Consider the following 225,283-nt stretch of genomic DNA (forward strand, 5'->3'; position numbering starts at 1 on the left):
AGCATGGCAATTCTTATGCCTTGAAAGTTGGCTGTGGTAGGAAAATTACTGATCAAGGCTTACTTGTTCTAGGAGAACTGCTTTACTAGCACAACACTGGTTTAATTCCACTGTGGTTCCAGTGCCTGTGGTCCAATGCTTAACTAACAGGTGTCTCTGGAAGCTCCTCATCTTCTCTTTAACTAAAGCAGCAACTTCATGTTTATATTTTGAACTCCTATCTAATATTTATGTGAAAAAAGTTTCCACTGATACAAATAAATAACAAAAGTTTGAAAACTATTGTTCTAGACCAACTAACTAATTTTAAAAATGAGTCAATGGAAAATTGCTGCTGTTCAGTCACTCAGTCATGTCCAACTCTTTGCATCCCCGTGGACTGCAGCATGTCAGGCTTCCCTGTCCTTCACAATCTCCCAGAGTTTGCCCAAAGTCATGTCCATTAAATCAGTGATGCCATCCAACCATCTAATCTTCTGTCATCCCCTTCTCTTTCTGCCTTCAATCTTTCCCAGCATTAGGGTCTTTACCAATGAGTCAGCTTTTCACAACAGGTGGCCAAAGTATTGGAGCTTCAACTTCAGCATCAGTCCTTCCAATGAATATTCAGGACCAATTTCCTTTACGATTGACTGGTTTGATTGCCTTGCTGATCAAGGGACTCTCAAGAGTCTTCTCCAATACCACAGTTCAAAAGCATCAGTTCTTTGGCACTCAACCTTTTTATGGTCCAATTCTCACATCCATACATGACTACTGGAAAAACCATAGCTTTGACTAGATGGACCTTTGTCAGCAAAGTGATGTCTCTGCTTTTGAATACACTATCTAGGTTTGTCATAGCTTTTCTTCCAAAGAACAAGTGTCTTTTAATTTCATGGTCACAGTCACCATCTGCAGTGATTTTGGAGCCCAAGAAAATAAAGTCTGTTACTATTTCCACTTTTCCCCCATCTATTTGTTATGAATTGATGGGACCAGATGCCATGATCTTAGTTTTTTGAATGTTGAGTTTTAAACCAGATTTTTCATTCTCTTCTTTCACTTTCATCAAGAGGTTCTTTAGTTCCTCTTCGCTTTCTGCCATAAGGGTGGTGTCATCTGCATATCTGAAGTTATTGATGTTTCTCCCAGCAATCTTGATTCCAGCTTGAGCTTCATCCAGCCCAGCATTTTTTATGATGTACTCTGCATATAAGTTAAATAAGCAAGGTGACAATACATAGGCTTGACGTACTCCTTTCCCAATTTTGAACCAGTTTGTTGTTCCATGTTAGGTTCTAACTTGCTTCTTTTAATGGAAAATTGAAAAGATTAAAAAGAGTTATCCAATATCGCACAAAGGGCAGAGAAAAATGACAGGACAAGTACTAGAACCTAGGTCTCCTTATTTCCATACACTCACTTGTGGCTCAAATGGTAAAAATCTGCCTGCAATGCAGGAGACCCTGGTTTGATCCCTGGGTTAGGAAGATCCCCTGGAGAAGGGAAAGGCAACTCACTCCAGTATTCTTGCTTGGTGAATTTCATGGACAGAGGAGCCTGGCGGGGTACAGTCCACGAGGTCACAAAGAGTCAGAAATGACTGAGAGACTAAAACTATCACTTTCCTTATTTCCAATCCAATTAATACTCTTCCTATTTGTACTCAATGGCCACACATTAAATTTTCCTGTTCTGTTTCTCATTGTATGAAAAAAAAACAAAGATATCAAGTACATCTGATTGAGTAATCAAAGTTTCCAGTAATGTATGCTGACTATGAGAGAGGGGCCTTCTAGAGAAAATATCTTCTCAGAACATTTTAGTGAATGTAAGAAGTTGTATGCAAGAAGAAAGGAGAAGCAGCAGTAGAGATAGTGGGCATATAGTAATGATTACAATTGTAATAGTTTATATAATTAAAAACTATAGCACTTGTTTTGTGCCAACACTGTTCTCAGCAATTTATAATATTGATTATTCAATACAATGTATGTATTCTTTTTTATTATGCCCATTTACAGATGGCACAAAGATGCTAAGTACTTTGTTTGCATTCACACAACTAGAAAGTGATAAAGCCAGGATTTGAACCCAGACATTCTGGTTCTAGTATCTGGAACCTTAGCCATTATACTGACCTATCTCTTCAGATGTTCAGAAAATATATGTTGAATGAATTAATAACTGAATAGATCGTATATGCTGGGATCGGAGATTCTTGGGGGCATATCAAATAACAGAGGAATATCAAACAATGCAACCTTCATGTAGAAGAAGTGTAATAGAGTAATTAAAATGAATCTCTCATTAAGAAAAAAATAACTCTTCTCATATAAGTCTTGGTGGGAAAAGTATAATTACGTAGGCCTCTAAGATCTCAGTTAAGTGTTTCTACGTCCTTCACATTTCTGACTGAACCACTTGGCAGTAGAGGGCTCTTGAACAAGTTTCAAGGATGGTCAACCCACTTATATACAGTAATTTCTAGGAAAAGAGAATTTCTCACTCCTCTGCTAACTGTATGCAGAGACTGACTTTGTTGAAAGGTTTAAAATTTTGTAATCAGTACTTTGCATTATGCTTTATATTAAAGGGAGGATAGGGAAGGGGGGATACAGCATAGACCCTTCTCTTATGGTATTACCATCCAATTGGCAAACTAGGCTCAAAACCCCAGAAATAATTAGTGAGCAACGCAAGAGCTCTTATGATCACATATGTGGTTCAGACTGTCAAGTACAGTGAGAATTCAGAGAATAGGAAACTAGAGCAGATGGAAATAGATGTGAAAGGCCTGATCTTAAACTGAGTTTAGACTAAGCAGAGTCTTACAGGATGAACACAACTCATTAAGACAGAGAAAAGAATTAGGTAAGATGAGAGACATGAAGGAAAACAAGGAGACATAAACAAAAATAATGCTTCCATGACTCAATCAATGGACCAGTTTGCTTAAAGCAGGTATTATGCATCAGGGGTAAGAGAACTGAGTTTGGATATTTATTTATTCATTTACACATTCATTCATGGAGCAAATGCTAAGTGAGCACAAGGTCATGTGTTGGGAATATTGTGAAAAATGGGACACAATCCTTGCCTTCAAGTTGCTTGTGTTCAAGTAGTAGAAACAGATTCATAAGTCTAATAGTGCTATAATAGAACTATGCTCCAAGAGGGCTCCTGACACAGCCTGGGTATGTCAGGGAAGGCTTCCTGAAGGACCTGATGGCTGAGCTTAAATTATAGTGGTAGAGAGAAGAATGGACAAATCCTATAGGAGTAAGATCATGTAGCAGTCACATCAATAGTCCACTCTGATCTCCCTGTGAGAGAACCTACTTTGGAGATCATTGATGACTGACACTCTAGCTATAGTACCTTTGAGTCCATTGCAGCTTTTCCACTAGGCCGTGCTTCCCCTGGGGAATTCTCAGACAATGCCTGGGCACAGCAGGGTTACTAGTACCAGTCCATTCCTGCCTATTATGAGATTCTTTTAATGCACAATTTTTGCTTGAGTACTCTGCATCTGCCTTGTCCAAGACTTTCTTAGAACTGCATCGCATTATGAGGCACTTCCTACTTGACCTTTCTTTCCTCTTTTCTTTCACAAGTGTCAGACTTGTAACATAGTTTCTAAGCTCTTCCCACCTCTTCTTGCTTGCTTCCTTTTTATCCTTTAAAAATGGTTCTTCCTATAAATATTTTGCATGTCCAGTCCCATCTGACATCTGCTTTTCCAAGGGATTAAACTGACAGAAAGTAGCAAAATATATTCAGGAGAAAGAGAAATCACACAGTATTACTTGTGAGTAAGGGCCAGTGGAGGGAAATTAGATGAAGAGGTAGATGGGGGTGAGGGAGGGGTAGATGAATGAGGGCATTGAATACCTCGCACAGGAACTCGGACTTTAACCCTGTGGACAGACATAGGGAGCCATTGAAAATTTTTATGGAAGAAAGAAGTGCAGAAATGCAATATGTAGGACGCGAGAGACGCCCGGCTCCGGCGGCAGCGCAGACGTGAGAGACGCCCGGCTCCGGCGGCGCAGACGCGAGAGACGCCCAGCTCCGGCGCAACCGACCACGTGCAGAATCGTGGCTGAGATGAGCTACCCCGCGCCCAGGGTTAGGGCGGTGGCCGAGAGGAGCTGTACCATGTCCAGGAGGCGGTGGCTGCTTGGGCACCGGAGGGCCGAGAGGAGCTGATCCACATTCAAAGCAGGAGGGGCGGCCTTGAGGAGATACCCCTCATCCAAGGTAAGGTACAGCGGCTGCACCTTGCTGGAGCAGCTGGGAAGAGATACTCCACGACCAAGTGGAATATAAGAATCCAGTGTTCTGGGGAGGAAGGAACAAGATGGCGGAGGGATAAGACGGTGAGACCAATTTCTCCCCCACAAATTCATCAAAAGAACATTTGAACGCGGAGTAAAGTCCACAAAACAACTTCTGAATACTGGCAGAGGACATCAGGCTCCCAGAAAAGCAGCCCATTGTCTTCTAAAGGAGAGAGAAGAAATCCAGCTCCACCCACCAGAACACCGACACATGCTTCCCTAACCAGGGAACCCGGACAAGTCACCCGTCCAACCCCACACACAGCGAAGAAACTACATAATAAAGAGAACTCCACAAACTGCAAGAAGAGGGAAAGGCCACCCCAAGCAAAGCAATATAAGCAAGATGAAGAGGCAGAGAAATACCCCGCAAGTAAAGGAACAAGATAAATGCCCACCAACACAAACAAAAGAAGAAGATATAGGGAATTTACCTGATAAAGAATTTCAAATTTTGATGGTGAAAATGATTCAAAATCTTGAAAGCAAAATGGAGTTACAGATAAATAACCTGGAGAAAAGGATTGAGAAGATGGAAGAAAGATTTAATAAGGACTTAGAAGAAATAAAAAAGAGTCAATATACAATGAATAATGCAATAGATGAGATCAGAAACACTCTGGAGGGAACAAACAGTAGAATAACAGAGGCAGAAGACAGGATAAGCGAGCTAGAAGATAGAATTGTAGAAATAAATGAAACAGAGAGGAAAAAAGAAAAACGAATTAAAAGAAATGAGGACAATATTAGAGACCTCTGGGACAATGTTAAACGCTCCAACATTCGAATCATAGGAGTCCCAGAAGAAGAAGACAAAAAGAAAGACCATGAGAGAATACTTGAGGAGATAATAGTTGAAAATTTCCCTAAAATAGGGAAAGAAATAATCACCCAAGTCCAAGAAACCCAGAGAGTCCCCAACAGGATAAACCCAAGGCGAAATACTCCAAGACACGTATTAATCAAATTAACAAAGATCAAACACAAAGAACAAATATTAAAAGCAGCAAGGGAAAAGCAGCAAATAACACACAAGGGGATTCCCATAAGGATAACAGCTGATCTTTCAACAGAAGCTCTTCAGGCCAGAAGGGAGTGGCAAGACATACTTAAAGTGATGAAAGAAAATACCCTACAGCCCAGATTACTATACCCAGCAAGGATCTCATTCAAATATGAAGGAGAAATCAAAAGCTTTACAGACAAGCAAAAGCTGAGGGAATTCAGCATCACCAAACCAGCTCTCCAACAAATGCTAAAGGATCTTCTATAGACAGGAAACACAGAAAGAGTGTATAAACTTGAACCCAAAGCGATAAAGAAAATGGCTACAGGATCGTACTTATCAATAATTACCTTAAATGTAAATGGGTTGAAATTTTCAAAAAGGCTAGGAAACAATTCTCATAGCCATCAATAGTTCAGTGTTGAGTTCATGAATAGTTTTTAAAGTTTTGGACAAACTGTAGTATTTGCTATTTGAAGTACTATTTGTAATTGGCATATTATGATGTAACATTGGTCTTCATTTCCAACTTAAAACGCCTAAAAATGCCTAACAGGTTTTTAGATTTGTGAATTTTAGTTGAAATGCATTTTATGATGTTACTAAACCTGCAGAAATATTGAAATATTTCAGAGAACTTATTCACTGTACATTTAATTTATTTTATTTATAAAAGTTATGAACTGTAGAAAGTTTTACTTGTTGGGTCAAATGCTTGTTGCTTCAAATGCTTGTTGCATTTGAAGTGCTAGTTACAAGAAAATCAAATACCTTCGATGTATAAATGCTATTAAGTTTTTAAAGGACTCTGGAGTATAAGTAAGTTTGTTTAAAGAAATTTAGTCTGTTCAACTTGAATCAGCTCTGTCAAACATTAATTAAAAGCCTCATTTAAAAAAATAAATAAATAAAAAATAAAAAAAAAAGAAAGAAGTGCAGATTTGTCATTTACTTTGATCTCTTGACTCAAAGTGGAAGAGAGACTTGAAGGAATTAAGGCTATATGCATCAACCAGAGACTTGATTTTAAATTGGACCTCTCCTATTTATTATCCACATCTGCAATATGGTAGTATTTATAAGCAATTTACTCTGAGTCTTTGTTTCCTCATTTTTAAAATCGGGGAAAAGATCTACTCCACAGGACCGTTTTTAAATAACTTGTGATAATATAAGTAATATGTACCTAGCAAAGTACCTGATAAAGTGTAGAAACTCAGTAACTGATATCTTTCTTTTCCCTTTTGCTATTATTTTACACTTATAACTTAAAAAAAAAGTATTGGTTAAGATAGAAGAAAAAAAAAGCTAGATTCTTGGAGACTAATTAGGATGCCTTTGTGGTGGTATAGAAGAAAATAAAAAGGACAGTGACAATAGGATGGCAGAAGAGAATAATTTAAGTACCATTTAGGCAGAAAAACTGAGAGGATTTGGTCACTGCCTGGTTGTGGGGATTAAGTATGAAGATGGAAGCTAAGATGAGGCCCAGTTCTCTAGTGTGGGCTTCTGGGTAGAGAATATGGGAAGAATACCCAGTTTCAAGTTCCATTTAAGATATGTTTGGGTTGTTGCTCTGTGGATCATGAATGTGGACATTGAGATGTCCAGCAATTTGTCAAATATAGAAGTCTAATGCTCAAGAGATAATTCTGAGTTGGAGAAAAATATTTGGGACAGATTAGAGGGTATATGTTCCGTTCCGTTCCATCACTCAGTCGTGTCCGACTCTTTGCGACCCCGTGGACTGTAGCCTACCAGGCTTCTCCGTCCATGGGATTCTCCAGGCAAGAATACTGGAGTGGGTTACCTTTTCCTTTTCCAGGGGATCTTCCCGACCCAGGGATCGAACCCGGGTCTCCCACATTGGAGGCAGATGCTTTAACCTCTGAGCCACCAGAGATCTCTTCAAGAAAATTAGAGATTCCAAGGGAACATTTCATGCAAAGATGGGCTCGATAAAGGACAGAAATGGTATGGACCTAACAGAAGCAGAAGATATTAAGAAGAGGTGGCAAGAATACACAGAAGAACTGTACAAAAAAGATCTTCAAGACCAAGATACTCACGATAATGTGATCACTGACCTAGAGCCAGACATCTTGGAATGTGAAGTCAAGTGGGCCTTAGAAAGCATCACTACGAACAAAGCTAGTGGAGGTGATGGAATTCCAGTTGAGCTATTTCAAATCTTGAGAGATGATGCTGTGAAAGTGCTGCACTCAATATGCCAGCAAATTTGGAGAACTCAACAGTGGCCACAGGACTGGAAAAGGTCAGTCTTCATTCCAATCCCAAAGAAAGGCAATGCCAAAGAATGCTCAAACTACCGCACAATTGCACTCATTTCACACACTAGTAAAGTCATGCTCAAAATTCTCCAAGCCAGGCTTCAGCAATATGTGAACCGTGAACTCCCAGATGTTCAAGCAGGTTTTAGAAAAGGCAGAGGCACCGGAAATCAAATTGCCAACATCTGCTGGATCATGGAGAAAGCAAGAGAGTTCCAGAAAAACATCTATTTCTGCTTCATTGACTATGCCAAAGCCTTTGACTGTGTGGATCACAATAAACTGTGGAAAATTCTGAAAGAGATGGGAATACCAGACCACCTGACCTGCCTCTTGAGAAACCTGTATGCAGGTCAGGAAGTAACAGTTAGAACTGGACATGGAACAACAGACTGGTTCCAAATAGGAAAAGGAGTGCGTCAAGGCTGTATATTGTCACCCTGCTTATTTAACTTATATGCAGAGTACATCATGAGGAACGCTGTACTGGAAGAAGCACAAGCTGGAATCAAGATTGCTGGGAGAAATACCAATAACCTCAGATATGCAGATGACACTACCCTTATGGCATAAAGTGAAGAGGAACTCAAAAGCCTCTTGATGAAAGTGAAAGAGGAGAGTGAAAAGGTTGGCTTGAAGCTCAACATTCAGAAAACAAAGATCATGGCATCTGGTCCCATCACTTCATGGGAAATAGATGGGGAAAGAGTGGAAACAGTGTCAGACTTTATTTTTTTGGGCTCCAAAATCACTGCGGATGCTGATTTCAGCCATGAAATTAAAAGATGCTTACTCCTTGGAAGGAAAGTTATTACCAACCTAGATAGTATATTAAAAAGCTGAGACATTACTTTGCCAACCAAGGTCCATCTAGTCAAGGCAATGGTTTTTCCCATGGCCATGTATGGATGTGAGAGTTGGACTGTGAAGAAAGCTGATCGCCAAAGAATTGATGCTTGTGAACTGTGGTGCTGGAGAAGACTCTTGAGAGTCCCTTGTACTGCAAGGAGATCCAACCAGTCCATTCTAAAGGAGACCAATCCTGGGTGTTCATTGGAAGGACTGATGCTAAAGCTGAAACTGCAATACTTTGGCCACCTCATGCGACGAGTTGACTCACTGGAAAAGACTCTGATGCTGGGAAAGGTTGGGGGCGGGAGGAGAAGGGTACAACAGAGAATGAGATGGCTGGATGGCATCACCGACTCTGTGGACATGAGTTTGAGTGAACTCCGGGAGTTGGTGATGGACAGGGAGGCCTGGCGTGCTGTGATTCATGGGGTCGCGGAGAGTCGGACATGACTGAGCGACTGAACTGAGCTGAAGAGTGTATATGAACTCACCAAGGGGAATGTGTCAAGTAAGAAGAGCAATGAACTGAAGATGAATTTAAAACTGACACCCTTTGCATTAATATGTGTTACAGAATATTATCTTTGAAATATATTCAAAGGAATCTGAATTCAACAGAGTTTCATAGTCACCACTATCCATTTAAAAATACTAATACCAGGAGACCTAGCCATTCCACTTTTAGATATCTAAGAGCAATGAGTATATACATCCACCCTGAGATATATACAAGACTAGCCATCGTATTTTATTTGTAATAACCAAAACCTCTAGAAAAACCAATTGTCCATCAGCCATAGAATAGATAGATAAATAATGGCACATAGAGACACTGGAATATTATACATCAGTGGTTCTCAGAAGCCCTTTGCAACCTTAAAAATCTAATTGAAGACACCAAGGAGTTTTTATTTATGCAACTTACTGATAATATTCTTGTATTAAAAAATTTTTAATATTTATATACTAGTTAATTTTAGCAATAATAAATCTTATCACATGTTAGCATACATTGCATAATGCCTATATAGTAATGACAACTACAGCTAAAGGTTGTCACCATAGATTCTACAGTGGTTAAAGGATAATAAGAAAATGTTGTGAACAACATTATGTCAACATATTCAACATGGATGAAAAGGACAAATTTATTGAAAAATATAGTTTACCAAAATAGACAAAAGAAGCAGAAAGTCTGAATAACTCTCTATCTATTAAACAAGTTGAATTTGTTATTAAAAAACTTTTCCAAAAGAAAACTGCATGGCTTCATCACTGAATAGCACCAATTTTACACATTCCAGAAAACAGGAAGAGGGAACACAGTCTAGCTCATTTTGTAAGGCTAGCACAGCCTTAACACCAAGACATGAGAAAGATACTGTAAAAATAAAATTACATATCAATATCCTTCATAAATATAGAGGCAAAAATCCTGAACAAAACATTACTAAATAGTCATACTTCAAGCCTCTGCTTGCAGGCATGCTCAGTCCCTCAGTTGTGTCCCGCTCTTTGTGACCACATGGGCTGTACCCCATCAGGCTTCTCTGGACTAAGCAGGGTTTATTCCAGAATGCAAGGTTAATTTAACATTCAAAAATCCATCAATGTAATTCACCATATTAACAGGATAAAAAATAAAATCCATACAATCATTTCAAAGATGTAGAAAGAGCATATGACAAAATCCAATGTCCACTCATGATTAAAATTTTCAGAAAATTAGAAATAGTAAAAAAAAAAAAAAACCAACTTCCTCAAACGAATAAAAAGCATCTATATAGCTAGCATCATAATTGATGGCAAAAGATTGAATTGTTCTTTCTTTTTTTTAAATTTATTTATTTTAATTGGAGGCTAATTACTTTACATTATTGTATTGGTTTTGCCATACACTGACATGAATCTGCCCTGGATGTACATATGTTCCCCATCTTGAACACCCCTCCCACCTCCCTCCCCATCCCATCCCTCTGGTTCATCCCAGTACACCAGCCCTGAGCATCTTGTATCATGTATTGCACTTGGGCTGGCGATTCGTTTCACATATGATAATATACATGTTTCAGTGCCATTCTCCCCGTTCTTTCTTAAGATGGGAACAAGGCAAGGATGCTATCATCTTCTCTTGTATTCAACATGGTATTGAAGGTCCCAGGCATTGAAAAGAAAGAAAGAAATTGAAAGCACTGAGATTTTTTAAAACCCTATTTGTAGATGATATGATTATTAATGTAGAAAATCCCAGAGAATCTAGAAAACAAATGTTAGAACCGATAAGTGAACTTATCAAGGTCACAGAAAACAGGGTTAATGTAGAAAATCAACTGCATCCTTATATACCAACTTTTGCCAACAAAGGTCGGTCTAGTCAGTTCAGTTCAGTTCAGTTCAGTCGCTCAGTCATGTCTGACTCTCCGCGACCCCATGAATCACAGCACGCCAGGCCTCCCTGTCCATCACCAACTCCCAGAGTTCACTCAAACTCATGTCCACAGAGTCGGTGATGCCATCCAGCCATCTCACTCTCGGTCGTCCCCTTCTCCTCCCGCCCCCAACCTTTCCCAGCATCAGAGTCTACGGTTTTTCCAATAGTCATGTATGGATGTGAGACTTGGACTATAAAGAAAGCTGAGCGCTCAAGAACTGATGCTTTTGAACTGTGGTATTGGAGAAGACTTTTGAGAGTCCCTTGGACTGCAAGGAGATCCAACTAGTCCATCCTAAAGGAAATCAGTCCTGAATATTTATTGGAAGGACTGATGCTGAAGCTGAAACTCCAATGCTTTGGCCACCTGATGCAAAGAACTGACTCATTTGAAAAGACCCTGATGCTGGGAAAGATTGAAGGCGGGAGGAGAAGGGGATAACAGAGGATGAGATGGTTGGATGGCACTACTGACTCAATGGACGTGAGTTTGAGTAAGCTCCAGGAGTTGGTAATGGACAGGGAAGCCTAGCGTGCTGCAGTCCAATGGGGTTGCAAAGAGTTGGACATGACTGAGTGACTGAACTGAACTGATACCAACGCTAATGGCAGAAAGCAAAGAGGAACTAAAGAGCCTCTTGATGAGGGTTAAAGAGGAGAGTGGTTTAAAACTCACCAGTCAAACAACTAAGATCATGGCATCCGGTCCCATCACTTCATGGGAAATAGATGGGGAAAAAGTGAAAACAGTGACAGATTTTATTTTCTTGGGTTCCAAAATTACTGTGTACAGTGACTGCAACCACTAAATTAAAAGACGCCTGCTGCTTGGAAGAAAAGCTAGGACAAACCTAGACAGTGTATTCAAAAGCAGAGACATCACTTTGCTGACAAAGGTCCGTCTAGTCAAAGTTATGGTTTTTCCAGTAGTTATGTATGGATGTGAGAGTTGGACTATAAAGAAAGCTGAGTGCTGAAGAATGGATGCTTTCGAATTGTGGTGCTGGAGAAGACTCTTGAGAGTCCCTTGGACTGCGAGGAGATCAAACCAGTCAATTGTAAAAGAAATCGGTCCTGAATAGTCATTGGAAGGACTGATGTTGAAATTGAAGCTCCAATACTTTAACCACCAGACGTGAAAAGCCAAGTCGTTGAAAAAGACCCTGATGCTGGGAAAGGTTGAGGGCATTAGGAGAAGGGGGCAACAGAGGATGAAATGTTTGGATGGCATCACTGACTCAATGGACATGAGTTTGAGCAGACTCCGGGAGATAGTGAAAGAAGGGAAGCCTGGCATGCTGTACTCCATGGGATCATGAGTCAGACATGACTTAACAATTGAACAACAACAACAATACCAAGAGCAAACAACTGGAAAATGAAACTCAAAAAACAAATCTATTCACAATAGCACTAAAATGTAAAATATTTGTAAATAAATCTGATTGAATTTCTCTACTTGGAAATTGCAAAACAAAACTGAGGGAAATTAAAAAGTACAGAAATATACCATGATTCAATAATGTTAAGTGAAAATTCTCCCCAAATCTATAGGCATAACACAAACGCAAAACTCCAGTAAGCTTTGTTTTTATTTTTTTTTCTTTTTTCTTTTCAATACTATCTTGGTAGCCTCCAGGCCACTTTTAGGGAATGGATTTCAGCTGATGAGAAAATGCAATGCTTTTCTTCTACTGGGTGGGTATTTAGCAAGCTGTTTCTATTTTCATTTAGACCTCTCATAGACTTGGAAATTCCATCTAAGAAGAAAAGTCAGTATCAGCCTCAATTAGACCAACAAACTCTCATTCAGTACATCTGTTTTCGAAGACGTTCAAAGCCTGCCAAACCATGGTATAAAGAAACCTCTTACCAAAGAGACTATTTTTTGCCATTTTACAAGATGGGTAAGTCAGATCAAGGGTTCTTACTGTCTGAGAGCAACTTTGCCTGGGCCACATTTTTTAATGTTTTTAATTTTTAAAATGCACCATTGAGAAAAAGAAAAGGCAAGTCAGATACTGGAAAAAATATTCACAATACATATATCAAAGGAAAATCCAGAATATGTACACTCACACAGTCAATAAGATAAAATAACAATGCAAAAAATATTTCAACATACATTTGACAAAAGGAAGAGAGAAATGGCCAATAAGGTCATGAAAAAATACTAGAAGTCATTAGTCGTTGAGGAAAGGAAATAAAAAACCACATTGAGATACCACCACATACCCATTAGAATAGACAAAAATTTTAAAACTGACCATATCAAGTGTTAGCAAGGATGTGCAGCAGCTGGAAATCTCATACTCTGCTTGTGGAAATGTACCATGGGTACGACCAATTTGGAAAGCAGTTTGACAGTTTCTGAACATTTTTAGCATAAGCCTACAATATGATCCAGCTATTCCACTTCCAGATATGCATCTGTGAGAAATGAAAACATATGTTCAAATTGACTTGTACACAAATGTTCATAGCAATTCTATTTGTAAGAGCCCAAACTGGGAACAACCCAAATGTCTATCAACAGATGAATGGATAAACAAATTGTGGTATACAATGGAAATTGGGATATATACTCAAAATGGAAAGCATCAATAAAAAGGAACAATTATTAATGCATGAAACAATATAAATGCATCTTAAAACCACCATGCTGACTGAAAAGTCGTTAGAAAAATACATAGAGTTTGATTCCATTTGGTTAAAATCCCAGAATTCAAACAAATCTATAATGACAGAATACACAGGTCAGTGAGTACCTGTACTTGAGCTGGGGATGGAAGGAGAGATTCAGAACGTTGAGGCATGAGGAAATTTTCAGGAATGATGGAAATGTTTTATATTTTTCTTTCTTCCTTTTGAACTTACATTTTCATTCCATTTCTCTACAGAATTTTATCCTCATGAAATATATTTCTATTTTTGAAAGTCTTTAAACCTCCTCAAATATTCTCTGTGATAAAATCATAGGCATATTCTTAAGCTGGTAAATTTTAGGGAAGAATTCAAAATGAAGTTGAAAATCTGGAAATTCTAGTTTGAAGATGATGGATGATAACATTCATTTGGCATTTACTATGTTAAATTACTAAATAACATTATCTATGGATGTCTTATTTGACTACATAATTACTGAATAGTTCATTGAAGGCAGGAATGTATCTCAGATGCCTGGCACACAGTGGATGGCTCATTGATTTATTTTCTCATTCATACATACAATAAAGATTTCTTGAGCATTTATATGTAAATTGCTTACCAGAACTTGGGCATATAATGAAGGATATATTCAGGGCTCCATAAATTTCTCTTGATAATTAATTGACAATTATTAGGCACATTTCAGAAATAGTGTGATTCTCTTTTCTCCTTTAAGTATAGGTGCATTTTGGTCCTATTAACCCTGTTGTAAAGTCAAAGACACTAAGACACGGAGATTAAGTGACTCACTTGGGGTAGTGCACTTTGTTTTGAGTGAACCAATCATTAAGACCCTTACAGATTCTTTCCTGAAGCAAGGTACTAGAGGAATTCATTCAGACTGACTGGGGTTTATATTTTCATTTAAATGTTCTCATTTCACTTCTGCTGCATTCACCTTCTCAGACTCATATTTCTGAATTGCTTTACTTCCACTTTAGACACTGTCAGGATAAATTAGACACAAAGGGTCCATGATATTATCCGAAGCAGAAATACTATAAGTACAAAATACAACGAATCAGTTTTATATTTGTATATAGTGTAGCCCTTTTTTCCCCTGGAGATTTTTTCCCTAAGAGCAAAAATGGAAATGACAACTCAGGTGAATGTTGAAGCATTAAAAAAGAAAACAAAATTTTATTTTACTGTGTATCCTCTGGCAAGTGTAGCCAAAGAAGGGTAGGTAATAGTAAATATTTTATTGCCTGGCGATGCATCTACAAATCATTCTGCTGAATAATCTGGTAGATTCCTGACTATGAGCAAATAAAGGGTAATGACTCTGATTATACATCAGTTCAGTTCAGTTCAGTCGCTTAGTCGTGTCCGACTCTCTGCGACCCCATGAACCACAGCACGCCAGGCCTCCCTGTCCATCACCAACTCCCGGAGTTCACTCAAACTCATGTCCACAGAGTCGGCGATGCCATCCAGCCATCTCATTCTCTGTCGTCCCCGTCGCCTCCTACCCCCAATCCCTCCCAGCATCAGACTCTTTTCCAGTGAGTCAACTCGTTGCATGAGGTGGCCAAAGTATTGCAGTTTCAGCTTTAGCATCAGTCCTTCCAATGAACACCCAGGATTGATCTCCTTTAGAATGGACTGGTTGGATCTCCTTGCAGTACAAGGGACTCTCAAGAGTCTTCTCCAGCACCACAGTTCAAAAGCATCAATTCTTCGGCGATCAGCTTTCTTCACAGATCAACTCTCACATCCATACATGGCCATGGGAAAAACCATAGCCTTGACTAGATGGACCTTGGTTGGCAAAGTAATGTCTCTGCTTTTTAATATGCTATCTAGGCTGGTCATAAATTTCCTTCCAAGGAGTAAGCGTCTTAATTTCATGGCTGCAATCAGCATCCGCAGTGATTTTGGAGCCCCCCAAAATAAAGTCTGACACTGTTTCCACTGTTTCCCCATCTATTTCCCATGAAGTGATGGGACCAGATGCCATGATCTTTGTTTTCTGAATGTTGAGCCTCAAGCCAACCTTTTCACTCTCCTCTTTCACTTTCATCAAGAGGCTTTTTAGTTCCTCTTCACTTTCTGCCATCAGGGTAGTGTCATCTGCATATCTGAGGTTATTGATATTTCTCCCAGCAATCTTGATTCCAGCTTGTGCTTCTTCCAGCCTTGCATTTCTCATGATGTACTCTGCATATAAGTTAAATAAGCAGGGTGACAATATACAAACTTGACGTGCTCCTTTTCCTATTTGGAACCAGTCTGTTGTTCCATGTCCAGGTCTAACTGTTGCTTCCTGACCTGCATACAGGTTTCTCAAGAGGCAGGTCAGGTGGTCTGGTATTCCCATCTCTTTCAGAATTTTCCACAGTTTATTGTGATCCCCACAGTCAAAGGCTTTGGCATAGTCAATGAAGCAGAAATAGATGTTTTTCTGGAACTCTCTTGCTTTCTCCATGATCCAGCGGATGTTGGCAATTTGATCTCTGGTGACTCTGCCTTTTCTAAAACCTGCTTGAACATCTGGGAGTTCATGGTTCATGTATTGCTGAAGCCTGGCTTGGAGAATTTTGAGCATGACTTTACTAGTGTGTGAGATGAGTGCAATTGTGCGGTAGTTTGAGCATTCTTTGGCATTGCCTTTCTTTGGGATTGGAATGAAGACTGACCTTTTCCAGTCCTGTGGCCACTGCTGAGTTTTCCAAATTTGCTGGCATATTGAGTGCAGCACTTTCACAGCATCATCTTTCAGGATTTGAAATAGCTCAGTTGGAATTCCATCACCTCCACTAGCTTTGTTCGTCGTGATGTTCTCTAAGGCCCACTTGACTTCACATTCCAAGATGTCTGGTTCAAGGTGAGTGATCACACCATCGTGTTTATCTTGGTCATGAAGATCTTTTTTGTACAGTTCTTCTGTGTATTCTTGCCACCTCTTCTTAATATCTTCTGCTTCTGTTAGGTCCATACCATTTCTGTCCTTTATCGAGCCCATCTTTGCATGAAATGTTCCCTTGGAATCTCTAATTTTCTTGAAGAGATCTCTTGTTTTTCCTATTCTGTTGTTTTCCTCTATTTCTTTGCATTGATCGCTGAGGAAGGCTTTCTTATCTCTCCTTGCTATTCTTTGGAACTCTGCATTCAGATGCTTATATCTTTCCTTTTCTCCTTTGCTTTTCACTTCTCTTCTTTTCACAGCTATTTGTAAGGCCTCCTCAGACAGCCATTTTGCTTTTTTGCATTTCTTTTCCATGGGGATGGTCTTGGTCCCTGTCTCCTGTACAATGTCATGACCCTCCGTCCAGAGTTCATCAGGCACTCTATCTATCAGATCTAGTCCCTTAAATCTATTTCTCACTTCCACTGTATAATCATAAGGGATTTGATTTAGGTCATATCTGAATGGTCTAGTGGTTTTCCCCACTTTCTTCAATTTAAGTCTGAATTTGGCAATAAGGAGTTCATGATCTGAGCCACAGTCAGCTCCTGGTCTTGTTTTTGCTAACTGTATAGAGCTTCTCCATCTTTGGCTGCAAAGAATATAATCAATCTGATTTCGGTGTTGACCATCTGGTGATGTCCATGTGTAGAGTCTTCTCTTGTGTTGTTGGAAGAGGGTGTTTGCTATGACCAGTGCATTCTCTTGGCAAAACTCTATTAGCCTTTGCCCTGCTTCATTCCGTGCTACAAGGCCAAATTTGCCTGTTACTCCAGGTGTTTCTTGACTTCCTACTTTTGCATTCCAGTCCCCTATAATGAAAAGGACATCTTTTTTGGGTGTTAGTTCTAAAAGGTCTTGTAGGTCTTCATAGAACTGTTCAACTTCGGCTTCTTCAGCATTACTGGTTGGGGCATAGACTTGGATTACTGTAATATTGAATGGTTTGCCTTGGAAACGAACAGAGATCATTCTGTCACTTTTGAGATTGCATCCAAGTACTGCATTTCGGACTCTTTTGTTGACCATGATGGCTACTCCATTTCTTCTAAGGGATTCCTGCCCACAGTAGTAGATATAATGGTCATCGGAGTTAAATTCACCCATTCCAGTCCATTTTAGTTCACTGATTCCTAGATTGTCTATGTTCACTCTTGCCATCTCCAGTTTGACCACTTCCAATTTGCCTTGATTCATGGACCTAACATTCTAGGTTCCTACGCAATATTGCTCTTTACAGCATCGGACCTTGCTTCTATCACCAGTCACATCCACAACTGGGTGTTTATTTCGCTTTTGTTCCATTCCTTCTTTCTTTCTGGATTTATTTCTCCACTGATCTCCAGTAGCATACTGGGCAACTACCGACCTAGGGAATTCCTCATTCAGTATCCTATCATTTTGCATTTTGATACTGCTCATGGGGTTCTCAAGGCAAGTATACTGAAGTGGTTTGCCATTCCCTTCTCCAGTGGACCACATTCTGTCAGATTAAATCACTTTCTGATTATACATAAACTTGGATCACATACAGGCACCATTTTTGTTGTAATCACCCATCCATGGCCTAGCCCACTCAGTTGACATGGCATATTGTTAATAAAACATCAGTACCACAAGTACCACCTTCCCAGGTGGGACTAGAGGTAAAGAACCTACCTGCCAATACAGAAGATATAAGAGACACAGGTTTGATTCCTGGGTTGGAAAGATCCCCGGACAAGGGCATGGCAACACACTCCAATATTCTTGGAGCATTATATATATGTGAATTATATATGAATTATATCACATTTTTCACCGAGGCCATTGTTTCAGACAATTATGGTTTCCGACAAAATAAACACAGTGTCGGACAACGTACTTGTGGTGTTTGCGTGCTAAATCACTTCAGGTGTTCCTGACTCTGTGTGACCCTGTAGACTGTAGCCTACCAGGCTCCTCTGTCCATACGATTCTCTAAGCAAGAATACTGGAGTGGATGCCATGCCCTCCTTCAGGTGATCTTCCTGACCCAGGAATCGAACCCTAGTCTCTTATGCCTCTTGAATTATATCAAGATCAAAATAATTTAGACTAATAATAGTAGTTGTTCATGAAGGATTAAAATATGGGTTTTACTGTATAGACTTTATGACTCACCATTGTTGTTAGGTTCTGTCTCCATTCTGGTCTCTCTGAGAGAGCCATGATTATTAAGTCAAGTCTTTTATTTTTTAATTAACTAATTTATTTTAATTGGAGGTTAATTACTTTATAATATTGTAGTGGTTTTTGCCAAACATCAACATGAATCAGCCATGGGTGTACATGTGTTCCCCATCCAGACCCTCCCTCCCACCTCCCTCCCCATCCCATCCCTCTGGGTCATCCCAGTGCACAAGCCCTGAGCACCCTGTCTCATGCATCGAACCTGAACTAACTTCACGTACTATAATATATACGTTTCAATGCTACCCTCTCAAATAATCCCACCCTCTCCTTCTCCCACAGAGTCCAAAAGACTGTTCTATACATCTGTGTCTCTTTTGTTGTCTCACATATAGGGTCATCATTACCATCTTTCTAAATTCCATATATATGCGTTAGTATACTGTATTGGTGTTTTTCTTTCTGGCTTACTTCACTCTGTATAATAGGCTCTGGTTTCATCCACCTCATTAGAACTGATTCAAATGCATTCTTTTTAATGGCTGAGTAACATTCCATTGTGTATATGTACCACAGCTTTCTTATCCATTCGTCTGCCAATGGACATCTAGGTTGCTTCCACGTCCTGGCTATTGTAAACAGTGCTGCGATGAACATTGGGGTACACGTGTCTCTTTCAGTTCTGGTTTCCTTGGTGTGGATGCCCAGCCGTGGGATTGCTGGGTCATATGGCAGTTCTATTTCCAGTTTTTAAAGGAATTTCCACACTGTTCTCCATAGTGGCTCTACTAGTTTGCATTCCCACCAACAGTGTAAGAGGATTCCTTTTTCTCCACACCCTCTCCAGCAATTATTGTTTGTAGATCAAGTCAAGTCTTGTGGGAGAAACAAAGTTCCCCCACCAGAATGTGAACTGCATGCAGGGGTGGAACCTGATTTATTTAGCAGCGTCTTCCTAGTATATTGTTCTTAGAATGTACATGCATGCTCAGTTGCTAAGTCTTTTCCACTCTTTGTGACCCTCTGGACTGTAGCCTGCCAGGCTCTTCTGTCTGTAAGATTTCCCAGGCAAGAATACTGGAGTGGGTTATCCATTTAAAATATAGTAGTGTGTACATGCCCTTCCCAAACTCCCTAACTATTCCATCCCCCTATCCTTCCCTCCAGCAACATAAGCTTGTTCTTGAAGTCTGTGAGTCTGTTTCTGTTTTGTAAGTAAGTTCATTTGTATCATTTCTTTTCAGATTCCACATATAAAGGATGTCATACTTCTCCTTCTCTGTCTGATTTACTTCACTCAGTATGACACTCTTTAGGTCTATCCATGTTCCTGCAAATGGTATTATTTTATTCTTTTTCATGGCTGAGTAATATTCCATTGTATATATGTACCACATCTTCTTTATCCAGTCCTCTGTTGATGGACATTTAGGTTGCTTCTATGTTCTGGTTATTGTAAACAGTGCTGCAATGAACTTTGGGGTGCATGTATCTTTTTGAATTATTTTCTCTGGATATAAGCAAAGGACTGATTGCTAGATTATATGGTAGTTCTATTTTTAGTTTCTTAAGGAACCTCCATACTATTCTCCACAGTGGTTGTACCAGTTTACATTCCCACCAACAGTGTTATGAGGGCTCCCTTTTCTCCACACTCTCTCTACCATTTATGTTTGTAGACTGTTTTTGGTTTGTTTGTAGACTTTTTTGATGATGGCCATTCTGACTGGTGTGAGGTGATACTGCATTGCAGTTTTGATTTGCATTTATCTAACAATTAGCTATGTTGAGCATCTTTTCATGTGCTTTTTGGCCATCTGCATATCTTTGGAGAAATGTCTATTCATATCTTCTGCCCATTTTTTGTTGGGTTAATTTTTTTTTTGACACAGAGCTGCCTGAGCTGTCTGTATATTTTGGAGATTAATTCCTTGTTAGTCTCTGTTTGCAAATATTTTCTCCCATTCTGTGCATTGTCTTTTAGTTTTCTTTATAGTTTCCCAAGCTGTGCAAAAGCTTTTAAGTTTAATTAGGTCCCATTTGTTTATTTTTGTTTTTATTTCCATTACTCTAGGAAGTGGATCAAAAAATATCTTGCTGAGATTTATGTCAAAGAGTGTTCTGCCTATGGTTTCCTCTAAGAGGCTAGCCTTACATTTAGGTCTTTGTGCCTACTTGTTTTGATAGGACTTTCTTTACTCCCTCTTATTAGGCTGCTAATTACCCATACCAATGGCATGGGCCTACAGGTAAGCCACAATCTCAGGAGAATATAATGCAAGTGAGAAAACAAGGCACAATTTAGTATTTGCCTCCTTCAAATGTGTATATCAATTGCCTCATAGGTCTGCAAATGTGTGCAAGAGGTGGTAGTGCTATTTTTCCCCCCTCAGATATAAAAAGAACAAGATATTAAATGTTCTGAATGAACCACAGCCGAAAACCAAGTGAGAAATTCACCAATTTAAGACTCTTAAAAGAGAACACTCAAGAATGTTGAAAGAGTCCATGGAGTCTCTAAAGAATTATGAAGGGTACAGTCTTTTTCCTCAAGGAGAAGTCTCCACCGCACCGCTCTACATGCGGTCTGTTAGGAAAGCCTGGATGGTGGTGGAATGCTTAGTGTAAACCTTGACAAACATGCTAATTACCATTGTAATGAACACTTTTTTTCCTCATTCATCTTCACTTTAGAGAGAATTATAAAGGTGTTTAGAAGACAGGGTCAACAACAGGAGAAGGTTCAAAGGAGAAGCGGTGAGGAAGTTAGAGAGAAAGAAAAACAGAAAAAGAAAGAAAGGAAAAAAGGCAAGCAAACAAGCTGGTGGGAAGGGGAGTGTCTGTGGGGGTTGAGGCTGCTTGTTTGAGACGATTCTGGATTAGCCCTAGGCTAATCTCCTGCCACTCATTCCGGCAGACAACTGGGCTGGGGCCCCAGACCCCAGACCCTCGTACCTCCGGCTGCGCAGGACCAGGCAGAAGGACAAGTAGTCCCCTTTTAGGGGCGACTCGTTCTCTGAGAGGCTAGGGCAAAGGGAGGCGAGTAGACTGGTCCGCAGCTTCTCTCCTAGTGCCATAGTCTCCATGGGTGGATTCCGTGCCTCCAAGAAAAGCATTCATTCCTCTACGGTTAAGTATGCTGCTCTGTCACTGTGAAGCATAATGTTAGCTGTAGGTTTTTTGTAGATGTTCTTTACTAAACTGAGAAAGTTCCTCTCTATTCCTTTTTATATGAATGGGGGTTCAGTTCAGTTCAGTCGCTCAGTCGTGTCCGACTTTTTGCGACCCCATGAATCACAGCACGCCAGGCCTCCTTGTCTACCACCAACTGCCCAATTTTGCCAAATGCTTTGTGATGTCAATTGACATGCTCATAGGATTTTTCTTCTTTAACCTATTGATATGGTTGGTTACGGGGCTTCCCAGGTGGCTCAGTGGTAAAGAATCCACCTGCTCATGCAGGAGATGTGGGTTCAATCCCTGGGTTGGAAAGAACCTCTGGCGAAGGGAACGGCGACCCACTCCAGTATTCTTGCCTGGAAAATTTCATGGACAGAGGAACCTGATGGTCTACAGGAGTGAGGGACTGATCACATGGCTGGTTACATTGGATGATCTTTAAATGTTTAACCAGCAGTTTGTACATGGAATAAGCCCACATGGTTGTAATTTGTTTCATAATTTTTTAGTCTATTGTTAGAAGATTTTGTTGAAGATTTTTGTGTCTAAATTCATGGGAGATATTGGTCTGTAGTTCCTGTTTTGTGCTCGTTGTCTGGTTTTGGTATTAGGGTAATACCAGCCTCATAAAATAAGTTGAGAAGTGTTAGCTCCTGTTTTCTTTTCTGGAGGAGGTTGCATAGAAATGGTATTTTCACTTGAATGTTTGGTATAATTACTCAGTTCCCAACCCAGGGATCGAACCTGGTCTCTTGCATTGGCAGGTAGATTCTTTACTGTCTGAGCCACAAGGGAAGCCCCCGTAATTATTCAGCAAAACTATCTGAGCCTGAAATTTCATTTTGAGAAGGTTTTAAATTATGAATTAACATTCTTTAGTAGTTATAGGAGTATTCACAGTAACTTTTTTGTCTTTAATGAGTTTCATTTGTGATTTTCAAGCAATTGGGCTACTTCACCTAAACTACAGAATTGCTTGCAATATTTGCTTTCTCTCCTTTTGATGTCTGCAGGATCTGTAGTGATACTACCTGCTTCATTCCTGATATTGGTAATTGTGTCTTTTCTTTGTCAGACTTGCTAGAGGTTTGTGAATTTGACTGATCTTTTAAAAGATCCAACTCTTTGTTTCATGGATTTTCTTTATTGTTTTCCTGTTTTCAGTTTTATTGATTTCTGTCCTTAGATTCAGGCCTTTTGGAAACTCGTTGTAGAGCAGAAAAAGCTTGTGTAACAAATAATTATGACTGTATGGTTCTATTTATTTAAAATGGCCAGAAAAAGCAAATCTGTAGACACAGAAAATAAATTAGTGGTTGCTCAGCCCTGAGGGTGGATATGGGGATGAACTAACTTAATTAGGCCTGAGGGACCTTATTGGGGAGACAAGATGTTCTAAAACTAGGTTATGGTGATGGTTGAACAATTTGGTAAATTTACTAAAAGTCTTTCAATTGTATACTTGAAATTGGTAAATTTTATTTATTTTTATAGTTAAAACAACTTTTTATTTTATATTGGAGTATAGCCAATTAACAATGTGATAGTTTCAGGTGGACAACAAAGGGCCTCGGCCTTACACATGTGTGTATCCATTCTCCCCTAAATTCCCCTTAAAATGGGTGAATTTTAGAATATGCAGTTCATATCTCAATAAGGTTGTAAAAATAATTATGAAATAATGTGAATAATAAAATCAGATATTCTTGTCCTCCTTTAACAGTCAAGGAAATGGAGACTAAGTGATTTGCCCCAAATCACATAACTAACTAGTCAGTGACAGGGTTAGCATGTGAATGAATCTAGTTCTATTAAACCAAGACCAGTCATCACCAGCGTGCACGTGTGCTAAGTTTCTGTGTGTTAAGGCTCCTCTGTCCATGGGATTCTCCAGGCAAGAATACTGGAGTGGGTTGCCACGCCCTCCTCTAGGGCATTTTCCTGACCAGGGATCGAACCCGAGTCTCCTGTGTTGGCAGGCAGGTTCTTTACCACTAGTGCCACCTGAGAAGTCCAGCCATCACCAGAGGTACTGGTACTAATAAAAGAAGGGACAGAGACATGTATGTCAGGAAATAGATACCCCTCCAACAGTGGAAGTTGTCCCTTTCTCAGAAATGTCTTCACCCTGTGAAGCAAAGATCTCACTGAGTGGTGACTTAGACCTCATCTCACATGCCACCTGGTGGGGCTGTGCAAACCAGCTAGCCTCTGGCAGACCCTTTGACTTGATCAGGGTGCTTAGTTTCAAGAAACAAATACCAATTCTGAGTGATTAAGGTAAGAAAAGGAAATGAACAGCTCACAGAATCATTATGAGGATTAAGATGTAAGCTCAGAGCTGGGCAGCTAGGAAAAATGCTCAAGATCACACCACAGATTCCGCCCAATTGGAAGACTGCTATTCCTGATGTTCCCAGGTATCCTGGTCTCTGCCCCTTCCTTTACCACCACTGCCACCTTGGGTTTACAATTTGGCCAGTTTGCAACTGGGGCTGTTGCAAGAGAGAAAACTCACTGCTTTCATAGTTAATATATTACTAGTTCTTGACTCAAATTCCTATGTAGGTACTTCTGATTGACCCCATGTTTTTGTTGTTCAGTTGCTCAGTTGTGTCTGACTCTTTGCGACCCCATGGAATGCAGCACATCAGGCTTCCCTGTCCTTCACTATCTTCCGGAGTTTGCTTGTGTCCATTGAGTCGATGATGCCATCCAACCATCTCATCCTCTGTTGTCCTCTTCTCCTCCTGCCTTCAATCTTTCCCAGCATCAGGTTCTTTTCAAATGAGTCAGCTCTTCACATCAGGCGGCCAAAGTATTGGAGCTTCAGCTTCAGCATCAGTACTTCCAGTGAACATTCAGGACTGATTTCCTTTACGATTGACTGGTTTGATCTCCTTACTGTCCAAGAGACTCTCAAGAGCCTTATCCAGCACCACAGTTCGAAGCATCAATTCTTCGGCGCTCAGCTTTCTTTATAGTCCAGCTATTACATCCATACATGACTACTGGAAAAACCATAGCTTTGACTAGACAGACTTTTGTCCTCAAAGTGATGTTTCTGCTTTTGAATATACTGTCTAGGTTTGTCATAGCTTTTCTTCCAAGGAGCAAGCGTCTTTTAGTTTCATGACTGCAGTCACCGCCTGCAGTGATTTTGGAGACGAAGAAAATAAAATCTGCCACTGTCTCCATTTTTTTCCTCATCTATTTGCCATGAAGTGATGGGACTGGATACCATGATCTTCATTTTTTGAATGTTGAGTTTTAAACCAGCTTTTTTATTCCTCTCTTTCACCTTCATCACGAGGTTCTTTAGTTCCTCTTCACATTCTGCTATTAGGGTGGTATCATCTGCATATCTGAGGTTATTGATATTTCTCCCAGCAGTCTTGATTCTAGCTTCTGCTTCATCCAGTCCGGCATTTTGCATGATGTACTCTGCATATAAGTTAAAAAGCAGAATGACAGTATACAGCCTTGATGTACTCCTTTTCCAGTTGGGAACCAGTCCATTGTTACATGTCCAGTTCTAACTGTTGCTTCTTGACCTGCATGCAGATTTCTCAGGAGGCAGGTCAGGTGGTCTGGTATTCCCATCTCCTTAAGAATTTTCCACAGTTTGTTGTGATCCACACAATCGAAGGCTTTGTCATGGTCAATAAAGCAGAAGTAGATGTTTTTCTGGAATTCTATTGCTTTTTCTATGATCCAACAGATGTTGATAATTTGATCGCTGATTCCTCTGCCTTTTCTAAATCCAGCTTGAACATCTGGAAGTTCTCAGTTCACGTACTGTTGAAGCCTAGCTTGAAGGATTTTGAGCATTACTTTGCTAGCATCTGAGATGAGTGCAATTGTGTGGTAGTTTGAACATTCTTTGGCATTTGCTCTTCTTTGGGACTGGAATGAAAGCTGAATTTTTACAGTCCTGTGAACACTGCTGAGTTTTCCAAATTTGCTGCCATGTTGAGTGCAGCACTTCCACAGCATCATCTTTTAGGATTTGAAATAGTTCAGCTGGAATTCCATCACCTCCACTGGTTTTGTTCATAGTGATGCTTCCTATGGCCCATTTGCCTTTACACTCCAGAATGTCTGACTCTAGATAAGTAACCACACCATTGTGGTTATCTGGGTCATTAAAACCTTTTTTTTAGTTCTTCTGTGTATTCTTGCCACCTCTTCTTAATTTCTTCTGCTTCTGTTTCGTTCATACCATTTCTGTCCTTTATTATGCCCATCTTTGCATGGAATGTTCCCTTGGTAGCTTTAATTTTCTTGAAAAAAATCTCTAGTCTTTCGCATTCTATTGTTTTCCTCTATTTCTTTGCATTGTTCACCTAAGAAGGCTCTTATCTCTCTCCTTGCTATTCTTTGGAACTCTGCATTCAAATGGGTATATCTTTCCTTCTCTCCTTTGCCCTTCACTTCCATTCTTTTCACAGCTATCTGTAAGGGCTCCTCAGACAGCCATTTTGCTTTTTTGCATTTCTTTTTCTTGGGGATGGTCTTGATTCCTGTCTCCTGTACAATGTCACAAACCTCCGTCCATAGTTCATCAAGCACTCTATCAGATATAGTCCCTTAAATCTATTTCTCACTTCCACTGTATAGTCATAAGGGATTTGATTTAGGTCATACCTGAATGGTCTAGTGGTTTTCTCCATTTTCTTGTCTGAGGAGGCCTTACAAATAGCTATGAAAAAAGGGAAGCAAAAAGCAAATGAGAAAAGGAAAGATATACCCATTTGAATGCAGAGTTCCAAAGAATAGCAAGGAGACATAAGAAAGCCTTCCTCAGTGATCAATGGAAGGAAATAGAGGAAAACAATAGAATGGGAAAGATCTCTTCAAGAAAATTAGAGATACCAAGGGAACATTTAATGCAAAGATGGGCTCAATAAAGGACAGAAATGGTAGGGACCTAACAGAAGCAGAAGATATTAAGAAGAGGTGGCAAAAGAAGAACTGTACAAAAAAGATCTTCACGATCCAGATAATCATGATGGTGTGATCACTCACCTAGAGCCAGACATCTTGGAATGTGAAGTCAAATGGGCCTTAGGAAGCATCACTACCAACACACCTAGTGGAGGTGATGGAATTCCAGTTGAGCTATTTCAAATCCTGAAAGATGATGCTGTGAAAGTGCTGCACTCAATATGTCAGCAAATTTGGAAAACTCAGCAGTGGCCACAGAATTGGAAAAGGTCAGTTTTCATTCCAATCCCAAAGAAAGGCAATGCTAAAGAATGCTCAAACTACCACACAATTGCACTCATCTCACACGCTAGTAAAGTAATGCTTAAAATTCTCCAAGCAAGGCTTCAGCAATATGTGAACCGTGAAATTCCAGATGTTCAAGCTGGTTTTAGAAAAGGCAGAGGAACCAGAGATCAAATTGCCAACATCTGCCGGATCATTGAAAGAGCAAGAGAGTTCCAGAAAAACATCTGTTTCTACTTTATTGACTATACCAAAGCCTTTGACTGTGTGGATCACAATAAACTGGGGAAATTCTGAAAGAAATGGGAATCCCAGACCACCTGACCTGCCTCTTGAGAAACCTGTATGCAGGTCAGGAAGCAACAGTTAGAACTGGACATGGAACAACAGATTGGTTCCAAATAGGAAAAGGAGTACGTCAAGGCTGTATGTTGTCATCCTGCTTATTTAACTTATATGCAGAGTACATCATGAGAAATGCTGGGCTGGAAGAAGCACAAGCTGGAATCAAGATTGCCGGGAGAAATATCAATCACTCAGATATACAGATGACACCACCCTTATGGCAGAAAGTGAAGAAGAACTAAAGAGCCTCTTGATGAAAGTGAAAGAGGAGAGTGAAAAAGTTGGCTTAAAGCTCAACATTCAGAAAACTAAGATCATGGCATCTGGTCCCATCACTTCATGGCAAATAGATGGGGAAACAGTGGAAACAGAGGCTGATTTTATTTTTCTGGGCTCCAAAATCACTGCAGATGGTAATTGCAGACATGAAATTAAAAGACACTTACTACTTGGAAGGAAAGTTATGACCAACCTAGACAGCATATTAAAAGCAGAGACATTACTTTGCCAACAAAGGTCCATCTAGTCAAGGCTATGGTTTTTCCAGTGGTCATGTATGGGTGTGAGAGTTGGACTGTGAAGAAAGCTGAGCACTGAAGAATTGATGCTTTTGAACTGTGGTGTTGGAGAAGACTCTTGAGAGTCCCTTGGACTGCAAGGAGATCCAACCAGTCCATCCTAAAGGAAATCAGTCTTGAATATTCATTGCAAGAACTGATGCTGAAGCTGAAGCTCTAATACTTTGGCCACCTTATGCGAAGAGCTGACTCATTGGAAAAGACCCTGATGCTGGGAAAGATTGAGGGCAGGAGGAGAAGGGGGATGACAGAGGATGAGTTTGTTGCATGGCATCACCAACTCAATGGACATGGGTTTGGGTGGACTCCAAGAGTTGTTGATGGACAGGGAGGCCTGGCGTGCTGTGATTCATGGGGTGGCAAAGAGTGGGACACAACTTAGCGACTGAACTGAACTGCATTCAGTTGGGTATGTCTTTTCCTTTCTCCTTTGCCTTTTGCTTTGTGTAAATCATGGAACTAAATCCCCCTGTAGATTGTGGAACTAAATCCAGGCTGCACAGCAGTCTGGTAAAATGAGTATTTGACACCTTCCTTCTGCTTTCATAGTGAGAGCCAGGCTCCACGTTCCTTCAAGAATTATGTTGGTGAATTCCTTATGCTCAGAAAGCAAGTTCAGATGCTGGGCAGCCAAAGTACACACACACACACACACACACACACACACTCACTCACTCACTCACTCAAATTTCCACTAGAGCCTTGCTCAAACTGTTCCAGAAACCAGCATCATTGGCATCAACTGTTAGAAATTCAGATTCTGCTGCAGATCCTCAGAATCAGAATCTATTTTTCAAAAAGCAGTCCTGACATTTCATATGTACACTCTATTAAAGTTTTAGAAGTGCTACTGTACCTTGTACGATATGTAGTCCTTTTTAACTTCCCGAGGTTAGTCACTGTTACTCTCTACTCATCCTTAGGGTTGTCAGATTTACCAATGAAAACACAAGATTCTCAGTTAAATTTGAATTTCAAGATAAACAATGACTCCTTTTTTTAGTATGAATATGTCCTGTATTTTATCTGGCAACTCTGCTCATCCACATGCCCCTCTCTCTGCAGTTAAGAAAATGAAAAAAAGAAAAATGAACATAATGGCTGAGAGGAATGCATGTACAACAGTTTTGACATGGTAGATAATAAATAGCATAACAGCAGAACATGTAAACTCTACACAGTTTCCAGCACACTGAGTTCTGTGCAAGCATTCCAAGCCTGAGGTCTTTATAATTTGAGGAGTGAGTGGCTTTCTCTTTTAACTGTACTATAGAATAGAGTCTTTTTTCCCCCAATAAACCTATGAATTGCAACTACTTATACTTAATTAACTTTGACCAACACCTTTAACCCATAGAATCAGATTTGTGTTCCTTTCAAAATATGGATTAAACAAATCTTAAATAAAGAAAATACATGGTAAAAAAAAAAAAAAAGAAAAATTGAAAATATGTGCTGGCTTTCCTCTGGAGAGTACTTCAAGTATAAGACAGCTTAATTCACTCTAACATTTCAGCCAATACACCTATTGCCAAGCAACCAAATAAGGAATTTTGCATGGTTGGGAGAGAGTGCTTTCTGTTTATAATTCTTAAGAATAAGGGATAAGTTTCCTAGGTAAAAGCTTCTTGCATAGGTGAACAAGAAGTGAGCTCTGGCCAATGAAGGTTAACAACAAACCCCTTTCAGTTATCATATTCCTACCCACTGTTATCCTCTACTGTACTCATTTCTGCTTGGTTTCTTTCATTCAACACTCTTACTTTGAGATTCACTCAATCTTATGCATGTATCAGTAGTTCTTCCTTCCTGCTGCTGAATAGTATTCTCTAGACACTTCAGTTGTTCCAGTTTTAAGTTATTACAAATAGAGCTGCTCGGGACAGTTGTATACAAATCTTTGTGTAGATATATGCTTTCATTTATGTTTGGTAAATACATAGGGGTGGAATATCTGGCTCATATGGTAGTAATATGTTTCACTTCAAAAAATATTGCACTGCATCAGGTCTTAGTTGCGACATGCGGAATCTTCGATCTTTGTTGAGGCATGTGAGATCTTTAGTTCTGGCATGTGGGATATAGTTCCCTGACCAGGGATTGAACCTGGCCCCACACTTTGGGAGCACAGAGTCTTAGCCACTGGACCACCAAGGAAGTCCCCCTGTTTCACTTTGAAAGAAACTACCAATTTTCCAAAATGGTTGAGTGATTTTACACTCTCTTCAACAATGTATGAGAGCTCCTCCACAACTTCACTAACACTTGGTACAATCAGTTTTTCAATGTTAGACCTTCTTATAGCATGTAGTGGGCTTCCCAGGTGGCACTAGTGGTAAAGAATCCACCTGCCAATGCAGAAGACATAAAGAAATCTGGGTTCATTCCCTGGGTTGGGAAGATCCTCTGGAGGAGGGCATGGCAACCCACTCCAGTATTCTTACCTGGAAAATTCCACAGACAGAGGAGCCTGGCAGGCCACAGTTTGTGGGGTCACAGAGTGGGACATGACTGAGCACGTGCATACAATTATCCTCTTGACTGGTAATGAAATGTCCAGGGACTGTCAGAGGGATTATAGTTCCAGGAAAAAGCAGAATATCATTTGAGGCTGATGAGTATTAGGGCCTAAAATATACTTAATTTCCTCTCTAGAGGTTCTATTTCATGTTTGCTGCTACCTTTTATTTTCCTAATTATTTTTTTTTTGCTTCCACCTTTTGATTCGTTGTTTGCAAGTCCCACTGTAGAAGCAAATGTGTATAATAGGTGAATGTCTATAATAACAATGTTTATCATTATAGAATTGATAGAATGTCATCATTTTGTTATCCTTAATCAAGTGGTACAAAAAGGAAAAGATCTTCAGAGACTGCTAACTTCAGGAAAACAATAGGTTAGGCCCCAAATGGGTCAATTGACTAGGCTTTTGTTAAATATCAATGTTAAATAATAGAGAAAACAATTATCAGGTCATTATCAGTCACTTGTAAATGCTATTTCTATAAAATAGCTCAGTATTTAATTTATAATATAGAATAGTTACAGAAACTATCTAAAGCTCTTTCCCTCCAAATAGTGGGCTAGTTGAATAAGAGGTACATTCAAAAGATGTAGCCATTAAAAATCACCTTTTCTAGGTCTCCTTGGAGGTATAGCTGTCTCTAGGATTGGAGCAGGAAATTATAGTGTGATCCTGAAACATCTCGTCATATCAGAAAAGTATCAGTGATCACTGGATCTTGCTAAAAAGAATTCAGGAGCAACTTGAAGATCCCTCCTGTTGTTCAAAGAGGGAAAAATCTGAATATCAATGAGAATAGTAACTCTGTTGGATTGAAACGTATCAAATCTATTTCAGTGCTTTAGGCCAGATTGATACTGTAAAACAACGCTAGGGAATCAACTCATTTTAAAAACTAGAAAATAAAAGAGAATGAAGGATGTATCTATCCTGCCTTTCATAGGGCATATTGTACTTGAGGATAACCACAGAGTTAGTAAGAGGATGTTTCTCTTTATAAAAGTATTCTAGTTGATAAATGGAGAAGAAATGATAGAATGTCATCATTTTATTATCCTTAATGAAATGGTGCAACTAGGAAAGGATCTTCAGGGGCCATTAACTTCATAAAAGCAAACATTGTTTATTTTGATGAAGTCCAAGGCATTTACTTTTTCTTTTCGTGCTTGTACTTTTGGTATCATAATTAAGAAATCATTTCCTAATCCAAAGTCACAAAGATTTAACTTATGTTTCCTTCTAAATTTTTATAGTTTTTTAAAAAAATAAATTTTTATAGTTTTAGGTTATATTTCAGGTTTTGATCCATCTGAGTGAATTTTATATATGGTTTGAGGTAGGGGCCGAATATCAGTATGTTCTTTTGTATATAAGTATCTATATTGTCATAGAATGATATGCAGAAAACACTATTTTTTCCCATTGAATCAATGTGTCACCCTTGTTGATATAGCTTACTTCTGGATTCTCATTTTATTTCACTGTTATATATTTTCCTTCCTTATAGAGAAACAACACTGTTTTGATTATTGCAGCTTTATACTAAGTTGTGTAATTGAGTAGTATGAATCCTTCACCATAGTTCTTCTTTTCCAAAATTGTTTTATCTAGTCAAGGTCTTTTGGAATTCCACATGAAATTTAGGATAAGCTCATCTACTTCTATAAAAAAGGTATTTTGATAGTTCTTTCATCAAACTGAAGATTAATTTGGGAAGAATTACTGTCTTAACCATGTTATCTCTCTATTAAATTGGGCTGACTTTCTGCTTATTTAGATCTTTGTTAATTTCTTCCAAGAATAGTTTATATTTTCCAGTGTACAAATCTTGCATTTCTTGATTAAATATATTAAATATATTCTTAAGTACTTTTTTCCTTGATGATACCTTTTTAGAGGGAGTGATAATGGATTTTTCAAAAGAGCTTTATTGAGATATAATTTGTATATAATGGATTTTCCGACTTAAAGAGTACAGTACAGTGGTTTTTGGTGTATTATGCTATTTTTAATAGTGGCAAAATATGTATAACATAAAGCCATTTTATCTGTTTTAAGTTTATGATACAGTGGCATTAAATGAATTCATATTATTGTGAATTATCGCCACTATCTTATTTCACAACTTTTTCATCACCCCAAACAGAAACCATTAAGCAACAACTACACATTTCTGTTGCTTCTCAGTGCTTGGTAACCTCTACTGTACTTTCTTTTCCTGTAAATTTGTGTAATGTAGATAACTCATATGAGTGGAATCACATAGTATGTGTCCTTTCGTGTCTAGCTTATTCACTTAGTGTAGTGTTTTCAAGTTTTGTCCACGTTGTAGCATGTATCAGAATCCCATTCATTTTTTTTTCAAGTATTTATTTATTTTTGTCTGTGTTGAGTTTTTGTTGCTGCGCAGGCTTTTCTCTAGTTGTGGCAAGCAGGGGCTACACTCTAGTTGTGGTGCGCGGGCTTCTCATTGTGGTGACATCTCTTGTTGCAGAGCACAGGGCTCTAGGGCATGCGGGCTTCAGTGGTTGTGGCTCCCGGGCTCTAGAACACAGGCTCAATAGTTGTGGCACACAGGCTCAATAGTTGTGGCTCACAGGCTTAATTTCTCCTTAGCATGTGGGATCTTCCTGTATCAGGAATCCAACCCATGTCTCCTGCATTGGCAGGCAGATTCTTTACCACTGAGCCATTAGGGAAGCACCCCTTTTTTGTTTTTTAAAGCTGAATAATATTCCATTGTACGTGTATATCATATTTTGTTTGTCCATTTAGCTGTCGATGGACATTTGACCTTTTGGCTATTGTGAATAATGCTATTATGAACATGAACGTACACACACCTGTTTGAGTCTCTGCTATCAATTCTTTTGAGCATATATACAGAAGTGGAATTGATGGATTGTATGGCTTTGCTATGGATTAAATATTTGTCTTCCTAAAATTCATATGTTGAAACCCTAACCCTCAATGTGATGATATTTGGAGGTGGGGGCTTTGAGAGGTAAGTTTAGATGAAGTCATGAGAGTATAGCCCACATGATGAGAGTAGTATCCTTATAAGAAGAAACCCTCTCCTCTTGATTTCTCTCCTCCTTTGTGAAGATACAAGAAAGCAATTGTCTGTGAGCCAGGAAGAGGGCTCTAACTACGAATGGAATTGGTTGGCACCTTGATCTTGGACTTCACAGCCTCCAGAATGGTGAGAAATAAATGTCTATTGTTTAAGTCAACCAGGCAGACTGAGAAAATAATTATGTGTTTAACTTTTGAGGAACTGTCAAATTGGTTTCCCACAGTGACTACATCATTTTACTTTCCCGCTAGCAATGCAAAGGTCTTCCAATTGCTCTGCATTCTCACCAACTTGTTATTTTCTCTTGACTATGCATGGTAGTGGATGTGAAGTGGTGTCTCGGTGTAGTTTTGATTTGCGTTAGAATGATGTCAAACATCTTTTCATGTGTTTATTAGCCATTTTTGGTGAAACGTCTGTGTAAGTTCTTTGACCAGTTTTTTCCATTACCTATTTTTTAACGTGACTGTTTATCTTTTTGTTGTTGAATTCATAATGCCCAATGAAAGAAACTAGACAGAATGGTCATATGTATTTTTTATTTTTATTTTTTTCAAACTTTAAACTTTTAAATTTTGTATTGGGGCATAGCCAATTCACAATGTTGTGATAATTTCAGGTGAACAGCGAAGGGACTCAGCCATACATACACGTGTATCCCTTCTCCCCCAAACTCCTCTCCCATCCAGGCTGGCACATAACATTGAGTAGAGTTCCATGTGCTATGCAATAGGTCACAAAGGTCATATATTGTATGATTTTTCTTAATGTGAAATATCCAGAATATCAAATGCATAAAGATAGATAGCAGATTAGTGGCTGCCAAGGCATGGATGGAGAGGTGAATGGGGAGTGAGTGTTCACCGGGTATGGAGTATTCTTCTGGGATAATGAGAGGATTTGAAACTGGATGGGGGTGATGGCTGCATAGCATTGTAAATGTACTGCTGCTGCTGCTGCTAAGTCGCTTCAATCGTGTCCGACTTTGTGCGACCCCATAGACGGCAGCCCACCAGGCTCCCCTGTCCCTGGGATTCTCCAGGCAAGAACACTGGAGTGGGTTGCCATTTCCTTCTCCAATGCATGAAAGTGACAAGTGAAAAGTCAAGTCGCTCAGTCGTGTCCGACTCTTAGCGACCCCATGGACTGCAGCGCACCAGGCTCCTCTGTCCATGGGATTTTCCAGGCAAGAGTACCGGAGTGGGGTGCCAGTGCCTTCTCCAGTAAATGTACTAGATGCCACCAAATTGAACACTTTAAAATGGTTCATTGTATGTGATGTGAATTTTACCTTAATAAAAATAAACAAGAATACTAGCAAGGTTTAGAGGAATCTTTGTATCTACCAATGTTCAGAGAGTAAATCTAAATACATTTTCTAGCAGGGAATCCCAGAGATGGGATTTTCTTGCTGGCTGATAGAAGAGAATAGTTGGGAGTAAACTGGCTTATGATAATGTAGATTTAAATCTTGGATTTTTTTTTCAAACTGACCTCGTAAGTCTTCATATATATATATATAGTTGCTGTGAGGGCTTTTCTCCAGTAGTGGTGCACCATTGTGCTAGCTTCTTTTGTTGTGGAGCACGGGCTCTAGGGCATGTGGGCTTCAGTAGTTGTGGCACATGCGCTCAGTAGTTATGGCTCCCAGGCTCTAGAGCATAGGGTATAGTTGTGGCACAAAGGCTTAATTGCTCCTTGGCATGTGGTCTCTTCCCAGATCAGGGATCAAACCTGTGTCCCCTGCATTATCAGGCAGATTCTTTACCACTGAGCCACCAGGGAAGCCCCCTAAATCTTGGATTTTAGTTCAGTGATAACTGACACATCGTGAATTGAAGGGTTTGATTGCTATTAAACAATTTTTTAAATCATATTGTTCTCTCTAGTCCCAAGTGTACAGAGTTATTATAGGAAATCCCCTGGTGGGAATAATAAAATGTGTCATTAAAAATAATTTAAAATGACACATGCAAAGACTGCATTGTGGCATAAATTTTTTTCTGTTATAACGTCAAATGATTGATAGATTTCATTGCAGCTCCCATTTTTTGAGTGTCTGCTTTGTAGTATGTTATACAAAAATGCCTGGCAACCCCAGCTTTCATGGGATTTGCAGTCTACTAAGAAAAATAAAGTATAAAATAAAAATATTGTGGGCCACAATAGCTATGAAAACTTCTACCAATCAGTCCCTCACAGGAGTCACTCGCCATGACTGAAGATTTGGGTAGATGGCTGTTTCTCTCTCTGAATCAGTTGTCTGTAAAGGGTGAAAAGTTGGCTGTTCATTACTCTTGAAAGCAGACATGAATGCCTCAGATCAAGTTACAGGCTTCCTCCTTCTCCAGGATTTCCTTTTAGCTCTACCACTCAAATGCAGTAGTCTCTTATCACTGGGATAGGGCCTCAAAAGTTATTTAATCCATCTGCCCATTTGTTGCTTGGGTCTTTGCTATCAAAAATGATCATTGGGCCTGTATTAGAAACGCGAAATGACAATTAACAGAAAATTCAAATCTCACTACCCTAATCAATGAGGGTAGACCTAGACTCAAAAGCTGCTTGATTCAAAGGCTCAAAAATGACACCAGAGTCAGATTTCTTTCTGCCTGTGCTTCTTGGTGTGTGCTTTGACTTGGCTATTTCTTATTGCTGATACATGGCTGCCCGCAGTTATCAGGGGCTCTTTGTTTCTTTGAGCACATGAAGAGGAGGCAGTTGCTTGCTTCCACACTCCTCCAGATAATGAAAGAAGAAGTTTCTCCAAAGCCCCAGGAAATTGCTACCCTTACCTGCCCCAATTGGATTATGCTCATAGCCAGCCAGTGGCAAGGAATGGGACAAGGCTGATTAATTTGGATTTGAATTGTGCTAATTTGCTAAGATTGGAATCATACGTTCCGGGAGGGAGTTAGGGCAAGGATGTAACATTAAGGAACAGGAGGTGGCCACCAAGATAAGGAGAGGATATTGGGGAAGTTACCACAGGGTCTGTCTGGTACAGGGTCTTGGGTTAGCCGTTGACAGCATCATGAAAATCCCCTGGAGAAGGGAATGACAACCTACTCCAGTATTCTTGACTGGGAAATCCCATGGACAGAGGAGCCTAGTGGGCTACAGTCCATGGGGTTGCAAAGAGTTGGACACAGCTTAATGACTAAACAACAACGAAGCTACAATTGCCTTCCCTACTGGACAACTCCCATTTTAAGAAAGTATATTTTCCATTGAATCAACCTTCCTGTTTCCATCCAGCTCAGAGTACCAATGGCTCCTTCTTGCCATTCTGTTTCCATTGAATTCATTACTCTGGATGTGTCTTCCTTCTCAGCAGCCTTTTCTCCCTGGGCCTTACCATTCTTTACTGAATTCACTGACCCCAAAGATGACTGGCTGTCACTGGTATTTCTTCCTGAATTCTGAATTGAACTGAATGGAGGTTCGGTTATCTTTTCTTTCTCCTCGGTTTTTGGGTTCTTCCTCAAGCCAAGTTCAGAAGTTGTGTCAGATAGTGGCTATGTGATAGAACCTATCTGGTTCTCCGTGGTAAAATGAAAAGGACAGTCCTGATCCATTTCCAAGGACTGATCCCACTGCACTTCTGTGACATGTTAACTATGAAAAATTCTCCCAGTCAGTACCCACACAGAAGTCGCCGTGACTGAGGATATGCTGCTACTGCTGCTGCTAAGTCACTTCAGTTGTGTCCGACTCTGTGCGTCTCATAGACGGCAGCCCACCAGGCTCCCCCGTCCCTGGGATTCTCCAGGCAAGAACACTGGAGTGGGGTGCCATTGCCTTCTCCAGACTGAGGATATGGGAGCTGGGTATTTCTCCCTCTGAATCAATTGTTATTCAAAGGATGAAAAGTTGGATTCTGGTGGGAGGAAATGATTCTGGGCGTGAGGGGCTTGGTGAGTGCCGTGTTTGGAAACCTGAAGCCCACACTGCTTTGTCGGGCTTGAGGTTGTTTCTGCCCTTTATTCTGGACTGGGCTCCGCACCGAATGTGATCAACCTAAACCTACTTCGAGGGTAGGCCGAAGTAGCCTGGCCTCCCTTCACTCACGCGCGCATCTTCTTCGCCAAGCGCAGCGTAGCCGGCCCAGGCCTGAGCCGCCAGGAGCCAGAGCCGCTGGCTCGGGAACGGCAGCCATCAATGGCCTGGGCAGCGGCTCTAGATGCGTCCGCAGCTGCATCTCCTTCTGGCTCCGCTTCGGGACAGAGGAAGTAGCTGGAAGAGCAGAAGGCTGGAGGCGCCCCGCACTCCCCAGGGCCCTGCAAGCCTCTCGGCCGCCCCGCTTCCCCTGCAGGCGGCTTTGTCCTCCTGCTGTGCCGCATCTCCCTTCCCCTCCCCCGCTTCAGACTCTCGCCGGCCTCTCTGCGCCCCCCGGCCCTCAGCCTCCGGCGGGTCCCTACTTCCCCCGCGCAGGTGGCGCCAGCGAGGCGGGCACTAACGGGTTAACCAGGGGCTCTTCTAGGCGAAGGGGGCGCCCCAGAGTGGGCGCTGGGGCCAAGCCGGTGCTGAGACCACCCCAGGGGCAAAAATGCCCGCCCGAGGCGGCCCACCAGCTCTGCTCCTGGGGCCGGGCCCCTTTCCCGGGAGGAGGGGGCGATCCAGGAGGTGGGCCGACTCCGTCGCCTGGACTCAGAGCCCCTGCGCTGGGTGAACCAGAGGCGCTCTCCCCACTCAAGGAACTGGAATCCGGGTGGCTGGATGCAACTGGGGGGCGGCTGGCAGTTTCGGGCGACGGGAGAGGAGTGACCCCGGCCCGCGCCCCTGCTCCCGCGCTCCTCGGTAACGCGGGGAACCCCTAGCCCGCTCTGCGCTGGGAGGGAGGGGGGCCGCGAGTCCGCGGGCGACGTGGGGGTCTGGGGCCGGGCCCGGGCTCGGGGGCGCGTGGGCCAGAGCGCGGCTTCCGAGCCCAGCGAGCCTTGTGGTCTCGGTAGGTCCCGAGCTGATCGGCCGCGGGCACGACGGCAAAAGTGGGAGGAAGGCAAGCCAAGGGAGGAGGATGCTGGGCGACAGCGAGACGTTGTTTTCTTATTAACAACGCTCCTTGGACCCGCTTTCCGACTCCAGGGCCCCGTTGAGGATATCCGGCGGCCGCTCGGACCTGGCCCTGCCACAGGCGCCTTCCCAGCATCAGGGCCGTTCTATCGGGCCACTTCTTTTCTCTCCTCGCCGCCGCTGCTGCCCGCCGGCAGGGATGCCCAACTGACCTCTCACCCGGCCTGGGCGCTTCCGCCTCCCGCCCGCACCGCTTGGGGAACTAGTAGGGTAGGGACCTTGGGAATCAGCCCGGCGCCCCCAACCTTCTTCCTCTTTCCTTACTCTGGCTTAGGTGGTCTCTCACTGAACCTCTTTCCCCAGTTTAGGACCTGCCGGAAGGGGTCCTAAGATGAAACTCAGCAGCAGCGCGTGGCCACTGTAGGGACCTAGGAGCTGAACAACCTGCTCCACTTCAGTTCGGTATGAGAACTTTCCGCGGCATCTTGGAATGCTGCGGAAGTTTACAAAAAAAAAAAAAAGGAAAAAAAATGGAAAAAAAAAAGCGATCTGGAGGTTAGGCAGCTTAAATTCCATCTGCTTTGAGCAGTAGTTCTCGGGGCCAGAGTCCAGCTTTCCTGACTCGGACATCTGAATTTTGATGTAATGTCTAGACTTGCAGATTTAAAACTTGACTGCCAGAGGGGTCATTTGATTTAACCAGTTGAAAACAGTGAAATCATGAGTCACTCTCTGACCCTGATAGTTATTAGAAATTTAGGTATTTGAGGTATTATATGAAAAAAGGTTAATTTTTTTTTCAATATCCCTTTCAATTCACTTCTCCAAGATCAGATTAATACAGTTAATGCTATCTGGGCTTGCCAGGTGGCGCTAGTAATAAAGAACCTGCCTGCCAGTGTAGGAGATGTAAAAGATCCGGTTTGATCCCTGGATGGGGAAGATTCCTTTGGAGAAGCAAATTATAGCCCACTCCAATATTCTTCTCTGAAAAATGGACAGAAGAGCCTGGAAGGCTATGGTCCATAGGGTCGCAAAGAGTCAGACTGAAGCGACTTAGCAGACATGCCCGTGACATCTGAAAGATGTCAGTTATAAGAAAGTACAGGGCTAGAATTTTCAGCCAGTTTTAACTGGGCACTCTTATTTTAAGACTGTTTTGGCTTTTTATTTTTGACACAGGAAATAATTTAATACCTTAAAAAATCCCTTGGTTTTGGCTATTTTTAAAGTTATTAAATTAATGGGTTGAATTTTGTTGTTAACTGCTGCATAAGAGGCAGAACCAACACTTGTTCTATCGAACTGTCATATTGGTGAATCTTTACTGTGTGTGGTAGTCATTGGACATAATTTTGACTGCATATATGTAAATGTAGAGTAAATGTAGTGAGAGTTTCTTTCTTCCGAAATGAAGCTCAGAGTCAAAAAATTGCAATTCAAATTTAACGATCTTAAAATCTCTCACGTAAGCGACTAGTTTTTCAAAACAGAACCACCGTATTGTTGGGAAGTAGAAGGCAATGGCAAGCCACTCCAGTACTCTTGCCTAGAAAATCCCATGGATGGAGGAGCCTGGTAGGCTGCAGTCCCTGGGGTCGCTAAGGGTCCGACTGAGCGACTTCACTTTCACTTTTCACTTTCACACATTGGAGAAGAAAATGGCAACCCACTCCAGTGTTCTTGCCTGGAGAATCCCAGGGACGGGGGAGCCTGGTGGGCTTCCGTCTATGGGGTCACACAGAGTCGGACACGACTGAAGTGACTTAGCAGCAGCAGCAGCAGTATCACTCAATGCGTTTGCTGTATATTTGTGGACTATTATTTAAAATGTCAATGAAATGATACAAATGAATAGAAATTTAGATTTAAAATTAAATGAGATTTTTATTCCTAGAGTAGTGCTGTCTTGAAGTTTACTTTCTGTGTATTTATGACTAACTCCATTATTAAACATTTAGCCCATTTTTGTACTTTGTTTTTCAGACTTTTGAAATGTAAATTTTTATCAACATTCCAGAAGCAAGGTCTATCTTATCTGTAAGGGGAGTGTGAGAATTACATAAAAGAAGCTTTATAAATTGTTTAGTAGAATATCTGGAATTTATTAAGCACTCTATAAACATTCATTCCTCTTTTTACTTCTGTTCCCATGAAAAGTAACAAATTGATTTTGATACAAACCATGTTGGGAACTCTTAACAGTCTTGGATGCTCCTTGGAGAGGCAGCTGTTTTGAATTCCTGCAGTTTGTTCTGAGCAAGATATGGACCTCTTAACCATTTTTTTAAAGTGCTCAACCAAAGGTTCTGTAAGTCAGGAAAATTAAACTGTTTGTAAAATTGGAGACATTGGAGAAGTTCCCTACATTAAGAGGTTTTTCTTGGTTTAGGAAATTATTGAGAAAAAAACTAGGTCAACCCTGATTCTTATGACAGAATGCAGATTCTTAGAAGACAGAACGCCTCAGTTTCTCAAATCTTTTTAAAGGAAAGGGGAGATATTTACCTCACAGGGTAGTTATGAGACCTAATGGGGTATGTCTGTCAAGAGTTTGTCATGCTCAATAAATATTAGTTCCTTTCGTTTATTTATTTTTGGTTGCACTGAGTCTTTGTTGCTTCCTGCAGGCTTTCTCTAGTTGTGATGAGTGGGGGCAACTCGTCGCTGAGGTGCATGGGCTTCTCATTGGGGTGGCTTCTCTTGTTGTGGAGCATGGGCTCTAGGTAAATGGGCTCCATAGTTGTGGCTTGCAGGCTCTAGAGCACAGGCTCACTAATTGTAGTCCATGAACTTTAGTTGCTCTGCAGACTTGTGGAGTCTTCCCCGCCAGGGATTGAACCTGTGTCCCCTACATTGACAGGCGGATTCTTATCCCCTGTACCACCAGGGAAGTCCTTCTTTTTGTGATGTGCTTTTGTTTCCATATATTCTAATACTTTTATTTTGAGAATAACAAGCTTGAAATGATTTCCCTCAATATATTGAATCTCTACTTTTTATGATATATATCCAATGTTACCTAACTGAAATGATTATTTTAATGTTATTATGTCTTACTGTGAATTTTTTTTTTGCATGAAGCAAGGCATTTTCTTGGCCTTTAGCATAGCTAATTATGCAGTAAGGTACCAGCTGTCCTGAACCAAATATCTTCTCTGCATTAAAGATACCACTGTATTTAATTGTTTCTTCTTTCCTGATTTCTTGCTGTGCTGGTCTTAATTTCCCACCAATCCTATCTCCCTCTGTTGTATCACTTTTGCTCAGTATCTTTTTTCCAGCTTGGAGTCTTAGACTCTTAGATATCTGTACTCTTGTCCTTGGACTGTTTATATAGAAATCTGCCCCCTCCTTTCATTTGTGAAACATTTATTGATATTATATTGTATTCAAGTCACTGGAACTGTGTGGACAAAATAAAAATGATCAGTCCACATTCTCTGGGCAGGAGTGCTGAATTCCATGGGAAAGACAAGTGATTACACTATATGCTGATAAGTGATATAATACAGACAGCCCATGGAGTAGTGGAAACTCAGAAATACAAGCAACACTTGTTTAATGAAGCCTTCAAGGCATACACTAAACTGAATGAAAATGATAATCTGTTGTGTAATACAAGGAGAGATTTCGGCCTGGAGACATCTTCCATTATTCAAGTGGTCTCGGTCAAGTGAGTCACTCTATCTAGATATCCCATTCCTCGAGTGTAAAGCAAAAATTTGGAACAAGACCATGGTTTCCAAAGTGTATTTTATAGAATATTACTAGTGTGCCGATAAACAGCTCCATGATTAAATACATTTGTGATTACTGGGTGAAACCAAATTAAGCAGATTTGTTTATTGTTGAATTTCTCAGTTTTTGATTGGATATTGTAAATTATACATCTTCAAGAGAGGAATCTAATTCTTTACATTTTTTTTATACCATAAAATCCTTTTGTATCAGAAATTAACTGCTACATAACATTTCAAGAAATATTTAACCTTTAGGTCTATGATTCATTGCGAGTTTATTGCTATATGGAACATAAAATGAGTGAAGTGATTTTTTTTTGTGTGTAAGAGTATCCAATTTTTACAGGGTTATTTATTGAAAATATTATCCTTGTCACCTCAGTGGAAAATCAGTTGACCATACATGTATGGGTCAACTTCTGGACCTTCTGTTCTGTTCTGTTGATCGCTGTGTCTATCCTTCCGGCAGTACTCGTATGTCTTGATTACTGTACCTTTATCTTGAAATCAGATAATGTAAGTGTTTAACTTTGCCATTTTTTTCAAAATTGTTTTGTCTATTCTAGGTCCTTTGCATATCAATTATGACTTTTAGAATCAGTTTATCTATTTTTACTGGAAATCCTCCTAGGATTTTTGTTGGTATTGTGTTGAATCTGTTCCTCAACTCGAGGAAAACTGACATCATATCAATATTGAGTCTTCCAGCTCATGAGGATAGTATCTTTTTCTATTTAACCCGTCTTTAATTTTGCTTAGTGATCTTTCATAGTGTTGTAGTTTCCAATGTCTAGGTCTTGCACATTTTTCATTTCATCTATCCCTAAATATTTCATATTTTGATGCAGTTTTAAATTATTTTGAAAATCTAAATGTCTGACTAATATATGAAAATACAGTTGACTCTTGTGTATTGACTTTATATGCTGTAACCTTTCTAGGCTCATTTGTTAGTTGTTGTAGCTTTCTTGTATTAATACATTCTTTTAAGATTTTCAGTTTCAACAATTTATCATCTTTGAATAATGAGAACTTAACATTTTCCTTTCTACCCTAGATGCATTTTTTCTTGTCTTAATGCTCTGACTAGAATTTTTAATATAATATTGAATACAAATGGTAAAAGTGGATAGCTTTGATTTGTTCCTGATGTTAGGGGAAAATCATTCAGTTTCTCATTAAATATGATGTTAGCTATAGGATTTTCTTCAGACTGAGGAAGACCCCTTCTATTCTAAGAGATTTATACTTTTGTTAAGAAATTTTATGCTTTTGTTCAATGCTTTCTGTGTCTAATGAAATGATTATGTATTTTCTGTGAATTACAATGAATGATTTTCTTTTTATAATTGAAGTATAATTTACAATGTTGTATTAGTTTTAAGTGTGCAGGAAAGTGATTTATTTGTACATACACATATTCTTTAAATTTTTTGTTTTTAATTGATTTTTTATTGAAGTATGATTGACTTATAATGTCGTGTTAATTTTAGGTGTACTGCAGATTCAGTCAGTTATATATATACATGTGTGCATATATATTCTTTTTCAGATTCTTTTCCCATATAGGTTGCTACAAAATATTGAGTATAGTTCCCTGTGCGGTAGAGTAGGTCCTTGTTATTAATTTGTTTAATATATAATAGTGTGTATTTGTTAATCCCAAACTCCAAATTTATCCCTTTCCTCTACTTTCCCCTTTGGGAAAACCAAAAGTTTGCTTTCTGTGTCTGTGAGTCTATTTCTGTCTTATAAATAAGTTCATTTATATAATTTTTTAATATTCCATGAAGTGATATCATATATTTTTCTCTGACTTACTTCACTTATTATGATAATCTCTGGGTCCATCAATGTTGCTGCAAATGGCATTATTTCATTCTTTTTTATGACTGAGTAATATTCTACTTTGTATATACCACATCTTCTTTATCCATTTATTGATGTACATTTAGGTTGCTTCCATGTCTTGACTATTGTAAATAGTGCTACTATGAACACTGGAGTACTTGTATCTTTTCAAATTAGTGTTTTCTCTGGATATATGCCCAGGAATGGGATTGTGGGATCATATGGTAGTTCTATTTTTAGTTTCTTAAGGAACTTCCATACTGTTCTCAGTAGTGACTGCACCAATGTATATTTCCATCAACAGTGTAGGAGAGTTTCTTGTTCTCCACACCCTCTCCAGCATTTATTGTTTGTAGACTTTTTGATGATGGTCATCCTGAATGGTGTGAAGTGATACCTCATTACAGTTTTGATTTGCATTTCTCTAGTAATGAGTGATATTGAGCATCTTTTCATTTGGCCATCTGTATGTCTTCTCTGAAGAAATGTCTATTTAGATCTCCTGCCCATTTTTTGATTGGGTTGTTTGTTTTTTTTGATATTAAGCTGTATCAACTGTTTATGTATTTTGGAAATTGATTACTTGTTGGTCACATCATTTGCAAATATTTCTGCCCATTCTGTGGGTTGGCTTTTCATTTTGTTTATGGGTTCTTTTGCTGTGCAAAAGCTTTCAAGTTTAATAAGGTCTCACTTGTTTATTTTTGTTTTTATTTCCATTACTGTAAGGGACAATCCAAAGAAAAAAATGTTGCTGTGATTTATGTTGAAGAGTGTTCTGCCTATGTTTTCCTCTAGGGGTTTTTTATATTATCTGGTTTTACATGTAGGTCTTTAATGTATTTTGAGTTTATTTTGGTATATGGTGTTAGAGAATGTTCTATATAGAATTCTATAAAGAATTTCATTCTTTTACATATAGCTGTGCAGTTTTCCCAGCACCACTTATTGAAGAGACTGTCTTTTCTCCATTGTATATTCTTGTCTCCTTTGTTGTACACTGTACTGTGTGCTTAGTCACTCAGTCGTGTCCGACTCTTTTGTGACCCCATGGACTGTAGCCCGCCAGGCTCCTCTTTCCTTGGGGATTCTCCAGGCAAGAATACTGGAGTGGGTTGCCATGCCCTCCTCCAGGGGGTCTTCCCAACCCAGGGATCAAACCCAGGTCTCCCACATTGCAGGTGGATTCTTTACCATCTGAGCCACCAGGGAAGCCCAAGAATACTGAAGTGGGTAGCCTATCCCTTCTCCAGGGGAACTTCCTGACCCAGGAGTCCAACTGGGGTCTCCTGCATTGTAGGCAGATTGTTTACCAGCTGAGCTACCCGGGAAGCCCTTGTTGTACATTAATTGATCTTAAGTGCATGGATTTATTTCTGGGCTTTCTATCCTCTTCTATTGATCTATATGTCTGTTTTCGTGCCAGTGGTATACTGTTTTGATTACAGTGATTGATTTTTGATTGTCAAACATAATTTGCATTCCTCAGATAAATCCCATGTAGTCATGATGAAGTATCCATTTTACATATTGTTAGACTTTACTTGCTAAAATTTTTCTAAAAATTTTTGCATATAAGTTCTTGAGGAATCTTATTCTTTGTTTTCTTTCTTATAATGTCTTTGATTTTGATTCTGGAGTAATGCAGGTCTCATAGAATGGGCTGGAAAGTAATTCGGTAGCTTCTATTTTCTGGAAGAGTTTGTGTAGAATTGCAATAATTTCTTACTAAATGCTTAGGAACATTCACCAGTGACATCATCTGGGCCTAAAGTTTCTTTTGTGAAAAAGTTTTTAAACTACAAATTAATTTTTGTAATAGTTGTAGGGCTAGTTGGGTTGTTGGTTTCTTCTTTTGGAGGTTTAAAAAAATATTTTAAGTTAATTTTTATTGGAGTATAGTTGCCTTACAATGTTGTGTTAGTTTCTACTGTACAGCAAAGTGAATCAGCCACACATATATCTCTTTTTTTCTTTTTTGGATTTCCTTCCCATTTTGGTCACTACAGAGCATTAAGTAGAGCTCCCTGTGCTATACAGTAGGTTCTCATTGTTTATCTATTTTATCGTATTAGTGTATATTTGTCAATCCCAGTCTCTCAATTTCTTTTTTCTTTTTTGGCCACACCATGAGGCATGCAGGATCTTAGTTCCTTGACCAGGGATCAAGCCCATTCCCCCTGCAGTGGAAGCACAGAGTCCCAACCACTAGACCACCAGGGAAATCCTTTTTAATTTTTTAATGTGAAAGCTAAGGTCATTGTTTCCAAGTCCTTAATGTTTTCTAATACAGGCATTTAGTGCTATAAACTTTCTTCTAACAATTGCTTTAATTACATCCTATAAAGTTTTCTGATTTCATTTTCTTTTTAGCAGTAGAATTTTTATTTATTTTTATTGAGGTGTAATTGGCATATAACATACTAGTTTCAGATGTACAGATAATGATTTAATATTTGTATATATTGTAAAATGCTCACCGCAATAAGTCTACTTATTTGTGTGTTCATAATTCTCAGTTGTTAACAACTGGCCATGAGCAGAAAACACAGCACCCTAACATTCTAGTTGACTCAAGCAATGAAAACAGGTTCACGTCATCAATCTTGATATTTCTGTGCAAAGCAACCCTAACAAGATGATACAACAGTGTCTGCTACTCCAGGTGTACACAACAAAATCATCAATCCATTGGTAATGTAAAGAACACTCTGACAGACACATTCTTTTGGGTTGGCTAAGGATCAGTCATGGTTCTCTTGGAGACAGGCAAGGGGTAAGTTGCCAGTCCTGCTGTGTGAACTCTCTACCCACAACACGCAAGCATATTTCCCTATTGTTAACTCCTGCAGTCTGAGGCACAGGTATCAGTGATGGGGCAGTGAAAGAGGGTCAGGGATTGGGCACCATTTGGGTCTATAATCACATATAACCTGGGACCATTTGTTTTAATGGACATTGCTCTCTTCATTTAAAAATGTGAAGAATAGATACCTCTGTTTTTTGTGGATTTGCTCTTTCCTGATAATGTCAACTTTCTCAAACTCTTAGAATAAAATCCAAAGTTGTTACCAGGATGTTACAGCCATACCTGGTTTGCCCCAACTCTTTTATGTTTCTGACCTCATCTCCAACTGCTGTCCCTCTTTATCCATCTGCTCCAGCCACTCTGGTGATCTGGATGTTCGTCAAACACACCTGGCTCACTCCTGCTTAGGGGTCTTTGCTATTGCTGTTCTCTTTGCCTAGAATGTTCTCAAAGATACTTAGAGCTCCCTCTCTCACCTCTTTCACACCTCTCTTCAATTATCATTTCATTCGAGAGGCCTTCCTGACCATTTAATCTAAAACAGCAGCCCCTGCCATTCTCTGTGTCCTTTCCTTGCTTCATTTTTCTTTACACTTAATAATAATATGTTATTAACCTGAATATTTCCTTCCTTTTTGCCTGCTCCTCCCTCAACCAGACTGTCTGCTCCATGGGGGCAGGGGTTGTTTTTAGTTCATCACTAGATTTCCCATGCCTGACAGAGTACCTGGCACACAGTAGTTGCTTGTAGGTACGTATCAGTGAATTAATGAATGAATCTGATATATAGACATATTTCTGTCTACCTAGATGTATTTATATATGTATCCATAGATATAGAGAAGGAAGGCATTTAGAACACAAGATTCTTTATCCTCAGCTCCAGACTATAGAGGAAAAAAGCTCAACTAAATTCAACTTTTCTTTCAGGATTTGAGTATGCAAATATATTTGGTATTATAAAATCTCTTTTATAAAGATGATTTTTTTTCCTTTACTGTTTTCAGCTTAGAAGTAACACTTTCAGAAAAGAAAATGTAATTAATGCAGAAAGGACTCAGATGGAAAGTGAAAGTCCTCTGGACTGAAGGTGAGGAGAGAGAGCAGGCCTGGAGACTGAATTGCACTGTGCATTGGGACGGGACACTGGGGAAACTGCAGCTGTGCTAGAGCAGTTGTGTCAACAGAGCTCATCAGAATGTCCCCACAGAAAAACTGGCCACATCAGACTGCATTGTTTTGCTGCTTGTTATCTTCTGTCTATTTTTCTAGGAAAATACCTTTGAGCGTTTGTATTTTTTTTAAGTTATGAAGCTCGTTGTATACTAAAGAGCTTTTAGTCTGTCAAATTTGTTACAATTTTTTCCCTAAATTATTGTTCATCTTCTTTTTGGTGTTTTCTGCCATTCAGAAATGATTTTTATTGTGTTGTCAGTTCTAATAATCCTTTTCTTTTGTTGTCTCTGCCTCTGATAGCATGCTTAGAAACTCTTCTTCAGCCCCATGGTTATAAAGGCATTCACTTGAATTTTCTTCTATTACTGTCATGGTTTGATTTTCTTTTTCATGTTTAAATTTTCAGGGGTCCTGGAGTTTACTTGGTGAAAAGGCATGTCTGGAATGCTTGTGGTGTGCCAGGTTTTATTCCAAGTGCCTTACATGGATCATCACATTTGAATGCTCAGAAACTCAGGAGGTGGGTGCTAATAGGAGTGTTGTTTTCACAGGGGAGGAAATTTAGGAACAGGCAGGGTGGGTACTTGTCCAAGACCACACAGCTGGTGAAACTTGGCCCATCAGTGGGAAAGCCTAAACAGGGTTAAGGAATAGAGTTGGCATGTGAAAAGTTTATGAAATATAATAGTCAAAAGAAGGTAGAGTTTATTACTACTACTATTATTATTACACGGTTCTCATAAACATAATTTCTGATGGCTGCAAATTATTTGAAAAATAGTGTATATTTAAGGCAAGCACAACTCTAAAACACTATTCCTTCAAAAACATGTTTAGAATTCCATGGTAACAAAACCTTTATTTAGAGAAATAGTTGTCATAAAAAGAAATTATAAAGAACATTTATTAGCATGTGAAGAGTTTTATGGGATAATGGGATTATAGATTTTTTAAAAAATCTTATCTCTGTACTCCAGTTTTCTTAAAAGAGCATACTTTTAGAATGTTCTGATCAGAAATAAAGCCACAATAACTGTTCTTGTTTTTTTTTTTTTAAAAAAAAGCTATAACAAAATAATGAAGCTGCTATGAAAAGCAGTTTGGTGGTTCCTTGAAAAGTTTAATGTAGAATTACCATATCGCCCAACAATTCCACTCCTAGGTGTAGGCCCAAGAATTCAAAGCAAGGAGTCAACCAATATAATTAAAAGCAAGGAGTCAAACAGATTCTTGTAACCAGTTTTCAAAGCAGCATTATTTACAGTGACCAAAAGGTGAAAACAACCCAAATGTCCATCAACATATGAATGGATAAGCAATATGTGGTACATATATCAGTTCAGTTCAGTTCAGTCCCTCAGTCGTGTCCGACTCTTTGTGACCCCATGGACTGCAGTACACCAGGCCTCCCTGTTCATCATCAACTCCTGGGGCTTACCCAAACTCATGTCCATCGAGTCAGTGATGCCATCCAACCATCTCGTCCTCTGTTGCCCGTTATCCTCCTGCCTTCAATCTTTCCCAGCATCAGGATCTTTTCCAATGAGTCAGTTCTTCACATCAGGTGGCCAAAGTATCGGAGTTTCAGCTTCAGCATCAGTCCTTCCAATGAGTATTCAGGACTGGTTTCCTTTAGGATGGACTGGTTGGATCTCCTTGCAGTCCAAGGGACTCTCAAGAGTCTTCTCCAACACCAAAGTTCAAAACCATCAATACTTAGGCACTCAATTTTCTTTATAGTCCACGTCTCACATCCGTACATGACTGCTGGAAAAACCATAGCTTTGACTAGATAGACCTTTGTTGGCAAAGTAATGTCTCTGCTTTTTAATATGCTGTCTAGGTTGGTCATAGCTTTTCTTCCAAGGAGCAAGCATCTTTTAATTTCATGGCTGCAATCACCATCTGCAGTGATTTTGGAGCCCCCCAAAATAAAGTCTTCACTGTTTCCATTGTTTCCCCTTCTATTTGCCATGAAGTGATGGGACCAGATGCCATGATCTTAGTTTTCTGAATGTTGAGTTTTAAGCCAATTTTTTCACTCTCCTCTTTCACTTTCATCAAGAGGCTCTTTAATTCTTCTTCACTTTCTGCCATAAGGGTGGTGTCATCTGCATATCTGAGGTTATTGATGTTTCTCCCGGCAATCTTGATTCCAGCTTGTGCTTCATCCAGCCCGGCATTTTGCATGATGTACTCTGCATATAAGTTAAATAAGCAGGGTGACAATATACAGCCTTGATGTACTCCTTTCCCAATTGGGAACCAGTCCATTGTTACATGTCCAGTTCTAACTGTTGCTTCTTGACCTGCATGCAGATTTCTCAGGAGGAAGGTCAGGTGGTCTGGTATTCCCATCTCCTTAAGAATTTTCCACAGTTTGTTGTGATCCACACAATCGAAGGCTTTGGCATAGTCAATAAAGCAGAAGTAGATGTTTTTCTGGAATTCTATTGCTTTTTCTATGATCCAACGGATGTTGGCAATTTGATCACTGATTCCTTTGCCTTTTCTAAATCCAGCTTGAACATCTGGAAATTCTCAGTTCATGTACTGTTGAAGCCTAGATTAAAGGATTTTTGAGCATTACTTTGCTAGCGTGTGAGATGAATGCAATTGTGTGGTAGTTTAAACATTCTTTGGCATTTGCTCTTCTTTAGGATTGGAATGAAAACTGACTTTTTACATTCCTGTGGACACTGCTGAGTTTTCCAAATTTGCTGGCATATTGAGTGCAGCACTTTCACAGCATCATCTTTTAGGATTTGAAATAGCTCAGCTGGAATTTCATCACCTCCACTAGCTTTGTTCATAGTGATGCTTCCTAAGGCCCACTTGACTTTGGACTCCAGGATGTCTGGCTCTAGGTGAGTGATCACACCATCATGTTTATCTGGGGCATGAAGATCTTTTTGGTATAGTTCTTCTGTGTATTCTTGCCACCTCTTCTTAATATCTTCTGCTTCTGTTAGGCCCATACCATTTCTGTCCTTTATTGAGCCCATCTTTGCATGATATGTTCCCTTGGTATCTCTGATTTTCTAGAATAGATCTCTAGTCTCCCATTCTATTATTTTCCTCTATTTCCTTGCACTGATCACTGAAGAAGGCTTTCTTATCTCTCCTTGCTATTCTTTGGAACTCTGCATTCAAATGGGTATATCTTTCCTTTTCTCCTTTGCCTTTAGCTTCTCTTCTTTGCACAGCTATTTGTAAGGCCTCCTCAAACAAACATTTCACCTTTTTGCATTTCTTTTTCTCGGGGATGGTCTTGATCACTGTCTCTTGTACAATGTCATGAACCTCCACCCATAGTTCTTCAGGCACTCTATCAGATGTAATCCTTTGAATCTATGTGTTACTTCCACTGTATCATCATAAGGGATTTGATTTAGGTCAAACCTGAATGGTCTAGTGGTTTTCCCTACTTTCTTCAATTTTAGTCTGAATTTGGCAATAAGGAGTTCATGATCTGAGCCACAGTCAGCCCCTGGTCTTGTTGTTGCTGACTGTATAGAACTTCTTCATCTTTGGCTGATTTCAGTATTGACCATCTGGTGATATCCATGTGTAGAGTCTTCTCTCGTGTTGTTGGAAGAGGGTGTTTGTTATGACCAGTGTGTTCTCTTGGCAAAAGACTGTTAGCCTTTGACCTGCTTCATTTTGTACTCCAAGGCCAAATTTGCCTGTTACTTCAGGTATCTCTTGACTTCCTACTTTTGCATTCCAGTCCCCTATAATGAAAAGGACATCTAAAGGGTTTTAGTTCTAAAAGGTCTTGTAGGGCTTCATAGAACCATTCAGCTTCAGCTTCTTCAGCATTACTGTTTGGGGCATAGACTTGGATTACTGTGATATTGAATGGTTTGCCTTGGAAATGAATAGAGATCATTCTGTCGTTTTTGAGATTGCATCCACGTACTGCATTTTGGACTCTTTTCTTTACTATGCTGGCTACTCCATTTCTTCTAAGGAGTTCTTGCCTACAGTAGTCGATATAATGGTCATCTGAGTTAAATTCACCCATTCCAGTCCATTTTAGTTCGCTTAGTCCTAAAATGCCAATGTTCACTCTTGCCATCTCCTGTTTGACCACTTCCAATTTGCCTTGATTCATGGACCTAACATTCCAGATTCCTATGCAATATTGCTCTTTTCAGCATCGGACTTTACTTCCATCACCAATCACATCCACAACTGGGTGTTGTTTTCACTTTTGGTCTGCTGCACCCAGAGCCCTTGCCTATGCGGCAGGCCATTGCTGACCCATACCTTCGCAGGAGACACCTAAACCCAGTTGTGCCTCAGTCTCTGTGGGGTCTCTGGGTCCTGGTGTGCAAGGTTTGTGTGAGCCCTCTCAACGTCTCTGGCGGATAAGGGGTTTGATTCTAAATGCAATTTTGCCCCTCCTACTGTCTTGCTGGGGCTTCTCCTTTGCCCTTGGATGTGGGGTATCTTTTTTTGGTGGGACCCGACATTCTCCTGTTGATGGTTGTTCAGTAGAGATTTGTAGTTTTGGTGTTCTCACAGAAGATGAGCACAAGTCCATCATCTTAATTAATCTTGCTCTATAATGTTGGTACATACATACAATGGAATAATTATTGTACAAAGGAAGGAAATTCTGAAATAGAGTACAACATGTATTAACATTGAAACCCTATACTAGGTGAAATAAACCAGATGCAAAAGGAGAAATATTGTATGATTTCACTTATATGAGATACTTAGAATTGTCACATTCAGAGAGACAGAAAAAACAGTGGATATTAAGGGCTGCAGGGAGAGTAGAAGGGGAAGTGATTGTTCAAAGGGCTTATGTTTGAAATAATGGGAAGTTCTGGAAATGGATAGTGACTCATCCTAGGTGGCAGTGGTAAAGAACCTGCCTGCAATGCAGGAGAGGCAGCAGGAGCCACAGGTTTGACCCCTGGGTGGAAAAGATAACCTGTAGAAGGCAATGGCCACTCACTCCAGAATTCTTGCCTGGAAAATTCCATGGACAGAAGAGCCTGGTGGGCTACAGTCCAGGTGGTTGCAAAGAGTCAGATACGACTTAGCGATTGAGCATGCACGCAATGTTGTTTGCACAACATTGTGAATGTACTTAATGCCACTGAACTACTAAAACGATAAATTATATATATTTTACCATAAACAACAATGACAGCAGCAACAATGACAAAAGGAGTCAAAATTAGACTATTTCCTAGAGTTGTTCAGTTGCTAAGTTGATTGAGTTTGCTCAAATTCATATGCATTGAGTCGGTGATGTTATTTAACCATCTCATCCTCTGACACCCCTTTCTCCTTTTGCTTTCAGTCTTTCCCAGCATCAGGGTCTTTTCCAGTGAACCAGCTCTTTGCATCAGGTGGCCAAAGTATTGGAGATTCAGCTTCAGCATCAGTCCTTCCAATGAATAGTCAGGGTTGACTTCCTTTAAGATTGACTGATTTGATCTCCTTGCAGTTCAAGGGACTCTCAAGAGTCTTCTCCAGCACCACAATTTGAAAACATCAATTCTTCAGCACTCAGCCTTCTTTATGGTCGAACTCTCACATCTGTTGACTATTGGAAAACTCTCACTCTCATGACTATTGGAAAAAACATGGCTTTGACTATATGGATGTTTGTCTCAGAGTGCTGGGCTTAAATGAGATAATTCTTGTGCTGTGCTTAGCATAATGCTGGGCTTACAAATATATTTCTAATACTTGGAAACATTTGAAGATGGAATGGGCTTCCTTAGGGACGGGACAGTGAGTGAGTCCATGCTACTGGATGTGTTTAACAGGATGTGGATCAGACTTAAGCTTTGTATGCAAATGAATCACCTGGGGATAGTGTTTAAATACAGATTCTAATTTAAATAGGTCCTTTGTGGGGCATGAAATTCTGCATTTCTAATAAGCCCCAGGTGATGATGAAGATGCCTAGTGATAAAATTTGAATAGCAGGTAGCTAGATGATTCTTTCAGAGAAGGCAATGGCAACCCACTCCAGTACTCTTGCCTGGAAAGTCCCATGGACAGAGGAGCCTGGTAGGCTGCAGTCCATGGGGTCGCAAAGAGTCAGATACGACTGAGCAACTTCACTTTCACTTTTTACTTTCATGCATTGGAGAAGGAAATGGCAACCCACTCCAGTGTTCTTGCCTGGAGAATCCCAGGGACGTCGGAGCCTGGTGGGCTGCCGTCTATGGGGTCGCACAGAGTCGGACACGACTGAAGCGACTTAGCAGCAGCAGCAGATGATGATTCTTTGGAGTGAGGGGATGCTGGAGAAGGTCTGTGATACCCCATCAGGTGGAGCATTGAATTAGATCTCTGCTGTCCATTATGGTGGCCACATCACCATATGTGTAGCTATTTGAAATGTATCTTGTCTGAGATGAGTTGTGGGTGTAAAATACACAAAAACTCAGTATATAGAAAAGAAACTGTAAGACAACTCATTAATACTTTTTGTATTGATTACACTCTGAAATGATATTATTTTGGCTATATTGGGTTAACTAAATATTGTTAAATTTTTTACAAGGGCTGTGAGTAGAATATGATTGGGCAATAACTAGAGGGTGTCACAGGATTAAAAGAGGATTTTCTTGCTTTGGCAGCCTGGAAAGAATATGAAGCTAATAAGAAAGGGAGACTTTGGCTCTCCAGGATCAGCAAGGTGGGTGAGTGAGGGAGTGAGGTCTATAAGGAGGAAAGGAGGTTAAGACAAGGTTTGTGTGGCTTGTGTTTTTGGTTAGTCGCTAAGCAGTATCTGACTCTTTGCGACCCTTTGGACTGCAGCATACCGGGTTTTCCTATCCTTTACTCTTGTGGCTTGTATACAGTTATATAAAAGATGGAAAGACTGGAAGGAAACATGTAGAAATCATAACGCCAGTATCTAGGTAGTGGGGATGACGTTTGCATTATATTTTTGTGAAAGTGAAAAGAAGTGTTACTCGCTTCAGTTGTGTCTGACTCTGTGACGCCATAGACTATAGTCCGCCAGGCTCCTCTGTCTTGGAATTCCTCAGACAAGAATACTGGAGTGGGTAGCCTTTCCCTTACCCAGGGGATCTTCCCGACCCAGGGATCAAACCCGGGTCTGTTGCTTTGCAGGCAGATTCTTTACTGTCTGAGCCACCAGTACTTCTTTGTATATGTTTTTGTATTTTCCTTTTTCTTCTATAAAGATGCATAACTTTTAAAACTGGGGAAATGTGGAGGGACCAGAAATTAGAGGTAGCTTGGAACACTGACTTTAGCAAATGAGGCCACCCCAGAGGAACGTGTGACAGGAGCGCACAAGTCACAAGAATGATAGTATAATAAGCAAATGTGTAGGCATAGAAAGAAGACTAGGAAGAAGTGCTCCATACTATTAAGAGGAGTATCTGTGGATATTAGGATTTCAGCTAATTTATTCCATCTTTTCACTCCCAATCCAGGGATTGAACCCAGGTATCCTGCATTGCAGGATATTGTGGATTCTTTACCAGCTGAGCCATAAGGGGGGCCCTAAATACCATCTTTTGACTTTTGTGTATAATTCACTTTTTGTGTATAAAGTTTTGAAATGACTATGTACTTTTTTATAATCAGAAAAAGAAGCTATTGTACTTTTGAAAAATAGGCATGTTCTTGCCTCACAGAAAATAATAGTCCTACTATATCCTGTGTTGATAAAACCACATCTTAGGTTCTTGTCTTCTGCCGGCTTGGAAGAAACAAGTGGCATATAGAACTGCCTGTGAACTGCCTATGGAGAGGGCCAAATCTCGGGAAACTGGGCCTGCTACAGGGGCTGGGAGTGGCCTCTGGCCAACAGCCAGCAAGAAAATGAAGCCCTGGTGGTACAGCTGCATAGAAGTGAATTCTGCAACAACCTGAGTGAGTTTGGACATGAATTCTTCCCCAGTCGAGTCTTGAGATAAAAACACACTGGCTATTTACAGGATAGGAGGCAGGCGGTCACTACAGGTGGGTCACTGCAAGATGACTACATAACACGCAATTATCTGGAGAGAAAAGGGAGGAGGGAGTGTCTTTTAGGGCTGTTTAAGAATCACTGAAACAATGGATTATTACTCAGCCATAAAAAGAATGAAATAATGCCATTTGCAGCAGCATGGATGGACCTAGAGACTGTCATACTGAATGAAGTAAGCTAGAGAAAGATAAACAGCTGATTCTTAAACAGCCCTAAAAGACACTCCCGCCTCCCTTTTCTATCCAGACTTTTATGAAGTGTCTTTCAAGTATTTTTCCTATTAAAAAAAATGAGTTGCCTGTCTTTTGATTGCTGAGTTTAGGAGTTCTTTATTTATACTGGATATGAGATTCGGTGGGATATGTGGATTAAAAATCTCTTCTCCCAGCCGGGAGCTTACTTTTTCACTCTCTTAATTGTGACTTTTAATGAAAATAAAAATGTTATCAATATTATTTATTTCTTGTTTTTCCCTCAGTTTTATTGCAATATAAGTGACATAATGTTGTATTAGTGGTGTGAACTTCGCCGCAATTAGTTTAAAAAAAGGGCTTCTGACTCCAAATAAAATTATTTTTTTCATTTTTTTAAGACCAGGTGTTTCTCTTGGGAGAGTAGAAAGATGAAAGCACTTTTTGGTTCAACATAAGTGAGAGTTTTCAAACAGAACTATCGAAGAGCTTAATGGGTTGACTTGTGATCTATGCTTACACTGGAAGTATTCTAGCAGGGACTGGACAACTGTCTGTAATTAATATTATAGAAGGGAGCTCTAAATCTCCTTCCGACTTGAAGATTCAAGGATTCTATTCACTTGAATAGTTGATCTCTTGGAGAGACCAGAATTTGAACATTCCTGGCACCCACAACTACTGCATAACCCAAGACAGAGTATAATCAAATTTGGGTCGTTTGGTAGAGACTATAAACAGAAAGTGATTAAAAAGTGGCCAACTTTGACAAATTAGATTTTTTAAAAATTTGCAGTTTAAAAAAATGTTGGAAACTAAGCAAACAGAAAATGTGTTAAATAAGTGTGCTATATGTTTATAGTGTTGTTTCTACAGATGCTATTTTAAAATTAATCTATTGTAGATCTTTTAAAGTAAGTCATTTGAAAACAATTCTTCTTTTAACGAAGTTTACCTAGGTGTTGGTGAGATTATCTGGCAGTGGCTGAGGCGATAAAAGTGCAGTACAGTCTTATAGAAAAGCTGAGAGAGTGATTTGGTCACAAAGAGAGCCATAATTCTACAAGGTTGGGCAGTCTGGATGTGAGGGACAGGCCCAGGTCACAGCTACAGCTAGACATACAGTTCCTGTCACTGGAGAGAATATAGTCCTTCCAATTTAGAAAGACTCTAAGCTGTAACTTCCTTAGTCTGGCTGGAAGAGAGTACTTTGCTGAGATGTAAATTTAAGGTCTTCACATTTTGGAGTGCATGTACAGGTTTCTCACATTATTTTTAGTAAGGAAGTTTCTGAAGGTAACAAGGCTATTACTAAAGTTGAAAGCAGTGTAGCATAGTAGTTAAGAGCTTGGGCTCTTATGTCAGAACCGAATTTGAATACCAGCTTTGCCACTCACCATGTTACTCTCTTAACTTCTTAAGACCTCACTTTTCCTATCTATAAAAAGGGGGAAATAATAGTCCCTGTCTCATAGGGTAGTTTTGTGCACATGAAAGCTTTTGGCAGCACCCTTGGTAAGTATTCCATACTGTCAACTGATACTATGTGTGCTGCCTGAATAAATTTTTTAAGTGGGGGCAAAAAACCAAAATGTGAACTAAAATGAGAATGATCCTTTTGGAACAAAGGTATTCTGAACATTCATTCATTTAACAAATAATCATTTAGGGCCATGTGCTTTGCATTGACTTTTACTCAACATCTAAACCATACTAATTTGTATTCCCGAATGATTATGTATCCTTCACGCAAGGGGCTTAAAAATGTAGCCCATTGGTTAACGTAATCACCTACGGTGATTTGAAGTTGTCCCTTCTGGTTCCTGGGGGTGGCTAGAGCCCGAAGCTGGTCACCAGGCCCTCTTATCATTTGCTGGCTGATTGTGAGGTCCGGATTAACTCTCAGACTCCCCTGTTAGTATTTCTACTCTTCATTTTCTTTATCTAAAACTTTTTATGATTCCCTTTTCTGCTTCTAATTTGCTCTTTCTTAACCACGCTTTTGTTCCAAATAAGAAAAGGAGTACGTCAAGGCTGTATAGTGTCACCCTGCTTATTTAACTTATATGCAGAGTACATCATGAGAAATGGTGGGCTGGGGGAAGCACAAGCTGGAATCAAGATTGCCAGGAGAAATATCAATAACCTCAGATATGCAGATGACACCACCCTTATGGCAGAAAGTGAAGAAGAACTAAGAGCCTTTTGATGAAAGTGAAGGAGGAGAGTGAAAAAGTTGGCTTAAAGCTCAACATTCAGAAAAGTAAGATCATGGCATCTGCTCCCATGACTTCATGGCAAATAGATGGGGAAACAGTGGAAACAGTGGCTGACTTTATTTTTCTGGGCTCCAAAATCACTGCAGATGCTGATTGCAGCCATGAAATTAAAAGACGCTTACTCCTTGGAAGGAAAGTTATGACCAATCTAGACTGCATATTAAAACGCAACAAAGGTCTGTCTAGTCAAGGCTATGGTTTTTCCAGTAGTCATGTATGGATGTGAGAGTTGGACTATAAAGAAAGCTGAGTGCCAAAGAATTGATGCTTTTGAACTGTGGTGTTGGAGAAGACTCTTGAGAGTCCCTTGGACTGCAAGGAGATCCAACCAGTCCATCCTAAAGGAGATCAGTCCAGGGTGTTCATTAGAAGGACTGATGTTGAAGCTGAAACTCCAATACTTTGGCCACCTGATGTGAAGAGCTGACTCATTTGAAAAGGCCCTGATGCTGGGAAAGATTGGGGGCAGGAGGAGAAGACGACGGAGGATGAGATGGTTGGATGGCATCACCGACTCAATGTACATGGGTTTGGGTGGACTCTGGGAGTTGGTGATGGACAGGGAGGCCTGGCATGCTCTGGTTCATGGGGTTGCAAAGAGTCGGACACGACTGAGAGACTGAACTGATCTGAACCGTGCTTTGAGGGCCTGGCGACCTCAGACCTGATGCTGAAGATATTTGCTTACTTGATCTTTATTTCTGTCTCCTCCGCCCCCATTTCCTCCCCCCGCCCCTCCCTCAGCTCAGGCACCCCTCTAAATACCGCTTATGCCTTTTCCCACTTTGAAGATCTTTGCCCCGCCCCCTCACGCTCCCTCCATTTCCGTACTCTGCGCGCAGGCGCCCCGCCGCTCATAGCCACCCCGCTTCTTTCCCTAGACCTTGCACGCGCGAGGTGGGTGGTGATACTGTAACAAGGCGTCCCTGCGCCCACGTTAGCTGCAGAAGCTGCCACATTCTCATGCCTTAGCCTCTTCATCCCTGCACTTCCCTAAAGTCAGGTTTCCCCCTCTGGGCCTTTGCGCCGGTAGCCTGCCCGACTCCCCCGTTAAGACCCTCACCATTTCCGCCTCTTTTTTCTCCCCTCCGTTTTTAGGCTCAGAGGGGCGGAGTTGGGATGGCTGTACCACCGTTGCCGAGGCGACAAATTGGTTACTTCCGTTGATATCAATGCTTCCGGGTTGGCGTTGCAGTGGCGCTTCCGACTGTGGGAGCCTCGGCTTCCCAGTCGTCCGCTGAGCCCGAGAAGGTGAGGGGGAGCTCCTGGACTTCCAGGCTGGGGAGCGGGGCTGGGCCGCGCCAGGCCGCGCGGGGCCGGGCTGGCCTGGTTCCCGACCTGGGAGGGGCTTAACGGTCCTTTGATCTCTCTCTCCCCTCAGCTGAGTCCCTTCCCTGTTTTTCACTCTTCTGGCATCGGTGGTTTTACTTCTTCTTCGATTGAACCCTGCTTCCTCGACCCCCCAGGGAGGCCGCCTCATTAAGGCGCCTCCCTTCTCTCCACGAACTCGCTCTGACAGCTGACGAACTGGCAAGATCCTGCTACCCAGAGGGTGAATGGGTATCTTTCCCGGAATAATCCTAATTTTTCTAAGGGTGAAGTTTGCAACGGCGGCCGTGATTGTAAGCGGAGTAAGCAAACACCTCCATTGTACTAGTGTGAGGGATGCTGTTGAAAGGTGCTCCCTTTCAGTTTCTACCCCCTGTTACTCCTTGAGATCAAGGCATTGAAGGCATCTATTAAAATGCAGTTCAGCTAACTGATTGGGATGACAGCCATTATGAATATGAATTAGCTTCTCAGACAAGCTAATAGCAGGGACATTTGTAGTTCTCTGTCAGTGTTTCCTTTTTTTTCAGGCCAGGGGTGCTTCAAGTCATCATCAACTCTTCCCTCACCTTCATTCCCTACATCATCAAGTTCCTTTGTGTCTCCATTTTAGAAGTTTATCTCTAACCTTGCTGCCAACAAACATCTTGTCTGCTTTACTTCACACCATCCTAAGCTAGTTTCCCTGCCTATCCCCTTTGTAACGCATTGCTCACTGCAACCCTAGTAGGCTAACTAAAATTTGGTAGATTTCCTCAGGTCACTAGTCTATTCAAAAATTTACAGTATCCCTTCAACCCTGCCACACTCACTTTGATTTCATGCCTTTCAACTGAATCTGTTCCTTATCATACTGTTTGTCTGATATTGTTTCAGTATAAACAATTTGTAAATATATTGTTTCAATATAAAATAATTCTCTGTTCCAGTTAGGTTGCGTTCTTCCTTCTGAGAACAAACCATACTGATGCTTGCCTCCACATGATGTGTTTTTCCCCAAATTTGTGTCTATACAGCCTGTTCTTCCCTTACCCTCTCCTTTACCTACACCTGTTAATATTCTACCTGCCCTCTATCAAGACCCACTTTAAGTTCTCTCATCTCCATAAGCTTTTTCGAATTATTCAAGCTCACATGGATTGTTTCCTTTTCCATGCTTGTTCTGCTCTTATAGTTTGTGCTATATAGTTTAGCACTTATTTTTTTCTCTGATGAACTACTTTGATTTCTTCCAGCGGATTATAAGCTCTTGAAAGGCAAGTACTGTATTTCATACAACTTTTACCCCCCCCATCTCCTTAATTATCCAGGAAACATAAATATTGTCATGTTGTTAGAACATGTTATGTGGTTTTTTTTTTTAAAACATGGCATTTGTACCTGTAGCACATTGGGCATTTAGTATGCCTTCAATAAATATTTGCTTGAGTCTCTATTTTACCTTCTGAATCTGAGAATATCTAATGCCTACTCTTTCTTAAAGGGGAAACCAAGAAAAGCTCCTGGATTTTTCTGACCAGAGCTTTGCAGTAGTGTGACAGGATTATGTAACTTGTGTTCTAGGACATTCTTCTCAATCTTTAGGCTATCAAATTTTCCTTAGTCAGGTTTCAGAATACATGTCTGCATTTTGAAGGCATTTTTCATTGGCTTCTTTGCACAATAAAAGTACTTAAGGTACTGTATTTCTATTTTAACTCAGATGTGGCTTCTTTTACCCATATTTGGGGATAGACCCCACAAATCAAAATCCTTTGGGGAGTATTTTACACAAAAAATTTTCTGCAACAAAACCTAGGGAGAGAGTCTTGACGATCAGCAAAGTGTCATGTACAGAGTGTGTAGTACTGGTCAGGTCCAGCAAGTTATCTTTCTGATTTCCCCTGTAACCTTTTACATACAAACTGTATACATTCATGAAAGACATCACACTGGAACCAACCAAGTATTTAATGGATGTGTGCCCAATTCTGTGTAAGCTATTTTAGGGATTATAAAAAGTACTGTGAGACCAGGTGCCAGCCTTCAGGGATCTTACCTAGTTAAGAGAGAAAATAACATGTGACAACCAGAATATAAACCGGAATATAAACAAATAGTCATTATTTGTATGCCTGAGATTTAAGATATAGAAGGGATAAATGAAGGCTCAAAAGAGCATTACACAGCTGTGGAATAGGTCTGACATGACATGTATGCATGTATACAGCCTTATGTAAAAGACTTGGAGATTATAGCTGACATTTTAATGATTCAGTAGTGTGATATGACTCCTATAAAAGTGACTGCAGTTTTCAGCTATAGTAATTAAAGTGTAATATGGAGAACAACAAAAATTATTGGTAGATATTTAGCCTAAAAAATAAGATGTAGGAGAAAATGGTAGCTGTCTTTAACTGTTTGAAGGACTCCCCTAGGGGAAAAGAATAAATTGTTCATACTGCCTCCAAAATATGAGTGAAAGCTAGAGGAAGACAGACTTTTGGCTCAGTATGAGGAAGGAATATCTAAAATCAGACTTAAAGATGATACAGGATTTCTTCATAACAAGATTCTTTCCCATTGGAGGGAAAGAAATTTTACTATCAGATGGGAGTGGAAAGATGGCAGTGGTCCCAGACTTTTAGGCTTCATGGACCACTAAAATTGAAATGAAAGTGTGGGGAGGGGGCACAAATTAGGGTAGCCAGTCTTATTTTGCCAAATAAGAACACTAAACAAAATCAACTACCAACTATTAAATTTCATATAAGAAAGGTGATTTTTGAAAAATGCTCCAGGAGTAGGAAGAACCTGATCTTCTAATAGTCCTTTAAATGAGATACATTTAACTGAAAAAAGGCACTTGGTGCCCTTATTTTATTTCAATTCAGAATTGTGAAAATTTCGTTAAAGAACTACTGGGCTAACTGACCAGAAATTATGACTGGTCTTTCTGCTCCCTGCTGAAGCTTTGCCCCCTGCCTTAAACTGCATTAGTATTATTCTCTGAACCCTGAGTACATCTTTATTAAAGGGCTGGGTAGCAGGTAGTTAAGTCAGGCTTCTTCTATAATGAAGAGTTGAAAGAAGTTATAAAGAGAGAGCTTTGGAGAGAAGCATAGCTGCCTTTTGAAATGTTTGACTGTTTTGGGAAATCTCTAAATTAGTGAATGGAAAGGTCATTCCCCGTCCCTAAACCTAGAAAAGGGATATGCCAGTTCCTTGCTTTTCCATGTCTACCCTCTCATTGTGTGTGTCATGTATTGCTATTATATGTAGTCTTAAAATATGGGCATAACTGAAAATGTTGATAAGGTAGTATTTAGTGCTCAAGACTCTTCTTTCAAGCTGCAGCTGATATTTAAAGTACTTATTCCTACTTTGCTTTTTAGAATTCTTTTAAACAGTTTTCCTCCAAAAGAGCTATATATTGCCGACTCTGTATGTTGGATGGACTGGCTGATCATATTATGCATGAAAGGAAGTTTCTGTAATTTTTTTTGTGGCCTCTTAAACATTTGTCTGCATGTTAGCTATCCTTTCTGGAAAGTTGTTTTTCTGTGCTTAGTTACAGAGAATTCCTTATGCAAAAACAAAGCAAAACCTCTCCTCTAAAAAGAGACTGTCAATTCAGTGCTAATCCCAGATTGGGCAGTAGGGGAGGTGGGCAGTAAATATTATCTGTTAAAATATATATATTTGAGTACTTAGCTATTCAAAAAATGTAATGATGGTAGCTAATAGTTGTTGAATTAGGTGCCAGGTACTTTTCTAAGAGTTTTATGTGTTTTATTTAATTTTCACAACAATCTTATAATATAGTACTTATTATTATCCCCATTTTACAATTCAGCAAACTCAGGCACACGTGGTTAAATAACTTGTCCGAGGTCACAGAATGAATAAGTGGTGGTGCCAGGATTTAAACTTAGGCAAGTCTAACTTTTCGAGTCCTCATTCCTGGCCAAAGACCAGTTGAAGTTGCTTTTGAAATTCAATAGTAGGCAGACCTTGAAGATCTGAAGAAGGACTATTTAAGAGAAATCTGAGAAGCCATCCTAAGAAAATAGCTTCCAGCTGGACCAGAATTTGTAGGCGAGGCCTCGAGCTGCTGCTGCTGCTAAGTCACTTCAGTCGTGTCCGACTCCGTGTGACTCCATAGATGGAAGCCCACCAGGCTCCCCCGTCCCTGGGATTCTCCAGGCAAGAACACTGGAGTGGGTTGCCATTTCCTTCTCCAATGTGTAAAAGTGAAAAGTGAAAGTGAAGTCGCTCAGTTGTGTCCGACCCCTAGTGACCCCATGGACTGCAGCCCACCAGGCTCCTCATTCCATGGGATTTTCCAGGCAAGAGTACTGGAGTGGCTTACCATTGCTTTCTCCGAATGCCTCGAGCAGTAGGCCTTAAAGCTTGAAAGTATCAGCGTTGTTTGCAAATTTTCACATTCTCAGGCCAGACCCAGACCACCAATCAAAAACATGCAGGAGTAAGGCCCAGCAATCTGTGTTTTAGTCTGCCTTCTGGATGTCCATTAAAATTTGAAAACCACTCATGGAGAAGGCAGAGCTGTGGGGAAAATAAAATTCCAGAGAGAAATAGCTGGGAGTGGCAGGAAAAGAAAATAGGCTGAAAAGATTGAAGGTGACAGGTCTAATGGGGGCAGGAGGAGGAGGGAGGTAAGGAGGACTGGGAGTAGAATACTTTGTTAAAGAACTCAAACATCAAAGAAAAACAGTATTTGTATTTATGTGCTTTGAAAGGACAGGGACAAGAAGATTCACTAGATGGATATATATTAAATGTCAGAGAGAAGAGAGACATCAACCATGTTGCTGTCATTCCTCAGAGAAACAAGGAAGGTGAAAAGGTGCTTAACTTGGCCTGGGCCTAGTGGGAGGAGGTTTTGTGTAGCTGGAAAGTAACTAGATGAAATAAAGTTTAGTGGAGAGACGAGAGGGCTAAGAATATGAGAGGGTAGTGATGCCAGTCTGTGCTTTGCACCTGAATCAAGCTGACAGTACTATGAACTGCTTTTATGAGATGCCTCAGCCGATGTAATTTAAACTCCAGATTCCTTCACTTTTTAATTGTTTAGTTGAATGTCTTAAGTTGGGTGTGCTAGATGGACTGAAACCTCTTCGGGTGGGATGGGGATAAAACACTAAAGAAACTAGAGAACGTGAAGTGCACAGGTTGACATTTGAGTGAATTGCACACTTGTCCCTACAGAAAGGCAGTAAAGAACACATTCATGGTCATCTATCATATAAAACAGGAGCCTTCATTTTGTGTCATTCCACCTGGTAGGGTTTTTCTCTATGTCTGTTTTGTTTGCTCTAAGTTGTGATCATACACTGACAGGTGCTCCTTACTCTTGTGCCCTGTTCTGATTTGTGTTTATTTTTAGCACCAGAAAAGTGCCACTGTAAGCCATGAGATGTCTGGTCTGAATTGGAAACCCTTTGTATATGGCGGCCTTGCCTCTATTGTTGCCGAGTTTGGTAAGAATGTGGAAACTGACATATCTGCTCCTTTAGGGTATAGATATGGTAATGTTATTTTTGGTAAAAAGTGGAGAAAAAGAAGCTTGCCCTATGTGTTTTAAAAACTGTTGTCTCATACATCAACATGGATCATCCAGAAACCAACACAATACTGTAATTATCCTTCAATTAAAAATAAGAAAAAAACTTGTCTCAATGCTATCAAGTAATATTTTCTGGGGAAGTACTACTATGCAAGTGATGTTAAGAAAAGTCAAACTTAGGACACTGTTTTGGTGGTTTAATGATTTAATTTGCTAGGCTTAAGAAGTATGCATGAAAATATAGAGGCATTTGGTAAGGTAGCGGTTTCTGCTATATTCTTAAACTAATGGCCTTTCCTTTGTGCTAAGTTGTTCATAAATTTCTTAGTGAGTATTCAAACTCCTTGTTTTCAAACCTCTTTCCCATTTTGGAAGAAAATTGACCAACAAGATCAAACCAGATTCTTCTCTTTTTGATTTTAATTTTGAAGTACTTTTTAGATTGTTTTTCATTTTCCAGATTCTCTTTCCTAACTTGTCTGTTGAGTGACCCCACTAGCTTTTCTTGACTTTCTTGTCTATGAACTCTGGTGTTATGATATCAGGGTCATCAGTGACCAAAGTTGCAAAATCACTGTGCTAGTTTTAGACCTTGAAATAGTCCTTGAAACATTTTGCCCGTATAATGACTACTTTGTCTGTGTTGATATAATAAGAGAAAGAAGTTTGGTTAAAGAAATTTTCCTGCTAAACACTGTACTGGTTAGTCCTGAGTTACCAAAGGAACCAGATGAGTAGGCTATTTAGTCCTATTTAGGACTTTACCATTACCTTTCATAATGCTAGAAAACTGTTTCTTATAAACAGATAAAAGAAAAACCCACACAACTTTGTAACAGTATTTAAGAGTATATGGAGCAGTGATCCCATGCTTTCCTATCTTCTTTGCAAAAATATGCAGAGATTTTATGAGGGGGAAGTGGGGAGATGAGGTGGGAGATGGGTCAGACAGATAATTGCCAGATTGTAAGTTAATATGAAATTAAAACAACATGTAAGTTATTTTGATTTATAGTGTTAGGACTATGCTAAAGCACTTTATTATATCATAGTTTCAGTTATACTGTGGGTCAAATCCTACTGCCTAGATATAGTACATTTCACTTTATCATATACAGCCCTTGTCCTCTGATAGTGATATTTTAGTGAAGATCTAGCTGTTATAAAAAGGACTTTGCCTTATGTTTTAAAAATTACCATTGGCCTGAATTCACCCAAAATTTAACTGTGACTCTCTGGAAAAACTTATAAATGAGTGTGTTACTTCATAGGAACTTTCCCTGTGGACCTGACCAAAACACGACTTCAAGTTCAAGGCCAAAGTATTGATGTCCGCTTCAAAGAGATAAAATACCGAGGAATGTTTCATGCATTGTTCCGAATCTATAAAGAAGAAGGTGTACTGGCTCTGTATTCGGGGTGAGAATGGATTCTTTCCTTACATCATGAATAGAAATAATTTTTTGCGAAGCCATGTAGTTCAGTGTTCGATAGTTTGTGCCCTTTGTATTCACCATTTCAACTTGTAATTCAATATTTTTTTAACTTTTTGTTTTATGTTGGAGTATAGCTGATTAACAGTGTTGTGATAGGTTTAGGTGAACAGTGGAGGGGCACAGCCATGTATCCATACATGTATCCATTTGCCCCCAAACTCCTGTCCCATCCACGCTGCCACAAAGTGTAATTCAATATTGATGTGCCAGTTTATATTTCACTTGCTTGTAAATCTTGAGCTTTGGATTTTGTGTTCATTTTGCTATAAGTGATACATTTTTAAAATAGATATCTCAGTGTAGCCCTGGCTTTCTCCTGTTTTCCTGAGAGTCATCCATAGCCACCATGAATAGCAGAGCACCAATTGACAGTATATATTTCTGTGATATTTTTCCTGAGTTGCCAAATCCTGACTTAAATTATTTTTTTCCTCTTTAAAGAAATACTATTCTGGCAGTTTAAACAGAAAGTGAAGAATAAGAGAGAGGGAGACCCATCATTTTTTTGGGGGGAATCATCTTTTGATTATTCATAAATTGGTGGCTTATTGTCCACTGTGTTGTTTAATCTGCTGCCAGTTTACTAGTCCACTTCTGCATCTAGGGTCCAAGTTTATTGCTCTGTGAATGGATATCAATTTTATTATGAACATATGTTGGACTTAATTTCAAAGATAATTTACTTGGGGAAAAAGTCAAGAATTACATCCTGAAGCAAATGAGTCATGCATCATGTATTTCACCTTGTTCTTTCATCGGTACAGATAAGCACAAGATATTTTTTTCAGATAGCAAGCAATAAAGTCAGAAATATGCATGTTTTGTCATCATTTTAAAATCTTAACTGTTTGAACTGCTGCTGTCTTTCTATTTATAACTGCTAAAGTTTAATTCTGCAATATGGAAGAATCTCAAAGGAGGTATGAGTGAGAATGTCTCCAGTGTATAAGCAGAACTTAAATAGAGAGAAATCTTGGCTCTGGTGTCTTCTGGATAAGATTAAAGTTGTATCTGCAACTGCTAGGAATTAAGGTGGATTTAAATAAAAAATCTATGAAGCAGGTAATAGTGTATACTTCTTCTGCATTACTGGATTCAATTTGCTAATATTTTGTTAAAGATTTTCGTATCTAAGTTCATGAGAGATATTGGGTTGTAGTTTTCCTTTTCTGTACTTTTTTTTTTTCTGGTTTTGTTATCAGGGTAATAATAGCTACATAAAATAAGTTGAGAAGTGTTCTCTCCTGTTTTCTGGAAGAGATTGTGTAAGATTGATGTTAATTTATTAAATGTTTGGTAGAATTCCCTAGTGAAATTATCTGGGCCTAGAGATTTCCTTTTTGGAAACTTTTAAATTATAAATAAAAATGTTTTAGATGTTATGAGATTATTTGGATTATCTGTTTCATGTTGATTGAATTTTAGTAGTTTGTGGTTCTCAAAGAATTAATCCATTTCTTCTAAGTTGTTGCATTTATAGCATAAGGTTGTTTATTGTTGTTGTTGAGTTGCTAAATCATGTCCAACTCTTTTGAAACCCCATGGACTATAGCCAGTTAGGCTCCTTTGTCCATGGGATTATCCAGGCAAGAATATTAGCCATTCCCTTCTCCCAAGGGACCTTTCCAACCCAGGGATCAAACCCGGGTCTCCTGCAATGCAGGTGGATTCTTTACCACTGGGCCACCATTCCTCTAATGACTAGGATTGTAGTGCTATTCCCCATGTCATTCCTGATACTGGTGACTTACTGTTTTTCTCCTATTACTACCATGACCCTTACTAGAGGTTTATTAATTTTGTTGACTTTTTTTTTGGAATAACTTTTTGTTTCATTGATTTTTCTCTATTTTCCTGTTTTAAATTTTATTAATTTATGCCATTTATTATTTACTTCCTTCTGCTTGCTTTGGGTTCACTTTGCTCTTCTTTTTTCTTGTTTTGTGAGGGTAGGAACTTAGATTATTGATTTTGAGACTCTCCCGCTTTTCTAATGTAAGCATTTTGTGCTATAAATTTCCCTCTCAGCACTGCTTTGGCTGTATCCCACATGTTTTAAAAGGCTGAAATTTCATTTTCATTCAATTTTATGTGTTTAAAAAATACACCAGTGTCACCCAAGGATTGTTTAGAAGTACCATTTAATTTCCAAGTGTTTGTGAGTTTTCCGTACCTTACTGATTTCCAGTTTAATTCCATTATGGTAAAAGAACATACTGTATATAATATCAATTATTTTTAATTTTTTGAGGTTTGTTTTATGACCCAAATATGCTCTCTCGTTGTAAGTTCCATGGATACTTGAAAACAATGCATATTTTGCTGTTTTTATGGAACGAGGCGGGTGATGGAAGTGAATAGGCAGTCTAGATATGTATAATCTGCAAGTATACGATAGGATAACTTTTTTTTCTTTCCTTCTCTTTGGCAGAATCGCTCCTGCTTTACTAAGACAGGCATCATATGGCACCATTAAAATTGGCATTTACCAGAGCTTGAAGAGGTTATTTGTAGAACGTTTAGAAGGTCAGTGTAGACTCCTCATTCTCTTTTGAGATAACACTCAAAGGGATTGTTTAAATTATGCTTAGTGAGAAGTGTTAATCATGGGGTGTCTGAGAATGGATAACAGTCATTGCAAGGTCAAACTAAGCTTGTACTGATTTGAGATTAATCCCACTATAGGTTTGACGGATCTGCTCTTCAAGTTTGTCCCTTTTCCTGTCAAACAAAAAAGGGCTTCTGGTCATCACAGAGGGAACATGGAACAAATTTGTTGAGAAAATTAATGCTGTCCTCATCTATAAGAGAACTTCAACTATAAGGAATCCTCTAGCTGTGGGTTTTGATAAGTTTTGGTTAGATAGAGTGGTTTAATATATACATAAAATATGGTCATCTTAACCCACATTCAGCATTACCATATGTCTATTTGCTGCTATAGCTTTTTCAGCTAAATACTGTACTAAAATGATTATTTTACTACAGGCCTGAGGCTGTTGCATAGTTGGGGACAGCTGGAGAGCTTTTCGGTTAGTAATGTCCTTTGAATTGCTTTATTCTCTAAATCAGCTTTTTCTGAAGCCTCCTCTTTAAGGATCCTGAAGTATTCTAGTCCTGAAATAATTTTCTCTCACATTTTCTTCACTTGGGTTTACCTAGTTTCTCTTCGTAGGCTCTTCATGGTAAGGAGGCATGGTGAAGATTGAATTTTAGAATAATATGCTCTGTGGTTTCTTTGTTCTTTTTTCTAGCTGAGAGAATTTAGTTCCAAATGACTAGTTTTTCACACTTAATTACAGAAATCTTCTGTAAATAAATAGACGCTAGTAGCTATCAAGGCCAATTAAAATTAGTATTTAGGAAATTTTTTTCTGTTAGACATAAGATTTTATTTTTTAATATTTGGTTCCGAGTCTTTAGAGTTGATAAATCTCTAGAAAGAGACTTAAAATTTTTTCTTTAGATGTTTGAAGTGATTAAAGTGCTATTTGCACTTTCTGAATTTATATGGAATATTGGCAGTTATATAGAATAATAGGATATATTCCAGTGTATTTTAGAAATATTTTAAAATAATCTATGTTTTATAAATTTTTTGTTTCAGTACTCATTTGGAACCTAGAAATATTTGAGTTTCTTTATTTTCATAAGCTTTGTAGTTCATTTCTACAGTCATTTCTCTGACCATGGTTCCCTTCCTCTGATAGCTCAGTACTCTCTTTTCAGAAACTCTCTTCTCAGTGACTTATAAGCAGACCTTTCTTTTTCTTGTTCATTTTTACAGATGAAACTCTTTTAATTAATATGATATGTGGAGTAGTGTCAGGAGTGATATCTTCTGCTATAGCCAACCCCACCGATGTGCTGAAGGTAAGAGAAGTCTGGTTGCATTGGGTGTATTCAGTGTAAAGCAAAAAGAGCATGAGCTTTGTATCAGATTTGGTCACAAATCCCTACTGTGTCACTTGCCAGCTGTAAAACCTTGGGCAGATCACTTAACTGCCTTAAGCCTCAGTTTTCTCATTTGTATAATGAAGATAATTCAGTATATAATAAATAAAGTTGTTAAGAATTAACAATAATAAGTGTAAACTATCATTACACATGGTAGGTAGTAGATGCTCAATAAATAGTAGTCAGTTTATTATGATATGCATTAATCCATTGGTCTTCAGACTATAGAGTATGCAAACCTTTAAATGTTCTTTCTAAGAGCTATACAATTTTAAGGGAATCAATTTCCAGATCCCTTACTTTCTTTATACCCTTCTCAAAAACTGATCTAAAAATGAACTCAGGTTTATAACAACCCTTTCCCCACTTTAAAAGAGAAAGGCATATTCCCCCACCCATCCCAAATCTTATATCGACCTGTAGTGTAACCTGGAATATCAAACAAAGGGATACACTAAAATACAGTTTTAGAGAAACCTCCTTTAATGACTAATTGAGGTATCTTAAGTCTATAATGTTGATGTCTTTTCCTGGCTTATCCATATTTCTATTAAGGATGAGATTTGGCTTTAAAATAATATATTTTGGCTTATGTTGATATATTCTGAATTCAGGACCAGAACATTATAGGTTAGTGGTACTGAGTTTTTTACAATATGGTTGGATTTCTTTCAGTATTTATCAGAACACAGAATGAAACATTTATTTAATTATATCAGTAATATCAATCTATATTTTATTTAATCTAATAATTGAATTTTGTCTAATAGTATCAGTCTATATCTTATATTTGAGATAGAGTGGTAAACATTTCCAACTTATTAACTTACTTAAACTTATAATAATTAAAATGACTAAATATATGATTAAAATGTATAAGAAGATCCCAAGTTTTAAAAAATTATTTTAGGGGACATGTGAGGGAAGAAAAGTAAGAGAACATATACTTTATTTATTTGAAACCACAGGTGGCTAGGTTAAGTGGAAAGGGTATCTGTTGTGATTCAGAGAGTTTTGAGAACGAGAGAGTTACTTGAAAAACACATGAAAACACATGAAAAACACATGAAAGAAACCAGTGGTGGTTGATAAAGAAACTATGAAAATGATATTTCTGGATTAAATTGAGAAAATTTTACCTACAGAATTTTTATATCACTTTAGAGTATACAGACCAAGTATTTTTAAAGATAACTGACTGTATCCTAAAACTCTAAAATATTTGCCATGTAATTACACTTGTTAGAATGTGCTTTTCAGATTCACTTCAGTTTCCTGTCCCTCTGACCTGTCTGGTACAGTTGGAACCACTGATCAATGCTGCAGTCTACCTTTTCCTTTCTTATACTTAGGTAGGGCTGAGTGGTGAGTGGTTCTGGGGAGTCGGGGACCAAGGTAGTCACAATCTTATTAGGAGTTATAATCACTGTTGATCTGTTTAATCCTTTCACTTATCCTTGAATGGTTCTCTCTCTAGACTATGTGCTGCTTTCTTGCCTATGTGCATGTAGTTCTCTTTTTGCCTGCAATGGTTTTCCCCCCTTTCCTCATGAATTTGTCCTTCAAGACAGCTCAGAAACAGGGTCAGGACTAGGACAACACAAGTGAGCTACTCCACTTGGGTGCAAAATATAAGGATGTGCCAAAAAAAACCCTCAATAATCAAGATAAATAACATTTTATGCAGTCTTTTTAAAAAATTAAGATGAGTGCAAAAAATCATGATGAAACAAAATAGCCATATTTTGTACAATCCATCTCACTTGCTTATGTTATTCCTGCCCTGTTGGATCCTGTTTTTAGTTACAGTTTTGATGATTGGTTCTTTGTGGGGTTTTGTGCATTCATTTTTATTTTTAAAACTATTGCATTGAAATATCATTTATCTGAATTACTGAGGTTTTTTTACACACCCTGCAACATTCTGTTGCTGAGGAAAGTGCCACACTTACCTCGATGTCATCCCAACCCTGCTCAGGAATTACCTCCATAAAGAAGTCCTGTGCTTACCATAGGATATTTATGGTTTCAGTTTGTCTTTGTGATAGTTTCTATTTCATTTTAATATGGTTTCGGTTTTATTTCTATACTCTTAGTAGTAGCAGTTGACTTTCCACATAAAAACATATTGCTGTACCGTGACTTACCAAGAAGATTTATTAAAACCTAGAGTTGTGCTTCATGAAAGTCAGGCCTGTATTTGGTCCACTAGAATTTAGTGACTGACTGTTATGATCTGTGTGTGTTCCCAGTGGTGAATTGTACCAGATCTTTCACATGGCCTGTCAATGCTATCTCCCCTTTCTTGTGCCTCTCAGGGACTACTTTGTAGAATACAGTGTCATGCTTTTTACAAGTAAAACTCAATGTAAGGTCTTGTGAGTGTTAAATTATATTTTAAAACTTTTCCTCCCTGCTTTTTGTACCTCAATAAACAATGCATGTTCAATGTAGCAAAAAGTGGAAGGCAGGAAAAACACAAAAGAGAGAAATGCCCGTTTGTGGCTTCATCACTTAAACTTAAGCTACCATCAACATTTGGTTGTGCATATGGTTATTTTTAAGTTTATGTATTTTTGATAAAAATGATATGTCATACATACTGCTTTGCAACCTGCTTTTTCTATCTAGCAGTTAATTGTTGACAATTTCAAATATCCACCAGTATTATTCTACAATCACATTTTATGGCTGCATACTATTCCATTAAATGGATGTTTCATGCTTTATGCAACTAATCCTTTGTTATTTTTGAACATGTATGTTGTTTCTAGTTTTTCACTAAACTAATCATAGTTTAAATGGATTCTTTTCTACCCTCTCTGAGTACTTGTTCTTTTTTTCCCTCAATTTTCTTCCAACTCCAGAATTGATGGACTTAGTATGAAGAATGTGAGGCTGATCAAAATCATCTTTATAAAATATACTTTGACACAAATAATGCTTTCTATACATAGCTTAGGTCATTAATTTCATCATAATAGCAGGCTGATTTTTTTGATAATTCCCAAATACTGTTTTCTTCATTTTAAATGAGTGAAACGTTTCGTTTTGGTTCTCTGTCAAAACAAAATGTGCACCTCTTCTGATTTTAGATTCGAATGCAGGCTCAAGGAAGCTTGTTCCAAGGCAGCATGATTGGCAGCTTCATTGATATATACCAACAAGAAGGTACCCGGGGTTTGTGGAGGGTGAGTACTCTTGGTATTATTCTTTACACCTGGAATTTGTGAAGAAGACCTTTTATATAAAGGCATGAAATTGTGAATTGTCACCTTATACTATGTACGATTCTTGATAACCCCCAAAAGATAAGAAGGTAAGAAGCTCCTTATCACCTTTGAAAGGACCAAAACTTATCAGTTATCTTTCAGTTCAGTTCAGTCACTCAGTCGTGTCCGACTCTTTGCGACCCCATGGACTGCAGCACACCAGGCCTCCCTGTCCGTCGCCAACTCCCAGAGTTTACTCAAACTCATGTCCATTGAGTCAGTGATGCCATCCAACCATCTCATCCTCTGTTGTCCCTTTCTCCTCCTGCCTTCAGTCTTCCCAGCATCAGGGTATTTTTTAATAAGTCAGTTCTTCACATCAGGTGGCCAAAGCATTGGAGCTTCAGCTTCAGCACTAGTGCTTGCAATGAATATTCAGGACTGATTTCCTTTAGGATTGACTGGTTTTATGTCCTTGCAGTCCAAGGGACTCTCAAAAGTCTTCTCCAACACCACAGTTCAAAAGCATCAATTCTTAGGCACTCAGCTTTCGTTATGGTCCAACTCTCACATCCATACATGACTATTGGAAAAACCATAGCTTTGATGATATGGACCTTTGTCGGCAAAGTAATGTCTCTGCTTTTAAAAAATATATTTATTTTTTAATTGAAGGATAATTGCTTTACAGAATTTTGTTGTTTTCTGTCAAACCTCAACGTGAATCAGCCATAGGTATACATATATCCCCTCCCTCTTGAACCTCAAGAGGAACCACAATATGATGGGCATGTTGTGCCCATCTTTGCATGAAATGTTCCCTTGGTACCTCTAATTTTCTTGAAGAGATCTCTAGTCATTCCCATTCTATTGTTTTTCTCGATTTCTTTGGATTGATCACTTTAACATTATAAAAATTAAAAGATATACTATAAAATATTGAGAAAATATATGAAGAAGAAAAATATCCAGTAATCCCACTAGCTAGTAATGTCTGTGCTTTATTAATATGCTGTCTAGGTTGGTCATAGCTTTTCTTCCAAGGAGCAAGCGTCTTTTAATTTGATGGCTACAGTTACCATCTGCATTGATTTTGGAGCTCAAGAAAATAAAATTTGTCACTGTTGCCATCGTTTCCCTATCTACTTGCCATGAAGTGATGGGACCAGATGCCATGATCTTAGTTTTTTGAATGTTGAGTTTTAAGCCAGCTTTTTCACTCCTCTTTCACTTTCTTTTTTTTTTTTGTAATTAATTTATTTTTTATTGGAGGCAAATTATTTTACAATATTATATTGGTTGGTTTTGCCATACATTGACATGAATTCGCCCCGGGTTTACATAAGTTCCCCTTCCTGAACCCCCCTCCCACCTCCCTCCTCCCTTTATCCTCACTCTGGGTCATCCCTGCATGCCAGCCCCGAGCATCCTATAACATGCATTGACCCTGACCTAGTGATTCATTTCACATATGACAACATACGTGTTTAAATGCCATTCTCCCAAATCATCCCACCCTCACCCTCTCCCACAGAGTCCCAAAGACTGATCTATACATCTGTGTCTCTTTAGCTGTCTCGTATACAGGGTTATCATTTCCATCTTTCTAAATTCCATATATATGCGTTAGTATCCTCTTTCACTTTCATCAAGAGCCTCTTTAGTTCCTCTTCACTTTCTGCCATAAGGGTGGTATCATCATGAGGTTATTGATATTTCTCCTGGTAGTCTTGATTCCAGCTTGTGCTTCATCCAGCCTGGCATTTTGCTTGATGTTCTCTGCATATAAGTTAAATAAGCAGGGTGACAATATACAGCCTTGACGTACTCCTTTCCCAATTTGGAACCAGTCTTGTGCTCCATGTTCAGTTCTAACTGTTGCTTCTTGACCTGCAAACAGATTTCTCCAGAGGCAAGTGAGGTGGGCTGGTATTCCCATCTCTTGAATTTTCCATAGCTTGTTGTGATCCACACAGTCAAAGGCTTTAGCATAGTCAGTGAAGCAGAAGCAGATGTTTTTCTGGGATTCTTATGCTTTTTCTGTTATCCAGCACATGTTGGCATTTTGATTTCTGGTTCGTCTGCCTGTTTTAAATCCAGCTTGAACATCTGGAAGTTCTTGGTTCATGTACTGTTGAAGCCTAGTTTGGAGAATTTTGAGCATTACTTTGCTAGCGTGTGAGATGAGTGCACTTGTGCAGTAGTTTGAACATTCTTTGGCATTGCCTTTCTTTGGGATTGGAATGAAGACTGACTTTTTCCAGTCCTGTGGCCACTGCTGAGTTTTCCAAATTTGCTGGCATATTGAGTGCAGCACTTTCACAGCATCATATTTTAGGATTTGAAATAGCTCAACTGGAATTTGTCACCTCCACTAGCTTTGTTTGTAGTGATGCTTCGTAAGGCCCACTTGACTTTGGACTCCAGGATGTCTGGTTCTAGGTGAGTGATCACACCATTGTGATTATCTGGGTCATGAAGATCTTTTTTGTATAGTTCTTCTGTGTATTTTTGCCACTTCTTCTTAATATCTCCTACTTCTGTTAGGTCCCTACCATTTCTGTCCTTTATTGAGCCCATCTTTGCATGAAATGTTCCCTTGGTATCTTTAATTTTCTTGAAGAGATCTCTGGTCATTCCCATTTTGTTGTTTTTCTCCATTTCTTTGGATTGATTACTTTAACATTATAAAAGTTAAAAGATATACTATAAAATATTGAGACAATATATAAAGAAGAAAAATATCCAGTAATCCCATAACTAGAAATATCACTGTTAACATTTTGTCATATTATCTTTCAGTCTTCTATGTGTACTTTGGGGTTTTTTTTTTGTTCCTATAACTTTTTATCCTATGTTAATCACTTAAGTTTGTAATATTAAATAAGACTACTAGTAGTACAGAGTATAATGGGAAATTCATTAATAGGTTCTTAAAAGGGAGAGACTCACTTTTATTCTTTCTTTATAATTTTCCGTAACTTCTGTACTGTGCTTAGTTGCTCAGGTGTGTCTGACTCTTTGTGACCCCATGGACTGTAGCCTTCCAGGCTCCTCTTTCCATGGGTATCCTCCAGGCAAGAATACTGGAGTGGGTTGCCATGCCTTCCTCCAGGGGATCTCCCCAACCCAGGGATCAAACCCACATCTCCTGCATTGCAGGCAGATTCTTTACCTTCTGAGCCACCAGGGAATGTCAAACATACAGAAAAGTTGAAAGAACACAATAATGAACAGAACCTACACACCTGGACTGAATGACTCAAAGTTTAGTCATATTTGCTTTATCTACTTACGTATATATAAACACATATGTGTAACCACACACACACACTCTTTCTTTTTGCTAAACTATTTGAAAGGAAGTTGCAGACATTATAGTACTCCCCTAAGTACTTTGTGAAGAAAGCTGATCGCCGAAGAATTGATGTTTTTGAACTGTGGTGCTGGAGAAGACTTTTGAGAGTCCCTTGGACTGCAAGGAGATCCAACCAGTCCATTCTAAAGGAGATCAATCCTGGGTGTTCATTGAAAGGACTGATGCTGAAGCTGAAACTCCAATACTTTGGCCACCTCATGCGACGAGTTGACTCACTGGAAAAGACTCTGATGCTAGAAAGGATTGGGGGCAGGAGGAGAAGGGGACGACAGAGAATGAGATGGCTGGATGGCATCACCGACTCGATGGACATGAGTTAGAGTGAACTCCAGGAGTTGGTGATGGACAGGGAGGCCTGGCGTGCTGTGATTCATGGGGTCGCAAAGAGTCGGACACGACTGAGTGACTGAACTGAACTGAAGTACTTTGTTATGTATATCCTAAGAATAAGGACATTCTTCTACATAATGACAATAAAAACGCCAATATTTTGGCCACCTGATGTGAAGAACTGACTCATTAGAAAGACCCTGATGCTGGGAAAGATTGAAGGCAGAAAGAAGAAGGGGACAACAGAGGACGAAATGGTTGGATAGCATCACTGACTCAATGGACATGAGTTTGAGCAAGCTCTGGGAGATGATGAAGGACAGGGAAGCCTGACGAGCTGCAGTCCATGGGGTTGCAAAGAGTTGGAGACGACTGAGTGACTGAACAACAACAAATTGTCATACCTCAGAAAATTTATAAGTCCCTAACACCCAGTCCATATTCAGTTCTCTTATAAAATGTTTCCTTGCATTTCTCCTGTATTTCCTGTATGCTGGAGGTTAGATCTGTTGGCTTGATTAGATGCCTGTGAAATGTTTTTGGTAAGAGAGCTTCATAGGTGACCCTGTATGTCATATTGCACCACAGCAAGAGGCACATAATGTTAGGTTGTCCCCAAATTAGTGATGCCAAGTTTGTTCAATTGTTAAGATACTGTCCACCACCTCTAACCATAATAAAAGATAAGTTTTTCCCCCTTTGCAATTAGCAGGTAATGTTTATAGTAATATATCTAACAACATGCATATTCTGTTACTTAATAACCTTTCATCAATGGCATCCATCAATGATGCTTGAGGTTTCCTTTTTGATGAAAAGGCCCTTTGAGGTACCCTATCTTGATTAGTCTAATTTAAAACCAGAAAATGGAACTAACTAGAACTCTTTCATAAACTAATGCTAGGAGAAAGACAAAGACAGAGCAATAAATAGAATTGGAGATTTTGTCAGGGGAACATAACTACTTAATTGTTATTTAAAATAATCTTTTAATTGTAATAAAATATATATAACACAATTTTACATAGTTGTACAACTATGTTATTTTTATTTAAAATAATCTTTTAATTGTAATAAAATATATATAACACAGTTTTACATAGTTGTACAGCCAGTCTCCAGAATTCTTTTCATCCTGCAAAATTCTGACTCTGTACCCATTAAACAGCAGCGTGCCATTTCCTCCTCCCCCAGCCCCTGGCCACCAGCCTTTTATTATCTCCCTATGAATCTGATGGTTCTGGGTACCTCGTGTAAGTGGAATTCTACAGTATTTGTCTTTTCATTACTGGTTTATTTCATTTAGCATAATGTCCTCAAGGTTCAACCGTGTTGTCACATGGGTCAGAATTCGTTTTTTAAAGCTGAGCAATATTATATACATACACCGCATTTTGTTAATCCATTCATCCATTGATGAACATTTAGTTTGTTTCTGTATTTTGGCTCTTGCGAATAATGCTGCTGTGAACATGGATGTGCAGATACCTTTTCAAGACTGATTTCAATTCTTTGTGTATATACCCGGAAGTGGGACTGCTGGATTGTATGATAATTCTGTTTAATTTTTTGAGGAATCGAAAATGGCTACTTTTACAATCCAGGCTATTTACATCATCCAGACATGTAAGGTAAAGAAGTGAAATACATTGTGTTATGTATTTTTTTGACTTCCCAGGTGGTGCTAATGGTAAAAAATCCACCTGCCAGCTTAAGAGATGTGGGTTCGATCACTGGGTCGGGAAGATCCCCTGGAGGAGGAAATGGCAACCCACTCCAGTATTCTTGCCTGGAGAATCCCATGGACAGAGTAGCCTGGCAGGCTACAGTCCAGGGGTTGCAAAGTGTCAGACATGACCAAGCAACTTAGCACAGTTTTTTGACACAGACACATATTATTTACATATTAAAATGCAGGAATCCTTTTTTCATTTCAACAGGGAAGTATGTTTGCGTTTTTCTTCAAACACAGGTCCTTTTCGTCTGTATTTTATTTTCTTGCTTTGATTGTAATAACATGGGTACTGAAAACATTTCATTTTCACTGGAAGCATTTTCCTTTCTTCCTAACTCCATTGTAAGAAATAACAGCAGGAGTACAGTAAGAAAGACTGGCGCTTAGGTCAGGGTTGGAGAGACAGTAGAGCGGTGACCTGGAGAGCACTTGCCCTGTTCATTGCTGCTGTGCACCATGGGAGTCCATGGCGCTTTCAAGAGAGGCTGAAAATCTGCATTCCTGTGTGAAGTATCTATTCCTGTGTTTTTTTTTATGTTGACAGCTAATTCAGCCTTCTAGGAAACACTGTGTAGGCCATGTAAAACATGTCTGTGACCAAAATTCACTCCGTGGGGTCATACTGTTCACCAAATTAGTCTTCTGGGGCCACCTTCTAACTCAGTTGAACAGGTGGAAGGGTCCGAGAGGAAGGTCCTGCTGGGTGAACCAGCCTGATCAGCAGAATCAAGCATCTGATGATAGCACAGCTCCATCACGTCCACTTGATGAATTGCATTTGGGAATTTAGAGAGAATTGAACTCTAATTTTAACAGGTATCCCAGAAAGCAGTTACTCCTCCTGGTATATTGTTTTCAATTTTTTATCAAATTATTTAAAATTTTATTTTTTGGCCATGTCACACAGCATGTGGGATCTTAGCTCCCCAACCAGGAATCGAACTCATGCTTCCTAGATTGGAAGCATGGAGTCATAACCACTGGACCTCAGTTTTTTAAATGATATTTAAACACAGTTATAAAAGTAAAATATTCCTTGTAAAAATTTTTATATAAATTTGTCATTTGTGTATATACCTCTCCTCCTAAAGTTAGAACGCTCAGTCACTTCAGTCGTGTCTGATGCTTTTCGACCCCATGGATTATAGCCCACCAGGCTCCTCTGTCCATGGGATTTCTCAGCCAAGAATACTGGAATGGGTTGCCATTTGCTACTCCAGGGGGTTTTCCTGACCCAGGAATCGAACCCATGTCTCCTACATTGGCAGGCAGATTGTTTACCCACTGAGCCACCTGGGAAACCCAGTTAGAATAATGCTGTCTCTTCCCTTTTTTAGCATTATAAGCATTTTCTTGTGTTATTCTTATTCTTCAAAAACATGACTTTTTAATGCTCTAGCAATCCTATGTTGTAATGTAAGCTGTGATAGGAATAGTGTGCTTGTGACTGAAAAGCTGGTATTGTTACTGCAGGAGGACTTGTAAGGAAGTCACTTTGCCTTGGCCTTCTCCCTGGCTGTGTCATACCTTTTGTGTGATCCTAGTGTATCCTTCGGAGAAGGCAATGGCAAGTCACTCCAGTACTCTTGCCTAGAAAATCCCATGGATGGAGGAGCCTGGTAGGCTGCAGTCCGTGGGGTCGCTAAGGGTTGGACACGACTGAGCGACTTCACTTTCACTTTTCACTTTCACACATTGGAGAAGGAAATGGCAGCCCACTCCAGTGTTCTTGCCTGGAGAATCCCAGGGATGGGGGAGCCTGGTGGGCTTCCGTCTATGGGGTCACACAGAGTCGGACACGACTGAAGTGACTTAGCAGCAGCAGCAGCAGCAGCAGTGTATCCTTTCTGCACATCCAAATTCTGTGAATTAAACTCGAAAGCTCTCCTCTCTCTACTGACTTTTGCTTCATTCTTTTATTTTTTAAATTATGTATTTATTTATTCTTGGCTTTGCTGGGTCTTTGTTGCTGTGTGTGGACTTTCTCTAGTTGTGGCAAGCGGAAGCTACTCTTCGTTGCAGTGTGTGGGCTTTTCATTGTGGTGGGTTCTCTTGTTGTGGAGCACAGACTCTAGGGCAGGCTCAATAGTTGTTGCTTCCAGGCTTAGTTACTGCTGGCCATGTGGGATCCTCCCAGACCAGGGATTGAACCCGTGTCCCCTGCATTGGCAGGTGATTTCCCAACCACTGGACCACCAGGGAATCCCAACATCTTTATTGAGATAATTCACATACCATAAAATTTGCCATCTTAAAGTATATAGTTTAATGTTTTTTTGGATATCCACAGACTTGTACGGCCATCACCACTGTCTAAGTTTAGAACATCTCATCACCAGAGGAAAAAACCCTATACCCATTCATAGTCACTTCTCACAACCTCCAACCTTCCCAGACCTAGGCAACCACTAATCTGCTTTCTGTCTCTATAGATTTCCCAATTCTGGCATTTAATGTAAATGTGATTATACAATATGTGGCATTTATGACTGGCTTCTTTAGTTTAGCATACTATGCTAAAAATTTCATCTGTGTTTTAGCATTTATCAGTACTTCATTTCTGTTTATGGCTGAATGATAATTCTGTTGTATGTACATACCACATTTTGTTTATCCTTTCATCAGTTAATAAGTATTTATTTGTACTTTTGGGCTATTATGAATAATGATGTTATGAACATTTATGTACAAGTTTTTGCATAAATACATGTTTAATTCTCCTGGGTATATCTGGATGCAAAATCGATTGTTCATATAGTAACTCTATGTTTAACTTTTTCAGGAATTGCCAAAGTGTTTATCACAGTGGCTGCTCTATATGGTATTCCCACCAGCAGTATATAATTGTATATCTTCTTTGGGGAAATGTCTATTTAGATCTTTTGCACATTTTAAAAATTGGGTTGTTTGTCTTTTTATTGTTGAGTTGTAATAGTTCTTTATATATTTTGGATACTAGTCCATATATTAATATAATATATGCTTTGTACTAGTCCAGATATATGATTTGCAAGTATTTTCTCCCATTGTGTAGGTTGTCGTTTTACTAATCACAAGAATGTTTAATTATGATGAAGTCCATTTATCTATTTTTCTTCCGTTGTTTGTGCTTTAGGTGTCATATCAACGATTTTAGTTTTAGTACAGTAAGTGAATTGGGAATTTATAAGTGTTTCAATATATGCAAGTGATGTGAAAAAGTGATCTTATGCTGCAGATTTGGATTTTTTCCTGCCATTTTTTAATTCCTGACCTATTTTGTTCACCTTTTGACTTAACTCACTACCAATGTATTTCCCCAGTGTTTCATGTCACTTATGTTTTGTAGGGTGTTGTCCCAACTGCTCAGCGGGCTGCCATCGTCGTGGGAGTAGAGCTACCAGTCTATGATATTACGAAGAAGCACTTGATATTGTCAGGGCTGATGGGAGACACGATCTTAACTCACTTTGTGTAAGTCTGATAGGTTGTGTTCATTCCATATTGTCAGTACTTTAAGCACAAAAAGCATCTGAAGTCCTCATCTAGAATTGGTAATGAGTACATATGGCCTAAATACCTTTTTCTCTCTCATCACCAGAACTTCAAGCCTTCTGATAAACATACAGAGATTCCAGATGCAATAGGCACTTTCGTACTTGGGAGCAGTGTCTAATTCCAGATGTCTGCAGTATTTGCATTTGTTCATATATAGACTCTATACCTAATAAACTCGTCTATTATTTGCTTTGATTAATTTTGGGTCAGAAAGCAAATTTTCTCAATGATAAACAGAATAAAAGGGTGAAATTGTATAGGGCTTGTAAAGCAAGACCACAGTTTTGGACTGAAATGTTGCTCATTTCATCTTACGTTTTCTTCATCTTGCAACTTTTATGATATTTTAATACTCAAATTCCTTTTGCATATGATGTTATGACTTGAAAATTTTACATAACTAATAGATGATGCATAATACTTCCTGCTTAGGAAACTTGCTAGACTTACAAACTGTCTCTTTTTTTTTTTTTTTAAAGGCTATCTGAGTTTTGGATTGAAAAGTGAAGGGGACAGCTTTTGATTAATGTCTCTGTAGTTAAGATTTCCTTTCTCTTTAGATTGTAATAAAAGAGCAAGTGCCAGGTTTTATGTGATGTCTGACTCATTGTACATTTATGTTTGACCTAATTTCTGTTTACGCGGGCAGAGGTGGAAGTGGGGCAGTCTGTCTTCTTACAGTTTTTATCTTTAGTTCCAGCTTTACATGTGGCTTGGCTGGGGCTCTGGCTTCCAATCCAGTTGATGTTGTACGAACTCGCATGATGAACCAGAGGGCAATTGTGGGACACGTGGACCTCTATAAGGGCACTTTGGATGGCATTTTAAAGGTATGCACATAGTGAACTTGGATTGTATTTTTTATTTTCTTTGATGTCTCAGAACGTCTTGCAGTCCTTATTCTTAGTTGCTGCTCTGAAGATGGAAGAATCATTATGTCTATTTTTAGTAGCCTCTCAGAGTAATTCCCAGGTAGGAAAACTATCTCCTTGATAATCTGCTGATGCTTAGTGGTCCTTGATATTATTATTCCAGTTTGAATGCTTAAGACTGCAGGATACCTTATCAATAGCACCATGTAGAATTACTGATGAAGAGGACCTGACATATTCCACATTTGCCCACTTCAGACAAGGCAGAGATGCTGTAATAGAAAATCTGATACTCGGTTCTAGTTCAGTATTATACTATTTTTCCCAGTTTGGCTTTGAAAATTTCTGCTGTGTTATATTTGTAGGAAGCTGAGAATCATACGGGTATTATGCATTATATAACCACTAGCAATAATACTTCTAAAAAAGCAAATTTGGAGCTGAAATATGATACTATCATATGGTTTCTCTGCTGTTATCAGTTTAGTTAACTATTATCTATCAGATACCATTTTATTTTATTAATATTTTATTTTTTAATTAATTAGTTATTGGTTGTGCTGGGTCTTCATCCTCCTGGATCAGGGATCGGACCCATATCCCCTGTATTGGTAGGCGGATTCTTATTCACTACCACCAGGGAAGTCCCCAGGGACCATTTTAGTAGAACCAGAGAAATTATGTGTACTGTAGGTATACAAACAGATAATCAACACATCTTGTTAAGTGATAAACTCAGGGCTCTATGGGAGGAAATTTTAGTCCAGTTTGGAAATTTGGGATAGGTTTCCTGTAAATGGAAGAATACTGAATATAATAACTTATATCTGTTGATTGCTTTACTATGTATCAGGGACTGTTCTAACGAGACTTACATGTATTCATTCATTTAATCCTCACAGTTGTAGCACACTGAAGCACTAAGAGGTTACCTAACCTGCCCAAGGTTTCACAGCTAGTAGGTGGGAGAGCGGGGATTTCAACTCAGACTATTGGTTTCAAACCAACATTTTTAACTACACTGTGGTGCCTTCCCTATGTTGGGGACTGAGGGTTAGTTAAGTTATAAAGGATATTAAATGCTATGTTGAGATGCTTGGGCTTATATTTTTAGTTGATGAGGAGCTGTTGAAAGATTTAATCAGGTCAGATTTATGTTTTAAATAGATCATGCTGGCTTTGTGGAGAGTGGATCTAAGACAATGGTTCTCAATCTTAAGTGCACATTGGAATCACCTGGGGAATGTTCTCAGCTTCTGTACTCACCTTAGACCATTGACATCAGAATAGGGGTCCCCACCCTCTGGGGTCTAATGCCTGATGATCTTAAATGGAGCTGATGTAATAGTAATGGAAATAAAGTGCACAACAAATGTAATACACTTGAATTATCTCAAAACCATCTTGCTCTCACAGTCCATGGGAAAATTGTCGTCTACAAAACTGATCTCTGGTGCCAAAAAAGATGGGGACCACTGCTCAGAATGTCTGGAGTAGGAGCCAGGTTGTCAGGATTTTCAAAACTCCTCAGGTGATTGCAATGTTCACCCAAGGTTAAAAACCATAAAACCAAGGGAATAAGCCTGAAAACTTTAACATGTATCTGTACTACCTGGTGGAGAAGGCAATGGCAAGCCACTCCAGTACTCTTGCCTAGAAAATCCCATGGATGGAGGAGCCTGGTAGGCTGCAGTCCGTGGGGTCGCTAAGGGTCAGACACGACTGAGAGACTTCACTTTCACTTTTCACTTTCACACATTGGAGAAGGAAATGGCAACCCACTCCAGTGTTCTTGCCTGGAGAATCCCAGGGACGGGGGAGCCTGGTGGGCTGCCATTTATGGGGTCACACAGAGTCGGACACGACTGAAGTGAATTAGCAGCAGCAGCAGTACTACCTGGAGGGCTTGTTAAAATGCAGATGGCTCGGCCCCATCACCAGACTGTGATTCAGTAAGTTTGGAGTAGGACCTGAGAATTTGCATTTCTAACCAGGTCCCAGGCAATACTGATGCTGCTAGTGTGGGACCCCACTTAGAGAACTGCTGACCTAGGGATAGGGAAACTTAGTGGAAGGCTCTTAGAGTGGCCTGAGCAAGAGGTGATGAGAGGCTGAACTTGGCGTGAACAGTAGGGATACAGCTGAGAATAATTTAATTGATAAAGTCAACAGGATTTGGTTGACTTGGTGTAGAGAGGAAGGTGTCAGAGATAACGTTCCAGTTTTTGGTTTTGGTGACCATCTGGTGACTTTTATTGACAGAGACATTACAGGAAAAGGAGCAGGTTTTGTGGGGGACATCACAGTTCTGAGATACTTAGTTTGAGGTGCGTGAGGAATACCCAGTGAATATATTTGGATATCCTAGTTTTAACTTGGAGGTTCAAGGGTGGAGGTAAGAACTTGAGGAAACAGTAGTGTACAGGTGTTACATAACTGTGGAGGGGAAGACCAAGGAGAGTAGGAAAAAGAGTTCACAAGTTTGTTGGTTTCATCACACACTGGAGTATTGTAAAGCTCCCTTCATTACTAGTGATTCACAGAAGCAATGACTCTCATACTCTGAAGAGTAGAATTTTGCAAAAGCCCTCCTTTCTATTTCTAACATGCTCACCCTTCCACTTGACAATCACTGGTATAGAGAGAAGAGTAGGGCCAAAGAAAGAACTCCCAATTTTTAAGGGCTTGACAGATAATGAACTTCGGGAAAGACACCAAAAGATAACAGTTCAAAGATATGAGGGAACTTACAAGAGATACTATTGTCATAGAAGCCAAAGGAGAAATGAGTTTCAAGAATGGATGAGAAGTTATTTAACACTAAATTACTGGGATAGACAGATCCAGTATAAGGGCTGCAAAGTCTGTTGGGTTTAATATTTTCTAGAGGAGGTTTGCTGGATTGGTGTTTGCAAAAGCCAGATTGCTGTCCACTGGAGAGTGTGTTTAATCATTCATTCATTTTTTGCAAAATTGTTCAAGTGTCTTTTGTGCTAGGTACTGTTCTAGGTTGGTGAACAAAAAAGTCCCGGCCTTCATGATATTTTAATTCTAATAGGAAGAGACAGATAAACACATAGGAAGTGAGGATAAGTAGACAAGTGTAAAATACTCTTTCAAGAAGGTTGGCTAAGAGGAGATAGAGGGTACAGTACTATAGTAATAGTTAGCATTTATTGAATGCTTATTATGTACCACAGACTAGAGTATATCCTTTAACTAGCAGCAACCATGTAGAGTAGATAATATCTTTGCCATTTTATAAATGAGAGAGCTTAGGTTCAGAGTAGCTAAGTATTTACCCAAGATTATATACCTAGTAAATAGCAGATCTGGGATTTAAATCAGGGTTTGTCTGATTCCAAAGTTCATACTCATAACTACTATGCCGTATGGTATCGTCAGAAATATATTTTCGTGTTGACAGTAACCTTTATGTACTTATATTTACCAGCCATTCACTTATTTGCTATTAAAGCAACTTTGCTCTTTATTGTCATCATACTTTATTATTTTATCTGTAAGAGTATACTTGGGTGAATGGAACGATGCATTCCTCTTTGATGTAGAAATGAGCAGCTGTACATCTCATCCTCTTAACCTCTATCTGCAAACACTTGAATTGCTTCTCACTGACACAAAGCTCATATTATTAGATCCCTCTTTACTTCTTACAGCCTTATCTTTGCTAACTTTATTCTATATTCCACACAGACTGAACAAGTTCTAGTACTAGACTTTGTTTCATTTCCAAGTTTTCACCCATGCCATGTGCTTTGTTAGATGGCTAGCTTCTACTCATTCTTCAGATTGCATTATTTTTTAATAATTTTTAGCATGTGTGAGAATTCTCTTCCTTTTTATTTCTTAAAAACATTTTTGAACAATTTTTTTTTTTGGCTGTGCCACATGGCATGTGGGATCGCTTCTCTCTTTGCTTTGTTTTTTTAAAATTTATTTATTTTTAATTGAAGGATAATACTGTAAAGAAATTATTTTTAAATTTTTAATTGGAGGATAATTGCTTTACAATGTTGGTTGGTTTCCGCCATAAGATTGCATTATTTTCATAAGTGCTTTCCCTGACCATTAAACTATATATGTGTGTGTAGTTTTATGTTCTTGCTCTCTCATAGCATATATTATATTTTGAAAAACATCTTTTTGAGGGCCAACTCACTAATTCATAAAATTAATCTATTTGTGTGCCTTTTGGTATGTTCCGAGCTATGTGCAGCCATCAACCCCACAGTCAATTTTTTTTTCACTAATTAGTATCAGGCTTATGCATTTTGCTACTTTATTTTTTATTTATTTATTTTAATTGGAGGCTAATTACTTTACAGTATTGTATTGGTTTTGCCATACATTGACATGAATCCACCCCGGGTGTACGTGTTCCCCATTTTGAACCCCCCTCCCACCTCCCTCCCCATCCTATCCCTCTTGGTCATCCCAGTGCACCAGCCACGAGCATCCTGTCTCATGCATCGAACCTGAACTGGCGATTCATTTCAAATATGATAATATCATGTTTCAATGCCATTCTCCCAAATCATCCCACCCTCGCCCTCTCCCACAGAGTCCAAATGATTGTTCTATACATCTATGTCTCTTTTGTTGTCTCGTATACTGGGTTATCGTTACCATCTTTCTAAATTCCATATATATGCGTTAGTATACTGTATTGGTGTTTTTCTTTCTGGCTTACTTCACTCTGTATAATAGGCTCCAGTTTCATCCACCTCATTAGAACTGATTCAAATGTATTCTTTTTAATGGCTGAGTAATACTCCATTGTGTATATGTACCACAGCTTTCTTATCCATTCATCTGCGGATGAACATCTAGGTTGCTTCCATGTCCTGGCTATTATAAACAGTGCTGCGATGAACTTTGGGGTACACGTGTCTCTTTCAATTCTGGTTTCCTCAGTGTGTATGCCCAGGAGTGGGATTGCTGGCTTGTATGGCAATTCTATTTCCAGTTTTTTGAGGAATCTCCACACTGTTCTCCATAGTGGTTGTACTAGTTTGCATTCCCACCAACAGTGTAAGGGGGTTCCCTTTTCTTCACACCCTCTCCAGCATTTATTGCTTGTAGACTTTTGGATGGCAGCCATTCTGACTGGCGTGAAATGGTACCTCACTGTGGTTTTGATCTGCATTTCTCTGATAATGAGTGACATTTCTCTGATAATGAGTGATGTTAAGCATCTTTTCATGTGTTTGTTAGCCATCTGTATGTCTTCTTTGGAGAAATGTCTGTTTAGTTCTTTGGCCCATTTTTTGATTGGGTCGTTTATTTTTCTGGAATTGAGCTGCAGGAGTTGCTTGTATATTTTCGAGATTAATCCTTTGTCAATTGCTTCATTTGCTAATATTTTCTCCCATTCTGAAGGCTGTCTTTTCACCTTGCTTATAGTCTCCTTTGCTTTTATTTCCAATATTCTGTGAGGTGTGTCATGGAGGATCCTGCTGTGACTTATGTCGGAGAGTGTTTTGCCTATGTTCTCCTCTAGGAGTTTTATAGTTTCTGGTCTTACCTTTAGATCTTTAATCCATTTTGAGTTTATTTTTGTGAATGGTGTTAGGGAGTGTTCTAGTTTCATTCTTTTACAAGTGGTTGACCAGTTTTCCCAGCACCACTTGTTGAAGAGATTGCCTTTCTCCATTGAATATTCTTGCCTCCCTTGTCAAAGATAAGGTGTCGATAGGTGCATGGATTTATCTCTGGGCTTTCTATTTTGTTCCATTGATCTATATTTCTGTCTTTATGCCAGTACCATACTGTCTTGATGACTGTGGCTTTGTAGTAGAGCCTGAAGTCCACCAGGTTGATTCCCCCAGCTCCATTCTTCTTTCTCAAGATTGATTTGGCTATGCGAGGCTTTTTGTAGTTCCATACAAATTGTGAGATTATTTGTTCTAGCTCTGTGAAAAACACCATTGGTAGCTTGTTAGGAATTGCATTGAACTTATAAATTACTTTAGGTAATATATTCATTTTCGCAATATTTATTCTTACAATCCATGAACATGGTATGTTTCTCCCTCTATTAGTGTCCTCTCTGATTTCTTTCACCAATGTTTTATAGTTTACTATATATAGGTCTTTTGTTTCTTTAGGTAGATATATTCCTAAGTATTTTATTCTTTTCATTGCAACGGTGAATGGAATTGTTTCTTTAATTTCTCTATTTTCTCATTATTAGTGTATAGGAATGCAAGGGATTTCTGTATGTTGATTTTATATCCTGCAACTTTACTATATTCATTGATTAGCTCTAGTAATTTTCTGGTAGAGTCTATAAGGTTTTCTGTGTAGAGGATCATGTCATCTGCAAACAGTGAGAGTTTTACTTCTTCTTTTCCTATTTGAATTCCTTTTATGTCTTTTTCTGCTCTGATTGCTGTGGCCAAAACTTCCAAAACTATGTTGAATAGTAGTGGTGAGAGTGGGCACCCTTGTCTTGTTCCTGACTTTAGGGGAAACGCTTTCAATTTTTCACCATTGAGGATAATGTTTGCTGTGGGTTTGTCATATATAGCTTTTATTACATTGAGGAATGTTCCTTCTGTTCCCGCCTTCTGGAGGGTTTTGATCATAAATGGATGTTGAATTTTGTCAAAGGCTTTCTCTGCGTCTATTGAAATAATCATATGGTTTTTATTTTTCAGTTTGTTAATATGGTGTATTACATTGATTGATTTGCGGGTATTGAAGAATCCTTGCATTCCTGGGATAAAGCCCACTTGGTCATGATGTATGATCTTTTTAATGTGTTGTTGGATTCTGATTGCTAGAATTTTGTTAAGGATTTTATGTTCATCAGTGATAATGGCCTGTAGTTATATCTTCTTCTTGGGTTGAGCCTTTGATCATTATATAGTGTCCTTCATTGTCTCTTTTCACAGCCTTTGTCTTAAAGTCTATTTTATCTGATATGAGTATTGCTACTCCTGCTTTCTTTTGATCTCTATTTGCGTGGAATATCTTTTTCCAGCCCTTTACTTTCAATCCGTATGTGTCACTTGTTTTGAGGTGGGTCTCTTGTAGACAACATATATAGGGGTCTTGTTTTTGTATCCATTCAGCCAACCTTTGTCTTTTGGTTGGGGCGTTCAACCCATTTACGTTTAAGGTAATTATTGATAAGTATGATCCTGTTGCCATTTTCTTTATTGTTTTGGGTTCGAGTTTATACACTCATTCTGTGTTTCCTGTCTAGAGAAGGTCCTTTAGCATTTGTTGGAGAGCTGTTTTGGTGATGCTGATTTCTGTCAGCTTTTGCTTGTCTGTAAAGCTTTTGATTTCTCCTTCATATTTGAATGAGATCCTTGCGGGGACAAGCCCTCTGGGCTGTAGGTTATTTTCTTTCACCACTTTAAGTATGTCCTGCCATTCCCTCCTGGCCTGAAGAGTTTCTCTTGAAAGATCAGCTGTTATCCTTATGCGAATCCCCTTGTGTGTTATTTGTTGTTTTTCCCTTTCTGCTTTTAATATTTGTTCTTTGTGTTTGATCTTTGTTAATTTGATTAATATGTGTCTTGGAATATTTCGCCTTGGGTTTATCCTGTTTGGGACTCTCTGGGATTCTTGGACTTGGGTGATTATTTCCTTCCCCGTTTTAGGAAGTTGTCAACTATTATCTCAAGTATTTTCTCAGGGTCTTTCTTTTTGTCTTCTTCTGGGACTCCTATGATTTGAATGTTAGGGTGTTTAACATTGTCCAAGAGGTCTCTGAGATTGTCCTCATTTCTTTTAATTCGTTTTTCTTTTTTCCTCTCTGCTTCATTTATTTCTACCATTCTATCTTCTAACTCACTTATCCTATCTTCTGCCTCCATTATTCTACTGTTGTTTCCCTCCAGAGTGTTTTTGATCTCATTTATTGCATTATTCATTATATATTGACTTTTTTGTTTCTTCTAGGTCCTTGTTAAACCTTTCCTGCATCTTCTCAATCCTTGTCTCCAGGCTATTTATCTGTAACTCCATTTTGTTTTCAAGATTTTGGATCATTTTCACTATCATTATTTGGAATTCTTTATCGAGTAGATTCCCTATCTCTTCTTTTGTTTGGGTTGCTGGGCATTTATCCTGTTCCTTTACCTGCTGAGTATTTCTCTGCCTCTTCATCTTGCTTATATTGCTGTGTTTGGGGTGGCTTTTCCGTATTCTGGCAGTTTGAGGAGTTCTCTTTATTGTGGAGTTTCCTCGCTGTGGGTGGGGTTGGATGGGTGGCTTGTCAAGGTTTCTTGGTTAGGGAAGCTTGTGTTGGTGTTCTGGTGGGTGGACCTGGATTTCTTCTCTCTGGAGTGCAATGAAGTGTCCAGTAATGAGTTATGAGATGTCAGTGGCTTGTCAAGGTTTCCTGGTTAGGGAAGTTTGTGTCGGTGTTCTGGTGGGTGGAGCTGGATTTCCTCTCTCTGGAGTGCAATGAAGTGTCCAGTGATGAGTTATGAGATGTCAGTGGGTTTGAAGTGACTTTGGGCAGCCTGTGTATTGAAGCTCAGGGCTATGTTCCTGTGTTGCTGGAGAATTTGTGTGGTATGTCTTGCTCTAGAACTTGTTGGCCCTTGGGTGGTGCTTGGTTTCAGCATAGGTATGCAGGCTTTTGATGAGCTCCTATCGATTAATGTTCCCTGGAGTCAGGAGTTCTCTGGTGTTCTCAGGATTTTTACTTAAGCCTCCTGCCTCTGGTTTTCAGTCTTATTCTTGAAGTAGCCTCAAGCCTTCTCCATCTGTCAATTCCAAGGTGGTTCCCTCTGTTTATTTTAGCTTCTTCTGTTTGCTGGTCTCTTCAGTGTCTGATTTCCGACCTGACACTAGGGGGCGGTGGTGGACACTTTTAAAGGCTCACTTGTTCAATCGTGCTGTGGGGAGGGAGGAACGCTCCAGACAAATATCATTGGCGTCTGTGGGGAGTGCTCGCAGTGTCTCGGCCACACTGGGTTTGCCCCCACACATGGTGTGTGTGCTTTCCCTGTCTATGCTGCTTAGGCTCTAGCTTGCTCTGCCGGGAACTGTCTGAGGTGGGCCCTGGGTTGCATGCACTTCCCAGGTCTGAGCCACTCAGGTTCAGGTACTCGGGTACTCCACAAAGGCGCCTTGGTTGGGCCTGCGTTTTGTGCCCTTCCCTGGTCTGAGCAGGTCAGGTGACCAGGTGTTTGGAGAGCACGGTCGCTGTGACTTATCGCCTCCCTGGTCCTTGCCGCTAGGTTTTCTGGGTGTACAACCAGCGCACCTTCTCTGGTGGATGTCGACTGTCCAGAATCCCAAGAAGTCTTGGTTAGCAATGAACCTGCTTGCAGTTTGGTAGATGATGCCTCTCTAGGACCGCGATTGCCCACTTCCCGATTTTCACAATTTTCCAACATAAATTTTGGTCTGAGACCTTTAGCATTTGCTGATGATCCATTGGGACAAGAATATTACCACTGTGTTTTCATAAATAGTGCCCTTATGTTACTATTTGCTTCAAAAATGATTAGTAAGGATAATCATATCAAGACTTCTTAATCTATAGTATAGGATAGGGGATATTTAGAAGTCTGGATTCTCATATTGTTGTTTTATCCAAATATATTCATTTTTTAGTATAGTGGTGAGTTTTACTTCACCAGTGAGAGGGCAAAATAACATTTTTCAATGTAGAACATGATATCTTATACACAGGAGTTACTTAATATTTATCCATTAAACAGGAACTGTTTCTGTTGACTGAATTTAACACACATCATCAATTTATGACCTTTGGTATGCATTATCTGTCATTTAATTCTAATAACCACTCAGTTGATATATGTAGGACCTCCATCATATAAAACAGAAAACTAAAATTCAAAACATTTCACGTTGTCCCTCACCTAATCCTCCAGCCATTCCTATAAAGTCAGCCATGGCATTACATATGCAGAATTTGCAGTGATGAAACAGACTCAGAAAGGACAGTGACTTGCCCAATTCCCTATTCCCCTACCCTGCTTTAGTTTTCATATTAGTACTTATCATTTCTTAATATAATATTATTAATTTGTATATTTATTCATCAGTTCCACTAGAGTATACATTCTATGGGACTTCCCTGGTAGCTCAGTGTAAAGAATCCACTACAATGAAGGAGACACAGGATACGCCGGTTCAGTCCCTAGGTCGGGAAGATTCCCTGGAGGAGGGCATGGCAACCCACTCCGGTATTCTTGCCTGGAGAATCCCATGGACAGAGGAGCCTGGCGGGCTACAGTCCATAGGGTCACAAAGAGTTGGACATGACTGAAGCTATTGAGCACACACATGCACATGTGCATTCTATGAGGGCAGAGAATGTATAAGTTATCTGCTGCTGCTGCTGCTAAGTCGCTTCAGTCGTGTCTAACTCTGTGCGACCCCATAGATGGCAGCCCACCAGGCTCCCCTGTCCCTGGGGTTTTCCAGGCGAGAATACTGGAATGGTTTGCCATTTCCTTCTCCATTGCATAAAAGTGAAAAGTGAAAGTGAAGCCACTCAGTCATGTCCAACTCCTAGTGACCCCATGGACTGCAGCCTACCAGGCTCCTCCATCCATGGGATTTTCCAGGCAAGAGTACTGGAGTGGGGTACCATTGCCTTCTCCATATAAGTTATCTATGGCTGTGTAATAAATGACTCCAAAGCTCAGTGCCTTAATATATCATACATTTATTATCCACAATTTCTGTGGATCAGAAATTAAGAAGCAGCTTTGCTGAATGATTTCAGCTTTAGGCTCTCTCATGTGGTAACTGTCCAGATGTCAGCTAGGGCTATAATCATCTGAAGGCTTGACTGATGCTGGGACATCTACTTCAAAGATCACTCATGTTGTTGTCAGCAGGAAGTCTCTGTTCCTCTCTGGCTGTTGGCCAGAGGCCTTAGTTTCCCCTCACGTGGGCCCCTCTTCATGATATGGCAGCTGGCTTCTTCCAGAGCAAATGATCCAAGAGAGAACAAGGCAAAACCTTCTTAAATGCAAAGTATCTTTTATAGCATAGCATAGCATTGTTAACTACTGCCATATGCTATTGGTGACACAGACCAATCCTGATATGTTGTGGGAGGGACTACACAAGGGTATGAATAACTGGAGATGGTTGTCATCGGGGGCCATCTTGGAGGCTGGCTACCACAGCTACTTTCTCTCTTGTTTACTATTATTACTCTTATCCCAACACTGAGAAGATTATCTTGCATATTGGAGGTGCTTAGTAAATATTTGTTGAATGAGTGGGTGGATGGATTTAGAATACCATACTAATTAAAAATGTATTTCTATAGCAAAAAGGACCATTCATGGATCCTAAGTTGTTGGGGAGGGGTGTGGAAGATGATTACTATAATATCAGTAATTGTCAGATGTAAAGTGTAAGGAGGATTCACTCTTATTTTTTTTATATCTTTCCCTCAGATGTGGAAACACGAGGGCTTTTTTGCACTCTATAAAGGATTTTGGCCAAACTGGCTTCGACTTGGACCCTGGAACATCATTGTATCCTTTTAGAACATGAAAATGAAAGCATATGCTTCAAACTCCCAGGTAATTCGAGGCTATGGGAAGGAAAATTTTGATTATTGGAACCTTTTAGGCAAATGAGAATCTGTTCTAGTGATGACCATTGCAGATGGAACTAAGTACAGAAATGGCTTTCAGTAGGAGTCTAATACAAACTAAAGGGATTAGAAAAGAAATGCCAAAGTTTCTTTTCCTCTTTAAAACAGACAACAACAAATACTGCCAAATCTGGAAGGGGCTAGGAAGGTTTTGAAAACCCTGCTATGAGGTGTCCACAGGAAGGTCTATGCTGCGGTAGTCCACATTTCCTACCCCTAAGTATAGGACCAGAGTAGCTAGGGAAATAATAAGACAGAAAATACTCATAGAACAAAGGAATCCAGAGCCAAAGGGGGTCCCTTTCCTCCTGGGTAACTTTCCTTCCTTTAGCTGTGTTTGAGTGCCTCCTGTGTACAGAGCTATGAGTTGGATGGCGTGTGTGGTGGTGTTTGTATTGTGGTGAGCACTGCAGGGTTGAAAAGTCATTCCCTGCCCTTGTGGAGTCTATAGGTTGAGGGAGATAGTGTCTCCGTTCCTCTTCCTGATCATCTAATGTCTGTAACAGTTACTCTAGCACTGAATTTTATGTTGTTGATGTTCTTAGATGTGTGTGTGTGTGTGTGTGTGTGTGTGACTTGGATGTGTGTGTGTGTGGCCTATTTGCCCCTAAAGAATAGAAATATGTTAGACTTTTAATATGCTTATATTGCTAAATGCCAACAGTCAAAATGGGTGCATGATGGGCACTCAACACATGCTTGATTTGACAGATGTAGTTTTTAAAAAGACTTTTAAGCAAGTACAACTTAGAATAGCAGAGAGGTAAGTATCACAATAAGAGAATACAGTGTACAATTTATAACCAGGTTTAACTTTCAGTATCATTCCAGTGATCTTCCATGACTTACTCTTCAGTTTTTTATTACATATGAGCAGCTCAAGAGGCTTCAAATCTAAGGATGTGAGCCAAACCCTGCCAACCTTTCTATTCTCTTTCCCCTTTTTTTCTGTGTTCTAATGTATTTTGATCACGTGTTTACTGAACCATTGGTCTCCCAAGGCCCTTCTGGTGGAAGAATGATAGGATGGTTCAAAATTGCTCATGTGTTTGTGTTGCCATGTGAACTTTTCCCTGAGAGGAAGTATTAACATTGTGACTCTGGCCCCGGATTGGTATCTTCTGTGAAGATGGATACTGATGGGTGATACTCAAAATGGCCTTCTCTTCAAATGTGGGTTAAATGTAGTTTGTTAGACCCAGACTTGGGCTAGAGCAAAAGGCATAGGCCAGGGCAGTTACTGCTATGTATGTTACAGACCTCAGTTCTCATTAAAGTATTTATTGACAGAATCACTTTGGCTTTGTCTTCATTTGCTGTTCTCTCATCTGCCAACTCTTTAAGTTACATTCTCCGGAAATTGATAAAGATAAGGTGACTATAAAATTGAGTCTGGACTCTTAAAGCACATTTATGGGAACAGACTAAGTGTATTGTGCTTTCCCACTGCCATTCATTCTCAAATGCCACACGCTTGTAAACATCAGACAAGTGGTTCTAACCTAAAGAGTGAATTAGGTTCTAACCTAAAGAGTGAAGAAACAAGGGAATCATTTGGGCAGTTTCTACAGATAAAATGCTGAAAGAGGCTTAAAATAGAACCCTGTGTCCAAGGTTCTAATTGCCTTACCGGCAAAAATTTCTGGCTACTTTCTTATACTAGATTAGTATCTAATACATTGTAGGCACTCAAATACTTGTAAAAGGAATAGTTTTGTTCTTCATCTTTATCCATCCATTTATTTGTTCAGCAAACATTTATTGTATGTCTAGTAGGTCCTAGATGCTGGGAAGGTAAAAATATATTAAGACATAATCACTATTTTAGAGGTCACATCCAAGGAGAAACAGACAAGTAAATAGATTCTAAGTACAATAGGTACTAAGTTCAGTTCAGTCCAGTTCAGTCGCTCAGTCATGTCCGACTCTTTGTGACCCCATGAATCACAGCACGCCAGGCCTCCCTGTCCATCACCAACTCCCGGAGTTCACTCTAAGTCATGTCCATCGAGTTGGTGATGCCATCCAGCCATCTCATTCTCTGTCGTCCCCTTCTTCTCCCGCCCCCAATCCTTCCCAGCATCATAGTCTTTTCCAGTGAGTCAACTTGTCGCATGAGGTGGCCAAAATATTGGAGTTTCAGCTTTAGTATCAGTCCTTCCAATGAACACCCAGGACTGACTGATCTCCTTTAGAATGGACTGGTTGGATCTCCTTGCAGTCCAAGGGACTCTCAAGAGAATTCTCCAGCACCACAGTTCAAAACCATCAATTCTTCAGTGATCAGCTTTCTTCACAGTCCAACTCTCACATCCATACATGACCACTGGAAAAACCATAGCCTTGACTAGACGGACATTTGTTGGCAAAGTAATGTCTCTGCTTTTTAAAATACTATCTAAGTTGGTCATAACTTTCCTACCAAGGAGTAGTTCAGTTCAGTTCAGTCGCTCAGTCGTGCCCGACTCTCCGCGACCCCATGAATCACAGCACGCCAGGCCTCCCTGTCCATCATCAACTCCCGGAGTTCACTCAAACTCATGTCCACAGAGTCGGTGATGCCATCCAGCCATCTCATTCTCTGTCGTCCCCTTCTCCTCCCGCCCCCAACCTTTCCCAGCATCAGAGTCCTTTCCAGTGAGTCAACTCATCGCATGAGGTGGCCAAAGTATTGCAGTTTCAGCTTTAGTATCAGTCCTTCCAATGAACACCCAGGATTGATCTCCCTTAGAATGGACTGGTTGGATCTCCTTTCAGTACGAGGGACTCTCAAGAGTCTTCTCCAACACCACAGTTCAAAAGCATCAATTCTTTGGCGATCAGTTTTCTTCACAGTCCAACTCTCACATCCATACATGACCACGGGAAAAACCATAGCTTTGACTAGACGGACCTTTGTTGGCAAAGTAATGTCTCTGCTTTTTAATATACTATCAAGGTTGGTCATAACTTTCCTTCCAAGGAGTAAGTGTCTTTTAATTTCATGGCTGCGCTCAGTATCTGCAGTGATTTTGGAGCCCCCCCAAAAAAAGTCTGACACTGTTTCCACTGTTTTTCCATCTATTTCCCATGAAGTGATGGGCCCAGATGCCATGATCTTTGTTTTCTGAATGTTGAGCTTCAAGCCAACCTTTTCACTCTCCTCTTTCAGTTTCATCAAGAGGCTTTTGAGTTCCTCTTCACTTTCTGCCATCAGGGTGGTGTCATCTGCATATCTGAGGTTATTGATATTTCTCCCAGCAATCTTGATTCCAGCTTGTGCTTCTTCCAGCCCAGCATTCCTCATGATGTACTCTGCATATAAGTTAAATAAGCAAGGTGACAATATACAGCCTTGACATACTCCTTTTCCTATTTGGAACCAGTCTGTTGTTCCATGGCCAGTTCTGACTGTTGCTTCCTGACCTGCATACAGGTTTCTCAAGAGGCAGGTGAGGTGGTCTGGTATTCCCATCTCTTTCAGAATTTTCCACAGTTTATTGTGATCCCCACAGTCAAAGGCTTTGGCATAGTCAATGAAGCAGAAATAGATGTTACCAAGGAGCAAGCGTCTTTTAATTTCATGGCTGCGATCAGCACCCGCAGTGATTTTGGAGCCCAAAAAATAAAGTCTGACACTGTTTCCCCATCTATTTCCCAAGAAGTGATGGGACCAGATGCCATGATCTTAGTTTTCTGAATGCTGAGCTTCAAGCCAACCTTTTCACTCTCCTCTTTCACTGTCCTCAAGAGGCTTTTTAGTTCCTCTTCACTTTCTGCCACAAGGGTGGTGTCATCTGCATGTCTAAGGTTATTGATATTTCTCCCAGCAATCTTGATTCCAGCTTGTGCTTCTTCCAGCCCAGCGTTCCTCATGCTGTACTCTGCATAGAAGTTAAATAAGCAGGGTGACAATATACAACCTTGGCGTACTCCTTTTCCTATTTGGAACCAGTCTGTTGTTCCATGTACAGTACTGTCTGACAAATGAACTAAGCGCTGTAGAAGCAGAGGAGGGAACAGTCCATTGCCTAGGGGCCAGGCTAAAGGCTTCACAGTAGAGGTGCCATTTGTGCTAAAAAGCGGATGTTACTATGTAAATTAAGGCAGGGAAGGACATTCCAGGTGGGGGAGGGGTGGGGGGGACACATTCAGCATGGCTAAAATACAGGGTTTTGGTTTTCAAATGCCATGTGAGGCAGAATCACCTGAAGATCTTGCAAAAAATGTAGATTCTTGTGTCCTACCACCTGAGCTTCTAACCTTATGTGGGGAAGAGGTATTTGCTTTTGTCACAGGCATTCGATGGTGGGTGATCCTTAGATTACACTTTGAGAAGCACTTGTGAAGAAATACGGGCTAGAATGAAAGGAAATTATAGCGTTACCAAAAGGGTCAAATTATGAAGGCTCTCTATATATCCCTAAGAAAGAGTTTGGCTTTTATCCTGGAGGAGGCAGGCAAAGGAAGCTGAAAATAGGGGATAATATAACCAGCTTGTGATTTTTAGGATGATAACCCTGGTGTGGATGGTAGCCTGGAAGGAAGCAACCCAAACCAGGTTAGGATCCACTGAGATCTACTCCCCTTTATGTATAAGGTCCAGAAAAGTTAAGAAAATGTGTCCTAAGTCATATAGCCTGATTGTGGCAGGTTTGAGGCTAGCACATAGTTGTCAGATTCCTTTTCTGTCTCATTCTACCACCCCAAAGTACCTTCTTATTTGTTAAAATACTGCCTTTTCAAAATAAACTTTAACAGACTATTTTTTTAGAGAAGTTTTAGGTTAATAGCAAAGTCATGTAGAAGGGGTGGAGATTTCCTGCATACCTCCTACCCCTAAAAATGTGCAGCTTCCCCCTCATCAAAATTCCTCATCAGGGTGATTCATTTGTTAGAGTCAGTGAATCTATATTGGCACATCATTATCACCTCACATCCACCATTTATATTAGGGTTCACTCTAAGTGTCATACATCCTGTGGGTTTTGACAAATATTTAATGACATGTATCCACCATTATAGTATCATATGGTAGAGAGTCACTGTCCTAAAAATCCTTTGTGCTCTGTCTATTCATTCTTCCTTCTCCTCCAAACCCCCACAATCGACTAATCTTTTTATTGTCTCTGTGGTTTTGCTTTTTCCAGAGTGTCATATAGTTGGAATCATACTGTATGTAGCCTTCTTAGATTGGCTTCTTTAACTTAGTAATATATACTTAAGATTCCTCCATGTCTTTTCATGGGCTTACAGCTCATTTTCTCTTTTTTTCTTTCTGCACATACCACAGTGTATCTATCCATTCACCTGTGGAAGGACTCCTGGTTGCTTCTTCCAAGTTCTGGCAATTACAAACAAAGCTGTTATAAATATTCATGTGCAGGATTTTATGTGGACACAAGTTTTCAGCTCATTTGGTTAAATGTCAAGAAGTGCAATTGCTGGATGGTATGGGAAGAGTCTGGGAAGGGTCTGTTTAGTTTTGTAAGAAACTGCCAAACTGTCTTCCAAAGTGGCCATTACCATTTTGCATTCCCACCAGCAATAAATGAGAGTTCCTATTTCTCCACATCCTTGCCAGCTTTTGGTGTTAGTGTTTTGGATTTTGGTCATTCTTATAGGTGTATAATGATACTTCATTGTTTATTGTTTATTTTTAATTGGAGTATAATCGCTTTACAACGTTGTGTTAGTTTCTGCCATACAACAGAGTAAATCAGCTGTAACTATACATATATCCCTTCCCTTTTGAAGCTCCCTCCCCTGATCCCACCTCTCTAGGTCATCATAGAGCACTGAGTGAGTATTATACAGCAGCTTCCCACTAGCTATCATTGTTTATTTTTAAGACTTCATCTCACACGCTAGTAAAGTCATGCTCAAAATTCTTCAAGCCAGGCTTCAGCAATATGTGAACCATGAACTCCCAGATGTTCAAGCAGGTTTTAGAAAAGGCAGAGGCACCAGAGATCAAATTGCCAACATCCGCTGGATCATGGAGAAAGCAAGAGAGTTTCAGAAAAACATCTATTTCTGCTGTACTGACTATGCCAAAGCCTTTGACTGTGTGGATCACAATAAACTGTGGAAAATTCTGAAAGAGATGGGAATACCAGACCACCTGACCTGCCTCTTGAGAACTGTATGCAGGACAGGAAGCAACAGTTAGAACTGGACATGGAACAACAGATTGGTTCCAAATAGGAAAAGGAGTACGTCAAGGTTGTATATTGTCACCCTGCTTATTTAACTTCTATGCAGAGTACATCATGAGGAACGCTGGGCTGGAAGAAGCACAAGCTGGAATCAAGATTGCTGGGAATAATATCAATAACCTCAGATATGCAGTTGACACCACCCTTATGACAGAAAGTGAAGAGAAACTAAAAAGCCTCTTGATGAAAGTGAAAGAGGAGAGTGAAAAAGTTGGCTTGAAGCTCAACATTCAGAAAACAAAGATCATGGCAGCTGGTCCCATCACTTCTTGGGAAATAGATGGGGAAACAGTAGAAACAGTGTCAGACTTTATTATTTTGGGCTCCAAAATCACTGCGGATGCTGATTGCAGCCATGAAATTAAAAGACGCTTATGCCTTGGAAGGCAAGTTATGACCAACCTAGATAGCATATTAAAAAGCAGAGACATTACTTTGTCAACAAAGGTCCGTCTAGTCAAGGCTGTGGTTTTTCCAGTGGTCATGTACAGATGTGAGAGTTGGACTGTGAAGAAGGCTGATTGATGAAGAGTTGATGGTTTTGAATTGAGGTGTTGGAGAACACTCTTGAAGAGTCCCATGGACTGCAAGGAGATCCAACCAGTCCATTCTAAAGGAGATCAATCCTGGGTATTCATTGGAAGGACTGATGCTAAAGCTGAAACTCCAATACTTTGGCCACCTCATGCGAAGAGTTGACTATCATTGGAAAGACTCTGATGCTGGGAGGGACTGGGGGCAGGAGGAGAAAGGGACGACAGAGAATGAGATGGCTGGATGGCATCACCGATTCAATGGACATGAGTTTGAGTGAACTCCGGGAGTTGGTGATGGACAGGGAGGCCTGGCATGCTGTGATTCATGGGGTCACAAAGAGTCAGACACAACTGAGCGACTGAACTGAACTGATGGTTGTACAATGCTGTGGATGTACTAAGAAATATTGAATTGTATGTTTTATTTATTTATTTATTTTTGAATTGTATGTTTTAAACAGGTGATATTTATAGTATGTAGATTATCTCTCAGTAAAACTCTTAAAAAATGCAGCATGTGGTTTATCTTGATTAGGATGACTAGTGAAGTGTTTCAATGAAGCTGCTTGGTAACAAACTACAGACTGATTCATGTTAAGTCCAGATGACCACACGGATATTTTCCTCTGGAATAAGCAAATCTATCATGTTAAACCAGTAATGTGAAGCTTGAAACAACTGAAATTTCTGATCAGGAAACCTCAGGTTTGAGGAGATAAAATGATACTCAATATCTGCAGAGTGTAAGATGAACAAATTTTCACCTTCTCCCCCCACCTTTTTTTTTGAGAAGGTAGAGTGTAAGACAACTCAGATAATAATAGTAATAGCTAACTCTTACAGCTTTTATTATGTGTGAGACACTGTTTTAAGTATATTCTGTTTATAAATCTGTTTACATCCTTTCAGTCACCCTATAAGATAGGTACTATTCTTATTTTTCAGGTGAGAAACTCAGGCACAGAAAGCCAAAATAGTTTGATCCTAGAAAATAGCAGAGCTGGGATTCTAACCCAGGCAGTCTGGGTCATGAGCCCATGCTTATGGTACCATGCTAGACGTGTCCTTATCCAGGGTCACTTAAAGTTTACAGCAGGTGAGCAGCAAAGAATACCGATTTCATTCCGTGTCTTTATAGCACCTCTGGAGAAAGAAGGTCAATAGTTGTTGTGGTTGGTCACTCTTGGACACTTGACTCTAATACTATATTTTAAATTCTTTCCAGGAGACCTGGGACTGCACATATATCATTTTCCTATTATCCGCTTTCCACTTTATTTGTCTTCATCTTTCCTTTGTTGACCTTTCTTCTCCATGACCTGCTTCGTCACTCGCCCACTCTTCTTCCCCAGTCTAAGTGAGCACTCCATACACACAGGGGTGTGCTCTTGTTTGTCTGTTATACTATTGATTGAAGAACTTGGAGTTATTGATACAGATGTATGTCACTAGTTTCAAATTTAACAATTTGGACATGTGACTAGACTTCTCACCCTCTCTTCTGTCATGCAAAGAAGTATGCTGTTAGGCTTGTAAACAAATTTATGGGAGGAGTGATAAAACTTCTAAGAACCTGCTTATCAATACTTTTATATCCACTAACACATATAACTTGGGGGATACTATTTTCGTTAGCCTAGCACAATCAAAATATTGCATGTAAGTCAGAGTGATAAAGTTGCTTTTTAAAAATACCATCATATCTTCTCCGTGAGAATGGCTTCTTGCATTAATCTTAACTCCTGAGATTTCAGTAAAGGATATTTCTTCTCTCTATTCAGTGTCTCAGCATCAGAATTCAGTTGCATTTGGGGCTGTGCCTAACTCATTATAAGCACCCTTCATGCATCCTTGGCTCTCCCATTTATTTAGTAAATAAGAAAAACAATTCACATCATTGCATAAGATTTCTAGGGGACCTGATAATTTTAAGGTGGTAGTTGGAATTTTGGATTATGAGCCCATTTTCCACATTTGAAATAACCTCATAGCCTTCAGCTCTAATTTCTTGGTTCAGTTTTCTTAACCAGTTAAACCACCTCTGAGATGACACCAGTTTGCTTTTCCATAAGATGTGCGTTAGTATTTGTGGAATGGCTCAGTGGGAAAATCTGCAAATTTTATGAATCATAAAAGCACATTTATAAGACAGCATGGCATTTTATTGGGCCAATGACTGTTATCTCAGCATGTTCATCATCTTTTAAAAAATTAATTTTACTGAATTTTTTTTTTTTGGCTGCACCACATAGCATGCAGGATCTTAGTTCCCCAACCAGGGATTGAATCCACACCCTCTGCAGTGGAAGTGCGGCATCTTAACCACTGGACCACCAGGGAAGTCCCCATCCTTTTAGTGCTGTAATGCCAACACAATCAAGACAGAACTGGAACCACCATGGATTTATTATAGTAAATGGGAAATATAATTCAATCGTGAAACTATTGGGTAACATACACCAAATGAAAGTAAACCTAAAAAATAGAGACCCCCCCCATCCCCCAGGTTCTTGGTGTGATTTTAGTCCCTCTGGTGCTTTGGAGCAAATGAATCCTGCCCGCCCCATTGTGTGGAAGGCATTTGAAAGAAACAGGCGCTGCTTTGTGCATTAAAACAGACTCTGAGACCCTTAGCAGCTGCATCAGTCATTTCTAGGACTCTTCATGAGAGGGCTCTTTGAGCTCAATGGCAGCTTATGGTCCCAACAGCTTGGAAATCCAGTGAACATACAGCTGCCTAGTTGCCTGTGAAGCCCTCCCACACTTCAGCCTGCCACAGTGGATCTGTTAGGTGGAACACATCTTTCCCGGTCAGCCAGGCTGTGAGACTATGGCTTCGAGGCTTCAGCTGCAACAAGAGCTGACTCCTGGCTCCATGTGATTGTATTTTCATATTCTCATGCCTACTTAGCATTTTATGGTATTGCATAAAGCAACTCCCTCAGAAGATTTTAAGAGTGAAAACACTCTGAAATTGGTATCTATATCACATGGCGCTATATCAAGGATGCCTTTGTCCTGTGAGGGGGGTTGTTAAACTGCTGTGTCTCATTAGTCCAGATTTCTGGATTTGCAGATTAACCCCGTGGCAGAGCATACCGATAGGTTTTCTTTTGTAAACACAAAATAACTGATGAGCCCTCTTGGTATGGATTATGCTTTCAGGAAGCCATGCACATTCATTTCTTTGAGATATTCATATCAGTGTGACCTGTTCATTTATGGCTCACTTTTGACTTCTTGTAGCAAATATCCTAGGGAAACATTTTGTTGTAGTTGTTTACTCGCTAAGTCATGTCAAAGTCTTTGTGATGCCGTGTAACGTAGTCCACCAGGCTCTTCTGTTTATGTGATTTCCCAGCCAAGAATACTGGAGTGGGTTGCCATTTCCTTTTCCAGGGGATCTTCTTGACCCAGGGATTGAACGCACATCTCCTGCATTGGCAGGCAGATTCTTTACCACTGAGGCACCTGGTAAGCCCCCAGGGAAACATTACCCTCCAAGAAATGCCAGCAGAAGTGAATCAAAATTCTTATAAGTGTTTAATACTCCTTGACCTAGTAATACTACTTCAGAGAATTTTATCCTGAGTGATTTAACAGACATGTCAAAGATTGATGGCTGTATGCGTGTTCAGTCATTCAGTCATGTCCAACTCTTTGCAACCTATGGATTGTAGCCCACCAGGTTCCTCCATCCATGGGATTATCCAGGGAAGAATACTGGAGTGGGTAGCCATTATCTCCTCCAGGGGATCTTCCCAACCCAGTGACTGAACCCACATCTCCTATGTCTCCTGCATTGGCAGGTGGATTCTTTACCACTGAGCCACCTGGGCAGCCTGACAAAGATTTATACACAAGGGTGTTTGAAGTGGTATTGTAACAGTGAGAAATTGGAAATAACAAATGTACAACTATAGAAAAATGGTTAAAATATTATATACTCATGTTGAAAAACATGCAACCTTTACAACTCATGTTTTTGAAGAAAGCTTAATGACATAGGAAAATAGCACAATATAATATTAAATGAAGAAAACAGATAAAGGAAAGTAACAGTGAATATCTCTGGATGGTATAATTATAGGTACCTTTATAATTTTATATATGTTTAAAAACTTCTAAAATGAATAAAAACTATAATCAGAAAAGAGTAATGACCATCATGTGTGCATGAATATATATCTCTAAAGAAATCCAGGAAATCTGGGGTAGTTTTAGCACCTAGCTCTCAATAAACATTCATGAGGTGTATAGACAGATGAATGAATAAATGGCAGTTGACACTTATAGGTACCATCATTGAGTTTATATGACTGCAAGAAATAACAAATGAAGATTTATTAATTAAAAGAATTTCAGATCAGTCAGCAGTTTGAAGGGTGACATATGAAGGAATCACAAAATGAGTAACTGATGGCTGCTAAGATATGGGGCTGGTTGCTGTTCTTGTTGCCCAGCTGTCAGCACCATCTTTCTTCTCGTTCTGTGCATCCTCGAAGTATCTCTTGAGCCTGCTGTTTTCACTGGTCTCTGTTCACTTTGGCCAGTGACTGAGCAAGTGTAGATGAAATCAAAGTCACAAGTTCGTTTCCCATGTGAACCTGCAAACACTTCATCATACAGGGCGACAGTATCCCAAGGCTGAGTCTGGCTAGCCGGCTCTCAGAGATGGCTGTTTGGTCATGTGGACAAGCAGGGGGTGGTGACGGATCATGTAAACCTGCCTATAGCAGCTATCAGACACCTCAAAATGCCCGTGTCCAGAGGGCTGTGTGTTCTGTTCTTGAGGGTTGTCCTCTGAAACATAGGTGTGCTATGCATAACATTAGCTACCCAAGGAATTAGTATAAAACTTAGCCATGTCACAGTAGTTTTTTTTTTTTAACAGATTCATAGTAAGCTGTTCATGGAAATGATTGATGAGCCCAATTGATCTACATTCTGTCCTACAAGGTATTAATATATTTTGGCTATTTTGATCAAATTGCTGGACAGGATCTGGCTTCTCTGCAAGTGCATCGGGAGACAACATTGGATCCATGAATGAAATCTAAATATTTCCATGCCAGTGTGTTCCCTTATCTGTACAGGAACCTGCATCAAAGAAAGCCATTAGACTAGTACAGAGCTTTCTGTATCTCTGCTCTCGGTGGCTTATCAAACACAGGGTTCTTGATTGCGGTTACTCTTCAACCCAAGTATATGATAATAGTGCCCTATTTATATCCCCTCTGTCTTGATCCCGCTAAGGTATTAGATTTATGTTTGTCTTTTCTAGCCTGAGTCACCTCTCATCACTCATTTTTCAAAACCCTTATTCAGGGATTGAGGAATTCATGGTTTGGAGCCTGATAGTCCTTGTCCTAGAGGTCACAATGCCTGCAAACGTGACTGATTCCCTTGAATCGATCAGCTGGATATTTTATTCCTCAGGATTTTTAAGGAAGAGGAAGAGAATATTTTCTGAGCACTAACAATGTGCTGTGGTTTACTAGGCATTTTCGCATACAGTGTCTGAGTTAATCCTCACTAATAACCCCAATGTTACAAATGAGAAAGCTGTGGCTTTGAGAACTTAAACGACTGAATCATAATTTGAATACCCGTTGGTTGGACTTCAAAACCTGCATTTTCCCATTGGACACACTGACTCTCAGGAATAGCAGGAATTTTTTTAGGCTGAACCTCATTGCACAATAATCAGCTGGCCTCTGCTCAGCTCCTGCCTTTCTCCTGTAACTAAATTCTATTCCACTTTGCCTGTGTTACCTTGGCAAGATCAGGCCTTTGCAGCAAGGCCAGAAAATTAAGCTTTGAACCACTAATAAGGAGACCATTGATTTGAGCCTGCTTTCAATTTTGTCCTCAAACCCAGCTACTCTTTGTATTTTACCTCATTCCAGTAACTCATAACCCAGTCCAGGCTGGCATAACTGGTACTTGCTGGGTGCTCAGCCTTTCAAGGTATATTGGACTCCATCATCCATTCAAGAGCCAGAAATTTCTTCAGTTGTAAGAACATAAAGGTTACTATGGTAAAGACAAGCACAGGCCTCCTCTAGGTCAGAGTAGCAAGCAGAACAACTTGCAAAATGATCTACCAGAGGAGGCTTGATGTGTATTAGAAGAGATCAGAGAAAAATGTGCCATTTGGTCTGAAGGTAAGAGAAGAAAGGGAGAAGGGAATTTTCAAGAGCATGGACATGAAAAGGGATGACTGTTAACTTCAGAACAACTGAAGAGAGCAAGCTGGGGGTTAATCTAAGACTGAAGGGGAATGAAAACCCAAGTGTGAAGCATCCTTCTGAGAGGCTAATTCCATCCAGGTTCTGAGCGTCATAGTTTGAGATTGGAATGAAAATTGTCAGAGGCCTCTTGGAGTTAGGCAATACACATTAGGCTCAGATGTATCCCCAAGTCATCATTTTTAGAGATATCGAGGGGTTAACCTTCCAAGGTTGTTTGGCACCAAGTCCCAGACAAATCAATCTGTACTGTTTTGGTTTCTTCCTTTCCCATTTTTGTTGTCCACATGGCAGCTTTCTAGGGAAATAATCTAGTTTTGGGCCTTAGGAGGCAAACTTCCGAGGAATGTATTGTGGAGACTAGGAGGATGGATAAAGGGTTATAGGAAATTCAAGACGGCTGAACATGGCTCCTAGATTTCTTCCCCACTATGCTCTTATAGTTTCTGCTGCCAGGGTTGCCCAGAGGGAGCCTGAGCATAATTTCCAGTTGCCAACTGTCATTTTCTGTACCCACAAGAGAACAGGATGAGGCTGGTCTCCTGGGCCATTTTGGAGGCATCCTCTTATGCAACTGAATTTCTTAGGAAACGCAAATTTGGTAGTAAATGGCAAACCGTCAAGCTTTGAGGAGCAAAGTGGGCCCAGTGTGGAGAGCTTGGCAGTGCCGTGTTTTGGTTCCTGCCCCTTTCTTCCCTTTAAGTGTCTTGGAATTTGTGGTTCAGCATCATCACCAGCAAGAAGCTACAAGTGACATAAGAGGCCAACTGAGGGGAAGGAGCACCACAGAGTTAAGGTTGGGTGGGTAGGGCGTTAAGAGCAGAAATAATCACAAGACTGGCTATTTGTTAAAGAAACACTGTTTTGAACACCATGAAGTGTGGGAAAAGACCAGCTTTAGTATTATTTCAGGTTCCTACATTTATACAACCTCACTACATAAAATGTCTGATTATATCAGGGAGGGCAGGACTCCTCGTTTTATCAAAGCAATCACTATAGTAAACAGTTACAAGGAACAGAACCTCATTTTTCTAGTACTGTGCTGTCTAATCTGATAGCCACTGTCCATGTGTAGCTCTTCAGCATTTGGAACATGGCTAGTTTGAATTGAGATGTTCTGTAAAGGTAAGATACACAGCAGACTTCAAAGATTTAGCATGAAATAAAAGTATAATATTTTATATTGATTACAGGTTGAAATAATAAAGTTTGAGGTATATTGAGGCAAGTGAAACATTAACATTAATTTTGTCTGTTTCTATTTTTACCTTTTTAACACGACTACAAGAACATTTAAAATTACATAGGTGGCTTGCAATAGATTTCTATTAGATAATGGTGTTTTAGTGTGTTCAAAAATAAGATTTGAGTTTAAGCATCTTTCTGGTAGTACACTTGTTGCTTTAAGTAAGTATACCTGTACAGGAGAAACAGACTCATTGCAAAAGAAGGGCAGGGAGGAATGGAGATTTGCAAATGGGGAAGCTGATTATAGAGGGTGAGGGGTTGCAGGGGTACAGGGGGTGGTCAGTTGCCAGAAGCAAGTGCTCTCTTTCCCCTATAGCTCCATCTGATCTCCCAGCTGGGGCTCTGCGAAGTGAGGGGAGAGGCACTTTGAAACTGGTCTGCCTTTACCATCTTAGCCTTCAAGCTCTGAGTGGGACATGGTGGTAATGTAACGCACACTTTCCCTGCGCCCCTCTGGACCCCCATCCCTGGCCGAGAGAAGAAGAAGGCATGCGATGAGCCCCTTCTTCATAGCCAGGGCCATCTGGGAGAACTGTTGCCGTACCTCCTTCTGCCAATAGGCATAGATGAGTGGGTTGAGCAGGGAGTTGCCCACACCGAGCAGCCACAGGTACTGTTCCAGCACCAGGTAGAGGTGGCACTCCTGGCAGGCCACCTGCACAATGCTCGTGATAAGGAATGGGGACCAGGACAGAGTGAAGCTGCCAATGAGAATGGCCACCGTGCGCACAGCCTTGAAGTCACTGGGGGTCCGTGGGGGCCGGTGAGCCCTGGCCAGGGCTCCCGCATGCTCCGTGTTGCGGATCTGCTGGCTATGCATGGAGGCAATCTTGAGTATGTCACAGTAGAAAAAGACAAATAGCAGCAGGGCTGGAAAGAAGCCGACGCAGGAGAGGGTCAGCACGAAGCGTGGGTGAAACACAGCGAAGAAGCTGCAGGACCCCTTGTAGGTGGTCTGCTGGAATCCGTGGATCCCGAGGGGAAGAAAGCCAATGAGGTTAGACACCAGCCACAGCCCGGCAAGGCAGGCCCCGACCATGAACCCATTCATGATTTGGAAATAGCGGAGTGGCCGCTTGATGGCAAGGTACCTGTCAAAGGCAATCAGCATGACCGTGAGGACAGAGGCAGCTGCAGAAGAAGTGACAAATGCCATCCGAAGGCTGCACAGTGTCTTCTCCGTGGGCCGAGCCGGGCTGGAGAGCTGGTCTGTGACTAGGCCAGAGATGGCCAGGCCAAGCAAGGCATCAGCCACAGCCAGATTCAAGGTGAAACAGAGATTGACGCTATCATTCTTGAGGATCAACGACAATACCGCCATGGCCACGAGGGCATTAGCAGCAATAATGAGGGAGGCCAGGACAGCAAGGATCACTCCAAACGAGACAGATGATTCCATGTCTTGAAGTGGCAGGATTTCCACTTACCGGGGGATACTGGCCCTCCAGCTCAAATTCTCACGGGCTGGGTGAGACGGAGCTGTGTGTTCAGAGCTGGCAGTCCAGTCTGGCGGCTGGCCGTCTTTGGGATCCTGCTGGTCATGGAGAATCACTCCCTCTCTGGTTTTCAGTCCTCAGCCTCTTGCCTCTCCAGTGGTCTGAAGGCAGCAACCCCAGTGCAGATGTATCCCTCGGCCCTGAGCTAGTCCCTCCTCCAACAACCAAGTTACTAGACAACTCCCAAGCACCTGCCTCCTGTTGTCTCGCCAGGCTCTCTCCCCTCACTAATGTTTCAAGGACTTTGTTTGGAGAGACCAGGGCATTCATCAGGTCTCCTGTCTCGCAGAAGATATAATTGACTCTAATCACACGTTTTTTCTTCCATAACTTGATTTTAAATGTCCACTTCCTTTCTTCCTAAGCCTCAAATACTAGCTTAACAACTAATCTGAGCTGAATTAAGCATTTTCTGAATAACGAATTCTCAGTTACTATTATGACTGCTTTTAATCAACCAAGATGATCATAATCCATTAAAGTGGGAAGTGGGGCAGGCAAGCTATTTTAGGGTCCAGCATACTTTCAGGAAAGTTATACACATGTTGGCGGTTTCTTATCTTTCATTTCCTAACACCTCAGATTCTAATTCTTTCAAATAGGGTGTGCTGGTCCCCTATTTCTCATCCCTCAAAGCTTGATTAGTTGAGGATTCAGAAAGGCCAGAGAAGCAAAAGAGAATTGTTACCAGCTGTCATTCAGTTTAGAAGAGAGCCTGCTCCCTATTGAAAGCTGCTGTCTGCTGGGTATACTCATTGAGAAAATTTCTGCCTTATGTTGGACCCTGTCTCTGGTCAAGAGTTGTGGTTGCCAGCCTTGTACTTTCTTCTTTTTGGCTGTGCCAAGTGGCATGTGGGATCTTAAGTTCCCTGACTAGGGACTGAACCTGTGCCCACTTCAGTGGAAGTGTGGAGTCCTAACCACCAGACTGCCAGGAAAGTGCCTGCCTTGTACTTTCTTGATCCTGTGACCTTGTCTTTCTTTTTAAAGAATTTTATTTTATTGAAGTGTAGTTGATTTACAATGTTGTGTTAATTTCTGCTGCACAGCAAATTGATTCAGTTTTACATATATATATACACATTCTTTTTCATGTTCTCCTCCATTATGGTTTGTCACAGGATATCGAACATAGTTCCCTGTGCTCTACAGTAGGACCTTGTTGTTTACCCATCCTACATATAATAGTTTGCACTCACTAATCCCAAACTCCCGATCCCTCCCTCCTGGTTCCCCCCTCCCTGTTAGCAACCACAAGTATGTTTTCTGTGTCTGTGAGTCTGTTTCTGTTTCATAGATAGGTTCATTTGTGTCATATTTTAGATTCCACATATAAGCGATATCATATGATATTTGTGTGTCTCTTTCTGACTTACTTCACTTGGTATGATAATCTTTAGGTCCATCTATGTTGCTGCAATTGGCACAATTTCATTCTTTTTTATGGCTGAATAATATTCCATTGTCAGTATATGCCACGTCTTCTTTATCCATTCATCTGCTGATGGGCATTTAGGTTGTTTCCATGTCTTGGCTATTGTAAATAATGCTGCAATGAAAATTGGGGTCCATGTATCTTTTTGAATTATAGTTTTCTCCAGATATATGCCCAGAAGTGGGATTGCAGGATCATATTAGCCTTGTTTTTCTTGATCCTATTGACTTAAGGTATCTCTGGGACAGGAGAAGGGGAGGTGAACTGTACTCTGGAAAGTGTCTGCGCTAATGTTTGGTTGTGGAATTTTCCATTTTCCAGCGATAGAGTTAGACCAAAGGACAGCAGTGTTGCTGAGGCAGGTGAGATGGGCCCAGGGAGGGTGGCTGTGCAGCTCATTCTTATTTTAGATTGTATATCCATTTGCTCAGGTACATTAGAACTAACCTTTTGCATGCTACTCTCATCTTGGATACCAAGAAGAGAGGGGTGGGGAGAAGAGTGATTAGAAGCTTATTTACTCAATTCGGGTCAGAGCACAAATGGGAAAGGTTAGTGTTTTAAGTGAGAGCGTGGAGAGCAGGGTGCAGAGTTGAAAGCAAATATTATATTCCAGGATGTTTTGACAGTCTGAGAGGGACTTTGGCAGATGTCTCTCTTACAAGGTTCAGAAAACCTGTGGGGTGGTATTCTGGTTGCCAAACTGAACAGTTCATATTCTTTGGTACATCCATTAGGAGGCTGGTTTCAGTCGTTTAGCACCTGGTCTAATTTTATACCTGGATCTAAGACATGCTTTTGTTTCCCCAGCCCCTTGACTCTATGTGTGGAGTCAAGATGGCTGTTTCAAGGCCATGCTAATATTCAAGAGTGCATCAGAGTCCCCTGGAGGGCTGGTTGACACCCAGATTCTTGAGGCTCACTGTCAGAGTTTTGGATTCATTAGTTCTGAGGTGTTCCCAAGAATCTGCATTTCTAACAAGCTCCCAGGTGATGCTTATGCTTATGCTCCTCTAGTGAAATGCTCCAGGGAAATGGTTCTTAACCTTAACAGTGCAGTGGAAACACGTGTTGATTCCAAAAATACTGACATTTGGGTCACACACCAAGGGATTCTTATGTCCTTAGTCTGAGATGTGACTTCAGCATCTGGAATTTTAAAAGATCCACAAGTGATTCTAATATGCAGCCAGAGGTGGGAACCACTGTCCAATGGCAAAAGCACAGGCTCTGAATTCAGGACACCGGGGGGCCACCCCTACATTAATTCCTGTGCTTTTGTGTGGACAAATGACTTCACTTCTCTGACTTAGCTTTGGCTTCCTAATGTGTGACATGGGGACAATAATACCTACATCTCAGTGTTGTGGGGATTATGAAAATGAGATTATGATGGATATGAAAAGGCTTTTAAAAAGATTGTATTTATTTATGGCTGCAATGGGTCTTTGTTCCTCCACTAGGGCTTTCTCTAGCTGGGATGAGCAGGGGGCTACTCTTCATTGCAGTGTGCAGGCCTCTCATTGCAGTGGCTTCTCTTGTTGTGGAACATAGGCTCTAGGACATGTGGGCTTCAGTAGTTGTGACACATGGCCTTAATTACCCTGCTGCATGTGGGATCTTCCTGGAGCAAGGATCAAACCTATGTCGTCTCTTGCATTAGCAGGTGGATTCTTAACCACTGGACCACCAGGGAAGTCCATGAAAAGGCTTTCGTTGAGTTTACATTGTTATTGAGGAGAAGGAAAATGACATGAATGTCCATCCAATGTTGATAAATACAATGAAGGAAAAGGGCTTCCCTGGTGGCTCAGATGGTAAAGAATCTGCCTGCAATGTGGGACACCTGGGTTCGATCACAATGTGGGAGACCTGAGTTCGATCCCTGGGTTGGGAATATCTCCTGGAGGAGGGCATGGCAACCCACTCCAGTAGTCTTTCCTGGAGAATCCCTATGGACAGAGGAGCCTGGCAGGCTACAGTCCATGGGGTTGCAAAGAGTCAGACACGACTGAGCAACTAAGCACAGCACACGGAGGAAAAATAAAGCAGCTAATTGTGTCCAGCTCTTTGTGACTCCATGGACTGTAGCCCGCCAGCCTCCTGTCCATGGCATTCTCCAGGCAAGAATACTGGAGTGGGTTGTCATTTCCTACTCAAGGGAATATTCCCCACTCAGGGGTCTAACCCGGGTCTCCTGCATTACAGTCAGATTCTTTACTGTTTGAGCCACTAGGGAAGCCTTGTCTTCTAGTCTCTTGTGCACCAAAGGGTGAAACAGATCAGGAATATTGGTATGACCTGACAACCTTGTAAAAATGGAAATCTTTTGCCTTTGGTAGTTCTTCTGCTGGTTCCTCTGCTTGAGATGCTCTTGCCCATTCCCTATCTTCGATCTACAAGGTGACTACCTTCAAGGTCCAATTCAACTGTTATCTGCCTTTCTGTAGTATGCAACAATCTGCTTTCCATCCCCAGTTTCCTCTGACCCCAAGCAGTCAGAATGAATTGGTGCCTTATCTGGTTCCAATAGCATTTCACTCATGTCTTCACTGCAACACTCATCCTTTTGTATATTTATTCACATATGTAACTGTCTGGCAACACTGTGAGCTGGAATCATGTAGTTTTGTTCACTGTAGTATCCCCAGCATCTAGACCAGCACCTGAACGCTAACAAACACAGGATATGACTTCATGTTGGTGTTAGACGTGTTCTTTATTTATTTTTTTTAGCGTAAAAAGATACCAGCATGGAATATCAACTCCTTTGCTATCATCCTGAGGCAAACCACTATCATCTCTTGCCTGAATTATTGTGGAGCTTCCCAACTTGTATTCCTGCTTCTATCCTAGGCATTTCCACGCACCCTCCCCACCCCTGACTTTCCCACCCCTGGCCACCTCCAGTCTGCGGCCAAGGTGATCCTGCTAAAATGTAAGTCAGATTAACATCCTTTGGTGGCTTCTCACCTCACATTGAGTAAAATCCAAAGTTGCCACCCAATATGTTCATGCCTAATCTGCTCCCCTGACCCCCATTTATCCTATGCATAGAGGCTAAAGATACAGACTTTGGAGCCATACTATCCTGGTTCTCCCATTTATCAGTTATGTGACCTAGGGCAAGTGACTTAACCTCTCTGTGCCTCAGTTTCCTCATCAGCAAAATGGGGACAATAGTATCTCCTTCAGAGGGTTGCTGTGAGAGTAAATGAATTAATATGTGTAAAGTACCTAGAAAAGTGTCTAGTATGTGGTGGGTACTAAATCAGATTTTGTTAAATAAACAAAAATCTGTCATCCCCTTGCCTGCTCCTCTCCAGCCAGTCTGGCATGCTTGTTGTTTCTAAAACACACTCCTGTCTCAGAACCTTTGCACGTACTGCTCCTGCTGCCTACAACACTCTTCTCCCAGATATCTCTGAGTGTTGTTCCTCATCTTCTTGTCGATCTCTGCCTTCACGTCACTTTACTGGGGAAGGGGCTCCTTTGACTGACACCATTTATAAAATAGCAACACTCTCCCACTCTCTGTCACCAAGGCTGCTTTATTTTTCCTTCATAGTATTTATCAAGACTGGATGTATATTCATGTAATTTTCCTTCTCCTCAATAAGAGTGTAAACTCCATAAGGACAGGAATTCCACTTCCCTTGATTGCTGTTATATCTCTAGCACTTATACCAGTGTCTAGCATATAATAGTTGCTCAATAAATATTTGTTGGATGGGTGAATAAAAGACAAAAGCAAGAAAATTAAGGTCATGCTCTTTCTGCCAAGGTAACATGGCAATAAAAATGTGATAAAGAAAAGATACCTGGATAAAAGTAAGAAAATGATAATGGTGTAGAAAGGGACAAAGGGAAAATAAAAGCCTCTTTCCCTTTACCCTCATCTGTTTCCATAAAGGTAACCATAGCTGTATTTTCAGTTTCATTAAGCAATAATTGTATTGTGTGCTTGCTATGTGTTTGAGGTTTGAGGTACTGAGAGCTTAAAGATGCAGTCTTTACCTTCTAGGACCTCACAGTCTTTCTGTGGGGAGAACATAAAAGAGCTGTGAAGGACTGCAGAGTTCAGAAGCAGGGGCTATCACTGCAGGCTGGTAAGGTCAGGAAAAGTCTCCTGAATGAGAAATGCTTTGACTGGAATTTGGAGCTCGGGTAGGTTTCAGTTAGAGACAGGTGAGTGGCACAGGGATACATGGATCTCTCCGAAGAGGTATCTAGGTTGGATAATGAAAGGGGCCCTTGAGATAACAGATGGAAGTGGAGCCTGGCTGAAACTGAGGCTTCATGGGGCAGGGGAACAGTTGGAGAAAAGACTGAAGAATATGGGCTGGGGCAGTTATAAGAGTACTGAAAGAGCTAGGAGGCATGTGATGATGACTCAGAATATCACTGAGAGTAGACAGGATGTGTTTGACAGCCACTGAAGTGGTGCAATCATTAGGAATTGGTGATTGGATAGATATCTTTGGGTAAATAGGAATAGGGAATACAAGCATGACATCCCTGCTTTTGAACATGGGCAACCAGGAAAATGGTGATAACATTCCCTGAAACAGAGAAGTCAGGAGGGAAAGTGTTTGCGGATGTAGTGTGGTGGTCAGAAGTGGAGAGATGAATTTGACTAGCCATATTGTTGAGCCTTTCCTTGAACATAGGGACTGCCTTCAATTTCCTTAGCATTACCCACTTAACCTAGAAATGAGCTCTGCATACAATGGGTGCTAAATGAATGTTATTGGTGAAGAAAGGAGTAGAAGCTGGGAGAGCCGAAAACCTTCCCAGTTTGCTTGGGACATCTCCATGGATGTACTTCCAATTGGTAGGAATTGGTAGGTAAGATGATGCCTAGAGATTTCCGTAAGTTGGAGTGGAAAGGGAATGAGAATCCAGAGGACCCTCTGAATTTAATGTCTGAGAGGAGGACCAGAGTTTGCCATCCCAGGTGTCTATTATTTGGTTGGTCTTACTCTCCTCTTTTGCTTCAACTTCCTTTTGAACTCTGATGACCAAGGCCTAGGTATTGCTCCAGTTCTCTCATTTCACAGTTGCTGGAAGAATTCAGCCAGATAATGCTGCAAGCTAGTTTACCACTTTGCAGTGACTACTTCAACCCTACAACTAGGCAACCTAAGGTTTCTAGGAGCAGATAAAACCCCTATGCAATCTGTCACTGTTTAGTTTTCATTGCCAATGTAATTCTACCAAGTTAATGAATAGCTGGATTGGAGTGGGGGAAGGGAAGAGACACAGAATGAATGAAGAGAAGCTGTCATTTATGGGCAGAGTCTGTTCTGCTTCTTAGCAAGACATTGGGTACATGGTGAGCCATTGAGGGTACAGTTATCATCATCACCGTCATCATCAAAATACTTTTACGAAGTGCCTAGTTTCAGGGGTTCTGAGCCAGGCCTACACAGAGAATACACAGCTCTGGAATTTCACTTTTAGACCATGCGTGGTCTAAGACCAGATACTGATGTGAACATGTGCAAGATGGATTTAAATCCTCAATATGGTTTATTTACACATTATATGTCACCACTTCTTCCATAGGTTCCTGATTATTTCTTGAGTGAAATCTATATAGCAGATATATCCTGTGTGCTCAATGATATCATCAGCTCTTTGAAGGCAAAGAACCGAACCTTACAATTCTGTCTACAGACCTGCTGCACAGAACATATATAGATGCTCAGTATGGATTCATAAATCAACCAGACCTGATGGGTAGACAGAGTACCTTTTAAACCATTAATATTTAACTCCTTTGAACCTCAGTTTCTTCTATAAAATGGAGAGAATAATTGTATCACAGACATCACAGGGCTGTTGTGAGGACAGAAAGCCAATGCATATAAATTGATTAGCACACAATTTAGTATTGTCTGCTCAACTGTTAGCTATTTATTTAACAATACGAATTTCTACCTCCCGTAGGAGACTGTGGAAAAGGGGTAGCAGCTTTTCACACAAATCTGGGTATTCAATTCAGCCTACGGCGGTATACTTGTCAGTTGCCTATGCATTGGGATTTGAGAGGAAAAAAAAGATTCACCCTCTCAGATATCTTTACTTTTCTGCCGTCACTTCTGAACAAGGATGCTTTGTTGGGGGTGCGCGTTTGAGTTACTGACTGGGAGTGAAGGATGGAGGCGGAATTTGACTGGAAGCAAAGGCTAGGACTCAAGTCGCCATATCAGGCACTTTTTCAGTCTTAATTCAGCAAACATTTGCAGCTAACCTAACCAATGCCAGGTGTCGTCCAGGAGCCAAAAGTCCTGGAACAGACCTGGCTCTCATCCTTACCCAATTTTACGGAGGAACGTACGAATGGACCAGATAAAAACTCTCTGATTAAAGAGCGAGTTCCACCAAACACAGAAAGCTGCTTCTAGCTCTAGGGCTCAGGTGCTTCGCCTCCGGCGCGCCAGTGCTCTTCCGGCGCGGCGCAAGCTCCGCGGCAACCAATGGGCGCGAGGCGCCGGGACCGCGCATGCGTCTTTCGGCTTCTGCCGGAAGTCGCTTCCTAGGTTCTGAGCCCAAACCCGCGGAGATGAAGTAAGGCCTCAACTGTCCTCTGAGGGGGGGTCGGGGGAACTGGTGCCCGGGGGCAGCCCACCGGGGTTGAGGTGGTAGAGCATCTGCGGGGCTGACGGGCGGGAGAGGCGCGGAGTCTAGAAAATTAGTCTCTCGGTTTTGTTCTGTTTTACCTCAGGCCGGGGCGCGCTTACATGTCCGCTTTCCCTTCCGGTTTACAGCCCTTTAACTAAAGTGAAGCTGATTAATGAGCTGAATGAGCGTGAGGTTCAACTAGGGGTGGCGGAGAAGGTGTCTTGGCACAACGAGTACAAGGACAGCGCTTGGATCTTCCTGGGTGAGGCCCACGTTTTCCTCTCGTAGGGCTCCTCCTTCTCTCCTGCCCTGCTGCCTAACATTTCAGCGTTCCCGTCTTTCATTCCTTCCGACGTTCACCACCCACATTTATTCCCTTCCGCTGTCTCCCTGTAAATACGTTTTCCTTGTCTGTTTTCTCCCCATTTCTAGTTTGCTCTCTCTGCCAAGTCATTACTCATAATAGGTACTGCCGGCCGTTCACTGTGCTGAGAATCGTGCCACTTGGTTTCTCAGAGACCGTTATTATCATCCCCCTGTCCCTCCCCATTTATAGAACTAAAGAAACAGGTGCAGAGAAGTCAATGACTTCAGGTCACATAGCTTAGGAAGTGGAACAGCCAGAACTATGGGACTCTAGAACTCATGGTCTTAGCCCCTATCTCTTATTACTGCCAGCTCCCTCCCCTCCTCATTCTCCTTCCCTCAGAGTTTATTTTCCTCATCTAATTATCTCCTGCCTTCTATCCATGGCCATATCACCATCTCTATATTCACTTTGTGTCATATGCGGTAATTTGACAATTTATTCAAAGAGGTTATTGCACCAGACATTATGTTAAGCATTTTATTTCCGTTTATTTAACTATTATAACAATTCTGTGAAGTTAGAACTGTAATATCTTCATTCTATTGATGCTATTGATGAGGAAGGAAACATTTGCAGGGAAATTTATTTCCTGTGAAATGCTTAACAATTGACTTTATAATCCTTAGTCTTTGTGAAGTGGGGTTAATATTTGCATGTTTAAACTGATTTTGGACGTTAGCTGTGAATTTGCAGATAGAGAGCACATGAGTTCAAGATATGTTTTTGGAAGCCAAGTTTTGTGCTGGAAGCTATCTGCCTTGTCCAGAAGATTTTGGGTGTGAGGGGGGTTAGTTTGGTTAGGGGTGACCCCAGCTTTTCCACTCAAAGTTAATCACTCAATTTTTTGTATTACTGCTGCATTTTCTGTGTGTTTCTGTCATTGCATTAGACTAGGTTCTTTGAGGGAAGGCCCTGTTGCTTATTCTGATTTGCATCCCAGTGCCTGGCCTAGTGCATACATGGTACATAGTAGACAGTTGCTAAGAGTTTGCTGAACTGAAATGTGTTTTTCTTTTTAAGGGGGACTTCCTTATGAACTGACTGAAGGGGACATCATCTGTGTGTTCTCACAGTAAGTCACCTTTATTTTCTTCTTTTTAGTGAGTCACTTTTTATTTCTTGCCTTCTGGGTCATCAGAGTAGTTTGCTTCCGTAATGCATTTTATGGCATCACAAAAGCCCATTTATTTTAACTCTAGACTGACTGGCCTCCCTGCATGGGGAGGCCTGGAGCTTCTGTTCTAGTCTAGATTAGTCCCAGTACATGGTTCTGGAACTCTCCAATGTGTCAAATCCAAGAAGTTGGTTGATACAGGAGCCTGTCTTGGAGATTCTGGTCTATTTTTATTGTCTTTTCACTGAAGCCTACACTGGAACAGACTGGAACTCCTAGGAAGGTACTCTGTTGGCCCATCTCCTTGGGCTCTTATAAACTAGTGGTAACTCATGATCATGGGGCCATTTTGGGCCCACACCTGTGTGGCACTGTAGGATTAGGGCAAAGCACAGAGGAACTGGGAAAAAAGCAAAAGGTTTAGGCAGTAGTATTTTTCGTTGTTGTTGTTTGTTTCTAGTTGAGTGTGAGGTTAGTGAGCAGAGCCAGTCTCTTTAACTGGAGACTGAGAATCACAGGCTGATGAGGGATAAGAATGAATAGGAGAGTCTTATGTTCTTCATTCTGCTACGGGATGATAGCAGCAGCACTAGGTGGGAGAGAGTCTTGGCAGCTCACACTAGTAGTGGCAGCTGGTAGGAGAGGGGTTGGGTACAACCCCAAAGCTACACAGAGTAGTTAGTCCATAGGTGCCAGAAGGCCATGGCAGTTCAGAGCAGCAGAGAGCCATGACCCCTGGACTGTGGAGTCCTTAGGCAGAAGATCATGATAAAAGAGGTTGGGCAAGCAGACAGTGGCTGGCACACCCTTGCAGAGGCATTGCCATGACAGGGAATGGTTGGACCATCCAGTGGGCAGAGGTCCCTGGCTGTTTGGTTGGGCCATATATAGGACAGAAGGCCGTGGGAAAGAAATTGGGCAAGAAAAAGGCCATGGTAGAGGGCCCTGGCAGGGCCTGAGGCTGCTTTTTCCAACTCTTGGGTATTGGGAAGTTCACAGTAGGTACAGCCTATAACTTCCACGCCTTTGTGGTAGCTCTGCCTAGTCCAGTCTTCTACCTGGGAGCTGTTTTTGTCTTATTTGCATTGAGTGATGATCACTAGTGTGTGTGTTTATTCCAGTTCTCTGTTTTGGCTCCAAACATTGCTCTCCATGAAGATTGCCTGTGTCACTGTTAACAGTGGCTTTCAAAAAATATTTTGTTTTCTGATTATCAGAGTAATGTATAGTTGTTGTAGAACATTTGGGAAAAAGAAAAAAGTATGAAGAATAAAATAAGAATGTACTTTAAGGAAAAAATGTTAACATCTTTGTGTATTTATTGTCTTCTTTTCAATGTTGGGCATTATTTCCAATATTTTGCTGTTATGAAATATACTGCAGTGTACATTGTGATATATACATCTTTGTATGCCTCCCTGATGGTTTCCTTCATGAAATTAATTTATAAACATTGTCAAATTATCAGTTTTCACTCTGACTGGAATGCTCATTTTCCTGAATCCTAATCAGTAATGGTTATTTTAAGAAAATATTGCCATATGACTTCTCATTATTATTTTACTTTGCCTTTGTTTTATCATCAGGGAGGTTGAACATCTCTTCATAGATTTATAGGCCCTTTTTCTTTGTAAATTGTCTATTAAGATCATTTGCCTGTTTTTTCCCTGTTAGTGTGTTCCTCATTTTCTTACTGATTTTACAAGAGCCCTTCATGTATTAAGGATATTAACTTATTGTTTTTAACACTTTATCATGTATTGTATTACTGTGGACTTATTTTTTAAATTTGATGTGTTATACTACATTGCCATTATTATTATTTCTTGATGCTCAAACTGTCCCAGTTTGGTCTGTAGTTATCCTGTCAGGCCAGCTCCTGTATTCTTTTTTCTTTTACTTTTTATTTTGAAATACTTGAAATAATTTCTGGGTTAAAACAGGAAAGTTATGAAATAGAATAAAGAATACCTATATTCCCTTTATTCAGAGTCCACAAATGTTAGCATTTTATCACATTTGCTTTATTATTTCTCTCCACCTATATGCATATTATTTTTTTTCTGAACCATTTGAGGGTCAATTGCAGACATGATGCACATTTACCCCTAAATTCTTCAGTGTGTATTTCCCAAAATACCGGGACATTTAACTTCAGGATAGTGATCAAATTCAGGAAATCAACACTCTTACACTGTTCTCTAATCTATAGACTTTATTTGACTTCCAGTTGTCCTGATAATGTCATTTATAGCAAAAGGAAAAAAAAATGGCTTTCTAGCCTTAATCTGTGATGTAAATTGCAGACGTTTTCTCCTAGTTTGTCATTTGACTTTGCTTATTGTGATTTTTTTTTCTTGGCAAAAGTATTTTTAAATTTTTATGCGTTCATTTATTCATATGTTTAAATAGTCTTATGGTAACATTGACTTTTTAGGGGATGTACAGTCCTATGAGATTTTTTTTAATACTTGAACAGATTTGTGTAATCACCCTCACGATTAGGATGAAGGACAATTCCATCATCCCTCAAACTCCCTCATGCTGTTCCTGTATAGTCTGTCCTCTAAGTATTTCATGTGGTCAAATTTATCAGTCTTTTATTGCTTCTGGATTTGAGTCATAATTAGAAAGTATTTCTCCCCACCCATCCACATTCTCTTCTAATACTTGCATGGTTTCAATTTTATGCATTGAAATCTCTGATCCACTTAGAGTTATTCTGATGTGTAGTGTGAGATATGGACCCAATTTCATATTTTTTCAAATGGCTATCTAGTTGTCCCAAGAGCATTTATTTAAAACTCCATATTTTCCCCCAGCAAATTGGAGTTTCACCCTTATACAGAAGTATTAACTTGGGAGGTGATTTTGATATCTTTATAATGTTGAGTCATCTTATGCAAGAAAAAGAGATGTCTTTATATTTATTGAAAATTGTGTTTGTGTCTTTCAGTAGTTTTTAAGAGTTTTCTTTGCATAGACCTTGTACATTGCTTGTTGTTAAATTTATAAGTATTTTATCTTTTTGTTGTTGCTGTTACAAATGGGGCTCCTCTTTCCTTATATCTTACAATTATTGTTTGTAAGAGGAAGTTTATTTTTGTTAACTTTATATCCTGTTATCCTACAGATTTGTTACATTGTTTGTTTTTATCATTGTTTGTCACTGCTTCTCTTGGGTTTTCTATATATATCATCATATATAATCTTCATACAGAGATAGCTTTACTTTTTCATTTTTTAATTTTTAAAATTAGAGTATAGTTGATTTAGAGTGTTGTATTAGTTTCTGCTGTGCAGCAAAATGAGTCAGTTATACATACACATATATTTACTCTTTTTTTATATCTGTTTTCTCCTGTCTAATTGCATGGGCCAATATCTATAATATTAAATAGTGTTAAATAGCTGAATACCATAGTTGAATCATTTCTAGTGTTCTTTTAAGTAAGATGGTAGATTTTGGGCTGAGGTATATGTATGTGATCATGTTATAACATTTCCATCAGTTACTATTGTATTTTTATGACTGTAGTTTTAAATTTATGAAGCTTTAACTTTTCTGGAATTAATTTTTATATAATGAGTAAGGTAGAATTTTTTCTGTTTTCTTTTTCATTGAATTATGTCTTTATTAACTTCCACCTACCTTCCTTAGATTCACTCTCCCCCGCTCCCCAGTGGCTTGTGGGATCTTAGTTCCCTGACCGGGGTTTGAACCTGGACCTTGGCAGTGAAAGCACCAAGTCCTGACCACTGTGCCTGCCAGGGAATTCCCCTTTCATTTTTAATTATAAAATTCTTTAATGTTACAGATTTTCCTGAGTGTGGTTTTAGCCACATCCTGTAAGTTTTGGTGGGCTTCCCTAGTAACTCAGACGGTAAAACATCTGCCTGCAATGCAGGAGACCTGGGTTCGATCCCTGGTTCAGGAAGATCCCCTGGAGAAGGAAATGGCAACCCACTCCAGTATTCTTGCCTGGAGAATTCCATGGACAGAGGAGCCTGGCGGACTATAGTGCATGGGGTCGCAAAGAGTCGGACAAGACTGAGCGACTAACATACATAGACACTAAGTTTTGATATATATTCCCATTTTTGTTGTTTTCTAAATAGTCTACCATGATTTCATTTTATTTCACTTTCTCTTTCATCCAGTAGTTAGCCTGGAGAATAGGTTTCAAGTTCTAGTTAGGGCATTTTTTGTTTTGAACTTATTGTTCCCAGCTGTTTCACATTATGATTGGAAAACATGGTCTGTGCTGTTTTTGGAGATGATTGAGGTTTACTTTGAGATCTAGTCTACAGTTAGTTCTAATATGTGTTTCATGGATTCTTGAGAAGAAACTCTTTTTGTACAATCGAATATATCTGTATATCTACTAGTCTGATGTTAATATTTTTAACAATGTAATTGTTATATTATTAAGTATATGTTTATTTGTAGTTATATAATTTTATATTAATTCTTCTGACTTATTTTTCTCAATTTTATGTCTTGTGAACTCAAAAGTGGTATGTTAAAATCTCTCATAACTTTCACTCTAAGTTGCTCTTTGTATTTTTAATTAAAATTTTGGACGTGTTAATTTATGTATAAAATTTCATGACTTCTATATTAGGACCTTTTTCTGTGTAAAAGAGCCCTCTTAGTCACATTTAAATGTTCTTTTTGGTTGGCCTTGAATTCATCTTTGATTTTAACACTACCACCCATTTTCTAAATTAGGTGTTCTTGATATATCTTTTTCTAACTTTTAATGATATATCTTTTTCTAACTTTTAATTTTTAACCTTTCTTTGTCATCTTGTTCTCAGTGTGTCTCCTGTACAGATTATATTATTTGAATTTTGTTTTTTTCATCCAATCTGAAAGTTTTTACATTTTAAATCAATAGTGTCTTACTCTTTTATAAATAAAATAGATATGGGGAGATTGTTAACATTAATCTGGTACGGGACAAGAAGACTGGGAAATCCAAAGGATTCTGTTTCCTCTGCTATGAAGACCAGAGGAGCACAATTCTGGCTGTTGACAATTTTAATGGGATCAAGGTGAGTATGCTTACTGAGCAGAACTTTTCCATTGTGTAGGGTTTCAGTTTCATTTCCCAGCTGATGACTACAGGCTCAAGGGCAGTACTGGTCAGCTGGGTTGCAGAGGTGTGGGGACATGCAGACTGGGAAATGACCCCAGGAAATAATTCCGTTGGCTCATGACCCTGTCAACACACATTTCTTTTCCCCATCTCTTAGCAAGCTATGTCCTCTGGAGCATAGGTACCATGACCCCCCACTCCCCTTCATCTTGCACCCAACCAGGCATCTGTTTTTCACCTTTTCTTCCTCACACTCCACTCTCATTTCTGCTGTATTGGAGAGCAAAGAGACTAGCAAACACTGCTGTTTCATGCTGTCCTGTATCAGGGAATTTGGGGTTCTATCATGGTTTCGTGGCTGAGGACATAGCCATGTGTGTCTCTCGTATGTCTCCATTAACTTGTCAGTACTGGGCCCTGAAAATTCTCTAGTTAAAATCTGATGACAAATTCTGTGAAAGTAACTCATTCTGAAGTTTTCTGTCCTCTACTCTGTCTCCTCCACCCTTGTAAGTGAGACAGGGTGAATGATGACATGAGAGTGAGATATGAGAAGGGGAGGGGGCAAGTCAGGGTTATCTATGCTCCATATGCTCCCTGTGCTCATTTAGGAAAAGCACTGCCATTGAATGAGCATTGTCACAGATTGTAAGGGTGACTCTTGACTTGGAGAATTTGTCACTGATTGCACCAGCAGTGAAAGGAAGTCACCATAAAAGGTGACTTTATTCCACCTTTTATGGTGGAATGGGATAGGTGAAAGTACTCAGGCTTAGGGGTAAGAGTAAAAACTTGCTCTTGAATGGAACAGTAAAAGCCAGACATTTCAAATTTCTGATGGCATTGCCTGTAGAGTAAGTCTGTATCTGCCTGAATGTTTTTGTTTTAAGTGAGGGTTTAATTTTTTGTTGTTCACCTGGAGAGTTGTGATTCGCAGTGATAGTATCAGCATGAGCCAGTGGTTCCAGTATGGTGGGGGTGGAGCAAGGAGGGAGGGCTTAAGAGAAAAGAAAGTAGTCCTGTCTAGATTCCTTACCCCCTCCCAGCTATTGTTCTGCTTTGGCCTCATCCAGTTGTGTTGAGAAAGCAGCTGTAGCGTTGAGCTGAATTTTAGGAATTCCCTTTAGCTTCCAGGCTTTTTCACAGTGTGTTTCACTGTAAATTGTGTTACAGATGGAAGGTAATTCATGTTTGTGCATCTAAACTCTTGCAGTTTTCCATGCTGCTTATGCTTTGGGACAGTACTTGCTAGGCTCCTTTCACTTCATGGCACACTTATAACATGGAGATATTTATATAGAACTCTGGGATAAACTGATGAGGCTCCCAGGATCTCCAGCTGGCTCAAGCTCCACCTGACTGCCCCCAGGGCTGAGTGAATATGTAGGGATGTGTGCTGTGACACGTCCAGTTGAGCAGGTCTGCTTTTGAGATTTTCTGAGAAACAGAATTAGCAAGAGGGTAATGGGAATGGTTCAAACCATGGATTTCTGCAGCTGGGTTCAAATAGATAGAAGGCTGTGTTTTGTAGCAAATAGTTAGCTATCTGCTAAAGCATTGCCCGTCTGTCTTAGATCAAAGGAAGAACTATCCGAGTGGATCATGTATCTAACTATCGAGTTCCTAAGGAGTCAGAAGAAATGGATGAGGTAACCAGAGAGCTGCAGGAGAGGGGCTGTGGGGCTCATACTCCTCCACCAAGTTCATCTGAGGGCTCTGAAGATGACAAACCCACCAAAAAACACAAAAAAGGTAAATGGTTAAGGCCCATGAGAAGATTTTGGGTAGGCTTAGTATTTGCTCTTCTTAGCCTTCACTGAGAGTTGGTAGTCAGTTCTCAAGTGTGAAGGGGGCGGGTGTGGGGAACCTTACTTTAACTGGGAAAGGAGAAGTATCAGCAGAAGACTAATGCTGTGGGCTAAATTCTGGCCACCAAAATGCATATATTGAAGTCCTAACCCTCTGGTACCTAAAAATGTGACTGTTTGGAGGTAGGATCTTTAGAGAGAGAATTAAGAGCTGGAGTTGCCTTATACAGCAACCTGACATACTAAGGGTGACAGACATCCAGCTTGGATTCTTGGAGGCACTTTTCTAGAAGTAGAGACCATGAATGTTTCATGCTGCTGCCAAGCATGCTTTCCTTTGTATATCCTCCATCTTTTCCATCTTCTTTTTCTTACTGATTGTGCCCCTCTTTTCCTCCAGACAGAAAGGAAAAAAAGAAAAAAAAGAAAGACAAAGAGAAGACTGGCCGGGAGATACAGGCAGAACAGCCAGCGTCCTCTTCATTGCCCAGAAGCAAGATGATAAAGGAAAAGGATGACCCTGGCTCTAAAAAGCACAGTGGCAAGCACTCAGAGAAGGCAGAGAAGGGTCAGAAGTCAGAGTCCAGGGAGGTGCGGAAGTCCCACCCCAGTTCCCCTGAGGTCAGGACGACCTGCCATGGTGGAACGGAGGACCGAGAGCAGGAGCCAAGGAAGGAGAAGTCCAAGCACGAACACAGGTCATCAAGCAGGAGGGAAGAGAGAGAAGACAGGCACAGGGAGAGAGACAGAGGTCGAAGCTCAGACATGCATTCCAGACGGCATGACAGGCGCTCTGAGGGGTGTAGTCACAGGAGTAGAAGTAGGAGCCAAGATAAATCCCACCGGCACAAAAGGTCCCGGCACTCCCGGGACCGGGAGTCCTCTAATCCCAGGGAGCGCAGGCATCACTGATGCCACAGCCTGTTCAGCTATTTAGCATGATAGAATTAAAAATGAACTGTATTTTTCAAATACAATGAAATTCAGTTATTCTTTTACTATTTTTACATGTAAAGTTTCTGAGAATGAATTCTTTTGATCCCTTGAGTGTAAGAATCATCAAGAGAGCTCTAGTTTTTAACAGCTAAATGTCCTGGATTTTTGAGCAGAATCCATTGTCCCTGGAAATATACTTGGTACTTACCAGAGCATGTACCTAAATCTGGGTTCATAAATATGGCCGTTGAATTCATGACCCCAATTTATGATGAAATGGCCAAGAAGGGGAAATACCAGACAGTTCTAGAATTCCAGTCTTTGTGCTACATGTTAAGAACCTTTCCAGTTGGCAGCTATAACCACTGAGCAGAGAAGTGTGGCTTAACTAGGTTCAGACAGGTTGCTATGAATGTGATAAGGATTCTTAACATCAGCCTGCTCCTTCCTTATTTTTGCCTACCTGCCCCCTGTTTTTTGAAATTGTAGACATCTGTTTTTAAATTTTGCTGTGTTTTGGTTGATAGGTCTACATTTTTTTCCTTATAACTTATTTATTTATTTTACTGAGAATAAATTCACATGAAATGAACCATTAAAAATGTATTTATTTTTTAATTTAAGGATAATTGCTCTACAGAATTTTGTTTTCTGTCAAACATCAGCATGAATCAGCCATAGGTGTACATATGTCCCCTCCCTCTTGAGCCTCCCATCTCCCTCCCCATCCCAACCCTCTAGGTTGATACAGAGCCCCTGTTTGAGTTCCCTGAGACATAAAAGTAAAGTCCCATTGGCTATCTATTTTACATATGTTATTGAAAGTTTCCATGTTACTTTCTGTACATCTCACCCTCTCCTCCCCTCTCGCTGTGTCCATAAGTCTGTTTTCTATGTTTCTCCATGTCTGCCTTGCAAATTCATCAGTACCATCTTTCTAGATTCCATATATATGCGTTAGTATATGATATTTATCTTGAAATTAACCATTTTAAAGGGAACATTCAGTGCAGTTTGGTACATTGATAGTGTTATAAAACCACTAACCCTATCTAGTTCCAAAATATTTTCATCACCCCAAAATGAAACCCTATATACCCATTAAGCAGCTCCTCCCCATCCCCTCCTCCTCCTTGTCCCTGGCAACTACCAATCTGCTTTCAATTCCTGTAGATTTACCTATTTTGGACATTTCATATAAGTGGAATTGTACATGTGGCCTTTTGTGTTTGGTGCCTTTCACTTAGTATAATATTTTTGAGGTGCATCCATATTGTATCAGTGAAAGTGTTACTCTGCTGCTGCTAAGTCACTTCAGTCGTGTCCGACTCTGTGCGACCCCATAGACGGCAGCCCGCCAGGCTCCTCCATCCCTGGGATTCTCCAGGCAAGAACACTGGAGTGGGTTGCCATTCCCTTCTCCAGATAACCTCATTCGTTTTTGTGGATAATGTCCCACTGTATGTATATTCCTGAATGGATAGACATGTGGGTTGTTTCCACCTTTTGGCTAACCAGCTCTCATGTTCCAGGGTATACCAACCTGCTTCTGTGCTTAGTCTGCTTTTCGAGTAGCTGCCCTTGGTGATGTGGGAACACTTTGTCAGCTCCATTGCATATCTGTCTCGTCTGCTGGGTAGTTCTTTCTCATTTTGAGATTCTTTTTATTTATTTATTTTATTCTATTTATTTATTTAATCAATCCTTTGAGTTTGATAGGAACAGTCCACAAAACCTTAATACCTCTGCTGAATTATTAAAATGGAATTTCTGACACTGTAAAACAGAGAACTAGAGCTTTAATACGGAGAAGGCAATGGCAAGCCACTCCAGTACTATTGCCTAGAAAATCCCATGGATGGAGGAGCCTGGTAGGCTGCAGTCCGTGGGGTCGCTAAGGGTCGGACATGACTGAGTGACTTCACTTTCACACATTGGAGAAGGAAATGGCAACCCACTCCAGTGTTCTTGCCTGGAGAATCCCAGGGACGGGGGAGCCTGGTGGGCTTCCGTCTGTGGGGTCACACAGAGTCGGACACGACTGAAGTGACTTAGCAGCAGCAGCAGAGCTTTAATAGTTAATGTTCTAAGTTAGATTAACTGGTGTGTGTGTATGGGTCCTAGATGACACGTGCAAGAAATTTGGTGGTTGGGATGTCCATGAAGGAGAGTGGGGAGGGAGCTGGTGGAGATTGGGAAAGCTGTCAGATTATGACGTATGTCTTAACTTCTGGAGAAGAAAGGGAGGGAAAGAAGGAAGTTACATAGAAAAAGTCTTAAGACTGCAGTGGAGTTCTAAGAATATTTCAGCAAGACCAGTGGTGAGCCCTTGATCAAGTGTCACCTGTCAGAGGAGTCCCAGTAGATGAGCCTTGGTAAACAAGTATCCTGGCTGCTGGACCTCCGTCAGCCATCATGACCACTCTGCTCGTGTCCATCATGCCAGTTGTGTAGTAACTAACGAAGGCCCCTGCATCTGGCTGAGTCATTGTGTCTGCCTGGTGGTTCAGTGCCTCTTCCATAACAGATGTTTTCTGGTGGTGGTTAACATATGATGCAGAAATCTTCACACTTTGCATGCTCCCATGTGTCAGTCCATGGCCTTTGCATCAGATCGCCTTGTCTCTGATCTTCCAGCTCTTTTCCTTCCAGGCTTCCAATTGGATGGTCAAGCCATTGGCCACTTCCAGGAGTCTTATGTATTCAATAAACGGTCTCACTTTGGGTCACTTTTTCCATACCAAGTCAGGTGCCCTGCTTGTTGTTCCGTCCACTGGGAAAATGTTCCTTCTCCCCCGTGAACATATCTGCTGTTATATAGATACCACCCATCTTTATTTTGTACTTAGATATTGAGTGCTGGCCCATCTGTAAACCAGGCTCAAGATGTTTCCTCCTTCAGCTGGTCATACAGGAATCCCCATATGGCCATAGGTGCAGAGTTACCACAGAGCCTACTGCTGTCTGCATCATTCAGGTGTTTAACAGCAGTGCTGATCTAATGCATCTACATGGAATATGTATTTGATTTATGTATCAATTAGGGTTTTTTCAGAGAAACAGGGTATACATATATGTATGTGTATATATATACATACGCCATATATATCTTGCATCCAGTATTCAAATGTCTGGCTATTCTTGCCCCAGTGTACATACACCCAAATGAGTGGCTTTAGGTCCCTTCATTAGTTGGTTCTGGGAGAAGCATTACATGGCATTGTCCTTCCTTCTAGGGGCCCAGCTACCTCTTCTAGATCTGAGGATGGGCTGATGTCTGGAAATTGAGCAAGTAATTTGGACTTTTTATTGGGGAGAACCTCCTTCGGCCCTGTTTCTCCACTTTTGCCTTTTTCAACTTGTAGATCTTGAGTGATAACCCTTGGTGGCTCTCTGTATTGCTTCTAGGGACACCATGGTCCATTTACGCCATTTCCATGAGTCCATGTGGGTGAAGCCCGCTTGGCTGCCCTTCTGACCTTGAGGTTCACTTTAGTATTTGTGTCTTCCTGGCTTCTGGTGGATAAGCACCGCTCAGTTCAGTTCAGTTACTCAGTCATGTCTGACTCTTTGCAACCCTGTGGACTGAAGCACACCAGGCTTCCCTGTCCATCACCAACTGGAGCTTGCTCAAACTCATGTCCATCGAGTCAGTGATGCCATCCATCTCATCCTCTGTTGCCCTCTTCTCCTCCCGCTGTCCATCTTTCCCAGCATCAAGGGGCTTTTCTAATGAGTCAGCTCTTTGCATCAGGTGGCCACAGTATTGGAACCTCAGCTTCAGCATCAGTCCTTCCAATACTATTCAGAATTGATTTCCTTTAGGATTGACTGGTTTGATCTCCTTGCAGTCCAGGGGACTCTCAAGAGTCTTCTCCACCACCACTCTCAAGAGTCTTCTCTCAAGATACTTCTCTCAAAAGTATCAATTCTTTGGCACTTTCTAGGTTTTTATTACTGTGGGGCCCCAGCTCTGTGATGATCTCTTACTGCCATCCCTGGCCTGCAGAGGAGGCCACCTCTGAACCTAATGACACTGGTGCCCCTCTCACCAGTGTGTGCCTCGGTGAGTGGGATATCCTCTGGACCCTGCTATGGAATACTACCCTCTGGTGAGGTTTCTTACTTCATGTAATCTCTCCTCTCCAGGATACCTACTCCCCTTGGCCTCTTAATTCTTTCCTTGGTCCTTTGCCAGGACAGCTCAGGTGTTTCTACTTTGCTTAGTGGTGGCCAGCACTTTCTCCAGTCCTCTGTGAGCCACCTCAGTGGAAACTGCTCACCCCGTGCAGTTCTTGCCTGGGGGTTAAATTCTGTATGTATGTGTGTGGGTGTGCTCAGTCACTACAGTTGTGTCTGAGTCTGCAACCATATAGACTGTAGTCTGCCAGGCTCTTCTGACAGTGGGCTTCTCCAGGCAAGAATACTGGAGTGGGTTGCCGTGCCCTCCTCCAGGGGATCTTCCCTACCCAGGGATCGAACCTATATCTCCTGTGTCACCTGCATTGCAGCCGGATACTTTTACCACTGAGCCACTTGGGAAGCCCTCTAAATCCTATATGCTGAGTTCTAAGTCTGAATTCTTGCTTTTGATTCTTGATACAGCACCCTTGAAAACCAAACCCAGTTTCCCATGGCTCCTGTCAGTACCTGCCAGTTAATTCTTGTAGCTTTTTGGTAGGCCCAGCACTTTCCTAGCCAGGTAATGCTGGAATTTAATCCTTGATATCAGTTTGGTAACCAGGAAAGAGGCTGGACACAGCTCCTGGGTGGGGGGGCACTGTGTGTCTGGTGAGGGGAGCAGCCTTTAGCATCTTCCAGCACAGGGTGTGCAAGCCCTTGTTTGGAAAGAATGGCCCCCTTTGCATACTGAGAGCTGGGTGGGGGTGTCTCCAGAGCCACCACCTTCAGGAGAGTCTAACCAGATGTTCCTACCCCACGTTTCAGGGTCCCAGGAATTTTCCAACCATATGAAGTCATGTGGCCCTGACTGCAGCAAAGCGGACCTGCCATATGTTAAATATTGAATATTTAGTCTCCCTGGAGTTCTGCAACTCTTACGGCCTCTTTGTTGCTCTGCTGCATCCACTCCTCCACTGCCGGAACTGAGGGCCTCTTTGGAAGCTCGCTGGAGGCCCTCTGGCTTTCACACATACTCTTTACTTATTAACGGTCATCCATTTCTCATTACCCTGCTGCAGGGCGTCAGTACACTTAACAGTATCCAGCCATTTCCACCGTCTTTGTAGGCCTTCCTTATTCCTCCTCCATTTTCAAAAGTCTGAATCACCACATCTGGCAGCCTGTTTTGTCAGTTTTCCCACATCATCTCCAGAGAAATCTGTAGCAGTTGGGTCCTCAAGGCCTGGGACTATCCGTGCCCCGCATCCCCTCAGGAAAGTGTCCATTCTGCCCACCAGGCAGTGATTGAAGTAGTCCAAGGCCCCATCTTACACAGCCTGTTCTCTTGGACCACTGCTGGCACCATTTGTGATAGTTCGGGTTCTCTGAGAAGCAGGGGCCAAGATGGGATTAAACACATAAGAGATTTATCAGGGTAATGGCCTATGAGGGAGAATGGGGAGGGAGTCAGGGGAGAGCTGTGGGACTAGATGCAGGTCTCTAACACCAGTGGAGAGAGGGAAGGAAGGAAGGGTGGAGAGGAAAATTCTTAACCATGTGGTGCAGTTCTAAGGACATTTTGCAAAGCAAATGGTTTTTTAGGACAGGCAGTCCACCATGAGCCCTGAGCATCTGCACATTCTTGGTGAGGTTCTTGAAAAGCACAGTTTACCTGCTTCTTGATACTGAACCATTTCTATAGGGCAAAGTGACCATAGTATGACTACTGTTTAACCACTCGCTTCCCAGGGAAAGGAGCACTGATTTGTTCATTGCTCAGAAGGTCCTGGGCCGTTGACCCTGGGTTCCTCAGCAGTGATGCAACCCACCACATAGGTAGCATGTCTCTGAGCCCATTGCGTTGCCCTTGGGGGACTGGCAGAACTCCACTGATACCCATGCTGTTTGCTGTCTTGTGATAAAGTATTATTATCTTGTTCTGCCCCATGAAGTCTGTCTACTTTGCATCTGTAACATGGGATCAGGTCAACCTGCCATCCTTTGTGAGGATGGGCTTCTTCCCTGACAGTATCCCTGCCCAGTCACCTGTGGGGGAAGTCCTGTGTCTTGCAGGAATAACCCATCTTAGCATCTCTGCCACACATTGCCGTTGGCTGAGAGCAGCCCATGAGAAATTTGGCCTTGGTGAAAATGCAGTGATGATGGAAAGTGCTCAATAGCTGTGGCAGTCAGTCACTTATGCTCCCTAGAGTCAGAGATCTGAGAGGTGCAAATATACCCTGCACTATGTCCAGCTGAGAACAACCAGCTAGCTATTGGTTTTAGTTAATCTTTGGCAACAACGAACGTTTACTGGTTCCTTTCATGGGTTCACTTCACAGAAGAGTTGCAATTCATTGGTGGACAAACTCGCAGTGACCTCAAAACTGAATAGCCAGTGAATAAAGTGCTCATTAAGAACAATTTTTACTTCTTGGTGTATCAGTATTTCTTTCATGTGGCCTAATTAATATCCTAGTCTGTCTCTTTTCTTCCTCTAACCTATTGGAATGTGTACCTCAGAAGTATCTATCTTGGCAGTTTATGGACTCAGTGAATCCTAAATTGGAAGTAATCCTTATCTAGTATAGGAGATGTTCTGTAAACATGTTTTGAAGCTTTTGAAAGGAATAGCCTGGTGATTGTCTAAATGGTAGTCTAGTGAAGTATAAAGTGCTGTGCATTATGCTGTTGAGACCAAACAATAAAGTCAAACATTTGCCGATATCTTTCATCTGAAAAGGTAAGCTTAGAAGACATGTTTGGGTGTGACTATTTGCACTGAAAGATTTAACCTAGTATCTTTCCTTTACTAAATAGGTGGCCCCTGATTTCTGCAAGTATTACTGGGACTGCATCATAAAATAAATAATAAGAGCAGGTCATTTTTCCAGTTGGAAATAATAATTATATCTGTGATAAGCATTTGTTATTCTTTAAGTATGGGCTTCCCTGGTGGCTCAGTGGTAAAGAGTCTGCCTGCAATGTATGAGGTGCAGGTTTGATCCCTGTATCAGGAAGATCCCCTGGATGAGTGCATGGAAACCCACTCCTGTATTCTTGCCTAGAGAATTCCATGGACAGAGGAGCCTGGCAGGCTACAGTCCATTGGGTTGTAAAGAGTTGGACACAAATGAAGCAACTTAGCATGCATGCAAACTAAGTATGACCAATAGCGTGTCATCAAAGACACATTGGTCCCTAGATGAATCATTAAAAATACTGAAATTACGTGCTGGGTCCTAAAAAGGGGCAAAACCATATGACACAAATTACTCCAAAATATATGCATGTCACCTAGCTATATAGCTATTGTATATTTAATCTAACACCAATATACTTTCTATAATGAACATCAGTCAAAAATTTGGTTACCTTTTGCCAGCTTATAATTTAGAAGAGCATCTTGGGGTTGATTGAAGATGACCTACTATCTTTACAGAAGTAGTTCAAAAAAATCTGAACTAATGCTTTGTTTTTCTACTCCTCATAAGAAACTGAGACATTTGGTATTATCCACCTTAGGCTAGGTTTAGAATTGGCATAAGAATTGATGTTGGAGATGGTTGTGATGATGTTTCCTCAAGAGAAAGGCATTTGTTAGCAAGCAGCTAATAGCAGCAAAAAAAAAAGTCCTTCATGATTATTTAGATCTCTTAAGTTCTTTGGATTCTTATTAGTATATCATATGATTGTCAAATCATAAGGTATACTGTGTAATTGTTACCAGTGTGACATCTTTTTTTTTTTCCTCTAGCCTTTCCTGGCGGAGAAGGCAATGGCAAGCCACTCCAGTACTCTTGCCTAGAAAATCCCATGGACGGAGGAGCCTGGTAGGCTGCAGTCCATGGGGTCGCTACGAGTCAGACACGACTGAGCGACTTCACTTTCACTTTTCACTTTCACACATTGGAGAAGGAAATGGCAACCCACTCCAGTGTTCTTGCCTGGAGAATCCCAGGGACGGGGGAGCCTGATGGGCTTCCGTCTATGGGGTCACACAGAGTCGGACACGACTGAAGTGACTTAGCAGCAGCAGCAGCAGCAGCAGCAGCAGCAGCAGCAGCAGCAGCCTTTCCTGGTGGTTGTAGGAAACCCTGGGGTCTCCTTGGGTCTGTGGCTGCCTTCTGGCCCTCCGGTTCACGTCCTGCTTGCTTGGCAGGCCCGGTTGGGCCCCTTGGAAAACGTCCACACTGCAAGAGGGGAGGGGAGGGGCACTGACGCCTCCCCTCCCAGCACCCCTGTGTGGGGAGGCCCGAACAGGGCCTTATTTTATGCTCACATCTTATTTGTGTGCTGGTTTTACTTATTTCATATATGCATTTCTTTGTGTGTATATTTTCACTATCCTTGTCATTTTTCAGTGCCTGTATAGCATTCTTTCCTGATAATACACCACACCAGTGTCCCACTAGGATTGTTTTACTTTTTCTTCATAATTAATAGTGACGCTATATACATTTTTATATAGTCTTTTACATTTTTTTTCACTTTATATTATTCCCTTGGACCAAATTTCCCTAAATGTAGTTACCAGGTCCAAAAGTACAGCTGGAACCATAACTCATCTTATTGTTAGATTGCTTTTCAGAAAGATAAAATTTGTAGGATTGTCACCACTGTAGAGTTCAACACTACTACATCTGGGCAACACTGGATTTTTATCATTTTATTCCTTTTTTCTTCTCTGAAAGGTATATTGTGATACATTTGCGTTATTCTAATTTGCATTTTCTTTCACTGCATTGTTACTTTTAGTGCTTTCATTTTTTTTTTTATATTTAAATGTTCTATCTCTAAGGACTGTAGTTACCAGCTCATACATTCTTAATGTATTTTGGCCAGCAGACTTTGAAGAGCTATGGTAGGCACCTTTCCTCCCATTCTGGTGCTCACCTTTTGACATCTAGTTCATTAGACAAAAGAGCATTTTAAAAAATGACTGACTTTATTTGAGACTATGAATGCAGTGATATTAGGACATAGTAGCTGTCAGGTAGCATGCATGCATTCTCTCCTTCCATTCTCACCTCCCTCTTTCTGTTTTCTGCCTTTTTCGAGGGAGGATATTATCCTAAGCCTTGTTATCCAAAGCCTATCTCTGAGAAGGATACTGGACCCATTGCTAATAGAGGTTGCTTTGGGAGCGGTGAGCCAGGCAACAGCTGGGAGAGAGGAGGGAGACTTTCACTGTAGCTTTTATAACTGTTGATTTCCAAACTGGATTGCTATTACTTTAAAAATCTTTTTTGGTATTACTTTTTAATAAAAACAAAAGCTTATGTAAGATCAGGGTTTGTCATTATTGTGGATCTTTAAAAGCTAACTTTAAAACTTAGGCTGCCGCGTGCGATGAACTTCAGTATGTAAGGGCAGAAAATGAGATGAAGGCAGCCCAATTTAGGTATATGTGATATTTGGGCAGAACTGCCTGCCATTCTATTTACTAAACTTCACTTAACATTTCTGGACTAAAGGTACAGCATAAAGGAAATTTACTTGCATAGAAATATTTCCCTTGGGCATTAGTACAAGGCTGAGACCTTCCACTGACCTAAATTCCTGGATAAAGCTGGGGTATGAGAATGACTAGTGAGTGATCTTCATGTGTTTCTGTCTCATGGAAGCCGTTTCTAGCCAAGCACTGCTTGAGGCCAGCTAGCAGATGCAGGTTCCAATTTTCTATTTGTGATTCCCTGACTTCGGTGTTCTCCATGGGGCTTATCCTTTCTCCATCAATTGAGTTTTGACAAGTGCAGTGGCATAAATATGACTGGAAACCATGAGCTCCTCTCTGGCCACATTGGTGGTTCATGTCTCTTAAAGGGACCAAGAGGATTCCTGGAGGCTTCAAAGCCCCCCTGAAGAGTTAGATCTCTACATGTCTTTGTTTGAGGATAGACTTTGGAAATGAACTTTCAGAGAATCCTTCAACCTAATTGGAACTGGCTGCTGTCCCTGAGGCCTTAATTAGACTTGTGCTGTCTGATAAGGGAACCACTAGCTACATGTGGCTATTTAAACTGAAATAAAATGGAAAGACTGGGTTCCTCAGTCATGCTAGTGACAATAGCCACGTGGGGCTGGTGCCTCCTGTACCAAACTGAGCAGATACAGACCATTTCCATTATCATAGAATGTCCTATGGGCCAGAGCTAAATTGTTTAGGCATGGCAGCAGTGTATGCAGGTGTGTGACCTGAGGGGATAGCCTTCCTGGTGCCGTCAAGGCCTCCCTAATCCTAACGGTCCTTTGAGGATTGTCTGTATTCCAGTTCTTCCAGCAAATGTATCCTGACCACTCCAGCCCACAGTGATGACTCCCTTTTTTGAACACCTAGGGTGCCCAAAAGATGTGATGACACGTTGTTTTACTGGTGTCACACTTTTGCTTTGAAGTTAGTTCTCATCTTCCCAGCAAGGCTGCAGGGCACTCAAGAGCAGAGCTTCAACACCACGCTGCCTGCTAGATGCATCTATATGGGACACAAAGCTTCTCTTTTCATCCCAAAATGCTTGTCAGAAGCATTTATCAAAACCTTCCTTTTCTCCAACTGCCTTTTTATGCTTTCTTTGCTCTTATTTTCAATATTTATAAGAATCAGTGTGTAGGACACAATGTCAGCTTTAACAACCATTTATTTTTTGAGGAAGGTCCACATGCTTATTGCTATTGGGTATTACAGTCTCACTTTCTGTCTTGGTGAGGGGGTGAGGATGAGGAAGGTCTCAGAACACTGGCATTAGATCTTGAAAACACTTTGGAGAAAGTTGATGATATCTTCCTCATCATTTCAGACCCATGTCTAGAGGAAGTATGGGGTTTTTCAACGTCTGTGAACAACCAAAAGATAAATGTAATCAGTTACTGGGCAATTGCTGTCAGGCCCGGGGAGTGATCATTTAGGATTCAGAAATAAGTAGTTATATAATAGCTTTTGTTTTTAAAAGTGCTTTCACAAAGAGTATTTTGCTCCTTCTCACAGCCTTGGGAAGAAAGCAGGAGAAACCCAGTGAGATCAGATGCCTTGTCTAAGGTCACATGGGTAGCCTGATGAGCTAATTCCACACAAGAAGGTAACTTTCAACTCTCAACAGTACTGGTGTCCATTTCAAAATGTCCAGGCAAAAGCAGCTGTGCACTACAAAAGGCTATCATTTCTCAGTTTGGGTACATTTTCAGTTGTCTGAGCCCAAGTGATCTGTTTGTTGTGTGAGCTATACAGGATTTGTGTGGCCAATAAAAGTCTCCATTCGGACTCATTTTTCTATACCACTTGTCTTGTGCAAAGGGCTCTTAAAGCATCTCATAGTTTATGTTAACAAAATGATTGCTGTATCTGTAAGGACAGAAATGAGCATTTATCTTTGTTGCTGATGCATTGTGACAGGATGTCATAAAAAGACACAGGGCAATAAAGCACATACCTTATTTCTAGTAAAACACATGGTTCTCCTAGACCTCTTGCAAATCCTCAGCTTTTCTCTTTAGCAATATAACCTTAGGAACCTCAAAGATCTATGATTAAAACTAAGGAAAAGTGTAAAGTGAAGTCGCTCGGTTGTATCTGACTCTTTGTGACCCCATGGACCGTGGGATTCTCCAGGCAAGAATACTGGAGTGTGTTGCCATATCCTTCTCCAGGGGATCTTCCCGACCCAGGGATCAAAAACTAAGGTAGCAGATAGCAAATTTAACCCCAATAAGGCGGGGGGAGGGGCGGGAATAGTTTAGCTCTTCAGATCAATAATGCATTACTGGAATGTGCTGATAGTTTAAACAAAATAGGAACAACCAAGAAATTAATAAGGAAAAAGCCAAAATTTGCAAAGGCAAAGGTAAAGACTTGAATAGAGAGATCTCTTCTGAAAAAGTAAGACAAAGACTTAGTTACAGAATTCAAGCATATACTGCAAGGCCACATTCTGAAAATCTTGAGGGGAAAAATAAAGCTTTGTTTTTGCAATTTGCGAGTCTTATTAAAAATGTAGATGCCTGGTCACCATTTCCAGGTATCCTTCAAGACACCCTGCTGCTGCTTTGATATGCTTTGTGGGCAGCACCATGGACTTCACTTGGTTGGTACTGGTCACTCTGAAGAGAGAAATGTGCCTGGGTATTTATGGCCAAAGTGGATGGGCCATGACACATGCCAAGGGCTATGGAATGACACATCGTACCATGAACTGATTTTGATTCCCCCAAAATCCTACTTGTGAAAAATAAGCTGTAATGAGCCTGTGTTGGTCCAGAAGTCCCCTCTTTTTTGGTGGGTTTTCCTAAGCAGGTATCATTTTAGCAATGTAAACTGTCCTCTGTGGGGAGCTTTACTACTTTGAGCACCTTAGCACAGGGTGAGCCATTTCTGCATTTCTTCCTCCAAAAGCCCTTATCAGAGCAAAAATAGGATAACTGAACTGCTTCTCAGTGAATTTCTTTAATGTGTAGAATGTAGGGCTTGGGAGGAGGTGTCCCCATCAAACTGAAGTCACAGAAGAATGTGATTTTACTCTTTGACTGGACATGCTACTTGGAAACCTAGATGGGATCTTTTCTACTTATCACTGAACTCTGCAGGCAGTTCCTGGTCACTGATTAGTTCTGAGATGTGGCCCCTGTTTGGCAGGAAAAAGACTATGGGATAGAACCTCAAGACCTGTGATATTTGAGCCCTGGCTCAGTCACCTGCTGGCTGTGCCACCTCAGGCAGGTCATTTGCCTCCATTTTCTCCTCTCTGAGAGACAACTTCAAGACTTGCAAGGAAGCACGGTATGATAAGCTTTAGTGACTGTTACCTTGTCAATATAATGGAAATGATGCTTCACAGGGTGGATGTGAGAAAAGCACTTAGCAGAATGCCTGGTACATGGCCGGTCCCTAATAAATGTTACTCCCAGTATCTGTCACCCCTTTGCTGTGAGGTTTGAGTCAGAGAACTGCATAATAACCTGCAAATTGCAATCTACATACATACTAAGGGAGAAGGAAATGGCAACCCACTCCAGTATCCTTGCCTAGAGAATCCCGTGGACAAAGGAGTCTGGAGGGCTACAATCCATGAGGTCGCAAAGAGTCAGACACGACTGAGCGACTCACATACACACACACATACTAAGTTATATTATTTCATCCTCATATTGGTGGGGGGTGGGTGTGCTGCAAGGCAAGAGCCATTCAATGTGATGGGCAAGGGGGGGTGAATGATCAAAACTCCTATGTTCAAAATGACATAATTGAGAGCTTCATTCTAAAATGATAAATTTGTTGTACCTGAAGTGTCGTTTGAGGAATGTTGGCTGGTCAGATTACTTCTGCGTTGATAGAGGGTGATAAACTGCAAAGACAAAGGTGAAATACTAGCTTAAGCCTCTGCCCTTTGATGGACAGTGGACACTAGAAACCCTGAAGGGAGCACAACCATTGTGGCATCGTATATAGTAATCAGTGCCCCTCAGTCTCAAAGAATTATCTTCTGGGACTTTGGTTATTTCGAGGCATGACTTCTCATAATTCTTGCTAATTAGGACACCCAGGATTGGCGCCAGACTCAGACATGGGCTGCCCCTGGCGGATAATTTCAAGGGCTCACGTGTCCCAGGTCACAAAACAATGTCAGCCATACTGCCCTTCCCCTCCTGGAGCTTGGAACAAATAAAACATTTTCGATCCTTCTCTGAGCAAAGATAATGATAGTGGAGGTCTTAAGGGAAGGAGGAGGAAAGGGGAGGTCCATTTTACTACCCCAATGTTCTTTGAAATAATTCTTAACCATTGTGAGGTCTGGAGCAAGAAAGTGGTAGTGTGAGGTTGCAGCAGCCTGGAGGGAGCAGGGCTGAGATGGTGGCTCAGGTGCTGGCTTTGCTCCGTGGACCTTCCTCACCCCCTGGAATGCAGAAGCAGCAGGGTCCCAGAAGGGCCTGCAACAGGCTGGGGGAGGTGGCTGGGGTAGGTGTGCCATGGTGAGGGCGGTTAAAAAGGATGGGCCAAATCAATGAAGGCAAGGTGAGAGAAGCATGAGAGATGAGAGAAGCTGTCCACACCAACACCTATCATTGGTATGGAGAGCAGAGTATTATGGTGAAAGTTTTGGATTTGAGGCAGTTTATGGATTAACACTTTCACTTTTTACTCTCAAGCATTGGAGAAGGAAATGGCAACCCACTCCAGTGTTCTTGCTTGGAGAATCCCAGGGACGGGGGAGCCTGGTGGGCTTCCGTCTCGGGTCACACAGAGTCGGACACGACTGAAGTGACTTAGCAGCATGGATTAAGATATCAAGGATAGGATACATAAAGGGACAAACTGGGACAGAACAGTCTAAGGGACTGGTTCTCAACTCTGGCTGCACAACACAACCATCTGGAGAAATATTACTAATAGGCATGCTTGGACCCCGCCCCAAATGAACAGGAATCCCTGACGGTGGGGCAAGCATTATTCTCTTTTCTAGATTGCCTAGGTGACTCTAGCATGAAGCCAGGTTGAGAATTCCTTATCTAAAGGAAGGAGGGGAAGGGGCAGATGCTACTAAATGGCCAGACACAAGTCCGTTAACTCAGTGGTTCTCAACACTGCCTGTTCATCAAAATCACCCAGGGCCCAGGCTGCAACTCAGACCAACTGAATCCGAATCTCTGGGGGTGGGACGCTGGGCGTCAGTTGTTAAAGTTGATTCCAGGGTGCAGCCAGGGTTGAGAACCTCTGCTCTGTGTAACAGTCCCCACACAGGGCTGTCCATCAACTTCATGGGGGTAGGAGTTGAGGCACTCCTGACTTAGTTGAAATTTGACTCTGATGGTGCTAAGGCTGTTCTTCTGACAAACATTTATTGAGCATCGACTTTATCTCAGTCCTATGTTGGTGCTGGGCATACAGTTATGAGTGAAAGAGACAAGCCCTTGCTGTCATGAAGCTTATACTCAAGTGAATCCTCTGCCAGAGGATGAGGACAGGAATATTTGACAGCTTTGTTTACTGCTGAATCTCTGCTGCTGCTGCTAAGTCACTTCAGTCATGTCCAACTCTGTGTAACCCCACAGACGGAAGCCCACCAGGCTCCCCCGTCCCTGGGATTCTTCAGGCAAGAACACTGGAGTGGGTTGCCATTTCCTTCTCCAATGTGTGAAAGTGAAAAGTGAAAGTGAAGTCGCTCAGTCGTGTCCGACCCTTAGCGACCCCACGGACTGCAGCCTATCAGGCTCCTCCATCCATGGGATTTTCTAGGCAAGAGTACTGGAGTGGCTTGCCATTGCCTTCTCTGGCTGAATCTCTAGCCCCTGGCAAATAGTAGGCACTTGATAAATGTTGAATAAATGACTAAATGGTGACCTAAGTGCTGTGAAGAAAATAACGCAGGATAAGGGGGATGGTTTGTGTTTATGTGTGTGTACACGCATGCTGGGGGATGGTTAAAGTGAACCAAGAGTAAAGCAAAACTGATACAAAACAGAGAGGAGGATCTAGGAGGATCTGTAGCTTCAACCTCCTGAGAGACTTCCTAAGAGGGCTTTAGGTGGAGGGAATTTCCTGGGATAACACTAAGGAGTGGGCCAGATCTTTGGAAGGCTGCCTAGGAAGGGTACCCTGCAAAGCAGTTGGAACCAGCATTCATTTCCCTCAGCCAGCACCCGTTCCTCTTCGAAGCATCTGTTCCCTCTCTGCCCCCACCAGGCCCTCCAGTTCCAGGGACTCACTCCTTGCATGCCATTGTCCTCCGGTGCTAAAGGGCTTACTCTATGCACTTACTCGGGGACAATGACTTCAACCAGGGGTTGGCCCCCACTGGGAGTGCTTCCTGAGGCCTCTCAAGGCACACCACAAACCTTACTTTAAGGCACTCCCTCATTTCTGTCAGGGTTCCACTGGCTCACAGTGAGGGGAGCCAGTGAAAAATATTTACCTTAAGACTGTTCAAATTCTCCAGACATGGACATTTAAGACTTTCTGTGATCAAAACACAATATTGGAAAACAGTTATTTCTGAGACATGTTACACATTTTGGCACCAAAATAACCTCAATAATTTCATCAGAGAATCGCAGAAACTAGGCAAGCAGAAGAAATCGAAAAAGGTAAGATCCTCAAATTCTGGGCACAGGTCTTGGGGAAGATGCCTCTAACATGCCAAGCTCATCCCATCTAGGGTCCCTTGCACTTACTGAACTCTGTGTGTGGGACCCTCTGCTTCCAGATCTTCTTGTGGTCACTTCCTTCCTGTTTTTAAGATCTGATGTTTCTAGACTTCTTGGACCAAACTAATCTAGCCAGTCATTCTATATCACTTGGGTTCTTCTTTATTTTTTTTTTTATATTCATTCATGAATTTCACAAATATGTACTGAGTATCTATTCTGTGCTTCTTTTGTAGACACGTGGGGATACAGTGAACACAGAAAAATCCCTGCCCTCATGGAACTAACATTCTAGGGAAAGGAGAGAGTCAATAAACAAATTTTTAAAAAAGCTTTCAGATGGTGCAAATGCCAGGGATAAAATTAAAGCAGGGAGTGCTGGGGTGGCTTTGGGGTTTCAGTTTTAAAGAAAAGTGTTCAGGGAATTTTTGACTTCGAATATGATATTTCAGCAAAGATCTGAAGAAGATAAATGTTCATGTGGCTGGAGTGGAGTGATTAAGAGGGATCATAAAGAGAGGTGATCAGACAGGTCACCAGGAGGGGAGAGTGGAATCCAGACCATGTGCGGCCTTGTAAGCCATTGTAAAGACCGTGGCTTTTATCCTAGGTGAAATGGGAAGTACTTATTCCTATTTAGAATTATTGTGTTTATGTGCTGTACTCAGTCGCTCAGTCCTGTCCAACTCTTCACCACCCCAGAGGAAGCCCTATTGTGTTTATATCCCCTTCCCAATTAGAAGGAGGTGAAGACTTTGTCTCTCATTTGCAGCTGTATCTCCACAACTTAGAACAGTGTCCAGACCGAAGAAAGTGCTCAGTGACTCTGTTGAATGTGAATGAATGCATGAACTGGACAAGTGCAGTGAACTAAGCATGACTCACTGCAGTGAAGTTGAAGAAAACATTGAATTCAGATTTAGGAGACTTGGGATCTATATTCTGACTGACAGTATGACTTTGGACAAGTCACTTCCCTACCCTGAGCCTCAGTCTCTTCAGCTGTAAAATAAGGTTATACTAGCTACTTTCTGGCTCTGACAGCCTATGATTCCATAATATAGGAAACACACCAGTGATGTATCATCCTCTAACGATGACCTGTTTATGGAATTCTGGCAAACTTACCTCCATTGTATGATTCATCTTTTAATGAATGTTATTCCCACTCTCAAATGGAGAGGATATATTTCTTGAATAACTTCTTGAGTGGGTACAAGCTTGAAACAACCAAGGCCAACTCCAGCTCTGTAGTTGGAGTTTTCAGGCCATCTTTACAGTAAACATGATACCCGTACCTCAGTGCTGTCCCACTGTTAGACCCACATTGATCCTTTGAGCTTTAAAAGAATAGAGGACCAAACTCAACTCATAAATATTTTAATGAGTCAGTTTTAACAGAGACAGAATTAAAGTGGAGTCCACCCTAGCCAGGATTTAATGTAAGCAAATAAATGTAGGTTTAATTTTTAGCTTTAAAAGCTTTTAAATATATTTTACTAGGGCTAACCTAGTTATACAAAGCAAGCATATATTCTTAAAGAGATGATTAAATCCTAGTAGCATGGGCTGTAGTCTACATATAGATGTGATAAACCTTTATTTCCTGGATATTTCCCACAGGATCATGGTAACTGTAAGCTTATAGTCACACCACATACTTTTCACCACAATTATTAATGGAATCTTACTAGTGTTTCAGAAAAAGCAAACTAGTTCATCATACTAACTGGTTAACTGACTCAGTATTCCTCCAATTTAGATCAGCCTACTGGAAAACTCAGTATTCATCAATGCAATGAACAAACTCTCTTTTTAAATACAATCTAATTTAAAGTAAGAAAAAAAATCAATCCAACCTTCTGTAACCTTGGCACTTGGATCTGTGGGACACTCATCATCAAAACTAAAGAAAAGATACAAGACACTTCATTTTCTTTGTATTTTATATGAAGGAATTAATAATGATTAATGAATAATAATGACTGTTAAAGAACCATCTGTCCAAGTCTTTATTTATATAGATGCAAACCTGGAATGGTATGTCTGTGAGTTCTCAAAATAAAAATGAGCTACATTGACTTTGGTTTTATATGTTCCCACTTGTCTTATGCAATGATACCAATAGTTGAGATTTGCCTGCAATACTAATTATGTATGTTAAGACAAGCGTGAGTGGAGATAAAGCCAGTGGTGTGCCAGGAGTAGATGTCCTAAAATGGCATCGGGTCAAAAAGAAACCTTAATTTCATGGTGCCAGGTGGAAAAGAATATAGTTGGAACAGGGTGGATTTTCTTCCTTATGCCCTATTTCTCCCATGATACAAAGTGCTACTGTTCTGAACTTGTGGTTACCAGTGGGGAGGGTGGGGTGAAGGGATGGTTAGGGAGTTTGGGATGGACATGTACACACTGCTGTATTTAAAACAGATAACCAACAAGGATTCACTGTATAGCACGGAACTCTGCTCAATGTTATGTGGCAGCCTGGATGGGAAGGGAGTTTGGGGGAGAATGGATACATGTATATATATGGCTGAATCCCTCTGCTGTCTACCTGAAACTATTACAGTGTTGTTCATTGGTGATACCCCAATATAAAATAAAAAGTTTTAAAAAACAAAAACAGAGTGCTACTGTTCCCAGTTTGTGAATATTCTTATAAACACAAGGGCAATTTTAGACATGTTTTGGCTATTCTAGAAAAACTATTAAGACTTCAATGTACTTTGTTCCTCCCTGTCCCTATAGATACCACATGGTCCAGCCTTTCTCTTATAGTCTTTTCCAACCTGGATGATCTTATCTAAATCTTGTCATTTAAAGCCCAACTCCAACCCTAATGCTTTTGAGGATTCTTCCCTGAGTGCTCTTATTTACATTGCCCCTCTATGTCCTTGGGATTCTTCTGACAGTGCCACCCTGCTGAGCATTTAGGTACATACATGAACTAAGTGGGAACTCCTTTAGGTGAGCCATTAGTGTGGGGACTGTTAACTTAGAGCCTGTCTCCCAGATTCAAGAACCTAACACATTAAAGATTCAAAGTAACTATACTATAGATCACTATACTAGAAAGTAGATCCCAGGAGAAGAAAATAGAGACCAGATAAATAGGAATAGGAGAGAAGATGTGAACGGAGGGCCCAGGAAGTAAACACAGAGGGGAGTTAGGGGAAGGAGTGAGGGGAGATTGAAGGGCTAAACTGGCTTCCTCACAGGTTTACTTGAGGGGCCCATTCTTCCCATCAACATAATCTTCATTTCAGATTTCTATTTCCTTAGCCAACTAGTATTACTTTAACTGACTGTACCTAGAAAATGAAGGCAGATCTTCTTCATTATATGAAGATGCACTCATCATTCTATGTACGAAGTGATGTGTTGGTTCAGTGCTAGGTCTCATTTCTGTTTCCTGGAAAAATACAAGACATAAAGGAGAGTTTATAATAAATAAAATATATCACAACATTTCCTTAGTTATCTATATAGCCAGCATTTCTGACCAGGCACACTTTGTTTGGTCATGAGATTTCACATGGCTTTCCAGTAAATAAACAGATCCCAATACATAGAGTTTGTGTAAGGCTACTGGCCTGATGAACTCCTGAACTGACCAGAGTTATATCCCTGTGTTTTGTTTTCTCTGGTTCATTGCTGCTTCTGAGTTCATTGGAAAGAAGTGAAAGTGAAAGTCGCTCAGTCATGTATGACTCTTTGCGACTCCATAGACTGTAGTCCATGGAATTCTCCAGGCCAGAATACTGGAGTGGGTAGCCTTTCCCTTCTCCAGAGGATCTTCCCAACCCAGTGATTGAACCCAGGTTTCCTGCAAATGGATAATCCATGGGATGTCTTACTAGGAAATTCTAAATCGTGTAATCCCTATGAGTAAGGTACAATTTTGGGGGTAGGGCTAACCCAGGAGGTCAGTGAGGCCCAGATCACCACTAGAAGGGTATGGGCTGTTTACAGGGGGAATATTCAACATATTCAACTAACAAGCTGGATAAGTAATTTTTAAGAAGATAGTTGGTTAAATAACTTTCCCCAAAGTCATGTAGCTACTAAGTGACAAAACCAGAATTCAAACCCAGATAGGCTGAATTTGCATGAATGTTTTTACTCCCCTTCAAGTCCATCTTCTGGTCCTGCCCACTGGAATGAAGTTGGTACACACAAAACTTTCACTGAATATTTACAGGTCAGTGTACAAAAACCCCCACAACCTATCATTTTAAATAATTAGCTGTATTTCTCCTAACCAGTTTCCATTTTCTGTTTTTCTTGTCCTTCTAAATAGCCTAGGGCTCTTTCCATGATCTGTTTTTCTTCAATTGAGGCTCCTGGCTTCATCTGTTAATCATTTCCCTTTTGTTGTAAATATCATCAGAGCTGGGAGAGACTACTTGGGATCCAGTTGGTGCCCTTATCTTCCTACCCAATGTGTATTACTTGGACTGGGTTTGTGAAACTCTCTACCCTTTCTATAGAAACCTGGTCACTGATAGTTACATTTCTCACTTACACTCAGTTGTGTCTTTTTCTCCCAAGACGAGTTTGTGACAGTCAAGCATTTTGAGGTAGTTTCTTCAGTGTTAGAAACAGTTCTTATTAGTGTCTGTTCAGATTCCATCTGTATTGCTGGTGACACTTCAGTAATTATATTCACACTAGATTTGGGCTGACATTTTCCTACTGAGAAAAATTTTTTCAGACTGCATTTGCTAATCGGTGGCTTAGGGTGACCCACTGTGCTGGTAGCGAGCTTCATGTCTTCTTTTACTTGATCTTCAAGTGGGTTTTCTGGAAATTCTTCTTTTATAACCTCTTGTAAAACAACTTCATCTTCATCAGAAGCTAAGCTTTCTTCTTTCTTTTCTAAATTTTCTTGACTAATATCATGAGTTATTAACCGAATGATAAGATCTTTTTTGCTTTGGACATCTTTTAAAAGCTCCACTTTGGTGATGTCGGGCTTTATTAAACTCTGAAATGAATTCCTACTAGAAGTCTGGAATTAAAGAGACAATGAATGTTAAAAAACAATCAATTCAGTCATTTTTGCTGTGGTTCTATTGTATTGAATAGTAAGGCAAATTTCACATGGTTTCTATTTCAATTTAGTAAAATTATTTATCTTTAAGGGCCTTTTACTTATATATTAGTCATATGTTTAAAAGAAAAAATAAATGAAAATCACAAGCAATATTAGCTCTTTTCTATAATTCTTTTTTTGCATTCAAGATTAACAGTCCAGTTCAAAGAAGAGACCCTAACTAAGGTTCCTCCTTTTGCTTCAAATTTTACTCATCAAGAAATGCAAAATGCATACTTTAAGTACACTGTTTTCATCATTTTCTTTGAAAGTCTTGTAACAGATTTAGACACGATTACATGTTTTTCTGAACTTCTTACTAGGGAACTAATACACCAATCTAAATAAAGAAATTTTCATGAAAAAGACAAAGTGTTGGCTGACCTGGATTTTTAAAACTGATGAATAATGGCAAAATTGTGAAGGACTTTGAATGTTCACTCTTCACCCCTCCAACACCCTAATCCTTGGAACATATTTTCCAAAGGAAGTTTCAAAGAGTAAATTTTCATTCTCCTTACTTCCCTAGTCAAATGTTACTTTCCATTTTGCAATGTTAAAGACAGATTAAGGAAGAGACGATTACAATTAAACAAATAACTTTTTCCCATTTCTGTAACCTTTTGATGATGCCACAAAACTTTTAAGTTAATTTGAGTTATCAATCTTAGATCTCTCTGTAACACTGCAAACCAGATTTTCAGATAAATGCTGCCTTAAAGGAATATCCTTTGTGCAAAACAAAATTAAAGAACTTCTGTAAGAAATGGAAATAATCACTTTTGGTTTTCTGTGCTGGTGGAGGGAAAGGGGTCAAAAAAAAAAGATCATTGTATATGGCTTTGGAATGTGACATGGTATGAGCCTTTAATAGGCATGTGTCTGGTGTATTAGGAAGTTTTGGTACCTCAAAATAGCAAATGAGGCCTGGCTTGTGGATTTCTGACAGAGTTGTCTGGGTTTTCTAAATCGATCTGATCTTTCTGTAACCCTCATCCTCATCATGACACTGCTATTCAGATAGCTGGAAGGAATCAAAACAACTGAAGCATGCTATGCTATCTATGTCCACTTTCCTTAAGGCAACTTTCACTTCCCTTAAGGTGAGCAGGGGTAGTTGTTTTGGATTAGCTATACTCTTTCATACTTTGTCCACCTCATGTGACGAGTTGACTCACTGGAAAAGACTCTGATGCTGGGAAGGATTGGGGGCAGGAGGAGAAGGGGACAACAGAGAATGAGACGGCTGGATGGCATCACCGACTCGATGGACATGAGTTTGAGTGAACTCCGGGAGTTGGTGATGGACAGGGAGGCCTGGCGCGCTGTGGTTCATGGGGTCGCAAAGAGTCGGACACGACTGAGCGACTGAACTGAACTGACTGATTCTCTTTCAAGTTCCTCTGGGCTATAAAGAGATAGTTAAACTACTGATAAAGGATGTAAGAGAAGAAAGCAGGTAACCAAGAAGAACTGATGGGTATGTCTGCAGATGGTTAAGAAGTAATGACATGAGAGTCATGTTCTACAGTTGAGACAGATTTTGTGCCCAAGGAATTACTTACATATGAATGAAGACTACTAAGTAAATACTAATATAATTTTGAAAGCCCAGAGAGTAAAAGACATTTCAGAGCTAGAAAGGACCTTTATCTAGTCCAAGAAACTAAGGACCAGGGAGATTTCCGTCAGTATATGACAGTCTCAGTATTTGAAACAAAAAAAGTACCCATCAATGTATTCACTAGCTCTGAGACTTAGTCCAGTGAGTTGGAAAATGGTGTTAAGGAAAACATGCTCCTGGGCCTAGGCTCCAGGCAGGCTAGTTCCACAGAACTTTGCTCTGTGAGCCACAGGTGTGTGAGTGCACAGTTCAAGAGGCTCATTTACACTTAGGGGCTTTGGTATTCAATGAGAAAATGGGGTTGATCAGTGGAACTCTATCTCCTGGCAACACTGCCCCTAAGATCAGTAAACAGAACTAACTACTTTTTCAAATAGTTGCACTGTACTAAGGACAGCATTTTGGCAGTTCAGATCCCCATTACTGAAGTACATTTGGAGCCCAAATATGGGACTGCAGAGAAACTAGTTCATAAAAATAGCAGCACAAAGACAACTGGATCCAGAACAAGGCTAGAATGGGAAAGAAACTTAGTTTGTGCTGAGGATGTATATAGAGAACTGGGAAACAAAGGGAACAAAAGTGAAATAAGAAGAAAACTCTAAAGAGCTTTTGGTCTAATATTTGTTGATAAATGTTCCTAAGTGAAAACAATACTTCTGAGGAGTTTTAAGATTGAGGATTTCAATCCAATAGAGACTAGTTTAGCTGATATTCTAACTAGTCCTTTTGGACTCATATAGCACTGTGACAGTGTACATCCATTAAAAAGAACTGTGGTAACGGTCAGAATTGTATTTCCTCTGAGTTGCCAAATGAAAGCTACAATTCCAATCAGCTCTGTTTGCTATTAAGGGTGCTTCTCTGCACTCCCACTCTTCAAGAAATGGCAGTTCAGTTTGACTGGCTACTGGAAACTAGCCTGCCACCTTTGCATGAGCCACATTGCTGATGGGGTTAGTCCCAGGAAAGCAGAGGAATGTACTAGAGGAATCAGAGTCCCTAATTCTACTGGGCTGGGCAAGAGAAATTGACCATACTTTACAAGTACATTCCCACAGACCTCCCTGTAAAAGGAAATCACAGAAGGACAGACAGGTCTTACTAACCGCTCATTTCTTTTCACCACTGCCTTTTGCACTTACCTCTAAAGGCTTTACATTCAGTCGTCCCATCTGATCCAAAGAAATGCGTTTTTCTTTCTTTCTGTTTTCCCCAGCAAGAATCTCAGTTGAGTAACTCCTCCCACTTATTGACGCTCTTCTCAATGCTTCAATGCTGTGTCCAGTTCTAGCTAAACACTCAGTCTGCATCTTCTCAAGAGATTGCGTTTTTATAGAAATGACGCCTAAGTGCTCTGCAACAATGTCGGGATCAATACTAATTGGTTGTTTGCCGAGGTGAGGAATTATCCTAACTGAAAGCTCCTCTTGCCTTAAACCTTGATCTAACCCTTTTTGCTCTAGTCTAGGTTCTATTTTGATAGCATGCTCATGCACCTTTTCAACAATTCGATCAACGTCTAAATCACCAAAGAGATTAGCACATGGATCTCCTGAGCTAATCATTTCTAATGGACAGCTGGAAACTTTCCTGATAATTAAAGAAGCCACTTCTTTAGGAAAGATGTGGTTTGTATCTTTCATATCATGATAAAGTTCTTCATGTGTTCCAGATTGTTGTAGTACACAATTATAAACAGAATCAACCATCTGAGAAATAATTTCTATGCTTTCTGGATTTAAAAAGGATTCTTCAGGATTGGCAGCTACAATACTAATGTTTTTTCTGGAAATTTCAGCTGTCACAGATTTTGTCAATTGAGACGCAATTTTATTTAACTCAGGCTTTGATAAGTTTTCAGCATCTTTGCTTGAGGCACTTGGCAACTTGACTAGTTTAGCCAAGAACAAGGCAAGTGTTTCCTCTAAAAACCTGGCATCTAATACAGCCTCTTTTTTGGTTGGAGACTTTTTCTTTGACTTTGGATCATCGATAATCTTAGCCACCTTTTCCATAATTTTGACAGCTTCTAGAACTAACTCTGAACTTGATGTTTCTTCCTGTTCTTGAGGATGAAATTCTGAATTGGAAATTTCCTTCACCATTAAAAATCCTATTATATCAGAAAGGACATTGCTCTTACCCATTAAATCTTTGTATACTGAAATATGGGAGCCACAATGCTTTAAAACAGTGCTATAAACAGAAGTAACTACTTTTTCAATAGTTGCACTATCTGTTAAAGATACAGTGGATGACTCTTTAACCTGTGGCACTACTGTAATATGACTTTCAGAGATATATTGTTGGAATGAACTCAAGATTTTTGAGCTTATTTTTTGCATTTCAGCATTCAGAGAATTGTTTTGTTCCTTATCTGCTTTTGGAAACATAGATAGAAGCTTTGACAAAAACTTTACAGCAATTTCTTCTATTATGTTAAAAGGCAGTTTGTAAGCCCGGGATGGTTGAGGCTGGGGAACTTCACTAGTTTGGATAACACTTCTAAGGATATTTTCAATAGTACTATCAATTTCTGTACACTGAAGTGGTGTTAGTTCTCCAGAAAAATAGTTTTGTAACTGATTTCCAGTCACTTCCTGTACAACTAAATTAACTATGGCTTCTGAAAGGATTTTGCAACCACTGCTAATACACTTTCGTATGCTCTCTTGAGATCCAAATTGAGGCAAGAGATTATTATAAATAGTTTGAACCACTACCTGAGTAATTTCATCATCATTAGGATGTAAGGATTTTATATATTGTAAAATCATATCTTCATCTTTGGAGATCTCTGTTTTAACTGTACTTGCTAACTTCATTTGAAGGAAATCTAAGTCTGTGTACAAATTATCCTCAGACATTTCTGTTTTAGCGTTGGCTACTGTTGAGAAAATTTTTGATAGAAGAGAAGAAATTATCCTTTCTAAAAATTTGTAAGGCAGCATTATGGTATATGGCGATGATGTTTGACATTCTTTGCAGGCTGTCTGGGCCACTTTATGGACCTTTTTCATAACCTTCTTAGATTCTAGAGGCAAATATTCTGAATCTGGAACCTCATCATAAAATAGCAAGTTTAGCTGATACTGAAGAATTTCTTCTATTATTGCATTAGCTAGCCTTTTTGCAAATTTTTCAACATTAAAATTTATGTCCTCGCAGATGGAGTCTTGAGATCTATAATCCTGTAGGATATTGCATATAGAGGAGTGAACAATCTTATTGACCAACATTTTATCAATTGATGGTATTTTAGCCATAAAAGGTGTCTGATCTGAGGAAGGTATTTTAGTTGCAGATGCCATGTTATGTATGGGTGGTATATTATCCATAACTATCTTTTTCTTGGAAGGTCTTTTAACCACAGACAGTTCTTTTTGCCTGAGAGGTGCTTTATGAACTGCTGAAATGTTATCCTCAGATGGAAGGAACTTACTTCCTTGATCTGGGTTTAATACTTTAATTTGAGCATCTGAAAACTCCTTTAACAGGGAATCAATCAGTTTCATAGCCATACTATAGAGCTCAGCTGGATTTACATCATTGGTTACATTTTGACATGCATCATATGTATCCAGTGAGGAAGAAAAAATCAATTTGTTAACTATTTCAGAGATAACATCTTCTAAAAAGTTAGCAGGGAAAATCATGGGTTTATTTTCTAGTAGGTTCTGAGGATTGTCCCATTTATGAGGTTGCCTTTGGATCTCACTCTCTTCCTCTTTTGCAGGAGCATTTTGTTTAGCTGAATTCACTGAGGCATGCGGGGCAAAATCCTTGCCACAAGCTTGAGTTACATATGCTGTATTTTCACGTAGGAGACTTGGGTAATTTAAATCATCCACTGGTCCCTGGAGAGAAGATGTTTCTAAAACATTTCTGTAAATGCTTACAGGGACATTTTGGGCATGTTTAGAATGTAAGATCTGTTTGTCATTTGTAGCTGGGTAAGCTGGAGAATCCCTCCCCTTTTCTTGGATCTCTGTATTTCTCACCTTGGATGTCAGAGATGATAATTCAAGAGGTATATCCCCTTTTCCTAATGAACTTCCTTTTTTCTTGTCACTCTTCTTTTTACCACGTATTTCAAAACCTGGTTCCAGGACAACTTTGTTTTTTGTATCAACCATAGCTGGTGAAAGATGTTGATATAGCTCATCACCTCGCCCTTTCTCATCTTTTCTAGACACATGGTCTTTCTTCTTGATTTCATTCTTTGTAAATGCTGTACCCAAATCTGGCCCCAGAGTATCTTTAGTTTTCACACTGGTTGTCGTTGAAGTAAGTTTTGATATGTTCTCATCTTTTCCAGTTGAAGTCTCCTTTTTCTTTTCCATACCTCCAACTGACTCTAATGCTATGGTAGTTACTTTGCTCTTCATAATACTACTCATATTAATACATATTGGCTGCTGGATGCTGCCTGTTTTCATTGATGTCTTCTTTTTGAAGTTCTCTTTTCCATTAACTGCTCTGCCATCTATTTCCAAAGTGTCCATTTTGTTTTTCAGGTCTGAGGTTAGGGGAATAAGTGTAGATAATCGTTCTATTGAAGAAACTGGGTTCTCCTTCAAGCTTCTGTTTATCTTTGTAAAGGTTTTATATGGTAGATGTTGAATTCTCTGCATGATGCTATCCACATCGAGAAATGAAAACAAGGTAGAAGACCAGTCTCCTGAAAAAAGGGGCTGAATCTTGAAAGCAGAGATTGCCTTCTTGGTTAAAGCAGCAACCATGTCTATAACAATGTTACTTCTATCATGTTTCTGAACATTTTTAGATCCATATATTTCTGTCACCTCATCATACACGGAATCACATACTTTATCAACTGTTTCTTTATCTACTGGTGGAAATGAAAACATTTTTTCAGCATTTGTTATAACTTTAATTTTGCTTTTCCTAAATTCCCCTATCAGAACATTTGCAAATTTAATAGCCAGGCCCATGGTACTTCTTTCCGATATCTCTTTGTCCTTAGGGTTTTCAGCAATTCTTGGTAGAGTATAAAATTTGCGAACAAGGTCAATGACGACATCTTCCAAAAACGTAGCAGAGTATACAGAAGTCTGCGGGAGGGACTGTATTTTTTCTTTAATGGGATTCAAGAGTTCAATGACATCATCATTTCTGGGTAAGTCACTGGGAAATGATTTTTCATCACATAGAAATGGTTGCAGATGGTGGTCCACAATTTCCTTCATAATGAAACCAGCTATTCTCCCAAGGAATGAGCCTCCTCTTTTGTATGCATCTTTCTGTACTTCATCTTCAAACTTAATTTTTTTAATAATATTGTTACATATAGAGTCAACGAAGTCATCAATTGCCCCTAATTGCAAATTTTCCACATGTTCCTCTGCCTTAGCAAGTCTAATCTCATGTTCAGAAATTTCTGTTATAATATCATCAGTTAGTTTTGAAGCTGCATTCACAAACTCATAATCTGGTGGCACCTCTTCATCGTTTGGTTCTATTTCAGTCTCAGGTGAAGGAAACATATGTTCCAGAAGCTTGTAAATAATATTTTCTAAAAGGGAACGAGGCAATACAGTAATGCATGATGGCAAGTCATGGCTATCATTGTTGATGGTGTTGAGTACATTTCTGATGATATTCTCCTCTTGGAGGGAGGAATAGGAACAAGTTGCTAATTTTCCTAAAACTAGTGACTCCACCTGATAATCATAAATTTCTTCTAACAGAAGATGATATATTTTTTCCCCAAAACTAACAGCATCATTTTGTATAGCTCTATAAATATGAACCAGAGATTGATAATCATCTAATATTTTTTCATAAATAATATTAACAGTTTTTTTAACCATTTCTTTGTATCCTTCTGAAAAATAGAGATTTTCATGCAAGTGATCTGCAACTAAAATTTGTGAAGTGGTGAATTCTAGCACAATTGATTTTACTAATCTTGTAACAATATCTGTAACATTGGCTTTTGCTTTATGTGGATTTTCAGTAGCCAAGACATATGAGAATATACAAAGAATTTTGCATAAAAGCTCAGAAATTACTTCCTCCAAAAAGACAGCTGAATTCACAATGAAGGATAATTCTCTTCGCTTAGGATCTATTGCTCTCTGCTGATAAATTTGCTCCATTTTACAAGGAAGAGTTTTATCTCCAGGTAAAAATGACTCAAGATGATGATTAAATATTTCCCTTATTATATAACTTGCTATTTTTGTTACAGGTATATTACTTATGCCTTTTTTATCTTTCGAAAGAGACTGGTATAGCTTTGAATGAGAAATGTCAGTATATATGGCATCAACTATAGCCTGGATACTGTTTTCTGAAATTACATTTTGATTTTCACTTCCATCTTTAATGATGCATATTGCATGTTTAGAAATTATTGACATGATTTCATCAATCAGTCTCACAACTGTGTTGTTGAAGTCTGACTGCAAAAAGTATGGGTCTTCTGCACTGCAGTTCAATAGATTTATCTGAGATAAAACCTGAGTTACTATTTTTTCCAAATGTGTATGTGACAATATGGTGGTATACGTTGTACAAGTCTGTCTTCGGAGTCTTGATGTATTGATTGCATAATGAACTCTCTTTATCAAAACATCAGCATTGAGTTTTGAATATGATTTGAAAGGCAGCTTTGCTATGAAATATGGAGGAATTTGGAAATCAAAAACTTCAGCCAGGATAATTTTAGTAAGCCTCTCAGCCAGTGTCTTGGTGTCACTGAAAAAGTCCTTATTAGGTTCCAGTTCATATTCTTGTAAGACTTTGCTATATGCTGTATTGATAATTTTTATCACTATGTCTCTATCTACTGGTGGCAAGCACAATTGTTCCTCAGCATTTTCTAGGGTACTAACTTGAACTTTTGAGAATTCTTCTGTTATCAAATATATGAATTTTTCGGCTGTTTCCAACAGTTCTTTTTCTGAATCTCTTAGTGATTTTGTTTGTACAATACCTAATGCTCTGTGGAATATTTTGCTTAAAACTCCAGAGATCACATCTTCCAAAAAGGCTGAGGAGTAAACACTGGCAAAAAAAAAATGTCTTCTTGTACTATCAAAGTATCTATATGATGAAGTAAATGACAACTTTCCATACAAAAATGGATGAAGATGTTGTTGGCAAATATTTTTAATGATAAAACTTGCTATTCTATCAATAAAAACATTGTCACTGCTTGTGATATCATGCTCAACTTCTTCTTGAGACCCAGAGTTTTGCCTGATATTTCTGAGTGTGGAATCAACGAGATGCTGAACATCATCCTCTGAATAAACAGATTCAGGTTCATCTTCATCTTTTGAAAATCGAATCTCATGTTGAGAAATTTTCATCCTAATAGCATTGATTAACTTTGCAGAGATTTTACTGTGATTAATTTCTGATCTATCTTTTGGAGTTTTGCTATATGGAACCATGTTAGATGCAGAAGGAAAGATTCTAGATAATAGTAGTCTGATTATTTCTTCTAAAAATGTGTATGGCAGCAAAGTGTGATATGGAGATGAATGCTGGCTTGGCTGGGTAGGTTTAGTAATGCCTCTAAAGATGTTCTGAATTATGTTCTCTGCTGTCAAAATAGTGTAGGAAGAAGCTGACAAATCTCCAGAAAACAGCGGATGAAAAAGATAATCAGATATAGCTACTACAATTAAATTGGTGATATTTTCTGCAAAAATATCACTGTCTTTGAGTTCTTTACTATTAACAGTCGGTCCATGATGTTTCAGAACATTCTTATAAACTGAATTGACAAGTTCATCCACGGTGTCTGTATCTACAGTGGGGAATGGCTGCTCTTGGTCATCACGAAGAATGCAGATTTTAGCCTTGTTAAAATGGTTGTTTATTGAGTTTACTACTTTTTGGGTCATTTTATCCAAATCACACTCCATGTTATATTTTGGATTGAAGACCTTTGATAATAGTCTGGCAACAATTTCTTCTACAAATGCATTAGGATAAAAGCTTATACCTAGTGATGATGGCTTCTGGGGTCTGTGTGACTCTGTGACTTCACCGAGAACCTCTTTAACCATATTTGATATTTCATCCAATGGAGACATTGAATGAGGTAAGCCCTCTTCACACAAAAAGGGTTGAAGATGATTTTCAATAATCTCTTGAATAATAAGACTGGCCATTCGGTCAACCATAATTGGGCTGTGGCTTTCTATACTTTTCTGTATTGACCCAAGTGAGTCAGACATCTGCAAAATATTATAAATAGACTCCACCATATTTTGAAGGTTTTGTTCTGTATATACACATTGACAATCATATTTAGTGAGCCAAATCTTATGCTTTGAAATGGCTAACAAAACTTTATTTATTATACAGGTGGATAGCTCATTAAAATCTGAAGTCTTTAAGTATTTACTTCCTAAGCATGAAGCCTCACTGGGTGGAGGAATGAGCTGAGATAATAGTCTTCTGATGACATCTGCTAAAAATGAGTATGAGAGCATGGTGATATAGCCTGTTGAATGTTGACAATTAAGTTCATTTAGGTTCTTTTGAAGTTTCAGTAGTATATTTTCAGCTTTAAGAGGGTAATATGAATTAGGCATGAGCTTTCTTGTAAAGCACAATGGGAGCTGGTAGTCTATACTCTCTTTCAATATGCCACTAGTTATCTGTTCTGCTATTGACATGGCAGCATATGCCAGGTGATCACTACAGGTAACTTGCAATGTGTAGTCCCATGATACATCATTATAAACAGAGTCAACAATCTTACTAACAGTTTCTTTATAGACTGGTGGAAAACACATCTTTTCTTCAACATCCCGTAAAACAGTGACTTGAGAGGTATTAAACTCATTCACCACGCAGTTGATATCTAATATATTCATCTCATTAAGCTGGGCTTCAGTGATATTCACATTTTTGCCCTGCACTGAGGTGGTGAGATTAAGAAAAATGTCCACAATTATTTCCTCCAGAAATGTGGCAGAGTACACGCCCGTGTTCATGCCTCCTGGATATTGTATGTTAAGAAAGGCTGTTGCCTTTTTATTTGGTCTTCGAAGAGGAGGCAGAGAAGGGAATTTTCCTGAAAATTGCTTACTGAATGGGGTTTGCATCTTTGAATGAATCACCCTAAGATTATTTGATGGTCCTGTCAGAGGTTTGCTATCATAACTCATGAATCGCACAGAGTTTTTACCCTGTTTTGATTCTTTTAATTCTGGCCTTTTTGCTTTGGGGAAACTAGGAGGTCTCTCACTTGTCCTGTATGTTAAATGTTTGTCTGTAACTGGTGGACTTCTGGGAGGTTGCGGGATACTGCATGACAATTTTTCCATTAAGGATTTTACCAAGCTATGGGAAATAATACTAAGCATAGACTCTTGATCTATTTCTGCCAGATTTTCGAAAAGGTCTGACATGTCATATTCCTCAAATGGTAAGCCATAGTCCATTGTTAAACTGGAATAATCATCTACACTTTGAGGTGTGTTGAAGAGTTGACGTTCTGTTGATATTTCGTCAGAAAGAGGACTATTCGTAAGAAAGTTGTTGGTTGTGCATTCTTCTAAGAGCATTCTAATAAGTTTCTCACACACAACATTCAGAAGAAAAGCTGATTTAGGGGAGAGCCCTAGGTTATTTCTAGAAATTCTATGACTTTGCGGGTTATTTGAAGATAGGAACATTTTTCTTGCTGTTTTACCAGAATCTGTATCCCAATTTGGGCATTCATCTGGCAAAAACAAATTGAAAACAATATTGAAAATTTTGTTGACTACTTCTTTAGATTCAGGAGATCTTAGGCTGCCAACCAGAGTGTTTAACTTACATGCTAGAATGCTTAGTTTACGTTTCTGTATTAGTTGATTAAGTTGATGAGTAGGAGTTGATTTCCAACCTTTGGCACATACCTGTCTTTTCATAGTTTTCACTTTGTTGCAAAAGAGCAAACTATGGCTTTTAGGTGTGGAGAGTGATTTGTTTTTTCCTTTGCTGTCAAGGTGATGATTTATTCCTATTTCTTTGGACAGAACATGGATCACTCCTATTAAGAGATCCTGAAAGAGATCACTGAAGTCAGCCACAACTGCTTTTGGGCAATAAATATATTTTGCTTTCACAGAAACCACTTTTGTAACATCTTCCTTTAAAATGTCACTATTTAAAAGGATTTGAATAATGACCTCAGAAATACTTAAAGCAAGTCCTCTGATAGAAATTGACCGATGCTCAAACACTTGGGAGTGAACTAATATAACCTCGCTACAAGTTGTATCTTCATTTCCTAGTGACTTCTGTTTTGTTTCACCATCTTTGGTGCAATCAGAAATGCTTGAAATTAAACAGGAAATAACCAGTTCAGTGAGATGTTCACAAAATTGATTAAGTGAAGAATCAGTGTTGATGCTTCTTAGAGGCTGTTTTGATTGATATATTTTGCTTAGTAGTGTGGAACTAATAGATACTTTGTCATCAACAGGACCTTGAAACAGAAAACATTGGTATTTTTTTAACATGCATTAAGGAACAATGTTGACCATTCAAAATACTGGCGATATTTTATATATGAATTTCACTTTGGGTATACCTTACTCAAGAAATAGAAAAACCTTGTCAAGAAAGGAACTGAGTTTTCTTCAAATGTCTACTTCCCACATGTGAAATCTTTACTTCTGCTGGGAAGCCCATTTAAAATTCAAATCTCTAATTGCTGGTTTCTTCCTTGGCTAGCTATGTTGCTTTAAGAAGCTGGAAATTCTGGGGCAGAAAAATGATTTCTAGCTTTTACTGTTACAAGGCCCTCGAGTGATTCCAGTGATATTTAGAAATCTCATATAATTCTTAAAAACATTCTTGGCTATTTAGCCAACTATCCCATTTGGGAATAAACAGTATATAATAAATTGAACAGGATGAAACTGTTGATGTTTGAATGTGTTGACATGTAAAACCAGCTATTTCATATGGTTGCAACCCAGTATATGCATAGGAACATTCATAGAAAGGGAGTGCAGATATCATACTTGTAAGCATGGGTTTAGAGAATTATACCTAAAAAGACTTTAGGTCAGAACACTGGAACATGAACAGAACCAGAAGTTTAGTGCCACTGTCCTTATAAACTGTTATCAGTAACTTCAAAGACTTTAACTGTATACCTCAAAAAGAAGTTGGATAATTACAGTCAATTAACTATGCAAGAAAGTGAAAGTCGCTCAGTCACGTCCGACTCTTTGCGACCCCATGGACTCTATAGTCCATGGAATTCTCCAGGCCAGAATTATAGAGTGGGGAGCCATTCCCATCTCCAGGGGATCGTCCCAATCCAGGGATCGAACACAGTCTCCCTCATTGCAGGTGGATTCTTTACCAATTGAGCCACAAGGGAAGCCCAGCTATGCATGAGGTCTGACTATAATGTAAGAAGTTGTTTTTTAAAGAACTTAAAAAAAAAACCCTCTTGGAACTTCTGTTTGGGAACTGCCTTTAAAGGAGTTTATGTCTCAAGCAAGACATCATTTCATAGCCATACCTCATGCCCAACCAAAATATCCCACTTTAAATTATGCCTATTTAATCTCATCTGTAGATAGGGAAAACTGAAAAACACTCCTCCATATAAAAATTATGTAAATGGGTAACATTTATTCTTTTAGCATACTGCCCAGTTGAAAAACACACAGCTTCACAGGTAGATAAACAGCCACCCCAAATCTAAGGCTATTTTCAGAGAAGTGGTAAATGTAGCTTCTTGCATGTGAGGGCTAAAAACAACACTCTTAACGCTGTCATTGACTTTTTGCCCCTAAAACTATGCTATCTCTTTATAAGTCATCCCTCACTCACCTCTGGTTTCAAAGTTGTTGAAATGTGTGACCACTGATGTAGTAACATATCTTGCTACTAGGTGGACTTCATGTGGTCCCAGTTCCCAATCAGCAAAAGCAATGACTCCAGGCTCTTCAAGAGTTTTCTCTAACTTCGGGTACTTAGTTTTCCACTTTTCCAGTAAAATGGAATCTCCACTTGCCACAAGGCCTTTGTTTTCTTCTTCAGTTCCATAGCTGTTTCTTTTTTCCCATATTTTAAGCAGGCTTTTCTCATTCTTTAGTTGTTCAGATGTTAGGCGTTGAAGCCTTTCATTTGATATAAAAAAAGGCTTCATGGTTTCCATATTTTCAGTAGTGTGTGATGTTTGATTTGAAAGGCCAAAACTTGTCAGCATGGTATTGACAATATCTTCTGCAGCTAAACATATTTTGAGTGGGGAAATGGTAGTCTGTATTTCATCTGAGTTAACAACTGGTTTGAGGGGCTCATAGTGAAGCACTCTTTGATTTTCACCCTCTTCCATTTCTCTGAAAGACATAGGGTACTCTAGTGTTGCCTGTGCAGAGTCACTGGATTTCTGAGATGGAATTTGTAAGACACTGCCTTCTGGGAGAGAGTGGTCTCCTTTCACAGCTTTATCAAAATGGTTGAAGACTTGGGCTTCACTTCTAGAAGATGATGATTTAAACTCTGATTCGAGCCCTTCCATTGGCTCTATGGTTTTAGTTGAATCTCCTATAGAGTGTCTGACATATGAAGGTACATCTAAGGAAGTCTTGTCCTTTATTTTCATATCTTCCTCTGAATAAGACAACAAGCTGAAGATTTGTGGAGGATCATCCCAGCAGCTAATTCCCTTTGACTTTGAAGTGGACATTTCTGGTCCAGTTGTAAATTGGGAGCAATTGACAGTGCAGGCATTTTTAGCTCCTTGGAGCAGATTTTCCTTTGGATGGCTTTTGATCATCAACTCATAGAAATAAGTGCACTGGTCTATCAGTGTGCTGATGATCTGACTTGCTATGATGTTTTCTTCAAATATGCTAGTTGAAGATGGTTCCTTGTGGCATTTTTCTTTGTCTAGATTGTTCTTAATTATACTAAGCATGTCAGTGACAGTATTAAAAGCATAAGTAAGCAATTCTGAATGGAAAAAGTAAAGTTGTTGAAGGGCATTGTCTATGTTTTCCTGGGAAATCATACTACTTGATTTAGATTCATCAGGAAACGTAGTCAGTGTTTGTAACTTGGGAAATATTGTTTTCATTGGTGGTTTCTGTTGCACAGCAAAAAAGTTTTCAATAGGTGTTCTCACAATTTCAGAAAAAGCATATGCAGAGACATGTTTAAACTGTAGGTCTGCAAATGACTCTAAGGTGTTCAGAACCCCTTCCAAGATCTCTTGAGTGATTTGGTGGCCAGCGATTCCCAGTGTTTTGTCTTTCAACTTTGTGTTATAAGTTGGTACATCGTTGAGACTGTTTGTTCGTAAGGAACCACATTTTCTTCTGGCAGCAGTTTCTTTCTTGCTTTGTAGTGTTTCTTTACTATCCGTTGTGAACATCTGAGTCAAGAAGCACAACTCTAAATTTTCAAATAGTTTTTTAATGATTTCCTGGCCAAATATATTAATTTGTGCTTGAGAATCCTCAACTCTAGAAGCAGCTCTTTTAAAATGATGGTGCCTGCTTTCACAAGGCTCATGAAGTGACAAACTTAGAAGTGAAACAGATTGTTCTAATTCTTTTGCTTTTGTTGAAATTTCATTCAAAACAGCCTTGGCTATCATTGGTAGCTTATATTTTTTGTTATCCATGTTGCTTGATTCTGTTTGCCATTTGTCAAACATTTGTTTAAAAATATCTTCTTTGGGAAAGAGTTTTTCTAATTGTGAAGAAACGTTCTCCAAAGAGAAGTGGGATTCTGGATTTGCAGCAGAGGTTGTACTAAAATACCCCCGTGGAAGTTTAAGATCATCTGAATGTGAGCCTTTTATTGGATCGGCCAAGTTATTCTTCATAGCATGTAGTCCTTGCAAAACTGCATTCACTATTCCACTTGCTCTCTCAATTTGATCAGAAAGTAAAGTGTTTACATTTACCACTGCTCTATTTTGCCTCACCTCTTCAAATTCATTCACAATTGTTTGCAGAATATTACGTACTATATCCCTGGCATACATTTTTAGCTCTGCAGTGGGGAGTTTTGCTCTCAGTGAGGGATTTTTGGCCTCCCCTATTGACAGTAGGTGTGGGAGCCCAACAAAAGTCTTGGAGCAGCTACCTTTTAGGGTCTTCTTTCTAGGACATAACTTGGTTTTGCTTTGGGCTTTAGCTCCACTAGGTCCGAGCTGTGGTTTTGTTCCAAATTTAGCCAAAGAGGTAACTTTTGATTTTGTTTTAAAATTTGTCTTAACACTTGCCCTAGGGCTGCCCTTGGGGCTAGCTTTAGAACTGCATGGCCTCAGAATTTCATCAGATTGACCTTTAGGGGATGAACTCTCTTCTAGATTCAGCAAAGCAAAATCTGTGATCTTTTTGAGAACCTTTTGAACCAAGTGTTCGCCCAGTCGCAATGGAGAAAATGGCAATAAGGTGTTTTCCAATGAACTGACACTTCCAATGCCTGTGTAAGGATAAACTTGAGCTATCACAGGTTTAGGGGGAACACTGCTTTTTTCTGCTTGTTTCAGTTCTCTAAAGCATGATGGATTCATCAGTAATCCATCACTGCCAGAGGCTTCCATTTCTCCTCTGGTCTCACTGTTTTCATATAACGAGGTCATAATTACTGAGAACATTTTTCTGTAAACACTTTCAACTATGTCATTTGCAACACTGCTTATATGTGACTGTAAGGCTTTTTTTCGTGCTGATGTTTTAATTTTAGAATCAGGTGTAAAGTGGGGGAGTTCATTAAATGGAGAACAACATTCTGTGTTTTCCAATACCCTTTGATATGCCTTCTTTAAAATTTCCTTAACTACACTGAACAAAGAATTTGTTTTTTCCTGTCCAGATTCTCCATTTCTAAATATTTCTTCCAATGTCCTTCCTTGGTTTTCCACTTCTGGTGTTTTTTGGTTTTCACCTGAGCATTTTGAAAAGAGAGACAGTTTGGTGTTGTCTTCCATTTTTCTTTGACCTGGCACTATTTCATTTTGTACAGCTAGTTGGGTAAAAAGATCAGGGTCCTGCTTTGAGTAAAAGCCACTTGCCTTCAAAGATATTTTATTACATAAACTCTTTAAGATGTTGTTGACAGTTTCACTTGCAATGATGTTTTCTTGAAATGAAGTATTGTTTTGATATGTATACATCTTTTGGATTTCTAGGTCTATGTCATTTTTTATAAGTGTCAAAATGGTATTGGCGATTAGGTCAGCATATTCCTTAAGACTAGCTTGTGATATACGAATTGCAGGTCTACGGTTTTCTCTGTAATTAGCTAATGTGTAATTTGTGACTTCTTGACTGAGAATGGTTCCAGCTGTTGATATTTTTGGGACAGTCACATCTAATGGCATTTGGTTTGATTCAAGAAACACACTGTTATTTTGTTTACAATTTGTAAATTCTGAGCCAACATCTGGTTTTTCTCTAGTCTCAGGATCAAGAATAAGTAGCAAATCTATTCTTTCTGTGGCAAAAGATTTTAATCTATTAAAAATAGTTTTAGTAATAAAGTGAGCATTTTCCTTACATTGATCAGGAGTAGATTTCTTGGCATCTTGTTTCTTAAGTACAGTTGTCTGATTATCATCAGAAAGAGCTGATTTCAGCTGAACATCTCTTCCCTTTCTTGCAAAAGGAAATCTCTCCCTTTTCCTTTCATTCACTGAATCTATAACAGGAGGTTGCTTACGCTTTGTCCTCTCATTCACTGAGTTTGTAACAAGAGGTTGTTGACGCTCTGCCCTTCCATTCACTGAGTCTTTAATAGGGGATTGTTGATGCCCTGCTTTGGAAGATGCATCAGAAAGTGCTGTAGACAATCTTGGAGAAGTGGAATCATTTGCACTGATGCGAACCATGATAGCAGAAACAAGATTTTGAAGAACAATATCCACCATATTGTTGGAAATCATAGCAACACACTCCTTAGGAACTAAAAGTGTAAGAATAGCCTTATTTGCATACCAAGGGTCCCTTTCAGAGTTTGTTTCCAAATGTCTCCCACTTACATTACATTTAAGAGTGGATACAGCAAGTGGGAGATTATTCTCATCTATTGTTTCCTCACAGATGTCAATTAAGATATCTTCAATGATATCTAGTATTTGAAATTGAAGTTTTTTACGATAATCACTTTTATTGAATAGCTTTTCAATAATATCTTCTGGCGCAACTGGATCAGTCTCTCTGTCAAATACACTTTTTTCATATTTGCCTTTAGTAGACACAATATCTAACACTGTGCTAACAACTTGACTTGGAATACTTTCAAAAGCCACAACACTATGAGTTAAGAATGGAATTCTTATGTCTTGATCTAATTTATGTTTGATTCCCTGTAAAATTTGTCTAGCCACTTCTGTGGCATACATATTTAATTTAGAGGTACTCAGCTGACATATCAAGGTGGTCTTTCCTGATTTACTGTGATCCACTGAGCAACAAGAAAATTGGTCTTCAGAATATGAATCTTTGGTTGATAACCATGGTTGTTGTAAAGCAATCTCATCCTGCTGTGAAGGTAAAGCCACAGGAACTGTGAAACTGATGTGAGGACAAAAGAGAGCCTTTACTTTGGAAGTAGCAAATGCTTCTAAATTTGTTAATACTGACTGTATAATATCTTCAACTACATTTATTTTGGTCAGTTTACCAATATTGAAAGTGGACTGAAGTGTGTATGGATTTCTGTCCAGTATGTTAGAATAAACAGGGGACTTTCCTCCACGGGTATGTTTAGGAAAAGAGATATCTGCTGGAAAGGTGATAGTATTATACCTATTTTCACTTTCATTTCTATCTGTCATGGTAGCAGAATAAAGTTTTTGAAATATGGTTCTAATGACATCATCTGCAACAATGGTTACATCTGCTTCAGATACTAAAGGGCCCACTGTTTTATCCAGGGACTGAACAGATGTTTGAGCAAATGGTTCATCATCAGCATGAGGAATGTCACATAAATGGGACTGGGGAAGAGTAAACACCTTTAACTGACCAATTAAATCATTCTGAAAAATTTCATTCAAAATATTTCTTACAATGGGCACAACTGGGGACTTTTTTGGCTCTTTGAGTTCTACTTCAAAAGTTTTTAGTGTTTTTTCTAGTTCTTGTTGCTTAAGATAATCTGATTTAGTTTCATCTTCTGTTGGTCTTTCCTCCCCAGCACTTTCTTTCTCTGTATCTGCAGGATCTTCTAGATGTGAATCTGGGTCAGCTCCTCCAGGAAGAAAATTTCCATAGACTGGCCTATATCTGTAATTTTCAATGCCTCTCTCTTCTGGTTCAGGTTCATTAAACATATCTGGAGAAATTGCATCTAAAATGAAATTGACTAAACTCTTAAGTATTTGTTTCTCTTGTAGTGGCTTACTTATACATGTTTCCAAATCTGGCAAGTTCATGTTTAATTCACTTTGAAAAGCTTTCAAAATAGTACTTGACACTTTCTTTGCATGACTGTATAAAGTCGACTGCAATTGTTTTTCATGTGTGTTACCACAAATGCTGGTATTTTCACTTTCACAGTATGTCTTGTTCTTTTTATCTCCACAGATTATAGCACCAAGATTTTCTAAATTTTTATTGGCAAACCCTTCCAACTTAGCAAAAACCATTTCAAAGATGTCTGAGGCCAAGGTTTTCAGTTTATTCAGATGCTTTTCTTTTGTGGTTCCTATTTTGGGGGCAGTAGTTTTCCCCTTGTTAGTTACCTCTTGGCTGCCTGGCCAGGTCACATTGGATGCTATGCTTGAAATTATGTCATAGCATCTGCTCATTTCCTCAAGAAGCAAAGCAAATGACAGGCTGTCAGTGTCAATATGCTCTGAGATAGCTTTAAATTCTGAATTTTTTAAAATGCCATCTGTCTCAACACCACATAGTTTTGAAACAATACCTTCTAGAATTGTATGAGAAATGAGCTTAATACTGGACTGCAGTGTACTGGTTGTTCTCAAATTCTTACTGACCCCCTCTGTATTTTGCTCATCAGATAGGGGAGAATGTGGGTGGTCTCCAGTGAGCTTGCATAACATATCATACAAGGCATCTCCAATTCTATCTAACACTTGAAATCTAGTACATTGGTGAACTTCCTCCTGCATGCAAGGGCAACGAGAAGGTAAAAGTTTTTGTTGATCAATGCCATCAGTTCCATGTGAGATTTTAGACCTTAGCTTATCTGAAGGGAGTAAAATATTACTTTTATCTGTGTTTCCACTTAACACCTCACAAATGCAAGTAGCTAATGAACTTTTCATAATGTCATTATTTAGCTTTGTGACAACAGAGTCTAATTCATTTTCAGCATCAGCAAAAAATCCTGTATGTCTGAAGTTCTTGGGAGGGCTATTCTTCCTAACATTTAGATTTTTCTTATTGTGTCGTAGTTCTTTCTGGATAGCATCCAAAACAATTTTTACCACTTTAGTTGTGAAAGTACTAAGGTGAGATCGAAATGAAGATTTCTTGTCAGGAACAGGCTTTGAATGGGCAGCATGACTTTCTGGTTTGAAGCAGGTTTGTAATTTTGGACAAATAAATGAGTTCAACTTCTTAAAAACTGTGTTAATGATTTTATCATTAAGGTTATCTACAGATTCTGATGTTGAGCAACTTGTTCCAGATTCTACCCAGGGAAGTTTTGTAGGGTCCACGCTAAGTGCAGATAAAAATTTCATCTTCCTTTTACTGTCAAACCATATTTGTAATGATTCTTTGTTTGGTACATCAGCATTATCTAGAGAAGTTTGATATACTGATGAAGAATGTCCGATAATATGACGAGAAGTTATGTGAAGTATTTTTAATATAGCATCTACAATATCTTGAGATACCATATGGATTTCTGACACACAGAACATCTGGTCCACACATTCTTGATGTGATGGATCTTGTGGTTTTCTTGAGGTAAGAAGTGAAGCCTCTCTACCATCTTCATAATCTGAGTGATCAGATGGCCCAGAAGATAGATCTTTGAGCATCTCTGCTAAAATACTCCTAATTATATCTTCTGAGGCTTTTTGTATTTGATATGTTTCATCTTGACTGAAAAGCAAAGTGTCTTTATTCAAACCTGGCTTGTCCTTTAAAGGGTCCTTATTAAAAGTTGGAAGGTCAGTATTTAATCCCTGATCATGAAATGCTACTTTGCGTTGATAAGCAGGCTTTGTAGTTAAGTTCATATTTCTTTTGCGTTTAAAATCAGCATTTTCCCCAGTTAACCAGTAGTCAGGAACCTGTTCTTGTAATTTTGCTTTTTCATCTTTGATAGACGAAATCAATACATTATCTACAATTCTGTCTATTTCTTCATTTTCGTCTTCAGAATAAAGGACCATACCAGGAACATTAATAGGTGGAAACAGGCTCCCACACCTAGGAGCACTAGCTACTCCAGTGCTGGTGAGTCTGTTTTTTTCTTCAGTGCCAGAGGGACTGCTCATTCTGGAGCGTCTGCTCTTTTGGACATCTGTTTTCACTGGTTTCTGATGTAGCTCAGCCAAGAGAGCATCAAGTAGCTGTAGGATGATCACTGTTTCTTCAGTTGCAATTAGCCTTTCATTATTAAGTCCAACTTGTATATAACCTAGTATAGTGCTAATTGCTTCCTTTATATAACCAACCAGAGAGGACTGGGAACAAATATTTGACACTAAATTTTGTATTTCTTCTTTGCCAATCAAACTGGCAGCATCAGTCTTAGCACTGGATTTCCGTTTGCTGACTCTTTGAACGAACATATACGTTGGATCTTCTCTGTGTTGCTGATAAGCTGGGTCAGTAGTAATTTTAAGATGAGCCAATTCACTTTGCTTAGACGATGCAAGGACCATTAACTTTTCTAAAATCACACGAACCATATCCTCTGCAAGATCATACATGTTCTCCAAAGCATAAGGCAGTGAAACTTCTGAAGTTTTTTCTTTTGGAGAAATAAAATGTTCTCCACTGACTAAATTTGATTTAAAGTGAACTGATATATTTTCTGGTGAAAATTCCTCAGTACATGTTTTCTTAACTGCAGACTGTAACTTCTCAAGCACATTTTCCATAATTTCAGCAGCTGCTGAGGAAATATCAACATTGGAGAGCAAGTCTTGTTTGTCAGTGTCAGTTTGGGCAAGCAAAGCTTCGGTCGTAACAGAGGAAAGGGTGGGGATGGTCTGGGTTAGTTCAGACACCATTTCCTGAAGAATGTTTCCTAAAACCAACTCAGCTTCCTCTTTTAGATGATGTTTAAAGTTAACAAAAACATTATTTAACTCCTGCATCTCATTGATAGCTTTTGCTTTTTCATCCGAAGACAGTGGGCATTCTAGGCCATCTGTTTCAATGGTAGCATCTTTACATTTCCTAGTGCCTGTTTCAATCCGTACAACAAGGTGACTATCGGATTTACAGGTTTTAAGATTGGGGGATTCAGATATCTCATTATATTTAGGTTTGGGAGCTTTAGGTTTGTTTTCCAAGTGTTCTTTCCTGTGATATGTTGTTTCTACATCTGTTCTTTCTTCAGGGGCAAAAGATGGTTTTGATGGTACCACTGGTTGTTCTACTGACCTGTCAGCTGCTTCTGTACAGGGCTCTGCCTGAACCATCTTACTTGTTTCATATAGAAATGTCTCACAGCATGTGCTGCAGCAACTCTCACTATCAGAAGAGAGGGTGGAGTTATCAGTCATTGGGCATGTAATATTTTGCAATCTTTCTTCATATTTTGTGATGGCTGGGTATAATACACTGGTCACCGCAGCCACGACCCAGGTCATTACATTTTGAATTATACTGTTCAGTTCTTCAGAAGTTATCTGGAAAGGAGGTGAGTGGAGATAGAAGGGAAATCATGTACAAATTATTCTGTTTTAGGGACAGCAACTAACTTTTAATTCCTTATATCAAACAATGCATAGTTAGAATCCAGCCATAGTGTATAAAGAGAACATAGGAAATCTATATAGAACACCAGATTAATTTCAAGTTGGTTTATTCTCTATGGCTGTGATCTGTTTTTTGAATAAGATTTCCTTTGATTCAAAATCTCTTGGATGCTGTACTTGTGCTCCTAAATGTATACTTATACCATCTCCTAGATTGTCTAACTGTTGAATATTTATTGTGCAGCACTGCACCCTTAAAACTGTCTGTCCATTTTACCTTTATTTCAAAAATCTGAACATATGCCTAGTATATACTTGAGCTCACTGTTGGTGAAATTTAAATGTTAGTAAAGTAATATACCCATTGAAAAATAAAGCAGAAAAAAACAAAACAAAAATCCTTTGGAACTATATAATAGTTTACTACTGAGGGTAAATGGCTTCTTGGTTAGAAAAAAATAGCCAAGCTCATAGAAAACAAATGCTCCAGCAAGAGGTAAGACTATTTTATGATCCAAGAAATACTTTAAAAAAACAGATTGCCTCTAACAAACTATTTCATGAAACAAATTTGCAGTTCAAACATGTGTGTGCCTTTGTGGACAGAGCCTCCTTTTACTTAGGCATTTGTTTAGCTAGGAGGTGAGGGTGAAAAATAAAGCCTCACTGTGGAGAGGTCAGCCTGTGGTCTCCCTGACTGGTCTGTTGCTGCCTTTCTCGGTCGATTGACTATGTTGATTTGCATATGCAAATCACTACAGCTACTTGTTTAAGTTTAATCAATGGGCAATAATTAGCACTGATGACTTAAGGGAAACGAACAGGCTTAGGTCCAATAAAAGATTATCAGTGCAAACTGTCTTAGATTGGGAGGCAGAGGACAGTTTAAGAAACAAATACATTAATTTCAGAAGGAAAAAAGGCTGAGCCCAAACTTGGCTCAAACAGCCAGAAGGTGGAGCACTTGAGGGAAGTTGGGATCTCTTTCAGTAAGTGCTGAAGTAGAAACCCAGGGCCTGGACTTGAACGGCCATTTCCTCATGGTTAATTGTGTTTATTATTACAGCTTAGACAGGGGACCAGGGGCAGATGACAAGTGCACCTGCCAGACTCTGTAACTGTTTGTGTACGTTTACTTATTGCAGATATATTTGGGGGTCATAAAAATCCTTTTCCCTATAATAAAATAGCATTCTTTTTAAAGTTGTTATAATCCTCAAGACAGCCAGACCAAGCATGTGTACCTTCCACAGGGACTGTTTCTCAACGCTATGGCTACAAGCCAGTGGCAGCAAAGGCTGGATGCCTGGCATTTTAGCTGTGCATTGTTTGATATCCTGGCACTTGGGTACCAGATTCCCTATCATGTGGCTGTTACTTCAGAATTATCTCTGAAGTTAGCCTCAGATTGCTCAAGGTTAGGCCAACATTCAGAGAAAAGTTAACACCTTGCTGGATGTAGCATATTCTCTCCTGACCAGTAAGAGAAGGTTTGAAGGACACCTCCAGGAAAAGTCATGTTATTAGAATCCATTTCCCAAATCTCTTAATGTATGTTTTATTGTGATAAAATACACATAACATAAAATTGACCATTTTTAAATTATACAGTTGAGCACCATTAAGTACATTCACAGTGTTATGCAAACATTACTACTATCTAGTTCTTGTAATGCATTTTTTTTCACCTACTGTGAATTCCAGAAAATGGCTACTGAGTTTGAAGAACATATTAATAGTCTGAAATGACAGCATACGGTTGAAAAACACTTGTTTTACCTAAAAATGACCTAAATCAGACACTTCTAAGAATCACATTTAAACATTAATAAATAAGTTTCTCACCTTCTTGGTCTAAGTTGATCGAAATCCGTTCCAATACATATGAGCTAAGCATTTCAATACATATTATTTTCTTATTACCAGAGATAATGTACAGTAAGTAGACCTACATTATTACTCTTAGGGTAGCTGAGAAGAAGCATGTCTTTGACATATAAACTTTGACATATAAATTTGGACATCTGTCAAGTTTTTAATGAAGTGAAATGTGATAAGTAGAATCTGACTTTTAGCTCATTTTCACTATACTATTAAACCAAGAAATATCTTCCTGGTGCCAGTATGTCTCAGCCTTTGTGTTTGTTGGACGGTCTATGAAACTCTCATGTACGTGTGAAAAAGTGTGTGAATGTGCTACTCCCCTGAACCCTTTTCTAGTTCATGATTCCTCTATCTAGCCCCAAAGTTGGGGCTTATCAGACTTACCTTATGCTCTTCGCCTGGTCCAAGTTGCAGGCCCCCCTTCTTGTGACCCCCTTCTTTTGATGGGGTAGCCATCCTAAGATTCTTCTTACTCCCAGGAGAATTACGAGATAGATCTAGGGATCCTGGTTCACTTACCTAAGGAGCAGGGTGCTCAGCCCTTGAGCCAGATCTGCAAGGGTCTGCAAACGCATTTCCTGTAATGCCTTCCCATTATGGAGTGAGTGTGTGGTATTGAATGTTTCCTTTGTGATGATTAATCCTCCCAAAGCTCCCCCAATCTACCCTCCTGAGGCCCCTGGGCAAAATGGCGATAACAGTAACTTTGTACCCCCCATAACAATAACCCTTTGAACAATAATTTCGGACCTTGGCAAAATTCAAGATTAACAGAGAATGAAAGTCAAGGAAAAGAAAAAGGCAAAGAGGGAAACTGACTAAAATCAACAGATGATTTTGCTGGTTGTCTGATTCGCAGATTTTTCTCTAATAACATATTAGAAAATATCCTTAGTTGCTCTATAGTGAATTTCATCATACATACTTTTTCTTGACAGTGATTTGGATGGTAGTCTTGTCTGAAAAAGTAAAAAGAGATTGATTTTATTACTTATGGTTAATCATTTATGTAAGTTTCCTCCAAATTCCTAATCATTGAATCAGATTACCTGTTTTGTGCTTGGGAGTTTTGTTTTCTCCCCAGTAGTTTACAAAGAAGAATAAGCTTTATTTTTTTTTATCTAATCCCCCAATTTAGCCTCTTATTTAGATATTGGCCCCTGGGCATAGGACATGCTCTATTACCCAGAAGAATTATTATGCAGAATAATGGCTGCATAAACAGTAGAATAATAGGTGCTGTATAAACTAACACTTGATATTGCCACTCTTGATCCACTTTAGCCATGTTTGTTCTGTAGTGAGTTGAGAAGATCATGGGGTTGGAAAGACAGGGGATGGGCTAGTTCTTTCTACTTGCCCTGTTTGACCAGAGCTTTCTGATAATTCACTTTCTACTCACCCCCTCAAAATTCCTAATCTCCTTGCCTCACCCCACAGTAGGAAAAGATCTATGTATGATTACTGACAATGACATTAAAATAATGGGTTTCAGATCACATGCAAAGCCAAATTAGATGGAGCCCCTTTCTAGGTATCAGAATATTCTCTTCTATGTTCTAATCAGGATTATTTATTCTGATCTACTACATGGAACCAAAATTATATTTTATTAAATTGTAGCAAGAGAACAACAAAATCATGTAGATCATAGGATAATAACAAAAAGTTAGAAAAAAACACCCAAAGCCTAAGTCTGATTTACTTTCATATTTTACTGCCTCCATGGACCCCTTGCCATAACCTCTTGACCCTCTTAAAGGAAACATGGTGCTCTATTTTCATTTTCACTTGGCCTGCCCTTATGTTATCAAATTTACTTTTTTCTACCAAGGCCTAACAATCCAATTTTGAGACATACAGTCAGACTGTGAAATGACAACTTAAACACTAGCAGGGAAAGGTCTCAGCTAGTGGGGTTAGGCAGCAATAGCCGATCCTCAGATTAATACCTTTTTGCAATATGGAACCTAGAACATGAATGCTCACCATCAGTGACATAGTTCCTATCCTTTGGCTTCATTAATTTTTCTGAGACCCAGTTTCTCAGGCCATCTCCAGCACAATTTCCTTTTTGTAGATCCTCTGCAATCTAACCCCATGGATGGAGCAGCCTGGTGGGCTGCAGTCCATGGGGTCGCTAAGGGTCGGACACAACTGGGCAACCTCACTTTCAATTTTCACTTTCACACACTGGAGAAGGAAATGGCAACCCACTCCAGTGTTCTTGCCTGGAGAATCCCGGGGACAGGGGAGCCTGGTGGGCTTCCGTCTATGGGGTCACACAGAGTCGGACACGACTGAAGGGACTTAGCAGCAGCTGCAATCTAACATACCCAGATTCTTTTTTTTCCTGCTCTCCCTAACCTCATACCATGGCAGCAAGTGGAGTCCTATGTATGTTTCTACCTGTCTCCACAAACTTTCTGTCCCAAAGGCATACTTTAAGATAAAAGGAAACAGCACAGACCTAAGAACAAAACTAACCATATTACAGATTAAAAAAAAACTTGTATAAGACCACTAGAAACTAGTTGTAATATTGGATACAAATCTGCAGTTTGCCATGAATTATCAGTTTCTCATTGGAGTCAACTGAGCAGAAACATGCAAATAAACGCATTGTTATGTGGGAAAGTTCCACCACAATTCTAGGAGTGCCATGATATTACATCCACTTTTCTCTAGTCTTCAGTGGTTTTCCCTGATAGGTTGATGCTACTAACGTGTCAAAGGTTTAGGTCGTTTCCAGTTTTTCACAGTTTAATTTGCCATGTTATAAAACTACAAACATAACCTTTCTGTTCCTAAACTTTTCCTCCATACAACCTTACTTTAGTCCAGAGAATAACTAGCCAACCACCCCTTGAAGATTAATGTAACAAGACTAAATTTTAGTCCGTCTGCCTAATCCTTCTGAATATCTAAGTTTTAATCTAATTGGTGATCCCCTATTGGTACCTCAGGCCCCTAGCTTGGGGTGATGCCTGATACCTCCTGATCATACATACATGTGGTCCATTCTATCACCAAATCTGTTTAATTATTACTACTGTTTACCCCATCACTATCTTATCACATTGGCATCCTCTTGTCCTGGTTTTTTTGGTTCCTAATTCTATTTTATTAAGCTCACCTGACCTGCCTCTTGAGAAACCTGTATGCAGGTCAGGAAGCAAGAGTTAGAACTGGACATGGAACAACAGACTGGTTCCAAAAAGGAAAAGGAGTACGTCAAGGCTGTATATTGTCACCCTGCTTATTTAACTTCTATGCAGAGTACATCATGCAAAATGCCAGGCTGGATGAAGCACAAGCTGGAATCAAGATTGCCGGGAGAAATATCAATAACCTCAGATATGCAGATGACACCACCCTTATGGCAGAAAGTGAAGAAGAACTAAAGAACCTCTTGATGAAAGTGAAAGAGGAGAGTGAAAAAGTTGGTTTAAAGCTCACATGGCATCTGGTCCCATCACTTCATGGCAAATAGATGGAGAAACAGTAGAAACAGTGGCTGACTTTATTTTTCTGGGCTCCAAAATCACTGCAGATGGTGATTGCAGCAATGAAATTAAAAGACGCTTACTCCTTGGAAGGAAAGTCATGACCAACCTAGACAGCATATTAAAAAGCAGAGACGATTTTTCCAGTGGTCATGTATGGATGTGAGAGTTAGACTGTGAAGAAACCTGAGTGCCGAAGAATTGATGCTTTTGAACTGTGGTGTTGGAGAAGACTCTTGAGAGTCCCTTGGACTGCAAGGAGATCCAACCAGTCCATCCTAAAGGAGATCAGTCCTGGGTGTTCATTGGAAGGACTGATGTTGAAGCTGAAACTCCAATGAAACACCTCATGCGACGAGTTGACTCATTTCAAAAGACCCAGATGCTGGGAAAGATTGAGGGCAGGAGGAGAAGGGGACAACAGAGGATGAGATGGTTGGATGGCATTACTGACTTGATGGACATGGGTTTTGGTGGACTCTGGGAGTTGGTGGTGGACAGGGAGGCCTGGCATGCTGTGATTCATGGGGTTGCAAAGAGTCGGACACGACTGATCGACTGAACTGAACTGAACTGAAGTTTTCTGTGTATGTTCTTTATGTTAGCATTAGAAAAAAAAGAGAACTAAGGAGGTGGAGGAAGAGGAGAGGAGGTAGGTGATGGAACAGACATAATGCACCCATACTTGAGTCTCAGGGAGCAAGGAGCTGCATCAGATCAAGAGGACTAAGCCAAAGGCTTTGAACCTATGTTCTTTCCTGTAAGGTAAATAGGTGTGGCATGGGTGCAATGGGCAGAGCCATACCAGATGGTATTTTAGCTGTGTTTTCTTGTGTTCTGGCTTGGAATTGTCCTAGGCTCAGCTAAAGGTATCTTAACTTGTGTATTTGTGAGGAATGAGAGAGCAGCTCTGGGTCATGTGCATAGTTCTTCATCTTTGCTGATTTTTATAATAAAGGGCTATCCAGAACATTTGCTGTTGAAAAGACCCAAGTGATTCTGTAGTCTAGGATGATAGTGGGGACAGGAAGAAGAGGCAGGCAGGAATTAACACTCTATAATGATGGCTGGATGGCATCACCGACTCGATGGACATGAGTTTGAGTGGGGAGGCCTGGTGTGCTGTGATTCATGGGGTCGCAAAGAGTCAGACACGACTGAGCGACTGAACTGAACTGAATGCACACATTCTCTCACCTTTATTTCTTGAAACTACCTTGATACTGAGCTAGTCAGTTTCCTTCCTTCAGCATCCTTGTACCCCATGAGCCCTCCATAAATCAAACTGACTGCAATTACTCCTACCTCAAAATCCTTTTCTAAGAAGCCTGGTCTGAACATCAACACCATTTACCACCGTATACTACTTCCCTTTACCTAATCAATTAATCAGAGTTTTGGATTTATAAAAATTATCCTGAACCTAATTTGGTTTGTTGAAGGTTTATAAAAGATGATAATATTAGGTACGTGTGTTCCATCAGGAGGTATTTTATACGCATGAACTATTATTCAAGTTTGAGGGGAAAAGGACATCAGTAGAATGACTGGCGACCAATGTTTGAGAGCTGAAAGGCCCCAGGCCAAAAGAAAACTTCTCCACTGGCCTTTATTTTAGATCATGAGAGATTGATTTACTTTGGATGAAAATGCAAATATCCTTAGGGGGTAACAGATTACGTCATTAATACTATATGGCAAACTAATTTATCATCATTTGAAAACCAATAACCTCAAATGGTACAAGTAATGCATTTTTGAGTGGGCCAGGGGAAAAGGACAGATCCAGATCCTAGAAGGAGTAGTGCTACGTGAAAAGGGAGTCAAAGTATTGCCTATGAGGAGAGCCAGGACTAAAGTGAGACCAGAGAAGGAACTGGAAGAGCATCAATGATTAACTTTGCCTACTTTACAATTTTAGCTTAGCCCTGAGAGGCTGCAAAAGGTGAGAGTTTTACTACAGACAAGTAAAATTACAAGAGTAGAGGATTCAAGCAGCACTCTTGTGTAATTATTTAAATATTACTTTAAAATAACACATTCCTTTATTAGCTTTCTTAGATACTTACCTAATTGGTGAGTTGTGAATAAAGGGGACTCCAGGAGCTGTAGATGAATTTTCAGAGAGAAAAAGAAAATTACTATTTGTTGGTATCCCTCACAGGCTACTTGTAAAATTGTAATTAACATATCTTAATAGGTCTTTTAAAAAAAATAGATTTATTTATTTGGCTGTGCTGGGTCTTAGTTGCAGCCTCAGGATCTTCCGTCTTCATTGTGGCATAGGGGATACTTTTTGTTACTGAATGTGGGATCTCGTTTCCTGATCAGGGACTGAACCTGGACCTCCTGCATTAGGAACTCGGAGTCTTACCCACTGGACCACCAGGGAAGTCCCTTAATAGGTCTTTCATTCCCTGCTGTCAACACTCTTTTTAAATCCTCCAGGGACTACCAGACAGGCATCAAATATACCTTAAGATTTGGGGTGACTGCCTACCTCATCAGTCTCATCTATGGTCACCATTCTACGTATATTCTCTGCTCCAGAGGTACTGAACAACACACAATTCCTCTGCCTTCATTATTTCCCTTGTAACTCAAGTGTCCCTTTTTAAAACTTCTCATCCTTTAGGACTCATTCATCTTGTGTCACCTCCTTCGGAGAGCCTTCTTTTCTATCTGCCCAGGTAGACAGGTGTTCTCTGTCAAGCTCCTGAAGTGCCCTATACATCCCTCTGTTATAGGATTTACTATGCTGTATTGTCGGAGAAGGCAATGGCACCCCGCTCCAGTAGTCTTGCTGGAAAATCCCATGGATGGAGGAGCCTGGTGTGCTGCAGTCCATGGGGTCGCTAAGAGTCAGACATGACTGAGCAACTTCACTTTCATGTTTCACTTTCATGCATTGGAGAAGGAAATGGCAACCCACTCCAGTGTTCTTGCCTGGAGAATCCCAGGGATGGGGAAGCCTGGTGGGCTGCCGTCTGTGGGGTCGCACAGAGTCGAACACGACTGAAGTGACTTAGCAGCAGCAGCAGCATGCTATATTGTACTAGTTTACAGTGCCTGGCATATAGTAAGCACTCAAGAACATTTATTTGTTCAAGTCTTTTTTTTTTGTTCAATGAATTCTTTAACATATATGTTGGCTCAATGTTTGTTCATTAGTCTTCCTGTCCGTAATCTCTTCCCACTTAAATACTAACATGATTTATATGCCATCTAGCAAAGTTCCATAAGTAGATTTTAGTAACTATTTCTGGATAATGATACTAAAGCAAGTCTTCATGTAGAATATGTCCATAGGAATACTGGGATGGTGTATGTCAGTTATGCATGTGTGTGCGTGCTAAGTCGCTTTGGTTGTGTCCAACTCGGTGCAACTCTATGGACTGTAGCCCACCAGGCTCCTCTGTCCATGGGATTCTCCAGGCAAGAACACTGGAGTGGGTTGCCATTTCCTTCTCCAGGAGATCTTCCCAATTCAAGGATTGAACCTGTGGCCCCTGCATTTCAGGCTGATTCTTTACCTCTGAGCCATTGAGGAAGGTCATTAGTTATGCACATACATGACTAAACAGTCTTAGACAAACAGAATACTTTGAATAATACAAAGTAATGTTACCAATTAAAAGTCAGTTCAAAGTCAAGGTAAATAGCTGTTTTTCTCCCAATAAATATAACATGTATTTTGAATAATCAATGAATTCCAATGATCTGCATCAAAGTTAACTTCAATTCTGTGTACTTTCTTAAGTTTCTTTGTGTGTGAGTGTATGTTTGAGTGTGTAGAGTTTTGAAAGGAAAGAGCTGGAATTAATAGTGCACATACCTGAAAAAATAAGTGTGAAGATAATACTGTTGTGGTGTTTTGTAAATATGTCTACAAATTCTTTGATAATATTCTCTCCAAGTGGTGGAGGTTAATTCTTTTCCACCTTGAGTGTGGATTGTACTTAGAGACTTGCTTCCGATGAATAGAGTGGAAGTGATGAGTGGAAGTGAGAGTGTGCTGAGACTAGACTATAAAATATAGTGTGGCTTCAGCCCCTCTCTCTTGGACCACCCACTCTGGGAGAAGCCAGATGCCATATCATGAGGATACTCAGAGATGTATGCAGATGCCCACATGGTGAGGAACTGAGACCTCCTGCCAACAGCCATGTGAGTAAGCCACCTTGGAAGTGACTTCTTCAATCCCAATCAAGACTTTAGATGACTGCAGCAGCCCTGGATGACATCTTGACTGTAACCTCATGAGAGCCCCTAAATCAGAACCATCCAGCTAAGTTGTTTCTGTATTCCTAATGTTTTTTTTAAGCTGCCAGGTTTTAGGGTGATTTGTTATTCAGCAAATTGTAGACCAAAAAATCAGTAAAGACATATAACAGTTAAATAATATAATCAATAAATAGAATTTAAAATTCATTTAGAGCCTTACAACCTTTAAATAGAGAATATATATTTTTTGTATATCCATGGAACACTTTGAAAATATCAATCACATATTTGGCAACAAATAAAATGTCAACAACTTCAATGTGTCTAATATTTACAGGCTACATTCTCTGAATCTAACTTTAAAAATGTGACTGAAAATATCAATCACATATTTGGCAACAAATAAAATGTCAACAACTTCAATGTGTCGAATATTTACAGGCTACATTCTCTGAATCTAACTTTAAAAATGTGACTGAAAATATCAATCACATATTTGGCAACAAATAAAATGTCAACAACTTCAATGTGTCGAATATTTACAGGCTACATTCTCTGAATCTAACTTTAAAAATGTGACTGAAAATATGAATTTCTTGATAATTAAGAAACATACTTAAGGATAACTCTTAGATCAAAGATAGAATAAAGAGGAAAAATTATAATCTACCTTAAAAAGAACACTTATATAAAATCTATGGGAACAGCTTTTTTTAAATTTATTTTTTGTTTATTTATTATGTTTAAATTTATTTATTTTAATTGGAGGCTAATTACTTTACATTATTGTATTGGTTTTGCCATACATTGACATGAATCTGTCCCAGGTGTACATGCGTTCCCCATCTTGAACCCCCGTCCGACCTCCCTCCCCATCCCATCCCTCTGGTTCATCCCAAACAGCTTTTATTATTTCCCATAGGTTTTGACATAAGGTGTTCCTTTCATTTCTTCTCCCATGCATTCCAAACCAATATCTATAACTGCCCCCTTGACTGCTCCACTTAGATGCCCCACTTGGATGCCCTCAGGCACCTCAAACTCAATATATTCAAAGCTGAGCTAAATATTTGTCTTCCAAACCTGTTCATCTTTCTGTATTGCCTATCTATTGAATGGCACAATCCTGTACTAGAAATATGGTTTTTGTCTTCAATTCATTCTTCTCCCATATTCAATCAGTAGCCAGATCTCATCCATTTGACTTTCTTAGTCTGAGTCAAATCTCTGCCCAGCTCTTCATCTTTACTGCCACTGACTTTGTTCAGGACACATATCTAGCTTTGACTATTATCAGTTCAGTTCAGTTCAGTCACTCAGTCGTGTCCGACTCTTTGCGACTCCATGAATCACAGCACGCCAGGCCTCCCTGTCCATCACCAACTCCCGGAGTTCACAGAAACTCATGTCCATCGAGTCGGTGACGCCATCCAGCCATCTCATTCTCTGTCATCCCCTTCTCCTCCCGCCCCCAATCCCTCCCAGCATCAGAGTCTTTTCCAGTGAGTCAACTCTTTGCATGACTATTATAATAGCCTCTTAATTGTAATAAGGGGCAGTGTGGTATTGTGGTTAGGACTGGTTGAGTAAGATAGACCTGGCTTTTAAAACCTTCGCTTTGCCACATATTATGTACAGGAGAGAGGGAAAACAAACACAAAAAAGCAAAATGGCTATCTGGGGAGGCCTTACAAATAGCTGTGAAAAGAAGAGAAGCGAAAAGCAAAGGAGAAAAGGAAAGATATAAGCATCTGAATGCAGAGTTCCAAAGAATAGCAAGGAGAGATAAGGAAGCCTTCCTCAGTGATCAATGCAAAGAAATAGAGGAAAACAACAGAATAGGAAAAACTAGAAATCTCTTCAAGAAAATTAGAGATACCAAGGGACTATTTCATGCAAAGATGGGCTCGATAAAGGACAGAAATGGTATGGACCTAACAGAAGCAGAAGATATTAAGAAGAGGTGGCAAGAATACACAGAAGAACTGTACAAAAAGATCTTCCCAGATAATCACGATGGTGTGATCACTCATCTAGAGCCAGACATCTTGGAATGTGAAGTCAAGTGGGCCTTAGAAAGCATCACTACAAACAAGGCTAGTGGAGGTGATGGAATTCCAATTGAGCTCTTTCAAATCCTGAAAGATGATGCTGTGAAAGTGCTGCACTCAATATGCCAGCCAATTTGGAAAACTCAGCAGTGGCCATAGGACTGAAAAAGGTCAGTCTTCATTCCAATCCCAAAGAAAGGCAATGCCAAAGAATGCTCAAACTACCGCACAATTGCACTCATCTCACACACTAGTAAAGTCATGCTCAAAATTCTCCAAGCCAGGCTTCAGCAATACGTGAACCATGAAATTCCAGATGTTCAAGCTGGTTTTAGAAAAGGCAGAGGAACCAGAGATCAGATTGCCAACACGCGCTGGATCATGGAAAAAGCAAGAGAGTTCCAGGAAAACATCTATTTCTGCTTTATTGACTATGCCAAGGCCTTTGACTGTGTGGATCACAGTAAACCGTGGAAAATTCTGAAAGAGATGGGAATACCAGACCACCTCACCTGCCTCTTGAGAAACCTGTATGCAGGTCAGGAAGCAACAGTTAGACTGGACATGGAACACCAGACTGGTTCCAAATAGGAAAAGGAGTACGTCAAGGCTGTATATTGTCACCCTGCTTGTTTAACTTATATGCAGAGTACATCATAAGGAATGCTGGGCTGGAAGAAGCACAAGCTGGAATCAAGATTGCTGGAAGAAATATCAATAACCTCAGATGTGCAGATGACACCACCCTTATGGCAGAAAGTGAAGAGGAACTCAAAAGCCTCTTGATGAAAGTGAAAGAGGAGAGTGAAAAAGTTGGCTTGAAGCTCAACATTCAGAAAACGAAGATCATGGCATCTGGTCCCATCACTTCATGGGAAATAGATGGGGAAACAGTGGAAACAGTGTCAGACTTTATTTTTTTGTGCTCGAAAATCACTGCTGATGCTGACTGCAGCCATGAAATTAAAAGACGCTTACTCCTTGGAAGGAAAGTTATGACCAACCTAGATAGCATATTAAAAAGCAGAGACATTACTTTGCCAACAAAGGTCCGTCTAGTCAAGGCTATGGTTTTTCCAGTGGTTATGTATGGATGTGAGAGTTGGACTGTGAAGAAAGCTGATCGCCGAAGAATTGATGCTTTTGAACTGTGGTGTTGGAGAAGACTCTTGAAGAGTCCCTTGGACTGCAAGGAGATCCAACCAGTCCATTCTAAAGGAGATCAGTCCTGGTGTTCATTGGAAGGACCGATGCTAAAGCTGAAACTCCAATACTTTGGCCATCTCATGCGAAGAGTTGACTCACTGGAAAAGACTCTGATGCTGGGAGGGATTGGGGGCAGGAGGAGCAGGGGATAACAGAGAATGAGATGGCTGTATGGCATCACCGACTCTATGGACATGAGTTTGAGTGAACTCCGGGAGTTGGTGATGGACAGGGAGGCCTGGCGTGCTGTGATTCATGGGGTCGCAAAGAGTCGGATACGACTGAGTGACTGAATTGAACTGAACCTGTTAATCCAAAACTCCTAATTTATTCATCCCCCAACCCACTTTCCCCTTTGGTAACCAGAAGTTCATTTTCTATCTCTGTGGGTAGAAAAGGCAAATTCTGACCATATTAGTTCCTGTCAACACTCTTTGATAGTTGCCCTTTGATAATAGGCTAAAAGGTAGATCTCCTGGCACAGCTTATCAGAATCTTAATGATCAATTGATATCTACCAGTCAAGCTTCATCTTCTATAATTCTCTGACTTGAACTTTTAGCTAAAACAATTCTGAAAAAAAATCTGCATTTCCACAAACCCACTAGGCTCTAATGTATATATCTTGGTAAATGTATTCCTTTCTCCTGGAAGTTCTCTTTCCATTTGTCTGCTTAGAAAATTCTTTCTCATCCTTCATGTCTCAGCTCAATTGTGGCATCTTCTGTAAAAGCTTCCTTGTCTCCCCTATGCTTCCAGTGGATTTTGTATTTACCTCCTTTATTGCACTTATTATATTGTGTTGTGATTACTGACATGACTGTTCTATAGTACAATGTAAAATCCAGGGTAGGAACCATGGCTTCTCTACTTTGTTCAATAATTAGTATAGTGCATGGTGTGTAGCAAAAGCTTAGTAAATGTTAGTTGAATGTATTAATGGATTGCAGGATTTCCTTAATAGCTGTTGATAATGTTTACCTTGCTCATAGTTTAAGCTTGATTTCTTGGCCTTTTCCCCATTCAAATCAGCATGTGTCACCTATACATGCCACAAGAAAAATGAAAACAAAAAAAATCCTTAAAGGAGTTTTCAAAGAATTTGAACATCACCTATGTCTCACCGAAATTTAATAAAGTGATTTTAGAAATCTATTTATCATAAATATACATGTTTTATTTGGTTTCCATTACTTACATAATTCAAAGGCTTACAGAATTCCTAGTATGCTGAAGTTAATTAACTGAAGAGTGCAATGACCAGCATGGAAGGTAATCAGTTGAATAGCTAAAAAGAATATGTGTGGGTTTTAAAGAAAGTTAAGTACAGGGGGAATGCTGTGAGGGAGCTGGAAGGCAGAGAGCAGCTTTTCTGCATACGTGTGATGTGGCTCTCTCAGTTGGCCAAGAGCTCTACCTGCTTAGGTAATCATACAGGAAGAGAAATCCAACAGAGTAGATTTTGTTTTTTCCTAGGCTTGAGAACTGAACACAAGCCACCAGAAGTACATTTCTTGACACTGATGGGATGGGTGAAATAAGCTGGAAAATAGTATTGGATTTTGTTGTGATAAAAGTGGTCATAATATTTCTCAAACTGAATTAGGTATTTGTGACAATTTGACTTACTCATATTGTCCAATGTATTTTAAAGCCTTAAAAAACAGATGGTCTAAATTTGTTTATCGCTTATTTTGAGGGTAACATATGTACTGATAGTATTAAGTTTGCCATTCATACTACACTCAGAAAATACTTATTTTTCTGACTATAGTGAGGCATGGAGAAGGAAATGGCAACCCACTCCAGTATTCTTGCCTAGAGAATCCTGTATACAGAGGAGCCTGGTGGGCTGCTGTCCATAGGGTCGCATAGAGTCGGATACGACTGAAGCAACTTAGCATGCATGCATAGTGAGGCAAGTGAAAAAAGTTATTAACTCCTGATGTGCAACTAATATACTGTCTTAAGGTAGTTAAGATTCTTTCTTCAGATACTGAGAATACAGATTATGGATGTTAATACAGTAGCACAGTACCCTGGACATAGCAGGTGTTTCATAAATATTTGTTTATATAGAAAAGCATATTGTGGCTAACATGTTACATTTGAAGAGTTACATATAATTGAGTCTGTCACTTACTATGCATTTAACATAGGATATAGGAAAATGTGTTAACTTTTTAGCATAGGTGAGTCATTTAATACAATGCTAATGGAACCAAGGATGTGGGTTCGAGTCTGAAAGTGGATGACCAATTGGTGACCCACAGAGATGACAGATGTTGTGACCAGAAGCTGTACCCTAAATGTTTGCCCTCAATTTCCCACCATCGACTGAGTGATCAGACCACAAAGGGGAGAGGGTGAGGCAGTATAGCTGTTTCTGTACAACCCATCAGCATGAGAAGAGAAATGATTCACGGAAGTCCAATATGTTGCTTCCTGTGTGAATGGACTTGAAGCTCATCTTTTAAGAAGCCTACATACCTAAGAGCTAAGTGAGAACACTCACGTTGTTTCTGGTAATTTCTATTAAGAACTGAGAAAAGTACTCAAATTTTGGATCTATTTAACACATTTAAAATCTCAGGCTCACCATTTTTCTTTTGTTAGCTTACTAGTTGTTATTGATATTCCCTACACTTAGAGTATGGCAACACTAACAAAGCAGATAGCCATAAGCATTGGAAGTCTGAAGTAACAGGATTATTACTGTGGATTCGCATTTCAATTTTTTAAACTAAAATCTTACTATAGGATGGTTAATTTCAGGGAATAAGACTTCTGAATTGTCATTTAATGAATGAAATTGTGTTATATCAATCTTGATCCTCATTTTATACTTCATTGGTTCTGTGTGTATCTGGGACAAAAGAAAAGTTACTTGCCTGTTGTTTTGAAGTATCCTGTACAGAGAATCTACAGATACTTGGTGTTTTCGCAGAAACACCTGGACTCTGAAGTGTAGTAATTTCTAGGGAAAAGAAGAGGTAACTTTAAATATGAAAAAATCATATAGTTCTCCTTGCTGGGCTGCCATAAAGTCTAAAATTACCATAGTCAAGAATGTATTTATTTATGGAAGTAAAGGCAGTATCTCCACGTATAAGATGCCTTTTTTTGAAGTCCCCTGCTTACCAGCTTCCAGGGGCCCACTGTTGCCATTAGGGACAAGCCTGAACTCCCTGGCTCTAAGTTACTTTGCCAGCTAAACTTCCCACCACTTCCCTGCCCTAGAACAAACTGTTCTGCACTTCATTCAGTAAGCAAAGGGGAACCACAGAGGACTTTTGGGTACAGGAATTATATGTCCAAAGCTGTAATTCAGGAAGGTTACATTCACAGCAAAATGTAGGACAGATCAACAAGAAAAAGAGATTGGAGACTAATTATTACAGTGCTTAATGGCACAGGAAGCATGAATGGAAAGAAAGGAAAAGTTATGAGAGAATTTAAGGAGGCAGACTGGACTGGAGCAAACAGCAAAGAGTCAAAATGACTCAGGTTTTGTGCCTGAATAAAGTTGGGAGGAACAGAGCGCTGGTTTGGGGATGAATTTGGTTTTGCACATGTTGGATCTGAGGTACTCATGGGCCGCCCAGGTGAAGATGTCCCAGTGCTCTTAGTAAGTGTGGAGGTTACGCATGGGAATCTTACGGAGACAAACAGAGACTTAGCTAATCTCTAGTCCAGTCCTGGGAGATGGGAAACAGGATGGATTTTTATGTCTGGGAGAAAAGATGGTAAAAGAGACCTTCCTGGGGAGAATTCTCTTCACTGGGACTCTCTAATGGCCGCATTGTCAGGGACTTACAGAGGCAATCACACCAGAGACTCTAACTTCCTCATACCTTGTCGATTCCAAAAGGCCTATTCTCCCAGGAATCACTTAAAAATGTGATGCTTATATTTACAACCATGAATAATTCTTATATCTTCCTTTATCGATTAATCATGGATTTTATAATCAGGGAAAAAAGCATAACTTGGAAGACTATATGACAAAATGAATTATTTAAGCAAAAGATATCACAGCAATTATAAATATTGTTCATTTTCTTACCTCCATTATTTGAAGGATATGATGTCCTAATTGTTTCTCTATCTTTCTGTATGGTTTAACATTCAAGAAAAAATTAATTAGTAATTATTCTTCTAAAAGACCCTTTTGCTGATTCTAAAGCAATCAGAATAATACAGTATCTTATCTCCCCCTTCCCCTCATCTCGATCTCTCTACTAGGTGCTGGTCTCAATGCTCATACATATTATTAACCTCTTCCTGGATATCTTTTACAGGTACCTCACTTTAACTAGTTTAAAATAAAGCTTATATTGTACCCAGGTACGCTATCTTTTCCTGTCTTTTCAAACTTGCTACTTGTCTGTCTTCCACATTTTGGTTATAGGTATAATAATCCTATAACCAATAATAATAATCCAGTGCTCCATTCCAGAAAGCATAGAATTGTTGTTTATTTCAGATAAGGCCAGTTTAATCCAGTCTAATGTTTATTGAGTACACTGCCTGGAACTAAGACACATAATTCCTGACCTCAAGAAGTTTATCACCCAGTAGAAAAGACAGACAAATATGATGGAGGATAATGAGTTCTGAGATGTGCATACAAAACCTGCACACAAAAATTAAATCATCACCATCATTGTCATCTCCTTTTCTCTGGGTCCACACATCTGTTGAGTCACCAAATCCTGACATACTCTGACTCTGAAATATCTTAAATCTGTGGCCTCTGGTTCACCCTCATTGTCACAGCCTTAGTTCAGGCCTGTATCGTTTTTATCTGCGCTATCCCAGTAGACTCAAACTATCTTGCCTCTAATCTCCTCTATGCAGCTATCTCACACTGCAACTAGAGTATCTTTTAAAACCCAAATCATTCTTATCTCTCATTCTACTAAAAAACCGGCAATGGCTTTCTACTACTGAGAGAATAAATTCATACTTCAGCAAGGGATACAAAGTTCTGGCTTCAACCTACCATTTCAGTCTCTTCTGTTCCACTGCTCTGGTTTTGCTGGCTTGAACTTTCATGCTTTCACTTAACATTGTAAGCCTGTCTGCAATACTGCCTCACTACATCCTCACATCTACTCATCTGAAAACTTCCCACTAATTCAATGAAGCCATCCTTTTATAAAGTTCTTTTAGATTTCTCTAGGCAGGGCTATTTCTCCACACTTTCTGTGCTTCATATTTTATACAAAACAAAAGTCTTCTCTCATTTGACTATAAGGACTTTTGTTTATGTGTCTGACCCTGGACAGTGCATCCCCAAGAGCAGTGATGTCTTTTCTATCTTTGTATCCTGTGTCACCTACTTTCCCCTTTTCCCTTCCTCCTGCCTTCCCCTACCTTCTACTAGGACCTAGCCCACAGCAGGTTGTCAATAAACATTAGCTATCATCATCATTATCATCATCAAATATTTGTTAGTTTCTGCTCAACTACATGGTACATTTAGCATGAAGCTGACTCAGAACCTTCTCTACCAGGAAGACGGTTAAGATCTGTGTAGAACTCCATTATTTCTAACCAATCAGTACCATACCCAGTGAATGGGGATATCCCCTAGAAAGAAAAATTAACCAGATAAATGAGTGGCCAGTACAAAGCACCTGAGACATACAGCTTTGTACCTTTTGTTCTTTTGTGTTACTCTGTACATCATGTGGAGAATGCAACAAGGTTGATCTTCTTTCAGGAGTCTCTACAGAACTATACAAATGCTGGGATGGTCCTATAGGCAAATGAAAGAGAAATCATTTAATTTTTAAACTTGATTGAACTGTAACTGAAGTACAATAAACTGAACATATTTAAAATGTACCATTTGGCTTTGGCATATATATATATATATTTATATATATATATTTATATAAACCCTTGAAACCATCACCACAATCAAGGTAAACATTTGCATCATCCCCAAAAGTTTCCTTGTGCCCCCTTATAGTTCATCCCTCTCTCTACTCCTGTCTCCCAGGCAATCACTGATCTGCTTCACTATAAATTAGTTTGCATTCTCTAGAGTTTGCTATAAATGGAATCAAACAGGGGTTGTACCACCCTTTTTTTGTCGGGGGAGGGTGGTGATCTGGCTTCCTTTATTCAGCATATTTTGATATTCATCAATATTGTTGCCTGTATTAATACTTTATTCCTTTTTATTTCTGAGTAGTATCCCATGATATGGATACACTAGTTTATCCATTTGCCTGCTGAAGGGCATTTAGGTTGTTTCCAATTTGACTATAATGCTGCTGTGGACATTGATGTACAAATCTTTATCTGAACATATATTTTCATATCTTGTGGGCTCCTACCTAGGAGTGAAATGACTGAATCACATGGCAGATGTAGTTTAACTTGAGTTGCCAAAATGTTTTCCACAGTGGTTGTACCATTTTACACTCCCACCTGCAATGTCAGACAGTTCTAGTTGCTTCAAGTCCTTGCAAATACTTGGTATGGTCAGTTACTTAAATTCTACTAGACATCCTACTGGGTGTGTAGTGGTATCTCATTGTGGTTTGATTTGTATTTCCCTAAGGATTAATGATATTAAACAGTGTTTTGTGTGCTTATTTGTCATCTGTGTATCTTCAGTAAAATGTCTGTTCATGCCTTTTGCCCAAGTTTATTATGTTGTCACATTACATATATTACAAGTTTTTCTAAATTTTACACTTTTTTTTACAGTGATCATGCCTTCAAGATGTAGGTCTGGAGACCACCTATTGTTGTACTCACTTTTGGGGCTTGAGAAATGAGAAACAGCCATTTATGCAACAGGGCTATTTTTAAAATTTTATATAACTCTTTCATTTTTGACTAAGTACAAGATTTCTACCCTCATCTTTCATAGGCTTTCATTTACCTGGGGGTGGAGCTAGGGAAGGAAGGAGAGGTTAGAATTTCTAACAGGACAAATGCCATTATGAACAGCCAGGTAATATTCAGTATCTGTCATCCCTCCAAATGATGACACAACCAAGACATTATGCCTTGCAAGCCATGCAGTTGTCTCAAGAATTTCCTTAAATTTTACCTTCCTTTTTGTGTAGAAACATCCTGGAATACTTAGTTGAGAAAATTCATAGTGTCCTGGAGATACTTAGCTTACCAAATAAGAGTTATCTGGGCTCAGGAAGAAAAAGGATATGACTTCAGGAAAGTTAGGGGGAAAATGTCCACTCCTTTAGCAGCTCAGAGATGGTGGGAAAATGGGAAGGTGGTGAGAGTGACTGGAGACCAAAGAAATCAGACAGGGCTTCACATTTTGCTTACTTTGGGCCTTGGTGCTTCAGATAACTGAGGTTAACGGAGAGAAAAGAACTATTGCTCAGCTCTCTGTTTAAGACTCTAGAAAGAGATTTCCTTGGCTATCCCTACTCTGACTCTTCCTCCTCACTGGGGTCATGGACCCCAAACTTTGTAATACAGTGTGGTCAGGCAGAGCAAGGCTCTCGCTGAGGTTTTGCTTTCTTTTTCTTTCAGTTTTAAAACATTTCAGCTTTACTGACTTATATAATGGACACATAAAATTGTAAGATAGCTAAAGTGCACATTGTGGTGATTTGATATATATGTACACTGTGACAGGATTCCCACCCCCCCATTTAGTTAATTAACACATCCATCACCTCACATATTTATCATGTTGTTGTTCTTAGCAAATTTCAATTATACAATACAGTGTTTTCAACTGCAGTCACCATGTTATACATCAGATCCTCAGACCTTATTCATCTTACAGCTGAAAATGTGTACCGTTTGACCAACCTCTCCCTATTTCCCCTTGAGGTTTTGCTTTCTTAAGCCACTCTTGGTTCCGTGTGGTATACACATGGCCCAGAACGGGCTGAGGGTCTAGCTGGGAAGCTTGTCAAGGGGGGTCACTGGGCTGGGGGTAAGAGGGCTCCTCCCAGAGTGTTATGGAGCAGGCAGTCAGGACTCAGGTGGAGTGGGAAATCCAGAGGGTTCTACTAAGCCCAGCGAGACCAGACCATGAGCCATTGCAGTGATGGCCAATTTAACTGAATGATGACAGGCCAAGCACTATCTCACTGGAGATAAGGGCATGTCTCTGAAGACCAGAGGGGGCAGAGGACAAATAGTCATCCCAGCACGCTTACTTTATTCTGCCTCCATGGGGCTATGGAAGCCAGTGTTCCCCAAAAGTCAATGTGCATGTCATGCGCTGGGGTCTTGTGAAAGTTCAGGTTCTGATGCAGTATTGGGGCAGTGCCCGAGACTGTGCTTTTATAATAAGTGCCTCAATGATATCCATACTGCTGACACTTAGACGAGTAAGAACATAAGCCACACCTCTTGCCCTAGACAACACCATTGGGAAAGACACACAAATGACTATTTTAGTATTTCTAATTATTTCAATTACTTTTTTGTCCTTGGTGTGACTTCTGGTGACCGGCAGTGACACTCATTTTCTTGATCTTTGGATAAGGAGCTTAAAAAAAAATTAATAGTAATGATGACAAAGTTATTCAAGATGAATTCTATTTATCCTTTTTTATGCCCACTAGGGGGAGAACCATATCCTAATCTGTACATGGGGAGAAACTGGAGAGGGTTCATAGTAGGTCTCAGTGGGAGGCAAATTTGTACCCCATAGGACAATGGAATTGGACATGTCTGGAGACATTTTTGGTTGTTCCAAATCAGGGAGTGGGATTTCTCCTGGCATCTAGTGGACAGGGGCCATGTGTAATGCTACACATACTACAATGCACGGGATGGTCCCCATAGTAAGCAGTTATCCAGTGCAACATGACAACAGTGGCAAGGTTAAGAAACCTTAGGACAGATGTGATGGGGAGGCAGGACAATCACTTTTATAATATTATCTTGTATAGTTAAAATTCTTTGGGGGAAGGGGGTGGGGGCAGTGCAGAACTGTCCTCTGGCAAAAGGGAAAAAACTCCATCCCTCTGTCCTGCTCAAGAAGAACATGGCTTTTTCTTTGTGTGGGGATGCAGACCAGCATAATAGCTGTGTTACAGACCCTGGAGGCCATGTGCTGGAGACCCCACAATGGCCATGACAATTTTTGGTTATGCCTCAAAAATCTGGCTGAGGCAACCATACATATATACCTGATTTGTGGAAAAGGTGACTGCCGTTCCTGTTTCTAATCATTTAGAAATAGACAAAAGGATTCTAAACTATATGTGTGCTAATTGGGTTTTCATTAGAGTTATGTGTATTCCTTGGTGTTGACATGGTAGAACATGATGGCTTTGTTACAGTGATATGTCAATTTCATATGTGAAATAGACATCTTCATTCTGTCACCTCTGTAATACTGTGAACATCAAGTTCTTTTGTTTTTTTTTTCCCAAAAGCATTTGAGGTGGGTACTGTTTAAGATGCCTACCTGAAACTTTCCTCCTACTGGAAGGGGAAGTTAACAGTTGAAGATGGAGGGAGAAAGCTGGCTGCTAAAGTGATGTACTGTCTCAGAGGCAGAAGGTTACACCCTCATCTCACTGAACTGAACTGTGAGCTTTTGTTACTGAGTCTTCCTTCACAAACTTTTCGTTCCTTCCTCCCTCTCACATTGTGTTTACTGACTGGTCTCTTTAAAAGTTCTCTTGAACCCATTCTCTTGCTCATTTCTTTAAAAGTGAAGTCTTTTCTGCTTTCCCTTAAAACTTCTTTTTATCTGGTTCTTTTCCCTTCTTTCTCTTTTGCCCCCCCCCTCACACATCTTGTCTCCTGTCCTCTCTTTTCTCTTTTTTACTATTTAGTGATCCACTTTTAAAAAGTTATTCATTTGTTCTCTTTCCAACTCTCTACCTTTCACGTATTGGCTTTTCACTGGTTTCTCCCTTTCCAAATCAGTTCTGTGTGTGTGTGTGCATGGATGGATGCATGTTTCTACCTATCGTCTATCTCCCTGTCTGCCGCACCTACCCATCCCTCTACCTTCCTAGCCATCTATCCATCTATATTGTATTCTCTTTTTTTAAAAACTGACTTCTACTTTTTAAACCTATCTCCCTCCATCACACACAATTGTACTTGGCTTTATTGGTTCTCCCCCTCATTCTCGCATTGTTTTTTTCTGCTTTTTCTCACTTTCCCCTACTGACTCATCATTTATAAACCTCTTTTCTTTCTTCATTATTTCTTACTTCTGTTCCATCATCCTTTCTTCCTATCTTCCTTTCTTATCTTTACTCTTCCCACCCTCCTGTCTTCCTTCCTCCCATCCTCCTTTTACTCTCTTTCTGCTGGCTCCCCTTTTGTTTTTTCCTTCCTGCTCTAACTCTCTCATTCTCTTTTTCATGCATTCCTCCTTACTGGCTTCCACTTTTAAAATTATATATCTACCTACCTACTTACCTATCATCTGTACAACTGCCTACCTACCTATTCAGCTCTCAACCATTTCTCTTTGTCTTTATTTTTGTCTTTGCTTTCCTGACTCCTATTTTTACAGTCTGTCCCCCGCCACACAATTGTTTTAGGTTTTTTGTAGGAAAATGGTTCCTACATTTTCACTCTTACATTCTCTTCCCTTCTTTAGCTGTCTTTCCTACTGACTCATCCTTTATTTTAAATTTTTTATTTATTTTTGGTTGCGCTGGGTCTTTGTTCCTGCTTGCCGGCTTTCTCTAGTTGCAGCAAACAGGGCCTACTCTCTAGTTGCGGTGGGCAGGCTTTTCATTGCAGAGCCAGACTCTAGGGCATGAAAGCTTCAATAATTGCAGCACACAGGCTCGGTAGTTGTGGCTCACAGGCTCTAGAGTGTGGGCTCAGTAGCTGTGGCACATGAGCTTGGTTGCTCCACGGCATGTGGGATCTTCCTGGACCAGGGATCGAACCTGTGTCTCCTGCATTGGCAGGTGGATTCTTATCCACTGAGCCACCACGCAAGTCCCATCCTTTGTAAACTTACTGCCTGCCTGCCTTCCTGCTTCCCTCCCTATCTCCCCTACTTCCTGCCTTCCTGACCTCCTTCTTCCTTTCCTTCCTTCCTCCTCTCTTCCTCTTATATTCATTTTTTGGGTTTCCTCTTTTAACCCTGTTTCTCTTCTTCACTTATCTTTTTAATATTGACTTTTAAAAGCTAGATCTTCCACTTAAAAATCCTGTCTACTTACCCATCTGTCCATCAACCTACCAAACTACCTAGCTGTTCTCCATTCATCTTTATTTTATTTGTTTTTAACTGAGTTCCTCTTTTTTAGAGCTTTCTCTCCTTGCTCCCTACATCCTCCCTTCCCTCTTTCCTCCTTCCTGCCTCGTCTCACTTTCTCCTCTTTCTTTCCCTCACTCCATTTCTTTCATGGTCTCTGTCTCTCTCTTCTTGCCCTGCCTGCATGCATGCCTTCCCCTCCCCTCCCTCACTTCATCACTTCCTCCACCGCTTCCTCCCCTCTTACTGTCCACTGCCCCTTCACCCTTTCCTCACGCCTTTCTTCCTTCCCCCTGCCTCCTCCTTTCCTTTCTCCATCCATCCACCCACGCTCTCTCTCTCATCTTCTTTCATTTGCTTTTCTCTCCTTCTGTCCATTCCTGTCTCCTTCCTCTTTCCCCCACTATTTCTCTCTCCCATTTCCTTCTTTCTTCCCTTCCTCCTTTCTTCCATTCTTCTTTTGCTTTGTTTATACTACTCCTTTTTCAAAACATTTTGTTTCCTTCTCGCTTTCTTTATACATTTTGCTATTATCTTTACTACTGCTTTCTCCTTTAAAAATTTGTTCTTTCTACATATCTAGCTAGCTGGCTCTATATCTGGCTGTCAATCACTCTTAAATTGGCTCCTACTTTTAAAACTTTTTGGGCTGTGAGACATTCTTCCTTTCTTTCTGTCTCTGACTCTCCTTTTTTCTTCATTTCTGTCTCTCATTCTTGTATTTTTCTCTATTTTACATTTTCTTATAATTTATTCCATTTGAAACCTCTCCTCTTTTTTGCTTTCACATGTCTTCCTTTCTTCCTTCGTTCTTTCCTTCCGTTATTCTATTTCTGTTCATCATTTTCTTGTTCCCTTTCTGTATTTCTTTCTTCTCAGTGCCTGTCTGCATGCAGCCTCCCTGCCTTCCTGTTTCCCTTTCCTACTTTACCCTATCCTATCCTGTCCTGTCCATCTTCCCTTTTTCTTTTATTTTCTATGTACTGGCCCCTTTGAAAAATATTTTTTAACTTCATTCCCTTTCTCTTTTTCTATCTTTTATGTACTGACTTTTAAAAACTCAGTTCTCTTTTTGAAAATAAGACCTATCTATCCATTCAACCATCGATCATCTATCAATCATCTATCTATGGTTCTATATATATTTTATATACTTTCCTACTTATCAACCTACCCTCCTGTCAATTCATCCATGAATCTTATATCACTGAAATATTTTGACTGGCTTCTTTTTAGAGTTCTTTCCCCACTGTCCAAAATTGGGCTTAATTTTCTTATTAATACATCCTTTTCAAGCCCTTCACACTGTTTCATTTCTTTTATATTTTACACTTTCTACAGGCTCATCATTTTAAACTTCTCTTTCCTCCCACTTCCTCTTTTCAATCTTTCTGTCCTTCTTTAAAAGCTTTTTTCTGTCCCTTCTAGCTCTGCTTCATTCATTGTCCTTTTCTCTTTGTCTTTCCTCCCCTATTTTTATCTCTTCCTTCTGTCATCCCTTTTATCTCCTCTTTCTTTCTTCCACTCCTTCCTTACTTCCCTCTTTGCACTCTTCTTCCATTCTTTTTGCATTGTCTCCTATTTTTAAAGATTCTTCTTTTCATTACTATTTATTTTCATCACTAATAAACTGAAATTTATTTTATTATTATTAAAATATTTATGTATTTGGTTGGGTCTTAGTTATAGTATGGAATCTAGTTCCTTGACCAAGGATCAAATCCAAGCCCCCTGTGTTGGGAGTGCAGAGTCGTAGCCACTGGACCACTGGGGAAGCCCCTCCTCCCTCTTTCCTCCCTGTCCGTCCTCCCTTTCCTTGTGTCTTATTCCTTCCTCCTACCTCCTTTCATCATCCACCTTACCACCCTTCCTCCCTCTCATCTTCCTTCGTTTTCCCTCCTTCCCCTTTCCTTCCTCCCCCTTCCCTTCTTCTATTACTACTCTTAAAACTTTTTTATTTCCTTTCCTCTCTCTATATATATTCTTGTCCTGACAACTGCCTTCTCCTATAAAAACTTTATTCTACCTAAATTTCCTACCTATCTAGCTGGCTATCTACATAGGTATCAATCATTTAGCTTTATGTTACGTTTATTGCCTTCTACTTTTAACTATTCGCACATCACACAGTTGTACTTGGTTTTCCTACTGATCCTCCATCACACTCTTACATTCCTTCTCCTTCTGTATGCCATTCTTTTCCCTGACTCATCCTTTGCAGAATTCGATTCTTCCTTTCTTCTTTTACTGTCTCCTTTGAAAAAAACTTTCTTTTCTTCTCTCATTTTCTGTATTCTTTGTCCTGTCTTACTACTACTGGTTTCTCCTTTATGAATATCTATCAACCTGTCATCTGATTGTCATCAATCAATGTATCATTATTTTACCATTTTAAACTGATTTTTTTCAGAACTCTCTCTCTCCATGCCTTCAATTATACTTAATTTTATCAACATCTCTTCTTAATCTCTTCAGCATCTCTCACTCACATTTTGTTTTTTATTTCATACTTTTTCCTAGCCTCATCCTTTTTAAAAAAATTTTTATGTATTGGAGTAGAGTTGATTTACAATGTTGTTAGTGTCAAGTGTACAGGAAAGTGAATCAGTTATACATATGTTCACTCTTTTTTGTGTGTGAAATTTGAACAAAGTCTATATTTAATAACTGTATCACATGTTAATTTTGTTTTTTTTTTTCTTTTACAACATAGTGTTTCTTTATATTCTCAGAATTGGACTAGAAGTTTCAAGCCTCATTCAAATTGTTTTAAAATCACTAAGGTGATAAACTTTCTAGACTTTTCGTAGGACTACCAGATGCAAAATACATGGAACTATATCAAACTTCTAAGTGAATGTATAAATTAGAAATCTAGCATTCTATTCATACTAAGTCAAACAAGTGGAATGCCATAAATGTCATAAATTTTTTAGCTAGGCAAAAATTCATAAGCTTTCTAAAATACATATATATATTATTGATACTATATAAACTTTTCTACTATACTTGATAAAGGCTTGAGAAAGAACGTCAAAAAATAAAAAAAGAGAAATTGGAAAACATAAACTAAATGAAACGGGAACACTAAATATGAAATAGAAAAAGTGAAACAAACTAGATAAATGTAAAAGATCATCATACAGTCCAGTTGCTTTTAAACATAGCTGCTCATTAGAAACACATCTGGAGCTCTGGAGAAAAAAAGCAATACCTGGGCATTTGTATTTTTCAAAAAATTCCATGATAATTCTGATTTTAAAAAGTGATTACAGGTTTTTCTATTAAATGGTAGTTTTAGTGATGTAGAACTTTATTATTTTCTGCTGACCAATCATGATACAATGGTATTAAGTGAATAGTAAAAGATGTTCATCAGTTTTCACAATCAATAGTCAGACAAAAAATAAAAGATAATTACAATTGCAAGCCATAATGGAAACATGATTATCCTAACAATATAAAATAATTACATACAATTTGGGGGGTTAAGTGGAGTGATATGGTAAGTGGAAGTGCATATATGCACATGTTCTCATCCACCAAGCCAGCCAGGCTATCTTTTGTTTGGTGTACTTAATCCATTTACATTTAAGGTAATTATCGGATTATATGATACTATTGCCATTTCCTTAATTATTTGGGGTTTATTTTGTGTAGGTCTTTTCCTTCTCGTGTGTTTCTTGCCTAGAGAAGTTCCTTTAGCATTTGTTGTAAAGCTGGTTTGGTGGTGCTGAATTCTCTTAACTTTGCTTGTCTGGAAAGCTTTTGATTTCTCCATCAAATCTGAAGGAGAGTCTTGCTGGGTAGAATTTTGGTTGTAGGTTCTTCCCTTTCATCACTTTAATATGATGCTGTTCCCTTCTGGCTTGTAGAGTTTCCATTGAGAAATCAGCTGATAATGTTATGGGAGTTCCGTTGTATGTTATTTGCCGTTTTTCCCTTGTTGCTTTTACTATTTTATCTGTCTTTAATTTTTGTCAGTTTCATTATTATGTGTCTTGGTGTGTTCCTCCTTGGGTTTATCCTGCCTGGAACTCTGTGTGCTTCCTGGACTTGGTTGACTATTTCCTTTCCGATGTTTGAGGAGCTTTCAGCTATTATCTCTTCAAATATTTTCTCAGGTCCTTTCTGTCTGTCTTCTTCTGGGACCCCTATAATGTGAATGTTGGTGTGTTTAATGTTGTTCCAGAGGTCTCTTAGGCTGTCTTAATTTTTTTTCCATTCTTTTTTCTATATTCTGTTTTGTGGCAGTGATTTCCACCATTCTGTCTTCCCGGTTACTTATCCATTCTGCCTCAATTATTCTGTTACTGATTGCTTCCAGTGTATTCATGTGTTTTTTTTTTCTTTTCCATTCTTTAGTTCTATGTCTTTGGTAAACATTTCTTGCATCTTCTCCATTCTTTTTCTGAAATCCTGGATCATCTTCACTATCATTATTCTGAATCCTTTATGTGGGAGGTTGCCTATCTCCACTTCAGGTTTTATCTTGTCCTTTCATCTGGGACATAACTCTCTGCATTTTCATTTTGATTAACTTTCTGTGAGGCTTCATTCTGGCAACTGCAGGATTGTTCTCTTCTTGCTTCTTCTGTCTTCTGGTGGATGAGGCTAGGGGAGTTGTGTAAGTTTCCTGATGGGAGGGACTGGCAGTGGGAAAAACTGGGTCTTGCTCTGGTGGGCAGGGCCATGTTCAGTAAAGCTTTCCAATTGCTGCTGATGGATAGAGTTGCACTCCCTCTCTCCCTAGGATTCCCAGGTGGCCCTAGTAGTAAAGAACCTGCCTGCCAATGCAGGAGACATAAGAGATACAGATTCAGTCCCTGGATCAGCAAGATCCCCTAGAGGAGAGCATAGCAACCCACTTCTGTATTCTTGCCTAGAGAATCCCATGGACAGAGGAGTCTGGTGGGCTACAATCCATAGGGTCTCAAAGAGTTGGACACGACTGAAGTGACTTAGTGTGCAAGACCCAGCCCTGGGGTCTAGAGGCTGTATGGTAGGGTTAATGGCAACGTGCAAGAAGACTTATGCCAAGGGGCACCTTCCAGGACTGCTGCTGCTAGTACCCCCATCTCTGCAGTGAACCACTGCCGACCCATGCCTCCACAGGAGACCCTCAATACTAGCAGGTAGGTCTGGTTCAATCTCCTGTGGGATCACTGTTCCTTTCTCCTGGGTCTTGGCGTGTGCAAGATTTTGTTCATGTCCTCCTAGAGTGGAGTCTCTGTTTTCCCCAGTCCTGTGGAAGTACTGTAATCAAATCCCACTGGCCTTCAAGGTTAGATTCCCTGGGGAGTCTCAGTCCCTTTGCGGGATCCCCAGGCTAGGAAGCCTGATGTGGGGCTCAGAACCTTCACAACAGTGGGAGAACTTGTTTGGTATTATTGTTTTCCAGTTTGTGGGCTGCCCACTTGGCAGGTATGGGATTTGATTTTATCGTGATTGCGGCCCTCCTACCATGTCATTGCAGTTTCTTCTTGTCTTTGGAAGTAAGGTATCTTTTTTGATGGGTTCCAGCATCCTCCTGTCAATGGTTGTTCAACAGCTAGTTGTGATTTTGGTGCTCTCCCAGGAGGAGATGAGCACATGTCCTCTACTCTGCCATCTTGAACTGGAAGTTCCCTCATCCTTTCAAAAGTTTTAATTTTCTTTTCTCCCTCTTTCCCTCCATTCTCTTCACTTCCATTATCTTTTATTCTGTCATTCTTGTTCTATGCATTCTTTATTGGTTCCTCCTTTTAGAACTTATTTTATTCTCTCTCTTAAATTTTTTGTAATGATATTTCTTATTTTCTTTTTTAAACAACTTCTTTCTCTCTCTTCCCCTTTCTTTTCTTCTCTCTTTTAAGAAAAATATGTGTTTATTTTTGGTTGTGCTGGGTCTTCATTGCTGTGTGGGCTTTTCTCTAGTTGTGGCAAGTGAAAGCTACTATCTAGTTGTGGTGTGCAGGCTTCTCATTGTTGTGGCTTCTCTTATTGTGGAGCATGAACTCTTGGGCATGCAGGCTTCAGCACCTGCAGCTTGTGGGCTCTAGATCACAGGCTCACTAGTTGTGGCAAACAGGCTTAGTTGCTCCACAGCATGTGGGATCGAACCCATGTATCACTCTCATTTCACACTCACATTTTTTCCCTTTTGATTTTACTCTTTTTCCTAGGGACTCCATAACCTCTGTTTCTTTCCTGCCTCGGTCTTCTTTTTATCTGTCCCCTTCCCCTTCCCTTCTTTGATTCTTTCTTCCCTCCCCACTCTCTTGCCCCCTTCATATTTCCTTTCTTCTCTCATTTCTTTCTTATTCAATAATGTCCTTTTCCCATCCTCTCCCTCAATGCTTCACCCTCTACATTCCTTAATTCCTTCTTTACTCTTTCTCCTCCTTTCCTTTCCTCCTGTCTCTAACTTTTTCCCTTCCATTCTCCTTTTATTTTCTTTTAGTGTCCTCTTTTTAAATCATTCTTTCCATCCATTTCTAAGTTTTTCTTTCTTTTTTATTGGCTTCTGCCTATTACTGTCCTTTCTATATGTATGCATATTTGGATGAATCTGTCTTTTGTTTCTATCAATCATATATTTATCTTCCTTTGTACATACCTAATACCTAGCTGTCCATCTAGCTATCAAGCATCTATGTATGTTTACTGTCTCTTTACTGACTTGTATTTTTAAAATCTCTCCCATACCACACACAATTGTACTCGATACTCTTACTCACACAGTCTCTTTTTTTTAAAGACTTTGCATATATTATGACAGTCATTAGTGACACAAGTTGTAAAATACTTTTCCATACTTTTGAGTTTTGCATATGATGAGTCAGTATCAGTCACTGTGGATAAATTATGTGAGCTTTCTGTGGTTTTTTTTAACATGCATTCAACTAGATATGATTCAGAATAGATTAATACTCCCTTTGTTTAATTACAGTTAGCTAAAAAGTTGCCTGATAGCCCACCAAACAGGATTTGCTTTAAGACCAACCCACAGAGTCAACTGGAGACTGAGTGTGCTGGGACCTGCTGGGTCAGCCGTAGTAGTGTTTAGCTAATTGTCTAGAGTATTAACCCCTGGAGAAGGGAATGGCAACCCACTCCAGTATTCTTACTTGGAGAATCCCATGGACAGAGGAGCCTGGTTGGCTACAGTCCATGGGGCTGCAAAGAGTCGGACATGACTGAGTGACTAAGCGTACATACTAGAGCATAAAGAAGAAAGTCCTGGTTGGAGACACGAGGCCTGCACCACCAACTGTGGAACCTCCATGATGTGACTACACAGCTCCATCTGCAAATGTTTGTGGGGTGACCACTTAGGGGCCACACAGCTGTAGGCAGGCATTCTTGGGGCTGCATACATTGGCACAGTGGTGGGGTGGGGTGGGGTGACAGGAGTTGGGGAGTGGGCAGTCAGCTGGGTACCTGTTTGGAAGGTAGGATGTGCTCTAGGATATACGTTGAGGGAAAAGCCTGGAGCTGCTGCTGTATAGCCCATGGGGAAACCAGCTAGATAAACAATTCCTTTGGAATTTGCATAGGGAACCCCAGAAGAACCCAGGCTATAAACAGGATTGGTGACTTCAGGCCCTGGGCTGGTGGTTGGGCTTGGCAAGGGCCTGCCATGGAGGCCTGCTCCCATGAGAGGCTGAGTCACAAGGCCTATGCCCTGTCTTGCCTGGGCTCCCCGCCCACTCTCTTTCTTTAACGTTTTCCTGCAGTCTCATCTCTAAACCTTTGCTTGTATCCCTCCTCTCCCTCCCTCCCTCCCCTCTTATAGTTTTAAATTTTTATTTATTTATGCTTTATTGCATATAGTTGGTTAACAATGTTGTGTTAGTTTTAGGTGTACAGTAAAGTGATTCAGTTTCTATGAATCACACTTTTCAGATTCTTTTCCCTTATATGTTATCACAAAATATTGAGTATAGTTCTCTGTGCTATACAGTAGGTCCTTGTTGGTTATCTATTTTAGTTTCTTATACTTTTTAAGTGACTCCCCTTAAATTTTTTTCTTCTGTCTTCTGCACCTCTTTTATACTGCCATTCTTATTGGCTTCTATTTTTAAAATCTGTTTCGTATCTATCTATCCAATCTTCCTATCTATTTTAATGTATTTTTAGATCTCTCTCTCCTGTCCATGACTTTATTTTCTCACTAGTTTCTCCTTTTCAGCAGTCTCTTGCTGCCTCTCACGATCACTCTTTATGTTAGCCTTTTTCCCAGAGATTCTTCCCTTATAAACTTTCTTTCCTGCCCCTTTCTTCCTTTTATTCACCCCTCTCTCCCTCCATTCCAACCTCTCCCCCTCTTTCTTCTCTTTTTATATCCATACACCTACCTACATATATAAATACCTACTTACCTAGCTATCGATCCAGCTATTAATGATCTATGTTCATTGTACTCTTTCCGTATTGACTTTTACCTTTTAGAACTCTCTCCCACCCTGCACAGTTATACTTAATTTTCTTACAGTATCCTCCTCTCTCATTCTCTCTACTTATTCATGTAATTGTCTTCTGACACAAAAAATCCTTTCTAAACTGATTTCCTTCCTCCCTCCCTGCTTCCCCTCCCTACCTTCCTATTTCCTTCCCTCCCTCTCTTTCTTCCATTTTTAAAAAATATTGTTTTGACTTATTTATTTGGCTGCACTGGATTTTAGTTGTGGCATGTGGGATATAGTTCCTTGACCAGGGATCAAACCCAGGCCCTCTGCGTTGGGAGTGCAGAGTCTTAGCCACTGGACCACCAGGAAAGTCCCTCTCCTTCCTTCTTAAGTTTTTACTGGCTCCTTTTTAAACTTCTCTTTCTCCCCGCCCCCCTTCTCTCCTTCCTTTATACTGTCTTTACTGGATTGTCCTTTTAAAGTTCCACCTACCTAAACCTGTGCGCTTACCTATCTTCCTTACTATGTACCTATCATCTTCATTTTACTGTATTTTTATTGACTTAAAAAATCTCATTCTCCCCTTTCCTAACTGTACCCGAGTCTCTTCCTTTTAAACCTCTTCTTTCCTAATTCCTTTCCTTCCTCTATTCCTGGCTGTGTCTCTCTAGCTCTCCCTTTCACTGTGTCTCTGTTCTTTGTCTGCTGGCTGCCTTCCTCCCTCCTTTCCTTTCTGTCTCCCTCCCTGACCATACATCCGTCCCTTACCCCTTCTCTCCTTCCTCCCTCCCTCTCTCCTTCCTTCTGCTTTTCCTGTTCAGTTTTCTGAATTGCTTTTTTAATTTTTAAAATGTCTATTAATAATCTCTGTATATACATATTTATTTAATTTGCTTTTGTGACTGACTTCTTTTTAAATTCCCCTTCCCAACCTAGTGCGCTAATTTTCTCACTGGGTCCTCTTTTTCAGTCTCCTCTCCCTATTTCAATCATTCTTTTGTTCTCTTTGTCTCCTTTATTTTACTCTTTACTTCTAGACACTTACTCCTCGCATCTTACCTTTATTTTCTTTTGTCCCCTCCCTTCTTTCTTTTTTTATTTCCCATGTCTCTCATTCCCTTTGTTTCTCACTCTGTATTTGTTTCCTTTGCCTCCATGTATGGATGCATTCTTTTCTTTTGCTTGATTTTACTGTATTTTTACAGGGACCTGTTTTTATACTTTTTTTTGTTTTCTTATCATCTTTCTCTATTATCTTTCTTACTTGGCATCTTTTAAAATTATAATCTATTTACTATGTGTTTATCTATCTTTTACTGTCTTCTTCAACAACTTCTCTTTAAATCTCTCATCCCCACAGTCCTACTTGAGTTTCCTACTGACTCCATCTTTTTAAGATTCTCTCCCTTTCAAACTCTTTTTCCTTTTACTTTCTCCTACCAATTCATTCTATTTCAAGCTGCCTGCCTGGTCTCCTTCCCTCCATCCCTTCTTCCCCTATTCTTTTACTCCGTTTTTCTTCCTGCCTGCTGCTTTTCACCTTTTGCTCATTTTTTCTTATGCTTTTTTTTATACCTCTTTTTTTTTTTTTACTGGTACTTCCTATTTATAGTCCATTCTGTCTATCTGACTGCCTGCTGCTGCTGCTGTTACTGCTGCTAAGTCACTTCAGTCGTGTCCGACTCTGTGCGACCCCATACCAGGCCCCACCATCCCTGGGATTCTCCAGGCAGGAACACTGGAGTGGGTTGCCATTTCCTTCTCCAATGCATGAAAGTGAAAAGTGAAAGTGAAGTCGCTCAGTCGTGTCCGACCCCATGGACTGCAGCCTTCCAGGCTCCTCTGTCCATGAGATTTTCCAGGCAAGAGTACTGGAGTGGGGTGCCATTGCCTTCTCCGCTGACTGCCTGCTACCAAACTGTAAATAATCTATTTTTCAATCTATATATTAGGGTCTTTAAAAAATTATTCCTTCTCATCTTTGAATCTCTTTCACTTGCACAGACCATTGTACTTGATGTTTTTCTTACTGGCTACTCCTTTTCAAACACTTTCATGCTCATCTTTAATCTCTTACCTTTTCCTTTTTGAATGACTTGTCCTTTTCTTGTTTTTCCTCTCATTCATCCTCTTTTCCTTCCATTTTCCATCCTTTCCTCCCCCTCCATTTCCTTCCCCTTCCTTTCCTCCTCTCTCCCTCCATTCCTTCTTTCCTTTCTGTTTATCTATTGCTCCCTTTTTTCACTGTGTCTTTCTTCTCTTTTCCTGTCTTCCTTCCCTCCCTCCCCCTTCTCTATGTTTCTTGATGACTTTCTCTCACTCTCTCTGGCTTTTCTGTCTTCTTTGCCTGCTGGCCTGCAAGCCCCTTTTCTCCCTTCTTCCCTCTCCTTCCTCTTTGCTTTCCCCAATGCTTCTCTCTCCCTCTTTCTTCCTATATTCCTCTCACTTTCCCTCCACCCTCTTTTCCTTTGTCCTTCATTACTTTTCTCCTTATCTTTTTCCCTCTAACAGCCTAATCCCTCTGTCACAGCACTCTCTCCACTCCTTCCCTTCCTTCCTTCTCCTCTCAGTGTCTCCAGTGTTTAAACACTCTTCTTTACTTCTTCTCTCTTTTCTTTCCTGTATTATCTTTTTATTGGCTTCATTTTACAGTCCTACCTATAGCTATGTGTTTATCTAGGTATCAAATCATCTATCTTCATTTTACTCTATTTTTTATTGGTTTTTACATTTTAGCTATACCTCAGCAACACACCATATAAAATTTTACTTGATTTTCTTAATGGCTTCATTTAAAAAATGTTCTTTCTTCTCTTTTTCACCCCCAAATGTTCCTTCCATTCTTTTTGCACAGTGGCTCAGATCATGAACTCCTTATTGCCAAATTCAGACTTAAATTGAAGATACTAGAGAAAACCACTAGACCATTCAGGTAAAACATAAATCAAATCACTTATGGTTATACAGTGGAAGTGACAAATAGATTTAAGGGACTAGATCTGATAGAGTGCCTGATGAACTATGGACGGATGTTCAGGACATTGTACAGGAGACAGGGATCAAGACCATCTCCAAGAAAAACAATGCAAAAAAGCAAAATGGCTGTCTGAGGAGGCCTTACAAATAGCAATGAAAAGAAGAGAAGCCAAAAGAAAAGCAGGAAAGGAAAGATATACCCATTTTAATTCAGAGTTCCAAAGAATAGCAAGGAGAGATAAGAAAGCCTTCCTTAGTGATCAGTGCAAAGAAATAGAGGAAAACAATAGAATGGGAAAGACTAGAGATCTCTTCAAGAAAATCAGAGATACCAAGGGAACATTTCATGCAAAGATGGGCTCAATAAAGGACAGAAATGGTATGGACATAACAGAGGCAGAAGATAATAAGAAGAGGTGGCAAGAATACACAGAACTATACAAAAAAGATCTTCATGACCCGGATAACCATGATGGTGCGATTGCTCACCTAGAGCTAGACATTCTGGAGTGCGAAGTCAAGTGGGCCTTATGATGCTATGAACAAAGCTAGTGGAGGTGATGGAATTCCAGTTGAGCTATTTCAAATCCTCCAATGATGATGCTGTGAAAGTGCTGCACTCAATATGCCAGCAAATTTGGAAAACTCAGCAGTGGCTACAGGACTGAAAAAGGTCAGTTTTCATTCCAATCCCAAAGACAGACAACGCCAAAGAATGCTCAAACTACTGCACAATTGCACTCATCTCACACACTAGTAAAGTCATGCTCAAAATTCTCCAAGCCGGGCTTCAGCAATAAGTGAACCATAAACTTCCAGATGTTTTAGAAAAGGCAGAAGAACCAGAGATCAAATTGCCAACATGCGCTGGATCATCAAAAAAGCGAGAGAGTTCAAGAAAAACATCTATTTCTGCTTTATTGACTATGCCAGAGCCTTTGACTGTGGATCACAATAAACTGGAAAATTCTTAAAGAGATGGGAATACCAGACCACCTGACCTGCCTCTTGAGAAACCTATATGCAGGTCAGGAAGCAACATTTAGAACTGGACATGGAACAGACTGGTTCCAAATAGGAAAAGGAGTATATCAAGGCTGTATATTGTCACCCTGCTTATTTAACTTATATGCAGAGTACATCATGAGAAATGTTGGGCTGGATGAAGCACAAGATGGAATCATGATTGCTGGGAGAAATATCAATAACCTCAGATATGCAGTTGATACCACCCTTTTGGCAGAAAGTGAAGAACTAAAGAGCCTCTTGATGAAAGTGAAAGAGGAGAGTAAACAGTTGGCTTAAAGCTCAACATTCAAAAAACGGGAAATAGATGGGGAAACAGTGGAAAGTAGTTGACTTTATTTTTTTGGGCTCCAAAATCATTGCAGATGCTGACTGCAGCCATGAAATTAAAAGACGCTTACTCCTTGGAAGGAAAGTTATGACCAACCTAGGCAGTATACTGAAAAGCAGAGACATTACTTTGTCAACAAAGGTCCATCTAGTCAAGGCTATGGTTTTTCCAGTGGTCATGTATGGATGTGAGAGTTGGACTATAAAGAAAGCTGATCACCGAAGAATTGATGCTTTTGAACTGTGGTGTTGGAAATGTTGGAGAAGACTCTTGAGAGTCCCTTGGACTGCAAGGAGATCCAACCAGTCCATCCTAAAGGAAATCAGTCCTGAGTGTTCATTGGATGGACTGATGCTAAAGCTGAAACTCCAACGCTTTGGCCACCTGATGCGAAGAGCTGACTCATTTCAAAAGACCCTGATGCTGGGAAAGATTGAAGGCAGACGGAGAAGGGGACGACAGAGGATGAGATGGTTGGATGGCATCACCGACTCAATGGAGATGAGTTTGAGTAGACTCCAGGAGTTGGTGATGGACAGGGAGGCCTGGTATGCTGTGGTCCATGGGGTTGCAAAGAGTCAGACATGACTGAGCCGATGAAATGAACTGGTCATTTTTAGTCCATGTCTATCTATCAATCATCTACCTTTATTTTACTATACTTTTAAACTGATTTGCATGTGTTACCCTCTCCCCCATTTATACTTTGCTTACTTACTCTTTAAGCTTTTTTCTCTCTTTTTCCATCTCTCTTTTCTGTCCTAACTTTTTTACTGGGTTTTCTTCTTTAGAGTCTTATCTGTATATCTACCTATCTAGATTTCAGTTATCCTCATCTCTTTTTTTTCAGTGACATTTCAAAACTTCCCCCACCCACATTGTACTTGATTTTCTTACCTGATCCTCTTCAATTCTCTCTCTCCTTATTTTACTTTTTCTGTTCCATTTACTCTTTTACTGTCCTATTCATTTTAAACTTGTTTTTTTTCTTCTCCATTTTGTTTTTATTCCTTTTGTCTGTGTTTTTACTTGCTCTTTCACTGTGTCTCTTTTGTTTTCTTCCATCCCTCCCACCCCGCTCTCTAGCTTCTCTTCCTCACTTCCTTTGTCTCTCCTTCCTCCCTCCTGCCTTCTTTTTTTTTAAAACTCGATTTTAATGGATACTTCCTCTTAAAGACTTGTCTTTTATCTCTCGCCCATCCTGTTTGGTTTACAGTCTTTTTCCCCTCCGAGTGCCAAATCACTTCAGTGGTATCTGACTGCTTGTGACCCCATGGACTATAGGCTGCCAGGCTCCTCTGTACAAGGGATTTTCTAGGCCAGAATACTGGATGGGTTGCCATGCCCTTCTCCAGGGTATCTTCCCCATCCAGGGCTTGAACTCAAGTCTCCTGTGGATCTGGCATTGCAGGCAGATTATTTACTGCTAAAACAAAGCAAACCAAAAACAACACCCAGTTGTGGATGTGACTGGTGATGGAAGTAAAGTCCGATGTTGTAAAGAGCAATACTGCATAGGAACCTGGAATGTTAGGTCCATGAATCAAGGCAAATTGTAAGTGTCAAATGGGAGATGGCAAGAGTGAATATCAACATTTCAGGAATCAGTGAGTTAAAATGGACTGGAATGGGTGAATTTAACTCAGATGACCATTATATATACTACTGTGGGCAAGAATCCCTTAGAAGAAATGGAGTAGCCATCAGAAACAACAAAAGAGCCTGAAATGCAGTACTTGGATGCAATCTCAAAAACAACAGAATGATCTCTGTTCATTTCCAAGGCAAACCATTCAATATCACAGTAATCCAAGTCTATGCCCCAACCAGTAATGCTGAAGAAGCTGAAGTTGAACGGTTCTATGAAGACCCACAAGACCTACTAGAACTAACACCCCCAAAAGATGGCCATTTCATTAGAGGGGACTGGAATGCAAAAGTAGGAAGTCAAGAAATACCTGGAGTGACAGGCAAGTTTGACCTTGGAGTACAAAATGAAACAGGGCAAAGGTTAATAGAGTTTTGCCAAGAGAACACACTGGTCATAGCAAACACCCTCTTCCAACAACACAAGAGAAGACTCTACACATGGACATCACCAGATGGTCAACACCGAAATCAGATTGATTATATTCTTTGCAGCCAAAGATGGAGAAGTTCTATACAGTCAGCAAAAATAAGACTGGGAGCAGACAGCAGCTCAGATCATGAACTCCTTGTTGCCAAATTCAGACTTAAATTGAAGAAAGTAGGGAAAACCACTAGACCATTCAGGTATGACATAAATCAAATCCCTTATGATTATACAGTACAAGTGAGAAATAGCTTCAAGGGATTAGGTCTTATAGAGTGCCTGAAGAACTATGGATGGAGGTTCGTGACATTGTACAGGTGGCAGTGATCAAGACCATCCCTAAGAAAAAGAAATGTAAAAGGACAAAATGGTTGTCTAAGCATGCCTTACAAATAGCTGTGCAAAGAACAGAAGTGAAAGGCAAATGAGAAAAAGAATGATATACCCATTTGAATGCAGAGTTCCAAAGAATAGCAAGGAGAGATAAGAAAGCCTTATCGGTGATCAATACAAAGAAATAGAAGAAACAATATAATGGGAAAGACTAGAGATCTCTTCAAGGAAATTAGAGATACCAAGGGAATATTTCATGCAAAGATGGGCTCAATAAAGGACAGCAATGGTATGGATCTAATGGAAGCAGAAGATATTAAGAAGAGGTGGCAAGAATACACAGAACTATATAAAAAAGGTCTTCATGACCCAGATAACCACAGTGGTGTGATTGCTCACCTAGAGCCAGGCATCCTGGAGTGCGAAGTCAAGTGGGCCTTAGGATGCATTACTATAAACAAAGCTAGTGGAGGTGATGAAATTCCAGCTGAGCTATTTCAAATCCTACAAGATGATGCTGTGAAAGTGCTGCACTCAATATGCCAGCAAATTTGGGAAACTCAGCAGAGGCCACAGGACTGGAAAAGGTCAGTCTTCATTCCAATCCCAAAGAAAGGCAATGCCAAAGAATGCTCAAACTACTGCACAATTGCACTCATCTCACATGCTAGTAAAGTAATGCTCAAAATTATCCAAGCCAGGCTTCAACAGTACATGAACCATGAAATTCCAGATGTTCAAACTGGATTTAGAAAAGGCAGAGGAATCAGAGATCAAATTACCAGCATGCACTGGATTATCGAAAAAGCGAGAGAGTTCAAGAAAACCATCTATTTCTGCTTTATTGACTATGCCAAAGCCTTTGACTGTGTGGGTCACAACAAAATGTGGAACATTCTTAAAGAGATGGGAGTACCAGACCACCTTACCTGCGTCCTGAGAAATCTGTACTCAGCTTAAGAAGCAACAGTTAGAACTGGACATGGAACAACAGACTGGTTCCAAATCAGGAAAGGACTATGTCACGGCTGTATATTGTCACCCTGCTTATTTAACTTATATGCAGAGTACATCATGAGAAATACTGGGCTGGATGAAGCACAAGCTAGAATCAAGATTGCTGGGAGAAATATCAATAACCTCAGATATGCAGATGACACTACCCTTATGGCAGAAAACGAAGAAGAACTAAAGAGCCTCTTGATGAAAGTGAAAGAAGAGAGTGAAAAAGTTGGCTTAAAAGTCAACATTCAGAAAACAAAGATCATGGCATCTGGTTCCATCACTTCATGGCAAATAGATGGGGAAACAGTGGCAACAGTGACAGACTTTATTTTTTGGGCTCCAAAATCACTGCAGATGGTTACTGTAGCAATGAAATTAAAAGACACTTGCTCCTTGGGAGAAAAGTTATGACCAATCTAGACAGCATATTAAAAAGCAGAGACATACTTTGTCAACAAAGGTCCGTCTAGTCAAGGCTATAGTTTTTCTAGTAGTCATGTATGGATGTGAGAGCTGGACTCTGAAGAAAGCTGAGCACAGAAGAATTTATGCTTTTGAACTGTGGTGTTGGAGAAGACTCTTGCGAATCCCTTGGACAGCAAGGAGATCCAATCAGTCCATCCTAAAGGAAATCAGTCCTGTATTCATTGGAAGAACTGATGTTGAAGCTGAAACTCCAATACTTTGGCCATCTGATGCAAAGAACTGACTCATTGGAAAAAACCCTGATGCTGGGAAAGATTGATGGCGGAAGAAGGGGATGACAGAGGATGAGATGGCTGGATGGCATCACCGACTCGATGGACATGAGTTTGAGTAAACTCGGAGTTGATGATGGAAAGGGAGGCCTGGTGCGCTGAGGTCCATGGGGTCCCAAAGAGTCGGACAGGACTGAGCAACTGAACTGAACTGAAGCCACCAGGGAAGCCCCCTCGGAAGTCTCCTTTTTAAACAGCCCTCTTCCCCAAATTGTACTTGAATTTTTTACTTACTCTTTCTTTTCAAGCCTCATTCCCTCTTTTTATTTTACTTTTTCCTACTGTCCCATCCTTTAAACACTTACCTTCTTTTTCGTTTTTTTCTGATTTAATTCTCTTTGTCTTTTACTTGCTGCCTTTCATCCTTTTGCTTTACATTTTTTGTCTTCCCTCCTCCCTCCTTCACCCTCCCCCCGCACTTTCCCCATCCCTCCCGCTCTTTTTTAAACTCACTTTTAAGGGCAATGGCAAGCCACTCCAGTGCTCTTGCCTAGAAAATCCCATGGATGGAGGAGCCTGGTAGGCTGCAGTCCGTGGGGTCGCTAGGGGTCGGACACGACTGAGTGACTTCACTTTCACTTTTAACTTTCACACATTGGAGAAGGAAATGGCAACCCACTCCAGTGTTCTTGCCTGGAGAATCCCAGGGACGGGGGAGCCTGGTGGGCTTCCGTCTATGGGGTCACACAGAGTCGGACACGACTGAAGTGACTTAGCAGCAGCAGCAGCTTCTCAAACATTTCTTTCTTTCTCTCATCTTCTATCTTGTTTTGTACGTTCATTTATTTCTGGGTTACTCTTTTAAAGCCTATTTATTTATTTGGCTGTACCAGGTGTTAGTTGCAGCATGTGGTATTTTTGATCTTTGTTGCAGCACGTGAGATCTTTAGTTGTGGTATGCAAACTCTTAGTTTTGGCATGTTCATCTACTTCCCTGACCAGGGATTGAACCGGGCCCCTTGTATTTGAAGCATAGAGTCCTAACCACTGGACCACCAGGAAAGTCCTCTTGTGTTATTCTTTTAAAAGTTGGTTCTACCTATCTATTATCTATCATGTTTATTTTACAGGTTTTTTTTTATTCCTCTGATTCCTTTTGAAGTCTCTCTCACACACAGTCACATTGTCTGTTTATTTTAGTTTTTCCTATAACTTATTCATTAAAATTTTTTTCTTTCCTTCCGTCCTTTCCTCCTTTATTCCCGTTTTTAATGGCTCCTTTTCAAGCCTTTTCTTTTGCTTTCTCTTTTCTTTGCCTGCCTGCATGCCTGCCTTCTTCCCTTTCTTTCTTCCTATTTTATTCTCTTTTTACAGGCTTCTCTTTCCAAACTGTCTTCTTTCCTTCTCCCTTTCTCTCTTCTTTCCTTCTATTTTTTTTTTGTCCTGCTTTTTTTACTGGCTCCTATTTTATAAACTCATCATATTTACCTCTTTTCTATATTTCTTTCCTCTCTCTTTCTCTGTCCCTTCTCTCTTTCTTCCATGGTCTCTCTATTTTCCTGTACTGCTTTTCTTACTGGCTACAGGCTCTTCATTTTTAAGGTATGTTCGTATTTTCTGCCTTCCATCGATCCATCTTCCCTCTCTTCCACCTCCCCCTCCTCCCTTATTTAATGTTAGTCTTCTGTAACTTTTGAAATCTTTCTTTTTCCTTATCGTACCATACTTTTCCTTTCCCTTATGCTCTGTGTCTCTGTTTCTCCTCTTTTCATTTCCTTCTTTGCCTTTTTTATCTTTTCTTCATTTTTTGTTTTATTTTCATATTTTCTTTTACTGAGTTTTTAACTTCCTCCTTTTTAATATTAATATGCTCCTTTTCTCCTATTCTCCCTCTCCTACTGGACCTTTTATTCCATTCAGTCTATCTTCAACGTACCGCTTTTTCATATTGGCATCTCCTTTTTAAGTCTATCTCTTTCTGTTTGTCTTCTTTTACTAACTTCTCATTTTTTTCCCCTATTACTCCTTGCCCAAATTGTATTAGATTTTCCTACTGGCTTCTTTTCAAATTTTTTTCTCACTCTCAGATTCTGTTTTTTTTTTACTTTTTCCTATTCACATATCCTTTTTAAACTTCTTTTTTCTCTCTCCCTCCTACTTCTTTGTTTCTCTATTTTTGTCTGTATGTCTTTTTCTTGCTCCCTTTCCTTCATTCTCTGTTTTGTTTGCCTTTCTTCCTCATACTCCTTATCTTTTTCTCGTTTCTTTGCCTTTGTCTCCTTCCATTCCCTCATGGAGTGTGTGTGTGTGTGTGTGTGTGTGTGTGCATGCACATGTGTGTTTTCTTACTAGCTTCTTTTGCTCAATATTCTTCTTATTCATTCATTCACTTTCTTCCTCTTTATATCTCCATTTCATTCTTTCTTTTTGTATCGTATTTTCTCCTTTTTAACCTTTTTGTTCTTTGTATTTATATTTCTTGCTTCAGTTCGGTTCAGTTCAGTTCAGTCACTCAGTCGTGTCCGACTCTCCACGACCCCATGAATCACAGCACACCAGGCCTCCCTGTCCATCACCAACTCCCGGAGTTCACTCAAACTCATGTCCACCGAGTCGGTGATGCCATCCAGCCATCTCATTCTCTGCTGTCCCCTTCTCCTCCTGCCCCCAATCCCTCCCAGCATCAGAGTCTTTTCCAGTGAGTCAACTCGTCGCGTGAGGTGGCCAAAGTATTGCAGTTTCAGCTTTAGCATCAGTCCTTCCAATGAACACCCAGGATTGATCTCCTCTAGAATGGACTGGTTGGATCTCCCTGCAGTCCAAGGGACTCTCAAGAGAATTCTCCAGCACCACAGTTCAAAAGCATCAATTCTTTGGCAACCAGCTTTCTTCACAGTCCAACTCTCACATCCATACATGACCACGGGAAAAACCATAGCCTTGACTAGACGGACCTTGGTTGGCAAAGTAATGTCTCTGCTTTTCAATATGCTATCTAGGTTGGTCATAACTTTCCTTCCAAAGAGTAAGTGTCTTTTAATTTCCTGGTTGCAGTCAGCATCTGCAGTGATTTTGGAGCCCAAAAAAACAAAGTCTGACACTGTTTCCACTGTTGCCCCATCTATTTCCCAAGAAGTGATGGGACCAGATGCCATGATCTTCGTTTTCTGAATGTTGAGCTTCAAGCCAAACTTTTCACTCTCCTCTTTCACTTTCATCAAGAGGCCTTTGAGTTCCTCTTCACTTTCTGCCATAAGGGTGGTGTCATCTGCATATCTGAGGTTATTGATCTTGCTTAGGATATTTTAAATGTCTCTTTTTTTTTCTACTTAAATTTTTTTTCTCTTTCTCTTTCTAGCTTACTGTTTTGTATAAACTTTTCTTAGTGGACCTCATTTAAAATTTTCCTTCTATTTTTCACTCACTGTCTCCCTCTTTGTTTCAGTCTGTTTGGGGGGTAATGTTTTATCTTACTGGCTCATTTTCTCTATCTGTATATAACTGTCTCTTTCCCTTTTTGTTGTTCTGTCTCCTCTACTGGCTCCTTTTTAAACTCCTAGTTAAGGCAGTCTTGTCTGCTGAGCCACTTTACAGAAGTGTGTAATTTGTTATAATGTCTGTAACATAACAATATTGTGTGAATGTGTGTGGGTGTCTATACATTCCCTACAACTTGACCTGTAACCGGGAAGTGCCTGTAAGTGTGAGCTTCTAGAATTTCTCTTTGCAAGGGCTTCGTCACCTCACTATATTAGCACATAGAGGGGTTTTTACAAAGCCACTGATAATTAATAAATATTTACACATATTCTACTTACCTTTGTCTTTTATTGTTTCTCTCTTACCTTCCGTTTCATCTTGACTTCTGTTTTCAATTACACTTTCTTCTGATCCTTCTCTCTGAAGGTCATTCTTTTGCATTCTTTGTAAATGATAAGTGATTTTTTTCTCGAGTAGTGCTTTTTTCTAAATATTAAAAAATATATATTCAATGTTTAAAATTTAATATCAACTTGCCACTGGAAATACATAACAGATACTTCAAATATGATGGTACATTTGAAGGAAGCCCTCATTCTTGAGATTTCTAAAATCAGAGTACAGAGCTAGGAAGGTTATAAGGGTAAGTTTCCTTTTGCTGTCCAGCTTGAAGAATGTATTTTAATAACTAGGTCCAACTGAACTCATTGCCTACTTTCTGGAGACTGGTCCCATTTTAGACCAGCCCTTAAAGTCCAGGTTCAGACCAGACTGCTCTTTCCATCAATAGCTATCCTTGTGAATTTAAGTCACTTCTGAAAATCCACACTTTAAAGTATCAAAATTAGCAAAACCCTTTCCTCAAAACAGCCAAGTTATTGTTCAAAGGTCACTCTACCTTATGGTGAGCATCTTCTTTGACTTTTTTACGTTGTTCTTCAACTCGTGCTTCTCTTTTTACTTCTTCTCCAATCTTTGACAGAAGTAACATTTCTTTTGTTTTCCATTCCTAAGGAGCACAATGTCATGGTAGTCAGCAAGGCTTCTCTTTTATAATCTTTTTTTTTGTTTTCCTTTTTTTTTCCCAATAAGCAAATTAGGTCAAGTTAAGGCCCTTATAGGAACTTGGACAACCATAATGAAAGTCTTATATTGGCTTTAGAATGGGCTTATGCTTCAAAGGTAGATCTAAAAAGATGCTGGAAAGGCGATTTTCTCTTATAGATTCGAGGAATTATCATATGTAATATGTTGCCCTTAAATGTATTCTGACGGAGTCTGAACAAATAGCCTTGCCTGAGCATTGAGGAGTGAGAATACAGACATGATTATTTTTCACTAGAGTTAAATTCTAAAACTTTAAGAGCAGATGAAGTGATACTATGATGGATATGTAATTTGTGGTATCAGAATATAGACATGATTATTTTTCACTAGAGTTAAATTCTAAAACTTTAAGAGCAGATGAAGTGATATTATGATGGATATGTAATTTGTGGTATCAGTCTCACTATGTTAAGTAAAAGCTTGTCTGTTATAATGGTGATACAAGATTAATAGCAATTTATTATTTTAAAATAATTTTGATTTTTTAAGCAGTGGTTTATTTCTTAGACCTGAAATAACTTCAGGTAATATGATGGGACTGCTAAAAATGTTTATAAATAAAACAATCATACATAATTTCCCCATAAATATTTATAATTTGGTGTTTCTCACCTCTTCAATTTGCCTCTGGAGACTAAGTTTTCTTCTAATGTGGTCCCGATGTCGTCTTTCTTCTTCCTTTATCCGGAGTATGTTCTGTTTTTCTGCCGTGTGTTCAAGCGTGTTTAATTCGAAGCTAATCATATCTAAATATCTAAGTAAAAGTGAAAATTTAAGGGAAGATAAACTGGGTGTTTCCCTTATGATGGTATTATCTACTCTGATATTCCCAAACCATCTTCTGGGTTGCTTTTTATTTCTTAAACTATAGGAACGTAGAGTTCTTTAAGCTAGCCTGATTCACCAACTCACCATGATGTTCTCATCAGACTGTTACTGTGGTTGGGACAATGGCAAAATGTAGTACGGAATGATTTAAAGTATTTTATACAGAGATTAGTCATAATTCAGGAGCTCTGTAACATGAGTTTCCAAAGACGGCTGAAGTCAACTTAAGCACTGATTTCAAAAAACAAGTATGTTTGAATTTTCTTTAAAAAATAAGTGGCTATTGGCCTCTCTGTCATTCTCAAGTCCTTGAACAATCTCTCATGTACAGACAGGTCTGCAGACTACCAGTCTGCCACTTTGGTGAATCAGTATATATTCTGGCATATCATGACATGAATCCATGGAATATGAGAGCCAGGTGATGGGGAACTGGCCCTCACCCCTGATAAAGGAAAAAGAGAAGGAACTATAACTCATCCCTTTGCCTCCTGGGGCATGGGCTCAGCCACTGAATGATAAGATTGAATGTGTGTGAGTAATAGCTAAATGAACATACCTGGTTGGTTGGGGGGTAACACCTGTTTATATTAGTATCAGATGAAGTTATAGCAACTTTCTCTGTTTTATCCTGCAGTAATTTCCTTAAACTTAAGTTTGAAATGTGCTAATGACACCTTTCCCTCTACTACTATGAACTTGGGTTTCCCAAGCTCAGGCAGCTGTACTTCGGAATTGTTCTTCAAATATCAGTTTGTCTTACCTCTTGGGTTCCTCATGACTCCATTTTCTCAGGTAGAAACTCTTTCCTAGCTATGGTATCAAAGTTTCCAATCCCTGCTATCTCTTAATCTCCTTTCTTTTCAGTCCACATTGATGACTATAGGAAGTTATATTGTGTCTAATACTTTTAAAATTCTGCTTTCAATTATTTCTAGTACTTTTACAGCTTTCTGGGGTCCACAATATGTCCACAAAAATATGCATTAACTTTGGTCATACCTTTGCTTTATCAGCAGCTCTTGGTCTGGAGTTGTTTGTTTATTTTCTTGTAACAGCCAATCTTGGAACTGTGTATTGCCATAACTGTCATAGGCTTTCTTGGTTTCATACAATTTATTTACTTGTTTTTCAATCATTTTCTGGGAGGGAAAAAAAGAATTACAGTGTTTATATTGGTTAGAAATAACCTTGTCCTTTGACATGACTTCTTATGTTTCGGGCTTGGTAAACGTCCTGTAGTTTACAAATGGTTAATTAACCTGCATTTGAGTCTTTCTTCCACAACCTACATAAAAACTCTCTTGCTGTTAAGTCACTTCAGTCATGTCCGACTCTGTGTGACCCCATAGATGAAGCCCACCAGGCTCCCCCTTCCCTGGGATTCTCCAGGCAAGAACACTGGAGTGGGTTGCCATTTCCTTCTCCAATGTGTGAAAGTGAAAAGTGAAAGTGAAGTCGCTCAGTCGTGTCCGACCCTTAGCGACCCCACGGACTGCAGCCCACCAGGCTCCTCCATCCATGGGGTTTTCTAGGCAAGAGTACTGGAGTGGCTTGCCATTGCCTTCTCCGTATTAAAGCTCTAGTTCTCTGTTTTACAGTGTCAGAAATTCCATTTTAATAATTCAGCAGAGGTATTAAGGTTTTGTGGACTGTTCCTATCAAACTCAAAGGATTGATTAAATAAACTCTCTTACAGGCCTCAAATAAAAAAAAAATTCAAGTATTTAACTTACTTGTTCTCTTACATAGTTTCTTTCAAAGTCTAATTTCAAACTGGTGAGATACTGCCTGTACTTATTCAATTCCTTTAAGGTGCATACAACCTATAAAAACAAACATAGAAATAGAAAATTGTAACAATCATGAAACTTTCCAGAAAAAAGAATCATAAGAACATTCATTTTAGTAACAATTTTTGGATTAAGGGTAGTGATAGCACATTTTGGTAATAATTTAGAAGGCAATCTCTCTCTACAGTGGCTGTATCACCAGGAAATGTCTACCTAAATAATATTATTTCAATAATATGGTTCACACAAAATAAATGTTACTAAAATATCAGTATAATAATGATGTTTAACTTTCAGAAGAATTTATTCTATCAAGCTGTATTCTGTTAGGTTTCCATTTTGTCTCTAGTCTTCTCAAAGGGTATTGGAAATATCCCTTAATGGGTATACAGTGCCATTAGTACTTTTAGAGCCAAAGGAAAGGCACTAATAATACAGCTGAGAGAAAATGCATAAATAAATGTGTATGTATATGTCTTTACATATTCAAATCATTTGGTGTTTATCTTTTGCTTTTATCAAAGAAAAATGATCAAGTGGGAACAATTTTATTTAGAAACAGCCACCTGATTTCTCTTTACTCAAATATTGAGTAATTCATTGAGTTTTCTGTCAGGTATTCTTTATTGCTCAATTAAAAGTTGACACAGGTTCCCAGTGAAGTACAGAAGCAAGCTTCTATCAAGACCATGGGTTTACGCTGGTTAACTGGAAGCAAACTTCAACCCACCTTATTATTGCTGGTGACATAGCCGCCTTTCTTTAATCTCCTCAGGATATCTTTTCGCCTATAGTATGATTTTAAATGTGGATCGTGCAGGCTTTTATAGCTGGTTTCCAAAAGCCGACAATAAGGATCAGACAGGTTAAAGTCATAAGAAGGTTGATAAAGCTGCAAACACATAGATTGAAAAGTATTACATATGTAAAATGAATGAAATCACACTTTTAAACCTCAATTTATTAAAGTGATTAGGCTGTTCATTGAAAATAAAACATGCAAGAAGAATCTGAAGTGAGAGAATACTGACAATGGGCTGATCTGAAAAGAAGACAGTAGAATACTATAATTTTCCTTCCACTTGCATTTAAATCAATATGAAAGACCTTTAAATTCCGTTTCCGTGGTACTCTGCTAAAGTGATTTGTAGTTCATGAAGCAGCAAGGTCAGGTGAAGAAGCATGGCCTAAGAAATTGGGAGACTGTGGTTCTAGTCTAAACTCTGCTACCATCTACCTGTCATAGCTTCACCTTACAAGGTGGTCAAGGGTAGAGTTAAAAAAAAAAACAACTAAATGTGCAAAATATAGTGTTACTTCCTTGAGGAGATATTGCCAAAAGATAAAGAAGGATCCCACTAAATTAGTGTTTAGGGTAGTTGAATATAGTACCTGATCATAATTAAATACATGTGTTTGGGGGGAATCAGTGTAATAAAGTGTAGAGCGAATCAGTATAAGTATGGGGAAAAAATCAGGAAATAAGTAGCTAACAAGTGAATAAAAGAGTAACGCAATGTAAATATGGGAAACAGAAGATAGTGGAGCAAGAAACTAATGAAGAGGGCTACATTTACAAACTGAAAAGGAGTGTTATCACTTGTAGTCAAATAGGCTTTGAGGATGTTTTAGGAATGCTAATTTGTGGGAATGGGTAGAATGTATTGGTTTTGAAAATAGAAATTATATTGCTTTCCAGCAATAAAACTTAAAAAAATCATATATATTTGACAAGTATCAGAAATACCAGGGAGCCCCCTATGCATCCTTGATGACACCCTAGACAGGAGAATGGTAAGGATGTCATAATCACTCTTTAGAACCTTTTGCTATTGTGATCAAAGCACACACTCAGAGAGTTCCGAACCTCCTTCAGGCTTGGCCTAAAGCTAAGGACAGGGTACGGGGTGTTAGGCAGAGGACTTAAACAGTGCGTGCAGCACTCTGAACCAGAAACAGTATTTTAGTGCTGAGTGAGAGAATGCAGATCAAGGGCAATGTAAATTCTAAGGAAAGATTAAACCGTTGGGGTTTGGGACACTGGGGAATGGCTTCATATAGTAGCTCTTGAAAGATGGCTCAAATTGAAGGTCAGGAAGGAGAGGAGAGCATGCCAGTTTTCAGGACCCAGATGGACAAAGGCACAGAAATAGAAATTATAATAGTATGTGTGGACAGGGAGAAAAGACCTGGACCTTTCGGAGCTGAGGTCTGGGTCAGAGATAAGGCTGAATTGGGTGGCAGAGGCCTATCACGAGGATTTCTATCATTAAAGTGAGGTTCAGACACTGAATACTTCAACTTATTTTAACTGCACTTGGTGCATGAAACTGAAGTTGACTCAAAGCAAAATAATAGCAGTGTTTCAAGTTTAATAGCAAGCAGAAAACAGTCAAGCACCATTAAAAGTTAGTTTACCTTTTCACTTAAATTTGTAGTATAGAATACATTATTACTTCCTGGAATAACGGGAAGCTTGACCCCAAGAGGAAGATCCAATAGATTAGCGGCTCCGACCTCTGGGATGGGGTCTTTTTGCGAGCCCTGTCAGATAAAAGTAGAAAACATGTTTTTTGTTTCTAGTACGATTATTTTAGTTTAGACCAATCTACTTAAACTTCAATGGGCTAATACCTCCAAATAAACCAAAGACACACACTCAGGGTTGAAAGAAACCACCCTGTTGATAACCCGAAGGCCTTCTAGTTTACCCCTGTTACCAACCCAATCTCTGAGCTCCATTCAAAGCTCATCTCAGCCAGAGGGAGCTCTAGTCAGTGTAGAGGGTCTGGGAGACGGAAACCCAGCTTCAAGGACCCACCCCCCTCTCCTGAGTCCTCCCCCGTAGTCTTTAGTCTGCCCTCCTTCCTTCCCAAGACCCAGCCCTGGAGCCAGAAAGAGGAGGAGGATGACCGACTGGGCCCCACTCACGGAGTCACACTGCTCCCTGTCGGCAGTTAGGCTGCTGGCGGCCGCCTTAGAGGCGGCGGCCTGAGCAGCCTTGTAGCAGTTATTGAGGTACAGGTCCATGGCCACCCATCAGCCCCCAGGGGGCCGGGGGCTGGGGCGCCACAAGCCGTCTTGGTTTCTTCTCTTCGCACACACCTTTCCCGCTCTACGCCGGCAGCTAGTCTGAGCAACCCAGACAGTGGTCACGAGGGTAACTCCTCCCCCAGGCCACGCCCCTCACAATGCTTGGTTCCAGGCTGAAGCGCTGACGTCCCAAAAGGGCGCCTACCCAAAGGGCGTCGCCTTCAAGTGAGGGGATGGGGCGTTGTGACCACTCTAGTTGCCACCTGGGACCTCCGGCGCATGCGCAGGACCCAAGCCTCAAGGGCCAAGCAAGATGGGGAAGTGGTCCAAAAGACTTGGTGTAGGAAGACCACAGTCGAGATTACCTTTCAACCTGAAACCAATAGCCCTAATTTAAATTAAACCAGAATGTATCAGTCTTTGTCAGTGTATTGTTCTTGTTTATTCGCTAAATCGTGTCTGACTCTTTTGACCGTAGCCCACCAGGCTCCTCTGTCCGTGGGATTTCCCAGGCAGGAATACTGGTGTGGGTTGCCATTTCCTTCTCCAGGGGATCTTCCCGACTCAGGGATCGAACTCACATCTCCTGCAATGGCAGGCAGATTCTTTACCACTGAGCCACTAGGAAAGTCCTTATCTCTGGGTGCTGCTGCTGCTAAGTCACTTCAGTCGTGTCCGACTCTGTGAGACCCCATAGACGGCAGCCCACCAGGCTCCGCTGTCCCTGGGATTCTCCAGGCAAGGACACTGCAGTGGGTTGCCATTTCCTTCTCCAATGCATGAAAGTGAAAAGTGAAAGTGAAGTCACTCAGTCGTGTCCAATTCTTAGGGACCCCATGGACTGCAGCCTACCAGGCTCCTCTGTCCATGGGATTTTCCAGGCAAGAGTACTGGACTGGGGTGCCATTGCCTTCTCTGTTGTCTCTGGGTAGCTGCCTGTAATTCTTCTAAATCTTCCTGACCCCCAAAGAGCTGTGATTCTGTTCAACACACGCCTCTGAGTAACTGTGTAGTTTGCACTAAGACCAGAGGACTGGCTTTATACATCTGCCCACTTTATAGATCCTGTGACCGACCACTTCCACTAGGCATATCCTTCCCCTGGTCTCATTTAGAACATACTGGTTTTTCCAGGACTCAATGCTTTCTTTCCTGTCTTGGGCTCTTCATCTCTCTATGCCCCTTGTCCTCCCTTTCTCGCTCTTCTATCTTATCCTTTCTACTTTATCAGCGCTTCCCAGGTGGCACTAGTGATAAAGAACCCACCTGACAATACAGGGTATATACCCCAGGTGGCGCTAGTGGTAAAGAACCCACCTGCCAATATAGGAGACATGAGGCGTGGGTTCGATCCTGGGTGGGGAAGATGCCCTGGAGGAGGGAATGGCAACCCATTCCAGTATTCTTGCCTGGAAAATCCCATGGACAGAGGAGCCTGGTAGGCTACAGTCCAGGGGGTCACAAAGAATCA

The 225,283-nt window shown here is 40.0% G+C and overlaps 4 protein-coding genes across 6 annotated transcripts; 2 read left to right on the plus strand and 2 right to left on the minus strand.

Annotated features, from left to right (window-relative positions):
* Window positions 1-59,512: 59,512 nt before the first annotated feature.
* On the plus strand, window positions 59,513-96,997 carry SLC25A14 (solute carrier family 25 member 14). Of its 3 annotated transcripts, none has more exons than XM_055393373.2 (12): window positions 59,513-59,554; window positions 59,756-59,908; window positions 60,039-60,288; window positions 65,376-65,469; window positions 66,827-66,974; window positions 69,483-69,577; window positions 70,839-70,924; window positions 74,104-74,199; window positions 82,993-83,117; window positions 83,896-84,031; window positions 95,503-95,583; window positions 96,562-96,997. In XM_055393373.2, the coding sequence occupies exons 3-12, from the start codon at window positions 60,214-60,216 to the stop codon at window positions 96,601-96,603; spliced, it is 978 nt and encodes a 325-aa protein (XP_055249348.1). In that variant the 5' UTR covers window positions 59,513-59,554; window positions 59,756-59,908; window positions 60,039-60,213; the 3' UTR covers window positions 96,604-96,997. The 3 variants fall into 3 exon arrangements, with proteins under 3 accessions (XP_055249348.1, XP_088689865.1, XP_055249350.1); XM_088833739.1 differs by having other exon boundaries at window positions 60,039-60,279; XM_055393375.2 differs by lacking the exon at window positions 60,039-60,288 and having other exon boundaries at window positions 59,516-59,554.
* Window positions 96,998-110,331: 13,334 nt separating this feature from the next.
* On the minus strand, window positions 110,332-111,339 carry GPR119 (G protein-coupled receptor 119). Its single transcript, XM_055437983.1, has one exon. It carries the CDS (start codon window positions 111,337-111,339, stop codon window positions 110,332-110,334), a length of 1,008 nt encoding a protein of 335 aa, XP_055293958.1.
* Window positions 111,340-119,379: 8,040 nt separating this feature from the next.
* On the plus strand, window positions 119,380-129,420 carry RBMX2 (RNA binding motif protein X-linked 2). Its single transcript, XM_055437794.2, has 6 exons — window positions 119,380-119,444; window positions 119,645-119,760; window positions 120,889-120,940; window positions 125,911-126,040; window positions 127,659-127,836; window positions 128,293-129,420. Exons 1-6 carry the CDS (start codon window positions 119,380-119,382, stop codon window positions 128,802-128,804), a joined length of 1,053 nt encoding a protein of 350 aa, XP_055293769.2. The 3' UTR covers window positions 128,805-129,420.
* A 10,188-nt stretch (window positions 129,421-139,608) lies between these two features.
* LOC129564133 (fibrous sheath-interacting protein 2-like) lies at window positions 139,609-223,970 on the minus strand. Its single transcript, XM_055437779.2, has 23 exons — window positions 223,711-223,970; window positions 223,198-223,323; window positions 221,510-221,671; window positions 220,723-220,812; window positions 219,989-220,128; window positions 218,771-218,912; window positions 217,950-218,060; window positions 217,390-217,537; window positions 193,976-194,044; window positions 191,211-191,311; window positions 189,614-189,659; window positions 188,439-188,524; window positions 186,529-186,589; window positions 180,136-180,163; window positions 175,486-175,519; window positions 163,634-172,607; window positions 152,950-162,269; window positions 149,611-150,096; window positions 148,397-148,497; window positions 146,942-146,988; window positions 144,851-144,894; window positions 142,222-142,285; window positions 139,609-139,783 (listed from the first exon to the last, which is right to left on the minus strand). The coding sequence occupies exons 1-23, from the start codon at window positions 223,807-223,809 to the stop codon at window positions 139,638-139,640; spliced, it is 20,625 nt and encodes a 6,874-aa protein (XP_055293754.2). The 5' UTR covers window positions 223,810-223,970; the 3' UTR covers window positions 139,609-139,637.
* Between the last annotated feature and the right edge of the window lie 1,313 nt (window positions 223,971-225,283).

Source organism: Moschus berezovskii, chromosome X, assembly GCF_049115385.1.
Source record: "Moschus berezovskii isolate FMDL1 chromosome X, NW_MosBer_1.0, whole genome shotgun sequence".
NCBI classification, from domain to species: domain Eukaryota; kingdom Metazoa; phylum Chordata; class Mammalia; order Artiodactyla; family Moschidae; genus Moschus; species Moschus berezovskii.

What these genes read in the sequence shown, in the direction of transcription:
- SLC25A14 (XM_055393373.2), top strand. Translation starts at nt 60,214, where the DNA reads ATGGGTATCTTTCCCGGAATAATCCTAATTTTTCTAAGGGTGAAGTTT. An exon ending in ATTTGTAGAACGTTTAGAAG is followed by an intron (nt 69,578 to 70,838) that starts GTCAGTGTAGAC and finishes TCATTTTTACAG; the next exon opens with ATGAAACTCTTTTAATTAAT. An exon ending in TTGGACCCTGGAACATCATT is followed by an intron (nt 95,584 to 96,561) that starts GTATCCTTTTAG and finishes CTTACTCTTCAG; the next exon opens with TTTTTTATTACATATGAGCA.
- GPR119 (XM_055437983.1), bottom strand. Translation starts at nt 111,339, where the DNA reads ATGGAATCATCTGTCTCGTTTGGAGTGATCCTTGCTGTCCTGGCCTCC.
- RBMX2 (XM_055437794.2), top strand. Translation starts at nt 119,380, where the DNA reads ATGCGTCTTTCGGCTTCTGCCGGAAGTCGCTTCCTAGGTTCTGAGCCC. An exon ending in CCCAAACCCGCGGAGATGAA is followed by an intron (nt 119,445 to 119,644) that starts GTAAGGCCTCAA and finishes TCCGGTTTACAG; the next exon opens with CCCTTTAACTAAAGTGAAGC. An exon ending in CACCAAAAAACACAAAAAAG is followed by an intron (nt 127,837 to 128,292) that starts GTAAATGGTTAA and finishes CTTTTCCTCCAG; the next exon opens with ACAGAAAGGAAAAAAAGAAA.
- LOC129564133 (XM_055437779.2), bottom strand. Translation starts at nt 223,809, where the DNA reads ATGGACCTGTACCTCAATAACTGCTACAAGGCTGCTCAGGCCGCCGCC. An exon ending in AAGAAGATGCTCACCATAAG is followed by an intron (nt 217,538 to 217,949) that starts GTAGAGTGACCT and finishes TTTAATATTTAG; the next exon opens with AAAAAAGCACTACTCGAGAA. An exon ending in GATCTGCCTTCATTTTCTAG is followed by an intron (nt 146,989 to 148,396) that starts GTACAGTCAGTT and finishes TCTTTTCTTTAG; the next exon opens with TTTTGATGATGAGTGTCCCA.